The sequence below is a fragment of the Canis lupus genome, chromosome 6, assembly GCF_011100685.1.
Source record: "Canis lupus familiaris isolate Mischka breed German Shepherd chromosome 6, alternate assembly UU_Cfam_GSD_1.0, whole genome shotgun sequence".
NCBI classification, from domain to species: domain Eukaryota; kingdom Metazoa; phylum Chordata; class Mammalia; order Carnivora; family Canidae; genus Canis; species Canis lupus.
Genome location: NC_049227.1, coordinates 38,707,834 through 38,951,626, shown reverse-complemented (window position 1 = coordinate 38,951,626; position 243,793 = coordinate 38,707,834). Strand labels below are relative to the sequence as shown.

Below are 243,793 nucleotides of genomic sequence, written 5' to 3'. Positions count from 1 at the left end.
GCCACTTGTAGGGGTATGAAGGGATGGGGTCTCAGGCCACATGCCAGTGGGGTACAGGGATGTCCTAGGCCTGACGGGTGACTGAGCAACTCCTGCCTCTGCTGGCGCCCGTGATACAGGGGAAGGGCCCAGCTAGGCGGGCGCGCTGGAGGGAGGGGGCAGAGGAGCGTCTCATCCCTGCCGAGCTGAGGAGCTGAGCGGCCCTTGCCTGCTGGGTGCGGGCCTCATTCTAGGTGCCTTACGGCTGCTCTGCCAAACTCCAAAGGCGTTTCCTGTTGGTCACCCCATTCTCAGCTGGGGGAGGGGCACTGAGCATTCCAGAGCTGGTGAGCACTAGAGCCGGGGTCTGGCCTGGCCTGCACCACCCCGGGCTGCACGGGGACCTGTCCCTGCACTGCCTGGCTGGGCAAAGGATCTGGGAAGGGCTGGTGGAGCTGGTGGTCAGCGAGGGTGAGGAGCCAGCGCTGGGTGGGAAGGGCACTTGCAAGGGGAGCTGCCCACCACCCACTGGCACAGGCCTGGTGCCTTGGTTGGGACTGCGGCCACCCTCGTCGTTCAGGGGTGCAGCCGGCACCGCCAGCGATGCGGAGCTTCTCCGTCACCCCGAAGAGTAGCTCTTCCCACTAGATAATATCCCTGACACCCCTCCCCCCTCCGCGACCTGGCACCCACCATTCCACTAGGGAGCCTGAAGCTGCAGGGCTTTAAACAGCCGTCCTTGCCATTTTAGGACCCCAGCAAGGACACGGCCTGGCTGCAGGGCGGTCGATGTGGGTGGGCCTGAGTCCTTGAGGTTGGGGGGGCTCGCTGAGAGGACAAGCTGGGGTGGGGTCCCTGGGGAGGTGTCCCTCGCGTGGGAGGTGGGAGGGCCCTGTGGGGGGGGGGGCTTGTCGGACTCCCCAGGAGTGGGAGCTGCGGAGCGTCCCGAGGGCCGGGGCTCCCCGTCGAGGGGTCCTCCAGGCCCCGAGCGCAGCGTTGGGGCGCTGACTGGTGCTGAGCGTCTGGGAGGGCGGGGGTGGGCAGCCCTCCGGGTAGGGGGGTGGGGGGGACCCTCAGAGGAGCGGGGAAAGGGCGGGCAGCCCTCCAGGGGGGTTCCTTCGGGGGGCGGGGCCCGCAGCCCCAGCGCCGGGTCGCGCGGCCCCAGAGATCGGGGGAGGGGTGCGGCGGGCGGGAGGACGGGCCTCTGCCGGGGCCAATCGGGCCCGCCGCGCGCTGGGACGCGCCGCCCTGAGACCCGGTCCCGGTTTAGGGGACCAGCCGCGAGCCGGGAGACCCGGAGGGCGCGGGGTTCCCCCTGTGCCCCTCCCTGCTCCTTCCGGTCGCGCTCCTGTGTGGCCTGGTCCCCAGCCCGGAGCTGGTCGGGGTGGGGGGTGGGGGGCACCCCACTGGGCACCTGGGCCCTCCCCAGCCCCTGGCGCCCTGTGCCCGCGCGGGCCCGTCTTCGAGCCCTGCCTCTCCCCGACGATTAGGGCGCCGCGTGGTCCTTCCGACCCGACCGAGCCTGCCTTTCCTTTTGATTCTCTCTGGTTTGTTTTATAAACCGGGATTGTGCTTTTTGATATTGCTTTGCTGATTATTATTTTTTGGTTAGGCAGCGTGGAATGGGAAGCTGTCTGGGTGGGGACGCGTGGAAATGTCTCGCTACTGTGACAAGGTCCCCAGGTGCCTTGAGATGCACGTTTTATGACGTTAACCAGCGCCCGCCAACGAGCAGTGGCCTTCCTCCCTGCCCCCCCGCCCCAAGGCCCAGGCCCCTAGCAGGAGGGACCATGGGGTGGCTCCTCCCTGCCCACCCCCCCGGCCTGGGCCCCCAGCAGGAGGGACCGTGGGTGATGCTGAAGGGGACCTGGTGTGGGCACGCCTTCAGGCCCTTTGGGTTCCTGGCTTCCGTGTGCCACAGAGGGGCCTTCCTATTAGTTTTCTTGTGTTCCTGTAACAAATTACCACAAATTAGGAGTTTCAAAGAACACACATTTATAGCTCTGGAGGTTGGAGTCAGAAATAGGGCTCAGTGGACCAAAATCAAAGTGGGGGCAGAGGTTCATTCTCCCTAGAGGTTCTAGGGGGAGATCTTCCGTTCCCAGCTTCCAGATGGTGCCCACACTGATTGTCTCACCGCCTCCTGCATTTGCAAAGCCAGTGCCAGCAGGTTGGACTGTTCTATTTATGTTGCCTCGTTCAGACTCTGACTCTTTTTCTCTTCCATCTTTTAAGGACCCCTGTGATTATATTGGGCCAGCCTGGATGATCCTGGATAATCCTCTTTTAAGGTCAGCTTGTTGGCAGCCATAATTCCTCCTTTCTATGTCACACATTCACGACCTGGGTGAACAGGTCACGGTCATTTTTGGTGGGGCCATTATTCCGCCTACCATCTCTTCTAGAGAGAAGGGCCTGGGCCAGAGCTCCCGAGTGCCTGGGTCTAAAAGAAATGCCATATTCCTATCATCAGCGTAGGAGGGTGCTCATTTCCTACATGCTTGTCAGCACTGGATGTTTACAGTCTTTGGGATTTTAAACAGTTTTTGGAGTCAGACCATTTTACAGTGGGGGAGTTGAAATTTAGGGAGGGAAGGCTGCTCACCTGAGATTTGATGCAACTTTGTGTTTCTTGTTTTCCAGTTTAGTTAAAATATTTTTTTTCTAGGTACCACAATTTGTATGAGAAGGTATTTTCCCAGGTGGCTTGCAAATTATTGGCTTTGACATTTATCTTTCTCTTTCTTAAAGATTTACTTTTTTATTTGAGAGAGAGAGTATGTATGTTGGTAGGGAGAGGAGCAGATGGAGAAGGAGAGATAGTCCCAGGCAGGCTCTGTGCTGAGCACAGACTCCAACTCGGCGCTCAATCTTATGACTCGAGCAGAAACCAGGAGTCAGATGCTCAACTGCCTGCACCACCCAGGCACCCCAGGCATCTTTCATCCGTCTACCTGCAGCCAGATGCATCTTGAGAGCCTTGGGTGTGGTGACCAGGCACTTAGTGGGCAGAGGCAGGAGACCACATGATTATCTTTGAAGGGTCCTCTTGTGTTTTCCTAACGGGATGTGTGGTAATTGGTTCCCCTCCCTGCCTCTTCGCCTGACTCTTTTCTGGCTCTCAAAACCTCCAGGGCCACAGGCTTGGCCTGCCTTTCTCATCATGTCTCTCCTCATCTCTTTCTGCACCCCAGTAGAATTGGGGTCCTGGCTCTTCCCTGGATGAGCTCTGGTGCCCAGCCTTGCAGATGGCCCCCGGTGATCCCACCTTGGGGATTCACAGCTTTGTGTGGTTCTTCCCACATGGCACCAGGTGATTTTGTGTGACCAGTACAATGTGGGTAGAAGCAATGCTGGATCACTTCAGAAATTAGGGTATAAAAGCTATAGTGGGGGACACCTGGGTGGCTCAGCAGTTGAGCATCTGCCTTCAGCTCAGGGTGTGATCCCAGAGTCCCAGGATCGAGTCCCACGTCAGGCTCCCTGCATGGAGCCTGCTTCTTGCTCTGCCTATGTCTCTCTCTGTAGGTCTCTCGTGAATAAATAAAATCTTAAAAAAAAACCAAAACAAACAAAAAACCAAGGAGGGGGCACTCGGCTGGCTCAATTTGTAGCATATGTGACTCTTGATCATAGGGTTGTGAGTTCCAGTGCCATGTTGGGCGTGAAGCCTACTTGAAAAAAAATAGTAAAAAAATAAAAACAAAAACTTAAAAAAAAAAAAAAAAAAGCCCTTGCAGATTCTGTGTTGGGTGTGCTCTCTTTCTCTGGAATCATTTGCTCTAGAGAAAGCTGGATGCTGTGACATGAAGACACTGAGGGAGCTCTGTGGAGAGGCCCCCGTGGTGAGGAAACTTAGCCTCCCTGAACATGTGAGTGAATGGGCCACCTTGGAAGATGCTCCCACTCTAGGCAAGCCTTTATTTATTTATTTTTCAATGGTTTTATTTATTTATTTGAGAGTAAGAGAGTACCCAAATCTCCAAGCGCGACCTGGAGGGGCAGAGGCCGAGGGAGAATCCCAGGCAGGCCCCATGCTGAGCGCGCTACCTGGGGCTCCATACAGTGACCCCGAGATCACAACCTGAGCAGAAACCAACAGTCAAATGCTGAGCAGACTGAGCCACTCAGGCCTACCCCCACCCCCACCCCCACCCCAGCCAGGCCTTTTGGTGACTTGGTGTTCGGGCTGACAGGAGATTCCCTGACTAGAACCACCTGGCCAAGTTGCTCCTGGCTTCCTAACCCACAGAATCTGTGAGGTCATAGATGTTTGTTTTACGTGTCTGAGTTTGGGGATAACCTGTTATACAGAACTCAGTAGCTAGCACATCAGCTGTGTGATGCTGGGCGAGTTCCATAGCCTCTGAACCTGGGTTCCCTCCTTCAGGCCATGGGGAGAATAGAAGTAAGCGAGAAACAGGTGAACTGTCCCAGGCCAGGTGGAGCACGGGCCAGGTGTGCCATGAGGGCTCCCCAACCACCCTAGGCCGCGTACCCATGGCCCCCTCCCAGGGTGGTTATGGGCATCCCCCTGTTCTTCCCTGGGTGGAACACGACCTCACAATGTCAAGCCAAGCATTGCATTCTTGGCCTGGGGTCACCCTTCCACTGGTCAGGGGCACCAGGCAGGGGAGGGAGAGAGAAGAGCCAGGGGCTCTGTCTCTCTTTCCTCCAGCCATCATGCCCATGATGTGTGCGGGGCCAGGTGAGTCCATGTCCCCTGCTGCCCACTGTTCTGGGATCCACAGCCAGACCTCAGCCATGGCAGGGGTACCCGGCCTCTCTCTGGGTGAGACGGGGCCTGGCCCGGCTTTGGGAGGCCCACCTGCTGTTGAGGCCCCATGAGAACTGTGTACTGTCCTTGTTCCTCTTTCCGCTCCTCCCTGCCCTGCCCCCGCTGCCCACTCAGCTGCTAGGCCAGGGCCAGGGCCTGCCTTCTCCCCTCACACATTCCCCTGCTCCACCTGCTGCTCCAGTGGGCTCAGCATTCCCGACAGGTACTTCCCCCTCTCCCTCTCCGTTTCTCTGTGAATTACTGTAGAACCACCCGGTCATGCTGGTGTAAGTGACTCCAAAACAAAAACTCAAGACCTCAGTTCCCATTGTGTGATCTTCCCCTTCACTCTCTCGTGAGACCTTTACCCTCTTCTTTCCAGTAGCTGCATCGAATTCTCCAGGATGAACTACTGTAATTTATTTTACCATTCTGTGTCGATAGACATTTTGATTCTTTTTTGTTTTTTGTTTCCCCTTCAAGTTAAGCCAGTTTTAGATTCTTGCTCAGTTTTTTTTTTTAAGATTTTATTTATTTATTCGTGAGAGACAGAGAGAGAGAGAGAGAGAGGCCGAGACACAGGCAGAGGGAGAAGCAAGCTCCATGCAGGGAGCCCGACGTGGGATCCGATCCCAGGTCTCCAGGATCATGCCCTGGGCCAAAGGCCAGACGCTCAACCACTGAGCCACCTAAGTATCCCCAGAATCTCTGTTCTTATCCTGGGATTTCTCCACATGATCCATTGAAAACTGCACCTTTTCCCCAGGCACTGGTTTTCTTTCTTCCTCATAGCACTTACTACCTTCTCACATCCCATAAGATTTACTTGTTTGTCTCCCCTGCCCTGCCTCCTGCCTGTGGCATCAGAGTTCCACGAGGTCAGAGATTTTTCTGTTTTGTTCACCAGGGAATTGCCAACATCTAGCACAGTGCTTTGCATGAGGGGAGACTGAACCCATACATGCTGAGGAGACACATCCTGGGACTTCCCTCCATCCCCTTCCTGTGTGGTTGGTTTCTTCCTGTTAACTGGATCTCACATCTACTTCTTTCTTGATTTACTCTGTCACTTGGTGGAGCACATCCATTAGTAACTTTCTGAGAAAGGTTGCTCTTGGTGTGTACATATATTTTTTAAACTCTAAAGCTATGTATCTATTTACAATTGCATTTAGTGTACTGTCTGGCAAATTTCACTTGTAAGATGGTGATAAATGCTAAGTACCTCATAGGGTTGTGATGAGAATTAAGTAAAAATGGTTAGCATTCTCTGAGGATGTTATTATTACTCTGTGAGGACTAAAATCAATACAAAAGAAGGGTTTCTTGGGAGGTGTTGAATGCAGTGGCTAAGAGCAGGGCTGTGGTGCTGTCAGGGCTGGTTCTGAGCTCTGTGCTCTGTGACCTAGTAAGTCTATGATTGAGAGTAGGCAGGGCACTAAAGCCTCAGTTCCTTTCTGTGAAAGAGGGGAATGGTCACAGTTACCTACTGCTCACAGGGCCATCGTGGGCAAAATCAAATGTGCCTTTAATCTGTAGTAAGGGATAATGTTCCCGTGTTCCCGAGCATTGAATGTGGCTTGGTGTGGTGGCAAGAGCTCCACCTTGACCTTGTCTTTGTGTTCACTGAGGGTTAGTGTCTGGTGGGGGGTAAGCAGTTGGCGATTTGCAGCCTGTATCTAAAGTCCCGAGAGGGATCCATGCACTTTGACCCACCAGTTCCATCTGCTGAGAATTTATCCTAAGGAAATAAATAAAGGTGTGCCTGAATTTGAGTGCAGGGCCTTGTTGACGAGACGTCCGGGAACCACTTGAATGTCAGGAGGGAGCTTGATCAGTACGCGGATCTCTAAGCCATAGGCTTCCTCCAGCGCGGGCCTCTGCATCCTTCACAACCGGGGAAGATGGCAGGCAGATGGCAGGAGAGCTGTATGGAATAGAGGATGATGCATTGCTAAGTGAAAAAAGTATCAAAACTGCAGAAGCCCTTTTGGGGAGTAGAACTTATATTTGCCTTTTTTTTTTTTCTTATTGTTCTTTACATTGCATACATATACAGAGGACTGGAAGCCTCATGGTCAAAGCATAACCTCTGGCATACGGGTATCGAGGTCCTGGTTCTGGCACTGCAGGACCTGGGGCAGTTATAGAACTTCAGTGTGTGTCAGCTTCCTCATCTGGAAAGGGGGCAACTAGCAGGCATGCTTCCTTAGGGATTAGGCATGAAAATTCTGTATTTACTTCTTTTAAAAAAATATTTTATTTGTTTATTCATGAGAGACACAGAGAGTCAGAGACACAGGCAGAGGGAGAAGCAGGCTCCATGCAGGGAACCCCAACCTGGGACTCAGTCTCCGATCTCCAGGATCACGCCCCAGACTGAAGGTGGCGCTAAACCGCTGAGCCACCGGGGCTGCCCTCGTATTTACTTTTTAAAAAATTTTTATTTATTTATTTGGGAGAGTGCACACGCACAAGCAGAGGCCAGGAGCAGAGGGAGAAGCAGACTTGCTGTCACAGGGAGCCAAACAGGGGGCTTGATCCCAGGATCCGGAGATCAGATGCTTCACTAAGCCACCCAGGTGTCCTTAGACATGAAAATTCCTTAGTGATGGATCAACATTAGCAGCTATCACTGCCATTCAAGAAATAAATTCTAGTTTGTGGACTTATCGGTTCATTTACCTAATTCTCTGTATTGTGTAAATCGTTATTTTTGGGACGTCTGGGTGGCCTAGTGGTTGAGGGTCTGTCTTTGGCCCAGGTTGTGATCCCGGGGTCCTGGGATCAAGTCCTGCTTCAGGCTTCCCATAGGGAGCCTGCTTCTCCTTCTGCCTGTGTCTTTTCCTGTGTCTCGTGAATAAATAAATATTTTTTAAAAATTATCTTTAAAAGTAAATACGTATTTCGTTTGGAAGTAGAAAAAAGGTTATTTAAAAGTATGCGAGATTGAGGTAACAAAGATGAGCGTGATTTTTGTCTGAACAACACGTTACAACAATGTGAATGCACTGAATGCCACGGAACTGTACGCCTGGCTTATGCTAAAATGGTTAGGGTGGGGGGGCACCTGGGTGGCTCAGGTCATGGTCCCAGGGGTCCTGGGATCGAGTCCCACATGGGGGAGGGGTTGCTCTCTGCTCAGAGGGGGTCTGCGTCTCCTTCCGTGAGTCCCTCCCCCTGCTTGTGCTATCAAAAATTTTAAAATGTATCATTTATTCATGAGACACAGAGAGAGACGGAGGCAGAGGGAGAAGCAGGCTCCATGCAGGGAGCCTGACGTGGGACTCGATCCCGGGACCCCGGGGTCACGCCCTGGGCCGAAGGCAGGCGCTCAACCTCGGAGCCTCCCGGGCTGCCCCCTCTATCAAATATTTTTTAAAAATGGTTAAGGTGGTAAAGTTTATGTGTACTTTACCAACTACGAAAACGTAAGCATAACGCTAGCATCATTAACAAGTGCAGAGAAATTCGGCATCCTCGTCATCAGGAAAGCTCCGAAGGCGTCCGTGCGGCAGGCCGCGATGCGACGGGAGCTTTCCGCCTCCTAACGTGATTTCATGGCCCGAGTTTCCGTCGTGCACGCTTGTCAGTCTGGTGAGCCGCTAAGTTGCGTCTGGTAGTGTCCGTGCAGAGCCGCGCCCCGAGCCCGGCCCGCCGCTGCCCCGGGCGTGACCTTGGCCCGCTCAGGGCCCCCCAGCCTCAGTTTCCCCCGCGGGCGTCGGGGATGACAGCTCGCCTCTCCTCCCCCGCCCCGCCCCCCGGCCCCGGGATTGGCTCGCGCCTGCCGCCCCCCCTCTGAGGCGGGGCCGGGCCGCTCCCGCCCGTCGGGCCCCAACCCGGAAATGCGGCTCGGGGGCGCCGGCGGGGCCGACGGAGCCGCGGCGGAGCGACGGCGGTCGCGGCCAATGGGCGCGCGCGGCGGCGGCGGAAGTCCCGTCCGGCGTCGCGCGGGGGCGGGGCGGCGCCGGGGGCGGCGGGCGGCGGGCGGCGGGGCGGGCGCAGGATGAGGGCGGCCATTGCTGGGGCCCCGCCGCGGGGAGGAGGACGCTGAGGAGGCGCCGAGCCGCGCAGCGCTGCGGGGGAGGTGCCCGCGCCGACGCGGGGCCCATGGCCAGGACCACCAGCCAGCTGGTGAGTGCGCGCCGGCCGCCCGGACGCGCCGGCCGGTCAGCCAGCCCAGCGCGGCGGCGGCCGCCGGGGCCCGGCGAGGCGAGGCGGCCCCGGGTCCCCAGGGCCGGGCGGCGCCTCACCTGCGGCCGGGCGGCCGGGCCGGGGACCGCGGGCTCCGTGAGGGCGCCGCTCGGCCGCGGTGGGGAGCCCGGGCCCCGGCGCGGCGGGCGCCTGCCCGGCGGGGGCGCTGACAGACGCGCGGAGGGCGGGGGAGGCCGGGGAGGTGTCACTGGTCTGTCGCGGTGGAAGTGCTTGGAAAGTTTGTTTTCGGAGCGCCGCGGCCTGGAGCCGAGCCCCCGGGTTTACCTTTCGCTCCGCCCGCGGAGGACCCGCCCCGGGCCTCCCCCTGGAAGGGCGTCCCGGTGCCTCCGCCGCCGCGAAGCGGGAGGGACGCGCTCTGGCTCGGAGCACCTGATGCTCCAGGCCGCCCCCCCCCCTCCATTCACGGTCGGAGGGGAAGCTGGCGACTCCGTCCGCGGCCCGGCGGGGCGGCCCTGCGTGCTTTTCCTGCCTCGGGGCTCTTCTCCAGCGCAGGCATCAAGTGTGGGAAGCCCCGGGGAGGTCGGGAGGTCGGAAGCTGCTACGGAGGGCAGAACGATCGTGACAGGGAGGAGGGATTGCAGGGGAGGAGGAGGAGGAGGAGGAGGAGGAGGAGGAGGAGGAAGAAAAGCGCTTGTGGGGTGGAGTATTTTGCTTAAAAGTATCGCTAGTGTTTCCCTGTTGTTTTATTTTTTTTTTTCTCCGTTGCTAAAAGTATCCTTGGTGTTTTGATGTTTCCACTGTGTTTGATTTTTGGAGTCGGGAAGGTGGTTTCGGGATTCATACCTCGGGCGCGACTATGAGAGTGGGTGATGGGAGGATGCCTGCGCAGCTTGCAGAACTCGGTTCAGAAGGCAAATCAGAATCACTTAAGTGAGCGAAGGCCCTGGAAACTCACCTGACTCATTTTTTCAGCATATACAGCGTTGTGGCAGCAGTTCTTAATCCTTTTGGGGAGTCTGGAACGCCTCTGAGAATCTGATGGAAGGTGTAAATTCTCTCCAGAGGAAAACACTGAGTTACTCGCGTTTTGTAATTACTTTAGCAGGGTCTTGAACCTTCTGCATCGCGTCCATGGACTTCAGGCTAAGAATGCTGTAGAGATGGGTGACGATCCAGAGTCTGAGAGGAGGACCTGTTCGCTTGAGAAAAATGGTGAAAGGCGACGGGGCCGTCTTTGACTGTTGCAACATGTGGCTGTACCCTGGGGTGTCTGGGCTAACAGGCAAAAACACGCATTGGGCCTCTTGGCGAGCCTCAATGGAGGCCGGGGGTGACGACAATCGTGGAAGTGTATAAAACGAACTTTTCATACAGCGGTGTTGTTGCAGCGCAAGGGGTGTACTTTGGTGGAGGTCGTGGCAAGAGGCAAAGAGCACATTTCCTCGTGGTCTCGGTTGTTGCACGCAATGGGCGTTGGACATCTGGGGTTTTCTTTGCATAAGTCATCTTTTTAGTGCAAAAATGTTGGAATCCAGTGAGAGAAAATGAGTTGTGCAAAAAGGAGAGACCTCCCTATCGGGAAGTGAGAGGAATAAGGGTTTTGTGTCTACAGCTGGATCCCCACCCTCCTCTACCCACAGTGTGAGAATATGCCACGTTCCCCCTCAAAAATGGCAGAGACGTCCTCCCAATATTGGCTGTTCACCTGAGGACAGATAACTTTGCATGGTTCAAGGGAGTTTGCGTCTAGATGTTTAAGGTGGTGATGTGTGGAGAAGCCCCTGACCTGGTGATTAAATTTCCCGGTTTCTGTAAGCATGTGCAGCCAACAGGGGGAGCAATCCAAATTAGGTCTGAAAGTGGCCTACCGCGCTTTGATCCTCAGGTGGGCCAAAGGCTGTAGGTACCAATTCTTGAGCATTTATTTTAAAAGCAGGCACTTTTCCAGATAGCTCAGCGAGTGTTGCTTGATTTTTGTTAACAGTGTTGTGTGAGGTAGGTGTCCTTCCCATTTTACAGGTATGGAAACTGGGATGCAGGGAGGTTAAACATCTGCCTGGTAAATGGAATGCAGTGTGAACCCACGTCTGAGTGACAGCAGAGGCCTGGCACTGCTCTGCCCTCACGTGGGGAGTGCCCTGAGGGAGGGTCTGCTGGGCAGCTCAGCACGGCACTGCCCAGAATGTCTTTCCTGGGAGTTTTGCCTGAAGGGTCCTGACTGTGCCGTGCTAGAGGCAGGAGGGACGTCTTCACATGGAAGGACAGCACGCTTATTTATTTCTTTGGGCAGATGGCTGAACTCTGTGACCCCTGAAGCCTGTTTCAGCCTCACGCTGTCAGAAAGCAGCTGTTTGGAAAGAGGCTCTGCTTCATCTGTATTTGAGGGCTGATATTCTGAATGGGTGAGGCTAGGAATCCTCCCTTTGGGAAACAAGAACTGTGCAGAGATTTCGGGAAAGGTAAAATGGGAGATGAGACAGAGTGGCTCTCTGCACGCTCTAGGGAGGGCCACTCTAGCTTTTGCAAGGGTGGCTGCCTCCTTTTGCGAGAAGGCAGCTGGGAAAGTGGGGAACATGAAAAAAAGTGGGTTTCCACACTCCTTTTTGGGCCGCTCCTCCTCCTCGGTCTTGCTTGATGTGATGTGTTTCTGTACCTGTGATAACCCTATAGCAGTTCCGCCTGTAGAGGCGTGGCCCCTGTACTAAGAGGTGGAAGTGTAGGTTTGTGCTGTTCTCTGACAAGTATTTTGTGGGAAGGATCCCAGCAGCAGCCTGTGTAGCTGTGGGGCCTACAGAGAGGCCTTGGACAGCTCTTCAGTCTAGCCTCCGGGCTGCCTTTAGCACAGCTTGGATGAGGAAGAAAAGGCAGCTCCTGGGTGTGCATCCTTTTTTTTTTTTTTTTTTAAATTTTTATTTATTTAAGATAGTCACAGAGAGAGAGAGAGGCAGAGACACAGTCAGAGGGAGAAGCAGGCTCCATGCACCGGGAGCCCGATGTGGGATTCGATCCCGGGTCTCCAGGATCGCGCCCTGGGCCAAAGGCAGGCGCCAAACCGCTGCGCCACCCAGGGATCCCTGGGTGTGCATCCTTTTCACTCTATGCTCTTGTCTCCTGAGCTGCCTGGGGTTTGGGTGCATTTAGGGCAAAGATGTGGTAACAGGGAATTGCTGCAGAATCGGGGTGAGTAAGCTCAGTCCTCTCTGAGTTGGAGTGTGGAGAACCGTTCCTGCACTATGCTTTGTCCTTTCCTGAGGAGTGTCTTCTAGGGAAATGGACTTTGCAGGAACCCTATGCGCTGCTGAGGAACCTTGGCTGCAGAAATGACTCCCTAGGCAGGTGTGAGAACTAGGGCCGATGTGTGCAAGCTCTGTGCCTGCCCTTTGGATGACAGCGGGCCATAGGGGGAAGGAGTGCAGTTGTTTTGAAGGCAGGTTCAAAGGGCAAATCACCAGTGGAGGAAGTGCTGGTGTGGAAATGAAGTTTTGGACATGTATTGTTCAGGCTTGTTCAGCAGTGCCGCCTTCTGTAACTGGGTCGTGTTTGGTATCAGACTCTTTAAAAAATTATTTGAATATCAAGAACCAGTTGTGTATCCAGTCTCTAGCTGAATCAACAGACAGAGTGCATTTTTTCCAAGAGTAAGGGGAGTACCTTCTGATGATGGTGTCTTAGATGAGAAAGGCCTTTTTCAGGTTCACGATGTTCTGTTTTCAGTGCTTGACTGGCTGCAATCATATAATTGCAGAAAGTGTGTTTTCATCTCTTTATTGTAGAAGATTTTCCTGATTTTAATCTTAATTTTTATTCCAAGAAATTCCAAGTCATTTTTTTTTCCAAGTCATTTTGAATGTGTTAAGAGAGGTAGTTTGTTACACAGGATCTAGGTTTGTGGCTTTCAAATCCCTCATCGGGATTTGAAATCCCTCATCCCTAGGGCAACTGATTCAGATTTCTGTTTAAATAGTTGGGTTGCATAAAAGCCCACATAAGTAGACCTGACAGGACTGCAAACTCTGTATAGAAGAGATGGGACGTGCCCTACATTAGCAGCCCTGGCCTCGGTGCGCAGCCCACGGAGGAACAAACATTTCATTTGGAGTGTTGTCCAGGGGCCCGATAAAGGCGGACACCTAGTTCTGGTGGCCTAGCGACCTCTGCCTCACAGGCAGGATGGCCTGCCCTCTGCACCAGCCGCTGTGCTTTGAATCAGCTTGCAGTCTTCAGGAAGTGAAGTGTTTAAAGGCTAGATGTGAAGGTATGTCTGGATGCCAGGGAGGTTCGTCCTGAGGTCTGTGCCTTCTGCATGTTTGTGGAGCTGGTGGCAGGTCTGCCCCTGTTGGAGAAGGCTGATGAGAGGGCGCGTGCAGACGGCTGTGTGTGTGCATCTCGTACATCTCGGCAATATTTGAGTCAGAATTCACCCAGCTGAGAGCTTAGCTGTTACAATGAATTCATTGTTAAAGTCTCATTCTTCAACCTGTTTTTCTCTTTTGGAATTAATTGTACTGCAGTGGGAGTTGTATCTCAAAGCGACAGCTGTATATCGGATGCTGTCAGAGGTGGCTGATAAGATTAGCAGGGACGCTTCCAGTCTTATAGAAATTCTTAAAAAAAAAAAAAATTCTTGTGAAGTGCTTTGACCTGCAGTGGTGACCTGCAAGGAAAGGGGCTTGGAGTTAACCTTTCTCTCTCTGTCCAGTTTCTGAGAGATGGGGAGCACAGGGCCTGCAGTGGACCTGGGAACTCTGCCCCAACCCCTGGAGGGGAGGGCCTTATCCCTTGGAGACCTTGCTCTTGAACCCCGTGTAAAGCAGGTACATGGACCCCGTTGTGGCCTGGCTGTGGATGCTGCCATGCAGTGAAGGAAGTGATTCCACCTGGGGGATGGCTGCACTGTGCTCTCATCATACACTCTCCCCTGGCGGGGCTCAAAACACAACAAGCTTTCTTCCCAGTTCCCCCTTTGCTGGTCACCGAGAAGTGAGCGCTTGCTGGAAGGGCGCCGCAGTTCCAGCATTCCTGGGACATCCCCCAGCTTCTTATGGCCTCTCACTTTGCTCCTCTGTGATGAGGGTCCCTTCTCAGATACTCCTGCCTTGGTGCCCTCACTTCCCAGAATAGTGTCCAGGATGTTCTGGGCTGCCTGGTTCTCCTCTTTAGGCTCTTCCTCTTTGCCTGAAGAAACTCCCCTCAGTGGAAACTAGCCCCTGGTGCTGTGAAGCCTTTTCTGACCAATCAGCTTCTTTGAGTGCCATGTCGTTTCCCCCCCCCCCCCCCCCCCGCCCGCTGCCACTTTGGTCTGCAACAGGTTTTGTTATATAGTCAGCTCTGGAACAGGTCCTGCGTCTTATGTCCTTATCTTTTTTAAAACCTTGAATCTCTAGATGACTTCTCTTATTTTTTTCATGCTTTCTCCTCATGGTTCTCATATCTGGGCTTCCTGTGGTGTATTTGTCACATACCTATCTTACCATCATTGCTATTTGTTAACCAAAAACACGTCTGATTCCTACATCTACATTCTGATTCCCTTGCATTTAGAGGTATACATGCTTGAGGGGAGAGGGTTTCATCATCAACTGTTTGTTGCCTATTTAATACCCAATATGAAAGCATTCCAAACTAGGAAGGAGTCAAGTGGTTAAACATAGATTCACGTCCTACTCTTTCATTCTTTAAGGAAATACAATTTAGAAAAGGATATTGCTTTTTCTATATGCATATTGTATCATTTACCTGACCCTTGAAAGGCTGTGTTTCAAAGGTACTGATTTATTTTTGTACTACAGCTCTTCTGGAGGGTTTTGGCGCCCAGTTATTGGGTTAAATCTGGATAAGCAAACCGTTAGTGTCAAGCATATAGTGTTTGAACTGAAGCTTTCGTGTTGGCACTGCCGCCATAGTGGGTGAGGCCTGCTGTGAACCCCTTTCCTCACGTAGCCAGACGCTGAGTGCCAAGCCTGTAGAAGAGCCAGCGTTGGTGATGTGGACTCTGCAGGAGAGGCGGCTACTCCCAAGGCAGTTGCTTTCCCATCAGGAGGACTGTTTTCTTAAAGATCCCTAACTGAGGATGAGGATCACCCTAATAGTCCCTCTGACTAGAAGCCAAGGTGCTCTTTCTATATGATGTAGGGACCTTACAGGAATGGCACAGCTCTCTGCTGCTTTGGGCAGGGTCCATGAGGGCTTTCTCCAGGCCTCGACTTTGCTCTAATTTTTAAAAGTGTCATGTCCTAAAAGGGGCACGTGCTCTGTGGTTGGGTGCAGCCACATCCAGCATCACAGCTGTGGCTGCAGGTGCACAAAGTGCTACCCTTGGACGGTTGTGTGGCTGGTGGTCCTGGGGGGGTGTCCAAGCAGCCCACCTTGTCTTAGAGGTTCCCACCATGGACCTACGCACCTTTGATTCACCATGCTCAGGGAGTGCGAGAGCCACCAACCTAGGAGGAGGTTAGGAGTGACAAGAACATGAGACCCAGCATGTGCCAATGCTGGCCGCTAAGCGGTGCTGCATGGATTTCTCCTTTGGGAAATGATGGGACCAGCCCATTCTTTGGGAAAATTGCTGGACACTGGCTCTGCTCAGCTCCGTTCTTAGGAAGGTCTGATCTAGAGTCACAGCAACCAGACCCTGGGGGGCAGGTAAGGTCGCAAGCTACTTACTTAGAAATCTAAGAAGCTTGATAACTGCTCATTTCCGGGCTCTTGTCATTATTAACTGGCTTCCTTCCTTGAGGGTGAGCACTGAGCTGTTCTGCATTTTTTCCTCTTGGAATGGCCCATGATTTAGGCTGGACAGGAGACTGAGAGAATAATCTGTTCCCTCAGTGCGTGATCTCTGAAGCTCAGCGTTTAGTGCCTGGTTTTTCCATTGTTAATTGTTTTTTTTTTTTTTTTTTTTTTTCCTGCAGTTTGGCATTTTTCTTTCATGGGGTTTTTTCATTGGTCAAAATTACAGTCTTCAACTGATGGTATGTACGTAGCTGGTTATTATCAGATATACAGCTTTAAAAATGTGTATCTAAATATAGATTTTATTTGTGAATGCATTTTATTCTCATTTTTTTTTAAGATTTTATTTATTCATGAGAGACACTGAGAGAGAGAGAGAGAGAGAGAGAGGCAGAGACACAGGCAGAGGGAGAAGCAGGCTCCATGCAGGGAGCCTGACATGGGACTCGATCTGGGGTCTCCAGGATCAGGCCCTGGGCTGAAGGCGGTGCTAAACCGCTAAGCCACCCAGGCTGCCCTTATTCTCATTCCTAAAAAAGAAAACAAAACTCATAATCTAAATGCCCCCCCCCCTTTTTTTTTTTAAATATCTTAGAAAACTCTTCTCCCAGAAGCTGCTGGCATTGTGTTTTTTGTCTCTGGAGTGGAAGGGGGTGAGGGTGTGCTCGTCATAGAGACACAGACAGAACCAGGGCTCCATGCTCCCGGCCTGAAGGAATCCTTGCGTGAGAGATGGCAGCTCAGTGGGTGGAGGACAGCCTGCACACACTCCCTGCCCCTGTGAGCCCCACCAACCACAGTCCTACCCCAGGGGCTGAGAGGTTGGTGCCCCCAGAGGAGGGCATTGTCCTGCAAGCCTCTGTGGGGCTGCTCCAGAGAAGAGTGCAGGGGAACCTGGCCCAGGTGCACTGTACCGGGGCTTTCCTGGCTGGGCAGCCCAGAGGGTGGAGTGGTGGTGGTGGTGGAGGGCACAGCCGGGTGTGGAGGAAGTTTGAGGGGGGAGTGCTGTTTCTAGTGTTAAGAAACCTCTGCTTCCAAAAACAGAAGGCTTTTGGGCCATGCAAGCTGAAGAAGGTGGTGGTATTAGGAAATGTATTCTAAGCTTTTTCTGTTAGGTTTTTTTTTTCTTTCTTTCTTTCTTTTAAGTGTATTACTTTCCTTAGTAGCCCTACCTACATTTTTCAAATTAGTGTTGAGCACTGATCCTGAGTCAAGTTTTTAAATGACGGGATGTTTCCAAATCCTTTGAGTTTGCTTGAAGCTATCAAAGTAGACTCCAAACAAACATATTTTTATTTTATTTTATTTTTTTAAGATTTTATTTATTCATGAGAGACAGAGAGAGAGAGAGAGAGGCAGAGACACAGGCAGAGAAAGAAGCAGGCTCCAAGCAGGGAGCCTGACACGGGACTCATTCCCAGGTTTACAGAATCAAGTCCTGGGCCAAAGTCGGCGCTAAACCACTGAGCCACCCGGGCTGCCCAAACAAGCATTTTAAAAATAAACTTGGGGGATCCCTGGGTGGCGCAGCGGTTTAGCGCCTGCCTTTGGCCGGGGGCGTGATCCTGGAGACCCGGGATCGAATCCCACGTCGGGCTCCTGGTGCATGGAGCCTGCTTCTCCCTCTGCCTATGTCTCTGCTTCTCTCTCTCTCTGTGTGTGACTATCATAAATAAATAAAAATTTAAAAAAAAATAAAAATAAAAATAAACTTGGGGTGCCTGGCTGGCTCAGTTGGAGCGTGCGACTCTTGATCGCATGACTTGGGGTTGTCAGTTCAAGCCCCACTGTGGGTGTAGAAAGGACTTAAAAATAGAATAAAATAAAATGAATAAAGTAAATTCTATTTTGGAATAATTCTAGAGGTACAGAAAAGTTGCAAGACCGCACAGAGTTTCTATAAGACCTGTCACTCCTATTTCCCCTGGTGTTAACATCTATGCAGCCATGCCATATCTATCAAAACTAAGGAATGTGTGTGGGCACCATGCTCTGAACCAAACACAGCCATGGTTGGGGCTCCCTCAGTTAACCCCTAAGGCTCCTTCTGGGAGCCACAGTCAGTTATCATCATGTCTCCTTGCTCTTCTTTGTTCGAGCACATACTCTCAGTCTTTCCTTGCATTTCTTTCTTTCATTTTTTAAAGATTTTATTTATTTATTCATGAGAGAGAGGCAGAGGCAGAGACACAGGTAGAGGGAGAAGCAGGTTCCATTCAGGAAGCCTGACGTGGGACTCGATCCCAGGTCTCCAGGATCAGGCCCTGGAGTATTTGCAGCTAGTGATCCAGTGGGCATTTGCCACAGTCTGCTTAGGTCCTTTCTTTGCAGGCAGGAGGCTGGAGTTGTCACCTGACCTTTGTGAAAGTAAGTGGTTAGCTTTTATTCATTCTTTTTTAGCTTTCTTCCTTTCTGTTGAAGCTACAGTACTTGTTGATTGTCTGAAGACCTTTGCCTTGAGTCACAGATGAACTTGTGGGCTGTTACTAGGGGCTTTTAGATTGAACCCCCTGAGCAGAGTCTGGAGTTTTTTCTAGCCTGGAACTCAGATGATAAGCATCTCAGGAAAATCTGAGATGAATTTGGTTTATTTTCTCTCCCATCTACACATTTGCCTCTCCAGCCTCCTTTCCATATAACCACAGTAGGTATGAGACCATTACAGATGTAGGAATTGTTTTTTGTTGTTGTTGTTGTTTTTGAGGTAGGAATTGTTAAGAAGAAAGAGCAGGGTACAAGTGTAAGGGGAGAACATTCTGGACAAAATAATGGTGGTGGCTCCTGGCAAGGGGCAGATGTGCCCTAAGGTGTCGGTGGGCCACAACGGGGCTCTGACTGGCCTGAAGGCTAAGACAAGGCCAAATACAGACGGGCCTGCCTGCTCAGCTTCCTGCCCTCATCCTCCTTTTCTGCCTCTAAATTGATTGTTGGGAGGAGATGTGGCTGAATGTCATGCTAGACAAAATAGATCTTTCTCTGCATGCTGATGGTGTTGTGAAGTTCTCCTGGGGGCGTTAGCCCTTAACACTGGGACAGTCTTTCTGTGTTTCAGTTGGCCACTATTCCCAGTAAGAAACTCTTTATTCAAAATTTGCAGATATGGAGCCCAGGAAGGCAAAACAGCTGCTTTTGGCACCTTTTCAGGTGTCAGGAGTGGTGGCATCCTCCTTTAGAAATCGCTCTCTTTTCTGCTGTCGCAAACCACACAAGTGTTCGCTGTTGGAGGGGTGTTCCTGCCAGATGACATTTATTCATGTGGCTGGTGGCATTCTGGGGGCTGGTTTTTGTTTTTGTTTTTGTTTTTGTTTTCTTATTTCAAGGAGAGAGAACTTTGAGGGGATTAAAAGCAAAAATGTGAACACATTAATTTGGTATTTTTTTTACAGGATAATCTGTTAGGGTTACTAGAACAGTTATCCATATCGCTGTGATTGTATGTTTATGTGTGGGAAACACTGATGGAAGATAAAACCAGAATATTTTAAGAAACTGTGGGAAGTTCCCATCAGTCCCTTTACTGCTCCCTAGAATCTTGCACCTTGCCAGGATAGATGCTGTTCCCTTACGGGTCCGGGAGCCATGGGCCAGCAAGGACAGGAGTGCAGTGCTGTCCACGTTGAGATGGAAGGACACAGGAGGAGGAGGAGAGGGCACAATTAGAGACTCATCATCAGGAAGGAAAAGGTAAGGGGCAGGCAGCTGTAGCTGTCACAAGGGTGGGAAGCACTGAGGGGCCCCCGTCCAGCAGAGAGGACCAGAGGAGAGGGAATGGTAGGTCTGGAACCCCAGAAAAAGGTCCTCATTTCATTGGAAGTGCCTGTGCATGAGATTTTAATTTTTGACTATTGAGTCTTGGAAGTCATGGGCAGTTCCCTCTAAGGAGCTGGGGTCAGAAGCTAGAGACTGGGAAAGAGGGGCTGCCAGGGTTTGGCTCCCGTGGGTAGCACAGGAAGCAAGATCTGCTGGCCTTAGTGCAGTGCAGCAGGTTGCATGAGGTAACCTTTTGATTCAAGTTAGGTATCACTCAGATTTCCAGACTAGATTGTTGGGAAGACATTTGCTGAATGAATTTAATTCCCAGTGAGAGGTTCATGTTTAAGTGGTGTATATAATTAATGTGGTTTCAGATTAGAAACCCAGTATTTCTTAGTTGTCAACTTTAATATGTTAAATTATTAATTTGAGCAAAACAGAAGGCAAGAGTGTGTTGTTCTTGTTTTCTAATAGATTTTACTTAGTAAAGCTTTTAATGTATATTCATCTTAGATTTTGTCCAAGGGTTATTTGGCTGTGAAATGAAATCTGAAGTATATGGATTAATTGTCTTTGAAATGTTGCTGTTTTTCTGATATAGCTCCAGGATGACAGGATTGAAAAGCAGAAATAGGATTTCCGTCCTGGGCCCCTACTGGTAGTTAATGATTTCCATGCCACCCAGAGGATCTGTGTCTGAAAGATACTAGCTTATTCATCTCGTTAGCAAGTACTCATCACACATTGTTAGTCCTTGTGAATGAGTGAGCTGGTGACCCTGGAAGTTCAAAAGGTCTGTTGGTCCCATGTGATCTCACCAGTGTCCATGGAGGACTTAGGGTCTCCTGTGGTGAGTGAGCCACTCAGAAGGCCTCTTGAGATCCCTACCTGCTGGGAGCCCCTGTGCGTCCATGCTGACCCTGCCCAGGTCGGACTTTGTCCTTGGCAGCTAACAAGATTAATAGTTAAGGGGAGCCCACTGGAAGATCTGTCTGTTTTTTGCCCAACGGCCCAGCAGTCCTCATTGTTCCCTGTCTTTTGTTTGCTAACTAAATTGGGACCCCCGTTGGAACCTGACTCGGTTTTGACCTGCTGTTTTTACCTAACATTCAGCTTAAACTTTTCCTTTTTTTTGTTTTATTTGAGAGAGTGAGCCACACACAAGCGCACAAGCAGGGGGAGTGGCAGGCAGAGGAGAAACAGGCTTCCCACTGAGCAGGGAGCTTGATGTGGAGCTGGATCCTGGGACCCTGGGATCAGGACCTGAACCGAAGGCAGCCACTTAACCCACTGAACCACCTAGGTGCCCCTTAATGAATGTTTTTGTAATGTGCATTTTAGTCTGAATTTCTGACTCTTTGAGCTAAGTTCTACGTAGATGAATTTGCGAGGGCAGAGAGTGTGAGTCTAAGATGTGATTTGGTAGTGATTATTAAATGCACCCCACAAAGAGCTTGCCAGGTTAGGGACACACTTCTCCATAACCTACATGATACACACTATCAGCATCTGAGACACCCTCTGCTAACTGGGGTGGAGTTTGACTGTGGCTTCACTGCTGGGTGTGGGACTGTGGCCAAGGACCTGCCTTGTGCCTCAGTGTCCCCAGCTGTAGAAAAAAAAAAAAAGGATGCTGAGATGCTGAGAGTTGTTTTGAGGACTAACCATGATAATATATATAAAATGCTGAGAGGAATGTGTAACAAACAGTAAGCACTTAATAAATAATATTTTTAGAATTAGAGAAAAAATGGCATTTTAATAATTTTATCTTAATAGTATTTAAAGTATCTGTAAGGGGTGTATATAATTATATGGAGAATTTATTTGTTTAAAGATTTTATTTATTTATTTATTCATGAGAGACACAGAGAGAGAGGCAGAGACCTAGGCAGAGGGAGAAGCAGGCTCCATGCAAGGAGCTTGATGCACAACTCAATCCCAGGAACCTGAGATCACGACCTGAGCCAGAGACAGACACTCAACCAGTGAGCCACCCAGGTGTCCTTTATATGGAGAATTTAAAGAATGAACACGTGAACAGGTTCACATGTGCCCACCACCCTGCATTAAACATAGGGTTTTGCTAAGTTCTTAGGAGCCCTTGAGTGGCCCTCCTGATTATAATCAGGTCCAAGGGTACCTGGCATCCTCATGTTCACATTAATCAACTTAATGGTGTGTGAAGGATACTTTTAGACATTTCCAAAATGCAAGAAGTAAGCAGAGCTCCTTTGTTCATGCAGACTGTACTTTCAGGGTATCACAGTGTATGTGGTGACATGTGTACAGAGTCAACAGTGAGGATGCAGGACAGTGACGTTCAGAGATGGTGTTTGCTGAGTGCTGCCCTCTGTCAGGCCTGAGCACTGGACCTCAGGCGGCTGGCGGTCCCCACCTTGTGTTCTGCTTCTTGCCTCTCCTGTTTCTTGCTCGGTGATGGGCTCCAGAGGGTACAGGGGACACAGTGGGAAGACAGGTGATGTGGCCATCCTCAGGCATCACCCACTGAATGCTTCTCCCTTCATGCTTGCCCTTTCTCTGCTCTGTTCCATGGAACAGTAGAAACAGTCTTCCTCTGGTCTTCTTTTAAATTCAGCCAGCTGACCCCCTGGAGCTTCAGCTGGTGAGTGTGGTTCCAACTTCGGTTAGGAGAAGCTGCATTTTGCTTTATGTGGTGCTGCACCAGAGTGTTGGTGGCACTTGTCTTGTGTCGGCCAGCTCCCTGACTGTGTGCGATTGAAGACCTATGTGGCCTGCAGAGCATGTGGCAAGACAAGCACCCCAGCTTAAGCATCCCCTCCTGCCACGCCCACTCTGCCCTGTGAGCCGGGACACACCTCCCAAAGTGCTTCCTGCTCTTGTCTGTTGCAGGCACTCAGCAGCCCTCAGGGGCTGGGTTGATGTTATCAACCTTGTTTTTTAGAAGAGTCAGTTATGGTTCAGAGAGTATGGCTTACCCATGGTTACCCTGGTTTCAGCTAAGTCTCAAATCTAGAACTTGGGTCCTTGATTTTGCTACTCCACCACAGTTCTTCATGGTGGAATTCAGGGGTGTTAGGGAGTCAGTAGTGGTTGCTGGGCCTGGCTTGATGGAATCTCTTGGGGTGAGAGGAGTTTCTTCCAGAAATGTTCTTTGCCAGTGCAGCCAGTTGATGTGAGAACAGCGTTCCTTTGGGATGAGCTGGTCTGATTGATGGCAGCTTCCCACCCTTGCAAACACAGAAGTCCAGAGAAAGGTGTTCCCACTGTGGGGTGTGTTGGCTATACCTGTCTTGCAGTCTTTCAGAGCTCCAGAGCACACTCTGCCCAGGCAGCATTTAAAGACCACTTAGCTTTTTGAGTTTGGGATCCTTTCCCAGGGAGAAGTTGCTAGCTGGAGCCTTAGGCTGTGTGGCAGCATCTTGACCATAGAAGGGCCTGATTTTGATCATAGCTTCTCTCATGGTGGTTAGGGGGTTCACCCTTCCTGTATCATTTTATCTGCCAGAGTTAGAATTTGACCTCCTAATACAGTATGTATTTGATTCTGTTTTACTCAGACACATAAACCATAAGTGGGAAGGGGATAGGCTTCATTTGTTGTCTCAAAAGGCCTATTTTATGATCTGATGACCCTTGGACGGGAAACCTTTGTGTCTTCTGTGTTATTTAATCATAAAAGCGCTTCTATTGCGCACCCTCTGAGTTGGCTGGTTGGTGGGCTTTGCATAGATTAACTTGTTAAATCTTCACAGTAAAGGGCCCTGGATGGCACAATTGGTTGAGCATCCATCTGACTCTTGGTTTCAGCTCAGGTTATGATCTTGGGGTGGTGTGATCGAGCCCCAAATGGAAGTCCGTACTCAGCAGAGTTTCTCCTGCTCGTTCACTTTATCTCTGTTTCTCTCTCTCAAATGAATAAACATACATATATACACATATATATGTATGTATATTAAAATCCTCACAGCAAGCCTGAGAACTCTAGTTCTCCTTATCCCTGGCTGTGAGGTGGAGTCTGAGCCACAGAGTGGTGACAGATGTAACTTGTCAAGGTCAGCCAGCCAGTGAGGAGCAAAGCTGAGATCGGCCCTGTGGAGTGCAAGTTCCAACAGTTCCATGTTAACTCTTCACTTGTGCTTGCGACTTGTCTGTCTATCCAAGGCCCAGACTACTAGTTCATACACAAAAGGTTTAAACAGCTTAGTAACTAACTAATGATTAAACTTTTGGATATTTATTCTAGTGGTATCACAGAATTAGATTCTTCCTCAGTGTGACCCTTAAGAACCAAAACATGTTTTAAGAACCTACTTGCCTTGCTCAGATAGGGGGAGTGTAGGCCCACAGCTTTGAATCCTTGGCTCTGGTGCAGAGCTGTGGCCTTCCTCTCAAGGTGAAAGACTTTCTCCTCACACCAACCCTGAGTCCACCCTCAGACTTCCCAAGCTCTTTTGTTTGAAATCCTTGCTTAATTTGCATTTTATCCTTCTTGAAGAGATAAAGATAAGACAGATAAAGAAACATCTGGAGGGATCTAAGAATTGCCAGTCAGTTCTCTTCTTGCAAATCCCTTCTCTGCCTCCTGGTGTCCACCCAGCTGCTGTTGCCTTTTCTCCTTCTAGTCTCCAGGGCTCAGGTAGGATGGGCTCTTAGTAGTGGTTTAGTGAATGTCTGTTAGTGGGGATGAGTGGATAAGACATTTTTCCTTGTGAAGTGTTTTTAAACTACATTTTCTTTTTTTTTTTTTTCCCAAAGATTTTATTTATTTATTTGGGAGAGAGCTTGAGCTGGGGAGGAGGGGCAGAGAGAGAAGGAGAAGCAAACTCCCCACTGAGCAGGGTACGCTACATGGAGCTTGATCCCAGGATCCTGAAATCATGACCCGAGCTGAAGGCAGATGCTTTACCAACTGAGCCAACCAGGCATCCCCTAAACTACATTTTCAAACAAAGGAGGAAAAACCATGAGTCTTCCATCTTAAAACCACCTTCAAACTACTTTGAGTTAGAAAGCTCCTCTGCAGCTGAGCTTTATCCTCTGTGTAGATGCAGGAGCCCTGGGAGTCACTGTGGCTTCTCCCCAGACACTGACAATAGCCTCCTGTGACCTGGCTGAGCTTGCTCACCCCTGCCTGCACTTTCCCACCTGTGCTTTCCCACCAGTGATTACTGACTGTGGGAGGTGCTTTAAAAATACGTGGCTCTGTATTTTAAAAATAAGCTTCCAGAGGCACTTGGCCAGCTCAATTGGTGGAACATACAACTCTTGATCTCGGGGTTTTAGATTTGGGCCTCATGTTGGATGTAAAGATTACTTAAATATGAAATCTTTTTTCTTTAAAGGATTGATTGGTTGATTGATTTAACAGAGCCAGTGAGCCCAAGTGAGGGGAATGGGAGAGGGAGATGCAGGCTCCCCACTGCGTGGGGAGCCTGACATGGGGCTTGACCCCAGGACCTCGGGATCATGACCTAAGCTGAGGGCAGATGCTTAAGTGACTGAGCCACCCAGGTGCCCCCCCCCAAAGAAATTAAGATTTTATTTATCATGAGAGAGATATACAGAGAGGCAGAGACATAGGCAGAGGGAGAAGCAAGCTCCCTGTGGGGAGCCCAATGTGGGACTCGATCTCAGGATCCTGGGATCACGACCTGAGCCAAAGGCAGATGCTCAACCACTGAGCCACCCATGTGCCCCCCAAAATAAAATCTCTTTAAAAAATAAAAATAAGCTTCCATCTACCTAGGAAACTAACTAACCTGGTAGGTAGTTTCCTAAGGGTTAGTGAAGCTATCTTGTCTGGTGTGTGAGATTTGGCGGGATGTGGGAAGGAAATCTGTGGGTCATTTGTTCTCCTTTGCCCCAAGTTTGTGTTTTAATCTGTATGTCAAAAATATTTGTTATATTTAGCAGTTGTGAATGGTGGTCACTGGATATATTGATGCTGATGTTTTCCTTAACTCTTAGTGGGTAAGCAAGGTAGTGTGTAGTTCAGTTGAGCCTTACTATGTTTTTGGTGGATATGAAAATGTAACTTGGTCTCAAATTATTTTTCCCTTGAAAGTTTCTACTTCTGAAAGGGGACTGTTGAACTCAATACTCAAACTGTTAAAGAAGTTGAAATTTATTAAGTTTTTACATATAATTTGTATGAAACAAGTCTACAGAGAATACCCACTTTACAAGTTCACTTGGAAGTCAGGTTGTTTTTTTTTGTTTTTTTTGTTGGTTTTGGTTTTGTTTTGTTTTTAAGATTTATTTATTTGAGAGAGCACTAGTGCATGCTTGTGCGTACACATGGGGAGGGGCCAAGATCCTCAAGTGGAGTTCCCGTGGGGTTCAAATTAAGAGCTGGCCGCCCTACAGACTGGGCCACCGAGGCACCCCTGGATGTCAGTTAAGACTCACGCTTGTCTTCCTGTCAGAGTCTTTCTTGTGAAGGGCTGCTTGTGGTTCCTGCTCAGAAAAGGTGAGGTGAGCACAACAGGTGTCACTTGTGCTTACTGATTCTCTACGACACACAAATATGCACAGAACGAGATTCATGTGGAGAAGACACATGGGGGACATGTGTGTCTGCCTTTTCCAGAGACCCCAAGGCTGCCAGAGGTCAGTGGCTATGAATCTCATAACCCAGGTCAATTGAGAGCAGCTGTCCTTCCTTGTTGTCGAGAGAGCTGTGCCCCAGACACATCTTCCACATCTTTCAGCAGTGAGGGAGTTACTGAGGCTTGTCCTGACCAGCCACATAGGAGACAGGAGAAGGAAACACAGAAGGGGATCTCGTTCTGAGGGAGGGAGAGATTGAGGGCTGCTGGTACTGGGGAATGGGGAAGGAACAGTAGGGATGAGCATGGCTAGTGGGGGAACTCCTAGCAGGAAGGGAGCAGCATTGATGTAGGCCATGGGGAGCCAGAGAAGCCACTGGTGTGAAACCGGTGAAGCAGGTCGTGGCGCCCAGCCTTCCCTTGGGTGTGAGGGGCTTGGATTTGGGATGTGCACATGTGTATGTAGGAAAGGCGAGTGATGTGACTCTCATGGTGACACGGTGGCAAAGTTCTTGAGAACTTGTGGTCAGCTCCATTTTATTAGGGAGGATGGGGATAGTGGATAGGCATAACTAGGGTTTTGTTACTTTAAATTTCTCTAGAAATTTAAATTTCAGAAGCTATTGAGTAACCCAAACTATTTACTTACTACAATTTTGGGTCATCAGGTGGGTGGCAAGCTGACTGGGTTGTGCCGGGAGGGAATGACTCACCCGCAGGTCCTGGGTCACCTGGGATCTCCCAGCCATGCTGCCTCAATAGGGTGGAGTGCTGGCTGGCTAGAAGGGGCACCTTGGGACCGACCCCCACCCCGTGGGGCTGCCAGTTAGCCATTGTCCCCCCCCCGCCCCGATTGTGGCAGACCATCTCAGTGCCATTATGCTGCCTAAGTACCACCTTGAGATATAAAAGAATATTTTTAGTATATGTGCTGCCAAAGAGAGCACAAGATGTAAAAGAATATATATATATGTTTATTGGCTGTTTAGAATAACAATTATAATACAAAAAAAATATTTGGACTTTTCACACTAAAAGGGCTTTTCTCTTAGGCTTTTTGTTTCACAATTGATGCCTAAGTGCTTTAAAGAGTAACACTGTGGCTATCTTTCTTAACTACAGAGGTAAAATTAATCGCTAAAACACACACATGCCAGGCTGTGGGAAGAGAAAGCAGGAGCGTACAGTTGACCCTATAAACATCTCTGTCAGGGAGGGGCCCTGAGAGTTGGTCTTGCACGGAGGTGCTTGGCTGCTGTGCGATGGCCAAGGCAGGAAGGAAACTGCAGAATTCCATGAAGGAGAAAGGCTGCCTATGACAGGTTCCTGTGTCATTGTGCCTGTAATTGCTGGAGCAGAGGGGACACCAGAGCAGTAGTAGTCTGGTGGCCAGCATCTCAGAGCCCAGGGCTGATGTGGGACCGTATAACTGTGGCTAGGCTAGCATCACACTCTGTTTCAGGAGATGCTTGTACCCTTCTGGGCAGCCCCATTTCTCAGGCTCCCATCCCTACAGTTTGAGGTACCCAGAAGGGGTGTTTAAGGGGCTCTGACACCCAGGGGTTCTGTCTGGTGGTGGCCTGTACTGTGGGTCAAACTGGGCTGCTGAGAAGGCTCTTCTCAGATTTCTTTAGAGCTTTCCCCATCTCCTTGGGTCTTTGCTCCAATGTCACTTTCCTAGTAAGGGCTTCTGTGTTTAAATTTGCACATCTCACAGCTACTCACATCAAATACTCCTGTCTTGCCTTCCTGGCCCTATTTTTCTCATAGTTCTTTTTTTTATTTATTTATTTAAAGATTTTATTTATTTATTCGGGGATGGGGGGCAGAGACACAGGCAGAGGGAGAAGTAGGCTCCATGCAGGGAGCCCGATATGGGACTCGATCCCGGGTCTCCAGGATCACACCCAAGCTGCAGGCGGTGCTAAACTGCTGCGCCACTGGAGCTGCCCTTTCTCATAGTTCTTATCATCATTTGACACTGTAACACTACCTGATGTTTGTTTTTTGGGGTATCTGTGTGCCATATTGGAATGTAGCTTTTTTTTTTTTTAAGATTTTATTTATTTGACAGAGCAAGAGCACAAGCAGGAAGAGTGGCAGAGGGCAGAGGAGAGGGGGAAGTAGGCTCCCGCTGAGCAGGGAGCCCAATTCAAGGCTTGATCCCAGGACCCTGAGATCGTGACCTGACCTGAAGGCAGATGCTTGGTTTTGTTCTTTGTTACATCTCCAGTACGTAGAGCAGTGCGTGGCACATAGTAGTTACTCAGTGAACTACTTCATTTGTTGATGAAGTGGATAAAGCAGTATGGTCTTAAGAGGACTGAATTTGCCTCAAATTACTGAAGCTGTGTTGAGGCCCTGGAGTTTCACTTAAAGCACATAATGGCAAAGCAGGTGTGTCAGTGTCTGTCAGTCTCATAGCATCTGTTATTGCCATCTCAAAAATCCAGAGTTCTTTCTATACTGCACTTGGATGTTGATTTCAGAATGACTGGCTTTTCTTTCTGACTCGTGACGGCTGCAGTATTTTGAGTCTGAAACATTAGTGGAAAGTGAAACTTTAAAATGTATGATGTATTGCAGGGCACGGGGCGGGTGGGTGGGGGGTGGTCGGTGAGATAGCCAAATCTTGGTTTCAGGCTCAGGTCATGATCTCAGGGTCGTGGGATTGGCCTGCATCAGACTATGCTCAGCAAAGAGTCTGCTAGAGATTCTCTCTCTCTCTCTCTCTCTCCCCCATCCCCCCTTCCACATGTACATGTGCATGCTCTCTTTCTCTAAGATAAATAAATCTTTTAAAAAATGTGATGCATGATTAGCTGTCATTACATTTTACTTTCTATACATGAATATTTTCTTCCTTGCCATGCAGCACCATCTAAGCTGCCAGCACTCCCCTGGCCCTCCACCTGAGGCCACTCCTAGCACCTGAGAAACTTCCTCCACCAAGCCTCTTGCCAACTGAGGCCCTAGCACCAAGTCAGAGGTCTGCCTCTTACCCCCAGCACTCGCCCATGCCAGTCTCTTTCGTGCCACCCTTACAGCTTTAACCAACCAGTTTTGTAAATGACATCAGGCCCATTAACGCTATTAGGATGTAGCTTTCTAGGGGCAGAGACCATGTCTGCCTTATGGCCATGCCCCTGGACCCTTCCAAGCATAGTGGTAATGTTTATTATTTGGATTAATGTAGTTAATTGGGGCAGCCCCAGTGGTGCAGCAGTTTAGCGCTGCCTGCAGCCCCGGGGCATGATCCTGGAGACCTGGGATCGAGTCCCACGTGGAGCTCCCTGCATGGAGCCCGCTTCTCCCTCTGCCTGTGTCTCTGCCCACCCCCCTCTTGTTCTGTGTGTCTCTATGAATAAATAAATAAAATCTTAAAAAAAATAATGTAGTTAATTTATTTCCTTTAAGAAATTCTGATGAGTGGGGTGCCTGGGTGGTGTATTCACTTCAGCATGTGATTCTTGGCTTCAGCTCAGGTCATGATCTTGGGGTCATGAGATTGAGCCCTGTGTTGGGCTCCACACTCAGCAGAGATTCTGCTTGTCTCTCTGCCCAACCCCCCTTTCCACACACACACCACCACTGCATGCGCATGCACTCTCTCTCAAATAAATAAATGAAATCTTAAAAAAAAAAAAAAAAAAGGAAACTCTGATGAGCAAAACGAGCACTTATATTCCTATGAAGTAACAGAGAACCCATGGCTTTGGAGAGTGACCTCCCCAGCAGCCTGAGTGGTCTACACTGGGTGGATTCAAGGTCTTGGAGTTCCCCTTCCCCTCCCAGGACTGTGGACAGGAATTGCTGGATGTGCTATAAGCTGTGGCAGACAACGATCATCCTGTTGAGCTGGGGGTGGGAAAAGCAGTGGAGTCCTGTGAATTAGAGGTGGAAGGAGTGGTGGTTATGACTGACTGTGCTACCTGTTTGGCGTTCTCTCCCTGCCCCTGCTCTACCTGGCTTCAGGGCCACTCACTACCCTCCTGCATCTCTGGAGCAAATGCACTGTTTCTCTCTTCTCACTATGGCCAAGCCTTCTACTTCAGTATCCGCCAAAACAAAGCAGGCACAGGTTGGCTCAGGCTCCAGAGCATGCTGACAGTTTCAGCCAGCTGCCAACAACAGAGTAAGACGACTAGTTTATATTCATTTATGCCAAGGTGCTGTATGTCTCTCAAAGGAGAGGCTGATTAATGCCTTCAAACCTCTCATTGGAATTGTGTTTTGAGGCAGGGTGAACTTGCCAGTAAAGGTAAGAGTACCAGGTGCATTCGTGTTTACAGGTGGGAATAACTGGGGCTCAACTTTTATCTCATGATTAGTCTCTGTGAAGTATACAGAACACTGTGTTTGTCTACCCAAGATCTCAGTCCTAGACCACCTTCAAGGTACAGTGCTAAGAATAACGTGTGTGGAATTGTCTTAAGTCTTAATGTACCTATCCCTGCCGTCCGGGGGGGCTCCTTGCAGGAGAGGTGACTCCCCACAGGAACGGTCATACTGGGACAGGCTGAGAGGCTGCAGGTCTGCTGGGCTCAGCTGCTTCCCCCTTCATGTGCCACTTCTGGCTGGATGTGTTCTTATTTCGCATTGGCCTGCTTTACCATGGAATAAATGGTGTTCTTTACGGCAAAGTGGGCTCCTAGCTGGTTTTCTTTCCCAGGTCCAAGTTGAGAGTTTATTTTATTAGTTTAAAAAAAAAAAAAAAAAAACCTAAAACCTTAAATCAGAGATATTGAGTATAATCTTACAGCAAGTGAAATGTCAAAGGCTGGCATTTGGAAACAGCATTGTCAAGCAGTGTTCCAGCCAAAACCTGTGTGTTGGCCAGCTGAGCCCAGAACCCCGGAGAAACTGAATAAGATAGCCCGTGCTCCTGCGGTTCCCCAGCCCAGGCCTTGCAGCTGCTATTGGAGTGACTGCTTTCCGGAGAGCAAGGGGCTGTGTGGAGACATTTCAGATTCGTGCATCTTTGCTGGATTGCAGTTCTTACCCTCTTGGGAGTTGAATGTGTCTGGCTGCTGAGGGAGTGGGGTGTTAACTCCCTGTTCCCATGTTAGTGGTGTGCACACTCCCTTTTGTCCCATCTCCTCCAGTTCCTGCACCAGCCACTGGTTCCACGTCCCTGTACTGCCCCTGAGCTCCAGAGGGCGGGGAGCACATTGGTGGTGGGGTTTGTCCTGTGAAGCCACACCCCTGGTTGGGTATTTTGCTGCAAAGCCTCGTCAGCACTGCCATGCATACTGTTTAGGTCATGGGAGTTTCTTGTTCTCTCCCAAACACAACATTAGGGTTTGTTCACATGCCTTTTTCAGACTGGGCACACCTGCTGCTCTCCACAGATCCCAGCTTCTGGTTCTTGTACTTCTTTCTCCCTCCTGCCCCAAGGAGTGGCTGAAGGAACTCATAGCACCCAGGGCCTACCTGAGTGCTGAGTGCTTTCAGGGTGGTCACTGAATACTTGCTGGAGTTCTTCCTGGGGAAGGGAGCATAAGAGTCCACCAGAATAGAGCAGGACCTCTCCCCCAGGAACTGTTGCCACTCAGACCTGATCATTCTTGGTTGTGGGGCCATCCTGTTCATTGTGAGACATTTACAGCATTTCTGTAACCTACCTGCTAGATGCAGTATGACTTCCTCCCTCCCCCAGCAACAGCACTCAAAAATGCCTCCAGACATTGCTGAGAGTCCCTTGGGGGGGCAGAATCACCTTAGTTGAGAACTACTGGGATGGAAGATCTGTCAGTGGCCACAAACTTCCTAAAACTAGGAGCTCATAGTGGTTGGCTCCCTCCTAGCGGGCTGTGCTTTATTTATTTTTTTAAAGATTTTATATATTCATGGGAGACACAGAGAGAGGCAGATACACAGGCAGAGGGAGGAGAAGCAGGCTCCCCACAGGGAGCGTGATGCGGGACTGGATCCCAAGACTCCAGGATCACACCCTGAGCTGAAGGCAGCCACTCAACCGCTGAGTCACCCAGGCGTCCCCGGGTTGTGCTTTAATATGGCCCTGGCAACTCCCAGCATGAGCCCCATTTCCACGAGATGGAAACTGTTGTCATGCTCACTGCTTGTGGCCAGGAACATGCACTTATTTGGGGAAGGAGCTCTGATAGCACATCTGGGCTGACCCCGTGTGTTTGGCACTGGGCTGCTGCAGCTTCAGGTTTGAAGTCCTCTACAGCAGAGGTGTGGATACAGTGGCAGACCCGGTACTGCAGGTGTGCAGGGAAAGTGGCTGCTCTGCAGTGCTGTCCTTGGAGCTGTTTGCTGTCTGAATCCTGTCTCATTCACTCTGTCTCTCCCAACAAGACATACACACCTCCTGACTTTCAAACTGCAGTTCTCATGGCACCTGCTATCTCCTCTCACACTTGCTCAGGTGGCCTGGGCATTTTCTGTGGCACTTACTATCCTCACCTGTGGATGGATGACAGGAAGGGAGCAGGCTTTATCCAGCATGATGCTGCACTTATACCAGGTCTGGTGCTGCTCAATGTCATGGGGTCTGTAGTAGAGTCAGGTCCGCATCTATCAAGATAGTGCTTTAGTTTCCAGTGTGCCACATAGTGTAGCCAGCAACCTGCCGCAGAGCCTGGGAATAGGCAGAGGTGTGGCCCATGGGCTGCTCTGCCTGGGTAGGACCTGCTCAGGGGGCAGTGATCTCCTTTGACCATCTCTTTTGGAGACCTTTTAATAACTGTAGAAACCACTTTGATGAAAGAAAGCTCTCAAGAATACATGCTTGTAAACCAGAGACTCATCAGACTTACCTGGTCGTCGTTTTGAGGGGAGTGAGATTCATGCATTGGATGTTGGTCAGTTTGCAGTCAGGAAGTCTGTGCTGAAGACTTTTCTTGGTAAGTGCTTCTGAAGCCAGTGTAAGCATTCCTAACCCTGTTAAGGCTCTCCCAGGATGTTTGATGCCAGGATCCTTTGTCCCCAGAATAACCAGTTTGCTGGGGATTGTCACACCCAAGTCTTCAATGCCCCCTCACTTTCTGTGGCTGTGGACACCTGCTGCCTGCGATGCCCTGCCTCCCTTGGGCATAGTGGCTCACCCTTTGGGAAACTCTTTATTGCTCTTGGATGTTACCTACCTCACCTGTAGGGCTGAGGTTCTGCCCACTGAGATGAAGCCATGGGCTGTCCCCCACCTGTGCCAAATCACAGGACAGATATGTTGGTGCCTTTGCTAATGTTTGAGATTTTGATCAGTATTTCGCTTGCTGGTTTTGAATTAAAAGCCGTGTTGGTCACTGTCTCATGTGTCTCTTCTGCTCTCTCCTTGAGCCTTGCTTGACAGGAGGCTGGGCACATAGGTGAATTTAGGTGAGCCCATGTTGATCAGATTTATGAACTTGCTGGGACAGGTGGAGAGGGTGCGGGTGGGCATGACAGAGAGGCAGTACTCTTCCCTCCCCTCATCTGCGGGTCTTTGGTGACTGCCCAGTGGACCCGTGGCCAGATTAGTTCACAACACTGCTGTAGTACCCAGGCCCTGTGCTGTTGAACTGCAGGCTCTTTCCCGCTTCTCCTCCCTTGTGTGTCCTTTAGGTCACATAGTCCAGCTGTGTCTCAGTCCTGGGCCTGAGGGTCTGCACCCAGGATGACCTAAAGGCCCAGGGAGCATGTATCCTTGGCTGTGTCCAGGAGTCCTATGAGTGCCCAGAGCTCTGTATGCATAGCTCTCACTCGCAGTGTAGCCTGCCTGGCTTGTGAGGACAGTCCAGGCCTGTCACAGTTCTTGATGGGCCTTAGCCTGGCTGTGACTTCCCCACTTAACTGACTCTGAGGACAGAGAGATTCCTGCTAATCTCTGGGAAAGTTACTGAATTGGATTAGGCTTCTGTTATGTTGTATGCTTTGGTCATAAAGGGACAAACCGTTAAGGTACTGTCTGAACCCCAGAGCTTGGTCCAACCTTTGGTGCCTCTTGTGAGGTGGAGTGTTTATGAAATGTGTAAGGCATACTTGGCTTACTGCTCAGCCATCGAGCATTCAAGAAAACAGCAGTCTTCCATAAATAAATGGTGCACCTCGACTCACAGTCCAGCTGGAGGACTTGTCTCACTGGTCACATATGTACTGTGTACTATAGTCATTCTCCAAATGTTCCACTGGTACTGGGTGTGGGATAATTTCTCACACTGGTCACAGGTGTCGCTCCTTTTATTGAGCTTCACTTGATTACTCTCCACAGATACAGCGTTTTCTACAGTTTCAAAGTTTGTGACAACCCTGAACCAGCCAGTCAGTGCCAGTTTTCCAACAGCACTTGCTCACTTTGTGTGTCTGTGTCACATATTGGTAATTCTCGCAACATTTCAAACTTTTCCATTATTATCATATTTGTTATGGTGATATGTGATCAGCGATTATAACTTCCTGAAAGCTCCGATGATAGGTCTTTTTTTTTTTTAAGTAAGCTCTACGCACCCAATATAGGGCTCGAACTCATGCCCTACCGACTGAGCCAGCTAAGCTCTCTGATGGTTAGCATTTTTTAGCAATAAAGTATTTTTTATTTAAGGCATGGACATTGCTTTTTTTGGACATAATGCTACTGCACATGTAATAGACTACATTAGAGTGTAAATATAACTTTTATATGTACTGGGAAACCAAGAAGTTTATTTGACTCTCTTTATTGTGACATTCACTCTGTTGGCAGTGGTCTGAAAGGGAGCCTACAGTATCTCCAAGGTAGGCCTGCCCCTTGCCTATGCATCTAATGCTCTCCAGAGACCTGTACATGCAAGAAGCCTGCCTCCTCCCAGTTGTCGGTGGTGATTCCTCGGCTGGGAGTTGGAGCACGGTGTGTCTGCTGGAAGAGAGGCTTGTGCAGCACTGTGGGGGCTGTCCGGGTGCCTGCTGCCCTCTCTGCCTCTGCACTTGTCATGTCTGGGGAGCAGGATGTTCTCTCTAGATTGGTCTTTAACTTTATGTGATTAGTGCATCTCCAGACGAGCTTCTCCTTCAGCTTTCCTTTTGAGGTGGCTGAGCTGTCACCCAGTGCACACTGCTGCTTACTGTGGCCACCTACCCTTCCTGTTCGTGAACTCTGGTTTCTTCATACTTCCCTGTTGTCTCCTGATCCTTTGTAAACGGAGAGGAAATGTTTGTCTATCCTTTATGAACAAACAAACAATACAAAAAATAGAGCTCTGCGTGATCACGCACCCTTAGTCATTCACATTTATTTATTTATTTATTTATTTATTTTTAATTTTTATTTGTTTATGATAGTCACAGAGAGAGAGAGAGAGGTGCAGAGACACAGGCAGAGGGAGAAGCAGGCTCCATGCACCGGGAGCCCGATGTGGGATTCGATCCCGGGTCTCCAGGATCGCGCCCTGGGCCAAAGGCAGGCGCCAAACCGCTGCGCCACCCAGGGATCCCAGTCATTCACATTTATAAAATGAAATGTAATCAGTAGGCTTTTATTGTATCAATACACTTATCACCTATGTATGACAAAAATCGTCATAGACTCAAGGATTTTTCTGTTTTGGTTGGTGCTTTTTTTTTTTTTAAGGTTTTCTTTATTTGACAGAGAGAGAGAGAGAGAACTAGCATAAGCAGGGTGAGGGGCAGAGGCAGAGGGAGAAGCAGGCTCCCCACTGAACAGGGAGCCCGATGTGGTGCTTGATCCCAGGACCCCAGGATTGTGACCTAAGCTGAAGGCAGAGGCATCATCGTCTGAGCCACCCAGGCATTCCCATTTTGGCTTATTCTGATGAGCTGTACTTACTGATCTCTTTTTAGGGTTTACAGAGTCACAGCTTGGCTAGTGAGTGACAGTCCCTCCAGCCCAGTTTCCCTACCCTTTCCTCCTACCACAGACACTTGTGAAGGCCTCCTCCTTTTCAGACATAGCAAAGGATACAAATACCATATTCCCATTTTTCTGTTCTAAGACATGGAGTTGACTGCTGTCCTGAGTTGTTTTGGTTTTGGTTTTTTTTTTTTTTTCCCCTGAGTTCTTTTACTGGGGAATACTATTAGAAACAATCTGGATGCTCTGGGTTCATTTTGTGGTGTTCTCCAACAATCTGGTGGTGGGTAGGCTCATAATGTCACTGCTAGAGCACTGCAGAGTCAGAGCTAGGAAGGGCAATTTTCTTTGTGGTTGTGGGTGAACTTGTATGTATTTCTGATTTAACTTTGAGACAAATATTTTTATTTTTTATTTATTTGGGAGAGAACATGTACACAAGTAGGGGGAGCAAGAAAGGGAGAAGCAGGCTCCCTGCTGAGCAGGGATCCCGATGTGGGGCTCCATCGCAGGACCCTGGGATCATGACCTGAGCCGAAGGCAAGATGCCCAACTGACTGACCAACCCAAGTTCCCTGTCTATTCCTCTCTTAATACCCACCTAAAGTTTTACTATTTCTTCTCGTGTCTGTAGTATTTCTTTGTGTCTCATTGGCAACTGTTCTGTCATTGCTTTCTTCACAGATTACCAAATTGCTTTCCAGAAGACAAGATAACAGCACCATGGGTGTATTGGTGCCAGCTGCTGTTAGAGGAGTACCTTGTTTTATCCTAGCCTTGCCAGCATTTGCTGTTCCTGTGTGTTGTGAACATATTTAATTGTCATTTCTGTCTATCCATCCTCCAACCTTTCCCCTGATTACAAACATTCAGGGCTGTCTCTGGTCACTTTAACGTGGCTTTGGATACCTTGCATATTTTCATCTTTTGGTTCCTTGAGTTTTTTTGGTGCCTGTCCATTTCTTCACTTAAAGTCTTGATGTCTTATAAATTTGAATGAGTTCTTGTTTATAAATCAGTGCAGTTATATGTGATATAAGTATTTGTAGCAGCTTACTGAGATATAATTTGTATACTGTACAATTAATTCATCTATTTAAACAATTCAGTGAGTTTTAGTGTATTCACAAGGTTATATAGCCATCATCATGATCTAGTTCTAGAGTTTTTTTGTCGCCCTAGAAAGAAACCCCATACCCATTAGCAGACTAACCCCCTTCTCCAGCTCAGCCCCTAATGATCATTCACCTGCTTTCTGTCTCTGGATCCACCTCTTCTGGATATTTCGTGGAGATGGAATCCCACAGTATGTGGCCTTTTGTGTTTGGCCGGTTTTTTGTTTGTTTTGTTTTGTTTTTAAGATTTTATTCGTTCATAAGAGACACACAGAGAGAGAGGCAGAGACACAGGTAGAGAGAGAAGCAGGCTCCATGCAGGGAGCCTAATGTGGGACTTGATCCTGAGACTCCAGGATCACGCCCCGGGCTGAAGGCAGACACTCAACTGCTGAGCCACCCAGGCGTCCCTATGTCTGGCCCTTTTCATTGAGCATAATAATGTTTGCCATGTTCATTTAATTTGTAGCATGTATCAGTACTTCCTTTTTATGGCTTTTTATTTTACTTTATTAAAAAATAAAATTTGTTAAATGTTTCATTTGTTTAAATAATTTAAAAACCTAACACTACCTGGTTTGGAGATAACTTTGATGAAATTGAGCATCTGGGTTCTTGATCAGGTAGTTTCCCGATTGGTAACCAGTGATGCCACTGCTATCTTTTTTGAGAAACTTATTTATTTTTATCAACTGTAATTTTTTTTTTTTTTATGTAGGCTTCCCACCCAGTGTGGAGGCCATTGTAGGACTTGAACTCAAGACCCTGAGATCAGGATCTGAGCTGAGCTCAAGAATTAGATGCTCAATTGACTGAGCCACCCAGGCGCCCCTCAGCTATAACTTTTATGTGTAATTGACAGTTCTTGGACTCTTCTTTCCATGAAGTTCTACTTCCATGTTCTATTACTTCTAGGTTAAAATTCTTTTTAGTTTGGGATATAGTCTTAAACCAATCTGTTTGTTCAAGCCCTAATTGAGTACCTTCTGTGTGTCCAGTCTTGTATGAGGTATGAATGGGTGAGTAGGCAAGGAGTTTTGGATGGGGACACCATGGTCAAAGAGTTTGGACTGGCTTCCTTCGTGGGTTGGGGTTGACTGCAGGTAGCATTGAGGTTGGGCAATGATGGGAAGGCCAAATGGCCATGATTGGGGGGTAATTGGAGATTCACTCAGTGCTGACTGAGGGAGGAGGGGGAGGCAGATAGGTGATGGACGATGAGGGTGCTGGGCAGCAGGATCGGGGGTAAGGGTTGGGATTTGAGCAGGGAAGGGACTTGGGAGAGGAGAGCGGTGGCCTGAATCCTGTGGCAGAAAGTCAGATGGCCTGCCCAATACTTGGTAGCATTCGTGTTATAACAATGTTAACACTTTAGTTCAGACATGTAGGAAAAGTTGAGCTGCTTTGAGTCTTACCTCTTTTTCCTTTGTCCTCCAGTATGACACCGTTCCTATCCAGTCCAGTGTGGTGTTATGTTCTTGCCCGTCCCCATCAATGGTGAGGACCCAGACTGAGTCCGGCACGGCCCCCGGCATTCCCAGTGGTGGTAGCAGACAGGCCCCCACCATGGACAGCACCGCGGCTGAGTCTCGACCGAGCACCAACTCGCTGCAACACACCACACAGCCGCCACCACAGCCTCGGAAGAAACGGCCTGAAGACTTCAAATTTGGGAAAATTCTTGGTGAAGGCTCTTTTTCCACAGTGAGTATATACAACTGCTGTTTCTTGAATGAGTGTATTTCTTTGGGAAGGCTGATTTTACTCAGGACTTGGAGCTAGGGGACCCAATTACCAGGGCTATATTCTTCCCCAGGGGGTGGGGGTCTCAGACCCCTCGGGAGTTCTACTCCGGTTGCAGAGGGTCATTTGGTGCCAGCTACTACCAAGTAGATCACATGGTTAAAATATTTAAGCCTTGGTTTTATAGATGAAAGCTTTAAAAGGCATCTTGATTGTTTTGTGGTTTGGTTTGTTTTTTAAAAAGATTTTATTTATTTATTCATGAGAGACTCACAGGGAGAGGGAAAAGCAGGCTCCCTGTGGGAAGCCTGACGCGGGACTTGATCCTAGGACTCTGAGATCATGACCTGAGTCAAAGGCAGATGCTCAGCCACTGACCACCCACCCAGGTGCCCCTGGTTTGGTTTGTAATGCAGTTAGTTTTTATTCTAACCAGTCATCAACAGATTCCATCCTATGTCCTTAAGTCCCATTAGCAAGGTCTTCTGAAGCTTTTCTGCCCCTTCATTTGAGAGTATCAGTATCAGTATCTCTTCAGAGCTTTTGGGAATCATTTAATGACCTTTACTATTTCTCTCTCTCTCTCTCTCTCTCTCTCTCTCTCTCTCTTTTTGTGGTATTTCTCTCTTATTTAAAATGATATATAAGGGTGCCTGGGTGGCCCAGTGGTTGAGCATCTGCCTTTGGCTCAGGTCATGATCCCAGGGTCCTGGGATTGAGTCCCACATCAGGCTCCCCATAGGGGCTAGCCCTGCTAGTCTCTGGGTTCTCGCAGCCTTGGCTTCAGTCTACATCAGCACATCACATGCAAGGCACCTCTGTTTGTTACCTGAGTGAATTGTGCCTGTCTTGTGGCATTTTTCCTTTTTAAGCGAAGAAATAAAGGTTTAGTGCAGCCCATTTGCTGAGGTGTGAGCCCCATGGGGCGGTGATGGGGCTGGGGGCTTGTGCAGATTGTGGGGAGGCCTGTGCAACGGTCAGGGCCTTTTTGTCCACCCTCCAGAAAGAAACCTTATGTAAAGTGTGTTTCCCCTGCTTCCTTTCACAAATTCATGAAATGTTGCAAACTATACAGAAGAACGTGCAGTTTTACAGCTTGCCATGTTCCCGACTTGGTTTTCATCAGTGTTAGCCTTTTGCTCCCCTTACTTTTTTTTTTTTTTTTAAAGATTTTATTTATTTATTCATGAGAGACACAGAGAGAAAGAGAGGCAGAGACACAGGCAGAGGGAGAAGCAGGCTCCATGCGGGGAGCCCGACATGGGACTTGATCCCGGGTCTCCAGGATCAGGCCCCGGGCTAAAGGCGGTGCCAAACCGCTGAGCCACCAGGGCAGCCCTCCCCTTACATTTTTAATTTAGATTTTTTTTTAAAGATTTTATTTATTTATTCATGAGAGACACAGAGAGAGAGAGACAGAGAGAGAAGCAGGCTCCATGCAGGGAGCCTGATGCGGGACTCGATCCCAGGTCTCCAGGATCACGCCCTGGGCCAAAGGCAGGCAGGCGCTCAGCCACTGAGCCACCCAGGCATCCCTTAATTTAGATTTTTAATTGGCAGTTTGTTAAATTATGAAAGAATTGTGCCCGATAAAACTTTTCGGCTATGAGCATGGTCCCCAATACTTCTGGTATTCACAGATCCTCTCAGAAAGAAGCAGCACTTTTGAAAAGAACCTTGGGTGTTCTGCATGATTACTTAAAATAGTCCAGTAAAAGAAGGAGCGTTCCCTCTTCTCAGTTGTGCTTCATGGACATTTATCTCAACCGGTAAATGATCACTTATATGTGAAACTGCCCCTTGTCCATGGGTCTGCATAGCAGGTGAAAGTAGGCACCATCCATTCTGGGTGATGCACTCCTGGTGTTGAAAAGCTCCAGTTCTAGTTCTTGTCATCCCTGGTCCTTTTGAACTGAGGGAGGTGCTGGGGAAAAGCACCAGGAGCTGGAGGCTTCTTTCTGGCACTGTTCGGAATCCTGCAGCCCTGGGTCTCAAATTATATGTGCTACCCTTAGGTCTTATAACTCTTGAAATAGAGACCACTTAAAATTAGATTTCCAGGGGAGGGTGGAGGACCAGCGGCAGTTTCCAGGTTGGGCAGGATCTGGGCAGGATCTGCGCTTGGCCGAGCCTGGCCCTGGAGAGTGGGAAGGCTCAGCCTGCTGCTGCCTGGCCCTCCAGGGGTGATCTTGACATCCACATTAGCCCTGCTGTTGGCTCTGGTGTTGTGGAGGGATGTGTCATGTCTTCTTCTCTGGGAAGAGGGATACTTCTGCCCTTTGCCCATAAGGAAACCTGCATGTGAAATGTTGAATTCACACAACAGAAAGATTCTTAAGTGCCTCCTTCAGAAATGATCCCATTAATTATTAGTACTCTCTAATAGTTTTTTCTTCTTTTTTCCTACTAAGTAGCTAGTACGTGCTTCCCTGAAGAAATGTAATATTTCATAAACACAACCTAGGGAGGGAGTATCTTTCCCCAGCCCCTGCCCATCACCTCCCGGTGCTTGAGAACAGCCTGCATAGGTATATTCCTCTAGAAAGATCTCTGAGATCTTTCCACTTGAGCACATATAATCCAACTCCATTCTTCTTAATAACTGCAAGGTATTTCACACAGTGCTTTCCCAGGATCACTGCTGGGGAATTCTGTAGTGGGATGAATCTGGCCTGTGGCTCCCAAAGGTCTTCCCAGAAGGCCCAGGGATCCCTCAGGATTTGGACAGGTTTCCATCTGCACTCTGGTCCTTGGGCCATCCCTTTGTGCAGGTATCTAGGAGGGCCATTCTCTGCCTCAACTGTGTGGTGGGTGGAGGCCACCCCGCTTCCCAGACAGCTGGCTTCATCAGGCATGTAGAAGTTGGTGCTCAGTTGTGGCCAGGAGCTGCTCGTGTAGAAATATCTTTCCCATGTTGTGCTATGTCCCGTTGGTTCTCTGTCCCCAGAATGGAATTTGAGGACAATCCTTAGCTCTGCTACTGAGAAGGCCCTGTCAGAAGTGGGACTGCACCCTGAGTGGGAGGTGAGGCTTGCAGGAGGCACTCCCAGTGTGCCCTGTTTAGCTTCAGTTCTGTGCTCTCGCTGGCAGGGAGAGCGTACCGTACCTGAGCACAGTGTCAGCTGAAAGGTATGGTCACAATTATTTGAAAAAACCCAAATTCGGGGCGGCTTTTTACAATGAACATATTCTTAAGAGTTATTTTTTGAAGGAATTCCCAGGACTCATTTGAGGTATTGTTTGCTGTTTCTTTCTACTATCTGTGAGGGTTACGTTAGTCTAAAATGTTCCTGAATGTGTACTTCACTGCACCAGGGGAACTTAGCAGCTGATCAAGAACCTTCTGAAGGCAGTTAATTGATCTCTGCGTTTGCTGTCTATTAGAACACATTAACTTAGTCGTTGACATCCTGTCAAATTTGTTAGCACAGGACAAATATATTTTAATGTAATTTCAGATACTTAAATGTAACTTTATGGTGGGGGCAGGTTAGCCTGTGTGGTTGGCTGCAAGGTGACTTGTGAGAGTTGATACGCAGGTTACACTGAGTATTTCTTTCTCTTCTCTTTTTCCCTTTTCTTCCTAAACCAGGTTGTTCTAGCCCGAGAACTGGCAACCTCAAGGGAATATGCTAGTAAGTACTAAGTCTAGGGGGCTGTATGTCTAGGACGCAGGGGGTGGGATGCTGTTGGTCTTAGAGACCACAAAGCCGGTGGGTATGTTTTGTGAAAAACTTTAATTTGTACCAGTTACCTTTATGAGTTTTGTTTTTAGTTTTACCATTATCAATTGAAGTAACTTGCTTCTCTCTTACTTTAAGTTAAAATTCTAGAGAAACGTCACATTATCAAAGAGAACAAGGTCCCGTATGTAACCAGAGAGAGAGACGTGATGTCACGCCTGGATCACCCGTTCTTTGTTAAACTTTACTTCACATTTCAGGATGATGAAAAGCTGTGTATCCTTTGAACAGTCAGAGCCTTCTAAATCACACCACTGACCCTGTACTGTTTGGAATCATGACCCTCTTGTGTATTTTCACAAGTCCCTTCCCTGGAAAGGACAAGGTCGACATATTCTAAATACAAATAAATTCACATCATTTTGCTTTGGGATTGCTAACATTGACTAAAGTAGGACATTACTTTGAGGGAAATCATCATAAACCTTTTTGAGGTTTTTTGTTTTATAAGCGTTGTATATAAAGGATTGTTATTGTTTTAACCCCGTGGTAGGTAGACATTTATTCAGAGGCATTCGCTTATTTTTCTAACTGGTGTCCTTGGAATATCCATCAGACGTCAAGTCCTCTGCTCAAAGCAGGGAAGTGAGGGAGGAAGGATTTTTGGGGGTTTGGTTGGAAGGGACATCTTCACTAGGCTTAGCCCCCAGGTGAGAAGTCCAGGGAGCCGCCCACAGGAGCCCAAACTCTTTCTTCTAGTACCAAGAACATTGTCCTCCCCAGGCCCTCCAGCCCCCCCTCCTCCCTCCTTCCTCCCCTCACCCCTCCCCTGGCCCTGCCTCCATCTGCTATCTGTCAGTGGAGAGCTCTGATCACCCAGTGCTTCCAGCTCTCCAGCAGTGCTGTCACACCCCACTGATTGCTTCCTCTGAGGGCCTCTCTGGCTCCCTGATTTCTCCTCTAACCCCTAGAGCGATGTTTTTTTTACCCCCTCTTTTACCTTTACTTAGGGAGTAGAGGAGACAGAGCACCAAGGCACTATGGCCACACTGTGGTGTGTTGTCCCAAGACCTGCCCATGTGGCCTGGCTGGCCAATTTCTCCTCACTCCACAGCCATTTCCTGCAGTTTTTCCCAGCCCCTAGGTGCCCCAATGACTCTGTCCTCAGTCCCAGTGGATGCTCTTTTGGTTTCTCTTCCACCAAAAGAGGTCAGAGGTTAGCTGTCAAATGGAGTTGCCTTGGGGCTTGTTCAGGCTTCAATCTCAGTCTTGGCATTAGTTATTTTCTCCTGCCCTCAGGTGTCCTCAGTGTCTCCCCCACCCCCTCATTAAAGCCGGTCCCTGTAAGGGCTTGGCTCCCCCCCAAAGGCTTTCCCCGTGCCTCTTTCTACACAGAGTCTTCTGGTTTAGAACTTTGCTCCATCCCGCTCCCCCTTCAACATCATTTTCTGACTCCTTCAACTGTCAGCTGAATTTGTTTTTTTGCTTATTGAGAAGTTTTTGTTGAGTGCCAGGCGATGGGAATATGCTGGTGAAGAGGTGGAGAAGGCTCGGCCCTTGTGGAGTCTACATTCCCTGGAGGAGTTAGACATACCTAGACCATCAGTGCCCATGTAGTAGACTTGAGGGAGCAAGGGCAGTGAGGGGGCAGGTAAGAGGGTGAAGGAAAGTGTTGCTCCGGCCAGAGACCTGGGTAGAGCTTGGAGTGCTTCCTATGCTGGTGGGGCGAAAAGGCTGGGCAGGGGCCAGCTTCTCCTCCCCTAGAGGCCTGGTGAGAATTACAGATTTTCTTCCAAGTGTGCAGGGAGTCCCGAGGGGCTAGAAAGAAGCAGCATTTGCTATGACTGTGGCAGGTGCCAAAGGCTCCTGTAGGTGAGCCAGGCAGTGGGGCTCCTGGGTGTGGGCCCTCGGAGTCGGGGGAGGGGCAAGGGGTGCTGTAATTGAGGCAGGAGAGACCAGGCTTGGAGGTATGTGTGGCGTTGGCATTTGATATACCTGTTGGTGCTGGCTGCTGCTGAGTAGGTGCTGGTGGAGCTTGGTGAGGAGTCAGGGCAGCATGCAAACTCAGGGCTGGGGGGCATCCGTGGGCTGGCTGGCCACTGGAGGGCACTTCTGAGGGAAGAGTTCTGAGACCTGAGCCCAACTCACCCCCACACAGACTGGCATGCAGGAGGTGGGGTGTTGCCAGTGAGTGGAGAGGGCAGACCCCAGGGGGCCACAGGGCCAGTTGGTTTCCAGTAGGGGGGTTGCTGGGCAGCGAGATCATGCTGCTGTGTGGTCAAGTACCTGGGGCCTGTGTCTGCCCTCTGGAATGGCCCTGGTGCAAGTTGTTCTGGGAGTGGGGAGGGTCTTTCAAGAGAGTTGAGGATGTCCAGGTAGCACACACGGTGAGTTTTGCCTAATGGTTCCACCTTTAAGGGGAGCAGTGAAGTGGTCTAGTAGCCACAGGCATATAGAATGGCAGAATGGGGTTTCCTTGTTGGTTTGTTTAGGGATTATAGAATGTTTGCCTCTGCCTGGTTCCAGCAATCCTGTCCCCACTAAGCTGCTGTCACTGCTTGCGCGGCAGCCCTCAGTGGCCCCATGAGGACATTGAAGGGTCCTCTTCATGGCTGCTCATCATTGTGTGTCCCCTCTTACAGGTTGGGGACAGGAGTAGTACTCTAAGCCTTAGGAGCCTGGGCTCCACTTTTGTCCTTCCTTGGCTTCATGACCTTGAGTCAGTTGCTTAACCTCTCTGGGCCAGGTTCCTCTGTCAAGTACAGGCATTGAGCTTACCAGGCTCTATTAAAGACCTAGTCTTTGCTCATCCTTCCAGGAATTTACCCACTTCATTGGAGAAAATAGCCCCCCTCCTCCCTGCCCTGGGCCATTGGCTGTGCCAAAGGAGGGAGAAATGTTCTAGGATGTGAAATGGACTGAGGAGGTCTGGGAGTATACTTCTGGGGATGAAGAAGGTGTGTGATTGGAGGCAAGATGGGCTTGGAGCCAGCATCCTCAACATTTGTTATGTTCAAAACCTTTTGGTCCCCTTAGGTTCACAACTGAGCAAAGAACTAGAAGTGTCTTTCACACAGGAAATAGGAACTCGGAGTGGTCAGATGAGGGGCAAATCCCTCGAAGCTCAAAAAAGCCCTGTGCCTGTGGACAAGGTTGAGCCTGTCACATAGACTGCAGGCTTCTGGGCACTCCTCAGTGAGGTTCCCTGCTAGTCCAGGTGGGGCTGCTTGCCCAGCCAGTGCCGAGCTTCTGTGTGGGGTCAGATAGGCCAGAGTCTGCAGGTCACTGGTGAGGAGGCCAGGGACACCACGAGCTGCAAAGGGGTCTGGCTGGAACCCTTTGATTTCCCCATGAAGAAGGCATGCTCTTGGGGGGAATTTCGTTCTTTTTTTTTTTTTTTTTTTTTTTTTGCTTCAGGTTCCTATTATCCTAGTTGGAAGGGCTTGAGTGGCCACAAGTGGGGCTGTATCAGAGACAGGTTTGGGCAGCTTTGGTCACTGGTCCCTTCCATCCTGGGCTTGTCCTCACTGCCCTGCAGCGTCAAACTCTCTCCTTGATGGGAGACAGTAGTGCCCTGGCCAACAGAAGCCATACGGAAGATCTTGAGCGTGGGCCACCCCTTCCTGCCCTCAGAGCCACTACCTAGGGCAGTGAGGCCTCCTCTGTCCCCGTGTCCCCTAGCTGCTAGGGGGCAGTGAAGTACCGGTAGGTGCAGATATTTGGTGCTTTAAAGAGGAAGCTGTTATATGGGATCCATTTATTGTTCCAGTCTATAATCCTCTTGAGGAAGAATGGAAGCAAATCCCACCACACTGGTGTCTGAGGGAAAGATGCCTGTGTTCCTCATGTCTCTCCCCAGTGAGTGGCCAATAAATAGATGGGATCAAAAAGATAATAAAATGGCATTTCTCTTAAAAACTTGTTATTTTATACTTGGACAGGAGCATGCACTTGAGAAACCTTTACGTGAATTGACTCGGCACACTGTGGAACGCAGTTGGTGCTCAGTAAATGCTGTGGTCCTCTGTGGTGCAGGTTGGGAGGCTGAATTAGGATGGAGGGCCCCCTTCCTTTGCTGAAACCTGCAAAGAGGCACGTATGCCACAGGCTCTGGCCACTTTCTCTCTTAGGGCTTCTCTTCACTGAGCCTGTAGGTGTCTTCTGTCTTCTGCTCCAGAAGGAGCAGGCGGGCTGAGGAGTATGTGTCACTGTGTTCTTGATGAGAAACCTGAGCTGGGACCAGGGATTCCTATCAGCTCCCGTGGCTGTGGGTGTGGTCACTGCAGAGTCTGATCTGAAGAGGGGCTGCTGTCTCAGGCCCAAGGTATCTTCAGTTCTCATTAATTAAAAATATTTCTATTGGGCTATAAGGTTGGTTTTAAAAAATGACTTTTATACTCTTCCTTAACAATGCAACATTTAGACTTTGGTCTTAGTTATGCCAAAAATGGAGAACTACTTAAATATATTCGCAAAATTGGCTCATTCGATGAGACATGCACCCGGTTTTACACGGCCGAGATGGTGTCAGCTCTGGAGTACTTGCATGGCAAGGGCATCATTCACAGGTACCACACCAGCGGCCTGTGGGCTCTGCTCCCCAGGCTTCGGGGTCAGCTCTGCTTGATTTTCTGGAGGAGTGGGAGGCCTCCTTGTGAGAACTAAGGAGAAGTTGATGTCACCTGATGTTGAGACTCACAGGCGTCTCTGAGCCAGGTGAAGTTGCCAGGCTGGTGGTTCTCTTGGCCATCCTCCCTGGTGCTTCTACTCCCCACCTTGTAGCTTTCATGGGTACTTATTTCTCATCTCATTTTCCATGACTTTCTAATATTGTTGAATCGAAAGTGTTCGAATGCGCTCTTGTCGACTTTCTGATACTGTCAAATTGAAAGTGTTCAAATGTGCTGTTGTTATTGTTTTTTATTATAACAAAATTTATCATTTTAATCCTTTTTTCTGGTTTTATTGAGAAACAATGAACATTTATCACTGTATAAAGAAGTACAACATGATGGCTGATTTAAAAAAAATTTTTTTAAAGATTTTTAAATATTTAAGAGAGAGTAAGCAAGAGACAGAACACAAGCAAGGGGGTAAAGGACAGAGGAAGAGGGAAAAGCAGATTCCCCCACTGAGCAGGGAGCCTATCCCCGGGCTTGATACCGGGACCCTGAGATCATGACCTGAGCCAAAGGCAGACGCTCAACCACTGAGCCACCCAGACGTCTCTCATGGTTGATTTTATATATATTGTGAAATGACCACAATCGGTTTCAAAGATCTTTCTCTTATGGGTTAAAAATGATGGATTACACTTTAATAAAAAGTATATTGAAAATGACAGATGCATTTATGAAGTAATGTAATTTGAATGTACTCATTAAATGCAGTTAATGTTTGTTCAGTATGAACTTTATAGACTTGTGTTCTTGGTTGTTCGTTCATAAAGATTCTAAGTATTAATCAGTTCATTTGTTTTCAGCAAAACTTAGAGTGTGTAATAACATTACTATTTAAATATTTCATCTCAGTTGTAAAAAATCTGCTTTCACAGGGACCTGAAACCAGAAAACATTTTGTTAAATGAAGACATGCACATCCAGATCACAGATTTTGGAACTGCAAAAGTACTATCCCCGGAGAGTAAACAAGGTGTGTGAGTGGCCCTATTTCCAGCTGGCCCCAGTTCAGTGCTTAAGATCAAAAACAACTTAGAAATGTGTTGAATGGCATTGTATCCGTTGTTAATGACAGTTTATAATACCTTTGCTATTGTAAAACAAATACTTAAGCTTTCACAGGGGAAGGCCCTGCCTCACGTGGTGGCTCTCACTGAAGGCTTGGGCTGTTTGCACCTGGTCTAGTGGGTGGACAGAGGGCTCTCCTAGGCTGTCTATGGTTGGTCTGCCAGCCACTCTGCATGTTGTTATCCCAGGTCCTTGTGAGCACCTGGGTGTATGCACTATGGCTCACCCTCCCTAGTCCTAGAAAAGGCCAGGGTGCCACATTTATTTGTTCCTGGTCTTCTGTGCAGGAGTGTGGGGTCCATGGAGCCAGCTCTCAGCTCTCTCTGTTGGCACTGTGGATTGTAACTGAGAGCACTGTCTCTATATTTTAGGACCTGCCGTCTCTTCTGTGTAGTTGCCACTGGTGGCCCAGGCACACTGATCATAGTGAGGTTCTACGAAATCACAGAACAAGCAGGGGCTGGTTTTTAACCTGCTGCTCAAGTGCACATTTATAATTATAAGCCCTCCTAATCACTGTTATACTAGGGTAGTGGCTGGTGTTGGTTTATGTATTGTGACCACTCCATCACCTGAGGAGGAGTTGCTGAGTGGGCCGGAAGAGTGCCTTGGGAATCCAAGGCCCTAGCCAGCGGGGACCTTGAAATTAATAAGGACCTTGAAAATGAACCTGGAGTCAGGATGAGTGTCACCAACAGAGCCACCCTGAGCCTGGCCCAAGAGGCTGGGGCAATGTGCTTGCCTCTGCCAGGGCTCGTGGGGACACATGAGAGAGAAGGACTGGGTTCAGATGGAAGCTGCCACTCTGCTACCACTGGCCTCCTGTGGAAGAGGGGAACCATGAGCCCCATGCAGCAGTGGGAGAGCCCTAGCTAGCTCAGCCACGCAGGCCGCCTCTGCCTCAGTTGAACTGAGGCCCATTTAGTGACCATGTGAGTGCAGGTGGCTGCTGGGCTGATGCTAGGGGTTCTTTCCTCACGGCTGGGCCTCTGTGAGTCGTTTTTCCTTTCCTTTCCTTTCCTTTTCCTTTTCCTTTTCCTTTTCCTTTTCCTTTCCCCTCTCCTTTCCCCTTTCCTTTCCCTTTTGTGAGTTCTTTTCCACAGGGCGCTTTATCTTTGCTTTTTGGGCATTCTTGCAGCCCCGTGCTTTCAATACTGTTGTGAAGCTTCTGTCGGTGCCTTTGTATTTGTGCAGACCCTCATTGAATCACCCAAGACTGCCTCTTGGATTTGGGAACTTCTCTGAGAATCCTAAAGCCACCGCCCTTTTGGGGCCAAAACAAAACTTGCAATCAAGGAAGATACTCTTAGTTCTCAACAAATTTCAGTCCCGGTGCCACTCGCCTGTGTTTTGCAGCTCCTCTTCCATCTTTCCCCCCATGGAGAAGTCCTCTAGGCTCTGAGATGCCTCAGACTCATTTCTATTGCAGAGTAACATCGTATTGACTGGCAGCTGCATTTTTGTGGATGCGGCATAACCCATAGCCATAAGCATTGTCTATGACTGAATTGAACCAAACAGGAACTGCTGTGGCCCCAAACATCCTTGTCCTCTCATGTATGACTCCCCATGGGGCCCCCCAGTCAGCCTTGGGAGGCCGCCACTTCAAGGTCTGTACTGCCCGTTTTTTTCCTCCGCACGCATTCCCTTCAGATACTTGACACCAGCCAGTCCTGTTGTCCTGTGGCCATTTAGAAAATAGAAGAATTTAAATGGAGTGGTCAAATAGTGAAATAAACCTGTGTTTGTTTCTTTCTAGAAGTTGAAGACTAAAATCCTTACACCGTAAACCAGGGAGAGTTACTTGTATATAGAGACGAGTTGGCTTTTTTTTTCATTCTTAGGGAAAGAGGGAAAAAAATGTATAATTATATGAGTGATTCATTGTAGTGACTTGCTCTCACTTTCTTTTTGAAATGGTTCAGAATCTTAGAATTTATTCTTATATTGGCTTTTAACTTTTGTACAGAGATGGTTTCCCTAAGACATCGTAAGCCTGCAGAGCACAGGCATTGTTGGGAACATGGCCAAGGCTCCCTAGCTGTACTGTGAGCATGAGCATGTTTTACCATCCTAGCAAGAGGCAGGCTCTCCGTCTTTAGAGACTTTGTCTGTCTCCACTGCTTCCTGGGGGGGTCATAGTGACCCCGTGTCTGTGTCTGTGAGGGGCAGGGATAGGAAACAGCAGGGCAGCTATTGAGGAGGGTATGTGGGATTGATGAGGACTTGTGATTAACCTAACCTAACAAGGGTTCCCACAGACCTGTCCAAATATGGGCAGCTTAATCATGCAGAGTAAGCCCCTTGTTTATGACCATATCACTGACCTTTGCCTTCTTTGTAAGAGGCTTGGGGAGCTCAGGATGCCACAGAGGTTCAGATTTAGGGTTTGTGTCTAGAAACCTATGTCTTGAGCCATACAGGTCTTTCTGGTATGTAGCCAGATGTAGAGGTTCCACTCTTCCAACGAGGGGGGAGGGCTGGCAGGTGTTGGGGCTGGTGACAGGAGAGGGGATGGAGGGGAGGCTGCAGAGCTGAAGTCACTTCTGTCACTCACTCTAGCTGTACCTTTTATGGATGGCCATCATCCAGACCCTCAGACCAGTCTTGAGGTGCTGTGAACTCTGGACCCTGCCCTAGCGCCTCTGCCTTGCCCCCACTATAGCATGAGCAGGACAGCTCCACCCACCCCAAAGCAGAGCTTGCATGCTAGAGAAGAAAGTTCCTATGCTTATGCCACCAGATATAACTCTTTACATTGAGAAATGGTTTACTCTGGTCTTCTCAATATGGGTATTTGTTTAGTCATAGCTATGATACATGGAATTGGTTTTTTGTTTTTCTTTTTTACATAGAGTACTTGCTTTTTGTAAAATTCAAACCATGCATGTGACCTAATTTCCACCATCAGCAATTTGTTTTCCTAGTAAATGTTTTAGTATTTATTACTAAAATACAAAGTTTCTTTTACTTTTTATTTATATAAATTCAGTTAGCCAACATAAAGTACATACTTGGTTTCAGATATAGTGTTCAATGATTTATCAGTTGCATATAACACCCAGTGCTCATCACATCATGTGCCCTCCTTTTTTTTTTTTTATCATGTGCCCTCCTTAATGCTCATCACCCAGTTACCCCATCCCCCCACCCACTACTCCTCTTTCAACCCTTAGTTTGTTTTCCTGTAGTTAAGAGTCTCATGGTTTTTCTCCCTCTCTGATGACTTCCCATTCAGTTCTCCCAGTATAAAGTTTCTTTTATTATTATTTTTTAAAGATTTTATTTATTTATTTATTTATTCATTCATTCATTCATTCATTCATTCATTCATGAGAGACAGGGGGAGGGGCAGAGACCCAGGCAGAGGGAGTGAGGGAGAGGCAGAGGGAGAGAGGGAGACTCGATCCCGGGTCTATAGGATCACACTCTGGGCCGAAGGCAGCATTAAACCGCTGAGCCACCCAGGCTGCCCTAAAGTTTTCTTAAAAAAATAAAGCTACAGGGGGATCCCTGGGTGGCTCAGCGGTTTAGCGCCTGCCTTTGGACCAGGGTGTGATCCTGGAGTCCTGAGTCCCACGTCGGGCTCCCTTCATGGAGCCTGCTTCTCCCTCTGCCTATGTCTCTGCCCCTCTCTCTCTCTGTCTCTGTCTCTCATGAATAAATAAATAACATCTTTAAAAAAAATAAAAATAAAGCTACAATAGCAAACCATTTTCACGCATAAAAAAGCTAACTCAAAAAAAAAAAAGCTAACAGTAATTGCTTTATATCCTAAAATACTGTGTTAAATTTCCAGATGTCTGGATTTTACATCATAATTTTTTGGTGGCTGTCTACTTGAATTGGGATTCAAATAAAGCTCCACATTTGGGTTTAGCTAATTTGTTTCTTAAAATTTTTTTACTCTATTTTTTTCCCGTGGAGTCTGTTGAAGAAACCAGGTCATTTGTCTTACAGAGTTTCCTGGAGTTTCCTGATTGCATCTCTGTGGAGTCATGTAACATGCTCCTGTCCCCTGTAATGTGCTAGAAATGGGGAGTTGGATCTGGCCCCTTGATCAAATTCAGATTCAGTCCTTTCAAACCAAAAGCTGGGTTGTGTTCTCCATTCGGACACTTACAACACCCCGTCATCTCTCTGTGATGTCAACAGCGCTTTATAGCCATAATGGCCTAGATGTTTTAATTCTCTAAGAATACACAATGATTGTAGTCATTCTTTGATTCATGGGCTGGAGTTCTTCTTTAAAGAGAAACTTTGCCATAGCAATTATTTGGTTAATTATAGTGATATTGACTATGGAGGAAAAACAGGATAAATATTTGCTTTCCCCATTATTTGCTGCTTGTGAAAGCTGTGAACTGGTTTACTGTCATCCTCTGGTGTTGACCAGTTCATCAAAAACAGGATTTACCCATACCTCACACCATATGCAAAAGGTAACTCCAAAGTTAACTTGGAGCAGAGATGTGAATATAGGATGCAGAAATAGAAACTTTTGAAAGGAAGTGTAGGTGTAAATCTCCATGACCTTGGCTTAGACAGTGAGTGGTTTCTTAGATACACCACCTAAAGCATGAGCAACAGAAGAAAAATAGACCACATCAAGTTGGGAAATTTTTGTGCTGTGTTACCATTCAGAAAGTAAAACGAGAAAAAATATTTCCAAATCATTTATCTTAAGGGACTTTATCCCCAGAATGTATAAAGAACTCATAACTCCAGGAGTAAAATGCAATGAAAATTTAAAAGTGGGCATAGGGTCTGAATAGACATTTCTCCAAAAAAGATTAAAAACGGCCAATAAACACATGAAAAGATGCTGAAGGTCATTAGGGAAATGCAGATCAAAAGCACACTGAGCTACCACTTTCCCTTCTTCTAGGGCAGCTGTGATCAAATGACAGTGATAACCAGCGTTAGCAAGGGTGGGGAGGAACCTAAACCCTCTGCTCTCCAGGTGGGAATGTGAAATGGTGCAGTCGCCTTGGAAAACAGGCTGGCAGTTCCTCAAAAGGTTACCCATAGTTACTGTATAACTCAGCAGTTCTACTTCCAGGTGCAGATCCAAGAGAACTGAAAACGTGTTCACAAAAAAAGGGGTACAGGAATGTTTAGAGCAGCTTTATATATGATAGCTGAAAGTGGAAACAACTCAGCTGTCCATTAGTTGATTACACAAACGGGTAAACAGTGTGGTCGTTTCTCACAGAATATTATTCTGTCTTAAGATTTTTTTTTAAGATTTTATTTATTTATTCATGTAAAACACACAGAGAGAGAAAGAGGCAGAGACACAGGCAGAGGGAGAAGGAGACTCCATGCAGGGAGCCTGACGTGGGACTTGATCTGGGGACTCCAGGATCACGACCTGAGCCAAGGCGGATGCTCAACCACTGAGCCACCCAGGCTCCCACCTTTGATCTCTTATTGCCTGCCTGCCCTGGTAGGACCTCCAGGATGGTGTGGAATGGGAGTGGCCACAGCAGGCATCCTTGTCTTGTTTCTGATCTTAGGAGAGAAGCTTCAGTCTCTCACATCAAGTGGGACGCTTGCTATGAGGCTTTCATAAACTCCTTGATCAAGTTGAGGAGGTTCCTTTCTGTTCCTAATTTGTGACATTTTTGTCATAAAGCAGTATTGAATTTTTATTATATGCTTTTCTGAATCTATTGAGATCACGTGGGTTTTTTCCCATTTATTCTAATAATATGTAGTATATTGATGGATTTTTATGTGTTAAACCACCCATGCATTCTGGGATAAAAACTACTTGGTCATGGTGCATACTCCTTTTTATGTGTTGCTGTATTCAGTTTGCTCATCTTTTGTCCCAGCCCATTTTGTGGAGTGTGTTTGCTGTGCTTCACTTGCGGGTTTATGGGTAAGGCAGTAGCAGTCTGTGCTTCGAGCTTTGAAGAGAGTAGAGGTGTCCTCTGACCTCAGGAACACTTCTTGAGGGCCCTCCTTCCTCTCTGGCACTTGCACGAGTTGGGGGAGGGACAGAAGGAGAATCTTCAAGCAGACTCCCTGCTGAGCACGGAGCCTGCTGCTAGCTCCATCTCACAACCCTGAGACCATGACCTGAGCTGAAACCAAGAGTCAGACACTCAGCCAGCCACCTGGGCCACCCAGGCACCTCCACAGTTCTCACAACTCTTGATCTGTTGTGTTAGACCTGCCAGATCTTATTATTGCATCAATAAAAATCACGTACTATTACATCACACTCTGTTACTACTTTTGTATTTTGGTACTTTTGTCCTTTGTCATCCTGCATATTTTATTTTATGCCTTTAAAGCATCACTCTGAGGGCAGTCCTGTTCGTTTCCGCATGCCAGAGGGGTCCTTCGTCTCATGACAAGAACTCCTCTCCTCAGGTATCTTCGTACCTCTCTGGGGCCTCGACTCGGTGTCCCACATCTGAGAAGGTGGGCACAGGCTCCTGGGTGAGAGGACGCAGCAGGTGTCATGGGAGACTCAGGCCCAGGAAGCCTGCAGCAACCACACAGCCCTAAAGACATCATGATTCACTGTTTAAAGCCCAGCCGTGGCAGGGGTGGGAATGGTGTATATCTTTTGGACTTTGTTTTGTGCACCATGTAGCTATTTAAAGGCACACACACCCCTATATACTGTTTGGTAGCCTGAATTATTTAATTATGTATAATATACATACATCATAATATATATATTTCCATACAAAAATGTGATTTTTTAAAAAAGACTTATTTGAGCGAGAACAAGCAGGGAGGGGCAGACGGAGAAGGAGAGGCAAACTCCCAGGGAGCCTGACACGGGCTTAATTCCAGGACCTTGAGATCATGACCTGAGCTGAAGGCAGATGCTTCATCAACTGACCCACCCAAGCACCCCCAAAAATATGTTTTTAGAACTTTTTAATAATAACATTTAAAAACAAATCACAGAAGCAACACATGATTACTATGCAGAATGGAAACCAGTAGAGGCAGTGAATTAACCAAGTGAGTTTCCTGGGGCCATCGGGTCCATGTTGTCCTCCTGCCCGTGCTGGATCCATCCTTGAGGACCAGGTGCCAGGGATAGAATTGCTGGCTCAGATGGCAAGTGTGTTCTCTATGGATTTTGATGCTTATGGGAAAATTGCTCCCCTGAAAATTACACCATTGCATATCCCCACCACTAGTAGTGTATGTGTCTGCTTAAATCTTTGCCAACAGTGTGTATTTCCTTTTTTATCTTTGCTGATTTGATAGGCCATCATGTTTTCATTTGCATTTCTTTGATTCATTGCATCATTAAGTGGTTTCTCTTGGTTTTGGCTCTCAGTTTCTTTTTTCCTCTTATGAATCACCTCAGTGTTCTTGGCAGTATATAGCTCAGGGTCCTGGCAGGATGCAAATGCGGCCACAAAGTCTTTACAGGAAAATAACTTACTGAAGGGACCATTACGGAGAGCAAGGCCCCTCAGCCAGCTCTCCAGCAACTGTGCTGGATCCCCATGGTGGGACTGTGAGCCTCTGGGGGCAGGAGCATTGGGGGAGTGTGGGGGTGGGGACATTGTGGTGGGAGAGCCATGCGGGAAAGAGTGACACCCATTGCTCTCCCCTGCCTCCCTCTGCAGAGGGGCTCCCGCTGGCTCCAGGGCTGCAGGACACAGGCTGCCCCGTGTGGAACACTGAGGAGGACAGGTGGGGAAGAGCCAGCACACGTAGAGTCTTCTTCCTGGGCATCTGCCCTTAGGAACCTTTGGACCAGCAGTCAGGAAGTCTCCGCCATGATGAGCCCCTGCAGCTGTAAGGCACCCCCAGGGATGGTGAACGAGGATGTGACGGCCACCATGACCATGGGCGCCTCTAGCCTCAGACCACCATGTGCTGCATCGGTGTGGCTGGGGGCCTTGGTTTCCTTTTGGGCTTAGTTCAGGTGTTGTGTTATTTATAGCCATCCACTTTCAAGATTTTATAGGCAGACGAAACATAGGCCTGTTGCATTTTGTCCCCGGTAGCTGTAACCCCAAGTCATCGCTCTGTCAGGACCAAGCTGAGGTGCCCAGGACAGAGCCTCCAGTTAGTGCAGAAGGGGAAGCCCACTTCCATTGATGGAACACACGTGCACCAGAGTAGGAGGGATGAAGGCACTTTCAGCCTTCTCCCTTCCATGCTCCCCCTTCCAGACTCCCTTCCATGCTCCAGAACCTTCCAGACTTGAGCTGGCTCCTCCTGCTCTAGTGAGAGCTGTATCTTCAGAAGGTAGGAGAGCACTGTCCCTGTGAGGCTGCACAGAGGCCACCCAGGGTCTGGGGATCTATAGGCTGAGAACTCCTGCAGTTTGCTGTCCTGTGGGATGCTTAGCTGCACCCCTGGTGTCTCTCCCCCCAGTAACTGGAGCTTCCTCCTGGCCATGCTGTGCCAGCTGGAAATATTTCCCAGCATTGCCACATGTCCCCTGGGGCCTGTCAGGACCCTGCATGGGACTGGTCACTGCTTTCTGTGTCCCTGGTTTCAAAAGTGGCCTGGAGGGCTGGAGACCATTGGCTGGTAGGTATATTGGTATCATGTTTGACTTCTCAGGTTGGTTCAGGAAAATGTGTCCTTAGGACAGATACTTTCTAGCATGGTTGTTAAAGATACTGAGAAAAAGGACCATTTGATCTGTGAAAAAGTCATGCTAAGTCACAGTGTTTGTTTGCCCGGAGCACAGTGATGTTAATCCGTGGTGTTAGGTCTCCTGTCTGCTGTGGGGTGCTAGGACAGCACATGGGGGGGACCATGCCAGGACCTGCTACTGGGGAAGGTGGTCTCTGTGGGCCTGTCCGAGCAGGACCAGAGCCTTGTCAACAGCTGTTCGGTGCATGTACAGAGTGCTGTTCACATGGGGCCGGTGTGTAAGGCCGCTCATGGCAGGTTGCGGCAAGTGATGTGGGGCATCTCCAGAGAAGCGTTGGAGGCGACATAGCGTTTCACATGTTCCTGGGAGAAGCATTTTGCTCTCAGGTAGTGGGGAGCTGTCACATGGGAGTCCTGATCCTTTGGCTGTGCTATCCACTGTGTTAGAGGACGCCCCTCGGGGATACCTCAGGAGCAGTGTAGTGGAGCAGGCTGGCTTGTGTCCATGGCGCCATGCATTGTGGGCCGCTCAGCTGCCAGTGAGTCCCTGAACTCCTTGAGGGCCACTTCCGTGACACAAGGGTTGCTGCGTTCTCTTTTGTGATGGATGAGTCCAGAGAGTCCTGCTGCCACTGACCCTAGGAGTCTGTGCGTTGAGCTCAGTAGATCTGGTGTTGAACAGCCCTGTGCTATAGGCAGCGGGGTGTTAAGAGGTTCCCTGGCCAGAACTCTTGGGTCTCCCTCTCATTGTCACCCCTAACCTCTGTAAGCTGTTTGTTGGGGGTGCGTACCCTGCAGGAGGTCCAGTCCATGCCCACATCTACCTGTGTCCCATCTGTGCCTGCTGTGAGTGTGGGGCTGTTTTAGGGACCAAAGGTCCAGTAGTGAACCAAATAGACGGGCCCCCTGTCTTCAAGATGCTCCTAGGTAACAGAGACTGGGTGGGTGCCACTCTAGTGTGCCTGTGAGAGGCACCCAGATGATGTGCAGTGGGGTGGCCTGGGAGGACTGACCTGGCAGTCAGGCCTGGTGTCACAGAGTAGATGTCCTTTGAGCCAGCCCTTAGAGGAGAGAGTACCAAGAAGGGGGCTGGAGGAGAGGGCTGTGGACAAGTCAGGCTCTCAGGAATGGACAATCTGGTTCCAGGGGACCAGTACTATGACAAAGAGCTCCACTTATGCCCACATGAACCATGACATCCTTATGGATGAGCATCCACGGTGCAGTGTCTATAAATGCTTGTGTCTCACTATGACCTTTCTCGTTTTTCCCTCTTCTCCTCAGCCAGGGCCAACTCGTTTGTCGGAACAGCCCAGTATGTGTCTCCAGAACTGCTCACAGAGAAATCGGCGTGTAAGAGGTAACTCACTTTCATCTGATCCAAAATATTTTTTCCCTACAGTAGCTATTGCATCCATTCTTTGATGTAAAGTTAATAGTTAAGAGAGTGCTTTTTATGGCCTTTATCATTATCTTTCTTTGATAACCTGGCTGCTACTTTATTGTTGCATGTTATACTTCCTGGGGCTGTCTCTGCTGATGCTTTGAGATTTGATCTTGTTCCTTTAGGAGCAACTATTCAGTGGGGGAAAGTGTGGCTCTCTGCCCTAGGATCTTTAGCACTGCCTTGGGCTGGTGCACAGTGGCAGTGGCCACAGGTCAACTCCAGCAAAACAGGCTTTGCCAAGTGTGGGGAGAGGCCCAGAAGGCAACTTGTGGGAGGGGGTGGAGCTGGTTGCCTAGCCAGGGCCAGCCATTGGGAGCCACAGGTTGACGGCCTAGGTGGGGGCCTAGTTCTGAAAGTGACAGGTGCATAGATGAGGTTCTGCCCACAAGAACAGAGGTCTGGAGAGGGAAGAGCCAACAGCGATGCAGTTGGGCATTGGGGTCTGGGGGCGGGGATGCTGATGGGAGAAATTGGGGAAGCAGTCTCGGTGGGGAGGCAGGCGAAAGACTGAGAGGTGGCAGTAGAGTCTGGGGCGTCAGTGAGGAGAGGTATTCCAGATGACAGCAAGTTCTGTGGCCGGAGCTTCTCCCCGGATCCTTGTTGCTGGGGGACAGGGGGCGCCATCAGTTGACTGAGGGCCGTGCCATCAGCGTCCTACACTGACAGGCTGCAAGGGGCCACTTTCCTAATCTTACTCAGTCAACAGATTCTGACTCTTACCATGACCGGATATTGTTGTAGGGCGGGGCTTCTTAGCTGGGGCAGTTCTGCCCCGCAGGGCACATTTGGCCCTTTCTGAACAATTTTGGTATCACAGCTTGGCAGGAGTGGGGAGGGAGTACTATTGACGTCTAGTGGGTGGAAGCCGGGGATGCTGCTCAGCATTGTGCAGTGCAGACACGGCTCTACCAGCAAGAGTGAATTGGCCCCAGGTGAGTGCTGCGGGCCAGATTCTCCAAGCATATGTCACGGCTGCCTACGGGCTAGCTTTTCCTAGATTTGGGGCTTTTAGGATGAAGCAGCCCTTTAGCACTGATGGAAAGGCCTCCAGGCTCTACTGGGTGAGATTGGAAGACATAGAGTGACTGCCTTCTGCGTGAAAACTAGAAAGAAGGAAAAGAAAGAAAGAAAAAAAAAAGAAAACTAGAAAGAGAATGTCTGCCCACATTCACTTTGTCATTTAAGCTCTCTTGGCTGCGCCAGCAGTGGGGACAGTGGCCATCCAGGGGCATGAGGGGATAACGCTGTGAGGGAGACATCATTGTGTATCTTTTTATGCTTCTAAAGGTTTAAGTTGTGATATTTATTCAAAAATAGTTAAGGTGTATTTTTTGATTCTAAAACTGACACCTGTGTTTTATAAAGAATTTTTAGAAAACATGGAGGATAAAAGGGCAAGAAACACTCAGAGTCTTCAGCCCACTTACAGACACCAGATAGTGACCTGGCATGTCTTTCCAGTTATTTCTAGTGTATCTTCTGTGTGTTCATGTGACTTCTGTTCAGCTGGAGTTATGATGAACAACCAGATTTGAGCCCTGTTCCTTGGGATTGTGGAGCAAGCATCTCCCCATCTCCCTGAAGTCCTCTGTAGACCTAACAGCTATGTGCTTCTGGCACGTGGATTTTCTGTAGTTCACTGAGCCCTTCCTTTTTTATTGGCACTCAGGTGCTTTTCCTTCATTTACGTGGTGCAATCTGGTGTGACAGCCATGTGCCGCACATCCCTTACCCGGAAGGGCACCCCTGCCTGTCCTGAGTCTGCCAGGAGTGCTGGGGCTGCCTCACAGTCCTCTTTGGATTTCAAGAAGTGGAATGACTTGATTTAACTTACCATTTTAAAAATCCTTTGTACTTAGTGCTTTCCAGAATTGTTACACCAGCTTCCCTCTTTAGTTTTTATTGTATTAAAAAGTCATTTTAAATGGTAGGAGAGCTGCTGATGATAAACATTCAGACAGTGCACAGAGGTGACAAGAACCCAGGGGCTTGCAGTGGTGACAGTCCCACTTGCTGGAGGTGGCAGCCCGCCAACAGCCTCCCGTGTAGTCTCTGGCTGCTGCTGCTGCTCTGAAGGGCCGAAGCTTTTCTTTTGGCTTCTGTCTTGTGTGGCTCCCCGTTTTCGCTAGACTAGATAATAGAGAAAACCAAGTGTAAAACTAGTTAGTAGGTAGAATGTAGGTTACGTTTTTAAATGCCCTTCACTCCACCTGTATGTCGTGCCTCAGATTTCTGATCTGTTGTCTGTTTTAACCCGTGTCAAGTGCCCTTTCTGCCCCCCCTGGCACTGCTGCTGGCCTGACCCTTCCACCCTCATCCTATTGGTCCCATCTCCTGGAATACCTGACTGGGGCCTGTTGTAGTAACTGGTTGTATCCAGCAGCCGATGGGCCCATGTATGTTTAGGGTTCGGCAGGAAGATGGCTGGTGGTGCAGGACCAGTGTCGTGCGGATATTTCTGTAGTGCTGAGCTGGGAATAGAATGCAGAACTTTTAGAGGAACTAAAATACACAAGGTAGATGTCAGCTGGGAGCTCTGAGAAGGTGCAGAGGGGTGAGTGTGAGCCAGGCAGCAACATCCGGGTGAGGAGAGCACCCCTTCCAGGGTCTCCACTAGCTGGTTCTGGGAACAACCTTGGGGAGTGTAGACCTGTTTCTTTTAAAATGTGGAATTAAAACGTTTATAAAGGAGAGGTAGAGCTTTTTCACAGCCAGTTCAAGAAGGGAAGGAGTTAAAGCTTGCTCTGTGCACTCCTAAGGATTGTGTCATTTGGCTCGTTGGTGCCCATGAGCTTGTGTCTGTCTCCTTGGGTGAACGCTAAGTGAGTTATGGGAAAACCTAAATTCATTCCTAGCTCTGCCAACCTGCAGTGGCTGCCTCGGGCTCCCTTCCCAGTACCGCCCGGAGCTGGGGAAGGTGCTTCTCTGTCAGTGCGGGTGTCTCCTGTAGTCAGGAGTGACCTCTGCCCCCTGCCCAGGTCACGCTGGCCCTGTGAGGAAGTGGGTAGCCCCCACTGGAGGTGGCGGGTCTGTGGGAATGGCTGCATGGCCTGGCCTGTGGTGTCCCTCTGTGTGGGATCCTTGGAGTTCTGGTCCCCACTCTCACACTGACCTGATCTCAAAGGAGGGAAGTAGATCAGAGGCTGAAAAGGGACAGCAAGAACAGAGAGGGCAGAATGAACTGTGCTTGTCACGGAAATTTTACAAATGTCATTCTTGTTTGTTTTCCCCTCCCTTAAAGTTCAGACCTTTGGGCTCTCGGATGTATAATATACCAGCTCGTGGCAGGACTGCCGCCTTTTCGAGCAGGGTAAGATCACCCACGGCCCCCAGGCCCACCGCAGCAGCTGCTGGAGAGCTGGGAGGGGGCAGGGGCTGGGGCCAGAGGCAGGGACCTCAGCCATGGTGTCTCCGCAGCAGGAGAGGGAGGCTGCTGGCCCAGAAGGCGTAAGGCCCTGTGCTGGGGACGTTCGTGTACTCTGCCAAAGTGATGGCTTTTCTTGTTTTACAGAAATGAATATCTTATATTTCAGAAGATCATTAAGTTGGAGTATGACTTTCCTGAAAAATTCTTCCCTAAGGCAAGAGACCTTGTGGAAAAACTTTTGGTAAATATTTTGAATTTTTTCTGATAAGATGATCTGATAGCCACACCCCGAGTCCCTCTGAACTGGGTCAGAGCAGCTTTCCCAGAGGCCCCTGTGTTTCACAGCAGTGTGTCCTTGGGTTGCTTGTGCTTGTAGGTAGATTTGTATCTTCTATCTGATCTCTGTAAACCCTTTTTTTTTTTTTTTTAAAGATTCTATTTATTTACTCATGAGAGACCCAGAGAGAGAGAGGCAGAGACACAGGCAGAGGGAGAAGCAGACTCCATGCAGAGAGCCTGATGTGGGACTCCAGGGTCACGCCCTGAGCTAAAGGCAGATGCTCAACTGCTGAGCTCCCAGGCGTCCCTGTGAACCCTTTTCAATTTCCAAATGCCTGATTCTTGCTTTCGTAACATAGGAAATCATTGTATCATTTTGCATTTGTTCATTGATATACATAGCATTTTAAGTTACTTGTTGTTGGAGCAACTGGCTGTACTGCAGTGGCATATTTCTGAAATCCTGCGTGGTGATGTATGTGAATGCCGACCTCAGAGTCTGCTACAGGAAGGTTTTAAAGATTGCCTGGGTTCTGTAGTAGAGGTCAGCAGATTGACCCAGGAAAGGTGTGTGTGTTTGTGTCTAGCAGCTGCAGTGTCCCTGCCCTCCCTTGGTCCTGGGGAGCAGGGCCTGTCCTGTCTCGGACTCTTTCCTCCCCACCCCATGCCTATCCTGTCAGCCGGCAGCCTGTTGCTGCTCGGTGGGTCTGGGGGCTTGGTGGGTCTGGGGGCGTGCAGCTGAAGATCGGAGGGGGTGGGGATGGTGCCCTTTGAGAGGAAGCACGGGTGGGAGAACACAGCATTTTGTTCTCTGTCCATGGTAGCTCGCCGTCTACACAATTATCTTGGTCTCCTTGTTATTAAAACCAGTACATTCATTCTTTTCTTGTACGACTTACGTATTTTTTAAGAGAACACTTGTTGCTATTCATTAAATTTTGAGTTGTTTTCACCTGTGTGAGTGGACAGATAGAAACTTGAGAGAGGTGAATGTAGCCCCAGAGGTGACTCTGCTGTCCCCAGCACACCGTGAAGGGTGGGGGGATAGGCCATAGTGCCCTCCTTTGTGTGAGATGAGAAGAATTGAAAAGGAGTACTCACAAAGAATGTCGTTGTCAGCATTACTTTTCGATGTGGACACTGACTTGTGTTGACTTCTGCTCTGTCTCAGGTTTTAGATGCCACGAAGCGATTAGGCTGTGAGGAAATGGGAGGGTACAGCCCCCTGCGAGCTCATCCATTCTTCGAGTCCATCACATGGGAGAACCTGCAGCATCAGACGCCTCCAAAGCTCACTGCCTACCTGCCAGCGATGTCGGAGGATGATGAGGACTGCTACGGAAACGTAAGCCAGCTGGCATGTGCCTGCGCGTGAGTGTGTATGAATGTGGAGGGTGTGTCGGGGGTGTAGTGAGTGTTCATCTGTGTCCATGAGTGTGATGTATGTACATGTGTATGCATCTTTATGTGTACACATACGATGTGTGTGAGTGTGATGTGTGTACTTATGTGCATGTGTGTCTGGGTATGTGCATGCATGCATCATGAATGTGGGTGTAGGGTTGTGTGTCAGGAACAGCCCAGTGGTGCTGTGTGCTACTGTTCCTCTGTGCACAGGGAGTTAGTGCCATGGGACTTGGGAGCCCAGCTAATGGATGTGTGGCTGGAGCGGAGGCCATCGTAGACCTGTGGGTGGTTGAGCACTTTGCAGCCTCCAAATCTCCCCATCAGTGGTATGGATGAGGCTTCCACCTACACATCTGCCCCAAGTGCACATTGTCAGGCTTGGGTGGTAAGGGTGGTCTCCTTTTCTTATTCCCTGTAGTTAATGTTCACCCAGAGGGAGCCTGACGTTGGGTTGGGGGGACTGGAGCCAGTGGGAGCAGCCCCCTCCATACTGTCCCCCTGGGCTTCTGTCTTCTGCTTTTAGATAGTGCCTTGTAATCTGTGTCTAAAGACATTCTGGAATGTCTTAGAGAAGCCCAGGGTGCTGCTGCTTTGAACTTGAGGGATATGGCCTCAAGGATGGCCCCTGGTCACGTATGGCTTTTGGTGCCTGGTGGAGGCTGGAGTCTTAACTTTGAGTTTTCCTTACGGAGGATGAGCACTCAGAAGAGGTCAGGGGGGTGCAGTGAGCTGCGATGCGCCCACATCACACAGTCAGTGACCACCTCCTGGGCAGGTCTGTGCTTTCTTCTCACCCTCCACCATGAGCCCTCCTGTGTAAAGATGATTTCCCATGCTTCTGTTACCATCAATAGTCCGTTCTCTTGGTTTAACTTGTCATTGGGCCTTATTCTAACTAGTTACCCTGTTGGGGGTGCCACTTTAGTTGACTAGGGAATTCTAGATTTTACCTAAAACTCATCCAAAGCTTAGCTAAAATGACTGCTTGTATCACCTCTTAGAGACCAAATTTCTTCCGTCCCATACTTCACTGTTGTAAGTAACACGTCCCCCCTTTTGTTGTCCTAGAATATCTTTTGTGTCCAGACTTAAAGGAAGCCAGATGTGGAAAGCCATCTGTGCTTACCGCTGACCTGCTTCCCCCACCTCGGTGGTCCCCGGGTCCTCACGGCCTTCCTGAGCCGCGGCAGGTGGGCGCGGGTGGGCTGGGGCCTCCCCAGGAAGCAGCTTGCTCCGCCTGCCGGCTCTACGCAGCCTCTCCTGCCATCCTTGTCCCAGGGCTCGGTACCCAGGGGGCTCGGCTTCATGGAGCCATGTGCACGCACGGTCAAGTGTCTCTTGCAGGCCCTCTGCCTGCTGATTCGTCCTGTTTACTGCACTGAGAGCCCTGGCTTCTCAGTTACTCAAGTGTGGCCATCGTAAAACCAGCTCCATTTGTTAATGGCTTCCTGTTAGATTGCTCATCCTCAGCTTTCAAAGCTGAGTGGTTTGAAAGCCTTGGACGGTATTCAGGCAGCGCTCGTTATGCCAGACTTTCCATTTGGACAGTAAAATGAGTCCTGAACTGGGAGGGTATCAGATACAGGAGGGGGCACTCCTGTCCAGTGCATGTTGACGGTCTATGAGGGCATCTTCTTATCTGTGAGGCCCTGAGAGAGTCCAGGGTCCTTTTCAGCAGGAAGGGGTCTCCATCTGGGGGCAAGAAACAAAATGGTCTTGCTCAGGGAATGAAGAGAGTGGGCACTTGGTTTTCTCGGGTGTTCCTAATCCCCTGCTGTGGCTGGTGGTGGTGCTGGCGGTTGGACCCCAGAGTAATGCCAGGTGTGATGCCCTCAGGGAAAGCCTGGTCCTGCAGCAGCATGCAGGGTTGCCTGATGCACACTGGCAATGTCACCCCTTGTCACACATTCTTTCTGGGCCTACACTTTGTTCTGCGGGTCATCCCAGTTGCTGCTGAAGAGCAGAGAGCCGAGATCCAATATCTGGAGCTTTCCGTGGGGCGCAGTACAGTGTAGCCCCCAAGACAGGAATTGCCCAGCCGGCGGTGGCGGTGGTGGGAAGCCAACAGCTCTGAGACCAGAGCAGGGCAGCTGCTATATTGGAAAAGACATAGAGGACTGGTCCTAATTCGTGGCTAGCTAGCAGGCTGGGGTCTTGGAGCAGTTCTGAGCCTCAGTTTCCCTGTTTTCAAAATGAAGGTGATGGAGACATCCATCTCACTGGCCTTACAGCCCCGTGGGACACCTGGGGCCAGGATGAGGGACAGCTCATGGAAGCTTGTATAAACTTTGGGATGTTGAGCAGAGGTGGCCTTGGCCCAGAGAGTCCTCACAAAGCAGAAGCAGAGACTGTGCCAGAAGGTCTTAGATGAGGGGCCATGGGAGTGACCAGGGTCAGTCCCAGCCAGGGCCAGTGAGGTGGCGCTGAGCCTGCTGTCTGTGCTGTGTGAGCACTAGTGAAAAGGCCACTCCTGGCAGTGAGTGAGGAGGGCAGGAGCAGGATCGGGGTGGGAGAGGGGTGGAGAGGAATGACAGACAGGTCTGGGGCCCCCCTCCAAGGGTAGAGGCCAGAGCCTTTCTGGAGGCACAGGAGACTTGGAAGGACACACAGACTCTGGTTTCAGTGATTGCTGGTAGCTTCTTTTCCCTTGGAGTGGAGTTTGGCTGCAGTGGAGTTCAGGCGTGGGACCTGCAGCTAGGGGACTAGACTGTTGAGGGCAACCACTCCTCCTCAGGTCTTTGATGGGAGCTCTCTGGCTCCGTCACCAGCTCTAAGGGTGTCTGAGTGCACAGGCTCTGCCTGTGTGGAGCATTTGTGAGTAAATCAATTTTTGTATTACCACTGTTTATAGTTTCCCCAGAAGAGCAGGCAACTGTGTCAAGCTTAATTATTATTTGCTATAGTTAAAGGGATACTTAAAAAAAAAAAATTGATCGTAATCAAATTGAAAGACATAGTGACAGCCACAGACTTAGAAAACATGGAATCACAGGGCCAAGGAGGAAGGCTCCTGAGCTCACAAGGCTGCTCGTCCCTCCTCTTCCTTCTTAGGCAGCAGGCCCCAGGCCCTGGGTCTCCCCTTCCTGGAAATGACGACTGAGGGTCAAGCCATCAGGAGGGAGACCTGACCTGGAAGCACCCAGCCCTGCTTGGTTCAGTGGCCCACGATCTGGTGCAGGAGGAGTCAGAGCGGCCACAGGCGCCTCGGGACCTGCAGGGTGTGAGCTTGCTGGGTCTGGTCTGGGGCCCAAGGGAAAGCAGGCATGGCTCTCACTCTTTCCTCTTCTCTGTGCAGTATGACAACCTCCTGAGCCAGTTTGGCTGTATGCAGGTGTCTTCGTCTTCCTCCTCCCACTCCCTGTCCGCCTCGGACGCAGGCCTGCCGCAGATGGCGGGCAGCAACATCGAGCAGTATATCCATGATCTGGACACTAATTCTTTTGAACTGGACTTAGAGTTCTCCGAAGATGAGAAGAGGTTGTTACTGGAGAAGCAGGCCAGTGGAAACCCTTGGTAAGAACCCATAGACATGAGCAGTACTCCATTTAAAAGAGTGGTGTGCGTGGGAGCCGAGCAGCAGGAGACCAAGAGCTCGGGGCACCTGGCCTTTGTCTCCACTGCCTGCCAGGGCCCTGCGCCACCTCACACGTTCCTTGCTGCCATTAATGCTTTGCAAACAAGGACCCTCAAAAGGTCCAGCTTGAAGTGGGGATTTGGAAGTATTGGGCCTGGGGATAAGTGGGTTTGAGACTCTCAGGCCTGCAGCCCTTGGGGCTCAGTGAGCCAGGCCTCCGGGCATCCATGTTCTGACGTAGATTTACCACTGACCAAATGACCACCACCCCCTGATGAGGCAAGGGGGCATTCCAGAGTTTTCACTATTGCAAATCATCCTTCCCACATAGGTTTTCCCACTTGCCTAGATATTTCTCGTAAAGGGGAGCCCTGGCTTGGCAGGTGGAGTGAGGGTGCGCATGTGTAAGGATCCAGTGCTCTGTGTCCACAGTGCTGGAGAACCCATGGCTCCCAGTACTCTTGCCTCCCCTTAAGCACTTTGATGCTCTAAAATGGACTCACGTGAATTTGCTTTTGTATTCTGGTTGAGGCAAACATCTGTGTTCATTGGCCGTTTGTACTTCTCTTTCAAGGTACTTTGTGTCCTTTGACTGTTTTTCTACTTGTAACGTTTTCCATATTTTTGAAATCAACTCCAAGAGCCATGGATAGGAAGAACATTTTTGTTGTATATTTCACAAATGTTTTTCTTCAGTTTACATTTTGAGGTTTTGTGTGTATTTTTGTGTAGAAGTTGCAAATTCTTACAAAAACCAAACGTGTCTGTGTTTTTGTTTTCTGTTTTCCATCTTGGTCATGTTGAAAAGAGTGTGTCTACCCTGACAACCTTCTTTACATGTTTTTATGATTTCCCTTTTGACTCACAGGTGGAGGGAAGTCTGTCACAGGGGTGAGTGGGGAGGTATGTTGGGGTAGGAAAAGGGTTGGAGAGAGAAGCAGACTGGTTGGAGGGCTGGGCTAGGCAACCAGGCTGGAGGAGGAGGAGGAGGAGGCAGGGTGCAGAGGAGAAGTAGTGGGTGATGAGGCCAGGATTCCGTACCATTTGAAATTATTGTCTCTAGCAAAAGTACAATTAGATGTTGGCCAACTGGAATATCTACACTTCTTGGGAGTTTATCCTTCCTAAAGTGGTATCACATAGGAGTATCATTGTGTACCAAGCAGGGAGCAAGGGGCTTTGGTCAGAACGGTTTGAGCACCACCAGGCCATGTGCTCCAGGCAGGTCTGTGCACAGAGTCGTGCAGAAGCTTCCTGGGCCTGTGCGTGATGCGGTCCCTAAGAAGGGCCTGCTCTGCAGCCATGGGCTAACTCCCCAGAAGGCTGTATGCCTTGGCTGAGGGCATTTGCTGAGGCCCTTCAGCCTGGATTCTGGGTGGGATCAAGGCCCGTTGCCTTCCCTCTCTTTGTTCCGGCTTCTCTTCCCTTTCCTCCAGGTTCAGGCCTATTTGGGAGCTGGTGATTTCCAAGAGCTCACAGCATCTCTTATTTGACCAGGGCAAGATATGTTAAGCACTTTGTTCTTTAGAACAATGACTCTCCATGCACGGCCCACAGGGCGTGATAATAATAGTGGGATAACACGAAGAGGATACTTGCTTTCTCACCTTGTTCTCCCTGAGTATGCAGTGTACTGCTTTAGAGACTGCACACTGGCCAGTGATGATGATGTTCTGAGGCTCCTGGACTGTGTGCTTTGTCTGTTTTGAATCTTCTGCAGGAGTTGGTTTACCGTCTAAGTATGAGCAGCTTTAGAGACGTAGTGAGTTCTTAGTATTTCTGCGGAGCTCTTAGTAGCTGTCTGCAGTTACACCTGCTATGATTGCTGTAACTTGGTGTCTTCTGGTAAATCCTCGCTTTGAGATCCAGAAGTTTCCTTAGACCTACGTGGACTCACCACAGGACCTCAGGACACTCTGCTGACTTGTTCTTCAATAAAATATAAAGATTTCTGAATTTCTAAATTTTATCAAAACTGTTACTGTTGACTTTAATGATATATTCTAAAATAAAAGGGCATTTATAACATTTTCAAGTTTAAGTAGGGAATCATTGATTCAGAGAGATGTGCTTTCCCAGCCCACATTGCCCCCCCCGCCCTCCATGTCTGAGGGTGAGGAGGAGGCAGCCCTGCCTGGAAGAGAGCACCCTGCCACATGGAAGGGAGGGGCCTGCCCCAGGAGCCTGGGCAGAACCGTAGGTGTGGAGCTCACCAGGCCATGGCCCTCCGCCCCTCAGAAGCATGGATGTCTGTGCCTCCATGCACACCTGTGAAATGAGGTGGTTTCGCGTACTGTTACCGTGCTGGCGGAGCTGCAGCGCCAAAAGAGTTTTAACAGTAGAGGAATTGCTCATTGTACATGGACACATGAGGACCTCTTTCAAAGCCAAACTTACAAAAAAAAAAAAAAAAAAAAAAAAGCCAAACTTACAAAGCTGCTGTGGCATCTTACAGAGAAGTTACGTTGTCCAGGCTGGCGAAGTGCATGTGACAACTTGGAAGCCAAGGAGTGTTGAGCTGTTGACAAGGCAGAGTACCTGCCGGGTGACATTCGAGGCGAGGAGCCCCGGCACTGCCACGGGCCCTGGCACAGCAGCTCCCCAGGTAAAGACGTGGCTGCAGACACTAGGAATGAGTTGGCATCCCTCTGGCCACGTTGCACTTTTGCCTTGAGTAGATAAATCAGATACGGCTCATACTGCAAGCATTGAACAGTGTGGGCTTCAAGTCTGTGAGCCCAGATTCTCATATTTAGGAAGAGAAAAGCGAACCGCGGTCCATGCATATGGATGAAAACTAGAGGATCACAGTTAATCACTGTAGTGTTGAAATCTCTACAGCCTAGAAGCTGGAAGTCATAGGCCTTTAGGTCTTTCTGGAGGTCCCTCGAGGTGTCTGCATGTTTCTTGAGCTGAGCAGGTTCATCATCCTTCAGCTTCTGGTTGATCACACTGGTTAATCCCCAGGCATTCAGAATACACAGATGGCTCAGGAAGACTTCCTTCTCATGCCACAAATTCCCTGCACCATTGTTGTCCCAGGATGAATCCTGGATAGTTTCCGTATGGATCAGTAAGATCAGCCATAATTAATCCAGTAGTGCCTTTGGTATGTCCTTTTATTTTTATTTATTTATTTTTTTTTGGTATGTCCTTTTAGTTTGATAGCCTCATAGGCACTTTCAACCACCATCATATGTACTCCCTTCTAATTTTCACTGTCATCATCTATCACCATTCCTGGATTCAGTTCCTGAGCAGAAACGCCTGCCACATTCACTCCACACAGCCACTCTTGAGTCGCCATGTTCTCCCAAAATCCATCCATGGCAGCTGCTGGGATGAATGCCAAGTTTTTCAGCCATGAGATAGTGAAATCTAAGAGAATCCAGATTATACTCTTCCAATCACACGGTGCTCAGGTAGTCCACTTAGTTTCCAGGTCACATATATGAAACTATCCACTGGATTGGAAACCACAGTCACTCACACCTGGGACCATGAACAGTGGATTTGAAGACACTGACATTCCTTTGCACCAGACCGAGTCGGCCCTCTCCTTCCTATGGGGGTAGGGAGGGGAGATGTGCCACAGTTACCACCACAACCCTGGAGTCGACAGTTACAGAGTAACCTCTCTCTGCCACAGTTTTAGCTGTCTGAAGAAATAAGCTCCCATGTTGCAGACCCATCATTTCTCCTTTGAGTTTATCTTCCAAAACATCCACAAGGGCAAGTTCATCAGTCAGAGACTTTCCCAAAATGCTGATGGCACACACCATACCAACTTGTCCAGCACCTACTACAGTGATCTCACCGTTTGGGAAGGTTGCCTCTTCTGCAACTGGTGCAGTCAGTTTTTCTGTTAGAATCACCATTGTGCCCAGGAGAGAGACAACAGTAAGAGTGGCTTAAAGCAGACAGTGTCAGCTGCATGCACCTTCTCAGGCATGGGGTCTGCCTGAAGTGCTTCTTTTGAGCCTCACTGCTTGTTCTGGAACAAATGTGTTGAGCAGTGCACCGGTGGTACAGACACAGTGGTAGGTAAACCACAGGTGCCAGATCGTGAGTCCAGGTTGTGGTACCAAGCATTGCTGGAGCCCCTGGGATCTCACAGACCACAGCCATCCCTACACCGGGAGAAAAAAAACTGGTCTCACTGAGGAATGGTCATGAAAAATTACTGATTTTATTAGTAGTCTGAATGAAATGCAAAGTGTGCAGGAAGCATCTCTGCTGCCAACCCAAATGTGAGTTATCTCAAGTAAAGTGCTGGTGTTGGGAGCTGGCCAGCTGCTCTATGCATGGAAGACTGTTTTCACTGCAGAGTTTTACTGGCAAACTGGTTATTCAGACTTGGCTGTTTGGCCGTTTTTTCTGGAAAATGAGTGGAATGAGTCTGTCACTTTAAGACAAACAACTGCCAGTATTTGTCACCAGTGATAAAAATTGAAATTAGGATTTTGGAAAACTTTATCCCTCACTGTAAGTTTGACATCTTCCCAGCAACTAAAGACTCTTTTTGAGGAGATAGTGATGGCAACAAGTTGATTTGTTGATAATCGTGGAACAAAGTTTGTCAGCATTGGGAGGATTTCCGTGACTCAGCAAACCACCATCTTCCGGGTGACTGCTGGGTGACAGAGCTATTCAAAGTGCCAGGTGGACTGATGAATTTTAATGTCCCATAGTGTGAAAAATCCATCATGGGGACTCAGATTCCGTGTGGCAGTGGACCGTGAAGGAGCTCCACTTGTTGAGCTTGGGCGCGTTATCAGAGAAGAATGCCCATCACTCTCTGAAAATGCTTTTACAGGCACTCCTCCCTTTTCTAGCTCCTTGCCCAAGTGAGGCTGGTTTCTTGTGCTTCAGCCTGGAAAGCACACAGAGTGATGGCGGAGGCCACTAGGCGTGCCCAGCTGTCTTCTGTGAAACCACCTGTTTAGGAGATTTACAAAATGTACAACAGGGTCATGCTTCACATTAATTATCTTTGTTTTGGAAAAAAGTTACTCTTGAATAAAAATGTTATTTAGTATGTTATGGGGCTGTTTTTGATTTTTAATGAATTAAATAAATATTTGAAAATATCTCCATTTTAATTTCTCCTACATGAATATCAGTGGGTATAACCCCAGTAAAGGAAATTCCTTTGGGATCTTCCATAAAGATTAAAGAATGTAAAGGAGTCCCAAGAGCTGGCGTTTTAGAGCAAACTGGCTCCAATCACTTGTTCCTTTACCTGTGTCAAAGCCCAGCATGGAGAGCCTTCCTGAGGTGGTCAGAAGAGCCACATCGGCATTCTGGCAGCCTTGCTTGGCTCCCCTGGGAGTGACTGCTCTGAAATGGCCTCAGGCTTGCATCCTCCAGAATGATCTTGGGGTCTGGGGTTTGCTTGTGGGATAGGGTGAGGAGGAAAGAACCCTGGCTTTGGAATCAGGAAGAAGGAGTATCTCGACACTGTCACCCATCTGGGCAAGCCCGCTTGGACTTCTGCACAGAGCTGATGGTGAGTGTCGCCTGTGTGTGAAGCGGGGCTTTGGTGACCTGCCTGCTAACCACAGTCTTGAGAGTCTCTGACTCAGGTCTGGTTTTGGCTCAGAGTCTTCAGACAACATCTACCACTTGCCAACGAGGAAGAGGTGGCTGGTGGGCGGGGGGGGGGGGTGCATTTTCAGGGGAGTGAAGTAAATTCAAAGTGATTAGCCTGTGTAAGCTAATCGGTGAGTGCACTGCATGACTGGATTGTGCTGTTTGTGCTAATAATGGAGCTTTGAGCCTCTCTGCATCTTGCCTCGGTTTATTTTACCCCAGCCACTGGATCCAGTCAGGAGTCCCCGCTAGGCTTTCACCATCCGGGACACCAGTAGCCTCCCTGCGGCCTCCATGCCTCTTGGGGAAGAGTGCGGGGGCTGCGCTTATGTGTGTGTGACCAGGACTGAGGGCCTCCTGGTCCGCCCACGGTGCGGCTGGGGTCTGTCAGTGGGGTCCTCACTGCAGGGACAGGAAAGGGGCTTGCCTGCTTCCCTGCAGTGCCAGAATGTTCTGTTGCTGAGCCATTGCTGTGGTTTCAGTTTTGCTGGTATAAAGAATACTGTTGTGGATATTTGTGCCCTAGTCTTCATTTTTCTTTACTTCCTGAGGATAGATTGTTGGGAGTGGGATTGCTTCTCAATACATCATCTCCAGATTGTTTTTCGGCGAGTCGTAAGTTCAGAGCCACAGGTGCTGGTGCTGAGCAGGCGCGGACTGGGGCACCCCAGTAGGGCATGCAAGAAGGGCGGCTCAGTTTTGTTTACTGAGAGCCATTGAGAATTTTGGGATCACTTCCTCTTGGGGAATTTCTAGTTTGTATACTTTGCTCAGTTTTCTGTTGAAGCTTTAAGCCTTTCCTGTCACTTTGCATGTGCTCTGCGGCGTGCAGACGTTAACTCTGTGGGCTGTGTTTGCGGAAGACCTCTCCAGCCTCCTCCTTGTTCATGGGGGTGGTTTTGTAGTTGGAGGTGCTTTTTGTCCTCCTGCCGTGACTGCTGCTTAGAAAGTCACTCCTCCTTCCTCTTCTAGCTCTTCCCTTGCTGGGAGTTGGGGGTCACTTTGGGGCGGCCAGTGAACTGGACTCCGTGTAAACTGTCCAAGAAAAATCTTCCCTGGTTTCTCAAGCTCAGGGAAAACCAGAATGTCCTGTTAATTTAATATCGTATCCTGTCTCTCATGTCAGACTACTTGAGGCTGCAAAGACGCCGTGAGGCCTCTTCTTTCCTTACCTGTCTGCCAGGCTTTCTTGGTGCTGTGGTGCCATCAGCCCCAGGGGCCTGACTGCCGGGAGGGCGTGGCGGTGGCATCTTTCACAAGCCTGAGCTGAAATTGAGCCCCACCCCAGCCCTCCGCCCTCAGTACAGTTTAATTCAAGTCTCCCCCTTATGATTAGTTTGTGGTTCTTTACTACACATCCAGCTCTTCCACAGTAGGGCTTGGTTAGAAGAGGCTTTCTGTACGATCTGTGTGTTTCTGTGCTGCAGATCGTTCTATCTGCCTTTCAAAAATCTTCTGAATGTTTTTCTCTTTGTTTCACATCTTGTTTTTGTTTGTTGGTTTGGTTTTTAAGTACCTCTGAGAGTGAGATATTGTACCTTTTCTTTTTTTTTTTTTGTACCTTTTCTCATATAGCACGTTTTTGTTCAAATTCTTTTTAGTTTTCAAAATCCATATGCTGCCATGTCCACTCACAAGTAGGCTGAGTGCTTGGGGGTGGGGCCTCCATGGGTTCTGAAGCCGGCAGGGGTCTGGCTGGGGTAGCCTGGGCAGACCCCAGGGCCAGGAAAGCTGAGTGAGAACTCACCAGCTCAGCCAGTCTTCTTGCATGCGCCCTGGGTCCCCTGTGGCTGCACTCAGATACTGAAGTGGTAAACTGTCACCACTTGTGTGAGTGTGTGTGAGGCGACAGTTATCTTATGACTTTGCAAACATAAGACATTGTGGTCTACAGTAGATCCTCAGACTAGGAAATTTGGTAAAGCCAGATGGAGCATAAACTAGTAACTCTTCATTTGAACCAAAAGCAAGAACCCGAAGACATTAAAACAACCTCTTTTATACTCCTAGGAGTCAAAGTGAAGTATACTTGCTAAAAACATACACGAAGTCAAGCTGTGTTCCTAGCTTTCTCCTCCAAGTTCCTGCCGTATTTGAGTAGGAGTGCTCTCTTACTGTCGTAAAAACACCAAAGAAGGTGTTTTTAAACCGAGTCCAGTATGGGTCTTTCCGGGACCCGTGATTCTCAGCTGCATGGTGGTTTCTGAGCATCGGATTGGGGGGCCTAGGCTTGGGTAGCACGTGGCCAGCAGTCTGTGTCCTGAGGTTGACTCTCAGCGGCCCCCGCACTTTCAGGGGCTCTGTGCTCACCCCAGCTTTGTTCAAATCAAGGAGGGTGTGTGTCACCTTGCCACCGCCTTTCTACTGCTGCGCAAATGCTGCCCAGCCAGAGGTGGCAGCAGGTGACGGTGCTCACGTGTGTCGACGCTGGTCCGCATCCCACAACTGAATGCTCTAGAGCAGTGGCCACCTGCATGCTCCATGAACTTGGGGCCTCCTGAGTTCCTGGAGCGAGTCAGGGCTGTGACAGGAGGGGTTTGAGCAAGGCTCGCAGATGCCCTCAGGAAGTTCATTCACTTGGAGAGTTTCTGTCCCCGACTCACTTGAGTATCTCTTGTTTCCTTCTTTTTATAGGCACCAGTTTGTAGAAAATAACTTAATACTAAAGATGGGTCCCGTAGATAAGCGAAAGGTAAGTCAGCTCCCGCCAGCACCTGCCGAACATCTGTCTCCCCTCAGCCGCCTCGGGATCTGGCCTTCCACCTCGGGTGCCCGCTGACCTTGCTATGCATGCATCCTTGCTCTTGCTTCCCTTTCTCTGAAAGATAATTTCTAGATTTGACGGCTAAGGAAGGCTTGAGCCACTCAGGGGAAGCTGTTTGAAACCACACAGGAAGGCTGTGGTAAAATAAAAATACACTCTCTCGTTTCTGTCTTGAGACCGGGGTTTTGATATCCTAGCAAGTTGTCTTTTACTTCATTAGACTTGTTTTTGAAAATTGTTATTTGTTTGTTATGTTTTATGGATTGATTGTGTGAAAACTATCAGACTCACATACGTTCTCCCTTTGCCAACACAGGCCCTTCTAAATTCAGGCCCCAGGCCTCTGTTCCTGGTGGGACACACACGCTGCCCGGGCCCCACCTCCCTGGAACAGAGGTCATGAGTGGTACCCTCACTGTCCCCAGCAGGCTAGGCCAAGCGCTTGGGTTTGCCTGCCTGTGCTGCCGCTCCCCTCTGTGGCAGTGGAGGGACACAGACCCCAGTGGGGACATTGGGACCCAGCTCACTAAGGCCAGGCAGGCTGGGTGCTGCATTCTGCTCCTCTCTGATCTGAGAGGCCGGGTCCATGGGAGGAGGCCAAGTCCCAGGCGAGTTGACAGGCGCTGGTCCCCATGCCCTGGGCTGCTCTGATGGCTGGCCTCCAAGGGAGCGGTAGGTGCAGTCTGTACCCACTTCTGAGTCCTGACAGACAGGGTCCTTTTGTTTTGCATAGGGCTTGTTTGCACGACGACGACAGTTACTGCTCACAGAAGGGCCACACTTGTATTATGTGGATCCTGTCAACAAAGTCCTGAAAGGTGAAATTCCATGGTCACAAGAACTCCGACCAGAGGCCAAGAACTTTAAAACCTTCTTTGTGCACACGGTGAGTTTGTCTCTGCGGGCTCTCCTCTACAGGCAGTTATCTCCCCCTTAATCTCCTGTCCCGGGGGCTCCACACTCACAGCGCACCCCTGAGCTGAGCCGGGGTCACTTGTGCTTGTTTGTCAGTTTAGGGGTGACTTAAGAGATCTCTAGGTCCTTGCCTGCACATATAAGGCCTACACACACTTGTGTGCTTCCACAAGTGCCCACAGTGGCCGCCAGAGGGTGGTGGTCTTGGCGGGACACCCCTTGCCCCCAGGATCATTAAACCATCTCTGTCTCCACAGCCAAACAGGACGTATTACCTGATGGACCCGAGTGGGAATGCTCACAAATGGTGCAAAAAGATCCAGGAAGTGTGGAGACACAGATACCAGAGCCACCCAGATGCCGCCGTGCAGTGACACGTCCACGGCTGCTGCACTAGCTGCCAGGACACGTGCCCCAGCGTGGCTCGCCGCCCTCCGGGACACTTCCAGACCACCTGCCAGCCATCTCAAGGGGGATGCAGACGGCGGAACCTTGCAGCTTTTTTATTTAAAAGAAAAGAAAAAAATGCCCAACCACACAAAGAACAAAACCAATAACGAAAAGGAATTCAGGGTTGCTTTGCTTGCTCTCTGTGCTCTGTGGAGGCTCCCCAAGCTGTCCTTGCCATGGGGACCCAGCGCCACGCACGTCTGCCTAATTCCTGCCCGGGCGAGTGGAACAGACTTGAGTCACCAGCTCTGCACCACATGCCCTGGTCACCTGCCGGCCAGTCCTCCTGTGGCGGAGGGGAGGGGCATGTGCCTCCCAGAACCCGTCGGCAGGGAGCTGTGTGCACCTCTGCCGAGGGTGGCATCCATCTTTTTGGGGTGGGAGGGTTCCTGGCTTAGGTCTGTGTGCTCCTTTTCTTGTGTCCCTACTTGCTGCCCCCTGTGCCCCACCAGGGTCCCTCGCTCACCTTCTTGCATAGCTCTGGCTGTGAGATCTCTGTGGCTGTGCACACTCCATGCCTTGTGTGTATCGGGCAGGCTCCAGGTGGGGAGATATGGAGCGGGCTGTTGGGGTGCACTACCAGGCCGCTGCTGGGGTTGGAGGGTGCCAGCGGGCTTTGGGATTGAATGTCCCTCTGAGCGGGGTGGTTTTACAGAGCTAGAAAGCAAGCTCGGGCCTGGAAAAGGTACTGTCCAAGGTGGGCACCCGGTTGTGCTAGGAGATAAGGCGGTGCCCTGCTCCGTGTGAGGCCACGGCAGCAGGGCAGACTGGGCCTGCGTCCCCCACGTGGAGGGGTGCTGCCTGGTGAGCGCCTCTTGAGTGCTTAGAGGGTGGAACATGCAGATCCCCCCACCCCAGAGCAGTTTGCTGGGGCTGAGGGACTCCGGGTGCCTGTGGTCTCCCAGCACGTTTACGTCTCCACAGTGAAAGTCTGGAAACCTTCTCATGCTGCCAGGTCATTTATCTCCATCGAGATGTGGACCTTGCCCGGAAGAAAATGTTGCTCACCTTGCACAAGGGGTAGGAACGCCACACTGGAGACCGAGCACCCAGGCCGCTCACCCCCTCTACTTTCAGGCTGCCTGCCTTTCACCTTGCAGAGGTGGCACAATGCTGTATACTGCAGCAGGTCCAGGATTTACCAGTCCTTTGATTTCTTTGCTGCTCCCTGGACATAGGATGGCTGTGGGCCTGGTGGGCTCGGCGTTCCTCTTCCTGCCCATGTTGTCCCTGGAGGGCAGTCCGCAGTCCAGGTGGGAGGGAAGGAGGCACTACTGCTTGCAAGTTCCTCACAGGCACGTCTCTCTGCCTCTGGGGGATGAACAACTGTGCGGTTTCCTTCAGGCTTTCACGAAGGCACCAGCACAAGGTTCACACGGGAAAGATTCCCCCTGACGACTCTGCCACCCGTCTCGTATTTCGAACAAACCATCCGTCTCCCCCTGTGTTGACAGGTGGTCCAAATCAAGATAAAAGATGCTTTGTCAAATGGGTTTAGTGATAAGAGTGACCCTTGTCAGCCTGGGAGGGAAGTGTGGCTGTGGAGGTCTCAGGGCAAGCGGTGAGGGTGCACAGGAGCAGAGGTGGGGCAAGGTTTCTGGTGGCTTCCACTGGGGTCTCGTGCACTGCTCTGTGAGAGTTGCGTGTGAGCAAACGAGCATGTGTGCATGCTCTTGGGAAACCCTGGGGAGCGGGACACTGTCCTGGGCCAGGGGTATAGGTCAAGCTCCCCTCTTCTCCTCGCTTTTGAAAAGACTTGCTCTGTTCATCTGCTTTTCAAACAATAAGTCTCGCAGGCTTTCAGGAAGGTCGTTTCCAGCTTACTCCCCATGTTGTTGATACGTTTACTTTTCTCAGAACACCGGTGTCCGTGGGCATGCAGTTGGGAGAGTTGGGGGCCCGCTCTTGCCCACTGTTCTTTCTGGGATCTGGTTACAGGGACCTGGGCAGAGCTGGCAAGCAGAGCTGGCGTTGGGCTGTAACAGGAGCCCTCAGCTGAGCTGCTCTGGGAGGGACGCAGCTTCCATTGCATTCTTCCCCCTGCACGGCGCCACTACCTCCCAGGCTTCACCCACCAGTTCCATCTTAACCTCCGAAACCAGAGAATGAGGGGCTCAGGCTTCAGCTGGCAGCCAACAGAGCTGAAGGGACTGCCCTTGCCCAAGCCAGCGACAGCTGAGCCCTCCCTAGGCCATCTTTCTCCTCTCGGAGCCTCCTTTCCCTTTTTATTTTTTAAGGCACATAATACTCTTCCTGCCCCGTGCTTGTTCGTGTCACCTTTAGTTTTATCCAGCTTGTCCTTAGAGCTGCTGTCCCGGCATGCAGGTGCCTCCCGTTCTTAGACGTGGCTGTGGCCGTCAGTCCAGTGCGTACACAGCACACGTGGAAGTACAAGTGATTCATTCAAAGGGAGAAAGTGCCCTGTTGTTCAGCAGACCCAGAAGCCATGTGTCTTACTGAGGGAAGGCAAGGACAAGGTGAGGTGCCAAACCACAAGCCCGCCAGGCAGGGCAAATCCCACACTGCGTGGCTCCCCAGGCTCAGGTGGCCCACCGCACCTCACCCCTTTCTGGGAATCCAGGGAGCCAGGCGCAGGTGGGGTGGTTTCCTGACCAGGACGGTGGAGGGGACGGGGGGTGGGGGGGTGGGGGGGGGTGGCTGGTGGCACTGCAGGGTGCCTGCTCTTCTGAACCCGCCCTACCCCAGGCCCCCACTACTGCCCTGTGGTATTTGTGGCCCAGGCCCGTAGGGATTGCGGGAGATGGCCCTGTGGCACAGACTCCCCCAGGGCAAGGTGCCGGCACAGGAGCTCCAGGTGGTTCTGTACTTTCTAAAACATTTGTGAGAATATCAACTGTAGGCTTACCACCCAGGAGAGACCACTGTGAACATTTTGGTGTATAGCCCCCCCCTGCACACATTTGTTTGCTTTTTTAACTAAATTGGGAACATGAAACACCTAGTGTTCTGCATCTAGCTTGTTTCACTCAATTATTTATCTTCTGCATTTCTCCACGTCATGAACAATGATTAAAAACATTCTTTTTAGTGACTGTAGAGCTTAATGGTTATAAATTTTATCATAATTTATCTGACCATTTCCCTGTTATAAAACATTTAGATGTTTTTTGGTTTTTCACTATTTAAATAATGCTGTGATGAATATCCTCATAAATCTTTGATTTTGACTCTGAGACTCTGATCCCTGTGCCTCTCACCCCCATTCCTAGAAGTAGTGTTTTTGGGTCAAAGAGTGTATTTGTGTTAAAGGTGGTATTAGTCAGTCTCTGTCTTGATATGATGCTTAGATGCTTAGAGTTCCAGTACAGAACCTAAGTTGTGTCCTACAGATTCTGAACAAGTCAGTTTCTGGTAAGGTGTGTGTTCCAAAGAATGTTTTAATAAGACTGCTCTCCTATTTTTTTTCATAATGCTAAAATGATACCATTTATTGCAGTCCATTTGTGACCGACTTTTTTTCCAAAAACTAATTTCCTTATTTTTGTTGAAAGAATCTGGTTATGCTTGCATGTTATCTACCTTCCCCTCCCTGCTGCTACGGCTTTCAAGTGCTCAGTGATATTTTCAGAAGCTTGTACTGTGTCCACAATGGTACTGAATTTGCATCCGCACAGGCAGCAGAGATAAAAAGTGTTGAACTGACCTTGCCACACGCTTAGTGGATGACTTGTAATTAAGTTTGTAGACTCAGAAAATCCGTTGGGCCATTTGGAATCAGTAAAAGAGCAAATTCTCTCCTTGAAAAAGAGGCCATGTAGGCAGTTGGGTTTTACAGAAGTTGATTTGCCCCCATGCCCTTCAGGTGGTGGCACTCAGTAGGAAGGTCTCCGCGGCTCTGCATTCCGCTGTAGGCTGTAAGTGTGCGGGCCCGCGTGGGTTTCAGGGCTTCTCCCCTGCCCTCCCTCACCGTGTTGCAGGCTGTCTGGCCGTCTTCAAACCCAGACCACCCAATTTGGTTTCATTCCTAATCTCTCACTTGAGTTTGGGGTCCATTGATGCTGAGGGGAGAGGTGTGTGAGATTTATTAGGGGCCATGCTCAGTGTCACTTGAGTCTGCCAAGATTTTGGCTGGGTTGTGCAGAATTGGATTTCCTGCCCTCCTCTGACAACCCAGGTCCCCTGTCCCCCAGGGTGGTCCTCAGACTGAGGGTGCTCACTCCCTTGCCAGAGTATGATGAAGGTACTGTTCTTAGGGATGTTGCCATGTACATTTTAACACAGTCTCTTCATCCAAAGCTCTGGAACTGATGGTGACTCGAGTGGGTGTGGCACTTCCCTCTTAGGCGGCCTGCTGGCAAGTGCCTTAAGTCAGGAGTTGCCCCCCAAGTGTCTGGGGTGGTGCAGGCTGCTGGCCCAGGGCTGCCTGGGAGCACTGGTCTGGAGAAGGGAGCTGTGCCCACAGAGTGGGCCTGTCTGTAGCTGAAGACAGCTCGATGGGCACCTGAACAGGCCACACGTAAACCTGAATTGTCCCCAGAACCCACTTCTTCAGTATGAGGAAGCACCAGACTTTGTGTACAGAGAACATTTTTTACAAGAGGCAGACCTTTTTTATAGTGTGTGATCCACCCTAGTCCAACCCGCCTGGCAGGATGACTTCCGAATCGGGGTCGTTTTGCTGGTGAAAAGCCTCTGTCCTCACCAGAAGTTTGATTGGACATTGACAAAAATAAATTTTTCCAGTATTTAGAGCTGCTGTAGCTGTTCCTTAACACAAAATAGGATGAATCAGTAGTGTGTTAGCTGTCTTTCAGGTTGGTGGCAGTCAGTTAGAACATGTGTAAAATTCTCTACCTGGTCTGTAGCTGTAACTGTGATGTACAGGCAAAGCAAAAATTTAAAACTTATGAAAACAAATAATGCAATGATATTAGGATATACACTTTTGTATTTTTATTCTTATATAAGGTTATTTGCCGGCTGTTGTTGGCCTCTAGTTCAGTCTGTGTTATTTAAAATCTAATATATGAATTATTTGGATTGAATTCATGTTTGGGGCCACGTTGTTGTATGTATTGATGTACAGCCTTGAATGTGAATAATTATTGTAAACTATATTTTACAACTTTTTTTCTGGCTTTATTATATAAATTTTCTATTCGGTCAATGATTTAATCCTATAATTTAATGAATCTGTTTTCTTCTCTTTTTTTCAAATATTTGTGCTTTAGATGTAGTTCCTGGATGATGAATTTTCCACGTATGCTCGGTAGTCTTGTAATAAAGAGCATGTAGAGTGTAGACGCTGGCTGGCGCGGCTCTTCTTTGCCCCGGGGCGCGGGGTCAGGCGCGGCCGCCACCGGAACTCCGGGCCCGGAACCCAGCGTCGGAGCGCCGCACGTGCGGGGGGCGGGGGGGGGGGGGGCGAGGCCGGCGAACCCCCGCCCAGCGCTACGCTCGGCTCCGGCCGGAAGGGGGCTCGGCCGGTCGCCTTTCCGGACCGGAACTTCCGCCTGCCGCGTGACACTAGGGCGGGCGCTTTACGAGGGCGGACCCGTGGGCGGGACGGAGCTCGGAGGACAGTATTAAAGGCCGGACGCTTCCGGTAGAGGGGACCTGTGGCGGGGCTTGCTGGGATCATGGCGGAGAATCACTGCGAGCTGCTGCCGCCGGCCCCGGGCGGCCTCGGGGCGGGGCTGGGGGCCGGCCTGTGCCGCCGCTGCAGCGCGGGGCTCGGCGCCCTGGCCCAGCGCCCCGGCGGCGTGTCCAAGTGGGTCCGGCTCAACGTCGGCGGCACCTACTTCCTCACCACCCGGCAGACGCTGTGCCGGGACCCGAAATCCTTCCTGTACCGTCTGTGCCAGGCCGACCCCGACCTGGACTCGGACAAGGTGAGGGCCGCCCGCCTGCGCGTCCCGGGCCGGGGAGGCGGCTGGCGCCCGAGCTCGAGGGCGCCGTCGGGCGGAGCGCCGCGGCCGCCGACCTGGGGGCGCCGCCTCCTCCCCCTCCTCCCCCTCCTGCTCCCCGGCCCCGGGTCCGAGCGGGCTCCGCAGCCCCGGCCCCCGACCCCCCCGTGAGGGCGCCTCCTCCCCCTCCCCCCCCCCCGCGGCCCCGGGTCCTGGCGGGCTGCGCAGCCCCAGAGCCCCGGCCCCCGGCCTAGGGGCGCCGCCTCCCCCTCCCACCACCCCCCCGGGCCCCGGGTCCTTGGGGGCCGCTCAGCCCCTGAGTCCCCGCACTTCTCGTTTGCTCGCGTTCCACACGTCCGACCTCGCGGGCGGGGGGGGGGGGGGGGCGACGCGGTGACCTGCGTTCCCCGGTGACTTGCATTTGGAGAGTTGGCGCCCTGTCGTGTGCGAAGGGGCAGCGAGGAGCGACGAGGCGGGAGAGTTCGTTGGGGCAGCGACCCCACCGCCCTCCCGACCGACCGGTCGGCGTGCAGCTCGCCTCTCGTCTGAGTGCTCGTGACTGTGGTCGGATCCTCACGGACACCGTCTGGATTATCACCTTTGTAAGGCTGGCGTGGCGGAGGAGGAGCTGGTGGGGATCCGTCCGGATTGAAACTCCGGCGGGGCTCTGCTGCGAGAGTACGTGTTCCCTGTATTTATCCCAGGCAGTTCGCAACCTTCTAACTTTCCTGGGGCTTCTCAGTTGAGCGTACATAATTGCACTTGGCGATGCGCCGCGCCAGCTCAGCGCTTGCCAGGCGTGCAAGTCAGTCTTCCCAGAAAGATTCCGCTCCCTCTCCAAGTTCGGGAAGGCCACCGAGACCATCCTTGGTGTGGCATGCATGACCTCAGGATCGGGTCGCCAGAGCTCCAGGGTCTCCGCTGCCCCTTGAGCTCTCCACTCTTGGGGGACTGACCTCCCAGAACATGGCATCCTCATCCTCTCCAGGGCAGAAGTAGGCTTTTGTTTGCCCTGATTCTCCCATTATAGCAGACAGGTATGTTTTACTGTTTGTTTTAAAACACTGGGCCACAGTGCTTCGTTCACTTGGTTTTCTACTCGGGAGATCCTGCTTTGTATGTTGAATCAGATTTTAAATTGTTCTTGTCCATTGGGTTTGTTTATTTATTTATTTATTTATTTTGACGCAAAGTCACAAACAGTTGATTCAAAGCCAATTACCTCTACCTTGCGCGGTTAAGGCAGTTCATCCCTTTATCTTACTGCCTCAAAATGACTTAAAACTGCTCTACCACAGTAACAGTCCTTTGGGGGAGGTGATTAACCCACCAGAACGCACATGCAACGGTTGCCTTTTGTCACCGTCGTCCTGTGCTTACCCACATTTGAGTTCCAAATCGTCAAAGTGAAATTTAGAACGTGAAGGTAACGCAGCAGATACAGTTTCTGTCTCATAAGATAGTTGATAGTAAGGGTTAGGTTTTGTAACAGGCAACAGGAATTTACCAGAAATAGTAATGCGAGTTCACATGGATTATGGGAGGGGAGAATGCTTTACTTCAGATGAGAAACCGCGTGTGAGATACTGGATCCTTCTCGGTCCCCCACCACCACCACCACCACCAATTCTGATGAAAGAACATCCCAGAGGTTCACTCCTAGATAATTAGATCCTGAGTAAGAAACCGGAGGCTGAGGGTGGAGGGGAAGGGGTGTTTGGAGGAGTGGGACGCCAGTGATTACATGATGGAAGAGAAACAGGATGTTGATTCACTTGTGAAAACCTCGAAGCCCTCACTGCATAGTTAAAATGAATGAAAGCATACCTGGCAGCTGTCCCTAGGGCTGGACGTCAGCACAGACCTGGTGCAGGGTTCCTGCTGGGCACTTGACCCGTGTTCATTGAGCACCTGGGCTGCAGCAAGCTGGTGCTTGGATAAGGGTTGGGTGGGGACATTCAAAGGGGAGATGGGAACCTTGTAGGAACCTGCTGGGTTGGGACTCACTGGGAGAGTGCCTGGAATTTGCTCTTAAACACCACATAAACCTCTGGGAGAGGTGGAGTTGATGGAACCTTTTCTGAAGAAGGCGACAGACAGGTTGTTGGGGAGAATGGGGAGCAGGGCTGCCACTGGGCTTGAGCCTGGGACCAACTCTGGGCTCCAAATCCTTACCCTTTTGTCTCAGTGCTGACTCCGGCCCACTCTGGCCCGCTGGCGGTTCTCTATAGACTGGCCAAGTGTGAATTCTCACTTCCTCCTGGGGCTTCCTCCAGCAGGGCTGTGTCTGGGGTATTCATTTCAAGCATCTGCCCCTCTGCTGTCTGGGTCATCTTTCTCCCAGGTTCTTGTAAGGGGCGGGCCAGGTATGATCCTCCTTCCCGGAAGTGCTTTGTGAATACTTGCCGTGTGATTCATTTGGGTTAAGTCTCTTGGTAGTCCATGCTACCTGGCCCATTAGGCATTGTTGAAAACAGGTTAGCGTTTGTTCAGAGCTGAATCAGCTTCTGTTTCAGTGTGGAGATGCTTTAGGAGTTAAAAGGGAAACAGGAAATACTGCTACTTGGTGGTTGGAAACCACTGGGATTAAGTAGGATTTGAGGTGGGTTCAGTCTCTGTCACTGAGCCAGGCCCAGAGAAAACCTGAGCTTTTGTCCTTTGACGGGGCCAGGAGGCTTCGGGCTGCAGACGCTGTGGCATCAAATGGGTCTTTGAGGGTTGGGGTGACCACAGTGTTTCTGATGACATGTCACTTGCAGCTTTTGCCTGTGCTCACTCTGGGTGTACTTGGTGTTGGCAAGAGTTTCAGGATTGGGAAGATAGTGGAAGAGATTTTACAGACAGGGCCAAGTGATGAGGGATGTGGGTGGAAGTACAAACTTTTAAGTCACTTGGCAAAAGAAGTGGGGATTCCTTAGAGTAGAAAGAGCAGATATGTTCTGTATAACTAAATCGGAGGCAAGAGGCTAACTTCCCGAATTCTTTAGAGCATCCCAGGCTCCCATGAGCGCCGGGTCATCCTGTCTGGGGCTCTGAGTGGGTGTCCCGAGACTGGGCGCGTTTCATTTCACACTTTGGTCAAGGATGTGGCTCTGAGCATGTTCCTAGCCCTGACCGCATGCCGTGGTTGGTCTGAGACCCGAGTGGAGGGAGGGGCCCCTGCCCTCCCCCGGCACAGCAGGTCTTCACAGAACACCTAACTGGACAGCCCTGGGACCTGAACCAGCCAGTGAGTCCAGGTCAGAAAGTCCTGGGAAGGGACTTGCCTTGAGTGTGAAGAACTTGCTTCGAGACGTCAGACACAAGCCCTGGGCCTGCAGTTGTCCTACCATCAGCCATCTGAGGGCAGCCCGAGAGGAAATGGTTGTCACTGCAAAGCACTTCCTATTTCTGCCCACTGCATAGTGACTAGGCTTCGTTCAGAGCAGTGGTCAGAAAACTGTTGTCCGCCTGCCTGATTTTGCAAATTGGGTTTTATGGGAACCCTGAGGTGCTTGCTTGTTCCCAGGGTGTCTGGCCGCTTTCACCTGTGAGGGGATGCTTGGAGGTCCTTTAAAGGAGCTGGCTCTGCACCGAGGGAGGTGTGTGCATGGCCAGGGTGCTCTCACCAGGTCTTAGTTGGGCCGCTCTCCCTGGACTGCAGAGCACCAGAGACATCCAGTCTGGCGCTGGTGTGCCGTGGGTCCTGGGGAGATGGAGTGTCTCCTCTGGTGGCAGAGTTAGACTAAGACTCGGGCCTGACTTCGACCCAACTTACGTAGCTGTGCGACTTGAGGGTGAGTCGGTGTGCCGCTCTGAGCCAAAGTCACGGAGGAGCTGTGGGAGTTTCGGACCCTGTGCCCTGTGCTGGGTCCTTGCAGCAAACAGATGACTCGTGGCCGTTTCTACTTTACTCTGTACTTTGTTTTTATTTTATTTTTATTTTTTAAGATTTTATTTATTCATGAGCAACACAGAGAGAGAGGCAGAGACACAGGCAGAGGGAGAAGCAGGCTCCATGCAGGGAGCCCGACATGGGACTCGATCCCAGGTCTCCAGGATCACTCCCCGGGCTGCCCTGTACTTTGTTTTTAAAACAAACGCTTTCTCTCCACTTTAGAATTTGTTCTTGCTACTGTACGTTTCTGCACATAGTCTCTGAGTCACCGCAAACCCTGGTACCTGTGGGTCGCTCCTGTGCTCCGCCAGCCGGGAAGGGCGGCGTGTCTCCCATGCTTCCCTGGCGGCCTCTTCCGCGCTCCACCCAGAGCTCCTGGCTGATCTCAGGAGAGGCCCAAGGGCAGCTTCCCGATTTCGGAGACTGGAGCATGTGCTCCGTTGGGGGGGGGAGGGGGGGACACGGCTTCCTGGGCAGCCACCGTGTTTTCTTGTAAGAAACTTGAGGTCTTTGAGCCTGGAGAACACAGCTTCAGGATTCTGGTACCATCCGCCCACATGTTTGGAAGAGGCTCAAGGCATCCAAATGTGGGTGTGCACAAGTGTCTCTTCCCATCGTCCACATTCTGGGGGGTTCTAGTTTCCTCAGCAGTGGGGCTTCTAGAATCTTTGCCTAGTTTTGCACGTCAGGCTTGGGTGACGGCAGTTCTGCAGGTGATGAGCTGGGCCAGCTCTGGCAGATAGGCCGAAGTAGGTAAGGGAGAGGCAGGCAGCGCGGGGCGCCAACCACGCCTAGCCACTGCAGTGGGCAGGAGGGAGGGCGGAGGTTGGGTGAGGGAGCGGAGGAGCCATGGGTCTGCCCTTCTGCCCCAGCAGAAAGGGAGGGTAAACTCTGCACCAGATCTGCCAGCAGGGCAAGGGTTAGGAAGAGAGCAGAGGCCACCTGGGAGCCAACAGGGCGATGGCTGTGGGGACAGCTGGCAGGGAGGGTTTGAGCGCCTCATGGGAGCCGGGGGCTAAGCATGAACCTCTGGCAAGGCGCCCCTGCTGCAGAGTGTCAGGCTGCCAGCGCGGAGTGGTTGTCGCCCTGGGGCCCGGGGACTCCAGGCTTGAGGAGACCTCCCCTCCGAGGCAGTGGAGGAGGGGCACTGCAGCCAAGGACCTTGGGTCATCCCTGTGTGGAGCTTCTGCCCCAACCGACCATGGTTCCCACCTGTTTCCATCTCTAGTTGAGTCTTTCATGCAGCAGTTTTATATTAAACACACACTCACGCCACCAAAATAAGTAATGTGATATCTGTGGAGGATTTACGTGCAGGTGTTCTGTAGCTGGAATGTGTCTAGGGAGGGGAGCACCTGAGAAATCCCGGCAGATGGACGGTGCCCTGCCTTGCAACATAAATGTTCATAGCAGCTGTGAGCTGGATGGCTGGCCCTTGGGCTGGCAGGTCCGCTCAGCACCTCCCCAGGACTGTCCCTTTGCCCCAGGGTGACCCAGCACCTGCTGCAGTGTGTGCACAGTTGACGTGGTGTCTCCTCTCAGTGCCCCTGGCTCCTGCCAGACTGAATGGGTCACTCTGAACCACCCCTGTGTAGTCCTGGCTCTCTGGGTCTCCACCTCATCATTTGGAATCGGTGACGTCTCATCCTCTTCTGGATGGAGGGTTGACAAATGAGAAAACAAAACAAACAAGAGAATAGAGACTGAAAGTTTTGTGCAGGAATTTGAAATAGTCATTTAAAATGGATAGCTTCAGAGTAAAAGCTAAGTATTTCTTGTTAGATTCATTGCAGATGCTTGTGTGCAAAGAATTCTGTGCATTTGCATTTAGCTTTTAATGGGGCGATTTAACAGAATTTATCTCCCATTTAGCTCAGGACACTCAGCCCTCTTCATTGCCAGTCTCCAGTGGCTGTGCTGCTTCTCTTGCACCGGAGTGGTGCGGTGTCCCCCATTTCCCGACGTGCTCGTGGAGGCCGTGAAGGTGATGTAATGGGGCCAAGTGCAGACGCTCCATAGAGAGCTCTCATGCCAACAGAGTTCTTTTCCATTTAGAATCTTGGTGAGAGTCTGACATCCCTGATCCTCACTCCTCATCACCGTTTCCAGGACCCTGTGGTTGGGCTGAGGGAGCGGCTGGCCCTGAGGGACGAGCAGCCCCCACTTTATCCACAGTGCTTTGCTGGGCAGTGCATTCAATCCTCCCTTTAATGTGCGGGTCAGGTTTTACTTCTGGACGCAGAGTGGGCAAGGAGAACTCAGCCTTGGGGCTCGTTACTGAGTGGTATAGTCATGAGTCTGCCCCTTGCAGAGCTTTACCTCCTACCCAGGGGTATGGGCTAAGGATGCTGGGTGGGCTCAGAAAGGAATGGACAGAGCGGGGTGTGGAGCTCTCTTGGTGGTTTCAAATCAGCCTTACCCACTCCGCCGCCTCCATGTTACAGCTGCAGGTTAGGTGTCTCCTGGGAGAGCATGTGATGTGGGCTTAGCCCTCCCTTTGCCCACTGGCTCCTCTCGGAAAATGACTGTGCAATCAGGGCTCGTGGCCAGGGCGTGATCTCTGTGGTCCGGCAGCCTCCCCGCCTGGGGCCCATAGCCCAGTAGCTCAGCCAGGAAGGTGGGTCCCAGTTGGGGTGGGATCCAGGCGGCCTGGGCATCACTGGGCCGCCCTGCTCCCCGTGGGCACACTGGCAGCTGTGGGCAGCTGGCCCCTGTTGCGTACTCCAGCTTCCCTGGAGCTCCCCGGCCAGCTTCCCTGTTAAGCCCTTTAAGGTAGGTGTATATTTTTAAAGCCAGCACTTCACAAGTAGGTCAAACGCTAACTCAGTGAGAAGTGGGTAAGGTTAATAGAGGGAAATGATTTGTCGAGAAAGCAGTCTTAATTCTGGCTCTTTTACAAACAACACAACAGCAAAGCTTGCCATTCCACAAATGTAGCACACGCTTATTCTATGAATTGAGGACAGGACAGAAAGAGGAGACAAGGGACCCGCGAGTCTTGCCACCAGTCCCCTGCTGCCTGTTGTGTGACCAGACCGGGCTCCTGCCTGCGCGTGCTGGTGCAGTGGAGCTGGCGAGGCCCGCATGGAGAGCCAGCGGCCATGCCCCCACCACTCCCCAGTTTCCAGTGTAGGTGTTGCCAAGATGCTTTTCTCTAGGCTTTTGCGTAAGTGAACCTAAGACTTATATTCTGAAGTGAGGTCCCAGGGCTGCATTTCCAGAAGCATGTGAGGTTCTGAGGCCCCTCACACCTCTGTGGGCACGCCCACCAGTGTTGAAGGTACCTATCTGCAGCCAGCCCTCGGCCGCGCTCGCCAGCGCTAGAGCATGCTGCGCATGCTCAGGTGCTCAGACACGTAGTGTTTATGGAGGTCTTGCCTACATGTGTGTGTCTAAGAGTCAGTCTGTGATCATCTAGGCAGTCGCCCAAGATAAAGCCTGGTGGAGTTTTGGGGTTTTGGTGTAGGACCCCCACATTGCCTGTGGAAATTGAAACCCCCTCTGACGAGCCCAGTTCAGAGCACTGCGTACTCACGCTGCTGCCTGGCCCCACCTGATCTTGGAATCCTTCTGCTCCAAACAAATCCCCAAGAAGAAACCGGTCCAGGGAGCCCTGGCGGGACTTCATGGGAGAAACCACTTTTGAGTTTCCATAAGTGCTGCTCCTTGGTGGCAGGGCTGGGCAAGCTGGCTCGTCACTGGCAGGGGGTGGCACAGTCTCCCACGCAAGGCCACTCAGTGAACCTACCATTCTGGGTCCAGGCAGGTGGGCCTCCAGGCAGCCTCAGGAGGAGAGCTCTGTGCTTCCCTTCAGGGTGGGCATGTTGGAGGCGGCATGAAAACGGCCTCTGGGCTGAGTGCACCACCTCATAACCTGCCCTGTACCAGGGCAGGCACTGGAGCTCAGGCTTGCTCCGCAAGGGGGGAGCGCAGTGTGATGATGGTCCCTTTGTCCCTTTGAACTCATAGTCTGGGCCCACTGGGGCCTGGGCCCACTGGGATAGGGAGGCCCCCTGGGATGCCCTGAAGGTGGCACAAGCCCTCTCTCCATCTGATCTTGACCTTTTGCCAGCTTGCCAGTGTCAAGGTAGCAGTGCACTGATGAGTCATTTCTGAGCCTGGTGATGTGCAAATGTCAAGCCCTGGGCTCTTTTCATACCTGGGGGTGGGGTGGGGACGGGCCCCGGACTTCATGTTGTGGCAACCCATCCCTTTCTTTCCAGGCCTTGGTCCCTTCTGGCTACTTTTTGCCAGTAGAGAGACTGGTAGAGCATCCTTCTTCCAAAAGCTGGTCCATGGGGTCCTTGGCCTTGCTTGGGGAATAGTAGGGGTCCAGACGGACAGAAAGCAGGGGTCCATGGGGCAGTGTCTAACTTAGATGGTGGGTAGAACATGAGGATGAACTCGGGAGGTCTCTGTGCAGTGGGGACACCGCCTTGGGGGACAGAAGCCCACAGGGGAGCAGGCCGTGGCCTGTCCTGGCAGGAGACTGGGCTGAGTGCCCGGGTCCTGCCTGCTGAGCAGCAAGGCTCCAGGTCCCAGCGCCCTAACTGACGATGTAAGAAGAGCAGGGAGCCCTTGGAACCTCCAGGCTCTGCCACCCACAGTCCAGGAGGTGATGCTCCTGGGTGAGAAGTCAGGTCCTAACGCGGGTGTCGCTTTGCCATCAGGATGCCCCCTGGCTCCCTGTGTCGGGTGTCCGTAGGCACAGCACACCCAGGAGCTTCAGATACTCCCACCACCACGCTCGCCCCATAGACATGCTGACACCATCCTGCAGGGTCTCAGCTGGTCATGTTCCTGCTGAGGCCCAGGAGCCCCTGCAGCTGCTTTCAGGCCACATCAGCTGTTCCACTGACTTACGGGGTTACCCTGTTGACTCAAAGGGAGGCCTCCCTGGGGCCGCAGGGAGGGGACGTGGTCTTGCCGGAGGAGCAGGATTCGCCACGGGCAGCGGCAGAGAGGGAGATGGTGGCGGGGTCCCTGGTTGCAGGGCAGCCCCGCTAGAAGGCGGCCTGGGCCAGACCCGCCCAGCAGACCCAGGGCAGATGCGCGGTATCCCTAGTGCGGTCGGCTCCTAGACGGCTGTGGCTCCCCTTCGCTGGTGGTACCCCCACTGCTGTGCGCAGGTCAGCATGTCCATGTCCCTGGTCCAGGCTGTGCTGGGAACTTGCTGGCAGCTGAGCAAAGGGCCCTGACCCTCCGGGAGGAACCAAGGCCACCCAGTGTGGGTGAAGTGCCTTCTGAAGGTCTGTTTCATAGACGCTGCCCATGGGGTGTGGCTCCTTTGGTCAGCGTTCCCTGAGGGACCCCAGGGCCACCTTGCCATGGAGGTCAGGCCTCTCTATACAGTCGCTCTTCTGTGTGCTTCGGACGCACCACCCCTACCCCAGGATGAGAAGGCCCTGCTGCGGGGCCCAGGGGGAGAGTCTGTGTTCACTTACTCGTGTTAGTGTTCATAGCGTTCACATGGCACGGAGGCTAAACCGTCCCTCAGCCATGTTTGCGGCTAAGGAGAGGTCCCTACACAGTTCCCTCGCTGCTGAGTAAATAAAGGGAGGTTGACTTGGCCTAGACCCGAGACTGCCGATAGCCAGAGGCCCCCAGAACCCCCTCCCTGCAGAGCCCCAGCGCAGGCTGACTGTGGCTTAAGGGACACACACGACCCCTGTGCCTCCGCACCGCTCTCCGTGTGGCCTGGTGTCACACGTGCAGATCCTGGCCTTCACATTCAGGACTCACAGGGTTTTGTTCTTTGTAGGATGAAACTGGTGCCTATTTAATCGACAGAGACCCCACATACTTTGGGCCTGTGCTGAACTACCTGAGACACGGGAAGCTGGTCATTAACAAAGACCTCGCAGAGGAAGGTGAGTTGGGAACGGGGGTCCCAGTGGACAGGTTGGTCACTTAAGACAACAGACCTCTCAGCCCGAGCTGGCCAAGGAGCAGGCCCTGCACATCCTCCCCTGCAGAAATCCCACGTGCCTGCGTCCCCTCACTGCTTCAAGGCTGCCTCTCACACATGCCCCCCAGGCGCTTGTCTCCAGGAGGGGAGGCTGCTGGCCGGGGTGGTCTATCAGGACTGCTGTCACCAGGGGGACAGGTCACCTGGGCTGTGGACCGCTTCAGGAGCCTAGTTAGCGAGGCTGCTGGGGCCGGGGCTCCTGCCGCGGAAGGCTGCTCGCTTTCACGGCTGCTTTGGCTCAGGCAGTCTTGGACACACCTGCCAGGTGAATCCCGGTGCTCCCTGGTCTCAGTGTGCTCTCCTTCCAAGGCACCACCGTACCCTCACCTCTGAGCTCCACCTGTTCTCAAGCCTTCCAGCGCTCAGAGCAGCCAGTAGGGAGCTCAGTGGTCAGGGAGGCCCTGGGCGGTCCAGGCGCTTCCATCCAGCGTGGGCTCTGGCTCCTGCAGGGACTGGGGTCCTGTAGCAACCACCGGGACTGAAGTGGGCTCGCTCCTTGCCACTTCCTGGTGTGCTTCTCTCCTGGGCCTCCAGACCCAAGCCTGCATCTTGCGAAGGGGCCTTCTGCATGCACATGCACTCACGTTGTTTGGGGCGCCTTCCTCCGTGCTGTTTGTGGAGCCCTTTAGTTCTAGACTAAACTTCACAGCCCGATCCTGGGACAGCTTGCTAAGAGGCAGGTGCTTTCTGGGGACAGGCCCCTGCCACCCTGCCTCATCACCTGCCTCCTGACCAACCTCGATACCATGCTTTCAGAAGGGCCCATGGTGGACGCCAGCGCAGTGTGTGGACGGTCCTGGTGCCCCCTCGCAAAGCCTCTCAGTCCCCACCCACAGGTCTGAGGCGATGGCCGACAGGATGGCACCAGGTCTGCGTTTCATCACTGACATGGCCACACGCCATCCTGAGAAGTGACATTGTAGGTACAGCTGCTTACCCCCAGGCGCCCCCTCTGACTGTGCTACCTGGACACCTGGTTAGGGCGCAGCCCAAGCTGCTGGCGCTGCTTGGGGACACGGCATAGAGTGAGGCCTGGCCAGGGTGGCCAGCACGGCCCTTCCGGAACCCCTGGAAGGGGTCCTGGGACTGGAGAGTCCCTGAATAGGTGGAGCACACGTGGCAGCCTTGGGGAAGAAAGGCAGCCCTAAACTGGCAAGAGTCCTAGAGCTGGGAGCCGCGCTCTCAACCCCTCGGCTTCCAGTTGAATGGGGAAACTGAGGCACCAAATGATAGACCTGTACAAAGCTACCCGCCAAGCCCAGGCCTCACGTGAGGGCAGCAGGTGGTCCGCAGGCTGTGGGGAGGTCTCCAAGTTCTGTCCAGGGGCGTCCAGGGAAAAGCTGGGATAGATGCATGTGGGACTGTGTGCCCAGCTGGCCACCTGGAGTGGCACATGCCAGGAGTGTGTGCAGGAAACGTGCCCTCTGCCCTTAATCCTGGGGCACCCCACTTAGAGCCAGCATGTCTGCACATGGGGCTGTGGGGTCCACGGGAGGATGCGGGAGAAACATTTATTTTTGGATCTGGTAAAAATTAGTTATTTTTCTCTATTCTAGGAGTGTTGGAGGAAGCGGAATTTTACAATATCACCTCACTAATAAAACTTGTAAAGGACAAAATTAGAGAACGAGACAGCAAAACTTCCCAGGTAAGACCAGTGACTAATAGGCCTGCCGCTTCCGAGGCCCACCACGTAGGCACAGTTCGCTCCCCTCCCTTCCCGCCCTTCGTCCAGCTGTCCCGTCTGTAGCTAGCATGACCCAGCTGGGCAGAGCACCCATCTGAGTGCTGGGGGCAGGGGAGTCCCTCCTCAGGGCCTGGGCTGAGAGCACCAGTGTCATTCACTGTCACAAGTGAGGCTGTGACCATTACGGCATGAGCCACTGCCACCATGTGGTGGTCACTCTTGTGCTATCATGGCCGCCGCTGCAGCCTGCCAGAGGAGCAGCTCTGCGAGGTCAGGCTTCTGGCGGGCAAGTCTGGTGCTTTTAGCACCAGAGGCTGCGCCTGGAGCACAACTCGGTGGAGGTCGGTGGGTGGGTGCAGCAGGTGACACACCAGCTTTTCGGAAGCCACGCTGCCGTCCCCTCCTGGCTGCCTTTGCTTCCGGGCACAGTCTTCGCGTGCTCATGTCTAGCCCAGGGTGCTGTCAGGGTTTCAGGAGCATGACTCACTGAATTTTGCAATTTAGAAATAGAAACATGTTTGGTGGCAGATGAGGGGTAGAAAATGTTTTTCCGAAGGCACCTCTTCGGCCTGTTTTGCTTTGTTGGATGATAGGCTGGGTGGGGGAGGTCACTCTGTGCCACGACCTGAGCCCGAGGGGCGTCATCCTCCCCTGCGTCATCTGCAGGGCTGTCCCCGGACTTGGCAGGGGGCATGCGGGGCCTGTCTCAGCCGCAGCTGTCGTCACACAGGTGCCGGTGAAGCACGTATACCGTGTGCTGCAGTGTCAGGAGGAGGAGCTCACCCAGATGGTGTCCACCATGTCTGATGGGTGGAAGTTCGAGCAGGTGAGGCCCCACCCCTATAGCAGGGTTGCCATGAGCCTGCTGCCTCCAGGGACTGGTAATGAGGTGTTGGTGGAGTTGTGCCCCATCCTGATTGGATCGGTCACGGATGTTGGGGGGTGGAGTTGTGCTGGAGCCCACCCTTCTCTCTTGGTTACTCTTCCTCACCTGAGCCCGTACTTTGCCAGGACTGCTCTCTGTGCTTCCATCTGGCCTGTCCGTGTGTGTGGGATCGACAGCCTGAGCGCATCCCGGCCTGGCCCTGCCCTCCTGTCCCCTCACATCCCCTCCCATGCTGGCTGAGCAGATGGTGGCCTCGGCTCCTTTGTGCTGCAGTTGGCACAGATGCCCTTCCCAGCGGGGCTGCTCTGTGGCCCCCGGGTCCCCTTCCTGCCCTCGGCTCTGGCGCAGCTGTGCCCTCCACTTTCCTGGCCTGACATGAGGATGTGGGAGTGCCCCTTCCTTTTGTGGAGCCCCTGCTCCCAGCCTGCACAGCTGCTGCCCACTGGCTGTGGGCCTGTGAGCACGTCCAGGATGCTCGATGATTGCTAGTACCTTTTCTACAAACTTCTCACTGCTCCCAGCCCCCAGCCCCAGGTAGCACCTGCCCTGGTGGCCAGGGCCCCTCGGGCCTCTGAGTGTTGCTGGCTTCCATCCCACACAGGTTCTGGCCACGGTGAGCAGTCCTGCCCGGAGGGAGGGCGGTAAATTACAGGCTCACCCCAGGCTCCCTTCTAAAGGTCATACCTTTTCTGTGGGTCTTTTGGAACAGTGGATCACACTGTAGAGCATGCTTGGCATCCCCTTAAAATGTCACTAAGACAGCTGTGGTGTTTGCATCCTCCCTCCAATCGGGGGAGGGCAGCAGAGTGAGTGGCTGGTCCGGAGGGACGCACGTCCCGTCCCATGCCCCTCGTGTGCTCCCTCACCGTGCAGCCTGGAGAAGGGCTGGGGACACGGGAGTTGTAGGTAGCAGTTGGGGTGTTGACCTGGGTCCCCCTCACTTGGAGTGAGGTTCCTCTGTAGCTCTCGCTGAGAGGGAGAATCTCCTGTGTGAGCCTCTGTCTTCCTATCTGTGCTCAGCCTGAGGCTTTGTCCTTAGCTCCTCTGGAAGATCCCAAGTCCGTTGCACAAGCCAGGTTCCTCTCGTCCCTGAGTCTTACCTGTTTTGCCTAGTTTGTCCCTGGAGGGTGTCTTCCCGGTTCTTGCCGGTGAAGCTCCAGAGCCAGTCCTGTTCGAGGAGAAATGCTCTACTTCCCAGAAGTAGGAGTTGGAAGTGCTGTGGGTAAGAGCCCAGAACCCTAAGGGGTGTGGGCGCCAAGCGCAGGGCCCTCGATGAGGCTCACGTGCCTTGTAAGAGAACGTCGTCTGCGTGCAGACGGCCCTCTCGGTGGCTGCGCACCCACAGCTCAGTCTGTACCCAGAGCCGCCCCTCTCCCGCCCAGGGTCCACAGGTGCCGGGGCACATCTCTCCAGGGATATCCGTGAACCCAGAACGACCTCCCAGAGAGGCGGGAGAACATGCCGGCTCCTGTGCTCCCCCCTCTCCGGCCACACAGGTGTGCTGCCCAGCACACTCTCCTTGCTCAGCCTTGCCTGCTGCCCCAACGCTGCCGCTCTGGTGCCCCTGCCCCTGGCCACCTCCAGCGTGTGTGGCCAAGGAACAAGGGCCCTTCAAGGCACTTGTCAGCTCAGTAATTCTGCCCTGGGAAGCCTCACTAGTGTGAGGCTTCCTTTGGACTCATTTTGCATTTAAATGCGCATGAGCAGGCGGGTCAGCTGTGCGTGTGTCTGCCTGTCACACGGCTCCCACACAGCTGAGCCTGCAGAGAGTGGAAGCCGCAGCTCACCCGCGTCCATCTGTGAGATCCAGGCTCCCGCACCCCGGCCCCTCCAGCACCCCCCCCCCCACGCCAAGTGTGCCCTTCCAGGTTAATGGCCCTGCTGGGAGGAGATCAGCCCTGCCTTCCCCTCAGAAGGCCTGGTAGCTGCAGCAGGAACAGGCACAGCATGTGGGAGCTCACCTTCCCGTGTGCCCAACCCGTGTGAAGGGATCGGCCCTACACTGAAGGCCGTGACTCCCCCAACCTGCTCTCAGCCCGCCGCCACTGCCCCCCCAACTCCCAGCATCAGGCCCCCACTCCTGTGGGCCCCACCGGAACCCGAAAGAGCTGAGTGGCCCAGCCGAGATGGCCCGTCGCATGCGTGGTGCACGTGTAGGGGTGGCCCGCACACGTGTGTGCCCTGTGTACACGTGTTTGGGATTTCATTTTCTGTGAGTTCATTAGAAACCTCGAGGCTGAACCCTGTTCCTTAATGTCTGTGGTGCCGGTTGGCGCTGGCGCAGGCTCGCAGGCTACAGTCCCCCACTGGCGGGTGGGCTGGACACGTGTGCAGCACTCATCCCACGCCGCGCTCTTCTCTCCTCGCAGCTGGTCAGCATCGGCTCTTCCTACAACTACGGGAGCGAGGACCAGGCGGAGTTTCTCTGCGTGGTCTCCAAGGAGCTGCACAACTCCCCGTACGGCACGGCCAGTGAGCCCAGTGAGAAAGCCAAGGTGGGTGACCGCGGGCGGGTGGGCGCTGGGCCTGCAGTAGGGCCCACGCACCTCATGCTCTCGTCCCTGGTCACAAGTTCTCGCCTGACGTATCAGAAGCAGAGCCTGGGAGGGAAGGAAGGACCCGTGGGTCCCATGGGCCGTCGGTGGGCAGAGCACCATGGGTGATAGAGGGAGGGGTCTTTGAGCACCGGCCGCCCCTTGAGGCGAGCTTCTGGGGCTTCCACAGCCCCCTGCCAACACCTTCAGGCAGGCAGAGCTGCTTCTGCAAGTTTGTCTTCTAAGTGATGCTGTGGTGGGCTGTTTTCCCAGGGACTGGGGACATCAGGGCTGGAGAATGGGGGCCCCCCGCGTGGCACCTGCCTTAGCCGCATCCACCCTGGTCTTGGGAGTCTTGTTTGGTTTGTAAAAGGAGCAGATCCTGCAGATGATACGATTTTCAGACTCCTGGGAGCGTGGCCTCAGCAAGGCACCAGCACGGACTGGTCCCTGTGTAAACGGCACCGGCTCCCTCTGGGTGTTGGCTCTTCCATCGCCCCAGGGTGTGTGCAGGGACAGCCGTGCTGCTCGTTTTCGGGTTAGTCTCATGACACAGAGCAGCAGCTGGCACGTCTTCTGGGGTCACTGATTCCAGATGCTTCTGCCCATGGCTGACTCTACCTGGCAGCACTCCTGGGCCCTGGAGCCAGCTCTGCGGGGGTACCAAGGAAGGGGGTAGGGCTCTGTGGCGGGCACCCCGGGTGAAGGCTCAGGGCCACAGGGCACTTGAATGAGTGCAGGAAAGGACCAGAACCCAATGGATTTTAACTGATGTCATTAATTGGAGGCTCCTGATTCTTTCTCAGAGTCTCAGCCCTCCCAGGTGGCCTCTGGTCGATGCCACTGGCCCAGAACTGCCCTGTGACTCTTTCAGGGCCTGTCTTAGAGGTGTCGGCTTAGGAACAGACAGCACTGCCCCCACGTATGTTAGCCTTCCCGAGGTGGCCGTCTTCACGGAGCTCGTGGCAGCTTGTCCTCACAGCATGAAGAAGTCGGGTGTCTTCACGAGGGGTCGATTGTCCAGTACCCAGGATGTCCCCACCCTGGCCCGCAGCACCGTAGCTGCACACGTGGCGTTGAGGCCCCTCCGCCTCCCACCTGGGTCAGGACCACATCGACGGTGCTGGGCCTGGGGATGTGCTGCCCATTGAGTCTTGGGTGACCGAGCCCCCCGAGCTCCCAGTCTCATAAGGAGGCACATCTCTCTGAGCAGTTGCAGAATTCTGTAAGTTGTTCATTTTTAGAGACTTTGATGTTTGAACTTGGAAAGTTTTACCGGGGTGGTGTCCTGAGCTCACTTCCCTCCGGTGGCTTTTCTGCTGCAGAAAGGCTACGTCTGTGCTCTGAGGAAGCTCCAGGCACAACCACAAATCCCTTTGCTTTTGAAAATGTAGCCCGGTTTTTCTCTCCAAAAATACCTGGGTCTGAAGTGTGATAGCTGCTTTGGTTTCTAAATGAGGGCCGTGCCGGGAGCTCCCCAAGAGGCCAAACATGGTCGGGGTCCCCGGAACACCATGGAAAACCATCAGGGCTGGATTAGGGGTTGTGACTGGGGACACCGTGTGCAGCCTGGTTCTAGCAGTGCTGCACCCGTGAGGGTGGCGAGTGTCAGCCTCCCGGCTCCAGGCAGGCGTCGGGCAGGGAGCTTAGTGATTAGTGAGGACAATGGTCCACACAAGGGTGGTTCGCTTCCACCGCCGGCCGCCAGCTCAGGGGCTTCCCAGACCCCTCCACCCATCCGAGATTTGCTGGGAAGGCTTGCAGAACTCGCTGACTGAGGGGACCCTGGGGTGTGGTTTGTCGTCAGGAGTATAGAGAGCGAGGGCTCAGGTCCAGCAGGGCAGAGCATGGGGCAGAGGCCCGGAGACCTGTCAGGTGAGGGCTCCTCTGCGGGGTCTTGACAGGCGGCGCTAGCACGCAGAACATTGCCCACCAGGGATGTCACCCACCTCCGTGTCCAGGGATTTTACTGCTCTCGGTGACACAGACGAGATTGATTGATAACTGATCGATGACTGCCTGCTTGACTGATCAGTTTCCTGTTCCCTGGCCAACTGACCTCACCCCTGTCACGTTCTTAGACTGTCCACTGTGGCCCGGAGGTCACTGCCTCTCTGGAGCCAGCAGTAAAGGCCACACCTCTATTGGGGCAAGGTTCAGTTCCTCACTAGAAAGAGGGAGGGCAGAGTAGAGCCCTAGGAGTGCCAGGCTCAGGAACAATCGGGTGCTTTCCTCTGTGGCATGTCTGCACGTGTGGGTTCAGGACCCAGGACCCCCGACACGAGGCTGGTCCGCCTGTGCAGAGGGCAGAGGGCGTTCCTGCCCCCGAGCACCCATACTTGCCACCACCTTGGGGAAACGGCCTCTGTGGGTGGGCTCCCCAGCCGCCACCCCGTCCCAGCCTGCACTGACGGTGCCCTCTCTTCTTCTCCCTTGCCGCATGCTGCGTGCCGAGCCAGAGTGACGACGAGGAGACGGGTCACGATGGGGATGATTCAGATTAAGTGTAAATGTCATGGTGAGCTCTGTCACCCTTGCATTGACCACTCACCTTAGCCTCCTTGACCCCAGCCCTTCCTCTGCTGCACTTTCCCATACCTGTAGTGGACAGAGAACCTTCTGCGCTAGAAGCTGACTGTAGATCTCTGGTGGAGCCAGCTGTCTAGGGTGGAGCTATAGTCTGTTTCCTTTAGGATGTCCACGTGGGTGGCCTTGGGACCCAGGCTGGGGTGCACAAGAACCCCATGTGTCAGTTGCTGAAAGGACCTCATCGCTGTGGGTGTCAGTGGGCAAGGACACAGGCCTACCCATCCTGTCACAATGCCACGGACTCAGGGCCACAGAGCCAGGGCTGTGCCTTAGGGGGGGACCTCAGTCCTGACACCAAAGCCTCAGGAGTGGGATGCTGATAGAGAGGAGTCTCTGACGACCTTCTTTCTGTTTGCCCTGTGATGAGGGACTCCGCAAACACGTCCTGGTCCCCAACTGCTGCTCACATCCCTGCTGTGTCCCGTCCCTCTTCCCACTGTCCAGGTCCAGAGCCCAGCTGTGCTCACCATTAGCAAGGGCCACTGTTCTGTTCCCTCATCTTGCACACGGGGAGTCGAGGCCCAGAGAGGGCAGGTTGTAGGTGGGCAAGCCACACATCATCCATGGTGCTCCCCTGCTCCCTCCAGAGTCCTCCCTCCCTACCCGTGTCATGGACCAAGCCGTGCAGATTGGGGGCTCCTCAGCCTCTGCTCTGGGAGCTCAGGAAAGGCATGTGGCCAGCTAAGCCCTGAAAGGTTGACCGTCCCGCTGTGAGAGGTCTGGACTGGAGATTGCAAAATAAGAGTGGCATTTACGTTTTCAGTTATCTTTTTGATGATTTTATACAACGTTCTCAGTCTTGCCTCTTGATCCACCCGTCTTCAAGTATTTGTCACCTGGCTCTCCAGGAGTTTACCAAGCCTTGGTCTGGAGGAGCACAGGCCAGGAGATAGGCAGAATGAGTCCCATCTGTTGCTTCAAACTTCCTAGTAGCCACGTTGAGAAAGTCAAAAGAAACTTGAATATAAGCTAACAGTATTGATTCAGCACATGGAGAACCTCCAGAATCATGGGGGTATTTTGCTTTCGTCACTCAAGACTCCAACCTGGTGTGTAGTTTGTGTCTGTGGCCCAGCTCTGCTGGGAGTGGTCACTCCTCGGGCTCAGCAGCCTCGTGCGCAGCAGGCACCAACCTGGCCCAGCTGGAAAGTGAGTGGTGCTAGCAGCCTGTGGTCAGAGCCCGGCTGCACCCTGGGGGAACCCGTGTGAGCACAGGGGAACCAGCTTTCGCAGAAGCCACATCGGTGGCCCCAACTCACTGGGCTGTGGGAGGGGAGGTGCGGGCTGGTCATAGAGCAGCCGTGGGGCGGGCCCTGCCTTCGCACGATGACACGGTGCACCTGCCTGGGCATGTCAGGCTGTGCTGCTACTCAAGGGACACAGCTGGTCCCTGTGGTCGGCTCAGGCCCCGCCTTGGGAGGCAGCCCGGGGAAGAGGCTTTCCCCGACAGATGGGGTTGTGGCTGACACAGGCCCTAGGGGTGGTGTTCCATCCTCGTCAGGAGGTAGTTATTGGGGCTCACTCTGGTGGGCGGCATTCCGGTTGCTTGGGCTTCCTCTCCACTGTGGACTCAGAAACTCTCCTCAGCATGGTTTCCAGCTTGCCCTGCAAACAGCAAAGATGACGGGACTGGGGCCAGCACCGCAGGAACAGTGGGGACCTGCGAGGGCCGATGGAGTGCATGTGACCCTCCTGCATCAGCTCCCCCAGACCACATCCCTCTGACAGGGGTCTCCTGGACTTTTCCCTAAACCTAGGGGCCTGAGGAGGGATGTTCAATCTGGGGCGCTGCTTCTCCATCACAGATGAGGCTGCACCTCACAGGGAGTGAAGCGGGGTCCCAGGAGATGGGCGCAGTGGGCAGGAGAGCATGAGAGCATGTCAGGCAGCTGTCCCGGAGCCCTCGGAGCCTTGGCGGGCACATCCAGGGGCTGGCAGGGGTGTGTAGGGCACCAGGGCACAGGCTGGAGTGACCCTCAACAACCTGTGCCTTCCTGAGTGGTTCAGAACAAGTGCTTCATGGATGTGAGTGCCCAGGGCCTCTGCTCCTGTGACCACGGTGTCCTGGGCAGCCACCCTGGCCTGGGAGCAGGAGGGCGAGGCCTCACTGGGAGGCAGGGAGCCTCTTTCTGGCCAGAGTGTCTCTGTGGACCTGGTCCTGGTGTGAGCAGCCTGGTACCTCCCAGGGCACAGTCCCACGCTGTGCGCATGTCCAGGGCTCAGAAACGGTGTCCCTAGGGCCCCATCTCTCTCAGCTCTGGCATTCAGGCAGAAGATGACCCCTGGAGGCTCGCTTTCACATTGCCTCCTACAGCACTGGCCTTGGCTGGGTTGAGCCAAGCTGGGACTCGGGGTGTTTCTCCTGGTTACCTGGTGCTTCATAGCCATACTGCGCATGTGGATTTAAACAGCAAGAGATGTGCGGACTCTGAAGCCCCCACCTGGGGACACAGTGGTCCTTTCCCCTCTACCTGGGCTGTGGGGTTCAACTCTCTAGGGGTTGGCCAGTGCTCAGACCTCTAGAAGCCCCCAGCCTGGTTTGGGGGTGGACAGGATACACAGATTTCTGGGGCTGAAGGAAGTTGGGGGCTCTGCTCTGTCCCTGAGATGCCGAGGGGGAGGGAGAAGGACAGGGTCAGGCATGGTGGCCAAGAGGCCATGGACTCTGCAGGGGCTGGTGCCCTTGAGGCAGGGAGGCCAGCGCACTGAGGAGCACGATGTGAGCCCTGCAGGCTGAACCGGCGGGTGTGGAGGTGATGGGGTAGTTCTGGGAGCTCAAGTCTGTGTGTTGTGGGGCTCAGGCCGGGTTTGTGACGGGTGTGAAGAGGAACGGGTTGAGGTGCGGACCGCTGGTGCCCTGAGGGCGCTGGCTGTACACACGTCTGCAGCCCAGATCTATGTAGGCTGGAGCCTCGGGGGTTGTTGCCTGTCAGGTGAGCTGTTGAACCCCCAGGGGGGCTCTGTCACCCGCAGAAGGCAAGCAAGGGCGGCCATCAGGGGAGCTGGCTGCCAGGGACCTCTGGGCGCTTAATAAGGAGCCATGACCCCCACCCGTGTCTCAGGCTGGCTGCTGTGGTGGGAGGTGGGGGCACATACGTCTGTCTTGGGCTGGGATGGAGAGCTGGAGGGCAGGCTCTGCAGCAAGGGTCTGCGCCTGCTGGCTGGGCCGACTTCCAGCCTGTGCTTGGCCCCCTGAGCCACCTGCAGGCAGACTTAAGGTCTTGGGCCCTGCTCCCGGAGCAGGTGCTTCGCTTCAGGGTCTCTTGGCTCCCAGCTGGCCACAAGGTGCAGCCCCGTGCAGCACCCAGGTCCTCATTGTCTGTTTGGCATTTTCAGATTTTGCAAGAACGGGGTTCAAGGATGTGAGAAGCACAGTGTTGACAGCTGAAGAAACATTTTATCTTGTCCCAAGTTGCAACGATCTGCCATGTGGAGGAAGCTTGGCTGTGAGAAGAAACCTGCGTTTGACAATTTCTCTATAGAGATCTGGGTGTGGATCCTTTTTTGCCTCTAAGGTGGGCGGTGCGAGACGGGACCACCTGTCTGGGACCGGGCGTCCCCACTCGGAGCAGGCGTGCCGGCCAGGTGGGTGTCCCCCTGGGGGCCTCCGCTCGGTGTTCCCCATGCTGCATGGGCCCGAGGCGGGAAGCTTCCAGCCAACCCCTGTAATCACCGAAGATCATTTAAAGGACAGCGCTCTTGGTGCTAACATAACATAAACAGTCTGTGACGGAGCCAGGGCCTTGCTGGTAGGAAGTGGCTGCAGCGCCATGGCCACAGGCTCTGGGTGCCCACTGGTCACCCACGTGCACCAGGCTGCACCAGGCCCTGGTCCTCGGGTCAGGGAGTCGCTCTGCCTTCCCGGCGGAAGAGGTTGGCAGTTTCTTGCAGCCCCAGCGGGTACCTCCTGAGAGAGGCGGCCCCCGCGTGTTCACTACTTCCCGGGCCTCAGCCCCGAGGCCCGGCCTCCTTCAGAGCCAGGCTCCCCCTGCCTGACCACGTCGGGAACAGTCGAGGCTTCTCCACTTACATTTTCCAGGCAAGAGAACTTTGCATCCTTTCTTCCCCAGTGTGGACAGACGACCCAGCGTTTGTACTTTTTAGAGATGCCTGAAAGTGTTGCTGCATTTTGGACTGATGCGTTAAGTCATTGAAGGGGAGGTAGATGCTTGTTGGGTTTGGCCCAGCCTCGGGCCTGTGGGGGAGCTGTTGCCCGTCAGTGCCTTTGTCTCGCCTGGGATGGAGGTCCTGGGATGGAGGTCGGGGCGGAGGCCTGTCCACCTGGCTCCCGGAGCTGAGACTCCCGGTCACCCTGAAAACCGGATGTTTACAATGCATCACAAATCTCTCCCTCTTGCCAGCTCGCTCGTCTTCTTTGTCTAACTATGCAGTTCTCTCTGGGGTTTGGGGTGTTTGAGACTCACACAACCTGCACGGGCTCTGCCCACAGGACATGACGTTGGACCTACTAGAACCCCTGTAAAAAGCGCTGCTCGCATGCTTTGAGGACAGACCTTTCCTAGCTGTCGTGGGGCTGCAGGCGGGCAGCTCTCTGCTTCCTTGCCGGGGCCGCCGGGCGCTCTGACCGCTGCCGAGCGGGGCGGAGGCTCGGGCGTGCCTAGTTTCCAGGGCTTCCGGAGGCTTCTCGCCTGTGTCCTCTTCTTTGCCAATAACCTGATTAACCAAGTTCTCTGGCACCTGGGACTTACCTCCTCCTTCCTGTGAGGTCTGTTGTCTGTTGTTAAATGTTTGGCTTCACATTCATCGCAGTCTTTCTGGAGGACACATTTGGGCCCGGCAACCGTCCCCCCCGGGGTGCCCAGGGTGGGGGCAGCCCCGCGTTGGCCTCGGGGTGAACCTGTGTGCTGTGTGCGCTGTTGGCCACGTGGCGTCGTTTGATTTGTGATCTTGACATAATAGATAGGCTTGTGGTTTTTTAATTTAAAGATATTAAGACTTAATTCACTAAAATTTATTCTGAGGGGATATTTATACTTTTATACTTTTTTAGGTATCCGTATTTTATCAGCTTACAGTTTAATGCCTAAGTTTCCCCTGAAAATAGCAAATAAAATTGTGTATTTATGAATGAGAACAACTGTTAGTGTCTCAAAGCGCACAGAGAAGCCACTGCTACAGAAGCGCTGACCTGGGCTCGTGGTGGCCGTCCCCCTGCCTGTCTGGCGGCCATCTGCATGTCGGGCGCCCACGAGGGCCCGGGGAGCGCTGGGGCTGGCACAGCAGAGTAGCACACGCCCGTCTCCCACCTCGGCCGTGCCAGCGCCACCACCTCACCTACCTCTTGCTAGCGTCCTGCCCCATCCCTGGGGACAAAGGAGATAGTCTTCTAGTGACATTTGTGAAGCACTCATGGCTCGTCATGCCAAGGGTGCACACCTGTCTGTCCCACTCTGCCTCCCATACTGGCTGATCCTAAGGTGCAGGGCGCCACCCAAACCCCTAGTCTTCTCTGGTGACCATCCTGTTTGCCGGGGTCTCGGGCATTTGCCTTGCTGGCCCAGGCTGGGAGGTGGGCTGCAGGGGCGCTGAGCTCTCATGCTCAGTGTACAGTCGGGGGCATGGGGAGAGGACTCCAAATTCTGCTTCAGAGAGTTTGCTCTCTGCACAGACAGCAGTTGGCACCTTCCGGCTCTGCTCCTGACAGCGGATCTGAACCTGTCTCCTGTCCACATGCAGGGCTGGATGGGAGCCGGCCACCCAGCCCAGGTCCCAAGACTGAGGGCCCTTCCTCTGGGTCTGCCGGGCGGGGAGGCCTCCAGCCGGCCTGCTGCAGGGGGTTGTGGGGAGGGCACAGCTCCCTGAGGGCAGGACAGAGGGAGGCGGGCGCGTGGAGTGTGCAGCTGCTGGGCCCAGGCCGGAACCTTCCAGGGCACTGCACAGGGGCCAGCAGTCCCCCTGCTTCTCCCCCACCCCCCATGTTCACTTGTGTCCACCCAGCAGGTGTCTCTGGCCTCGTCCAGCCTCCCCAGAACTGGAGGCTATGGCCGGCAGGTGCGCCAGCGCCCGTCAGTCCACCCTGTGTTGTGGCTGTGTGTCTGTCCGCGGCAGCCTATGCCCTCCAGTGCTCAGAGCTCGCATGGTCTCTGGCTTGGCCTGAAGCAGACGCAGCAGCTCACTCCAGCCCCTGGTTGGGAGGAGGTTGGTCTTTGGCTTTGGGGGCGTTCACCAGCACACACACCCCTTCCTCTCCTGCGTGTGTCCTGTCTGCCTTGCCTTCTGAGCACCTGAACTATGGGCGGCTGCATCAGGTGGGGGGCAGGGGGTCCTTTGGCCTCAGACTCTGGCCTCCTGCACAGATGCTCCAGGGCCAGTCCTGTGACTCAGAGCCACGGCTAACCCCAGGAGGCACCTGGGCCGCTGGGCCCCAGGTGTGGGCTTCCCTGCTCAGCTGCAGCCCCTGGAAAGGTCAGCCCCTCCTCTTGATTCACCTGTGGGCTGCTCTGCTTGTCCCCCTCCAGGTGGGCTTTGCATCGTGGGCCCCCAGCCTAGGTCGGTGGACAGTCTTCCCAGTCTGTGTGCTATCTGAGGCGCAGCTTGGCAGCAACGTGTCCCCCCAGCCAGGGTGGGAGAAGGGAACATAGCAGGGCAGTTTCTCTCCTCAGCCCTTGTCCCAGCACACATCACTTGCTGTGTCAACTGCATGAAATAAACCTCTTTTTAAATTCCTAGTCTCCGCGAGTGTTTTCTCCTTCACTCTCTTGAATATCTGCCCTGGGTCTGGGTGGGCCCGAGTTTGGGGAGCCCAGGGGATGGAAACTGTGCCTAGAGTCACATGCTGGCCACCGTCCCACACAGGAGCTCCCAACCTAGCTCGGTGGGGTGTCCTGGCATCTGTGCCCGGAAGGACCCTGACCAGACCCCTGCCCTGTAGCAGAGGCAAGAGGATGGGGGTGGTGGGAGTCCTCAGGGCACCAGAAGGCTGGGACAGCCGATGAGAGGAGGCGGGGGTCGATGGGGGTGGCAAGTCCTCCTCCAAGGAAGCCTGGTCTTTGTCCGGTTCCCACAGTGGGTTTCATTTTGGCCTCTCAACACAGAGGCTGCAGGGGTTCTCCCCCAAGAGACCAGTTAATCTTGAAGCACCCTCCACCCAGGCCAGCCCGTGTTCCCAGAACTCGTTGTAGGGCTGCCTTCAGGACCCCTGCAGCCTAGTCTTTCTCCTCCCACCCCCACCCCCACCTGCAGAGCTGAGGGCTGCTGATGGGTTCTAGCTCATTTCTGCATTCTCGCCAGTCCTTGCACAAACCACTGAAGACTCTGGCTAGTGTGGCCTGGACCCAAAACCCTGTGGAAGGAGGAGGGAAGTGGGTCCTGGCCTTGGCCTGGGCAGGGAGACCCTATCCTGCTGACCTCCACGGCCTAGGCTGGGGACTCGTGCTGGTGCCTGCTTCCCCAAAATTTCGGGGGTTCTGGCCTCCTGGGATGTTGGCCGGTGGCCCAGTAGAGCTGTCCCTGGGCTGCTGCAGGGGGGGTCTGGAGCCTGGGAGGGAGGCGCGGGCACAGCATGTCTCCATGTCTCTGCCTGTCCCCGCCCTGCCCTTCGGTGAGTTCACCACCACCCAGTCACCCCTGGGAGGCAGGAGGGCCCAGTGCCTCCAGTTCCCCACAGTTCTAGACTCACCCCTGGGAAGTCGAGACTGAGGGAGGAGGCGGAGGAAAAGGAGCTGGGGGCGGTGGGTTACCCCAGGGCAGCGGGAACAGCCCTTGCTCCTCCCGATGTTAGAGAAGTCTTGGGCTGAATCAGACACAGGCAGGAGCGGCCATGGTCTCCACTGGGCCCCCACTTTTCCCGCTGGCATCTGATGCTGCCCCCAGGGTGATACTCCTGATGAAGACCATGTTGGCAAAGATCCTGAGGCAGGGAGGGGAGCAGGGAAGCCCCTGTGAGCGGATCTGGGGACGGGTGTCCAGTGCACCTGCTGCAGCTCCCTTCCCGCCCGGGAGCCTCAGCCCCCACCCAGCACTGCAGCAGCACCCCCCGACCTCGTGTGCCTCCCCTCACCTCCCTGAGGCACCACAGGGCAGCCAGCTCTGAGGTCAGGTTTTTATTGGAGCATAAACATAAATAAAAAAACAACTGGGCATTTGACCAGAGAGGACAGGAGCGCTATTTACAAATGTACACCGTGGGTCCCGGGGCTCAGAGGAGGGCCAGGAGGGCCGCGAGGACTGAGAGGAGCATGTGGGCTGCCAGGCGGGGCACAGAGTCCAGGAGGTGCTGCTGGACCTGGGGCCCCCGCTTCTGGCCACCCAACTCGGCCTGTTGGAATTGTAGGTTTGGGATGATGCGATGGATCCAGTCATGGTGGGAGGTGACCCGGATATAGACACCTGGGCGGTTCCGGCGGGCACAGCCCTCGCCCCAGCTGATGACTCCTGCCTGCAACCACAACCGGCCCACCAGGCATACCAGGGGTCCCCCCGAGTCGCCCTGTGGGAGAAGCAGGGGCGCGGTCAGAGCCCCCAGGCCCAGGAGCCAGCCGCTGCAGCACACGGGTATGCGCGCACTCTGGTCCCCGGCCCTCCCCTCAGCTCCTCTGGGAAGGTCCCTGCCCAGGACCCTGAGCCTGGCACCTGCTGGCTGGTCCTTCCTTCTCTGGCGGGGGGAGCCCATTTCCCAGCACCCCCAGAACTGCCTGCCCTGATTCACCTTGGAGGGGCTTGTTCAAAGTTTCTGGCCACGCTGGACCCCTGAACCGACCATCCAGCCTGGGTGGGGCCCAGGAGTCTGATTCCCAACTGCTGGAATGCTGGGCTGTGACGCGGCCCACGGCCCCGCCTGCAGGGGCCTCCTGGTCCCAGCCGGGCTGGCTCCCCCTCCACCTGGGCCCGGCCTGGACGTCAGGAGCCGGGCTCGGCCTTGGGCATGGCCCACGCCAGCCCCTACCTTGCAGGCGTCCTTCTTGCCCTCAGCAAAGCCAGCACACAGCATGTCATCCTTGATGGCTTTGGGCTGGAGGCCAGCCTCGGCGTCCTTGCTGTAGAGCAGGTTACACTTGGGCGTGTCGATGATGGGCACTGCAAGCTTCTGCAGGACCCGTGGGCTGGGCAGGCGGTCTGGGGGCGAGAGACAGCCTGCAGCTCAGCGCCGTCTCAGGGAGGGCCACCGCTCTGCGGCCCACGCCTTACCGTCCCCCGTCTGCTGCTTTCCCACCCACTCCACCCACGAGGAGAGATCCACGTGTGCCAGTATCAGCAGAAAGAGCGCTGGTTTGGAGCAGCCCCTCCCACAGACAGCCCAGAGCCTTCTCCAGACCTGTCCCCCATTCTCTCGTGGTGCCACCCCATTACCTTCCTCACTGGGGCTGCCCCAGCCGGTGACCCAGCAGCTCATGCCCGCCTCAAAGGCCCCCGAAGGGTCAGGCACACACACGGGGAGAATGTAGTTGGTGAAGGTCACAGGCGCCTCCAGCTCCACCAGCGCCACGTCGGCGCTGGAAGCCATGCCCCGGTACAGGGGGTTGCTCTCCACCCGCTTCACGCGGGCGTACACGGCGTGTGGCCCTGGCCTCACCAGCTGCCGCGCCCCAAGCAGGACCTGGTACAGGGAGGTTTCGGAGGTGCTGGCGGGAAAGAGCAGAACTGCTGTGAGACCGCCCCTCTCGGTGGGGACCCAGCAGAGATTGGGGAGACGGAGGGGCCAGGGGTGTTCCTCTGCTACAGTGCCTGGGTGCTCTGCACGCTGTCTTCAAAACAGTAACGTCCAGGGGGACGTGCCGTACGGGGAGAAGCCGAAGCCACTCCCCCTCCTGCCCGATGCCAGCCAGGTGGTCTTGGGCAAGTCGCCCCACAAGTTCTCCGTGACCCAGTGTCAAATGGGGCCAGTAAGTATCTCTAATTGAAGGGGTTGTAAGAGGGGCCACCCACAGGGTGCAGTCGGGGGCCACCCCACCAGCCCTGGGCAAGTGACCCCCCCCTCGGAGCCCACACTTCTGAATTTAAGACTGGAAGTCCTAAAAAATTGCAGCGCTGGGGGGAGGTGAGATCCGCGCTCGGGAAACCCTGAGGGTCCGAGGCCAGCCAGTTCCTGGTTCAGGGGCCTGGGGGCCTGGGTGACCTCAGACAGGGCCAAGAGGAGGAAGGGACATTCTGCGCCAGCCCAAAAGCTCCTCTGGAAGCGGAGGCCCAGGCAGAAGGGGCATGTCCTGGGCCCGAGGTGTGGAGGGGGCAAGGGAGAGGGCAGGCACCCCCCAAGGGGTGCCCCCAGGGCCCGTGGCGCTGTCCGAGGTGCTGGGGCCCCGTGGGAGGGGGGGTGACTCACTTGGAGAAGCAGTGCGCTGCCGTGAGGACCCATCGCTCTGTGAGGAGGCTGCCCCCGCAGAAGTGGCTTCCGTTGCGCTGGATGCTGACCTGCCAGGGCCACTCGCCCTCCAGGGCGTCCCAGCCGCCCACCATCCGGTTCAGCATCCTTGGGCGCCCACACACTAGGGCCGAGGCCAGGAGGCGCTCACTCGGGGCCCTTGCAGCTCCCAACCCCGCACTCTAGCCTCCAGTTTCTCCCCAACCCTGGGTCCTCCCTACCCTTGACCCGCGCTGAGCCCTCGGGCAGGTCAGGGCTGTGGGTGCCGGGTCACAGGCACACCCCTCCGGCCTTGGGAACGTGCCCCTGCCCTTCACCTCTGACCCAGCGACGTCAGACCCGCCTCTCGGTCACGAGACACAGAGAGGGTGCCGGCGAGGCACGTCAGGGAGTTATCCCGGAGCCCAGCAAGCAGGCTCCCGGAGGGGCCCCCCGCACGCAGGTGACCCCAAGGGGTCTGCACTGTTACAGCAGAATGGTCTCCAGTTGTCCTGAGCCTCCTGCAGCCACCGCCCCCTGCCTCCGGGGGCTCCCGTGCCGTCTGCGCTGCGGGGCAGACTTCCCTCCGTCCCCCGTCTTGGCTCTAATGCTGTTGAGCCACAGCCGTTCCTTCCTTTGGGGTTCCCTGTACCCCACCTCTGGCTTCTGGGTCTCACTCCGGGGGATGGTGAGCCTCTGGCCCGTCTTGCAGCCCTCAGACCAGCCCCCTCCTCTGTCCCCCCATCCAAGGGCCCTGGGTGCTTACCGTGTGATACCTCGGCTCCCTGAGCCCCTGGAGGTGAGAAAAAAAAGGTGGTCAGCCAGCTTTGCCAAAGCCTGCCCACCGCTGGCCAGTGTAGGCCTTCCTCTGCTCCGCTCCCAGCCTCCTGAGGACACAAGGACGGTCCCCGCAGGGACCCGGCAGGGAGGGCCCGGGGCGCATCTGCAGGGGCAGACTGCCTGCCGCACAGGAGCCCACTGTGGCCTGCCTCGGGGGCAGGACAGCTTCTCACCCCCAACCCCGTGCTCGTCTGGAAGCTCTGGGCCTGTTTGGGCGCTGTCACCCGACCCTGGAACACGCTGGAGCTGGGATCCGGGAAGAGGCCCCAGAGCTGCTCACACACAGTCTGTTCTCCCTGGAGTCTCACGCAGGCGTCTGTGGTCCCCAGGTCGTGGGGAGAAGCCACCTCCCCCAGCTGAGGGGACAGGCAGCGGGGTCAGAGTAGGGCCCGTCTCCCCGGGATCCATCTCGATGCAGACACAGGGCCTACTCTTGGGCCTCACGAGAACCTCCGCCCCAGCCTCGACACCCCAGCCCAGGGCCAGCAGCACCTGCAGGTCTCCCCGCGCCCCCAGCGCTGTATCTGGGTCACCGGGGGCGAATCTGATCAGAGCTGGGGCGGCTCGGGACAGCTCCTCCCCACCTCAGCCTGACCCCTTTGGAGACCAGAGGGTGTGGCAAGTTCGCTCTTGGACCCCAAGTAACCCGTCCCACAGTGGGGAGAGGTTGCAGGGAGAGGCTGCAGGGCAGGAAGCGGTTGGGCTAGCCCCCGGGGGTTTTTACAAGGACCCCATTCCTCCCTGCTGGACCATGGAGTGGAGGAGGTGGACCCTGGAGGCTGAGCAGGCACAGGCAGGACTGGGCACTCTTCACAGTAGGGGTGCCAGGTGGAAGCCTGGGGGCAGAGTGCTGTCTTCCAGAAGATTCCACACTAACGTTCCCTCGGACTCCTCCCCTCCCTGTGGAGACTTTCCAGGGTCTTCTGGTGCCCCCCGCAGCCAGCCCCCCTCCCCTCACACCCAGGATCGAGCTCACACCCCCGTGGCCTGGTGGGCCCCTCCCCCACCTTGAGTCTGCAAAAGTCCTCAAAGCAGCTGAGTGCAGCTCTGCTTCTCATTCAGGCCAAGCCCTCTGACCCCTGAGCGCTCGCTAATGACACCCCTCTACCTGGGGGCCCTTTCCTCCTGGACTCTGCTGGCCCAAATACTGTAGGTCCTAATCCAGATCAAGGCCTAAGTGAAATGCCACTTCCTCCAAGCAGCCCTCCTTGCTTCTGCTGTCTGTCTAGGAAGCCTGGCTCCTGCTCCTGAGCTCGCCATCCTCCCGCTGGGCCACGCAGAGCTCTGCCCACCTTGCCGTGGAACTGATATCATAGTCTCATCTCACCCGCATTCCACAGGGCTCCCCCCTTCCAGGGGGCCTGAGCCCAGGGATCGTGTAGAGGGACAGAAGAGCTGTGGGGGCGGGCCGGACTGGGGCGGGCACTGTGGAGCGCTAGGCTCTGCGGGGCGGGTGCCCTGTCGGGGGCTGGGTGAGCTGCCCAGGGGTGCCGGGCACCTCGTGTGGGCCCAGGGCCCCCATGCTCCTGCAGCTGGTCAGGGCTCAGCTGGTGGGGGGAGACCCGAGGTTCTAGGAGGTGGGGGTGAGGATGTTCTTGAAGGAGCCCACGACCCCTGCTCCCAGCTGTGAGCCAGAAGCAGGCAGTGACCGACCGGGATTACTCACCCCACTGGGAGCAGTGGCAGCTTACACCCCTGCTGGAGACCGGCTCCCCCCAAAAACCTCACTATCCTTGTGCCAGGAAGCCAGGAGGCAGAAGCCAGGGGGCAAGGGTTGGGGGGCCCTGGGGAGCCCAGGAAGACTGGAACCCCCCCCACTGAAGTGCTGCCCTGGTGTCCTCGGACCCCTGGTAGGAGGTCTGGAGCCCCAGCAGAGTCCAAGCCTGGGGTGACCTGGCCCAGCCCTGGGAGGTGACTTGAGGACAGGGAAGTGAGGTGGCACCAGGCTGGCCAGGCTAGCCCAGGAATGCGGGAGGGTTTCCCTGGCAGGGAGCAGCGCAGCCTGTGGGAAGGGGCCTGGCGGGTGGGGTTCCCCGGCTGCCACCTGCCGACCCTGAGCCAGGACCGAGAGAAGGGAAGGGGACACAGGCTTGCTCCTCCCCACACACCCTCCCTGTCTGGTGGGAGCAGGAGCCTGCTGCACCCGCAGCTCCCCACTCCCAGGTGAGCCTCCCCTGGCCCAGCAGAGGGTGACCCAAGGCTTCGAAGCCCAGGGGCCCCAAGTTCAGATCCTGTACATTGCAGCCCGTGTCTGTAACTGGGGACAGGAAGAGACTGAGGTGGGAGGAAGCAGAAGCCCCAAGCCCAGAGCTTGGCCCCTGAGCACCAAAGACGAGGTAGGAGTCAGGGGAAGGAGAGCCCCCCATGCTTCTGCCTGAGTCCTGGGACCTGCGCCCCCAGCCCCGTCCTCCCTTCTGCGGGTCACAGCCCCAGGAGTGAACCTCAGAGCCTTCCCACCTGCTCCGCAGGGCCCCCGTGGGCCAGGGCAGGAAAGGGAGCCTGTGCGGCAGCTAAAGGCCTGTCCAGGGAGTGGGGAATTTGGCTGGAGCTCCGGGCAGGTCAGAGGGCGCCCCTCTGCCCGGAGGGGGACCGGCTTTCTGCATTGTCCAGTACTCACCAAACCCCAGCAGCAGCAGGAGCAGGGCCAGGGCTGGCAGGTGCCGCATGGTCTCGGCCTGGCTGGGGCACCGGTTGGGGGGCAGTGAGCGGGAGGCCGGTGAGCACCAGCTCCAGGCACACGGCTCCATGAAGTGGGGTTTTATGCTGGAGGTGAGTGTCGGCTCGGCTATGCCACCCGACCTGTCGGCCAGGCCTGCCCAGGTCCTCTCAGCCGGAAGGAGGTGCCCCAGAACCCAAACTTCTCCATGACCTGTCCCTGAACCTCGAGGCACCAGATCCCTCACCCCAAAATACCGACGGGTTGTGGGGCCGGCTGTGCCTGCCCCATTTGGGTGCGTGTGGCCTGGGATTCCCCGAGTCCCGACCAGACATCCCCCCGCCCCGCTGGCCCCAGGCCCCGCCTAAGCCGACCGCAGCCTGCCCGCCGGACCCTCCGTTTCATTCATTCGTTCACTGGTTCATTCATTGATTTATTGAGCATCCACTCCTACGCGGGCATCCGTGGACAGCTCGGTGCGGCCTGCGGCTTAGCTGCTAAGGGCAGGAGAGGTCCAGCGCCCCCTCCCGGGGCTGCACCCTCCTCCCGCGCGGCGGGCGGGGGGCTTCCCGGCATCCGCGGGCCGGGCCGGCGGGCGGGGCGGAAGCGGGTTCTGGGAAGGCCGGGCCGGGAGGAGCGTCCGGGGCGCCCCTGCCTTGGGCGCGGCGGGCCGGGCTCCTGGACGTGCGGCCGCGGCGGAAGCGGCTCCGGAGGAAGTTATTTGGAGCAAGGGGCTGACGTCAGAGCCGGGCTCGGGGCGGGGTGCGGTGGGCGCCGGGCGGCAGGCCGCGTCTGCCTCAGTTTCCCCGCCTGCGGTGCGGGGGGCGGTGCGCGGACCGGGAGCGGGTGCGGGGAGCGCTGGGTGTGCTGCGGCCCCGCCGCCACCCCGCAGTACCCAGTCCCCGGCCCGTCCGCGGGGCGCCGCTGGTCGACGCGGGCCTGCCCCCTGGTGGCCGCGGGCTGCGGGGCGCAGAGTCTCTCCCCGGGACCTCCCCTCCCCGCGGAGGGTGCGGGCCGTCGCCCCCCTGCTCATCCCCCCACCCCCCGGCGCTCGGCTTCCTGAGCACGCGCGGTGCCCACACTTCCAGCCGCAGCCCCCGGCGTGGAGGCGGCCACGAGGCACACTTTAAAGGGAAAAACGGGATCCCTGGGTGGCTCAGCGGTTCAGCGCCTGCCTTCGGCCCAGGGTGTGATCCTGGGGACCCGGAATCGAGTCCCACGTCGGGCTCCCTGCGTGGAGCCTGCTTCTCCCTCCGCCTGTGTCTCTGCCTCTCTCATGAATAAATAAATAAAATATTTTTAAAAAATAAAGGGAAAAACGTCTAAACTGTGGAAAGTGTTTCCAAATGAGAACCAATCTGACTAATAGGCTTTGCTGAGAAGTAGATGCAAATGGAAGCCGCGGCGGGAGGGGCCAGAGCTCGCTCGGGGTCAGCAGGTGGAGCAGGAATGCGGTCTGGCGGGCGCAGCTCCTCCTCCCGGTGGCGGGCGGGCTGCCGGCGGCTCAGCGGGGCTCGGCTTCGGCTCTTCCCCCTGACTTGGTGACTTCACCGTGGCCAGGATGTTACAAGAGGAAAATCCTAAATACAGGAGAAGCATTAAAGTGTTAATGGGCTACGTTACATGTATAGTTGCAAACACAAGAAACCAAACAAAATAAAAACTAGTCTGGCAAGGAGAATTCAGTAGTATGATAATGATGAAAACGTTTTAACTTTTGTAACAACAGCAGCAGCCACATCCTCCAACTCCCAAAAGAAAAGGCAGCAGAAAGTTCAGCAGACAAGCTGGGAGCGTGTCTGTCATTAGATGGATTTCCTTCAAAAGCAGGCGGACGGGAAACCGGCCTTGATTCATGGAACAGGAGGGATGTTCAGGGGACCTTTGGTGAGCTGGTGGGACCCGGTCCATGGAAGCTTTCTGTGATGCTCCAGTTGAAGGAAGAGAGGCAGGTGCTGACGGTGGTGGTGACGGTGGTCCTGCTCACGCCCAGGACGCTCTGCCTCTCCCAGCAGTGCGCCACCTTCCCAAGTCCCCAGGATGAGTCATGCTCCAGGACTGTGGCCGCCAGCTAGAATCTCTCCCCTAAGGAACCTGGTGGGAGGGCCAGAGCTCCTTTTCTGCCCCATTCAGATAAACCGTCCCAGGAGAGGACATAAAGTGGCCCGTGTGTCCTGGCCCTGGGATGGGTCCAGGCAGGTCAGCTGGCCTCCACGTGGCCACAGGATAGAGTTTGTTAACAGAAAGGAGGAAGAGGGAAAGATGTTGATGAGTAAGAAGCACACTCTCAGTAAGCGGGAGACATTAAAATAAAGACATTTTTGGAAAAAAAAAAAAAGACATTTTCAGGCACATCTCGGTAGCCCCCACACACTGTTCTTGGGAAGCCCGGACGAAGGATGTGCCCTTCGGGAGGAGTGCACCAAGCAGTGGGGAAATGTGGGCCGAGGAACACAGAGCCGAATCACAGAAGAGTGGTGAGGGGAACCTCTAGGATGCCGGAGAAGGGGTGTGCCGGGGTGACCGCTGTGCCCCACGCAGAGGGCAGGCAGGCCTCACAGGGACACCGGGACACAAGCAACAGGCAGGCCGACATCGTTACCATCGTGCCCTCTGTCACTGCAGTCTTTTCTCACTGATGAGCCTACCGGAGGATGTGCTCCACCTGGAAACGGAGGCAGAGGAAGACATGGGACCCGGGCAGGGTGTACAAGCCGAGAGAAAGGCAAACGGGATTCCAAGGATGACAGTGAAGGGATGTCCCAGACAGGAGGAAGACGGGCATCCCAAGGAGGGATGCAGCCAACAAGGAGAAGTGGGGACTTAGTCGCTAATGGGATTGACCTTGCAGGGCTTTGGAAAGTGAAGGTAGGTGCAAACAAAAATGAACACCCCCAACAAAAGCAGTCATTAACTTCAGGGGGCGGGGGTCAAGTTAAGAGAGGAAGCAGACCTAAGAAGTAGGCTGCGAGGCCCACCCAGGGCCCCCAAAGCCTCATTCCATGCTGCCATCAGCCCACCTCGAGCTCCAGGATCTTGTCAACTAAACCAAATTCAGGTGCGGTGGAGCCTTCAGGGATGCGGCTGCTCCCACTCTGAGGACCTGCGAACCTGAGTTCACCTGGCACCCAACACCCCTGGCGAGCCAGGGGCAGCACAACCGTCGTCCACCAGCACACATAGCAGTCGCTGGTCGACGTCTGAAATCCAGCGGGCATGTGCTGCTCCCTTCTCCGCCAGGGAGCAGGGAGTGTGGCTTGTCCGGAGTCCCTGGCAGTGGTGCTCCGTGACCCTCCGTGCCACCCTCCAGGCCGTGGGCTCCAGTTTCCGAATCATCCGTCCTCCTTAGGAATGGTCCCTGTCCATAGTGGAATAGCTTCCTCTGCTAACCTTTCTTACCTGTAGAAAGTGAGGAATCGGGGCACCTGGATGGCCGCGTCAGTTGGGCGTTTGTACATCTGCCTTCAGCTCAGGTCATGATCCGTGAGCCCTGGGATGGAGCCACGTGTTGGGCTCCCTGCTCAGCGGGGAAGACTGCTTCTCTGTCTCCCTCTGCCTGCCCACCCTGCTTGTGCGCTCTTTTTCTCTAAAATAATACATAAAATCTTTTTTTTTTAACTGTGCACCAAAAAAAAAAAACTGTACCTGTAATTTATCTCTCACCCAAATAAGACTTAAAACCAATAATTAGTTTTTTATTTTTTTAAAAAAAGTATATTTATTTATTTTTGAGAGAGCATGGGAGAGGGACAGAAGGAGAAGCAGACTCCCCCGCTGAGCCAGGAGCCAGACATGGGGCTCGATCCCAGGACCCCTGGATCATGACCTGAGCTGAAGGCAGACGCTTACCAGACTGAGCCACTTGGGCACCCCAACCGTTAGTTTTTAAAAGCCACTTGAGGACATTGGCCAGTCTGACCTTTGGCATTTGTTGTCCTTGTTAGGTCTTGGTTGACTGAAACACCGAATACAAAATACGCTCCGCTTGTCTCTCACAATGCTTGGGATCGTTCTCAGGCCATTCTGCCCTTCTGCACTCTGATACGTGGTGCTCAGATGCCGCCACAGAACCGTTATTCTGAGCAGGCAGGCATCCAACGAATCACAGCATGTCAACAAAAGACCAAAGCCTCAATGGTCAAATGTGGTCTTTTAAGAGCTTGTGGGATTTTCTTCAGGAGGGGGGGTGTTGTTGAGAAAGTCTAATAAGGGAAATGGCACACAACTGGGTGAGCAGAAAAGTTGCTGTCAGGACGAGGCCAGACATCCTGTGACCTGTCATCTGTGTCCACCACATGATTGTCAGGATTTTCTCAGAATCCATAAACAAGGGCATCGTTTTCTTTGTTATCTCTACAAAACCTACTCAGGGACAGAACAACCAGACCTGCTGATCTGCTAATGAATTTGCCTCGAAAAATGTGTAAAATAGATTCACCTTTGCTAGACCGTATCGTCTGTTTACCCTTTCTCTTTTTATAAATATTTATTTATCTACTTATTTATTCTTCCAGCTTCATTGAAGTATAATTAGCAAATAAGAATTGCATATATTTACAGTGTACAACGTGGCTTCGTATATGTATACATTGTGACATGATTACCACAATTAAGCTAATTAACACATCCATCACCACCTGTAGTAACTTTGTGTGTTGTGAGAACACTTGAGGTGTATGTAATCTCTTAGCAAACTTCAAGTACACAATGCACTATTATTAACTACGGTGAAGGAGCTCTATATTAGATCCCTAGAACTTATTAATCTTATAACCAGAAGCTTGTACTCTTTAACCAACGTCTCCCCATTTCCCCCACCCCATAGCCCCAGCAACTACCACTATGCTCCTGTGACCTTTTCAGATTTCACATATAAGTGAGGTCATACAGTCTTTCTGTATCTGTGATCTTTCTGTATAAAGTGTGTATATCCTAACAAATACACACAAATGCATCTTATTTCAATGCCACTTCAAATCAGTGGGGAATGAAATGATTATCCCGTAAACACCATTGAAAAAAAAATCAGCGAATATACAATATCTCTGTACTTTCCATCATTCACAAAAATGGTTTTAAACCCTAAGGTACAAATACATTGGAAAAAATATAGAAGTGTTTAGAACCCTGGAATGCACAAACCGAATGCCAATGCCATAAAGATGAAAATATTTAAATGTAGGGGATCCTGGGTGGCTCAGCATTTTAGTGCCTGCCTTCAGCCCAGGGCGTGATCCTGGAGTCCCAGGATTGAGTCCCGCATCAGGCTCCCTCCATGGAGCCTGCTTCTCCCTCTGCTTCTGTGTGTGTGTGTGTGTGCGTGTGTCTCTCATGAATAAATAAATAAAATCTTAAAAAAAATAATATTTAAATGTAAATGCTATTCAAAGTTTTATTTTTTGAATTTGTCCTATGGAATGATATTGAGTCATACATTCAACTAGACAACAAATTTGGGTAAAATTTTTTAAAAAGTGTGTAAATGAGAGATAGAGAGTATCTGTGTGTTAGATGAGAGTTTGGGGCATAAGGGGAGGGGTACCAGATATGGAGTCAGGAGCCTTCAGCCATACTGTGTGCAGTCTTCCTTTCTGGTGGGAGCACAGAAGGAAGGTGGGATATACATCTGAAAAGTTAAGTGTCACTGCAGACGTGGAGTTCATGTCTGGAGAATAATGGGGAACACATCCTGACCCCTCTCTGTCGGGACTGGCTCCTTGACCCCATAGCCCACCTTCCTACTCAGCCTCAGCAGCCATCTTCCACACCCACGCCCACCTCACCCCCACCAGGCCCAGCCTCTCTGTTCTAGCCCAGTCTCCTAGGCCCTCTACAAACACTGGCCTTTGCCAGGGCAAGTTTGTCAGCCCAGGAGCTCCACCCTCTTCCTTCTTTTGACAACTTCCCTCTGCCTACAAGCCCCACTTGTCCGGGCTGGGTGACAGCTTCCTTACCTCCTCCAGAAAGAATGAGTCACCCCTTGGCACTTTGATCTGTGTTTTTCAATGCACTTATCACACTCATAGTAATTATCTGTTTATTATTTCTTGCCCCATTAGTGAACTCCCTGGGGTCATGCATTGTGGCTCACCCTCATCTCTGCAGCCCTATACCTCCTCAGGTCCACCACAGTGAGTACTGAACAAAGTCCTGAATGCACAGGCAGGTCTCCTGGTGTCTGTTCATTTCCTCTCCTCAGCGTGTCCTCCGTATGGGCCTGATTCTCATCCAAAAGCAAAGTTTGCATTATATCACCCCAATTCAAAATCCTTTCCTGGCTGACATTCACCAGGGAAACTCCTTCGAGTGTTGGCATTCAAGGCCTTGCCCATGTGCAGTGAAGGCTGTTAGGACAGTTAGAGAAAGGTCAGGTGAGAGTCACAGTCAGGGCCAGGGTTAGGCAAGCTGACCTTAAGTAAACTGACAGCCCAGGGTAGCACATAATTTCCTCTCTCCCTTCTTCAAACATACACTGAGCAGCATGGTCAGGACCTGCATTGGGCCTTAATAAAGATGAGGCTGATTCCGTTCCTATGCTGGTCCCAAAGAAGCCCGGACCCTTATTTTCTTGAATGTCCACCCTGGCCACTGTCTGACCCAAGTGATGTGCTGGGGACTGCTTAAGCAGCAGCTCTGGGGAGTGGGGTGGGGTGGGGTGATTGCCAGAATCCACCAATTTTTATAATGAAAATTGATAAGGGTCCCTGGATGGCTCCGTCAGTTAAGTGTCGGCCTTCGGCTCAGGTCATGATCTCTGGGATCCTGGGATCGAACCCCGCATCGGGCTTCCTGCTCAGCGAGGGGTCTGCTTCTCCTTCTGCCTCCTCTCCCACTCATGCTCACTCTCTCAAACAAATAAATAAAATCTTAAAAGAAAAAAAAAAGTTGATAAAAAGGAAACCACCTTTAGAATGCAGTCAGGACGCCAGCAGGAGGCGCTCTTAGCCCCGTTTCTCCGGAAGAGCCGCCCCAGCAGGGAGAGTCACACCTGGCAGGTGGACGCTCCTTTACTACCGCAGCGGGAGGAAGCTTTCCTCCTGTCGCGGCAACGGCACAGCCAATGGGAGACTGCCACAGCCCAGCCAATGAGAAGCCCCCGTACTTAGACCTCCCGGCTTCCTCCAATGGCCTGAGAGTTTACAACAGCAGGGTGCTCGCGGCCCCACCCACGGCCTAACCTGGCGGCGTGAGCGGCGGGAACCGTCGCGTCCTCGCTGCGCTCGAGCTGCCACCACGGGCACTGGCTGTAGGGTCGGAAGTCAGGTCCCCCGGCCCGCGGTGCGGACGCGACACGTACGGAAACGTCAACAACAGGTCGCAGTGAAGGCAGCACAAGGCTTAGGAAGAGCGGTTTTATTCGCTGTTTTTAAAGTGCTCAATCCCGAGAGGACGGAAGTGTTTTCAGTTACGGCTTTTAAAGACCCTGAACAGGGGGCGGCCAGCTCAGCGGACGCTGCGTGTCTCGGGGGGCGCGCCCTCCTCTGCCTGCCGCCCCACGCGTGGCGGCGCCGCGCGCACACCCCCGCCCGGCAGCCTCTGCGGCCGGAAGTCGGCCGGCGGCTTCCCGGCACGCCCCGCGCGGTGGGCGCACTTCCGCCGGCGGTGTCCTGAGTCCCGCTGCGTCCGTGCGGAGGGCCGGGCGGGCCGAGGGGCCGCCTTCTCGCCCCGTGGCCGACCGCGCGGGGCATGGCCGCCGCCGGGCCGCGCTTTCTGCCGCTTTTCTTCCTTGCTGGCGGGTGGTGCTCCCCGCCGCCGGCCGCGCCCGCCTGCCGCTTGTCTCGCCCCGGGAGAGCCCGGTCTTGGAAGAGTTGAGGCGGGAGGAGGTGGGGTGCGGGCGGAGGCGTGGAGGTTCGGGGCCCCTGTGAGAGGGCTTCCGGATGCGGGCTTTATTAGGATTGGGGAGGCTCGGCTACACAGCTGAGGATTGTTAGGCACGTGGTTCGGGATCTGCGGTCCCGGTAAGGTGATGGTCTTGGCCTTGGAGCTGCAGTTGGAGCTTAATGCTACCTGTTGAAAGTTGTGCAGTTGGGGTTTTTTGCTTTTTTTTAAGATTTTTTATTTGAGAGGGAACACGAGCGAGGGGGTGGGGCAGAAGCAGGTCCCCCGTTGAGCAGGGAGCCCGACATGGGGCTCGATCCCAGGACCCAGAGATCATGACCCCAGCCAAAAGCAGATGCTTAATCCACTGAGCCACCCGGGCGCCCCGAGACTTGTGCGATTTTTAAATGGATTTTTGTGAAGTCAAGAGAGTCCGGTTGTTTGCAGCTTTTGTTTCCCTGGCCAGGTGTTCCTGGCATGATCAAGCCCCAAAATACAGTCACGTTACTTGCTTCACCCGTGTGAGTCACCAGTCACGGTCCTTGGTTAATTGTCCTCAAAGGAATCCTGTAAAGGGTTTGCTTCTGTGTAGGATGGGGGTCATATTTCGGGGTGGGGGGGAGTAGTGGGCTTGCCCCGAGAAGGCCACCTTTTCAGCTCGGTTAGCCTTCCAGAATTACAGCACCGCGGAGCTCATAAAAAGGACCGAGTCCTGAAAAACACCTCTTATTCTTACATAGGAAGAAGGAGCTGCCAAATTGAAACGAATAGATGCTTATTAATACCTCAGAAGCGGGATCCCTGGGTGGCGCAGCGGTTTGGCGCCTGCTTTGGCCCAGGGCGCGATCCTGGAGACCCGGGATCAAATCCCATATCGGGCTCCTGGTGCATGGAGCCTGCTTCTCCCTCTGCCTGTGTCTCTGCCTCTCTCTCTCTGTGTGACTATCATAAATAAATGAAAATTAAAAAAAAAAAATACCTCAGAAGCATTACTGCTCCCCAGCCAGCTGCAACCCACAGAATATTTAGGGGCCCATTGCATTTACTCTGGAGAGAGGTGTGTGCCTGTGATCCATGCCCTGTGGTCAGTGCTTCGGAAGTGAGAATGCTCCAGGCTTATCGAGATCTTGCAATGGCCCTGGGGCGTCTGACTCCTGGCCCTATGCTTCCCCACTGCTCCCTGCTCCCGTCTGAGCTCATTTCTTCATCTGTACAGTGGGGAGGACGATGCTTTGAGCAGAATAAGGAGGAAGCGAGGCCACGTGTTGAGTATGGCAGCCAGCCGTTGTTGGAACCAAAGTCCGCACGGTCCTGGAGCTGCGACAGGCGTCACCGGCCAGGGCTGCTCTGCGTATTATGCATCTAGAACAGATGGAGGGCCCAGAGTTAGCAAGTTAGGGAGGACTTGGAGGGTTAACCAGGTTGGGAGCCCGCTGGAGAAGTGGACAGGAAATTAATGCCTTCAGCTCAGTCTTCCTTCCTCCCTTTGCCACACTGCTCCCCACCCCTGCCCCCCAGGACAGGTGCAGCAGCAACATGAAACAAACTCAACCGGTTTTAAGCAGATTTAAACAATCAGAACAGGCTCAGGAGGCTTAGAGGCCCCTGCCTCAACAGGCAGTAACTTTTTTTTTTTTTTTTTTTTAAAGATTTCTTTGAGAGAGAGGACAGAGGGAAAGAGAGTCCTCACGCCAGGGAGCCTGACCTGGGGTTCATCCCAGGACCTGAGCCAAAATCAGGAGTTGGCTTTGCAACAGGCTGAGCCACCTAGACACCTCCAGGCATGAATTTTTCAATTGTTTGAGTTTGGGACGGTCTCGGGGAGGCCTGGAGTACCTGGGCATTTGGGGCAATTGGGGGCCTTAGGGATGTGGCTATTTACCAATCCGTAGCGGACATCCAGTTGGGGCCCTGTCAGAGCATCCCCGCTGAAAATCTGCCTGTTTAGGGAGCATGGGGCTTCAGTCCAGGCCCTGGCATGTGAACGACAGGATCTCCTCTGAGAGCTGGGGTCTCCCAGTGAAGCCTCGGCTTCCCGGGGCCCCTGGACATTTGAGTGGCACCTGTATGGAACTTTGCTAGGTGTGCAGGTCTGCCCATCTTAGACTTGGGGAAATCTTTCCCCTTCCCTGTTCCTAGCTGACACATTTCCTGTCTGCTCGCTCTCCACACCAGTGCTCCCCTCTTTCGCAACACCTTACTGGTGAATTCAGCCCTGACACCGCATCATTAGCAACTGGGGAGCTAGTGCTTCATTCCTTAAGGGCAAGGAAGACAACCTTCAAACTGCCAGGACACGAGGAAAAATATTTGTATTTGTATTTGGTAAAGGGAAAAAATAGAAATCACTACACAACTCTAGAAAAGTCTTTTTAGAAAAGAAAGTAGTTTGACAATACATATCAAATAAGTTTATAGCCTAGTGATTTCCCTACTAGGGATATAACTTCAGGAACTAATCAGAGAATTTTTTTAGGGGCACCTAGGTGGCTCAGTGGTTGAGCCATCGGGAAACTGCCCAATATGTTACATTTTAAAAGCAGATTGAAAAAACAAAAAATAAAAAATAAAAAAAATAAAAGCAGATTGAGGGCAGCCCGGGTAGCTCAGTGGTTTAGCGTCTGCCTTCGGCCCAGGGCCTGATCTGGAGACCCGAGATTGAGTCCCACATTGGGCTCCCTGTGTGGGGCCTGCTTCTCCCTCTGCTTCTATCTCTCTCTCTGTGTAATAAATAAATAAAATCTTAAAAATAATAATAATAAAATAATAATAATAATAAAATAATAATAAAAATAATTAAAAAATAATAATAAAAATAATAAAAGCAGATTGAAATAATATAAAAGGGAAAAATGGAATTTGTAGCTTACTTTATTAAATACAAATTTGTAAGCTGTTTCTTTAATCAGTTGATTCCATAAAATTGCCATTATGTGCCAGGCACTGAGGGGTATACTAGTAAGATCTTAAAAATGTAGTTTTCAAGGGGTCCTTGGCTGGCTCAGTCCATAGAGCATCTGACTATTGATCTCAGGGCTGTGGGTTCAAGCCCCACACTGGGTAGAGAGATTATTTTTTTTAATTATTCTTTTTTTTAAATTTTTTAAAAACGTAATTTTCAAAAAGGTAAAGGCATGACTTCCAAATAAATATAAAATGGGGATGTGTCAAAAATTTTAACTCATTAATGAATGAGGAAACCAAGAGGTTGTCAAAAGTGGTTTAAAGGGGAATCTGAAGGGCAGCCCAGGTGGCTCAGCGGTTTGGCGCTGCCTTCAGCCCAGAGCCTGATCCTGGGGACCCGGGATCAAGTCCCACGTCGGGCTCCCTGCATGGAGCCTGCTTCTCCCTCTGCCTGTGTCTCTGCCTCTCTCTCTCTCTCTTTGGGTCTCTCATGAATAAATAAATAAAATCTTAAAAAAAAGAAAAAAATAAAGGGGAATCCAAAGAAAAGACATCTATAGGAAGTCAGGAGTGTGCTAATTGGATGCAAAACTGGTCAGTATGCTACAGAGCAAGAAAACTGTAATGTTCAGAATCCTCTTTTTCACAGGATGGAGGGGGCAGACGGGGTAAAACAGCCTAGTTGAAGGCCACTGTACAGAGACCCTCCTAGAATCAATGCTTCCGGAGAACCCGCTCTCTGAGCTCTGCTCTCCGCTGGAAGCATGGCCATCACCGTTGCATGTCTCAAAGTCTCCTGCGGTTTTTCCCAACAAACTAGAGAAGTTCCTGGCCTGGTGGAACTATCCTTCAATCTAGTTGATAAACATACAATAACTTTTTTGAGATTTATTTATTTGTTTATTTATTGAGAGAGAGAGAGAGGCAGGCAGGCAGAGACACAGGCAGAGGGAAAAGCAGGCCCCACGCAGGGAGCCCGACATGGGACTCGATCCCGGGTCTCCAGGATCACGCCCTGGGTTGAAGGCGGCGCTAAACTGCTGCGCCACCAGGGCTGCCCAACATACAGTAACTTTAATAAATGTATAAGCTGACCGTTTTTTCACCAAAAGGTAAAATGACTTTTCTGAGGTCATCTCAGATTTTATTTATCAGTTAAGGAGGGACCCAGTAAGATTTTACATATAACCTGTTCTTTTTTTTTTTTTAAGATTTTATTTATTTATTCATGAGAGACACAGGCAGAGGGAGAAGCAGGCGCCCCGCAAGGAGCCGGAGGCGGGACTAGATCCCGGGATCACGCCCTGAACCAAAGGCAGAGACGGTCAACTGCTGAGCCACTCAGGTGCCCCCATACAACCTGTTCAAAAGAGAGTGCAAAGCACCACACATTTATACTCAGGCAAGGATTGCTGGAATGAATTTGTCAACTGATGGAAACCGGCAGAGCTGTCAAGACACCGGGAACAACTGGTTGCATTGGTGGGATGTAACTTATTTTTCTAGAGACAAGAAATATTTGCATTGGGGGACACCTGGGTGGCTTAGTGGTTGAGCGTCTGCCTTCAGCCCAGGGCGTGACTCCAGGGTCCTGGGATCGAGTCCCACATCAGGCTCCCAGCATGAAGCCTGCTTCTCCCTCAGCCTGTGTCTCTGCCTCTCTCTCTCTCTCTCTCATAAATAAATAAATAAAAATCTTTAAAAAAAAAAAAGAATTATTTGCATTACTGTCATTTTTCTGCCAATTAAGTTTTGTCCCTACAGAGCTGTAAATAGCCTAATCAGACAGAAAGGCACACACCCCATGGGATCCGATCATCTCTGGGGACACCAGCGCTGCCACCAGGGACCTCTTGTTACCGTGTTTGCCCAGAGCACATCTGTACTTGTGCCCACGGTGCTGAGTAGAAGAGTCACAGACGGGAAGCCGTAAAAGGTGCCGCCTATGAAGATGGGGTTAGGGCCTTCCAGGTGGAGGAGCACATGCGGAGGTCCCGGAGGGCAGAGGGCTTCGAGAACGGGTGGGGGGTTGGGGGGGACCACGCATCCTCCTGTGCTTGGACCCTGGAGCAGCCGAGCCAGGAAGGGGCAGCAGGGAATGTGGGGCCTGAGAGGAGTCGAGCCCCTTCCAAGCACACTGCCCCCCCCCTGCCCCCCCGCCCCGTACATTGTCACAGGAGGAAGCATCCTGATGGAACTTGGTCGAACTCCCCTGGTTGCCGTTGGCCGGTCCCGGCACAGCTGTTGAGCTGAGAGCCCAGGAGAAGGACTTGGAGGCCCCGCTCGTGGCTGGAGCCCCTGCGCCCCGCTGAAGGATCCTGTTGCCAGTACTGGGGGGGGGAGTACCTGGGGCACTTGCCTGCACCCCAGTGGCAGGCCCCACAGACCCGTGGCTGCTCAGGCCCTTGTGGTTCCTGTGACTGATGGCAAGATGCACCCCAGCAACAGCCATCAGGAAACTGCAAAAACAACCCCGATTTTATTACTCACAAGTGCTGTAGGGGACACGGTATGCCCAAGGGCCACCCAGTGAGGTCGCAGGGAGGCGGGAGGAGTGCCGGCCTGGGCTCTGCCTCTATTAGGGTCCAGGGAAGGCTGGGCTCTCTTAGCCTCACTCTTTACTGGTGAGTTTAAGCAGCGGGAATTAGGGCATGGGAAAGGGGGAGTAGGGTCCTTGGAGGGTCCAGGTCTCTAGCTCAGCCAGGGCTTTCGGCAAGGGACCAGCCTGGCCCCTTGTCCAGTTGTTAACTAGTAGCTTGTCGAGCGGCTGGCGGTTATGTTTATTCCAGAAGGACGTGTGGACGCCTCTGATCTGTGAGGCTCGGTGTCAGGACTCCTGCTACCCCCTGCCTGACTCAGCTTCTAAATCCCCTGGAATTTCCCAGGGGGCAGGGGTGTCTTGTTTGAGGAGGCAACTCTAGGACAGCTCCAGGACAGAGGCCGGTCACCAGCAAGACCAAGCCTCCAGGGGACAGGAAGGGGCTGGAATTCATCATCATCACGCCCACAGGATGAGGCCTCCATGGAAATCCCTGAAGTATGGGGTTCAGGGAGCTTCCAGATTGGTGCTGGGAACACGGCACATCCCAACTCCGCGACACGGTAGCTCCTGCGTTCGGGTCCTCCCTGACCTTGCCCGTGTGCCCCTTCATCCAGCTCTTCACCTGTACCCTTTATTATAAAATAAATTGATAAACATCAGCATGGCTTGAGTTCCGTGAGCCATTCTATTCTAACAAATAATTGAACCTGAGGAGGGGGTCCTGGGAACCCCGGACTTGTAGCCAAGTCAGAAGTCTGGGTGACCTGAGGACCCACTCTCTGGGATTGGCACCTGAAGTTGGTGGGGGGGATCCTATGAGGCTGAGCTTTCACCCTGTGGGGTCTGTGCCAAGTCCTGTTGGCGTCCACAGAAAATTGGAGAACTGCTCGGTGAGCAAAATCCCATACGTGTGGTGTCAAAGTATTGTGTACACAGAGAAGTGTTTTCTTTGCAGTTGGGTATGGGTGAGGAGACCCGATGAGTCAGGGGTGACTCGCCTTAGGCCTGGAGCACTTGGGTAGATGGAAATGCCATTTTCTGAGATGGGGGGTTGAAGGCGTCAGAGTTCGAGGGGATGTCAAGGTCCCCTAGTTGAAGATGCCTGTTTGGCGTCCAAGTTCTCAGCACCCAGATGGGCTGTGATCGTGGAAGTGGGCGCCTCCCCCGACTCCAGCATGGACGGGTGCCCCAGAACCGTCCGTCCCAGCTGGAGAAACCCCGCTGACTTCACCCAGAAGCCATCTGTGAGCAGCAACCAGCAGTGACCCAGTGCCCTGCAGGGGTGAGGGGGAGGAGGAACGTGGTTGGAGGTGGCTCTCCACCCTGCAGAGGAGGTTGGGGCTGGTTTTCCACGCTCCCCCTTGCAGGCATGACTACGCAGGTCACCGGGGGGCTAGGTCACTTCTCAGGAGGGCGCCCTGAAGGAAAGCGGGGGCCTGCAGCTCCCAGCTCTGAGGGCTCCCCGCGGGGCCCTGGACCGGGGCCCTCATTGTGCGCCTGCCCGCAGGCAGGCTGCTCCCGTGCAACGTTCACTTCCCTGCCGTGAGCCCTTGGCTGACTTCTGACCTCAAGACTGAGGTCCTTCCCTCTCTCCTGGGTCTGTGAGTCAGCGGCATGTTACCAAGCTGGCGCTGGGTCCCCAGCGAGTTGGCACGGCCAGCTTGCCCGTTGCCCTCTGCCCTTGTTCCCCGCTGGCTCCTCTGGGCCCGGCCCTGTCCGGCCTAGGGCTCACCCCTCCTGGTCGTGGACAAGCGATTTTATGTATTTATTCATGAGAGACAGAGACAGAGGCAGAGACACAGGCAGAGGGAGAAGCAGGCTCCCTGTGGGGAGCCCAACGTGAGACTCGATCCCAGGACCCCGGGATCACGACCTGAGCCAAGGCAGATGCTCAACTGCTGAGCCCCCCAGGTGCCCCCAAGAGTCACATAATTAATACCTGGACCCTGGAAGTCCCACATTCTAAGAGGCAGCTGGGGTTGCCACTTAGACAACCGGGACCGGGAACCCCAAGACCAGACAAAGGAAGGCCAAGGACTGGGGGTGCTCAGCCCCCATCTCACACGGGTGTCACAAGGATTGGCAGTAAGGTCAGGAAATCTTTGTTCCCCAGAAATTTAGGCGTGGGTGGGAGTGGGGCTGGAGAGCCAGAAGATGGGGAAGGGGTTGGGGGAGCCCCGAGCACCCTGGCGCCGCACCACGTGGAAGGGGGCGGTGCAGAGCTCTGCGGCCGGTCGGGGCAGAACCGAGGCCGGGGGTGCGGCCCGTGCGGGATGGGGGCCCTGAGCGGGACCTGGGACAGGGCTGGGGCCTCATGGACTCTGGAGGCAGGAGGCCCCGGGTGACAGGTGGGTTCCCAGGAGCGTGGCTCCACCAGGGGAGGTCATCCCTGCCAAGGAGAGCCGCGGGCGGTGTCCACAGGGCCACCCGCCGAGACCATCGGCGCCCGCAGGACGTTGCCCACGGATGGGGCGGCCCCGCGTTGCTCAGTTGGTGGGCGGCTCCAGCCCAGGACACACAGGCGGGGACCAGCCCTCCTCACAGCTGGGTAAACTGAGGCCTGGCCTGGAGGAAGACGCTCTGCCCACCTGCCCCGGAGCGTCCGAGCTTCACAGTCACGAGGGGGCACGTCTGGTTTTTCTCCCCGTTGTTTCTGTTGCAGTAAAACAGACACGATTTACCCTGTTAAGCGCCGCTGGTGCGAACACTGCGCCCTCGGCTCCCCCGGACGTGCCCCGCGCCTGCCCTTGGGTCCTGCCTCCATCCTGCCCCCGTGGCTCGGCGACTCCAGCAACTCGGGGCCCTCCTGGGCTGCAACTCCGCACGGCCGCAATGTCCTCAGGCTCCCCCGCCCGGTGCCCCCCCTTTGCACGGCCGGCTGCTCCAGGCGGCTTGCGCGGCGGCCGCGCCCTGGGCCACCCTGTCACCCGCGCATGGTGGCACTTCGTAGTTGGGTGGATGGAGCAGACCGCCCTGCATGTCCCCACCCCGAGTGGCACGGCGCTGGGAGCCACTGCTCGGCCGGCAGCCTCAGCAGCCCGCACACCTCGCTGCAGTCACAGAGGTCCTGAGACGGCGCCAGGGCCACGCGGCTGCGGGGGTGGCCGGGTGGGCAGCCGTCCGTCCTTCCGTCCGTGTGGCACCCAGGCCGCCAGCTGCCGTCGCCCCATGATCTGCTGTTGACAGATGCGGAATCTGCGTGGTCCCCGCTCTGGGAGCTGAGGACCCGCGCCACCGTCTTCACTGGCTTTTCAGGACTTCTTGGCACCTGCCAGGTCCTGCCCCTTGCGGCCGCCTGCTGGGCCACCCCATCTTGGGGACGGCGACATCTCCGCACACATGCCCGCCCCTCGGGGCATCCGGGCAGCGACCCCGGGCCACGGCAGTCGGGGCCGCTCCTCGCAGCCTCTAGGCTCTGCCTGGTGGACTTGCCCATTCAGCAGAGCCCGCTGACCCCAGGGCGCTGGGCACCCACCTGCATGCCCAGCCTCTGGGCTCCCTACACTGCCTCTCCTCGTGGGGGGCCGCAGCTTGCAGCACCCCGGCCCCCAGGGTCTATGCCCTCCTCCCAGGCTTCCCCACGCGCCCTCCTCCCGTGACACGTCACTACCATCACCCACCCGCCTCCCAGTCCCTGGGAGATTCGTGCCGCCCCAGGATGGGACCTCTGTCCTACCCTCCCCCTGGCCCGGCGCCCGGCGCACAGCCTGCCATACAGCAGTTGCCCAACAAAAGCTTATCGAGGGAGCTGGGGCAGCCAACCACCTTAGCTGCAGGAAGGGAGTGGGTTGGGGGCGCCCGAGGCGAGCCGCGGAGCCCAGAGGTGCCCCAGGATCCCGAGCAGTGGGGGGAGCACCCACGGAAGCCGGCCCTCGCCTAGGCCTGGAGGGTGCGCTTCCCGGCCGGGGAATGGCGCCAGTGGGAGGTGTTCGGGGCTCCCGCACCCTCACATTGGCTTGTCTTGGGGTGTGATGGGGACTCACCCTCAAGGCCTGATGCCAAGGCCTGGTTCTGGCTGCAGCTTAACCCCGCATTGTCCCCTGCCCTTCCGACTGACGCGGGGGCCAGTAAAACGCACCAGCAGTCCTCCCTGTACCGGCATCCCAGCCACCCAGGCCAACCTTCCAGCCACCCAGGCTCTCAGACTCTCAGCCTCCAGACCTCCCAGCCTCCCCACCTCCCAGCCTTCCAGGCTCTCAGGCTCCCAGCCTCCCAGCCTCCCAGCCTCCTAGCCTCTCAGGCTCCCAGCTTCTCAGGCTCCCAGCCTCCCAGCCTCCCAGCCTCCCAGCCTCCCAGTCTCGGGAAGGTGGCTCTGTAGACTCCTGCCGCCTGCCTGCAGACCCTGCAGCCTGGAGCCAGGCCCCCAAACAGGCTGTGTGCAGAGCATGTTGGCCATGCTGGGGAGCTGCCTAGTGGGGTGCCCTGAGGGTCTGCCTAGAGGCCCCCAGCCCCATGCCCCCTCTCTCCTGCCCCCCTTGCTCCAGCCTCTGCAGTGCCCCCTCCGCTTGCCCTCTGGGCCTCTGTGTCCAGGTCCTGCTTTTCTAGGCCAGAGTCAGGTGCCTCCTTGGGCCCCTGAGGCCCCCAGCCCCCCGACACCTGGGACCTTGAGCGAAAACCATCCACCCCTGGACCCAGATCCCTCAGGGTCTACTGAGTCCCGTCCAGTCACCTGCCTCCAGATTGGGGTTCAAATCCAGGCTCTGCCCCTCCCCCCAGCTCTGCCAGCTCCACCCCTCCCCCAGGTCCTTTCCAGCTCCACCCCTCAGCCCTGACCCCCTTTCCTCAGCAGCAGAATGGGAACAGGAGGGAGCCTGAGGCTGGGATGTCCGGATGCGGACACAAGGGACACTGCAAGTTGCTCTGTTGGTTTCTGGCCCCTTCCCAGCAGGAGGTTCGTTGCTCAAATGAACAAAAGCACAGAGATAAACCATATACCTCCGGTAGGATCGGTAGAGTCGGGTCTGTAGGGTCGGGTCCGGAGAAGAATTAGACTGCCCTCCTGCAGAGGGGTAGGGGCGTCATGAGAGCAGGGGTCTGAGTCAGGGAATAACCCGTGGGGACCCCCGGGTCACAAGGTCTCATCCCGCGTGCCCATACTGCCCACCCCGGCTCCCTGTGGAGCCCCACTGCCCTCTGACCCTCTGGCGGGCAGGGGCAGGGGCAGGGGGGGAGGTTGGAGGGGTAGGAGGGGGTGGGGCCCAGCCCTTCCCAGGCAGCCATGTCAGTGGCCACCTGGGCACCTGGCTGGCCCTGCCTGGGCTTCCCCGCAGTGCAGGTGAGGGGTGAGTTGTTCACCAAGTGACAGGATCCACAGGACAGGCGCCACTGGGGGCCTGATTCACAGCTTTCTGGGAAGTGGGTTAACGGGATCCCAGAGCCCGGGGCTTGGTCAGGTGTCCAGGCTGAGTCACGGTGGCCCCCGGACGAGGGAGCCGTTACTGAGCCTCTGGGCAGCCCCTGTGCCCCCAAGGCCCTGGGTCCGCATGCAGACCCCAGACCCTGACCTTCAGCTGGGGCAGACCCAGGTCCGGGCCTTCCCCTCCCCCCCCAAACTGGGACCTTTCCAGTTGAGTCCCGGTCCTGCTCCTCCAGGGGATGGGACCTGGGCCCCTGGTTTAGCCCTGAGTCCACTGCTCCAGGGCAGAGGTGGGGGTCCCGGCTGGAGCCCTCAGTCCCCTTAGCGGCTCACTTCCTCCCGCAGTCCCACCCCTCCTGTGACCTACAGCCCCGGGTGGCAGGGACTGAGCCACTCACTCACTTGGGGGACTGGTCCAACGGCATTCCACCTCTAGGATAAAACCTGGGGGACCCAGGGAACTCTGCACACTCCCTCTCGGGCAGGCCTGCTCTCCCAGCTGTGCCTGCGCCCCCGCTGGCCATGATGGTTTCCAGAGGCCCCCCAGCCCCAGGTGGGGGCTGTCTCAGGATCGTCACCCCCTTGCTGCTTCTGGCTTCTGCAGGTGAGTCCTGACGACCTGCGGCCCGTCCCCGTCCATACCCAGCGCCTTCCCTTGGCCTCCCGCACCTGCCTGCCCCCGGCCCTCAGCCCTGTCCCCTCCGGCCCTGTCCCCTCCCCTTCTGCACTGGCTCGCTCCTCTCTGCCATGTCCAGTGGCTGCCAGCAGGGGACGACTCTGGGCAGAGGCCTGACCTTGTCCTTGTCCCTCCCAGCTCTTGGGTCCGCAGGCTTCCAGGCCTTGGGTGTGGGGTTGAGAGGGTCTCCCGGGCCGCAGCCTCAGGTCTGGGGGGAGCGCCCCAGAGGGTCGGGGTGGGCTCCCCGCCCCTGCCCTCGGTGCCAGGCACCCAGGAGCCAGTTCCTCCTCCAGCAGGCAGGTGGCACGGAGCGCGGGCACAGGCTGGACAGGAAGCTGGCGGGAGGGGAGGCCGCAGCTTCCAGCCTGACGTTTCCATCGCCCAGCCTGGGCTCCAGGAAATGCCCCACCCTGGACCTGGGGACCTGCCCCGGGCCCCGGGGGGCTCCCCTCCGCCGCCTGACCCTTCTTTGTCTCGCCCCCAGCCGCCCTCCGTGCTGCGGAGATCGCCAGTGAGTGGGGTCCTGCGCGGTGGGAGGGGGCGCTTGTGTCCTCTGTGGGGGGAGCAGGTCACAAGGGCGCCGAGCAGGCAGCGGCGGGGCCTGCAGGGCAGAGCAGGGACTGGGCGAGGGCCCGGGGCAGGGCAGCAGGGGGCGGAGGGCGCGGGAAGGCAGCGGGGGAGGGCAGAGGCCGGAGGAGGCCAGGAGGACACGGGGTGCCAGCAGGGCCAGAAGGCCCCGGGTGACAGAAATGGGCCCCTCCTCCGCCAGCACCCCCAGCCTGCGGGAAGCCCCAGCAGCTGAACCGGATCGTAGGTGGCGAAGACAGCACCGACGCCCAGTGGCCCTGGGTCGTGAGCCTCCAGAAGAACGGCACCCACCACTGTGCGGGCTCCCTGCTCAGCAGCCGCTGGGTGGTCACAGCTGCTCACTGCTTCAAGGGGTATGCTCGGCCTGACCCAGACCCCCCCCCCCCCCCCCGCTCCCTCCCGGCCCAGGTCCTGGCTGACCCCCTTCCTCTTCCTGCCAGCAATCTGAACAAACCATCTGAGTATTCTGTGCTGCTGGGGGCCTGGCAGCTGGGGAACCCTGGCCCCAGGTCCCAGGAGGTGGGGATCGCCTGGGTGCTGTCCCACCCCGTGTACTCCTGGAGAGAGGGCTCCCGTGCCGACATCGCCCTGGTGCGCCTGGAGCACTCCGTCCGCTTCTCCGAGCGAATCCTGCCCATCTGCCTGCCCGACTCCTCCGTCCACCTCCTTCCGAACACGCGCTGCTGGATTGCGGGCTGGGGGAGCGTCCGCGATGGGGGTACAGCCTCTCCCCTCCCGGGTGCCCGGGGGTGGCTGGGGACGGAGGGTGGCCAACTCCCGGGGACACGGACATGGTGAGCAGCCAAGGGTAGCGGCCAGAGGCCTGGCACAAGGGAAAAGGCTGTCTTCTGATGACAGAGACAAAAGGAAAATGAGCCGCAGCGCAGAGGCGTGAGGTCACCAAGCCCCGCCGCACAGCCGTAGGCCCTTCCTAGTCAAGAGGGGTCCGTAGTGACGGTCTGGGGAGCTGCGGCCAGACCAACCCGCTGTTCAGTGATGTAGGGAGCACGTGTGGGGCCAGGCCGACTCGGAACAGGAAGACAGCCCTGGGACTCCCAAGTGGGAACAGGCACCTGCTGGTGGCTGCGTGCCGTGATTGCAGGCGAAATTTCCAGAAGGAACCGAGTCTCCATAACTGGAAAATACAATTGTCAGACCAAAGTCTGGAGGTTTGGAAAACACCATTTAGAGACACATGTCAGATAAAGCAAGAGGCAGGGCAGCAGAGCAGGTAGATAAGGGGCCACGCTAAGAGGGAAAAGGGTAAGAAAAATGGGACTTGAACCAGATTGTCCAAAAGAATGAAGAGAAATGACACCAGGTACCTGGGGTCCCACTGAGTCTGAGGGTGCAGGCAGCCTCCCCATAGTCATCCCCCGGGGCTCCTTCGAGAACTGGAATTGCAGGCTGGGGAGGGTGCACCGACCAGCCCCAGGGGCTGCCACCTGCTGGGTGCGGGGCCTCCTCAGCCCTGGTCACACCAACGCAGGTGATCAACTGAGCCCTATTCCAGGCCCGTGTGGGACAAAGTGGTCCCTGAGGCAGGACAAGCCGGGCCCAGTGGTTCGAACCATTTTGTGGGCCTCAGAAATCTCATTAAAGGTTCGGGGTCTTGGGGCGCATGCTCCTGTCTGGATTCAGTAGGTCCGGAGGTGGAGTCTTGGAATTTGGGGGGTTTCCACCGGTCTAGGAGAGCCGGACAGAGGTCCCTCCGCCTTTGGGAACTGCCCCTGTGGGGAGCGGATGGGTCCGTGAGGACAATAAGGAGAGGGCATCCCAAGTCCGACCCTCTGCTCCTGCCCCCAGTGCCCCTGGCCCATCCCCAGACCCTGCAGAAGCTGGAGGTCCCCATCATCGACTCGGAAATCTGCAGCCGCCTGTACTGGCGAGGAGCCGGCCAGGAAGCCATCACCGAGGACATGCTGTGCGCTGGCTACCTGGAGGGGCAGCGAGATGCCTGTCTGGTGAGTACCCCACCTTCTTCTCACCTTCGTCCCCCTGAGCTCCACCGCTGCCCACCCCCCCAAATCAGCTGGGACTGCAAGCCCCCCTAGATGCCTCCACTTGGCTCGGCCATCCATCCATTGGGCCACACACCAAACGTCCACTGAGCATCCTGGGTGTACCAGACCCCTCTCTGGGCCTTCTCTTGAGGGGGCTCCTCATCCTGGTCCCCAGCACCAGCTCCAGCACTGCGGTGGCGGACGGAAGGCGGGTGTAAGGTCAGCTCCTGGGCTTGGACGCTGTAGGTCCTGCTCACAATTCCTATCTGCTGCCCACGGGCACTGGGCCAGGGGCTGTGAGCGAGGAGGTCCCCCACGGAGAGCTCCTCGCCAGGGGGTATCCCCAAGGCCTGTCCCGCCCAGGCCCCGGGGGCCTGCTGGAGTTCCAGCACGTCTTCCTCCAGGAGAGAAATGCACCCGCCCACCTGCCCCCCAGGGAGCCACCTGCCACCTGCCCTATCGGTCCGGGCACTGTCCAGCCCTGGCCCATGTGGGCCCCTGACCTCCCCTCCTCCCCGCAGGGTGACTCCGGGGGCCCCCTCATGTGCCAGGTGGAGGGCACCTGGCTGCTGGCCGGCATCATCAGCTGGGGTGAGGGCTGTGCGGAGCGCGACCGGCCCGGCGTCTACATCAGCCTGGCGGCCCACCGCTCCTGGGTGACGAGGGTCGCACAGGGGGTGCAGCTCCGCGGGCACTCGCAGGGCAGGGGGTCCGCTGGGGGCTCCGCGCCCTAGGGACCTGGGGAGACTGGCGGCCCTCCCGCCGCCGGACGTGCGCCTCCTGCCTCCGGGGGGCGCCCGTGTGCCGCCGCCGCCGCCTCTGCTGCGAGGTCCCGGCCCCCATCCCGCCTGCGAGAGCGCGCGCGCGCGCGCGCGTGTGTGTGTGTGTGTGTGCGTGTGTGTGTGTGTGAAAGGGTGTATACGTGCTAATGATTTTTACTGTTATTTGTACCCCCGCCCGCATATCTTATTTATTCCTCCAATTTCAATAAATTATTTATTCCCCCCTTCCTGTTTCTCCAGGTTAGGGACACTGGGATTCGGGGGCACACTTGGGGTTAAAACGGGGGCGGGTGGGTATGAGTTTGTCTGGTGGCCCCGCCGGCGAGGTGTCCTGTGCACCTGCGGTTCAGCATTCCGCCCTGGCCCTGGCACTTCCTTCCTAGCCGCCCCCCCCCCACCGGGAGGCCACCTAGAGGAGGCGGCAGGTGCAGCGGCCTGGGAGACCCGGCCTTGCCGGGGAGGGGGTGCGGGGGGGGTGCGGGGCGGGCTGCAGGGCGGGTCCAGGCCCCAGAACCGGGCTAGCTAGGAGAAACCCGCCCCCACGAGAGCGCGGCGCCCCCTCCCTCCGCCCCCCCCTCGGAAGCAGGTGTCCTGATTGGGCCTGGGGCAGCCGGGGCCTCTGCTCCGGGAAGTGACTCAGGCTCCCTGCTGACTCTGAGTCGTCCTGTCCTGCCAAGGACGGGCCACGCCGCACGTGGGGATGGAGTCACCTGGCCTGCGTCCACAGCAGGTGGGAGGCCCTGCCAGCTAACAGCCCCCTCCCCAGGACTGCCCTGCCCCCCCTGCGGACCTGCTCCACACAGCCCCCTATATATCCCAGCACCCCCCACGTCTGGGCCCCCTCCCAGTCCCCCATATCTGGGCCCCCTCCCAGCGCCCCCATGTCTGGGCCCCCTCCCAGGCCCCCACCTCTCCCAGCCCCGCTCGGGCTCCCTGCACGCGGCGGGCTGGGGCGCAGAGGGCGGCTGTGGTCGCCGCAGGGGTCCGCGGAGCTGCGGGAGGCTCCCGGGAGAGCCTGGCTCTGAAGGAAAGTCCGCGAAGCCGCCGGGCGGTCACGCCAAGCGCCGCTTGCAAATGTCCAGGGGAAATTGTCCGTGAAGTGAGTTTCCGAGAAGGCAGGAGGGACCGGCCCGGGGCCGCCGCGCCCCTCGGTGCCCCAAGTCCGGGAGGTCCGCTCCCGAGGCTCGCACGCCCTCGTGTTCCGGCCGCATCAGCCCGCAGGCCCGGGGCGGTTTTACCAAAACACAGACAGCAAACTGTCTGGGCACCAGCCCCGGCCCCGCCCCGACCCAGGGCAGGCCCCGCCCCGGCCCCGACCCCGGCCCCGACCCCGACCCCGACCCCGCCCTCCAGGCTCAGCCCGGGTTCTGCCCCTGCTTCTTCCCTTCACCCCTCCTCCCCGCCCCGACCCGCCTCCTCCCTCTGCCCTCCCCCCGACCCGCCTCCACCCCTCCTCCCCGCCCCGACCCCGACCCCGACCCCGACCCGACCCGACCCGCCTCCTCCCTCTGCCCTCCAGGCTCAGCCCGGGTTCTGCCCCTGCTTCTTCCCTTCACCCCTCCTCCTCCCCCTCCTCTCTTCTGTTTCTCCCCTGCAGTAAGCGGAGGATCCCCCTCCCACGTCATCCCCACGGAGGCCCCTGAGGGAGCACTATCCTACAAAGGTCGGCCGTCTGCTGCGGGGGCAGAAATCGCCCCACAAGCGGCAGGACACTCGGGGAGGGCAGGGCGGGTTCTCTCAGCCCTGCAGTCAGCCTCCAGCACCCCCCCCACCCCCCACCCCCCGCCGCGCACCCTCCTCCAGGGAGCACCTTCTCCAGGAAGCGCACATCCCCACACACAGCGCACCCTCCTCCAGGACCCCACCCCACCCCCCCGCCCCGCAGCGCACCCTCCTCCAGGAGCCCGAAGACAGGCTGGACCCAGAGTGGGAAAGCAGCGCCGGCCCCACCCCAGCGCCTGTGCAATGTCCCTCCCTAATCAGGGGCTGAGAGTGCGGGAGGTGCAAACGCAGGCAGCCTGGCCCGGGCACAGAGAAGCCCCTTAGCAGGCAGTTGGAGCTGGGCCCCAGAAATCACCCCAAATCTGGACCACTCCAGGCAGGGGGACCCACAGCTTTGCTCCACCGACACCACCTGCCTCCTAGGGCCAGAGAGCCCTGAGACCCGCTGGCTGTGCCCCCCGGGGACGTCCTGGGGCCCCTCGGCAAGTACATCCCCCAGCTGCACCTTCCCACCTGGACCGGCCCTTGGCGGAGCTCTCCTGACCTCCCCAAGGTCGGGGTGGGGTGGGGGCCGTCTGGCCACAGTGACAAATGTCATTCTGGCGGGAGCTGCCTCAGCTGCAGGCTGCGAGGCCCACCAGCTCCTCCACCTGCTCCCTCCTCGGACCTTTAACCCTCAAGGACCCCCCCACCCACCCGGGGCCCTGCATCTGCATCCTGGGCGTGAGCCCCCACGCACACACAGCCCAGCCCTCCTGCGGTGGCCGGTGGCTGTGCGAGTGGTGGCTGCCTGTGCTCCCTCGGGTGTCCACGCCCCTGCCTGGCTTCCCCCACCTTAGAGACTGGAAAAGTGAAACTCCCTTCCAGTCTCCAGCCAAGTCCCAGGAGCCTGTGGGGCCTAGTGTTGGCCAAGGAGAGGAAAGCAGTTGTCTGTTGGTGGTTTCTTGGGAAGACTGCTTTTTCCTGAGAAAAGGGACATATTTAGCTGGCATCCTTCCCCTCCTCTTCCTCCTCCCAGTCTTGGATGTAGACGTGATGCTTAAACATCAGCAGCTACCTTCTCACCATGAAGTGACAAGTTGCTGGGCCAAATGAGCAAACTCCAGAAGCTGTGGGTGTGAGGATGTGGTGGGCCCACCACCCCTTCCCTGACAGCTGCCTCCATCCACGCTTCCGTGGGCTTCTGAGCTGCTGTTGGTTGGATCTTCTTTTACTTGCAGCTAAATCCACTCCTGGTACACTGGTTTCAAACCCAGCTTTTTTACAGAAAACTTTTTGTTATGAAAACGGTAATAGATTTTGTCAATCACATCACATTTTTTTACGATTTTTTTAAAGATTTTATTTATTTGAGAGAGATTGAGCCTTATTAACAAGACAGTAACAAGACCCCAAATGCGTCCTAATGATCCCTCCGAAACATGCATCACTCAGAATTTCCCATCCCAGCAAAAGGCAGGGGTCCATCCTTCCAACTGCGCAGTTTGAAAAGCTCCGAGTAGGGACAACAGCAAGTGTGCAGAGGCCTCGGGGTGCTGGTGGACACGCAGCCTCCGCTCAAATCGGAGGCTGAACTCGTGGCCATCTGCCCCCTAAAATGTACCCAAGAGGAAAGAAAACATAGACGAACCAGCACGCACATGTCCATAGCAGCTTTATTCAGAATCGGCAAACGCCCGAAACCCAAATGCCCGTCGGGAAAACAAACCGTAAGGCACTGATGGGCAGACTCTGGGCAGCAGGGGCAGAGTAGCTGCCCGGAGCAGGCCGTGTAGACAGCTCTGTGGAAACCACACTGGGGGCTAGAGCGCGGCGGGAGCTCGTGGCCCGTGCGCAGCCGCGGAGGTGCGTCCACCAGAACTCGTGGGCTCGTCGTGCTGAAAATGGTGAATTTTACCGCGTGTAATCACACGTACCTCTGTCAGCAGGATTTAAAAACAACACAAAAATGGGGACAAATGGGGGGCTCAGCGGTTAAAAGTCTGCCTTCGGCTCATGTTGTGACCCCCGGGTCTTGGGATTGAATCCCACATCGGGCTCCCCACATGGAGCCTGCTTCTCCCTCCTCCTGTGTCTCTGCCTCTCTCTGTGCGTCTCGTGAATAAATAAAACTTAAAAAAAAAAACACAAAAATGTGGAGGCCTCCTCGGCTCCTCTCTTTCATTGTCTGCCTTCAAGCTGTGGGCAGATCCTGTCGGTTTTACTCTGTCTCTGAAATATGTCCAGATGTGCTGGCTCCTCATTTCACTCAGAGGAAATGATGTCATCCCTCTGTCCACCCCCCCCCCACCCTCCGTGACCTGCAGCCACGGGGCTCCCAGCTGTGGTCGGGAACACCACAGGCACGGTCCTGCCTCAGGGCCTTGGCACCTGTGCTCTCCTCCTGCCCCCACTTCCTACAGATCTACACTCAGATGCCACCCTGTCACCATCCTGTTTACGGGAGCAACGCTCTGTCCCTCGCTTCTTGCTTCTTTCTTTGTTCTCGCTCTCTTTATTTTTACCCAGGATGTGTATTATTGTTTAGCAGACCGTGGTGCAAGGCGATTCGGTCACCCCCAAATCCTCCCTGTGTCCCACCTTCCGCTCCCCGCATGACCACCGATCTGCCTTCTGTCCTTCCAAGAGTTTTAGGTAAACAGAATGACCCTGGCTCCTTCTGCCCAGCGGGACGCTTGCGGGAGCCGCGCAGCTGCAGCGTGGCTTCTTTGCCCCTGGTGTCCCCCCCTGCACCCCACCGGAGGACGCAGCGCCTTCACCCATATTCCCATGCCGATGGGCATTTGGGTTGCTTCTGGGTTGGGCTGGTACTGACAAAGCTGCTCTGAACACTTGTGGGTTTTCATGTGGACACGATTTCATTTCTGTTGAGCCAGCAGCCAGAGGTGGAATGGCCGGGTCATACACGGCGTGTATGTTTAAATCATTTTTTGTTTTAAGATTTTATTCATTGGGATCCCTGGGTGGCTTAGCGGTTTAATGCCTGCCTTCAGCCCAGGGCGTGATCCTGGAGTCCTGAGATCGAATCCCACATCGGGCTTCCCTGCATGGAGCCTTCTCCCTCTGCCTATGTCTCTTCCTTTCTCTGTGTGTCTCTCATGAATAAATAAATAAAATCTTTAAAAAAATAGATTTTATTCATTTATTTGAGAGAGCGAGAGTGAGAGAGCACCAGCAGGGGCGGCAGAGGCAGAGGGAGGAGCCTGACGCGGGGCTCGATCCCAGGACCCCAGGACCTGAGCCAAAGGCAGAGCCTCAATGGCTGAGCCCCCCGGGTGCCCCCGTTTGTGTTCAACTTGTAAAGAAACCACCAACTCCTTTCCAAAGTGATGTGTCGTCTGACGTGCCCACCGAGCAGCTGCTGAGGGTGGGGGTCCCAGTGTCTCCATCACCTCCCCGACACCTGCTCTTTCCTGTCCCGGGGTGGGGGGGTGGCTGCCCTGGTGTCTCGCGAGCTCTCACTTTGCAGTGATCTGATGACCCGCGGCACGGAGCACCTGCTCCCGGGCGCATGTGCCTCGTCCCTCTTGCGATTTGCCTCTTCAGGTCTTCTGCCCACTTAGACCATTTGGGCCTGGGTACCGAGGGGTAGGTTCCATGATTCTGGCTGTGGGTCTTTTGCCAGAGCAATTATGTATTGTAGGTTCTCTTTCTATTTTTATAAAACACGTAGGTACGCGTTTTATGTGTCTTCCCCCATCCTATTTTTTATTCATTTGTACTGTGGTTTACAGAAGTAGCGGCTAATGGTCTTTTCAAGGTTCCCAGGGTGCGTCCCAGCGTGGGGGTTGGGGTTCTCCAGATAGCACGGGGTGCCCCCGCAATCGGGCTCGGCTGTGCCAGCGCCGGCCCCACGGGTGAGGGGCTCACCCCCGCGGGCTCCTCAGGCGGCTGGAGGGCTCCAGGCGTCAGGGACACAGGTTGGCGGCTTGGGGCGGGGTTCGAGCGTGAGCACGGGCCACCTGCCCTCTGCCCCCTGGTGTCCGCAGCCAGCGGGACTGCCCACGGGGCCTGAGCGGGGCCGTAGGCCACCGCGTGGGACCGCAGGGCCGGGACCAGGCGGTCCTTTACCCCAGGGGCTCAAGGAGCATTTCTGCTGCACCTGCTTGCTAGTGCTCAACGCGGCCTGCTTGCTTGGGCCGGTGTCGGGGACTACGGGGCCGCTGTGATTGCTGCTGAAACCACAGGCCCCAGAAGGCGTCCCCTCAGCCAGGTCCCCCCTCCCCGGACTTGAACACCTGACCCGCGCGCCCTTCCAGCCTCTCCGGGAAACACGACCTGCAGTGGTGGGTGGGGGGCAGCCTGGCCAGCGCCAAGGAGCTCGTGTGCCCCACAAGCCTGGCCATCCACCGAGGAAGCTGTGGTCACCCACCTAGGACCCCGTCCACACCCCGAGGGAAAGCAGCCCGGGGCCGCCCTCTCTTTACTTTCATGTTAGCTCCTTGCTCAGCCCCCTTCTTCTAAAAATATATATATATATCTCCGTTTTGCAAACTCGGAGCTCCCACTGCCAGACCCTGCATCGCCCCGGATGCCAACCCAATCTTCAAATTTACTCCATGGGATTTCATTTCTTAGTATGACCAGTGTCTTCAGAAGTGTCTCAAGAGCTGGCTGGTCCCCCCAGCAGTGCCTCCCAGACCGAGGGCCCAGCCCCCCACGTGCCTGGTTCCGGTCTCGGCCCGGCGCCCCGCGCCCCGCGGCCCTGGGCCCTGCAGTCTGTCCCTCCTGGCCGCGTGCTCTCGCTCATCACGTCCCTATGCTCTCGGCTCAATCCTCCAGCTCCGTTTTTTCCGTTCCTTGTTAGTGAGGACCCTTCTAGAAAGCTGCCAGGAGAGGACGGGAAAGATTGCAAGGAAACCAAGCCCCTCACTTCTTGGGCCTTTGCTTCAGGATTGATATGGCAGGTTCCCAGCGGAAGTCCAAAGCCCCAGGGCCGGGGTCCCATCTCCCCGGTGGCCCCCCAGCTGCCCAGGGCCTCCCACCCTGTGTCCGCCACGGCCGCGTGCTCGTGTGCACGTGTGTCTGTGCACGTGTGCTCCCCGGAGCCCAAAGCCTGGGGCAGAGGCAGTGAGACTCAGCTCCTGCCCCCAGGTCCCCCAGCCCCCTCCCGCCCCCGGGCTCCCACCTCTCTGAGGCCGGAGAGAGGGAAGGAGCTGGAACCAGAGGCAAACCCAGGGAAGGCCTCCCCCAAGTCCGTGACTGCAGCACAGACCCAGGCCCTGGTGTCTCCTCTCCCTCTGGCCCGTCAGAGGTAGGGAGCAGATTTTGAAGACTGACCTTTCTGATTATAACATCCCACCTCTGACCCCCACTGACTGCAGCCGACAAAGGAGGTTCTCTTCTACCTGGTGGGGGGGGGTAGGGGTGGGTCCTGGTGCCTGGTGGGGGGAGATGTGGGGGTTCTGGAGCCTGCTGGGGGGTCCTGGTGCCTGGGGAGGGGAGGTGTGGGGGGTCCTGGTGCCTGGTGAGGGGGAGGTGTGGGGGTCCTGATGCCTGGTGAGGGGGGAGTTGTGGGGGTCCTGGTGCCTGGGGAGGGGGAGGTGTGGGGGGTCCTGGTGCCTGGTGAGGGGGGAGGTGTGGGGGTCCTGGTGCCTGGGGAGGGGAGGTGTGTAAGAGTGGGTCCTGGCCAGGGTGATGGGGGTGGGTGTCTTGGTGCCTGGGGGGTGGGGGATAGGTGTGTGCCCTAGGCCCAAGGAGGTGGGGTGGGAGGACAGGCATGGACGGGCACTCCCTGTGTCCCGAGCCCCTAGTCGCCTGCCCATCCGAATGTCTCTTGAGCCCCCCTAACCCCACGCTGTGACCGATGAGTCCGCGCACCTGGTGGGCCTCCGGCAGGCCCTGAGACTGGTGACACCTCCCAGAGACCAGTCAGGGCCAGGAGCCACACTGTTCAGTGCTTGTATAAGACGGAACAGTTGCAGCCAACACACGTCTGTCCGGAGTTGAGCCAGCACGCGGATAAGGAAGGAGTTAGAATTTTCTCAGTTGTTCCTGAAGGCTGACTGGCTTCTGCCCAAAGGCCAGAACGATAGCTTGGCCAACGATGAAAAGCAGGATAAACCAACAGTCCCTCCTTCAGCCGGGGTCCTGGGCTCAGGCCTGGCACGCACCTTGTCTCGGATAGTGCCGTGAGTCACTGAGAGGGAATCCACAGTGACAAGCAGCTGCGCCGCAGCCTGGGACACGCCCCAGAGCCCCGAACCATGGAGGGCTGAAGCCCCGGGCACTGGGCCGCGGAGACACCCAGGAACATGAGCGAGGATCGCCCGCCCTGCAGGTGTGTGCCAGGACTGAGGGCGGTGGCACTTATGCAAGCACCTGGCATCAGGCCCGGCCCCAGGCAGGCGCGTGATGGACGCTAAGTGTTCCTCGGTGCATCCATCCATCCCGTGGTTCTGGGAAAAAGATCCAAACCCCAGGACACGCCCTGATATGTGTACCCACGCCACGGGAGCTGTGACCACAAGCGGCGCTTGGGGACCGGTGCCCGTCACCACAGAGTTCCTCATGTCCGTGGACACATGTGTGCCCTACCCCTGCCCAGACCCTGGCCCCTCAGCTCACACACGAGCCTCTGCAGACACTGGGGCACCTGCTTCTCTCTCCTGTCCTATTTCAAGTCGCCCCTGGCAACCTTTCCCTCTGTTCACCTCTTGTCCTCAGAGAGCTGCTCTCCTCCCTAAAGCCAGCCTCTATAGCTGGCTGTCCTATTTATCAAACTTGACCCTTTTATAGGCCTAAATGCATTAAAATTTTTTTTTTTAATTTTGTAGTGATCTCTATGCCCAACACGAGGCTCGAAGCCCCGACCCCGAGATCAAGCATCACACACTCCTCCAGGTGCTCCTGCTGAGGTGCATTTTAAAACACCAGAAGTAGATACACGGGAATAGCAGCAACGAGCACCTCTGGGTAACGGGACTTCTTTTTTTTTTTTTTTTAAGATTTATTTATTTATTCATTCAAAGAGAGCGAGAGAGAGGCAGAGACACAGGCAGAGGGAGAAGCAGGCTCCACGCAGGAGGCCCGACGTGGGACTTGATCCCGGGTCTCCAGGACCACACCCCAGGCTGCAGGCGGTGCTAAACCGCTGCACCACCAGGGCTGCCCATAATGGGACTTCTTTCCAGTTGAGCACATTCCCGAATTCCTGCAGCGCACACGTATGACTTTTGTAGCAGGAAAAAGGACCCTGTAGATGGCATCTCATGGGATCGTCGATGGCCGTCTCCATTCCACCTCCACACCGGCTGCCAGAACTCCTTTTCCTATTTTTTCCCAGTTTGGGAACATCTGAAATGACTTTAGTCTGTTCATCGAAGGATCTTTGCATCACAGCAGCAGGGACACTTGGAGCCCCCAGTGAGAAAGTTAAGGCCTCAGAGAATCTCCTGCGCAGGACAGGCTGGCTCTCGCCTGCGAGGCCGCGGGTGAGCCCAGGCCGGAGCCTCTTCTGCTGAGCTGTCACCGAGTCACCAGATCCCCCAAGATCACAGCCAGGAGGAAAAGGGGTTCAATTGAAAAGAGCAAACTCTGGGCAGAGGTTTGGCTGGAGCCGTTGGGAGGAAGGTGTGGGTGGGCACCGGGCATGCAGGGAGGGGCTCCGTGGGGGTGGGGGGGGAGCAGGGGCCCACGACGCCCAGTGCGCCGGGGGGTGCAGGACCCGAGCGCTGGAGGCGGGAGCACGGAGTGGCCTCGGACCCTCGGACGGCCTCTTCTTACAGGCCCGCACCCACGCTCACTGGGAGCCTGCGACTGCCCGGCTGGGCGCTCACCCAGCAGGATGGAAGCATTTATGTCACAAAGACTCATGCACACATGTTCCAGAAGCTCTCTTCGAAATAGCCCAGACAAACCTCCCAATGATAGTGGGCTGGTGCACGGATGGATAGCCCCTGATCAGGACAGGAGGGCCCTGCCTGCACAAGTCGCCAGTCAGCAGAGATGAGCCTGAAAGCCGGGTGTAGGCGGAGGAAGCGGCACAGATGAGCACATCCTGCATGATTTCATTTATTTGAAATCTTAGGAAATCTAGTGACAAAAGGACCAGCGATTCTCCAGAGCTGAGTTTGGGAGGAGACAGGGTGTCACAGACCCAGCCCCGGCGGGGATGACACTGTCTACATTTTGCGCGCCATGGGGAGGTGCACGAGTGCATGCATCTGTCAAAATTTTAATTAAACTTCACTGTGAACATAGGTGCATTTTATCGTGTGGATGTTGAACCTCCATAAGGCCAAGCGGGAAGACGAAACAGGAAAACTCAGAGAAGATGCAGCTAAACATCATGCTGTACAGGGCCCATGACCCGACTAGAGAGTGACTGTGTAATGGCTGTGGGGTCCGGAGCTTCCGGAGGGCGGTGAAAATCTTATGGAGCTAGAGGATGGTGACCCGCACAGCACCGTGCATGCGCTGGAGGTCACTGCCCCGCACAGTTTGAACTGGCTGAAATGGCAAATTCTATCTTCTGTGTATTTTACCACAATAAAAATATCCGCTAGCCTCGTACGGCCTGTGGACTGATGTGGGAGACATCACAGACACCTCCTTTGCTGGAGAGCCCCAGAGAGGTGGGAACCAGGGTCAGGGGGTGGGAGCACAGAGAAGATGATGCTCCAGGCCCAAAGGCATGCCGGTGGGGTGTTCAGACCTCCAGCTCTGAGGGTTGGTAGCTCTGGGGACACAGACCCCGCTCTGGATCTCCTCCAGATTCACGTGGGGTGAAAGGGAGAGGTGCACCCCTTGGGAAGCGGGAAGCAACTAGCCCGAGGGTCGCAACCTTGGCCTGCTGCAGTTTGGGGCCAGAGAGCTATCTTGCGTGTGCACATGGGGTCCATGCGGTGCATTGTAGGGTATCCACCAACGTCTCGGCCTCTGTCCCCTCAAGGTCTGTGACATTCACCCAGTTGTGACAACCCAAAATGTCTCCTGACCCGGCCAAAGGTCCCGAGGGGGCACCACCAGCCCCAGCTGGAACCACAGCTCTAAACCAAGGGAGTTAGTCCTAGTCTTGGGAAAATGGGAGACCCTCTCAATGAAACTGAGCTGCCCCCATGCCTGCGGAGACTCCCCCCAGGGTCAGGGGCCAGCCCTGCGCCCTCCCTGCCTGGCTTGCATAAAGCTCCTTACCAAATCACCCTTCGTTGACAGAGACACCCCTGGGGTCAGCTGTTCTCTCGGACGGGTCTCTACAGCCTCTGAATGGATGCGAGGCCCTGGAAACCGGGAGCGAGCCCCTGGCGGAGGCCTCTGGCCGGTAGGGACCAGCTGCCCGTGTGGGTTTCTGCCTTCTTCATCTATGAGCACGGGTTCCTGGCTCTGCTCAGGCCTGGCCACGTGTTGGCCCCCGGGGGTCCCTGCTCCGCCACAGGTAAGGCCCAACCCATTGACTTCTCCTCCTGGGGTCCCAGCCAGCTCACCCCGAAAATGGGGCAGACATCGCTTACTCAGTAGGACCAGACAAGATGGGCCCTAGCCCTCTGCTCGGTGACTGGCACATGGTAAAGATGAAGGAAGCGGGGGGCCTCTGGACCCGCCCGCCCTTCCTCCCTCCCTCCCTCCCTCCCTCCCTCCCTCCCTCCCTCCAGGAAGCTGCCTCAGGACCTGAAAGGGCAGCCAAACCCACAAAGGGGATTCCAGCCTGGGGCTCAGCCTGTGGAACCACAGGCCCTTTGTCTGCCTTCTCTGCGTGCCCTTTCCTCGCTGAGGGCTTAGCTGGCAGCTCTGGAGGCCCGGCCTCCGCCGCCTGCCCTGGCACCCCAGCAGCCCATCGCCCCTGCAGCCTCCCGGGGCTGGCCGTCCCTTCCCTTCCGCTCCCAGCGCATCCCATGGGGTGAATGGGTGGCAGCCCTGGGCAGGCGTGTAGGATGGAGCTAGCTGTGCCCTGGGCGCTGGCTGGGAGCCAGTGGGGACACCAGAGCCAGGGAAAGGAGAGAAGCTGGGGGCGGGGGGACAAGGAGCCCTGGGGGCACCCGGGGCCGGTGGCAGGTGTCCCTCCTCTGGCATCTCTGTGGGGGCGGAGGCGGGGACAGTGGGTCCTGCCCAGGACTCCTCTCTGGGAATGAGTTTGGCCCTGGCCCCTCACTCCTTCGGTGACTTGGGGCAAGGCACTAAACACTACCGAGGCTGATTCTTGCACTGGAAGATGTGATGTCCTGAGGCCTGGGCAGCAGGGTTTGTGGGGGTCCTTGGGCGCTGCGGCGGGGCGGGATGCTTCTTAGAGGGAACCTAGGAAGAGCTTCGGCAAGCCCACCGAGAGGCGGAAACCCGGGGGAAACCCGGTGGCCCGGTGCGACCCCCTGCGGCTGGCGGGTGCTTCGTGTCCTGTTGAAGGGCCCTTCGCAGGCAGGACGCGTCTGCTCTCCTCCTCCCTGCCCGCCCGGGCTGCTTGGAGAGAACACGAGCTGCCCACTTTGGGCCATCAGTCCCCTCTGGTGGTCGAGACGTCGCAGCCGGTGACTGTCCCTGCCTACCTGCCCGGCTTTCTCCCGTGTGCGTGGGCGCGGCCTGGGCCGCAGGGCTCCGGTGGGGCTGTGGGCTGGGGCACAGGCGGAGCAGCTGTGCTCTCCGGGACGCCCGCCGGAGAGCCCCGAGTTCCTGCAAGAGTCCGGGCCAGCCGGAGGTCTGCGGGCTGCAGGCTGCCTGGGTCGGTGGGCGGGCGGGCGAGGGGCGCAGACCACCTCCTGGGGGCTGGCGGGACCCTGCAAGGTGTTGGGGGGCCGGGCGGACGGGAAGAGGAGGCCCGCCCTCAGGGCCCAGTGCACGATGAAGACGCAGGGCCCCTCCCTCCCCCTCAACGGCCCGGACGCTGGAGGGAGAAGGGAATGACATCAGTGCGGCCGGTGCTGCTGAGAGCCTGACGCCCAGGAAAGCCGGGACACGCGTGGCAGGAGGGGAGCATCTGAAGGTCCCTGGTCGGCACCTTCCCTGGCGGCAGACACCCGCTCAGGCGAGTGCACGCTGCAGATGCCTCCCGCATCTGCTCTCATGTCACCTGCAGTTCTGTCCCAGAAAGGCCGCTGTGTCCGACGTCCCTGACTGCTCCTGCAGCACCCAACGTGCCTCGTGTTAGGGTTGCCAAATCCAGCAAATATAAAGATGGTACGCCCAGTTAAATCTGAATTTCAGATAAACAAGGAAAAAAATTTTTAGCATAAGTGCGTCCCATACTGTGTTTGGGATATACTTATACTTGGGAGGGGGAAAATATTTAGGACATAGTTATACTTACAAAAATGCAATGTTGAAGGATCCCTGGGTGGCGCAGCGGTTTGGCGCCTGCCTTTGGCCCAGGGCATGGTCCTGGAGACCCGGGATCGAATCCCACGTCGGGCTCCTGGTGCATGGAGCCTGCTTCTCCCTCTGCCTGTGTCTCGGCCTCTCTCTCACTGTGTGCCTATCATAAACAAATAAAAATTTTTAAAAAATGCAATGTTGATATTTACTTCAGTAAAAAAAAATTTTATCTGAAATTCTGAAATTTATCTGGCAACCGTCCTTGAGAGATAGATGTCTTGCTATGAAAGAGCAGGAGCGAGCTGGGGTTCAGGGTGGCCTAGAGCTCGGCTGGAAGACCATCGGGGCCACCTCTCTGTTTCTATTCTGTTGTCCTTTATCCATCATCTTCCTCTCCCACTCGAGAGAGGGCTGAGCGCCTCACTGCACAAGGCTGCCCCCAGCTCCTGGTCACACATGATGACACCGGGCACATGCTCCCCTGACAGTGGCCTGTGGCTCTCACTGTGGCTGCCACGGCCACAGCTCAGGTGCGCTGGGCAGGGAGGTGGGGTCCACAGGGGGGAGCAGTAAGCGGGGCAGACCCTGCAGGAGACACTGGCCCAGGAGGAGGACCTGGTGGGAAAGCTGCCCCCACTCCCAATTAGAGTCTTGCTCACCAGGCCAGCAAGAGGTCACTGCCCGCAGCATTGTAGACCTCTGTCCTGGCCACGGGCCCTGGGCCCACCTGGACCCATGAGGACACATGGGAGCAGAGGCGGCCCCGGGTCTCTGAGGGGGCAGGAGCCATCCTGAGCTCAGGTATGAGGACAGGTGAGCAGGTGTTCCGATGGGGAGGAGCCCCAGCAGCCGGGGGTTGGTCCACATAGGGAAGAACTGGTCACTTGTGAGGGACAACGCGGGCTGACAATGAAGCTCAGAAGCTGGGTGGACAGCAGGAAGGACTTCCGAGGGCCGTTGCAGCTGGGAGCGCTGAGGCCAGACAGGACAGGCGTCGAGGACAGGACAGGCATCGAGGGGAGATGGTCTGGAAAGCCAGTCTCCTTCCTGGCATCCAGCAGAGGTTTGGGGCTCTCCGTATCCTGCAGGACAAGGCGTTGGTGCCGTGGACAGGCAAGCGTATCACTGTGAGGGCCGCCAGTCACCTCCCCCCCGGGCACCTCCACTGGAGCACCCCCAGGGCACCCGCCTCACCCCAGGGCGCAGGAGCCACACACCCTGCTGCTGAGCGCCCCTGCAGGCTCTCCTGCCTCTCGGAACCGGATTCAAGAGGGGGCAGTCCTTGTAGGAGCTGTGACCCCAGGGGCCCACCCCAGTGACCTGTGTGGGGAAGGCCACTCCATGAGGCCACCTGCTGGGTTCTGATGGGGGCCTGGGTCCCCTGGCCCAGAGATCAGGTGACCTCAGGCCAGAGTGCATGGTCCTTGTCACTAAGGGAAGCAGGCCTGGGTGCCCCCAAGCTCCCTCGCCCCCCTTCTGGGCCCCTGCGGTGCATTCTGCAGGGCTTGCACCGTGGTGGCTACAAGGGAGCAGGGGCAGTGGGTCCAAAGGGCCTGTTCGTGGGCCCCCCAGGCAGGCACCATGAGGGACAGGCACGCGGAGTTCACGGGGAGGCGGGGGGGAGCCACACAGGGTTTTCTGACAGCTGCTGGCAGATCCAGATTGTCTGCGCCACGGCTGCTGCGCTGAGCTGGCCCCCTGGCATGCCCCTCCTGCTCCCCCTCCTCCCGCTCCCCCTCCTCCCACTCCCCCTCCTCCTCCACCTCTAGCTCCCGCCCTGTCCTCGTCCTTCCTTCTGATCCTGGTCACAAGGCCTTGACTCCAACGCAGATCAGTGCTTGCCCTCTTCAACCCCACATGTTCTCATTTCTGACCATCCTGGTTGCCGTACAGGGCGCATGGGGACATAGGGTTCCCGCCCCCCGCAAGCTGCCAGCCCCAAGAACCACCCCTGTGAGAGTGGTCAGGAGTCTCTCTCACATTGAAAACAGATTTTCCTTTTAGCCACCTGCAGGGCAAGGAATTAATCATTCAACGGAAGTGGCCCTGGGGTCCCACGGCACCGCTGGGGTGGGGGTGGGGGTGGGGGTGGGGGGCTTTTCCACCACGCAGGAGGAAAACCGTGTCCTGCAAAGTCAGCACAGACGCATCTGTCACAATGTGCCCCTTGGTGTGTTCTCCAAATACCTTTTACCACCCGCAGATCAAGTGGCAAGTCTAAAAACACCCATGGTGTGCAAGCTGTGAGGAGTGTGAATTTCAAGATGACCTTTGACAAAGGTAAGTGACACGCCAAGGTCACAGACGCTGCAGAGGAGCCGGCTGAGGTCACACTCACACTTGAAGAAAACCCGAAATTTCCAGTAGGAAACAAAGAAAATAAACAGGAGTTTTGTTTTCTTCTCCCCAGCCTAGGTCGAGGATTGTCGGAAACCGGCCCTGGGACCCCGGGGGAGCAGCACCCCATGGCCCCCAGCCAGCATTTTAAGGACAAGGAGCAGGACGGCGTAAAACGTCGGCCTGTTTCTGGGGCTCCAGGCCACGCGAACCCCAACTTGGAGGCTTGCTGCTGTGTGACCCAGGCCAACCCTGGGGGGCTGTCTCTGGGACGCGGGCGGCGAACTCCCGTGTGGGACTCCAGGCTTGGGACGGGCAGGGTGTGGAGTCTGCATTAGCGCCCTAGGCTGCTGTCACAAATCACACATCGAAGAGCCCTGTCCCCAGCCACCTCTGGTCCCAGCCTCTGCCCCTGCGGGTCCCTCGGCCCGGGATGCCCTCCTCCTCCTGTCTCTACGGGGCCAGCTCCCACTCCCCCTCCACCCTCCTCCGTTGCCTCCTCCAGGAAGGCTTCCCTGGAGCACTCCCCCATCACCCTGCCTGTACGCTGGTGCCTACTCACAATGCCCTGCGTGTGTCCCCATCAATGCAGATGCCACCACCCACTTCTACAGGGCACCCTTTGGCTAGACACCTGGCCTCTTCTAACCCTGAGTGGCCAGGGGAGCCCAGGCCCCGGCAAGTGTGTGCTGAGTGGGCAAATAAGTGAACGGCTGGCTGCCCTAAGGCCCCAGAGAAGATGGGGACTGAGCCTGGGCCATCAGAGGCCAGCTGGACGGCTTGGGGTAGGGACGGGGTCGGGAGCATCCTCAGAGCCCAGACTCCTCAAGACTGAAGATCTTTGAGGCCTGAAGCCTGCACTTGTCGTTGCGGGCCCTTGTCGTTGGCGGAATCCCCGAGGCCTGGGGCGCCGGACCCCCTCCTCCCTACTCCTTCACCTCCTCCCCGGGCCTCATCCCCCACCGGCTGGGAAGGCTTCGGTCACACCCCGGACCCAAGGACCACACCCGGAGGCACCGTTCGTGCAGAAGCTTTATTAATCGGTAGATTCCAGCCTGAGGTCCAGACTCGGCTCCTCTCGGCCCCCTTGGCTCACAGGGAGGCATACACCTCTGTGATGTTGGTTGGAGGATAGCCCCAGTTAAAGCAGAGGCCCGAGATGCCTAAGAGCTTGTGCTGGCCACAGATGCCCGTGAGCACCTGCCCCTCCTCATCGGGGTAGGCCATGAAGTTGAAGTCACTTTCCTTGCCAAATAAGCCGTAGCGACCCACATGTGTGTATATGACCAGGGAGTGCATGTACAACTTGTAGGAGCCAGAGATCATAGTGATGTACTCTCCCGGCTGCAGGATGAATTCCTGGGTGTTCCCCCCGGAGGTGCCATACACTGTGCTCCAGGACGACCCGCATCTCACCTGGATACTGGGAGACGGGGGAAGAGTTGCCATACTGCCTCCCCGCTCCCCAGGTGCTCTGTCCCCTTGCACGGACAACAACCCTGTCATACAGGTGGACCTCCCCAAGCACGTGGATTTGGGGTCCTGGCACAGGGGTGCTGCTCTCAGACTCCTGCTCTGATGCTTTCGAGCCCTGTGATCTTGGGCTCGTCACCCAGCCTCTCTGGGCCTGTTTCCTTACCTGAAGAGTGGGAGTGCGTGGGGGGGGGGCATCAATGACATCATTCATAAGGGGAGCTTGGCAAGTCGCCACAACCCTCAGGCTCCAGCTGCTGTCGCTGCTCACGGTGGGGAACTGTCCCCAGGCCCAACGTTGGAGCTTCTGAGCCCCAGTTATGGACTAGACCCGGTCACAGGCCCTAGAGGCAGGTGACTCCCACACTGGCCTAGCTGTGCTCATCAGGGCTTCCGTCCACCTGGCCCTGCCGGCGCTCTGTCCCCGGTGGTGCTGGCCGCTCCCCGCAGGACCCTGTGAGTGCAGAGCACAGATCCCCCGCCAGGCCCAGAGCCTGGCTCTTGGCCTCTGCACACTTCTGGCGACTTGCGTCCTGCCAGTGGTCTTTTCTGACCATCACTTTCCTCTGACCCTCCCCTGGACAGACCGTCCCCTGGGTTCCCCATCAGGCAGGCATCTCAGACTGACAGGCTGTTTGGGGTTCAAATGAGAAAGGAGGGAGAAGCATCATCTACCCCTCCTTTCACATCAGCCCAGGAAGCCGCTCAGGACTTGCAGACAGAACCAGAGGGGCCGGTGTGCAGGGCGGGAGGAGCCTGAGGACAGGAACGAAGGGACAGGCCGTGGCTCCAGAACTCCCAGGGTCCTCCGGAGCCCAGCGAAGGTACAGGGAAAGGGGGTAAAGCCCCTCCCCCGGCTCCCAAGGTCCTGCTCCTCTCACCTCTTCATCAGGCCAAAGGTACTCGTGGCCACCCGGATCCCGGTGATTTCGCAGTCACTAGAGGTGCTGAAGTATTTGCCTTGCCCAATCCCGTACATCTCTAGGTGATGAGGGGATCGGGTGGGAGGAAGGGACGCTCAGGCGGAGGTACGGTGCGTCCCTGACCGGAACTGGGCTCGGCCCCCCCACCAGGCAGCCCGCGGGCTCCCGAGATTGGAGTCGGTCTGCGCGAGGGCTCTGCCCAGGGCCCGGTGGGCGGAGGGTGGCCGCGCAGGGGGACGGGCTGGGGGGGGTGGGGCATACCCAGCAGACTTACGCCCTGCCCAGCAGCCGGTGCTCCCCAGGAGGGCGAGGGTCAGCCACAGCAGCATGGCCTCTGGATGGGGAGTCCCAAGGCTCCTGGAGGGAAGAGGCAGGCCACCGAGTCCGACAGGGACCCCGTCCCACCTCACCGGGCCTGTGGGGGAAGGGGCGCTGCCCTACCTGGCCAGGAGAGTCTTGTCGCCCAGTCCTGGTGGCGCAGAGTCTTGTGCCTGGTGCTCTCCGCCGGCTCTTTATACCCATCACGGCCCTGTGGGCCCCCATCCAGAAGGAAGGAGTGAGGGCCGCGGGGGGAACAGGAAGGAACGGGCAGTGGGAGCTCTTCCTGGGGGAGTCCCAAGCCATCCTGGGGGAGGCTCCCGGACACGCTGTGCTTATTGTCTTGGCCCCATGGCCTACACAAACAAAACGGGACGGTGACAACCATTGTCCTGCCGCCTCCGGGCCTCTCCACTCCGCACCTGGACCAGAGCTGCACCCAGATGTGACGGGGTTGCTGGGGGCCCTCCCCAGCTTGGCCAGAAGGTCTCCACCCCATGGGGGGCTCCAGGCCACGTGCCCCCTAGAAGCTCCTGCCTTGTTCAGAACCTGGCCCAGGACCTCATTCGGGCCTGTGCAGAGCTCAGTGTCCCGTGGGCTTCCAGCCGCTGAGGCTGAGGTCCCCGCCGACCCTCGGGGAGCGCCGTGTGTGCCTGGGGCCAGCTGGAAGAGACCCCCCAGGCGCTGGCCCTCCATGGTGTGTCATTTAGAAGACGGTGATGATCTTTGCTCTGTGCGTGGGCCAGGCGTTGCTGGGATGGGCTGGCCTCCACGGGCTTTGGGGTGACCGCATAGCCGAGGTGCCTGGCACGGGCACAGAGGATCGGGGACAGGACGATTCCCTAGGCCAGTGCTGAGGGCTCCTGGGGTCAGGCCTCGGGGTCAGACTCACTGGGGAGGTGACAGAGTACTTTTCGAAGGCTGCGGGTCTCCGGTCCCTGCCGGTGCTACTGCTGAAGCCAGACTGGGGCCAAATCTTGGCTTCCCTGCCTACGAGGTGTGTGCCTTCCGGGGGGCTCCTGTCCCCCGAGTGCTGCGACTGGGTCATCAGTTGTACACAGGCGGCCGCAGAGCCTCGTCGCGGACGTTAGGAGAATCCGGTGATCCTTCTCCGTGCAAGGGCCCGAACACCAGACCCTCACGAGAGCCGCTGGCGTGCAGGTCTTGGCCGTGTCCTTCAGAATTGCAAAAGATCAGAAACGACACACTTGTCCTTTGGTGACCAGTCGCATAAGTGCCAGTGGTGACCAGTCACATAAGTGCCAGTGGCTGGCTCTCCATACTGGTTGCACTGGGACGGCAGTGTCTGGGGCCTGGGCATGGGGGGAGGCCCTGTCCCGCTGGAGCCTCCACCCCTACATGAGGCGCCCAGGCCCGGGGACACACTCTCCTCTCCCGCCCCCCCCCCAGGCCAAATCGAGCCCCCCTACCCCGCCTGTTGCAGCACAGCCCGTGAGCTAAGAACACTCCTTACATTTTGTCAATGGTTAGAAACGACGCAAGAGAAGCGCAGCACTTAGCGACGTGAAAGTTCTATGGAATTTCAATGCTGTTGCCCGTGGGTAGTGCTGCGGGCACACAGACCGGCCCTCTCGCGTGCATACCCTCTGGGGTGGCCTTCACCCCCCAGGGCTGTGCAGTCGGTGACCCAGACACCCAACCACGTGTATCCTCTGGCCCTTGCCTGGGGGCTCCCCGGCCCCCACCCTGCAGGGGAGGCAGCCCGCAGCAGTGGACTCGACCCTTCCCTCAGGGCCCGCGCTGTCTCCCTAGGGGCCCTGGGGCCCAGGCCCCCCCAAGCCCGGCCTCCCAGGGCTCCTCGCCCCCTCCCACAGGCCCTGGGGCCCACGGAGGCCGCTGTGGAGGAAGAGCCAGAGCTGCACAAAGGGGCTCTGTTCTGGCCCCGCTCCCCGCCAGCGCAGGTGCCCGCTCTCCAGTGCCAGGCCGGCCGGGCTCGGCGCCCAGAGGAGGCTCTGTATGACCCGGAACCCCGGGGGGCAGTCCCTGGGGGGTGGAGGCAGAGTGGGTGCTCCTGGATGACGGGGGTGCTGGGGGGTGCCCGGACGTGCCCCAGAGCGCACACAACATGCACTCTCAGAGCGCAGGAGCGTGGTTACAGCAGATGCACATGTACACGTGCGCTCACACAGCTACAGCAAACACGCACCGGCTTGCACGCGACCTGCACACACCTGTGCCCGTGCACACCTGCAAAGGGGCCCTTTTCTGGAGGGGCGCCCTGCACCCTCATCCCCGCTGGCCCAGGGCTGGCCCTGGGGAGAGTCCACACAGGCGCTTTGTCCCTCGGGAGGAAGGCTCCCCACCAGGGGATTTGCAAGGCCATAATCCCTCCGTGGGCGGCCCCAGCCCTCCCTCTGCTGGGAGCTGGAACAATGCGGTCTGCTCCCAGCAGAGGTCAGGGCTTCGGTCACCCTCTGGGTGTGGGTTTGGGGAGACCCCTCTGCACTCTGTGGCTTGCAGCACAGAACGCAAGAAGGCCTTAAACTGATGCCACGCTCTAAGCCGAGCATTTTTTTTTCCACTTTTCCCCCCGGAGAAATGCAACATTTACTTTGGAAAACCAGGACGCCCAACCACACATTTTATCTAATCTTTTATGTAACTAAAATCCCATGGGCGCCTGGGTGGCTCAGTCGGTGTCTGACTGCAGCTCAGGTCCTGATCCCGGGTCCTGGGATCCAGCCCCGCATGGAGCCCCACGTGGGTTCCACACTCAGCGCGGGGTCTGCTTGTCCGTCGCCCTCTCCCTCTGCTCCACCCTCCGCCTGTGTTCCATCTCCCCCTCAAATAAACAACTAAAACCTTTACTCAGCCCCAGGTCTCTGAAGGAGAACATTTCCTTGCTTCTTCCAGTGTCTGGTGGCTGCCAGTCGGCCCGGGGCGGAGGGGGTGCAAGGGGCTTCTCGGCTCATAGCTGCACCCCTGCAGCCTCTCCCCTGCCCTCACCGGCTCTGCTGGCCTGTGGCTTCCCTTTTCCTGTCTTCTGTAAAGACGGCTGTTGTTGCATTTACGGCCCATCCTAACCAGGAGAAACTCAGGATCTCTACCTTATTTACATCTGCTAAGACCCTTATTCCACATAAGGTCACCTCAGAGGTTCCGAGTGCACATATCCTTTTGAGGGGTGCCACAGTCTAACTCACCACAGGGCATTACCCAGCCAGCCTGGGGCTCTGCTGGGAGCCTCTCCTGAGCCCCAAGCCCTGCATCCCACCTCCAAGTGGCCGGAACCCCGGCCCCGCCCCCATCATCTCAACCCCACGCGCCTCTCTCTCTCTCTCTCTCTCTCTCTCTTTCGGGCCCGGCCACAGAGCTGGGGTCCAACACACTCAGAGAATGATTCCCTCTGTAAACATCTTGTAGTCCCCCTGGACTGCGGGGTGTCTAGGAGAAGCAGGAACCTGGGTCTAGGCCTCCACCCTGGCCCACCCCTCCCCATCCTTCCACCTGCCCATCCTTGAACAATGTTCAAACAAAACTTCGGTTACTTCCACTTGATAAGATTTAGGACATTTTTCTATTCTTCCCCTGTCCTCCTTTGTATTGCTTTGATTTTTCTTTTCTTTCTTTTCTTTCTTTCTTTTCTTTCTTTCTTTCTTTCTTTCTTTCTTTCTTTCTTTCTTTCTTTCTTTTTTTGTAAGACTGTACCACTTTTACAAACATAAAGTGATTACTCTTAAAAACTGAAACGTGTGGGGCATGTAGGTGGCTCAGTCAGTTGGGAGTCTGCCTTCAGCTCAGGTCGTGATCCTGGGGTCCCCGCTCAATGGGGAGTCGGCTTCTCCTCCTGCCATTCCTCCCAGTGCATGTTCTCTCTCTCAAATAAATAAAACCTTAAAAAAACCACACAAAAAAGAAAAAAGAAAAAAAAAAAAACCACACAAAAAAACTGAGAGGTGTTCCTTAACCTATATGTTTATAAAGGATATGAAAGTAGAAGCCTTCAGTGTCAAACAGGGTGGGAAGTGGGTCCATCTTCCTTTGTGGGAGGAGCTCACGGGAGCCATTCTCGTGGTTTAAAACCCTTTGAAGACATGAAGTGCATTTGACTAAAGCATTGCACCCATAGGAAAGCTAGCTTCAGAAATGATTAGGAACAGTGGCCGAGATTTATAAATATTTACATGCAGGTGTCGTGGGTTTTCTGTTTTTAAGTGGGCTCCATGCCCAGTGCAGAGCCCAATGTGGAGCTTGAACTCACAACCTAAGATCAAGACTTGAGCTGAGATCAAGATTTTTTTTTTAAGCATAGTTTTTATAGGGCAGCCCGGGGGGCTCAGCAGTTTAGCACCCCACCAACTGGGTCCTTGTTTGGTTTTTAAATATACTTATATGGAGAAGCCTGGGTGGCTCAGAGGTTTAGCTCCTGCCTTAGGCCCAGGGTGGGATCCTGGAGACGCCGGATCAAGTCCCGCGTCGGGCTCCCTGCAAGGAGCCTGCTTCTCCCTCTGCCTGTGTCTCTGCCTCTCTCTCTCTAGCTATGTCTCTCATGAATAAATAAATAGAATTTTAGGGCAGCCCCGGTGGCGCAGCGGTTTAGCGCCTCCTGCAGCCCAGGGTGTGATCCTGGAGACCCGGAATCGAGTCCCACATCAGGCTCCCTGCATGGTGCCTGCTTCTCCCTCTGCCTGTGTCTCTGCCTCTCTCTCTCTAGCTGTGTCTCTATGAATAAATAAATAAAATCTTTAAAAAATTAAAAATAAAATAAAATTTTAAAAAGCATAGTTTTTATAGAGTAAATGTTGGTTTATTAGACTTGTGATCATTTTTCACTTATGTTGTGGGTGCTACCACCAATGTATTTTTTTTTCTTTTTCTTATTCTCCAAAAAAGTTGTAGAAAGCCAAAGGGGATATTTTATTTTTACTTTTTTTTCAAAGCCGATATTTTAGATATCACTAAGATTTTTACTTCCCTTATGCAAACAAGAATAATTATGGAGAAACTGAAGTATTTCTAATGGGTTCTAAACGTAACCACAATCCAGGGCTTCGTGTATCTCGTAGCCTACTGTATGTTGGATGCGCCTAGGGACACACTAGAGCATCAACCCTTGTCGCCCCGGGTGACAGTGTAGGCGATCACCATCAGTTTTAACCTTCTTACACATTTTCTTTGCTACCCTTTTCCTATCATGTTGAAATCAGAAAACAAAATTAATAAGTGTATTTTTTTTATTTTAAAAAATATTTTATGTATTTATCTGACAGAGAGAGAGCATGAGCAGAGGGAGCATCAGAGGGAATGGGAGAAGCAGGCTCCTCACTGTGCAGGGAGCCTGACGCAGGACTCGATCCCAGGACCCCAGGATCACAACCTGAGCTGAAAGCAGACGCTCAACTGACTGAGCCCCCCAGGCACCAAGCAGCCCCCGCCCCCACATAAGTGTATTTATTTATTTATTTTAAATATTTTATTTATTTTTAATTTATTTATTTATGATAGTCACACAGAGAGAGAGGCAGAGACACAGGCAGAGGGAGAAGCAGGCTCCATGCACCAGGAACCCGATGTGGGACTCGATCCCAGGTCTCCAGGATCGCGCCCTGGGCCAAAGGCAGGCGCCAAACCGCTGCGCCACCCAGGGAATCCCTAAAGATTTTATTTATTTATTCATGAGAGACACAGAGAGAGAGGCAGAGACACAGGCAGAGGGAGAAGCAGGCTCCTTGCAGGGAGCCCCACGTGGGACTCGATCCGGCGTCTCCAGGATCCCACCCTGGGCCTAAGGCAGGAGCTAAACCTCTGAGCCACCCAGGCTTCTCCATATAAGTATATTTAAAAACCAAACAAGAAAAAAAAAAAACAAACAAACAAACAAGGACCCAGTTGGTGGGGTGTGTGGACAAGTGACATTTTCTCAGGCTTATGGAAGAAGCTCTGTAGATGCAGATTCAAGGCACCTGCCTGCCACCAGACTGCTGCTGTGTCACTTCCAAGGACAAATGCCAGGGCTGCCACTATTAGCGACAGCAGAATGCTACCAAGATTTCGGAATAGGATCCCAGAAGGTGGTGCTTCAGGGTCTTCCAAGAGCTGAAAAAAAAGCTATTTCGTTTTTTGGACTCTAGACCTGCTAATAACCAGTCAAGGGGGAGGGCAACACGATGTCATTGTCAGGCAGGAAGGCTTAAGAAGGGGACTCCCTGCCTGCCCTTCCCCAGGGAGGTCCCTGCAGGAGGCAAAAGAACAGAGCCCCAGGATGTCAGCACCCTAAACTCTGGAGACTGAGCACGTCACTCTATGCCGCAGGTGTGGTGGAGCCAACAGCGTGACATGGGGACATTATCCTGGGTTGCCCAGGTGGGACCCGTGTCATCACAGGGGTCCTTCGAACTGGAAGGGGTCAGAGGTCTGAGCGATGCCACCTGACAAGGCCATGCAAGGGAACGGATGCAGGAAAGAGGAAATGAGAGAGCCACACGGTAGAACCAAGGCGTCGGAGCCACGTTTCTACTCCTGGAAAGCCAAGAAGTCGGTCAGGAGTGCTGGGGGGAGGGCAACGAGTCCGAGGCCCGAAAGTCGCCAGCAACCCCTGCCCCCCGGGGCTGCATGGTGGCCTGGGAGGCAGCAGGTGTCCCGCTGACCCCAGCTCGGGGCATGAGGCGGCCCTTGCCATCCCTGTCTACACAGGGGTGCCGACACCGCCCGCTGCTTGGGGAACCAGACGAGCCAACATGTGAGGGGATTAGGACAAAGCCCAAAGCCGGGCACTGGCTGTTGTCGGTAGCCCAGGCCACCGGCCACCCTGCTCATCCCCATCGTCATCATCACCATCTGAGCCCAGCGGGCAGAAGAGAGCACCAGGCAGAGCCAGGACTGTGGCACTCCTCCTCTGCCTCCCCCCCACCCCCGGGTGGCCCAGGCCCCCTCCTCGCCCCCTGCATCCCCTCAGCTGTGGCTCCCATGCGTACTCCACGGGGTGTTATTTCCACACAGTATTAGACTTTATTTGTAAAGGGACTGTGTGATCTCAGACTTCGGGGAAAGTTAAACTGGTCTTGGTCGCAGGACCTTTCAGGCTTTGATATGCCGAGATGCATTAAAAATCTCCAAGGGGAGGGATCCCTGGGTGGCTCAGCAGTTGAGCGCCTGCCTTCACCCCAGGACGTGATCCTGGAGACCCAGGATCGAGTCCCATGTCGGGCTCCCTGTGTGGAGCCTGCTTCTCCCTCTGCTTGTGTGTCTGCCTCTCTCTCTCTCTCTCTCTCTCTGTCTCTGTCTGTGTCTGTCATGAATAAATAAATAAAATCTTTAAAAAAAAAATCTCCAAGGGGACCTACAGTGGGTAGCATTCCCCAGAGTGATCCTGGAGCCCTCCCTTTGGGGGAATTTCACAAGAGACCTGTGAGCCAGCCGCTGCCCCCCGGGACCTGGCAGTTCCCCGGGTCCCTCCCTCTCGCAGGAGCCCCTCATCTCACACCCACCCTACACCTTATGGGGCAGATTTTTCTTCCATCAAATCTCAGGGCTTTCGGCACCTGTCTGCCATGTGCCCCCTCTGACACAAGGGAGCACTGCTGAGCTGCAGGCTCCCTCCCCAGCGGCCCAGGGGCTCCCCTAGAGGGGCGCAAGGGCACGGGGCTGAACCAGCAGGCACCTGAACACGCAGCAGACTTAAGGGGCCTGAAACTATGTTTATTTCCCCCACTTACTCATACTTGTTGGGGACCCCGGCCCCCCCGCCTCTGTGGCCGCAGCCCCATTCTGTGTCTCTCCACCCAGGAGGCCTCTCCCTTACAGAGCCGAGGATCCGCATCCACGTGTGGGCCTGTGCACAGAGCAGACTGGCCTCCTCTGCACGTGGGAAGCGGGCGGTTGCTGGAAGTTTGCACACAAGCAGCCTAGGGCTGCTCATTCCCAGCCCGACAAACTCTGCTGCCCCCAGACAGCAACTTAAGATAACGGGGGAAATGGGTGTCATTGCGCGGCCAGACTTGTTTGTAAAGTACAAATAGCTTTACGGTGATTCTAAAAAGCATGCGTTCTCCTTAGAAAACAAAAGTCAACGAAAGGAGCAAGAAGAAGAAATGGTTAAGGATCACCAGAACCACACTTTGACGCAATCTCATAATATTGGACATTTAGGTTGCTGGCAGATGGCATTCAAAACGACACCTTTGGGGCACCTGGGCAGCTCTGCGGGTTGAGGGTCTGACTCTTGATCTCAGCTCAGGCCTTGAGCTCAGGGTCAAGAGTTCTAGCCCCCAGGTGGGCTCTGCACTGGGCGTGGAGTCTCCAAGACAAATCTTGACTCCAGGCTAAAGATGTCCTGGAAGATGAAAGTTCTGGGTTTAACTCTCCGTGAACTCGATCACAAGGGAAGGCCGCCCTCTGTTGGGCCCCGGGATGCTAGTCCCTTACTGCCCCCCAGCTTCCAGCTTCCTCCCCAGACGGGCCTCCCTGGCCCCCCAGCACGTGGTCCCCCGGGGCAGGACCCTCAGCTGTGCACCAGCGGCCACGGCGGCAGCGGCGGAAGGCCAAGCAGGTGCCCTGGTCAGTGCGGGGTCCCGGCGCGGCCTGCGCCTCTAGGAGGGTGGTGGGCACCCACTCCGGCGGGCGGGCAGTGGCTCCAGCAACAAGGGCACGTGGCTGCGTAGTCTCTGCTGGCCCTTGGGGACCCCTCGGGACGGAGGGCGGGGTAGGTAGGGCGAGACCAGCTGGTGGGAGGGCTGTGAGGGGCGAGGGTCTCAGGCCGGGAGGGGGAACATCCTCCACCAAGGGAACAGCACCTGCAAGGACCTCAGGTCTGACAAGAGCTGGCCACACAAGGGCCACGGGACGGCGTGCGTGGAGCCTTGCAAGGGTGAGGGGCCCAGCCGGGCCAGGAGCCCCGGAGCCCCAGGAAGCCAAGGCAGGGTTCAGTGCCCTTGCCTGCTGGGGGACGGGAGCCCCTCCAGCGCAGGGGGAGCGCAGGAAGGAGCAGAAACAGGGTGCCCACACAGGGCCCCTGAATTGGTGAGGCAGTGAGCGCCCTGCGGGGGCCTCTCTGCCTAGAGGGGAGAACTTTGGTCTTGTTCGTGGTGGCACCGGCGACTGACCACTCTCCCCATTCGAGGAAGCAGAGCCCCCCTTCTGGCCTCCCCCCCCTGCAGATCACAGGTGCGCAGGTGGGTTTGCCCCGGGGATGCAGAGGCAACCCCTGTGATTTCCCACCTGTGATTTCCCACGGGCTTCGGCGGGACTGTGCCTCCCTTGCCCGCAGCGGGAACCTCCTCACTGGGGCTTCTTGCTATCACCCCCCAAATAAACTTCCCGCACCCCGGTCCTGGCCCCAGGCCGGCCTCTGGGAGACAGAGCTCAGGCCTGAGTGGCTGGCATGTGTGGTGGGGCCCACCAGCTAGAGAAGTGGGGAGGTTAGGATATTTCCTCCCCGCACCCCTGCTCCAGTCCTCCTGGGGCCCCAGGGGCTACTAATGTCTTCCCATAAAGGCTCGTTCTTTCTTTCTTTCTTTCTTTCTTTCTTTCTTTCTTTCTTTCTTTCTTTCTTTCTTTCTTTCTTTCTTTCCTTCTTTCTTTCTTTCCTTCTTTCCTCCTTTCTTTTCTTTCCTTTCTTTCCTTTCTTTCCTTTCTTTCTTTCTTTCTTTCTTTCTTTCTTTCTTTCTTTCTTTCTTCTTTTTCTTTTTTTGTTAAGATTTTATTTATTTGAGAGAGACAGAGCAAGAGCAGATGGAAGAGGCAGAGGGAGGAGGAGAAGCAGGCTCCCAGCTGAGCAGGGAGCCTGACTCGGGGCTCAATCCCAGGTCCCTAAGATCATGACCTGAGCCGAAGGCAGACACTTCACCAACTAAGCCCCATAAGTTATCTTTCTGTCTGAACTAACTGGAGAAGGTTCTGGGGTATGCAACCCAGACCTGCATGGTCAGACAGCTGGAGCAAGGGTTGCCAGTCAGGGAGTGGTCCTAGGGTGACTGGGAGGGTGTACAGGGAGCCACCTGGGGCCACAGAAGGCTCTGCAAAGCATAGACTCCAACATGCAACCCTGTTTATTTAAAAAGGAACAGTTGGGGGAACCGGGCCTGGCTCAGCAGACGGCCCCAACTCTCAGGGGCTCTGCTGGACTCAGGCCAGCTACAGGAGGGAGGCAAGCCAGAGCAGAGGGAGGAGCAGCTGCAGGCAGGGGGCTGGCCTCTGAATGCTGTTGCGGGCCATGAGCGTCCTGATCCACTTGAAGTGCCTACTGACGTTGGTGTAGACACCAGGCCGGTTGGGCCTACCACAGCCGGATCCCCAGCTCACGATTCCAACCTGAATCCACAGCCCTCTCTTCTCACAGGCCAAGGGTCCGCCTGAGTCACCCTGGGGAGCAGTGCAGATGAGCCAGGCCTGGGGTGGGGCCGGAGGGGCCAGTGGAGAGGTGGGGCCGGCAGGAGGGACTGTGGAGCTGGGCAGACTGGGTGCAAACCTGCCCCCTACCCCAGAAGTGAACAAGCCTCAGTTCCTGCATCTCCAAAGTGGGGCGATAGTCTCTACCCTCTGGGGTGGACACAAGGACCAAATGAGGTGCAAGGAGACAGTTCACTCTCAGGCCTGGGGCTGGGGTGGTGGGAGGCCAGACCCCCAAAACCCCTAGTTGGGGCAGGGAGGAGGACTCACAAAGCAGGCGTCCTGGCCACCGAGGGGGTTGCCAGCACAAACCATGTCTCCCCAGATGTCACGGCGGAAAGTCGGCTGTGCGTAGAGGTAGTTACAGATGGCAGTGTTTATGATGCCGACCTGCACTTCCTGGAGGACGTAGGGGGATGGCAGTGCTGCCGGGGGTGGAGGGGACAGAGAAAGATGGCACCCTGAGCCTCTCCTCTGCCATCTGGTTGGGAGGAATGGCACAGGCCATGGGGTGCGGGAAAGGGTCCCTGGGGCCAGCAGCCAGCATCTGTGGGGTCGGCACGCTGCCAGAGCCCCTTCCTGAGAGCCGGCCTCCCCGTCTGCAGCAAGCGCAGGGCAGCCCTCCCAAGCCAGCACCCTGGGCAAGGGGGGGGGGGAGCCTGCACAGGTGGAACAGCCCAGGAGCCTTCCTCTCCTCACACAGGAAGTGCTTCCAGAGCCACAGGCCAGTGCTTTAGGATGTGCTCTCAGGGCTCCCAGGGCCGCCTAGGATGCAGCACCATCATCACCCACTTCCAGGTAAGGGAAGATTCAGGGGGAGTTGGGCCCTGGCCGCTCCCCCGCGGAGCACCACAGAAGTGCCAGAGCCTCTTGGCTCACACCCATTCAGCCCTTTCGGCCAGGGGAGGTCTGCGGGGGGGGGGGGGGGGGGGGGTGCACAGTAGCCAGCCCCTTGCAGGGACAGGACCCTAATTCTAGAGGAAGGCAGGGCTAGCCCTGATTCCTCTAGCACCTGCTGCCCCCTGCTGCCAATTCCAGATTGTGACCTTAAGGACACCCACCCAGGGAGCCCTGGCTTCCCCACTGACTCTCTCTGGGGCCCTGGGGCAATTTCCATGTCTCTCTCACTTTCCTCATTTATGAAGCAGATACAAAAATGTTCCCAGCCTCATCCATAGGTAAGGCCCAGAAGGAAAAGAGACCTCACGCTGCTCCTTCCTTGGCCTTGAGAGCCTGGAACAGTGCCAGGCAAGCAGCACGCATGCCAGGAGCTTCATTTGTCGTGACTGCTGTGTGAAGGGGCTGCAGGAACAGGCCGGGCCAGGGAGCAGTGGATGGGGCAGCTCCAGACCCAGGGCATCTCTGGGGAGGCTGTGCCCAGCAGTTTCAGGGAGTTCATGGGGAGATACACAGGTGGCCCTTCATGCTGGCCCAAGGCCCCCTGGAGTGGGATGGGGAGCTGAGGATCATGAATGGCTGGAGATTGCAAGGATAGAGGAATGGGCAAGGAGTTAGTGCAGGCAGATGAAGAAGGGACGGGAAAGCCAGGGTCAGGGTGCTGAAGGCCGAGTGCACACCCTGGCCGAGGTGCAAAGAATGCTTGGCTAAATCAATCAATGCCGAGGCCTTCTGAGGCCATGCCACAACCCCAACAGCCCTGCAGCCTGGGGAGTGCAGCCCCGGTCCAGCTGGCCTCCCTTTCACTGGGGCTTCTGGCTCACAGTGTCTGGATGGGAGAGGGAACTGGGCGCAGGAACAGGAAGTCCTGTCCTTTCAGGGGGAGCAGCAGCAGACAGCAGGGGAGCAGACAATGCTGAGCTGCCCCCAGGAGGGACCCAGCTGCGCACAGACCCAGGTGGGGGCTGCTGAAGCTGGTGTGGGTGGAACAGATGGTGGAACATAAGGTCCCCCTGTGTACCCCCACACTTGCCCCCAGCCTCACCCTGATTTTCCTGGATGTCCCCCCAGCCAGTCACCCAGCAGTCGGTCCGGTTCTGGAACTCGGAGGAGGAGATCATAACACAGATGGGCTGGACAAACTTATTGTAGGTGACAGAGGAGGATAGCTTTAGCAGGGCGATGTCATAGGATGAAGCCCCCAGGTACATGGGGCTCAAAAAGATCTCCTGCACACTGTACCGGTTGTAGTAAGCCTGAAGATTCCAGATAGATGGGGCGGAAGACAGCTCGCCAAACTGGACTGACCACTCAAAGGGATCATTGTACCTGACCAGGAAAGAGAGAGCAGTCAGGGAGCTTTAGAGAGAGCAGGGTCCCTGAGCACACCTGATGTCTTAGGGACTGGGGGCAGCCGGGTACCTCCCCTGGGGCCTGATGTGGCCCCTCAACCAGCCTGTCACGTCCCACCGCTGTCCTAAAAAGAATGAACAGATGCACAGGACCAAAGCTGGTGGCATCCAAATAGCTGCCTCCACCTGGGGCCACAGGCCAGGCTCTGTGACCAGCACTTATCTGCCTCCTTCCACCTCCTGGTACACCTCCGTTGGGAGGTGGGATGAGGAAGGGGATGGCTGGCGCTGCTACTTGGGAGAAAAGCCAGAAAAGCACAACACAAAAGTGTGTGTGAATGTTCTGAAGAACATTCTAGAAGATGGAGAACAGGGTTTTCCTCACATGGCTGCAGCCAGGCCTGTGGCAGAGGGGCACCCGAGGGTCGCATCTGCACCGGAAGGGCACACAGGCCCCCTCCCGCCCATCAGCCGGCCGTGCCCCCCGACTCACTTGTCGAAGCAGTGCGCGGCCGTGAGCACCCAGCGGCGGCTGAGCAGGCTCGCCCCGCAGTGGTGGGAGCCCCACAGGCGCAGGCTGCCCTGCCAGGGCCAGCGCCCCAGCTGCGAGTCCTTTCCACCCACGACGCGCGTCGAAACAGTTCGTTGGCCACAGGGCCCTGCGACGGACAGACGGACAGATGGATGGACAGACGGACGGAGATACAGGCGGCTGAGCCCGTGGGCGTGAAGGGCAGGGGCTCCCGGGACGGCGGGCGTCGGGGGTCCCGGGGCGGGGGCCTCCCGGGGCCTGGGGACTCTCCCCGCGTGGTCCGCGCCCGCCCCCGCCCCCCCCACCCGGGCCCGGCAGTTACACGTGAGCAACGACGAGTTCTCGAAACCTGGGGGGGTGGGGCGGGGAGAGAGGAGACGGTGAGGCGCCCCCCGCGCTCGGTGGTCAGGGGTCAGGACCCGCGGGCAGCTGGTCCCACGTCCCGGCGCCTTACCTGCGAACAGCTGGTCGCGGTCCTGAAACTCTGGGGGGGGGGTGGCGGGTGAGCTCAGCCCCGCCTGCACGCCCCCCACCTGCAGGGCCCCCGCCTGCACTACCCCCGCCCCCCCTCGACCCCCGCCCGCCCCCGCGGGGCTCACCCTGCCTCCCGAGCTCCGCTAGCACCAGCAGCGCCGCCAGCGCCAGCAGCGCCCCGACGTGCGCGCCCATGGCCTCCTCTCCAGCCTCCTGCGCCGCCTCGGCTTCCGCCCGCTGGGGCGGCCCGGGGCGGCCCCTGGGGGAGAGGGAGCGCCCGCCACGCCGCCCGCGCCTGCCCCCAGCCGGACCTCTGGGGGTGCGGGGGTGCCGGGGTGCGGGGATGCGCGGCCGTCGGGGAGCGTCCGGCCTCCTGGAGCCGGCTTGGCCCTGCCCCTCGGCCTGAGCCCCCAGCCTCAGCGCGCGCCCCAACGGTCCTGTCTGCGGCGACCCCGGGGTCCTGGCGGCCCCCGCCCACCCCCTCCTGCGGGAAGGTCCAGGCTGGCCCACAGCCGGGTTCCCGGGACTCCCGTGGGAATACAGGGACAGCAGTTGCGTGGCTCTTCAGTTGAGCATCTGCCTTCAGCCGAAGTTGGGGTCCCAGGATCGAGTCCCACATCGGGCTCCCTGCAGGGAGCCTGTTTCTCCCTCTGCCTGTCTCTCTCTCTCTCTGTGTCTCGTGAATAAATTTTAAAAATCTTAAAAACAAAACAAAACACAGGGACAAGTCCTGTAGGTGCACTTGGGGCCGGGCCTATGGGGCTCCTGCTGAAGCAAGGGTCCCCCACGGGAGCCAGAGGAGGATGGCCTGGTTTTGACCACCTGGAGGGCACCTACCCCCTCCAGGTCTGCGGCTCCCAGCTGGCGCCGCCCACCTGCACAGGGCCCGCAGCCAGCTTTCCTCTTCAGTGGAGCCAGTTGCAGGGCACAAAGTCACCAAGTTGGCTCTTCAGTTACAGGTGTGAATGGGACAACTGAACTGGGGTCTCCAGGACACCCACAGAGTCACGATTCACCAGAACCCACAGAACTCTTGGAAGCTGTTCTACTCAGGGTTGTAGCTCACTACAGTGGTACAGGGAGCATCAGCAAATGACAAAGGTACAGGGGATAGGTCCAGGAGAGCCAGGTGGAAGCTTCTAGCTTCCCCTTCACCATGGAGTCAGATGGGTGGAGATCAGTTCTCCCAGCAATGACGTGTGTTGACACTCGTGAAGTATGGCCAGCCAGGGAAGCTCACATGAGCCCAGGGGCCTGGGGGTGCTATTATGGGGCTTCCATCATGCAGGCACTGACAGCCCACATGGCTAACCTTAGTTCACAGACATGAGCCCCTCCAGAGGCCCTGAGGATGTGGGTGGCCCCAGGTGGTATTCCCGCTAACTCTCTAGAGGCGCACACAGCTCCAGGTCTACAGAGACACAGTTTTCAAGCAAGACATTCCAAAGGCTCAGGGGTGATTCCCTAGGAGCTGGTCAAGAGCCAGCCCCTTCTTCAGACCGCGCAGCGTGGGAACGTGCTAGGCCTGTTCAGCGAGCCTGTTATGAACCCACAGCAACCAAGACAAAGCAACGCTTGAGGAAAGTCTGTACATGCACCAGAACCATCTATTCGAATAAAATGAGCTGTCTTCAAAGAAAACCAAGACATTCCATTGAATAGCTGACGACTTGGAAAATCCCAGCTGGTACGTCCTCAGAAAGTTCCTTGAGGGTATTTGTAAACACCACACAAGAATTCCTACCCAGGAAAGGGGCAATCAGAGAACTAGAGGGCAGACACTAGACGCTGCTTAGAGAAATCCTTGGAGGCAAGGGCTGAATACTAAAATGGAGGTAACTAGAGGATGAACTGGCAATTTTTTTTTTTAAGATTTTATTTATTCATGAGAGACACACAGACAGAAGGAGGCAGAGACACAGGCAGAGGGAGAAGCAGACTTCCTGCAGGGAGCCCGACACGGGACTTGATTACAGGACCTCAGGATCAAGACCTGAGCCAGAGGCAGACGCTCAACCAGTGAGCCAGCCAGGCGCCCCTACAAGAAGTTTTTTAAGTAATAAAATTAAGGGTTGAGAGAAGACAAGACGAGGCGGAGCTCTAGACCACCCGTCAGGTGAGCCGACTGGCAGACCGGCAGGTGTGTGCCTTGTGTCGCAGCTAGATGCTCCAGGTGTGTCTGCAGCAGCGTGCACTGGCTGGCCCGCCAAATGTGCGGGCAGGTGGTCTCCCCTCCGCATCCTAGGTCTCTAACACAAGCTCAGCAGTAACAAGGGATGGGGTGAGCCTGCATGGAGGAAGAGCAACGTGACGTCACCTCTGAGTCGAATGTTGCCTTGTCCGCTCAGGCTGCTATGACAAAATGCCATAAAGTAGGTGCGTGGCCCATAAACAGCATTTCTTTCTTGTGGTTCCTGGGTTGGAAGTCTGAGGTCAAGGTTTCAGGTGAGCCTGCTTCCTGGTTCACAACTGGGCCCTCACATAGCAGAAGGGGTGAGGGAGCTCTCTGTGTCTCCGAGGGCACTGATCCCACTCACGAGGACTCCACCCTCCTGACCTCATCACCCCCCAGAGGCTCCACCTCTGAACACTGGGCTTCAACAGATGGATTTTGACAGATGAACGTGGCGGCGGGGTGGGCATTCTGATCACAGCACAAGCCTGTGCATATATTTTTCTTTTTTAAGATTTTATTTATTTATTTGACAGAGAGCACAAGCAGGAGAGCTGCAGAGAGAGAGGAAGAAGCAGACTCCCAGATGAGCAGGGAGCCCAATGCGGGGCTCAATCCCACAAACCCCCGAGATTACCACCTGAGCCAAAATCAAGAGTCAGACCTTTAGTTTGCCTTCGACCCAGGGTGTGATCCTAGAGTCCTGGGATCGAGTCCCGCATCAGGCTCCCTGCATGGAGCCTGCTTCTCCCTCTGCCTGTGTCTCTGCCTCTCTCTCTCTCTCTCATGAATAAATAAATAAAATATATATATTTTTTAAAAAGTCAGGCGCTTAACCAATGGAGCCACCCAGGCACCCCAGGGCTAAGAGTCTTAAGAATGAAATACAGGAAAACTTCACATTGACCCAAGTTACAAGCCACCAAAAAGCTATGAGGCCTTTATGGCACTGACAACAGAGCTTTGAAATACATAAAGGAAAAAAAAAGTTCTAAACGCTCAAGATATAAATAAATTCACATTCTTCTCAGAAATCAAGAGATCTGGCAAGTGGAAAAAGCAGTAACACCAGAGTATCTGCTGAAGGTGATTTTGGCCTAACTCAAGGATGTGAGGCTGCTCCGAGATCCACACACCCTCCAGGGGAGTGAGTGCTCTGGAGGGGAGGCTGCCCCTGGGCTAGGTTGACGGGGCACCAGAAAGGATGGGTACTTCTTGAGAAACGGAGAAAGCGGGAATCAGGGAAGATCTCCCGCACCCCTCCGTCCCCCTGTGCCCAGGGCTGGGCAGCTCTGCTTTCTGGGCCACAGGTTTTCCAGACGCAAGGCCAGGCCAGGCCAGGCCGTCCAGGTGCTTGCTATTTGTGGTCAGGCAAAGACACCAGGGTGTCTGCTCCACCTCCTTGAATAATGGGTCCCCTCTCACTTCCTGGGCATCCTGGCCCCATCTTAGGACCTTCAGAGCCCCGGGGCGGAAATGAACTGCTTAGGCAGCAGAGTAGAGTGTGTCCTAGGTGCCAGTTCCAGCCCCTCTGCCCCCGGGCCCCCCCGCACTGTGGCACAAAGTAGAATTTCTGGCTTCGTCACCTGTTGGGCCTTGGGCAAGTGGTTCAACCACAGGAGTCTGGCTTCCTGTGCTGTAAGATGGGGGTCGTACTAGCTCCTGGGGAATCAGTTGGGAGGTACACGGCCTGGCTGATGTGGGGCCGCTACATGTGGCCGTCAGTGGTGTGGGAGGCTGGTGCTAGGAGGCCAGGGCCAGGGAGGGAGGGTCCCCAGGGTCTTGCCTAAGATGTGGAGGAGACCCAGGATCCTGTGCCCAGGAGGAGTGGGAGCCAGGCGAGGCGTGGAGGCGTCAGCCCCGCCCTGAGGCAAGCCCCGCTCCTGGGCTGGACTGCAATCATCCCCTGCTCCTCAGTCTGAGGACTCTGGCCCCGGAAGTGGTGGCGGGAGCACACCATGGAGCTGGCCCTCACTGCCGTCCTGCTCTCCCTCCTCCCCGTGGCCCTCCAGGAGAGCACCCCCGCTCTCCCATCCGGCAGCTCCCTGATGAATGAGATAGACCTGGATGCAGGTAGGACAAATACCGGGGTGGGGAGACAGTGAGAGCCTGAGGTTTGCGGGCAGATAAAGAGGAGGAGATCCTCCCAGCCCCATCCCTTATGGCCTGAACTCAGGCAGGTGCGCTAAGGAGCCCAGGCTCTCAATCAGACACTCCCAGGCTGCTGCACCTACACCGCCTCCACCAGGCAGGTGCCGATGACGTGGCACACAGAGTGCTGCAGACCCTCCCGGGAGCCCGGGGCCAGCGGCCCACCACCTCCCTGTTCCTGCCGCGCCTGGAAAGCCCATCCAGGCCCCCAGCTCCCACTTCCCTCAGCTCAGCTGCCCTGTCCCCCCACCCCGGGTCACCAAGCCCTGCCCTCCAGCAGGAATTCTTACAAAGAATTCCACCTCGTGGAGCCCAAGAAGAAGAGACCAGATGCCAACCCATGAGTGGTAGGGATAAATGAGGCCGGGTCTGCAGGGCCCGAGGAGCCCAGAGGGGACCACCTATAACCGGCCCATGGACTCCTCCTGCAGTGTGTGGACGCCCACGTATGACAGGCCGCATCGTGTCAGGGCAGGATGCCCAGCTGGGCCAGTGGCCATGGCAGGTCAGCCTGAGGGAGAATGGAGAGCATGTGTGTGGGGGCTCCCTGATTGCTGAGGACTGGGTGCTGACTGCGGCCCACTGCTTCCACCAGTGAGTATCTTCTGGGAGGGCACAAGTATGAGCCCCGGGGGGAGCCAGGACCCGCCCTTCCCCACCAGCACCCTTCCTTCCCCATTTGAACCACAGCCTTCCACCCATCTGGAATTAGGTGGCATAAATATCCTCCTGGGGGGTCACTTATCCACCCAGGATGGCCTCTGCCCTCAAGCCTGTCTCACACTCACCAAATAGAGGAGGTGGTCGCATCTTTGCAGGGGTGTCTTGAGGAATAAACGGGGTACTCTTCGTTTCTGGTGTGCACTCAGCTTGTAAAGTTGTCCGTCTATAAAACAACAAGTTGTCCGTCTGTAATGTTAGGACCCTCAAATCAAGACGGTCCCTGGCCCCCACCCGGGAGACCCTGGCACAGCCTCCGTGACCCCCTGGACTTCCCCACCTCCAGGAACCAGCCCCTGTCTTCCTACGTCGTGCTGCTGGGCTCCATCTCCTCCTACCCTCAGGCCGATGAGCCCCAGGAGTTCCAAGCCGTGGCCCAGTTCATCATCTACCCAGATTATTCGGAGAAGCTCGGCACTGGGGACATCGCCCTAGTGCAGCTGGCCTCACCGGTCAACTTCACTGACCTCATCCTTCCTGTCTGCCTCCCCAAACCCGGAGACCCCCTGGGTAATGGCACCTGGTGCTGGGTCACCGGCTGGGGAAACATCGCCGCGAATCAGCGTAAGGACACAGGGAGCGTGGTGGGGGGTGGGGGGTGGGGACCAGTGTGGGCGGGGCCTCCCTGGCCAGCAGCACCGGCCACCACACTCACACAGGATGGACCCGGAGCCTGCACACCGGGATGGGCGGAGCACAGGGGAGCCGGTGAAATACCGGGACCTCCCTCGGATAAGCAGCCTGCGGCCCCAGACCCCCTCCCGGGCTCCCCGAAGGCTCCAGCGGAGGATCCTCCAGGCTCCTTCCAGCTTCTGCTGGCTCCTGGCAATGCTTGGTGTCCCTGGGCTGGTGGCCCCAGCCTGCCCCCATCTTCACCCGGCCTCTCCCCTGGGGGTCTGCGTGTCCTCTGCTTTTCTGTCTTGCCTGGATCCAGGATGACTTCACCTTGACTAGTTAAATTGCGAAGGCCCTCTTCCCACAAAAGTTCACCTTCTGAGGTGTGGGTGCATATGAGTCTTTGAGAGGCACTCTTCAGGCCATTTCTGGCCACAGCCTGGGAGGGCTGAGAAGAGTAGGGTCATCTGCTGAAAGTGACTTGCCCCGGGTCTTGGCTCGTGCCCCTCGGTCCCTTGTGTGTCCAGCTCGCCCCACTGCCTGGTCACCGGGAGGGCAGCGCCACACCTTGGAGCAGGTCCTGCCACAGGAAGGAAGGGAACAGCTTTCCCTTTCCTTAAAGATTTTATTTATTCGTGAGAGACACACAGAGAGACAGGCAGAGACACAGGCACAGGGAGATGCAGGCTCCCTGCAGGAAGCCCGACACGGAACTCGATCCCAGGACCCTGGGATCAGGACCTGAGCTAAAGGCAGACACTTAACCGCTGAGCCACCTAGGCGTCCCTCCCTTTCCCTTTCTGAGTGGGCTCACCGCGCTACCTCGGCCTTGTGTCAGGGCTTCCTGAACACCAATGCGGGACCCTGTTCGTCGAGCAGCAGAGGAGGGCGTGCAAAACGGCAAGAAACGGCTTCTTGTCATTAGTTCATCAGAGTGTGTGCAAGAGAGTAGGGACTGGCCAGCTGAGAGCCAGGGGATGGTGCCGTCCCGTCTGAGTGCCGCTCTGCTCCCCACCCAGCACTCCCTCCACCCTTCACCCTGAAGGAGGTGAACGTACCCCTCATTGACACCCAGACCTGTGATGCCTACTACCAGGAGAACTCTAACAACCCCAGCCAGGAGCCCATCATCTTCGAGGACATGCTCTGTGCCGGCTTCGAGAGTGGCCAGAAAGACGCCTGCGGGGTGAGCAAGCAGCCCTGATGGGGGCCAGGGTCTCCCAGTGCCCATTACCCCCTGGGGACTCCCCAGGGCAGACACGCTCCCTGTCACCCCCCCCCGGGACCCCCTAGGGCAGACCCACTCCCTGTCACCCAGTGACACCCCCCCCCAAAGACCCCCCTTCCAGGGCAGAGGAGGACAACATTGTTTTAAATACAAGAGTCAATTCAAATAGAAAAACAATCCCTTTAAATACATCATACCAACATGATCAGAATATGAAATATTTCAAAAGTGCTTAAGCAAACTGTGACCATATCCCTTATTCCTAAAGCTTTTATTTTGGGGCCAGAAATGTCTTTTTTTCTTTCCCAAAAATAACACTCAGGGCCTCTGAGCAAATTATCCTGAGGAGCAGGTCACTTCTAGGCTGCATTGGTTTCGTCTTTGACTGCTCTTCATCACATGCCCTATTAGTCTTGTTTAATCACAGAATTTTTTCATCAAAACCAAAGCAAACAGCATGAGTAGCAACACAGAAGTGTTCCTCAGAACCCCTACTCTGAAATGCACGGTTTTATTTAAAGAATGCGGTATTCCCATCCCACAGCTTGTCCCACGTGTCAGGGATTTTGCCCCAAATTCCCAGGCCTCTGCTGCCTTCCAGAAACATCCAGCTCACCAATCCTCCATCCACTAGACCTAGCCAACAGGCCTGAAGAGAGGTTGGTGGGCATAGGGAGGCCCTCGTGGAAGGAGGGAAGACGAAGCAGGTGGCCCTACACTCCTGGACTCCTTTGTCCCTAGGGCGACTCTGGAGGCCCCCTGGTCTGCGACGTTGGAGTCTGGACCCAGGCAGGCATAGTGAGCTGGGGATATGACTGCGGCCTCCCTAAAAGGCCAGGAGTGTACATCAACGTCAGCGTCTACACCACGTGGATTACCAGCCAGATCCAGAGCTCAGCCCAAGGCGTCAGAGCCTTCTTCCCCGCCAGGCTGTTGGTTCTGATCCCGCTGGGGGCTGCCCTGGCCGCCGTGGGGCTTGCCTAACCGGGCAGCGGGCCCTGCGGCCTCAGCCTCTGCGTTGTAGACCCTCCGCTGCTGGCCTGCGTCCTGCAAGAAACCCCTCCCCAGACCCTCCGTGGCTGGCTGCCTTCCGCCAGCCTCCCCGGCCCCTGCCTGCCCCCCATCCCCCCACTTCAGACCCCACGACCTGGGACCCATAGGCCTCAAGGTGCCCTCAGCCTCCCTGCCAACTTGGGAACCCCTGGGGACAGAGCCTGGTTGTCCTGCCCCTCACTCACCATCCAAGTCCGATTCCCAGGTGCACCTGCACTCGGGGACTCCTCTGGGGGCTTGGGGGACCCTTGGAACTGGGCTTTCAAGTCCCCAGTGCTGGGCTGGTGCCTTTGCGGGCCTGTCTACCTGAGAGGCAATAAACGCAAGCTGGCGGGCAGAAGGGCATCGCTTCCTCGCGGGCCGAGCCGCCCCCCGCGCCTCCGGACCCCAGAGGCTGTCCGCGAAAGCATCTCCCATTCCCGGTTTTTCAGACGGGGAGACTGAGGGCTTCAAGCTCCAGGGCTTGCCCGAGCACAGTCACATGGCAGCCCTGTCCCTAGGTTCAGTGGGTGGCACAGCAACACCCTGGGGGCGCGGCAGGGCTGGCAGTGAATCCGTCCACCTCAGGTGTGAACCTGGAAGGCTCAGAGCCGGGCCGAGCTCGCCGGCCATCCTCTCCCTCTTTCCCCAGCTTGGCTCTCCAGGAGCCTGGAACCTGCTGGAGATGTGTGAGCCAGCCGGCAGCGGGAGGAGGGAGCCCAGGTTGGGTCCTAGGGCGACGGTTTCCATCGGGTGGGACATGGGGGGGGCAGGCGGCAGGCTGAGCCCCTTCTGGGACAGGCGCCACCCCGCCTATGCCTGGCTCTCCCACCCACAGGCGAGCCGAGTGGTCACATCCTCAGCGGCCCCCTCGGCCCCCAGGCAGCAGGCTGAGAAACCTTCATCCTCTGAGCACCGCCCCCACCGCCCCTGCAGCGCCTTCTCCAGTGTCCCCTGTCCCTGCAGCCGAGGCCACCCAAACCCCACACCCCTCCCTCTCTGGAGGCTTCTCTGGATGCACAGGGCCTGGGTGTCCCCGTCAGGGCTGTCTCCTGGTGGCCAGGTAGCTGAGGACCCCCAGCCCCAGCCCCCGGGCCTCTCTGGGCGGCGGGGAGCAGCTGTGCAGGCAGGATGGGGGCGGTGGCTAAGGACGGCCACGAGCCTGGAGCCCCAACTGTTAGAGCGTGAGCCCCACACCGCAGCCCGCCCTGTGGGAGACAAGCATGTGCAGGATCTCCGTGGTCATCTGGCACTCAGACCGCAGCTACGGGCTGACACCAGGGTCATCGCTGCTGTCACCACGCCCCCCAGGCCCCAGATGCTGCTCGTATCCAACATGTGCCAGCCAGAGCAGTGTGCTGGGTAGCCAGCCGGGCACACCAGGGGGAGGGTGAGCACAAGTAAGCACAGACATGAGCTCCAGCTGCTGCCGTCCACCGTCTGTGGGCACCTCGAGGGGTGGCAGCCGAGTGTGGTGGCACAGATGAGGGAGAGGAGGACATGCTACCTCCTCACCCACCTGGAGGGATCTCAGTGACCTCCCTGAGCCTTGCGCACCCTGTCTGAGGATCCCCAAGAGCTGACGTCCCCTAAGGAGCTTGGAGGGGCCACCTCCTGCCCCCCCCCGCCCCCCGTGCTCCTCCACACTGCTCCTCCTGGGCCAGGATACCTGGAGGGCCCTCTGGGATGGCTGCGATGGGGCCCGCCAGGGCCAGAGCCCCCCACCCTGGGAGATGCTCTGCCTCCCTCCTTCTCTTCTACCTTTTCTCCTTCCCCCTTCCTTCCTTGCCTCTCCGTCCACCCTTAATTCCACATAGCTTGTCATGTGGGGGCAGTCCACGGCCAGGTGCACATGTGACCGAATGAGATCATTTTGGATATGGCTGACTTCTTGGGGGGGCCTGGGGCATGGAGCTTGCTGGAGATGGGAGGGGGGCCGGGCAAGCTTTGCTGAGGGGTCACCTTAGCACAAGACTGGACGGGCTGTGGAGCAGCCTCGGGAGAGGAGTCGGCAGGGAGAGCCCGCCCCCCCTGAAGCAAGCTTGGAGTTCAGGAGGAAGAGGAAAAGACAGCTTGGGGGGGGTGCTGGGGGGTGCTGGGGGGCAAGGGAGAGGTGGTCAGAGGGGCTGTTGTGGGCTGCGGGAGCCTGGACCCTTTGTGGCAAGACCTCGGCTTGAGCGACCCTCTGGGCCGCAGCTCCCCGAACAGCTTCAGGATGTGGTGGCTGGCACGGTGTCGCCGGCAACCAACGTGCCACACTTGGCCCAGACCGTAGGAGCTCACAGGACACTAGCAGGTTACAAGTGCTGTGGTGCCAAAGGCCACACCGGGGGACCACTTTAGGGAAAAATCTTGCCCCCTTGCCATGCCTGGGGACCCAGTCCCTACCCAACCATGGCCTCCCACACGCCCCATCTGTCCCGAGTCCACCTGCCTGAGCCCCTCACTCTGCAGGTGATGGGGGTGAGCACGCCAGTGTGTGAAGCCAAGGGGGCCAGCTTCATGGTCTGGAGAAGGTTCCAAGGTCACCAAGCACCGAGTGCCTCTCACAGGCATCTCCTTCAAGGTGCCCTGGGTCAAGGACACCCTGAGGACCTCTCTCGCCTGCTCCTCCAGGTAGGGACCGCGCTCTGGCTGCTGCTGCCTCTAGCACCTGATCCCTTGGCCACTCACCCCTGGGGCGTTGTGGGGCAGGGCTCCCACTAGTGCACACCGAGGGAGACTCCCGCAAGCCCACACTGGCTCTCCTCTGGCTGGGCAGACCTCAGAAGGCAATCGCTTTGCAAATCCTCCCCCATCCGCGCTAATGCTCAGGACACCGAGAGGGCCATCGAGAGGGCACAACCCCCCACACTCCAAGGCGCATTGAGGGAGTCACTGGTTACAGGGACGCTGGGATGGAGGACCTCATGGTGTCCGTGAAACCGCCTTGAGGTTTCAACTCCAAAATTTACCTCGGAGGAAGAGGAGGAGGAAGAGGAAGGGGGCTGGGGGCAGCCTGGGTTGGGCGGGAGCAGCCCGGCGTGGGCTCAGGGAGGGGCTACACCTGACGCCATCATCTCCCCCAACAAAGAAACGGATCTTCTTTTCCTGGCTCGGCCCCATACCGCCCGGCTGAGCGCGCCCTCAGGAGGACTTGTTCCTGTGTTCCCACGGGAGTCCCGGGGACCCGGCTGTGGGCCAGCCCGGCCCTTCCCGCAGGAGGGGGTGGGCGGGGGCCGCCAGGACCCCGGGGTCGCCGCAGGCAGGACCTTTGGGGCGCGCGCTGTGGCTGGGGGCAACTGCCCGAGGGGAAGGAAGGGCCAAGCCGGCACCGGGAGGACATCGGCTGCACCCCCGCACCCCCAGAGGTCCGGCTGGGGGCAGGCGCGGGCGGCGTGGCGGGCGCTCCCTCTCCCCCAGGGGCCGCCCCGGGCCCCCCCAGCGGGCAGAAGCGGAGGCGGCGCAGGAGGCTGGAGAGGAGGTCATGGGCGCGCACGTCGGGGCGCTGCTGCTGGCGCTGGCGGCGCTGCTGGTGCAAGCTGAGCTCGTGGGGGCGGGCGGGCGTCGAGGGGGGGCGGGGGTCTTGCGGGGGGGGGGCGGGGGCCCTGCAGGTGGGGGGCGTGCTGGCGGGGCTGAGCTCACCCGCCCCCCGCACCTCCCCCAGAGTTTCAGGACCTCGACCAGCTGTTCGCAGGTAAGGCACCGGGATGTGGGACGAGCTGCCCGCGGGCCCTGACCCCCCACCCCCGACCACCGAGCGCGGGGACGCCTCACCGTCTCCTCTTCCCCCGCCCAGGTTTCGAGAACTCGTCGTTGCTCACGTGTAACTGCCGGGCCGGGGGCGGGGGGGGGGGGGGGGGGGGGGGGGGAGCCGGCGCGGACCACGCGGGGAGGGTCCCCAGGCCCCGGGAGGCCCCCGCCCCGAGACCCCCGACTCCCGCCGTCCCGGGAGCCCCTGCCCTTCGCGCCCGCGGGCTCAGCCGCTGTCCATCTGTCCGCCTGTCCGTCGCAGGGCCCTGCGGCTTCCACAAAATCCAGCTGCGCACGTGGTGGGTGGAAAGGACTTGGAGCCGGGGCAATGGCCCTGGCAGGGCAGCCAGCTCCGGGGGAGGCACCAGCACTGCGGGGCAAGCCTGCTCAGCTGCCGGGTGCTCAAGGCCATGCACTGCTTCCTCAAGTGAGTCGGAGGTGGGGGCCCGGTTCCACCCGCTGGGGTGCCCCTCAGCCCCAGGCCAGGCTGCAGCCACGTGAGGAAAACCCTGTTCTCCATCTTCTAGAATGTTCTTCAGAACATTCACACACACTTTTGTGTCATGCTTTTCTGGCTTTTCTCCCCAAGTAGCAGCGCCGCCATCCCCTTCCTCATCCCACCTCCCCACGGAGGTGTACCAGGAGGTGGAAGGAGGTGGGTAAGTGCTGGGCACAGAGCCTGGCCTGTGGCCCCGGGTGGAGGCAGCTACTTGGATGCCACCAGCTTTGGTCCTGTGCATCCGTTCATTGTTTTTTAGGACAGTGGTGGGAGGTAACAGGCTGGTTGAGGGGCCACATCAAGCCCCAGGGGAGGCACCCGGCTGCCTCACCTCCATGTCCCCAGAGGCCTCAGATTCTAGGACTTTGGACTATCTTCTCTGGGCCGTCATCATTTCTGCACTGGACACTTCAGGCCATGAAAGGAACTCTGTTGTTGTTGTCCAGGGTGCACCCTAGTAGCACCTGAAGCAGTCTCCCCTCAGGAAGTGAGCCCCAGGTGTGCTCAGGTGGCCCTCCGTTCTCTAAGGACTCATAACTGCTCTTTCCTCCCTTGCCAGGCACAGTGATCCCTTAAAATGGACGGCCCATATTGGTGAGCTGTCTTCTAGGCCACATTACTGGAAACTGTGGACCTTCTACCATCGTTACAGGGTGAAGGATATTATCATATACCCCCAATTTGAGGGGACTTCACTCAACGACATCGCCCTGCTGAAGCTGTCCTCTTCTGTCACCTACAATAAGTATATCCAGCCCATCTGTGTTATGATCTCCTCCTCCAAGTTCCAGAACCAGACCAACTGCTGGGTGACTGGCTGGGGGGACATCCAGGAAAATCAGGGTGAGGCTGGGGGCAAGTGAGAGGTGCACAGGGGGTCTTATGTTCCACCATCTGTTCCACCCACACCAGCTTCAGCAGCCCCCACCTGGGTCTGTGCGCAGCTGGGTCCCTCCTGGGGGCAGCTTAGCATTGTCTGCTCCCCGGCTGTCTGCTGCTGCTCCCCCTGAAAGGACCAGACTTCCTGTCCCTGCACCCGGTTCCTTCTCCCATCCAGACACTGTGAGCCAGAAGTCCCAGTGAGAGGGAGGCCGGCTGGACCGGGGCTACACTCCCCAGGCTGCAGGGGCTTGGTAATTTTGGGGGTGGGCTTGTCAGAAAGGTCTCAGGTGTTTTGGGGTTTTTTTATTTCAGATTTAACTCACAACACATAAAATTCACCATTTAAAAATGTGCAACTGTGCAATTTAATACATTCATGGTGTATAACCATCAACGTTGTCAAGTCTCACAACATTTCCATCGCTCCCCAAGGAGACCTGACAATCAGTGAGCAGTGACCATGTCTTACCCTTTCCTTCCGGCCTTTGGCAGCCACTAACAAGCTTTTTGTCCTTATGGATTTATCTATTCTGGCTATTTCATGTAAATGGATTCATACACTCTGTGGCCCTTTGGTTACTTTCATTTAATGCAGTGTTTTCAAAATTTGTCCATGTTATAGTACATGTCGGAATTTCGTTCCTTTTTTTTTTTTTTTTAAGGTTTTCTTTATTTGTTCTTGAGACACACAGACAGAGAGAGGCGGAGACACAGGCAGAGGGAGAAGCGGACTCCATGCAGGGAGCCTGATGTGGGACTTGATCCCAGAATTCCAGGATCACTCCCTGAGCTGAAAGCAGACGCTCAACCACTGAGCCACCCAGGCGTCCCTAAATACCTCTTTTCTTTTCTTTTGTGTATATACCTAGGAGTACAACTGCTGAATCATGTGGTAATTCCATATTTAACTTTTTGAGGAACCAAGAAGCAGCATTCCACAATAGCTGCACCATTTTACATTGCCATCAACAATGAATGAGGGTTAGAATTTCTCTTCTTCTCAATACTTGTTATTTCCATTTTTTTCCATACTAGTGGATGTGAAGTGGTACCTCATTGTGGGTTTGATTTGCATTTCCCTAATATGACAGTAATACTGAGCATCTTTTCATGTGCTTTTTGGCTATATGTAGATCTTTCCTAGATAAATGACTATTCAAGGCCTTTACTTATTTTTACTTAAATATTTTATTTATTTATTTGACAGAAAGAGAGAGAGCACAGATAGGCTGAAAAACAGGCAGAGGGAGAGGTAGAGGCAGGCCCCCCACTGAGCAGAGAGCGCGATGCAGGGCTCGATCCCATGGCCCTGGGATCATGACCTGAGTTAAAGGCAGATGCTTAACCAGTTGAGCTACCCAGGCATCCCTACCCTCATCTTTTGATAGTTTGATGAAAATATATCTCAGTGTGGATTTCGTTCTGTTTATCCTATTTGGAGATTGTTCAGCTTCTTCTGGATATAGATTCATATCTTTTAACAAATCCGTGGCATTTTCAAGCTGGATGCTGCAGGTGTAGTATATTAATCCTAAACCGCCTCAGTGTGTTTATACCCCACCCCCTGCAGCCCTGTGCATGCTGTGGCTAAGGGACCTCCCCAGTGGTTCAGGCAGGGGCTGTCATCTCCCTTCTACAGAGAGGGAAACCGAGTGTCAGCTGTCCATCCATTGGATCCTTCTGCGATGTTATTCATCACCCACCATGAGCAGGGTGCTGGGCTGGCACAGAAGAGTCCTCGAGAGTGATGTCCCCGGCTCTGTGGGTTCCCCAGGGACTTCACCCCTGTCCCAGATGGCAGAGGAAGGGCTAAAGGCTAAAGTCGCCGTCTCTCTCTCTCTCTGTCACCCCCAACCCTTGGCAGCTCTACCGCCTCCTTAGAATCTCCAGGAAGTGCAGGTCTCTATCATAAACAACTCCAGGTGTGACTACCTGTTCCAACAGCCCAGCATCCTCAGTTACAACCTCAATGACATGATTTGTGCTGGCTCCGAGGATGGTAGCCGTGATGCCTGTAGAGTGAGTGCTCCAGCCCCAACAGCGCCTTGCTGGAACCAGGCACCACCCCTCCGGACCTGGAGCCTGGGAGCAACCACTGTGATGCTCATCAACCCCCCTTAGCATTTATTTGTGAGAAAAAGCAGAAGGCCTTAGTTATCCAGGCTGGGAGACAAGCATTGTTTTGCATTAATTGTACCTCCTTTTATCCTCACCTGAAAATGGGGGGGGGGGGCAGACAGAGACTATTGCCCCACTTTGCAGACGTAGAAACTGAGGCTTGTTCACTTCCGGGGTGGGGGGTAGGGTTTGCACCCAGTCTGCCCAGCTCCACAGTCCCTCCTACTGGCCCCACTTCTCCACTGGCCCCTCCGGCCCCACCCCAGGCCTGGCTCATCTGCACTGCTCCCCCAGGTGACTCAGGCGGACCCTTGGCCTGTGAGAAGAGAGGGCTGTGGATTCAGGTTGGAATCGTGAGCTGGGGATCCGGCTGTGGTAGGCCCAACCGGCCTGGCGTCTACACCAACATCAGTGCATATTTCAACTGGATCAGGACGCTCATGGCCCACAGCAGCATTCAGAGGTCAGCCCCCTGCCTGCAGCTGCTCCTCCCTCTGCTCTGGCTTGCCTCCCTCCTGTAGCTGGCCTGAGTCCAGCAGAGCCCCTGAGAGTTGGGGCCATCTGCTGAGCCAGGCCCCGTTCCCCCAACTGTCCCTTTTTTATTATTTATTTATTTATTTATTTATTTATTTATTTATTTATTTATTTTTATTTATTTATGATAGTCACAGAGAGAGAGAGAGAGAGAGAGGCAGAGACACAGGCAGAGGGAGAAGCAGGCTCCATGCACCGGGAGCCCGACGTGGGATTCGATCCCGGGTCTCCAGGATCACGCCCTGGGCCAAAGGCAGGTGCCAAACCGCTGCGCCACCAGGGATCCCTGTCCCTTTTTTAATAAACAGGTTTGCATGTTGGAGTCTATGCTTTGCAGAGCCTTCTGTGGCCCTGGGTGGCTCCCTGGACACCCTCCCAGTCACCCCAGGACCACTTCCTGACTGGCAACCCTTGCTCCAGCTGTCTGCACCATGCAGGTCTGGGTTGTAAACCCCAGAGCCCTCTCCAGTTAATTCAGCCAGAAAGATAACTTATGAGAGGACATGAGAGCTGGCCAGCTCCCCTCTCAGGTTTGGCCCATGCCCCCAGAGATGGCGGTGTATCCCCAGGGTCTCTTGTCACCATCCCACCAGCCCCTCCAGCTGCCCCAAGGGGAACACCTGTGGCCCCACTGCCACCAAGCCCTCCGAGGCCATAAAGGTCAGGAGCTGTGGGAGGACAGGAGGCTGCTGCTTTCATTCTTGTAGCACTTTTACGTGTTTGCATCAGCTAGGCTCCACTGCAGGCTGGGCCTGGGCTGCCCTAGCTCATCTTCACAACAGCCTTTTACAGAAGAACAACCTGCCCGCACGGTGTCAGGCCTGGAGATGGAGCGTGCCACGGCCTAATGGCAGACACCTAGGGCTGGAGCGTGGACAGCAGGGTCATGCCCGCCGTCCACCGCAGGTGAAAAGCTGGTGCCAGGATGCCACCAGGTCGCCTCTCCTGTGGCCCTCGCCCTCACCCCCAGCCTGCCGCCCTGCTCGGCCCGTTGACTCGCGCACGGTGCCTGCTCTGCGCTGGGCTCGACTCTGGCCATGGAGGACTGTTAGGGACTGGATGTGCGGGTCCCCCCCAACGTTCACATATTGAAGCCCAACCTCCAGTGCCTATATTTAGAGATCGGGCCTGTATGGAAAGAGTCAAGGTTAAGATGGTTCCTGAGAGTGGGCTCTGATCCCACAGGCCCCTCTTCTTGTAAGAAGAGCGCTCAGAGAGTGCGCCCTGCGTCCAGCACCTGCCCCCCACCAGGCGGAGAGGGGACCGCAGCCCATGCAGAAGGAGCGGAGGTCGCCGAACAGGACCCACCTCCCCAGCACCTGGTTTATGGGCCTGGCAGCTTCCAGAACGTGAGAGATGTTCATCCCAGTGGCTCAGTCTGGCGTTGGGTTCTGGCAGCCTGAGCCGCGACAGACACCCAGACCCCACCTCACAGAGAGGAGCCGGGCAGATGTGACTCAGGCCCCCTCCCTCACCGGGAAGGGCGACACCAGCAGGAGGGCCGGGTTGGAGGGACTTGGAGGGACCGCTGCGAGATGTGGAGTCCACCAGGTAAAAGGGCGCTCCCGAGCCTGCCTTCCAGGTGGTGGACGCAGCCCAGGCCCCACCCTCCACCAAGCCTTGTCCCCAGCATCTGCCCGCGTCACTGGGGCCAGCAGCCTCACGTCCTGGCCACACCCAATTCAAGAGTGGACTGTGCCCCAAGGTCAAGTCTGCGTCTGCTTCCAGTCACGCGAGGAGCGCTGGCGGCTTAGAATTAGGGCAGAGCGCAGAGCGCGGGTCTGGGTGGGCTCCTTGGGGCAGGTGGGGTCGCTGCCGCGCTGGGGTTTCGGGACAGAGCAGTAGTGTTGCCAGCGCCGGCGACCCGCAGGGACAGCCAGGGACCTGCAGGGACAGCCGCGAGTGAGGCTCAGGCTCAGGATTGTCCAGAGCTGCCTGGCCGCTGCCCCCCCCCCGGCTCCTGCCCCCGCCCCCCGGGCCCAGCTCCCACCCCAGCTCTCGGCCCCTTGGCCCAAGCCGCATCCTTTGACAAACCCAGGTGTCCCTTTCCTTTCGCCTGGAAAGTGCTGCTCAAAGCATCTTTGTTTGAGGCTGCCGGTGAAGCCGCAGCCCCGCCCTGCCTCCTTAATCGCCCCGGGCAGGGCCCCCACCCCCTCTGGCCCTTTAAGCCCCCAGGGCCTCCCCTGCCCAGTCAGCAGGGAGTGCACCAGCCGAGCGGGTGAGAGCAGGGCTGGGGGCTGCCAGGAGCAGGCGCCCACCAGGAAGTAGGGGCCGGGCGGGCTCCAGGGCTCCAGGGCTCCTGCGGACACGAGGGAGCTCACATCTTGCAGGGGTTGGGGGGACAGCCAGAGCCCCTGGGGTGTGGGCAGAGGGACGTGCATAGAACCTGTGCCCCGGGGAGATGCCCAGGACCTGGGTGGGGGGCGCTGAGGGAAGGCAGAGGGTCTCTGGGACCTGGGGCTAGGACCCTCCTCTCCTGTCCTTGCAGGTTCAGACCAGAGTCTAGACCCTGAGCGGTGCCGCCCTTCCCCGGGCCCAGCCCCGAAGACAGAATGACGGGGGCTGCCTGCCTCCAGGCCTTGCTCCTGCTGCTGGGTGAGTGGGGCGCAGGGGCTCAGGGGTGTTCTCGGGTGTCCTGTCTCATCTCTCTCTGGCATGGTGCCCCTAGAGTACTTCAGGGCACCCCGATCTGGGCTTCATGGGTTCCCATCTCTCCCAGCTCAGGCCCATGTGTGTACCGGGTGAGACCCCACCTGCCAGTGCCCGGGGGAGGGTTAAATCAGGTAACCAGGCCAGCCTGCTGATTGCACAAAAGCCTGGCACCAGCTCCGAGCGACCAGTACGGTCCACCCTCCTTCCTAATCTGTGACCTCCCTCCTGCTCACCCCGTTATCTGACACCAAATTCATAATCCTGTCCCTTCTCTGCTTCCTCCTCCAGGAGCCGCTGGGACAGGGACGCTGGAATCCGCAGGTAAGGAAGCCATGGAGTCCCTGGGCCAGCCCCTCCCTGACCTGGGCCCTGTGTCTCCTGGGCCCCAGCTCCCCCCCGCCCTCGGTCCCCCTTGTACCCTGCAGCCTGCGGGCAGCCCCAGGTGTCCAGTCGCATCGTGGGGGGCCGAGATGCCCGGGATGGACAGTGGCCGTGGCAGGCGAGCATCCAGCACCGCGGGGCACACGTGTGCGGGGGCTCGCTCATCGCCCCCCAGTGGGTGCTGACGGCGGCGCACTGCTTCCTGAGGTCAGGGGGGTGCGGCCGCGGGGGGCAGGGGGAGGCGGGCAGGGGCGGCCAGCGCCCTCAGACGCCCCCCACCCATGGCGCAGGCCGACGCGGCCATCTGAGTACCGCGTGCGCCTCGGGGCGCTGCACCTGGGCCCCGCGTCTCCCCGCGCGCTCTGGGCGCAGGTGCGCAGGGTGCTGCTGCCCCCGGACCACAGCGAGGAGCGCGCCCGCGGCGACCTGGCGCTGCTGCAGCTGCGCCGGCCGGTGCCCCTCAGCGCCCGCGTCCAGCCCGTCTGCCTGCCCGAGGCCTGCCCGCCCCCTGGCACGCCGTGCTGGGTCACCGGCTGGGGCAGCCTCCACCCTGGAGGTGCGGTAGGGGGCCGGGGGGGGGGGGGAGGGCGGGGGAGGCGGCCCTGGGCGGGGAAGGGGGAATCCCAGCCACCGCGCTGTCCCAGTCGGGCACCACCTCCGACCTCCCTCCAAGGACCCAAACCTCCCTCCTAGCTCCTAGCTGGATGGCAGAGTCCAGCCCCGCCTGGCGGGTCACACTGTGAGCCCCCGCCTCTCCCAGTTCTCAGAAGCCCCCCTTCCTCCCCCCAGAGCCCCTTCCGGACTGGCGACCTCTGCAGGGAGTCAGGGTGCCCCTGCTGGACTCGCGCACCTGTGACCGCCTCTACCACGTGGGCACCAACCTGCCCCGCGGGGAGCACATAGTGCTGCCGGGGAGTGTGTGTGCCGGCTACATCCAGGGCCACAGAGACGCCTGTCAGGTGTGGGAAGCTGCCTGGAAGTCTGGGGTCTAGCTCCCAAGCCCAGCACCCTGCCTCCCTAGAACCCAATACCCAGGGCTGCCTGTCCTGGACCCCAGCCAGGAGGCACCACCTCGGGGACTGGAGCCCCGGGACTGCCATGCCAAGTTGCCAGATGGCCCAGACCTAGGTTTGCCTTCCTCCTGCAGGGTGACTCTGGGGGACCCCTGACCTGCGTGAAATCTGGGCGCTGGGTGCTGGTGGGCGTGGTGAGCTGGGGCAAGGGCTGTGCCCTGCCCAACCGTCCAGGCGTCTATACCAACGTGGCCACCTACAGCCCCTGGATTCGGGCTCACCTTAGCCTCTAGTGCAGTAACACTGACCCGGAGCTAGAGGCTGGGGGGTCCCTCCGACGACCTGCATGTCTCCCCCACCTTGCCCCCTCCTCCTTGAGGCTCACAGGTGTCATCCATCTGTTCACCCCCTGCCCCCCTGGGGCTCACCAAGCCCAGCCGCCAGCCATCCTGCAGGAGCCTCCCATGTGTCCTGGTCTCATGATCCCTCTCTCCCCTTCTGTTCATATTTACCCTTTCCAGCTCCAACCAGGGGCTGGGCCTGTGTCCCCAGAGACAGACAAGCCAGCTGGTGCCCGGCCCGGCCTCTGTGCCCCCTTTTTTTGCAGGAAGTCAAGGAGATTCAGGGACCCAATTCCTCCCCGCAGCCTCCAGATAAGAGCCCCCCAGGCCAAGCCTGAACCCGGCGGAGCCCACCCAGACTTCTGGCCCACAGAGCTGTGATTTAATAAACTTGGGTTGTTTCAGGCTGCTATGTTGGTAATTGTTGACTACAGAGCAATAGCAAACGAACATAGACCTCGCCTCACTGCCGTGGAGGTGCCCCCAGGGGTCTAGAAGGCTCAGGAGCCTGGGGCACCTGGCATCATGCCCTCTACCCAAGAGGGGCTGAGAGCCCCAGGCAGGCCTGGCCAGAGCTTCTGCTGTGCCTGTTGTTTGTGTGGCTACAGCCATCCTCCCAGGGGGAGTCTGGGGCTGTGTCTCAGCCATGGCAAGGCCCACAGACCCGGGCCACTCCCCTACCCCCACCCCTTGCCCCCTGCATCTGAAAACTGCCCTAGGCCCCTTGCAGCTCCCTGCCCACCCTTGTGGGCCTGGGACCCGGTTCCTATCCCCCCCTGCCATCTGCTTATCCCCAGGCAGAAGACCATCCAGCCCAATAGATACAGCTCAGTGTCTAGAACTACAGAGGGAATAGGAAATACCACCACCTGGAAACCCCAAAGCCTAAAGGGGGCAGTGGGGGAGGACACGGAGGCCTGCCTCAGAGCTGCAGCTGCTGGGGAGGGCCTGAGGCTTGCTGGCTCCCTGTCCCTGCCCTGGGGGAGAGGGTAGCTGCAGCAGGCTGGTGCTGCTGGGCCAGGCGCACAGACTGGGCGGGGGGAGTGGGGGACTCCAGACTGCTCTCTCCCTGCGGCCGGGGCCCATCCATCTGGGGAAGCACTTCACTATCCTTGGGGGACGGTTATCAGGGAGCAGGGTGTCCAGGACAAGGTATGGCTGTGGGCTGTGGGCGCGTCAGCAGGGACCTGGTGGTCCCTGCTGGGTGATGCTGGCCACCCCGGCTCCTTCCCTCAGCCTGGAGCCTTCCCAGGGATGCCTCCTGTGGCATTAATATGGGAACAAGCCAGGGGCTGGGAGGCCGTGGGCCGCAGCCTTGGACCTGCTGTGATTTCAGTAGCGGTCCCTCCCTGCCCCCTTCAGAGAGCCCCGTTTCTGAAGTATAGCCTGGGAGCTAAACAGGGGGGTCCGGAGCTGGAGGGACAGGGGCTGGCCCTGGAAGGGAAGGGTCAGCGGGTGAGAAGAAATGAGCTGCTCCACATTGAGCCCTTACCGGATGCCACGCGATGGCTTGGCCACACCAGCTGCTGGGATCCTCACCTGACACCCAGGTGTCACACGGGAAGCCAAGGCCCAGGGTCCTGCTGCAGCTGGTAGATGGTAGGCTGGGATTCTGGGATTCCCGCCCAGGGTCTGCTTCTGGAGGCAGCTGGGGATGGCAGAGGGGGGTCATAATCCCCTCTCCTCTCTCCACTTCCCAGCAGTGCAGGCTCCCGGCTCCCCTCTTCTCAGCCCCTTCCTGATGTGCAAGTTGCCTCTCTTCGCCCAGCAGGCTCAGTGGCACAACAGCCTGTGCTGGTGCATCCTGCCTGCCAGCGAGGTCAGCAGGGGTGGGGGGGACTTGACCCTGCATCAGCCACAGCTGCTTACTGCCCCTGGCCTCACGGCACCTGCCTGACCTTCGAGGCGACAGGCTAGGAGGCTGTGCGGCCAGGAGGGGAGCACCAGGGCAGCAGGGCTGGTCCTGGGAAGTCCTGGGCATGGGGCATGCTGGGATCCCACCTCAGGCCGCCATTTGCTAGCTGCCCACCTGCTCTGGCAGGTGATGCTGCAACCAGATGGCCTCGCCTCCTCCAAGAGTACTGACTTGACCTCAGTATCCCCTCCTGTCATCTGAATGGATGCCACCCACCCTGCCGTAGCTGCTGGGAAGGCTAAGGAAATGGCTAAAGCGCTCACCCTTCTGCCCGCTGGGCACGAATGCTGCACCTGGCACGAGCACGCTCTCGGCGGCTCCAAGAACACCTCGTGGGTGTTTTCAATTTCACCGATGGGCAGACAGGCCCAGAGAGGTTAGGGGGCGTGCCCTAAGGCCCACAGCAGGTGAGGCGGAACCGGGTCAGAGCTGGGCAGCTGACTCAAACTCCATACTGAGCTGTAAATCTTCCCTTGTGGGGATGAAAGTAGTTGTAAAACACTCTACAAATGAGAGGCACCCCAAGAACTACCAGTCATGATAATTATATGATAATCAATGCTTTTAAAAAAAGGAGAGGAAGGCCAACTAGGCTGCTGCCCTCTCCTTGGCACACCCTTTCCCTGCCCCGTGCTCTCCTTCCTCAGCAGTACAGGATCTAAGGCCTCCAAATCTCTGTAGCAAAGATGCTGAGATTAAATGGAAATCTTGGGCCTGAGCCAAGGACTAGCCGCCCTGTTACTCGCCCACTGCCGCTGCCGCTGCACGCAGGCCATGATGCGGACGTGGTCAGCCTGGGGCTGGGGAGCCAGGGGAAGCCAGGCCGCCCAGGCCCAGGGAGGGAAGAGTGACAGGAGGGGAGAGGACTGTGGGGGCCCCCCCAAGGAGGCAGGGGCTAGAAGTCAAAAATGAGTAGTACGGTTGCAGTTGTAGAAACACCTACTGAATACTGATTTTTTTTTTTAAGATTTTATTTGAGAGAGAGGCAGAAAGAAGTGCGTGGGGGGACAATGGAAAGAGAGGGACAAGCACACTCCCCACTGAGCATGGAGCCCCGATGCGGAACTCCATCCCAGAACCCCAGGATCCCGCCCTGAGCCACTCAGATGCCCCCTGAACACCAACTTTTTTTTTAAGATTTATTTATTTATTCATGAGAGACACACAGAGAAGCAGAGACAGAGGGAGAAGCAGGCTCCACGCAGGGAGCCTGATGCGAGACTCGGTCCGGATCCCGGGGTCACGCCCTGAGCCAGAGGCAGACGCTCAACCGCGAGCCCCCCCGGGGCGACCCCGAATACCAATTCTTGATGAAAATCTGCAAACTTTACAAACAGCTGTTCCGTCGTCTTAAAGAAGACGAAACTGAACTCTAACTGCCGAAAGCTGCCCTGGGGGGCAGGTCGGGGGCCAGGATTTGGATCCCAGGTGGTCCGCGCGCGGAGCCTGCACCCCCCCTCCCCCCGCGATTAGTAGAAGGAAACCGCGCTCGGGGTGCAGGCGGGAGGCCGGCAGGGGGCACTCGGCCTCCCCGCCCGGCCGCCGCAGCCCCGCGGGACCAGCCGCCCGCGAGCGCGAGGAAGCCGCTCCATTCCAGGGGACATGCTGGGGGTGACAGCCGCCCGCATGGCCCCTTCCCTGCGGTCTCTCCCTTGTCCTGCCGCGCAATTCTCTGCCGTCCCCCCTGAAGCCCAGTTTTGCTGGTAAAGCAACTGGCAGTTTCCGTTTCTTCGGGTGAGTCGCCGTCAGCCACCGGCTGGACTCAGGCCCCGCCGGCGGCATCTCCGGGTCCCGCCCGCTCGCAACTGTCAAATGCAGCCCCCCCCGAGGGGCGGAGCCGGCGGCGGGGGGCTCCCGCGGCTCCTGGGGGCCCCGCCAGGGACCTGGCTGAGGCTCGCGCCCTCCCGGGGCTGGCTGCGTCCCAAGGGGAGCTGCGACCGCGGGCGCGCGGCGGCCCCGCCCCCCCGGGGCCGAGCGAGTTCCCCTGACCACCCCCGACCCCGACGGCCGCTTCCCGGAGTCCCTCCAGGTCACCAAGCCCCGCTACGGCTGGTCGTGGAGATGGGGACGGCCAACCACGGGGGCGGCCAGAAGACCCAGAACCTCACCCCCGTGGCGGCCAGGGAGCCCCTCAATTATGAACAGACCCTCCTCCCCCCCCCGACACACGCAGCAGCCAAGGGGTCGCTGCGGCGCGAAAGTTGTGCCGCCCCGATGACCAGGATGCACAGCGGTCACAGCCCTCCCAGGCCCGGGGGTACTCCGCACTCGCCGGGTCAGCCCCCCTCGTTCCCCACGGAGCGCCGAGGCTGCGCCCACACCTCCTGACCGCAGGCGGTGGGGGGCGGGGGGCCTTCCGCTCTGCCACTCCCAACATGGCGCCGCCACCTGCCGCGCCGGACCCCGTCCCACGCCCACCACGCCACGGCGCCAAGATGGCCGCCCGCCGCGCGGTCCGGCCGAGCCGGGGGCGCATCACTTAAAATGGCGGCCGCGGGGCGGGGCCACCGGGCGCGAGGCACGCTGGGGCGGGGCGCGCGGCCTGCCGGGAACGGGGCGGAGCGCGGCCGCGCCGGCGCGTCGAGGGGGGACAGGCAGCCGCCGCGATGGTGAGCGGGTGCGGGGGGAGGGGCGGCGGGCCGGGGCCGGCGGGGGGTGGCGGAGGGCGTCGGGCCGCGCGGGGCTGGGGGAGTGGCGGCCGGCGGGGGCGCGGGGGGTCCGGGCTCCGTGCTCACGCCGGCCCGCCGCCCCCAGGACGTGTTCCTCATGATCCGGCGCCACAAGACCACCATCTTCACGGACGCCAAGGAGTCGAGCACTGTGTTCGAGCTGAAGCGCATCGTCGAGGGCATCCTCAAGCGGCCGCCCGACGAGCAGCGGCTGTACAAGGTGCGGCGCGGGCGGGAGGGCGGGCGGGGGCGGCAGCGCTGCGCGGCGGCCGCGTCGTTGGTGTAAACAGTGGCCGGAACTCCCCCCGCGTGGAGGCGAGGCGGCCGGCTGGGGAAACTGAGGCTGGGCGAGGCGGCCTCGCAGTCCAAGGTCAGCAGCGGCCGAGCGCGGGATTGAAGCCCCGGCCCCCGCCCCCCGCGGGCCGGTCGGGAGCGCCCCCAGCCCTGATGGGCGGCAGCCGAGCGGCCCAGCCCAGCGGGCCTCCCTGCCCCTCCCCCGAGCTCCTGCGAGGCTCTGCAAGCCCGTCCCGCCCTCACTGGTCAGTCGCAGCCGTGCGGCGAAGGCGGCTTGGGCCGCTGGGTCTTCACGGGGCAGGCTGGCCGTCGCCTTGGCCCGACGCAGGGGTCCAGGGGCAGGGGCCCCGCTAGGCCTCGCCGGAAGTCACTCCCGACGGAGCTGGCCGCGGTCAGTCCCTGGGCTTCCCCGCTGCGTGTGCCCCTTCCGGGCCCGGTGCTCTCTGCTTTCCGGGTCGGCTGCCCTCGGCAAAGCCCCTGGCTGCCCAAAACGGTGCGAAAATTCTGGTAATTCTCATCTTACAGATGAGAAAACCACACCTTCCAAGAGATCCACCACTTTGTCCAAGGTGGCGGAGCTGGGATTTAAAGCAAGTCTGCCACTGGACACACTGGGTCACTGAGTCTTAAAATTAGGATCACTTGGAGTTTGGTGGGGAAAGGAGATTGAGGAGCCCCAGTCTGGGAGGTTCTGGTTTTGGAAGTAATGCACGTAGCCCTGGAAGTCGTGTTTGGTATGCTCTGGGGGTGGTTCTCAGCCCTCCTGGGGGCCATCTATCTTCCCTCTTCTGACTTTCAGGGTACTTGCTGACCAGGGAAGTCCTTGGGACTCACCCCTCCTGGGGCCTCTCCCAACACCCTGCCTGCCTCTCTCCTCAGGATGACCAGCTTCTGGATGATGGCAAGACACTGGGAGAGTGTGGCTTCACCAGTCAGACGGCGAGGCCGCAGGCCCCAGCCACTGTAGGGCTGGCCTTCCGAGCAGGTGAGCGGGGGCAGCCAAAGAAAGGGGTCACAGGGAGCCTGCTGCTGTTCCTCCCAGCCTCTAGGGCAGTGTCTTCTGACAGTGTTTCCTCACAAAGGGGGGGAGGGGCAAAGGAGATGCTTGTCGAAATTGAAGCCTAGGGACTAGGGGACGCCTGGGTGGTTTGGGTGGTTTAGTAGTGCCTGCCTTCTGCCCGGGGTCCTGGGATCGAGTCCCACATTGGGCTCCCTGCGTGGAGCCTGCTTCTCCCTCTACCTGTGTCTCTGCCTCTTTCTCTGTGTGTCTCATGAATAAATAGATAAAATCTTCAAAAAAGAAAAAAATTGAAGCCTATTTCACAAGGGATTGAGGTATTCCTAATCACAATACCAGCTTTGTTTTTAAAGAGGTCTTAGTGAGTCCTGGGCCTTGTATTTTATTTCCATTGTCCTATTTAATACTCCGCAGCCTGAGAGGGAAGCACTGCTGTCCCCACTTTGGAGACATGGACGCTGAGGCTTGCTGGCAGTCACGGGGAGAGCTGTGGTTCAGATGCAGACAGGCGGGACCTTGCCTGAGCTGGGCACCATGCCAAGTAGTCTTTGCCAGGCATCGCTTAATCCCACGGCATCTCTGTGCATTCCAGACTGGTATTGTGCCCATTTTAAGAATGAGTAGCTGAGCCTGAGGAAATTAGGTCACTTGCTGGGACTGACAGGCCTGGAATTGATGTTCAGCCCCTGCCCTAGTATTTAAAAATCCAAGGGATACCTGGGGGGAGTGGTTCACTGCTTTCCGTATATGTCCTGCCTATAAGAAAAAGGCTTCAATTTTAACTGGACTGGCTGTTGTTTGCTCCTCCCACAGGTTACTTTTGTTGCAAAATGTATGGGGGGGGGGTCCTTATAGAGTTCTAACACAGGACTCTTCCCACCCTAAACTGGCTGCTCAGTCAAATCAAGTGTTAAATAGCATTTTTCCGGACTATTAACCAAAAATGAGAGCGGCGATGAGAGAGTGGTCATTGCAGATCTGTAGCTTGGAAGATGAAGCCATTATTAAGCTGGGGCAGGGGATCTTTCTTTCAGTTCACTGTTGACATCTAGGTTGGAAAATCGTGTGAGGGGTCTTGTGCCCTACAGGATGTTTACCGTCTCTGGCCATTACTATGGAGGGCTATACACCCACTCTGCCAATTGCTTCAAAACCCTGCACCAGGAAGAGATAAAGTCTCCCTGTTAGAAAAAAGTGCAGGAGAAAAGTGAGGAAGCAGGGCTCATTTGCTCTGTGCTGAGGTGACAGGAACAAGAAGGGCCCTTTTGGAACTGGTGGTAATGGGGGAAGCAGCTGGTCAAAAGAAATCTCCATTTTGGCCAGTGGTAGGTAAATACTCCTGTAGCAACGCACAGGCATTGGAATGCACCGAGTTGGTGTTTTTGATAATTTTGCCAGCAAGAGGGAGGAGCAGAGTGGAGAGGCAGAGACCGACTTCCAGCTAAGCGGGGAGCTAGGAATCAAGACCTGAGCAGAAAGCAGATGCTTAAGCTTAAAGGACTGAGCCACTGCTGCGGTGCAGGGGCTATATAGGATGGTGGGGGAGGGCTTCTCTGAGGTGACTTGGGGTTGACACTCAGCCTGCCCCCAACCAGCCACTCGCAGTGGGAATTCTCAGGATCATCAAATACAAAGGCCCTGAGGCAGGAAAGAGCTTAATGGGGAAACTGGGAGCGCAGGAGACAGGTAGACCAAGGTATGGATGTGTAGACTTGGAATTTTATTCAGAGTGATGGGGAAGGTATCGGGAGGTTTCAGGTAAGGGAAGAACAGTCTGGTTTGAACTCAAAATTGTGTGGTAGAGAAAAACTGTGAATGGAACAGATGGTGGAGATTCTGGGTGAGAGGAGACAAGTGGGTAGGGGTCAGTACATGGGCACACTGGTAGGTGCAAAGGGTTGAGGAGGGACAGGGATGTTGGAGATGGGCAATCTGGGTAGGAGGAGACTCCCTCTTCAGAGGTGGGAATTTGCCCAGAGGACCCCAGAAGCTAGAGGTGGCTGCTCCCTCCAGCTTTCCCCACTCCCCTGTCCACCAGATGAAGCTTTCGAGGCCCTGCGCATTGAACCCTTCTCCAGCCCACCTGAGCTGCCAGACGTGATGAAGCCGCAGGACTCAGGAAGCAGCGCCAATGAACAAGCGGTGCAGTGAGAGGGCCCTGGGCCCGCCCCCAGTGCCCCCCAATAAAAGAGATTTGGGTGTCTGCCTGGTTGCTGCCTTTTTTGCGCACCCTCTTCTGACTCAGGCATTACCCTTTTCCTGGGATGGGGTCTGCCCCCCATTCAAGACTCCTTCTTGGGCCCTTGCTTGCTAGGCCAGCAGGAGAGACCCCAAGCTCTGTGGGCCCAACCGTCCACCCCCACCTGCCCGAAGCCCCTGGCAGAGGACTGGGAGGTACCTGGAGCCCCAGAAGATATTTCTACTCAGCCTGGGGATTAAGGTTTGAGGCTTTGTTCCTTTAGAGACTTCCTCCCAGCAGGCAGGCTCCCACTGCTCCCCCAAGCTCCTGAGCTGAGGAGAAGCAAGCTGGAGCCAGGGTGTAGGCTTTAGACTGGGATCCCTGGAGGACCTGCAGCCTGAGATCCTGAGGCCCAAGGGGCAGCGGGGGCAGTGTCAGAGGACAGCTCTTGTCTCCACCCCTAATAAACAATCTATAGACCCAATTCCTGCATTTCTCATTTTTATTTGACAGAAAAAGTTGCTCTTGCTGTACAGATTTTAAAAAACCAAAATGCCTTTAAGAAACGTGAAGAAAAGTTGGGGGAGGGGCCACAACCTCACTGGGGGGCAGTAGGGGCCAACTAATTTCCACTCCTGCCCCTTCCCTCTGGGAACACCTCACACAAGTTCCCAAGTTCCAAACCACCGCCCCCCCAGGAACTTAGGGGTAAAGGAGGGGGCATCATGGCCTCCCAGACCCTTTCTAACTCAAGACCAGGGTGTCCCCAACTGTATCCTCCCCTCCCACAACTCCCATTCTCATTCCCACCCACCCCAAACCCCCCAAAAACGTGAACCAGGAAAAACTCACAGAGATTAACATTTCACAGGAACAAAGAAAAAGGGGGGGGGGGAGAGCCCGCCCCCAAGATGCTGCCGGGGCTCAAAGGGGGGCAGACAAGGACCCTTCCCACAGTTCTGCTGGGGAAAGGGGACACTCCCTGCAGCTCCGGAACTTGGGGTATGATAGAATGAGCCCCAGAAAGATTCAAGGAGACCTGCAACAGAAAGGGACAGTCAGGGAAGTGGCCCGCCAAGCCCGCACACTCACAAGGACACTAGCACCTGAGTGCCAGGACGACGCACCTGGAGGAACGGTGCCGCACAGGCCGGGGGCTGGGTGTCTCCTTCCTGCGCTTGTGGCCTGGGGAGCGGCTGTCCCCACGCTGGCCTCTGCGGGAACCCCGCTCACTGCTGCTGCAACAACACCGAGAAGAGATCAGATCACACACAAGGCAACATCAAACTGGCCCCTTTGGGCCTCAGAACTTCTCAGCAATGCTGGTCAGACTGGGCTTACAGACAGGAGGCCCTACCTCTGCTGGTCCCGTGGCGAGGGCTGGGGCGAGGGGCGGCGGCGCTCCGCAGGCGAGTAGCTGAGAGACCGAGAGTCTCGGAGAGAGTCTATTGGCTTCCGGGGGCTACGGGACCTGAGGAGCAGAGCAAGCCCCCATAGCACCACGCACTTCCAAAGCCGCCAGCCGACACTCAGGACCACCCCCCAGGTCCTGACCACCAAACCTCATACCACACAGGGCCAGCCTCAGACCCACCTTTGTCTGCTCACTCACCCATCCGCCCGCACACCATCCACCGAGTGCCCCAAGGGGCAGGGCACGGGGTGCAGCGGGGGATGCAAAGATAAAGACAATCCCTGCCCTTGGAGGGGCTCAGTCTGGTGGTGAAGGCAGGCCAAGGGAGGCCCACCTGGCCCCATGTATGGGAAGCAGCCCCACAAGGACCGATGTACGTGGGTCTGGGGACCCCGGGGGAGGGGATGTGGGGCAGGGAAGGGGCAGGGTAGTCTTCTCGTAGGTGCTGTTTGAGCGGAGTCTTGCAGAACGAGGAGTTCACCAGGCGGACAAGGGAATTCCAGGCAGAAGGAACAGCATGTCCAAAGGCATGGGGTTCTCCTTAGACTGCAAGGCGCTGGGTGTGGCTGGAGCACAGGGCATGTGTGGGGGCGGGCAGGAGAGGAGAACACAGGGCAGGCAAGGCCAGTTGGTGAAGAGCCTCACACGCCATTCCCGCAGAGGTGGGGCTTTATCCTGCAGGCCACAGGGCGTCCCGGAAGGATTTGTGGAGTGGAGGGAAGTAACCAGATGTGCGTTTTAGAAAGATCCCTCTGGCTACGTGTGGAAGAGAATGGCGTGGAGGCAGGGAGACAGGGAAGAGGCTGTGGACAGAGTCGGGAGAAGATGACGGTGGCCAGACCAAAGCCCTGGCAGTAGCAACGGGGAGATTTAAAAGCTAGAATCCCTGGGACCTGGGAGCAGGGAACAGGATGCATGTCAGGGGCAGGGAGAGGAAGGAACCTAGGACTACTCCACAATTCTGACTGGAGCACCCACTCGGATGGTGCAGCCCTTCGCCACAATGGGACACAACCAAGGTGGTAGGGAGAGGAGAGCCCGACTCCTCCCACATAACCAGACACCACAGTCCACCTGAGATTCCCAGCAGGGATCTCATGGGATCTCACACCCAGGGTCTCACCCCACCCCTTCCATCTCAAGCAAGGCAGCACTCACCTCCGCTCACCAGGGGGCGGCTTCTTAGGGCTTGCAGGTTTGGGCAAGGCCTGAGGGCCAGGCTTAGCAGGGGAGGGGGAGGAAGAAGTAGAAGAGGAGGAAGAGGAGGAGGAGGAAGAGGAGGAGGAAGAGGAGGAAGAGGAGGAGGACGAGGAGGAAGATGAAGAGGAAGAGGAAGAGCTGGAACTGGAGCTACTAGAGCGCCTCTTCCGCTTGGCTGGGGTAGGCTCCTGAGGACGTCCCTCTCGAACAGCCTCCTTTGGGGCTGGGGTGGGGCTGGGTACCCTGTGGGAGAAGCAAAGTGTCACAAGGAGACGAGCTGCCCCAGCCCCAACCCTACCTTCCTTGGCCTGGAGGAACGGCAGTGGGGGAGTGGTGCTGCAGAAAGGCTGTGAGTGCTCTCCAGGCCGAGAGCTCAGAGAGCCAGTGAGCGCGTTCTCTGGAGAGCAGTGGCCCCGAGCTGACCCAACCTCTGCTAAGACAAGCAACAGGCTGGGGCCCGCAGCACAAGGGATCAAGGCTAAACCTCAAGAATGTCCCTGATGGAATAAGGCTCCTGGGCTCAGGTGTGGAAGGTGAGCTGGGTGGTCTCCTTCCACGGAGAGCCACAGTTTGGGGAGGCCCCTGTGAGTGCAGGTTGGCTGGGGGAGGGGCCGTCCTGCCTGGAGGCAGGGAGAGGGATGGGATGACCTCTGAAGATCCTTCCAGCCCAGGGAGTTCCTCTTGAGGTCTAACTGCCATCCCTCCTGCTGTAAAATTAAGTCCATTTCCTCTAGTTCTGTCCTCTGTAGAGACGGAAAACTCATCATTATCCTCTAGAGAATTAACCTTAGGAGACTTTTATCTGACCCATTCCTCCCCCCCCGTTGCCCCCACCCCAGCATTCTCTTCTACCCCCAGCTTAAGGGTCAAGCTCCCCATACCTCCATCAAAGAGCAGAGAACCTCTGGACAGGGCTTCTCCCTCCCCACCACCAACCATCCCCAAAACCTGCCCCATAGAAACAGTTCTAAAAGTCAAGCCTCTCACCTCTTCAGTGCTACCTCAGGTTGAGTAGGAAGGCTAGAGCCCTCTGAGTCGCTAGAACTGGAACCGGAAGAGGAGGAGGAGGAAGAGGACGATGATGACGACGATGAGGAAGAGGAGCTGGAGGAGGAGGAGGAGGAGGAACTCCGCCGCTCCTTTGCCGGCTGCAGGGCGGCCAATGCAGAAGACTGCTGGGCCCCCGTGGAGACAGGTGGTTCCCCACCCTCAGGATGGGACATGCCAGGGGCAGGGCCAGAGAGCATGCCATTGTGGTCATCAGCAGAAGACGTGGTCTTGGCCACTGTCCCAGAGGAAAGGGACTGAGACCCTGCTGCAGGAGTGGTCTGGGCAAGCAAAGCTCGGGACTGGTCAGAAAAAGCAGATGGCACAGGTGACCTAGGTCTATCCTGAGCTGGAGGAAGAACACACTGTGAGGAAGCCTGGACCATTCTAGAGGCAGGAGAGGGAGCCCGCTCAGAGGTCATTCTAGACTGGCTCAGGGCAGATGGTGGGGTTCTGGAACCTGGCCCTCCTGGTGGGGTTCTGGATCTGGCTCGGTCAAGAAGCGGTGGTGAGGTTCTACCACTAACGCGCTCATAAGCAGAGAGGGGCACCCTGGGGCTGGTAAGGTTTGCGCCAGACAAGGCTGGAGCCATTCTAGCACTGGTGAGGCTTGCAGGTGCCAAGGCAGGAGGGGTTCTTGAGCTGGCAATATTCACAGGAGCTGTGGCATGTGTAGATCTAGGACCCACCAGGTTTGCAGGCGCTGCAGCCTGGGGTGTTCTGGAGCTGGAAGGATAGTTTGCAGCAGTTGGGGGTGTGCCAGAGCCGGTGAGACTCAAAGCTGCCAGAGCAGCTGGGGTTCTGGTTCCTGCTAGGTTCACAGCTGGAGCTGTAGGGGTGCGAGGGTCAGCAAGGTTCACAGCAGAGGGTGCCACTGCTGTTCTGGGGCTGGCCAAGTTCATGGCTGCTGCAGCAGCTGGTGTTCTTGAATCAGCCAGGTTCACTGCTGTTGGTATGGCAGGTGTCCTGGCACTGGCCAGGTTCATGGCTGCTGCAGAGGCTGCAGGAATCCTGCTGGCAAGGCTGGCAGCTGGGGCCGTTCTGAGACTCATGAGAGGCACTGGAGCTGGAACTTGGGACATTCTTGCAGCAAGGCCAGCAGCGGACATGGATGGAGGTGGCCGCGCAGTGCCAAGACTGATGGCTGTCAGGGCAAGTGCAATTCTTGACTGTGCATGATTTTCTGGCACAGATGTTCTTGGGTGATCAGGAATTCGGGGACCTGGACCATCCATCATGGAGCCACCAGCTTGCTGCAGGACAGACATGGGTGTTCTAGAACTGCCAAGGGGTTCGAGCATTCCAGGTGATCTACAGCGGTCCAGAGGTGTTGGTGACATGCTAGGACGACTGAAGCAGCTCATTCTAGAGCTATTGAGTGCTACTGGAGGTGTCCGAGAACCAGAATGATTCCTTGTTGCTGGAGGACTAGCAGACCGTGAGCGATCGGAACTGCTTCCAGATGCAGAACGCCTTCGGATGGCAGGAGGAGATCTTGTTAAGGACCGCTTGCCCCGAGTTGTTCGCGGAGTACGGGATCTAGAACGGCGGCGGATAGCAAGTGGAGAGCGACTTCGAGACCGTTTGCGTGGCAACAGTGGGGTCCGAGACCTGGAGCGGCGCCGAATAGCTGGAGGTGTTCGGGACCGTGATCGGCGGCGTGTGACTGGAGAGGTTCGAGAGCGGGACCTCCTTCGAGTTACCGGAGATGTGCGAGATCGAGATCTCCTACGGGTGACTGGAGATGTCCTGGATCTTGATCTTCTGCGAGTGATAGAAGTTCTGCTTCGAGATCGCCTCCTGGTTACTGGTGGAGTCCTAGATCTAGACCTTCTTCGGGTCACTGGCGGAGTTCTAGAACGGGAGCGGCGGCGTGTTGGTGTTCTGGACCTTGAACGACGGCGGGTTACTGGTGGTGTTCTAGACCTGGATCGCCTTCGACTCACTGGGGATGCTCTGGATCGAGATCTTCGTCGAGTCACTGATGTCCTGGACCTTGATCGTCTCCGACTGACTGGTGAAGTTCGAGACCTAGACCTACGGCGGCTAACCAGCGGTGTTCTGGACCGGGATCGCCTGTGAGTGGCGGGAGAGGCCCGAGACCTTGACCGTTTCCACGGGGCTGGTGAGGTGCGTGAGCGGGACCGCTTCCGACTGGTTGGGGGTGTCCGAGAACGACCTCTTCGACGTCGGGAAGAAGTTCGGGAACTCTCCTGCCGGGCAGGAGACCTTGAATGGTAACCAGAACCTCCCCTCCGCCGCCGAGTGACCCGAGACCTTGACCGGCTCCGCTGTCTTCTCCGAGAGGTTGACTGAGAAGATCCAGACCTATCTCGACGTCGAGTCGTTCTGGTTTTCTCCCTCCTTGAGCGGGAACGGGACCTCTGGAGCCCGCGAGGCTTTGGTGAAGGAGAACGGCCCCTCCTTGAAGTTGTCTTAGCACGTGGGGATGAAGCTGAGCGCCGACGGCGAGAGGATCTGGACTTTTCAGCTGGCTCTGGAGAAGACACTGAAGGACTTCTTCTGCGTCTTGGTGGAGTTCTAGAACGGGTCTCTGGTGAGGATGATGCAGAGCGGCTTCTACGAGAGAGTCTGGCCTTCCTAGTCAGCTCAGGAGATGATCGAGAACTGCGACGGCGAGGTGGAGTACGGGATTTGGTCTTGGGCTCTGGTGATGACCTAGAGCTTCTTCTAGCAGTTCTAGATTTGGGTGGGTGTTCTGGAGAGGACTCTGAACTGCTGCTTCCTTCAGGAGAAGGGCCTCTGCCTTTACTTGATGACCCCGATCTGCTTCGTCTGGGAAGAGCTCGAAGGGCAGGAGCCTTGGGTTCAGGAGAGGAATCAGAACCACTCTGTGCCCTGGGTGCTGCTCTTGGCTTATCTTTAACTTCAGGAGATGAGCCAGATCTACTGCGCCGAGGAGAAGGTCGAGATTTGCTCTCGACCTCTATAGATGATCCAGAGCGACTCCTTTCTCTAAGCGGTACTCGTGTCTTAGCTTTAGAATCTGGAGAAGAGTCTGACTCACTTCTCTCTTGAGGGGATGCACTCGGTTTCCCATCAAGTTCTTGAGAAGATCCCGATCGACTTCTCTGCCCAAGAGGAGTCCTAGCCATAGTCTTCTGTTCAACTGAAGATTCTGACCCACTTCTTTCTCTCTGGGGGGTAAGACCCTTGTTGTTGAGCTCTGGGGATGATGGTGAACGACTTCTTGGTCTAGGAGTCTGAGGCAAAGCTTTTGGTTCTGGAGAAGAATCACATTCACTTCTCCCCCTGGATGGTGTTCTAGGTATATCTTTCATTCCAGGAGAGGACCCAGATAAGCTGTGTCTTGAGGGAGTCCCAGACCCATCTCTAAGTCCTGGAGAAGACCCAGACCTACTTCTCCTTGAAGGGGTTCTGGGTAAACCATCTTTCAGCTCAGGAGATGCAGAGCTACTTCTTTCCCTTGATGGTGTTCTAGGTACTGCATCAAGTACTGGTGAAGAAACACTCTGATTTGAAGACATTCCAGCTTTTTCTACTGCATCTGGGGATAACTCTGAACTGCTACGTCTAGAGGACCTTGTTGATTGTTCTTTCAGGTCTATATACGGATCTGTCTCCAGTTGATTAGGAAAAGAGCCATTCAAATCTTCTTTAACTTCAGGAGAAAATCCAGTATTCATTTCTGCAACAGGGCCTGAGTTTCTAAATTCTAAAGGTGACCCAAAGCTATTCTCCCGTGGAGGAGAGTTAGACAGTTCTTTATGTTCTGGAGAAAAATGTGGCCCACTCCAAGTTGAGGCCACTGCAGGGACTTCTGCTTCCAAAGAAGTCTGTGACTGACTTTGGTCAACACTCAAACACACAGTGGGTCTTTCTTCTATTTCAGGTGATGATTCAAAGTTACTTCCAGCCACTTCTTTAAGTTCCGGAGACAAATGGGAGAGAACCTGGTTTGAGGATTCTTCAGATTTCTCTACCACTTCCATTAATTCCTCATCTTGGTTTGGCTTAGCTAACGCACTTTGGTCTTTCGTATCTGGAGATGATCCAACACCACCTCTTTCCCTTGACGGGGTTTTAGGTGTTTCTCTGAGTACTGGTGAGGAATCAGGCTTATCCTGCACTGGAAGAGGACTCAATTTGTCTCTTGGTATGGGAGACGATGCAGTAAAATCCTCCTGAAGGAGTAAGACTGATTTCTCTTTCAATTCAGAAGGCTCCAATCTACTCTGCCCCAGAAAAGATTTAGAGTCCATTGCAGGATATGGGGAAGAGTCAGATTGGGACTTGCTTTGCTCAGGAGACAGTCCAGATTTTAGCCTAGGACTTGACAATTCCCTTCTTTCTGGTCTTGCTGGAGATTTGGGTGCCAGCTCAGTGATTGGAGAGGAGGACCTGGACCGGCCACCCATAAGAGGTGTCTGAGATTTGCTCTGCAGAGATGGAGACTCAGAATGACTCTGTTTCATTTCTGGGCTTGAAGTATCAGATCTAGGATCTGGTGAAGTTTGAGATTGTCCTTTCTGTTGCAAAGAGGAGGCTGCAAAATACAGCTCTCCTGGTGGTGTGCTAGACTTTATTCCTGGACAGAGAGAGAAGAATCCTGAACTTTGTGCTGGTGAGTCTTTAGACTTCTCTTGGGAACATGGTGATTTTGATTCACTAAGACTGTGCCCTGATGGAGTTTGGGGCTTTACTTTAGGGCATGGCGAAGTAGACCCTGAGTGACTTTGTCTTGGTGGTGTTCCAGGTTTCACTTTGGTATCTGGTGAGGAGGACCTAGAACGGCTCTGTCTTTGCAACAATCTAGATTCCATCTTGGAGCAAGGAGACTCTGATCTGCTTTGCCTTGGCGGTGTTTTAGATGTCACCCTACTAGGACTAGGAGAAGAAGAGCCAGAATGGCTTTGGACTGGTGATGTTATTGCCTTGACTTTGGGTTGTGGAGAGGATGACCCAGATCGGCTCCGTCTCGGAGGTGTGCTAGATTTTACTCTAGGAGGAGAGGACCCGGAGCAGCTATGTCTTGAAGGGGTTGCAGATTTCAGCTCAGGGTCAGGTGATGATTCTGAACGGCTCTGTATTTGTGGTGTTGCAGATTGTTCATTTGCCTGGGGACTTGTTACAGACCCTTGCCTTGGTGGTGTTCCAGACTTCACTTTAGGTTGAGGAGATGAACTGGAACAACTCTGTCTTGATGGTGTCTTAGATTTCTGATTAGAAGGAGGTGAAGAACCAGACCGACTTCGCCTCGGTGGTGTTCTGGACTTAGCTTTTGGTTGGGATGATCCAGAGCGACTGCGCCTTGGTGGTGTCCTAGACTTTTGTTTAGGACATGGAGATGATCCTGAAAGGCTTCGCCTCAAAGACAAGCGAGATTTTGCTTTGGACCGTGGTGAAGAAAGAGACCTACTCCGCCTTGAAGAAATGCGAGACTTTTTCATTTCTGGGCTTGAGTTGGACCTGCTCCTTCTCTGTGACGTCCTGGATTTGTTCTTCCGTTCTGATGATGAACCAGATCTGCCTCTTCTTTGTGGTGTTCTAGAGTGAGATCTTCCTCGTCTAACTACACTTCTACTACGAGATCTTCGTCTTGCAGGTGTCCTAGACCGAGATCGTCCTCGTCTTGCTGGTGTCCTAGACCGAGATCGTCCTCGTCTTGCAGGTGTTCTAGACCGAGATCTCCCTCTTCTGGCTGGGGTTCTAGAGCGTGACCGACCCCGTCTGGCTGGGGTTCTAGAGCGTGACCTGCCACTTCTCCTGGCTGGTGATCTGCTACGAGACCTCCGTCGTACTGGCGACCGGGTCCTAGATCTGCGCCTAGCAGGTGTTCTAGAGCGAGACCTGCCCCGCCGGGCTGGTGTTCTAGAGCGTGACCTACGTCTGGCAGGTGTCCTGGATCGTGACCTCCGCCTGGCAGGTGTTCTAGAGCGAGACCTGGCCCGACGGGCTGGTGTTCTAGAACGTGATCTGCCCCTAGTGGCTGGGGATCTAGAGTGTGACCTGCCTCGCCTTGCTGATCTAGACCTGCCTCTTCTCTGGGTATTTCTGCTTCTAGACCAGCCTGGTCTCTGAGGAGACCTAGAGCGGCCACGTCGCTGGGGACTTCTGGAACGTCCCCACCTCTGTGCAGACCGGGACCTACGCCACTGAGGGGACCGGGACCGAGAATGACCCCTTTTGGTAGGGGTTCGAGACCGAGATCGCCCCCTCTTGGTAGCAGTAGGGCTACGGGACCTCCCCACTCTTCGAGAAGGGGTATGAGAATGTGACTTATCCCGCTTTCCCCGGCCATGTGAGCGACTCTTGGATGCGGGAGAAGAAGAAATCTCTCGGCGGGACCCAGGAGCCGGTGCAGGTTTAGGACTTTCAGGGGAAGAGCTGGCATGTCGAGAAACTTTGGTAGGTTGAGGGGATGGTGGGCAGCTCTCTGAAGAAGACTGGGGAGGTTTCTCAGGAGACTTAGGTAGTGAACGGCCCCTGGTTGGGGAACCCTCAGATGGGGGGTTCACTGGCTCCTGACTTAAGGTGGCTGTTGCAAGGGGTTGTGGGGAGCCGCCATGTTGCTCAGCAAGGAGCGGAGTGGGAGCAGGTGGTTCTGGGCCTGTGCTGCTCCTTTCCGGAGAGGGGCTAGGTCGAATTCCAGATTTCTAAGAGTGGAAAAGAAAGTATGGATAGGAACATAAGCACCAGAACTTCCTATTACCTAAAAGACCCCAAACACCCTTTCCAATGAAATTTTCCTCTCACACACCCCATCACACCAACTGGTCCTTTTCTCACCACAGGCAGTCATTCATTAACGAAAGACCGTATAAAAAGACAGTGGGGAAAACATGAAAATATGGACAGGCTATCACTTTAAAAGTCTTATTATCTAGAAAAAACACAATGTAAACTAACATATGACATTTTCTAACAACCGTAACAAAGTGCCATGGCAACATAAAAAAAAGGCACTTTTATTAAATTGAGAAGCAAAGCAATTTCCCTTAAAGTGGGAGGCATCTAACTTCACCCTTGAAAAAGAATACTGAAATAAAAAACAAAGGCAAAGGTTCGAGGACATGACTTATGTAAATAAGACTACAGTTGGTATAGTTATAAGAGCTTTAAATATAAAAAAAAACATTAAGTTTTTGAAGTGATCCATCCTGTAGTTAGAAAACTTGATGACGTGAAAAAAAGAACAAAGAGCTAAGAATTTAGCAAAAAACTATTTATGGAATTTATGAAGTAAGAAAACATTGTGAATAAGGCTCAATCAGAATACCCATAAAACGACACATACTTAAAGCACAGGTATAGTAGCGTGTTCAAATTGCAGGCAGCAACCCAGTGGGTTGGAAACGAGCATTTAAGGAAATAAAAAAGCCTAGATATCACAGATAGTAAAGCTAAACATAATTTAGAAAAAATAAACTTTTACCCAGACTGTATATAAACACATTAAAGGACAATGACATAAAACCTATCAATAGCCAGCAGTCTGAAAACCAGAATTCTGAAGAATTTGTAAATACAAAAGAGAACTTGATCAAAAAGAACCAAATTCACTTCTTTCCTTCTCTTTAAACATCCATCCTAACCCTGCAACCCAATAAACATCCATTAACTCAGAAACATACCTCCTTCTCTTTATCTTTTTCATGAGGACTGCTAGGCTGCTTTGTAGATGGCTCTGGGCTGCTAGGCTGCCCTGTGTTAGTGGTACCTGGTTCTTTAGAAGGCGCATCTCCCTCCCCTCGACGCCCTGAAACGGGGGAAGGACTTCGCCCAGTCAAGGCAGTTGTATGGGTTTTTGCTGCCGTACTTCGAGACCTGAGGAAGGTAATTGAGGGCAGGGAAGAGGAAGGAAATCAGCTCAGGGAAGAACAGAGAACCCCCTCCCCAACTCCCAACCACCTTTACTGACTGTACAAACCCTCTTCCAAAAAGCCTTCTCTTACACACAAGACTCAACTCACTCATATGGAAATTCAAGTCCAATTCACTTTGGTCCTTTTCTTCCCAACACAGTTCCCAGAAATGTTCTCCCTCTACCCCTTTATTCACCTCCCTCAACCTCCCCAAACCCTCCACCCTGCCCATTCCCTACCCACTTCATTCACAACTCACCTCTGAGCCCACCTCCTTCAGGAAGCCTTCCCCGATTAAGGAAGCCAGGGTAAGGATTCCTTCCTCCCCCAGACACCACGAACAAACCACCACCCCCCCTATTCTGGCAGTCCATATACATCAGAACAAAACAAAAAAAAAATAACAAAATAAACAAAAACAAAAACAAAAAAAAAAAGAGAAGGGGAAATGTATATGTCTGTCCATCCTGTTGCTTTAGCCTGTCAGCTCCTAGAGGGCAGGGACCGTGTCTTCCGAATGGTCTGTGCAGCGCCTAGCACACCGTGGGCGCTCAATAAATATTAAATTGATTAACCCACAAGTCCCTCTCCCTCCCTTCCTCCTGGACCACCCCTTACCGACTGCGAGAAGTATCGGAAGAGGAAGCAGAGTCAGCAGACGTTGAACGGTGGGCCCGGCGGCTCTTGGGGGCTGGTGTTGTACTTCGAGACCTGAAGAAAAGCCACAACTCAGAGTGCTGTCTCACTTGTACTGAATTCTCCTCATCCATCTCTCAACCCTTTACCATTAGTCAAGAACATAACTAACTCTCCTCATCCCCCACTCTGTAGCCTTCACCTACTTCCTAAGCAAATTACCCTTAAATCAACACAAATTCACTTACCGCTTCCGCTTCTTGTCCTTAGATTTACGTTTGCTCTTTGGAGTGGGAGACCTGCCAAATAAAAGATTATTAAAAATAATCATTTTAAAAGTTCATAAAACCAAAAATGAAATGAAAAGAATCAGGAAATTATTAACAGTCCAAGATCGAGAAATTGAGCTATACTGCAAGAAGCTCTCTAGAGAACAGGTAAGGCCAAACTGGCTCACCTTTCCATGTGCCACTATGCCCCTTATGCCCCAAAAAGCGCTTACCTATGCTTTCGTTTTTTGGATTCAGACTCTGACCTGTTGGGACGGAGGAGGGGAGGGGAAAAAAAAAAAAAGAACATGAACCAACACCTACGCCTGGAACAATCAAGCCTCTCCTATCACCCCACATACTCCCATCTCATACCTGTGCTTCTTCTTCTTAGAGCTCTTCTTCCTTTCTCTTCGAGGAGAGCTGCTCTCTGACCTGCTAAACATGGGTTCAAAAACAGTCATCCTGCTTTGCTCCTTCCATGACTTACAACCCATCCCCACAAAGGCTTCTAAATAATAATAAAGAAAAACTAACAGCACCATGGTCTTACACCTAAGCCCAGCACTTATTTATTCTCCAAGAAGTTTAAGTACCTCTGCTCTGAAGCAATAAATCTCAAATGAAAAAGAAAATCGGGCAGCCCCGGTGGCGCAGCGGTTTAGCGCCGCCTGCAGCCCAGGGTGTGATCCTGGAGACCTGGGATCGAGTCCCACATCAGGCTCCTTGCATGGAGCCTGCTTCTCCCTCTGCCTGTCTCTCTGCCCCCCCCCCCCCCCGTGTGTGTTTCTCATGAATAAATAATAATTATTTTAAAAAAAAAGAAAGAAAAAGAAAATCCAATTTAAGATATTGCTAGCTAGTTCTCAGTTGGCAAAACTACAGAAATCAACCCTTTCCCACTCAAGAAACATACATATTCTTCCTCCAACTGAAATCTGAATTGTAACTCCCAGGACGCCTGGTTGGCTCAGCCTTTGGCTCAGGGCATGATCCCGGGGTCCAGGATAGAGTCCCACATCAGGGTCCTTGCAGGGAGCCCGCTTCTCCCTCTGCCTGTGTCTCTGTCTCTCTCTCATGAATAAATAAAATCTTAAAAATAAATAAAGAACAGTAACTCCCTCTTCCTTATCTGACAATTCTTACCTCCTTCCTAAAAGCAAGAACTCCTTATTTCCAGAAAGAAAAACAGAATTTGTTCAATAGCTATTGAGTAACTTTCCAACTAACTTACCGTCCTCTATCTTTCTTCTTTTTTTTCTTCTTTTGCTTTGGGGTTGGTGAGCGAGAACTGCTGGATTCCCGGACAAGGCTGGAGAAAGATAAAGAGTAGTAGAATAAAGACTAAGACATATCTTAGACATTTTAGCTTCAAAACAACAAAATCTGAACAGCTTGATTAAAAAAACAAAAACAAAACCCAACAAAGAAACCCCCACAGAAACAAAAAACAAAGCTTAGAATCAAGAAAAGCAGCTGATGTGGGTTCCTTGGCTTTGAGTACCTATAAGGTTTGGGAGGTTCTGGAGCTGGTTGTTTAGCTTCTCGAGCACGACGTTGAGGATCAAAAGAGCTGCCATCCACATACGAATCACTGATGCCAAAGGCAGCACGGAGTCGCTCATTTTTCTTCTCATTCAGTTCTGCCAACTGGTGAGTCTCAGTTACCCTAAGGGGAAAAAAGGCAAAGCTCAGAAAGAGTTAGCAAAAAACAGTCATAATCACATAACTGTAGGCAGCCAAATGAGACTGGGAAAAGAACATGAGAGCAGGCAGAGAGTACAAAGTAAAAGACGACAACAGAAGCAGCTATTTAGGGTTCTGAGGAAACAAGTAACAATTAAAACACTCACGCTGGCCTCTGTCCTGGGGTCTCTTCCTTGCCCCCAGGGTTCACATCCTTCTCCAGCAACATGAGTCGAAAGGTAGCCACTTTTTCCTGAATTTGCTGTTCCTCGTACCTAAAGAACAAATCCCTTCAAGGTTAAAGCTTGACTAGGCACTTTCCCCAGTCCCAAGTTTATAGTCTCCTCATTCCCAGGAGGATCCCTTTCCTTTCCATGCACACATAAAACTTCACTCACTGTTACCCAAAGGGCCTTTCTCTTAAATCTTGCTATTATCTTTCTTCTCTCTGCTTACTGAAGCCTCTAGAACAGTGGATTTTAAACAAGCTACACTCGAGGGGCCAAAAGAGTAAAGTTAAGCAGAATTCCAGGTGTTCCTCCCCAACTTCAACAGGCTATTTCCTGAGATTCCAAGGTAAGGTACACTGTATAAAAAGGGTGCCACTGCTGAAGTTTGAAAACCACTGCTCTAAAAGGTTTTCTGCCTGATTGTGCTCCAAAATTTCACTTCCCTACCCATCATCCCCTTATCCAGCTATTATTCCAGTTCTTCTTTTCCTGCCTTCGATATTTTCCAAGGCCTCAATCCTTTATATCCGTTTACTTTCCTCTTCTCTACCAATGGCAACACCTGTCAGCTTATACCTTAGCTCTTCTCTTGCCTGACACCTGCTTTCCCACCTCTCCCCTTAAAGTACATTTTTGTTTCTCAATGGCTCCCCCCTTTCCCCAAGGACCTTCACCTAAATAATTCAGACTCCCTCAGGCTTCCTCTTGTCGCAGTTACCTCATCTCCCACTTTGAGCTGTCCCTTAACTCCTTTCCACTTGCTAGCTCCTTAACCTCCTCCCCTCCTACAACTCCTCTCCAAGTCTCTTCAACCAGCCCTAAGTGCTCTACATCCCACCTAATTCCCCCAGCTCTGCACTCAGTGCTTGGCTCTCCCCCAGCCCTCCCCTCACCCCTGCTCTTCCATCATCTCTTCCAGCTCGAGGCATCGCAGCTCCACGCGCCGCTTGCGCTCGTGGTCCAGGATGTCAGGATTAGGCCGCTTCACCAGGGCAGCCTCCAGGCGCCGCAGTTCCTCCTCTCCCTTGTAGTCAGGCCGCTCACCCCGGCGGCCCCGCACCAGGGACAGGTTGCGCTGGACGTAGCCGTTGGTGCCGCTGCCCCGGGGCGTCGGCAGCCCGATCCCGTTGTACATGGCCCCGTGCCCGGGGGGAGGGGGGGGCACCACCGCTCCTGAAGGGGAGCGGGGAAACACGGGTCAGGGCCCTGACCCCAAACTAACCACCACCCAAATCCCTGTTCTCCTTCATCCCTATTTCAACATGAATCTCCACATTACACCTCCTTTAGCTGCATAATCCTCCTGGTCTCCTAACAAAAACCCTTCCTTACCTTTCCTATACTTTCCATTGAATGACATCTACGCTTACAGCCCTTTCCCCCCAAAATGCGAGAACTATTTCCATTTGTTTGCACCTAAATGTTCTTTTCCACCCTTAAAAAAAAAAAAAAAAAAAAAAAAAGAAACCTATTTCTCCCAAATTTCTCCACACTACCTCTTTATTCTCCTTTGGCCCCAATAAGCACAAGTGACGTCTCCACCAACCAATCTAATCCCAAACATCTGTTAACTGACTAGGATCTCCCAACACGGCACAACCACCACCATGGATCTGTGTCACCTAAAGGCCCACAGTCCAAGTTCAAAGGTTCTTCTAAAAACTGACCTGAAAACTTCAGACTACCCCGATACAAAAACAAAACCTACATATTTGAACTGTGGACTAATTGGTTCCAACATAAACCAAGTGTCCTGTGCAACCTCACACTCAAGAATAAAAGCCAGCACGCCTATCATAAACATATGATTCCTGAATACAGAATCCTCTTCTTCTTTACCTCCCAAGAGACCATTTCCTTGTTTCCAAATATTATAAGCTCCTATTACCAACCCCACCTAATAACTTATTCCTTTAATTTCCTTCCCAATAGGATTTCTTACATGATCTGCAGCTCACCCAAGTCTCGTTAGCTTTTACACATCATCTGTTCTCAACTCAATGCTCTGAACACATCAAATCAGCCTCCTCTGCTCCAACTACCCTGTACTCTCTACGTCCCTTGCCCTCAACTTATTCAGAAGCCCCCTCACACTTTATACCCATCTTCACTAACCTCAAACTGTCAGCTTTCCCTGGCAATCCTCTGTATCTGACTTCCTAGAGTTTCTCCTCCAGCCCTGTCTTATCCCTTTCATGTTATCTCCATGCCTCCTACCAAGTTCTATTTTCTCAACCTGTTCCAAAGAACCCTCAAACCCCCATTCTTCTGGTTAGATCGCTTAGTTACGCATACTCTATTTATTTTCCCTATTATGTATACTTTATTTCTTCCCTCATCTTATCCTGTCGAAGACAGCTTCACAGAGCGTAAATGAGGGAAAATTACCCCAAGAATAAAACCCAAAAAATAAGTAAAATTAGTTAAAGAGATAAAAATGGATAAAAGACTTATTTTTAAAATTCTAAAATTTTTTTAAAAAGTATACAAACACCTGGAAAAATATACTAAAACAAAAACATAAGTATGGGGAGACAACGAATGGAAGAAAAATTGCCGAATTCCAGAACTGCTTGTACCTCTATCCCCAAACTCTAAAGGCTGGATCCCTGCCCAATCCCATTAGCAGATCCAAGAAAGCTTGGGGGGGGGGGGGGGGGGGGGGCTTGGAAAAAAAAAAAAAGGCCTAAGGTAAAGGAGACAAAGCTAAACCTAGGAAAGGCAAGTAAATATGCACAAAAAATTGAAAAATCTCCTTACAGCACAAATCACTTTCTCTACCTTCCAATCTTCACTTCATTTTCTCAAATCCCAATCCTCCCTACTCTAAACCTAGGTCTCTTTCTCTAAACCCCACCTAATTTCTGCCTCCCATAAAGAACGCTTCTGACATGCAATTAATTCTTCAGCTTAACCATTCACCCACACTTCCATACCACCTCACACAAAAATCCTCCCACTCCATTAGGAGAAAAAACCAGTAGCTGCTGAGAAAAGAGTATTAAAACACAACGAATTGTAGAACTTTTAGAGAACAAGCCCCCCCCCCAATCCCACAGCTTCAGAGGCAGTCCTCAAAACACTAAAAGGAAGAACCTAAGGGGAACGTCAACACAGAGAAATAACCAAAAAAAGTAACTTTGTAATAAAACAGGCATTCTTAACTGGAGTCCACAGACTGGGAAAGCACAAAAGTTACTCAAGCTAAAGTCAGAGTAAAAATAAGCTGCAAAGCAAGACAACAGAGAATTTCTTTTGTTGGGAAATTTATCACAATGCCAAACTAACAAAGCGTTAGAAAGCAACCTGGAAATTCAATACTAAGATACTGAAGACAACGCACCAAAAACAAGGAGGTAGACGTGCAGGAAAATGGACATAGGTAAGCGCGGAGAGGGGGCATTTCGGTGGCTCGGAGGACACTATGGAACCCAGAAAGTTTGAAATATTAGTTCAAGAAGAAAACCTAATAGCACACACTTAAAACACAACACTGTCTCCGAATTTCTGGTCCAGACGACATCTTAGATAAGCGTGAGTGGAAATGAAGCCTCCGAGAGTTGGGTGCCAAATAATGCCTGAAACGGCGCCCAGCGATTCCTTCCCAAGGAAGGGCTCCAACGGCCTCCTCGGCTTTAACACAACTTTTGAGAAGACGATTATAGAGTGGAAAAATGAAAAAAAGAATTAAGAGAGACCCAGACTGCCTTTACGTACCTGGGCTGAACACGTCTTAAAAAAAAAAAAAAAAAAAAAAAGGTGGGGGGAGCAAGGTTTGCAGCGCCCCTCTGCCTAGCGCTTCGGGGCCCGACGCGCGGACACCTCGTCCCGGGCCTCCCAGCAGCGGCCGGGCTGCCGAGGCCTATTTTCGGCCTTGAGGCATGGGGGAGGGGGCTGCGCGGCGCCCGGGAGTCTGGGCGGCTCTGCGCCGGACCGCAAGCCCGCAGGAGGGCCCGGAGGCCGGAGGGGCTCGGGGGAAGCGATCGGGGAACTGGCCCCCGCCGCCGCCTCCCCACCGACAAAATGTCGGAAGGGGCAGCCGCGGGAGGGCCTCCTCGGCCGCACGCGTGGGGGAGGCGAGAAGCCGAGGCGCGCGCTCCCCACCTCCCCGCCGCGAGCGCGCGCGAACCCGAGAGCAGTCGGCGGCGCGAGCCGTTGCCATGGGGGAGGGGAGGGCAGTAAAAGCCCGCGCGCGACGGGAACCGAACGCAGCCGAGGGGGGGAGGGGAGGCAGGCGAGCGAGAGCGTCCGCACGAGCTAGGAGCGGCGAGCGCGCGTGCGCGCGGCGGCCTGGACCGTTCTCCGCGCGCTTTGGCCTCGCGCCGGGGGCCGCCGCCCCTCCCCCACCCGGCTCGCGCGCTCCCTCACCCTCTCACCCGCCGCCGCCTCCGCCCGCCGCCTCCGAGGGGGAGAGGTGTTGCCGCCGCTGCCGCTGCTTAAGCTCCCGAGTCCCTCGGGGCCTGGAGCTGCCGCCTCGCCTCGCCGGTCCGCCTGCCTGCCTCAGCCGAGACCGACGCCTCCTCGCTTCCTCAGGGGCCGCAGCGGGTTCCGACTGCGCCACTCGCACCCCGCCTGGGCCGCGCTGCACGTCAGCACGACCAACTAAGCGCGTCAGCACGCACCCGCGCGCGCGGCGCAGGGCCCGTCGGGAACCGTAGTACGCCCTGCGGCATTGTGCGCAGGCGCCGAAGCCACACCGGGAACTGTAGTTTCTTAAGGCCCGAGGGAGGGTCAACTCCACAGCCAAGGAACTACAAATCCCTTTAGCCAGTGCGACGAAGGGCGGGCGAGCGGCCCGAAACGGGCCACGTATTCCAGAGCGTTTCCGCCGGGAGCGGGGCGGGGCACAGGGCCTAAGCGCCACATCGAGGGTCGCTAGCGCGCTCCCCGCCCTCCCACTTTCGACGCAGAGCACTGTGGGAGTTGTAGGTCGTGCGTGCCGCGGGACCCGTATGTGGCTTCGCCAGGGACACGGCCGCCATTTTATCTCCCCATGTTTGGAGTTGATGGTGCGAGCCCAGCGACATAGCTGCTCCCGCGTGAGCGCGGGCTTCGCGGGGCGTTCCCGCGGCCGCGTCGCCCTCGGCCTTCAGCCCCCGAGAGAAGCCCCCGCAGCCCCCAGGCAGCGGGCACGCCCCTAGCTTCCAAGCCCGGCGTCAGGCGCAGGGCAGGGCCTGAGCCGAAGGCCGCGGCAGCTGCGTAGGCCTGGACCACCCGCAGGCCGCTGCACCCGGCGCTGAGCCGGCCCGTACCGGTGGCTCTGGCTGAGGAGGCCGGTGGCCAGGCCGCGCTCTCCTCCGGAACCTGGACAGGCTCTCCGGGCACGGCGGAAATGTCACAAACACTCTTGGTTGCTCACCTCGCACGGGAGGGCGGGTCTCCCGTTACCGACTTAAAGTCCGTTTCTCCAGCCGCTGTCTCCAAGCAGAGCGGACAGGCGCCAGGCTCCGCCGACCTTGGGCTCGCCCTTGGCGGTGCCCGGGGTCATGACCTCTGGTGCCCCGCAGGCAGCGGCAGGCCCTTAGCCTTCGGGGCCTTGTGCTGGCTGTTCACAGATTTCTTCTTTAACCTGCCCCCGGGGCTCAGGGGCTGGACCGGGACCGCGAGCGGGACCCTCCCGGGACCCAGGGGACCGTGTGCACCTGAGCTGGGGTTTCTGGAGTGCAGGGTGCGGTGAGACTCTCTTCCCAGGGATGATCCTTGTAATTACCCAATGTTTTTGTGCGGTGTTTTTTTTTTTTTTTTTTAAGATTTAATTTATTTATTCATGAGAGACAGAGAAGCAGAGACACAAGCAGAGGGAGAAGCAGGCTCCACGCAGGGAGCCCGACATAGGATTCATCTCGAGTCTCCAGGATCACGACCTGGGCCCAAGGCGGTGCTAAACCACTGAGCCACCCCGGCTGCCCTTACCCAGTGTTTTATGCTGAATCCTGTATGTGAGTCTGCATTTGATTTGATGTTCGTAACAACCGCACGCAGAGAACAACAGTGAACCCCTTACATATCCACAGCCTGGCTTTCCGAATCTGGAAAAGCTGGCTGAAACAATACATAATCTGCGGGTCTGTCTGTTTTTTTTGTTGTTGTCGTTGTTGTTGTTGTTGTTGTTGTTCTATGAAAGAGAGAGAAAGAAGCAGGCTCCATGCAGGGATCCGACGGACTCAATCCTGGGACTCCAGGATCATGCCCGGGGCTAAAGGCAGGTGCTAAACCGCTGAGCCACCCAGGGATTCCTACAATCTGCGGGTGTTACTGAAGCATTGTTAGTGGTTCCAATAAATCTTTCCTAGTAAGACAAGGTTCAAAACCGTGCACGCCTGGCATTCAGTTGTCCCGTCTTTTTCAGACTTCTTTAATCTGGAACAGTTCTAGTTCTTGGTAATTCATGACATTGCCATTTTTTGTAGGACATCCCTAAAGTTGGGTCTGTCTTATGTTTCGTTGTTTTCGACTGGGGTCGCACACGTTGGCCAAGAGAGACCATGGAAGTGATGCTGTGTTCTCAGCGCATAACACGAAGAGGTACATACTTTCCAGAGTTGATGTGTTTCCGAAGGGCAGTCAGCATGGTTTCCTTGCTGCACAATTAGCATTACTGGGGCATCATTTCTTCTAGGCCTTCTTGGAGGACAGAGCTGGAACGTGGACGAATGCGAATAAGCATGAGTTTACAGACTCTAATTCCAACCCAATCCTGTAGGCTTCCTTCTCTTCCCCACTCAGTATTTGTAACTCCTTTGTCTGGCCCGGAGGGACTTGGCTTCCTTTATTTATGTGCTCAATATGCTAGAATCCCAAAGAGAAGCTTCAGAATTGTTCATTTATACTTGGAGGGGCAGAGAAGCTTATCAATTAGAGGTAAATGTTTCTTTGGAGTTCTTTTTGTCTTTGCCCTGGGGGCATATGCTCTAAAGAATATATTCAGAAGTTACTTGAGTTACCAGTTTTATTTTTTCTCACCCTTGAGTGTATTATTCACTTGAAACAATGCTTCCGTTCATTTATTTCTGTTTGTATTAAATTTTAGGATTTTTCTTGCCATCCTTGAAGATTTTATTTTACTTTATTTTTTAAATGTGAAACAATAACATAGTTCCAGTAGGCGGGTCTGCACAGGAAGGTCTATTCAGAGAAATGGCTTCTCCCATTCCCTCTCTCCATGCAATTCCTGCCAACTACCTTTTGAAATCGGTCTCAATCCTCTCTGGGTTTTCTTTCCTAGGTTTCTCTTTGCTCAGGTGAAGAGGCAAATGTACATCTTCTTAATTCCCCTTCCTCTATATGCACATTATAGATATTCTTTCACACTTGCCTTTTTCACTTAGCAACAGAGCCTGGAAATCATTCCACATCAGTTCACAGAGATGTATGAATGGACTTTCATTCAATCACTCTTCTCTGTGTATGAACATCTAAATTGTTTGCAATATTTTATAATCACAAACCAAGCTGCAGTGAATAACAAGGTCAGAGGTATTTTCATATTGTTGAGGGTGTACCTTCAAGGTAATTCCAGAATTAGGATTGCTAAGGCAAATGGTAAAGACACATGGGGCGCCTGAGTGGCTCAGTGGGTTGGATATCCGACTCTTGATTTCAGCTCACACTGAGTTCTCAGGGTCATGAGATTGAGCCCAGCAGTAGGCTTGGCCTCAGCGGGGAGCCGGCTTCTCTCTCAGACCTTCTGCCCCCCTCCTGCGCACACACTCCTACACTCTCTGCCCTCCCCCCTTCCTCTCTCTCTCGGCCAGTGGGAGGAAGAGTGGATGAGCAGACCTGAGCAGTAAAATAAATAAATAATTTTTAGGGATGCTTGGGTGGCTCAGTGGTTGAGCGTCTGCTTTTAGCTCAGGGCCTGATCCCAGAGTCGGGCTCCCTGCATGGAGCCTGCTTCTCCCTCTGCCTGTGTCTCTTCCGCTTTCTCTGTCTCTGTTTCTCTCTGTCTCTCTCTCTGTCTCTCATGAATAAATAAATAAAATATTTTTTAAAAATAATTTTTTTTTTTTATGATAGTCACAGAGAGAGAGAGGCAGAGACACAGGCAGAGGGAGAAGCAGACTCCATGCACCGGGAGCCCGACGTGGGATTCGATCCCGGGTCTCCAGGATCGCGCCCTGGGCCAAGGGCAGGCGCTAAACCGCTGTGCCAGCCAGGGATCCCAAAAAATAAATATTTTTTAAAGGTAAAAACCTGTAGTATTGTTGGTAATGATAGATTTGTTCCAGGAGGAAAATAGGAGAAGGCCTGCTTTCCCACAGCCTCTCCAACAAAGTGGATTTGCTGTACTTTCCATTTCCTGCTAATCTGATGTGAGGAATGGTATTTCAGTGTAGTGGTAAAATGTACATAACATGTACCATTTTCACCATTAGTGTCCAGTGTTTTGCAGCCATCACCACCATTCATTTCCAGAACTTTTTCATCACCCCAACTGAAACGTTGTCCCCATTAACAATAACTCCTTTCTTCCTCCTTCTCCCACCCCCAGTAACCTCTATTCTATTTTCTGTTCGTATAAATGTGCCTGTTCTAGGTATCCCAAGCATGGAATCACACAATATTTCTTCTTTTGTGTTTGGCTTATTGCACTTAGCATCATGTTTTCAAGGTTTCTCCATGTTGTAGCAAATGTCAGAATCTCATCTTTTTCATGGCGGAACGTATTCCATTGCATGGATAGACCACATTGTGTTTATCCATTCGTTCGTTGATGGGCATTTAGGTTTCCACACTTGGGCTATTGTGAATAATGCTGCTGTGAATGTTGGTATACAACTTGGTGTGTGGACATATGTTTTTATTTTCTTGGGTGTGCACCTAGGATTAGGATTGCTGGGTCATATGTAACTCTACGTTTAAGCTTTTTTTTTTTTTTTTAAAGACTTATTTATTTATTTATTCAGAGAGAGAGGGAGAGAGAGAGGCAGAGACACAGGCAGAGGGAGAAGCAGGCTCCATGCAGGGAGCCCGACATGGGACTCAATCCTGGGTCTCCAGGATCACACCCCGGGCAGCAGGCGGCGCTAAACCGCTGCGCCACCGGGGCTGCCCCTACATTTAAGCTTTTTTTTTTTTTTTTTTTTTTTTATGATAGTCACAGAGAGAGAGAGAGAGGCAGAGACACAGGCAGAGGGAGAAGCAGGCTCCATGCACCGGGAGCCTGACGTGGGATTCGATCCCGGGTCTCCAGGATCGCGCCCTGGGCCAAAGGCAGGCGCCAAACCACTCATTTAAGCTTTTGAGGAACTTGCCACACTTTCCAACGGAGGCTGCACCATTTCACATCCCCACCAGCAGTGGACAAGGGTTCCAATGCTCCACATCCTCGCCAACACTTGTTATCTGCCTTTTTTATTCCAGCCATGCTAGTGGATGAGAAGTGCTATCTCATTGTAGTTTTGATTTGCATTTTTCTGAGGACCCAGAGCCTCTTTTCATGTGTTTTTTGTTCATTTGAATATCTTTCTTGGAGAAATGTCTATTCAGGCTTTTCATCCTTTTTTAAAAATTGGGTTGGGTTTTTTTGCTATTGAGTTTTAAGAGTTCTTTATGTATGTTTCCTTCCATTCTGTGGGATGTTTCTTGTGTTTTGATAGTATCCTTTCATGCATGAAGGTTTTTAATTTTAATGGAGCCTGACGAGGGAAGGCCTGCCACGGGCCACAGGGACAGTCCCAGTCCGCAGCATCTGGGGCATTGTCTCCTTTATGTACTCAGCAGCCTTTGTGCAGCACATACTGGCCCTGTCAGTGCTGTGCCCGGCCCCCCTCCCTCCTTCTTGGAGAGGACACTTTCTACAGATTTGGGATTTTTCTACAGCTTCAAAAGCAATAACTTGTGACACCTGGGTGGCTCAATCGGTTGAGTGTCTGGCCCTTGGTTTCGGTTCAGGTTGTGATCTCAGGGTACTGGCACTCCAGCCCTGTGTGGGGCTCTGCCTTCAGTGGGGGAGTCTGCTGGAGGATTCTCTCTCTCTGTCCTTCTGCAGGCCCCCACCCCCGCCCCGCTCATGCGTGCACATTCAACTGCTCTCAAATACATCTTTAAAAAAAGTAAAAAATAAAATCAAAGCAATTAGTTTAGGGACACTTGGCTTACTCAGTTGGAAGAGCATGCACCTCTTGATCTCTAGAAGGTGAGTTTGAGTCCCATGTTGGGTGTAGAGATTACTAAAAAAATAAACTTAAATAAAATGAAATAAAAGTAGCTATTTTTTTTAATTTTTATTTATTTATGATAATCACACAGAGAGAGAGAGAGAGAGAGAGGCAGAGACATAGGCAGAGGGAGAAGCAGGCTCCATGCACCGGGAGCCCGACGTGGGATTCCATCCTGGGTCTCCAGGATCGCGCCCTGGGCCAAAGGCAGGCGCTAAACCGCTGCGCCACCCAGGGATCCCTAAAGTAGCTATTTTTTTAGGATTGTTTTATGAAAATTCAGATCAATTATGACTACTAGGCTTGGCACTTTTTTTTTTGTTTGTTTTTGTTTTTGTTTTTGTTTTTTTGGCACTTTTTTTATTTAAAAATGTTAGGAAATGGGGATGCCTGAGTGGCTCAGGGCATGGTCCCGGGGTCCTGGGATCGAGTCTCACATGGGGCTCACTGCTCAGCAGGAACCTGCTTCTCCCTCTCCCTGCCACTCCCACCCACTCCCAACTCGTGCTGTCTCTCAAAGAAATAAAATCTTTAAAAAAAAATTCCTGGGATAAAACAAACACTGAAAGGTAAAAGATCAGCCAAATCCCATCACTTAAAAATTACAAAATTAGAAAATACAAAGTGGCTTCCCCTACCTGGCCACAACTTAGCCCCGCACTGTGGAGCCCCCAGAGCCACTTGGGAGCTGCTGGCTGGGGGCCCACAGAGTCACCTCACGGGCTCCCAAGTACAGTGTTGGCACAATTTCATCATACAAAAAGATGAGGAGGGCAGCCCCTGTAGCGCAGCGGTTTGGCGTGGCCTGCAGCCTGGGGTGTGATCCTGGAGACCCGGGATCAAGTTCCACATCAGGCTCCCTGCATAGAGCCTGCTTCTCCCTCTCCCTCTGTCTGTGTCTCTGCCCCTCTCTCTCTGTGCCTATGAATAAATAAATAAAATCTTAAAAAAAAAAAAAAAAAGATGCGGAAAACCTAAATGCTTCTGTAGTTTAAGTCCTGGCAGTTGTTTTGGTTGGGTTGGGTTTGGTTTAGTAATGCTGGTGTGTGACTTCAGCTTTGATTGCTAAAGCCTCCATTTCACAGTGGCATTCCCGCCAAAAAAATAAAAATAAAAATAAATAAAAAATTAAAAATGAATAAATTTTTAAAAGAGAAAGTAAGCAAGCAAGCAAGCTATCTCAAACACATTTCCAGCCACACTAAGAAGCCAGGCCACGTCCCCCAACTGAGGCTCCTCTGTATTAGAGAGTTTAGTTGATCTGAGTAACTGACCACTTGGGCCACTTGTCCATCCCTCTCCACCACCACCCCCAGCTTTAAATTCCTGCTCTTAAATTTTAAATCCAGCAATAAGAACAAAGTCATGAAACCCTAAGCCTGCATCCTGGACCCCAACAAAAGCAGAACCCTCAGCCTGTGAACCTGCCTTTCCAAGCTCAGAATCTCTCCCTCCCAGAGACCTCACTGCCTGGCCCCAGGTGTGTTGTATAATTTCCTGGTCCTAAAGTAATAAACTTCCCCCACCCCACCCCCCGCCACAATTTCCTTATGGTTGTTGCCGAAATGCTTCTTGCAATTATCTCAACAACACTGGTTATTGAGAAGCTCTGACCAGCACACAAAACAATCTGCAGTTGGCAGGATTGCATGATTGCCCTTGCAATTAACTGAGGGGAATGCCTTTACCTGTAACTTGCTTACAACGGCCTAACTCACTCCAGTGGGTGGCACCATCTGGGAAACAAGCACCACTTGCAGGCAGTCCTGCAGCTTTGTGCTTTTGCAAATTGCCTCTGTCCTCTGTTGCCTGCGGTGACCCAACCCCAAAAGGTCACAGCTGCCATAATTATCCAATGATCTCCTTAGCGCAGTGTGATCTGTGGTGGAGGCCATGTAGTCTAACGAGATGATTAGACCACTAATTATAAAGCCCTTAATTGACTGTTGACATGCATGAGGGTGCTCCACATCTCAAGGCCAAGTTGAGCTAAGGAGAGTGGGCTGGATCTCAAGGCTAGGAGCCCCGCCCAAGGGGGAGGTGAGGGCTGACTCAGTGAGAAGATTCCCATAAGTGAGGACAGGAGACCTATACCAGCGACCAAAGTCAGTGGGCCATGCCCGCACTATGCGTCCCGACCCAGAAGAGTCCAATAACCTTGCAGTGGAAACCAACGGTGGCACCAGAGAAAGAAACGACAAAGGCCCTGGTCTCTGGGCCACCCCCTCACACACTACTGTCGTTCTCTGTCCCCTGATATCCTATTCCTGGTGAGATATTGCTAAAAGATTAATGCACAAATGTAAATGCCCTGAGCATCTGCTGCCAGCACTCCCTGAGAAGCCTGAGGAGGGTACCAGCTCCTTGATAAACCCAAACCCCGTGGAAGCTTCTGGGCATCACTCGGTGCCATGTATTCCAACACGCTGAGCCTCATACACCACTCCAGAAGCCTGGGGCTTTTCCCAAAGGCCCAGCACAGAGCACACCCGCGGAAGTGTACCCTAATTTCAGGGAGATCTCTTGGAACACCCCGGGAAGGAAAGCAGACACAAAGAGGGCTCCCAGTGACATCATCCTAAGATTTTCTGGCGTCCTGGCCACCAAGGGAAAAGCTGATGAGCTTATCAAGGTCTCTAGTGAGGAGGCAGAGGGAAAAGGGAAGCAAAGGCCCCCAGAGCCTGATACTCATACCCCCTCTTCACTTGAATAATATGTATTGCCTGGTGCCATGCCCACACCGTGATCACTGCCGAGGCTCACAGGGAACAGCAAATATTAAGATGAGGCCCATATCCTGTGCAAATTTGGCACGATCTAGTGGGCTGGTCATTTCTGCGACCATAGGGACCCAAATGATCCCCTCTTTATTTCCAACCTGCAAGAGGTCCCTTTTTGACCCTGAGTCCAGAGAATTCTTCTCAGGGCATTCCTCTGAATTACAGGGTGATACTTCCACCTTTTAATTGGGAAAAATTGCCCCATGAGGAAATGTTATGTTTCTTTTTTTTTTATTTTTAAGATTTTATTTATTCATGAGAGACACAGAGAGGCAGAGACACGGGCAGAGGGAGAAGCAGGCTCCATGCAGGGACCTGATGCAGGACTCCATCCCGGGACCCTGGGGGTCACGCCCTGAGTCAAAGGCAGACGCTCAACTGCTGAGCCACCCAGGCGTCCCTGAAATGTTATGTTTCTAGGAATTAAGAGATGTATTCATAAGCTTAACAATCTAAAAGATGGCCGTGTAGTTCGCAGCTGCACATTTCTTAGTTTGCACTAGAAACTAAGTTTTCTAAGGGTTGAGAACTTAATTAATATATGTAATTTAAACTACTAGAAATAATAAAGAGAAAGAAAGTAATTTCATCCTATTTTTAAGCAATCTCTACATCCATCATGCGGTTCGAACTTACAACCATGAGATCAAGAGTCATGCACTCCACCTACTGAGCTGGCCAGGTGCTCCAAAAGTAATTGTGTCCTAAAGGAAAGCTGGCTATTTCAGAATAAGAAAGGGGAAAATAAAGAAAAAACTGTGCACATAGGAAGTTGAGAAGAGAAAGAAAAATTGGGGGGCAGGGGATCTTGTATGGTCAACTTGGCTAAAAATGGAATGACTATTATAAGAGTTTTAAAAATAGGCTTGGGGCGCCTGGCTGGCTCAGTCCCCAGAGACTACCACTCTTGATCTCTGGGTCTTTCCAGCCCCATGTTGGATGTAGAGATTACTTGGAATAAAAAAAATTCTTTTTAGTCTTTAAAAATAAGCTGTAGTCCTGATATTGTACTGATCCAGAACTAAAACTTAATTCTTTCATCTGCTCAGAGGACAAAGTTTTCTTGGACTACTGCTCTGCCCCTAAAAGAGATTATTAGGGTTTTCTTTACCTTTTAAGTAATATGCCTAGAAAACCAAGATCCTGTGTTTTATCCAAATTATTTCCTGTGCTTCCTGTTATTTGTATCATCAAGTGTTTGATTATTGAGTAAACGGAATCTTCTCCATATTAAAAGAGCTAAGTTTTGCTCAGATCCATGTCACCTTCTATATTTACCTTTGAAATCTTTTTGTCACTTTGGTTAAAGGGATAAGTATTGTTGGGAGATCCCTAGGTGGTTCAGTGGTTCAGTGCCTGCCTTTGGCCCAGGGAGTGATCCTGGAGTCCTATGATCGAGTCCTGGGATAAGTCCCGCATCAGGCTCCCTGCATGGAGCCTGCTTCTCCCTCTCTGTGTCTCTCACGAATAAATAAATAAAATCTTTTTTTAAAAAAAGAGATAAGTACTGTTTCATAATTATTTGTGATCCTGGAGTGCCTAGGTGGCTCAGTCGGTTAAGTGTCTGCCTTAGACTCAGCTCATGATCTGAGGGTCCTGGGATGGAGCCCGGATTGGGCTCCCTACTCAGCGGGGAGCCTGCTTCTCCTTCTCCCTCTGCCCCTCCCCCTGCTTGTGCTCTCTCCCTCTGTTAAATAAATAAAATCTTAAAAAAAAAATGATTTGTGATCCTATTTAGTTAACTGCCCAAAACCTTTTGATGTTTTTTGAAAGATTTTATTTATTCATTTGAGACAGAGAGATACTGAGAGAGAACATGAGCAGGGGGAGGGGCAGAGAGATTGGGAGAAGCAGGCTCTCCACTTGGAGGCAGGGCTCAATCCCAGGACCCCAGGACCCCAGGACCCCGGGACCATGACCCAAGCCAAAGGCAGGTGCTTAATCATCCATGCCATCCAGGTGCCCCTTTTTTGATATTCTTTTAAAGATCTTAAAAAGTATTTATTTATTTATTTGAGAGGGGGAGAGAGAGAGAGAGAGAGAACAGAGCTGGGGGCAGAGGGAGAAGCAGACTCCCCACTGAGCAGAGAGCCAGATGCGGGGCTCCATCCCAGGACCCAGGATCATGACCTGAGCCAAAGGCAGATGCTTAACTGGCTGAGCCACCCAGGCACCCCTCAAATTCCTTTTTTTTTTTTTAAGATTTAGTTTATTTTAGAGAGAGCATGAGTGGGAGAGGCAGGGAGAGAGGCAGAGAGAATCTCAAGCTGACTCAATGCTGAGCTTGGAGCCCAACTCAGAGCTCCCTCCCATGACCCCAAGACCACGCAGAACACCACAACCTAAACTGAAACCAAGAGTTGGATGCTTAACCCATCCAGGAGCCCCTCAAAATCAAATTCTAAATGAAGTCTTTTGACCTGGAAATAATTTTTGGGTTTTCCAGAATGCCAGTGGAATATCTTGAAACGTTTGTTCTCTGTCTTCATAAAGAGAGACGTTAAACTAATTAGTACTAGTTAATATGTGACATTACATGGAAAGCATTTTCAAATAAATAATGCTGTGAGCTCTTTATTAATATCCATATGTGGACATATGCTATTATAAGTGTTCCAGAAATTATATGAAACTCCTGGGCAGCCCCGGTGGCTCAGCGGTTTAGCGCCGCCTGCAGCCCAGGGTGTGATCCTGGAGACCCCGGATGGAGTCCCATGTTAGGCTCCCTGCATGGAGCCTGCTTCTCCCTCTGCCTGTGTCTCTGCCTGCCCCCCCCGCCCCATTGCTAATGAATAAATAAATAAAATCTTAAAAAAAAAAACTCCTGAAAATCTGATATGTAATAATATCATTCATTATTCCAGTTACCATCTTAAAATGTTGTGTGTCACAAAAATAACCAAATTTCATTGTCAATTGCTCTGTAATGAACGCTAATCAGATCTTTCGCCTCGGCCATGTTCAAGTCTTTTGTCAAATACAGACAGCTATTGTTGTATTCTGATGCTTTTGCAAAATTGTTTCATTTTCAGAGAAATTCCCGGAAAGGACTGACGGGCACTCTAGAAAACCCCTTCAGATAATTCAGATCACATCACTCAGCTGCAAGAGAATTTACACAGCTCAAGAGAAAACCTGGACTCGTAAAACCATTAACAGAAGATCAAGATCAACAAGAATTAATTTCTGGGAACTGACAGATGTGATGAGCATGATTATAAATTTTTATGACTTTTGTTTGAAACATTGCTGGTTCTTTAATCTCGTATCTTCCAGATTTCAAGAAACTTTCTCTTAAACTAGCTATGACCTAACAGCAATTAGTAAAGTCTACCTTTGTCAAGCAAGATGAAGCAATTACCTTTTCTCCCTGCCTGATGTCTCCATAATCTGGAGACTCCTGGTAAGTATTTTTTTTTTTAAAGATTTTATTTATTCATGAGAGACACAGAGAGAGAGAGGCAGAGACATGGGCAGAGGGAGAATCAGGCTCCATGCAGGGAGGCCGACATGGGACTCGATCCCAAGACCCCAGGATCACGCCCTGGGCTGAAGGCAGGTGCCAAACCGCTGAGCCACCCAAGGATCCCCTGGTAGTATTCTTATATTTTCATAGCAACATATTTATTTGTGTAAGTCCGGTAAAACTATGTTCCCCTTAGGTAAATAATCAACCCAAGTAATTTGAAACTAGATTGAATCTGAAAACAAAATAGTCTTGCTCTGATTATCTTTGATAAAATCGGGGTGATTGAGGAGGGAACAATTGTGTTTCAGTAATAGGCCTGTGCGGCTATATCCTAATGCTGGCAATGATCTTCCCCGGGCTAGATGGTCAGTTCTTGCAGTTGCCTCCAGTGTTTGGCTGACATCCCTCCACACTTTTATTTATTGATTTTTAAAGATTTTATTTATTTATTTATTTATGAGAGACACACAGAGACAGGCAGAGACACAGGCAGAGGGAGAAGCAGGCTCCACGAAGGGAGCCCGATGTGGGACTCGATCCCGGAACCCCAGGATCAGACCCCAGGCCCAAGGCGGCTAACCCGCTGGGCCCCCCGGGGCTGCCCTCCTCCACACTTTTAGCACTTCTGGTTCTTCTCCCACCATCCAACCCGGAATCCTTGAGAACTAGAACTGCCCTCGTCCCGTCCCGCAGCCTCACAGGCTGATGTGGGGCCGCGTGACCCGGCCTCGGAGCCACCGCACAGCGGCTCGTGACAGGGTGCCCAGGCCCGTCACCCGTGGGTCCCTGCGGGGGGACCGCCCAAGTCGGCGGAGATGCAGCCCTCGCCACGGCCTGCCCTCCGTCCAGCTGGAGAACCTCAAGCCCTCAATTGTGAAGACCTAGAAATCTCCCCGGGGTGCCCTCAGAGCTCAGACTGCCCACCAGTGTCTGCTCCAGCCTTAACCCCTATTGTGTCCCGTCACATCACGGCAGGAGTCAGGGTGAGTGGAGCACAACGAGGTGTTCGAGGAGAGAGGCCACGTTCACATAAGTTTTATTATGGTTTCTCATTGTATAACGCATAATTTATTTTATAATACAATATACTATTTCTATCATTATACTTGTTCTACAATTGTATTTTATTATTACTCATTCTTTTTTGTTTTCTTAATATATTTTTTAAAAGATTTTATTTATTTATCCATGAGAGACACAGAGAGAGAGGCAGAGACACAGGCAGAGAGAGAAGCAGGATCCCGGTGGGGAGCCTGATGTGGGGCTCAATCCTCTGACCAGGGGACCCAGGGGACGTCTGGGTGGCTCAGTGGTTGAGTGTCTGCCTTCAGCTCACGCCGTGATCCCGGGTCCGGGATGGAGTCCCGATCCTGCATCAGGCTTCCTGCGAGGAGCGTGCTTCTCCCTCTACCTCTCTGTGTATCTCATGAATGAATACATAAAATCTTTCTTTTAAAAATTTTTTTTAAATATTTTATTTTATTTATCCGTGAGAGACACAGAGAGAAAGAGAGGCAGAGACACAGGCAGAGGGAGAAGCAGGCTCCACACAGGGAGCCCAACGCAGGATTCGATCCCAGGTCTCCAGGATCATACCCGAGGCCGACACCAAACCGCTGGGCCATCAAGGCTGCCCCTGAATACATAAAATCTTTAAAAAGAAAAAAAAATCCCCCAACCAGGATCCTGCCCTGGGCTGAAGGCAGATGCTCAACCACTGAACCACTGAGACATCCCTTATTACTTATTATTAATCTCTTATTGTTCCTGATTTATAGATTAAATTTTAGCCGGGGTCTATGAATGGAGCCAGGGATAGTGTATGTAGGGTTCAGTACTACCTTCAGTCTCAGGCATCCAAGGGGGTGCTGGGAACTACCATAGGCCTAACTTGGGAGTCCCACCCCCCTGACATGGGACCCAACCTTTCACTAAACTGACCTGTCCTCAGGACTCAGACTGGTTCAATGAGCTATGGAACAATCTTGCAGCTCAGGACAGGTTGGAACCCGCTCTGGAGAGGCCGCTCTAGGAGACCAGTTCCCACAGTGACACCCCCACCCCCACCCCAGGCTGAGCACAAACAGGCCCATCAGGTGGCCGTAAGCCCTAGCTGACCAATGGGCTGCTTCCTCGGTTAGGAAGATTCCACACTTCCTTACCTTCCCTTTAACTCCAGCCCCACCCTTGCCCCCTCCTCCTCGCAGTCAGCCTCTCCTCTGGGGTCCTGCCCACTGCTCCCTGCCGAGAATCCTATCAGCTTCTACCTCCAGTCTCTGCTCCAGCCCACCTGTCTCCGCCTGAGCTGCCCTCAGGAGAGGTGGCACAAGTAGTTAAAGTACCTGGTAGTATCACCCAAACCCTCCAACAGGTCCCCTGAGTGGCCCCTGCCAGGATGACCATGGGTTTTCGTGGCTGGACCCTACAGTTTGGGGCGATGGCTACAGACCACAGTCCAGACTACTGCCCGTGTAATTTTGATAGGCTAGGGTACCACAGTCGCTGTGGAAGGGCACTTGCCTTGTCACAACGTGCCCGCCCAGCTGGCAGCACAGTAGCCACCCACACTGGGCCTGGTGGAGGCCCGCAGAGCCTGGGGTGGACAGAGCTCGGAGCCCTGACCCGGCTCTTCCCTCTGCTGCGATGCAAGGGCCCAGCTTTATAAATTTTTTTTAATTTTTATTTATTTATGATAGTCACAGAGAGAGAGAGAGGCAGAGACACAGGCAGAGGAAGAAGCAGGCTCCATGCACTGGGAACCCGATGTGGGATTCAATCCCAGGTCTCCGGAATCGTGCCCTGGGCCAAAGGCAGGCACCAAACCGCTGCGCCACCCAGGGATCCCAAGGGCCCAGCTTTCACCTTGATTGCTGAGGCCTCCGTCAAAGAGGCACCTACCTCAAGGGCCATCTCGAATAAACCTGTTGCCAGCCACCCCACAAGGCCAGGCTGCACCCACGCTCCCCACCCCTTCCCCACCGGCCCTCCCTCCCTCTCCCCAGCTACCCCACCCCATGGCCCCCAGGGTGCTGTGGAACCTCCAGGTCCTGTAAATAATAAATCTTTTTCTTCCTTAAAATTTCCCGATGGTCATGGTTAAAGGGCATTGGAGTCACTGCCCTCCCAGGGCCAGAGTCCCCTCCTCCGAGAAGTGTCCCAGGCCTGAAGGCCCTTAGGCTGCAAGCTCCCAGGGGAAGGGTCTTTGGCCAAAAACCTTGGCTCTGGGGATTGTAGTGAGTGCTGGCCGGAGGGGCTGCAGCTATGCGAGGGACCGACACGGGCTGCACCTGAATCTGCTTTAGGCAACGAGCTCAGGGAACCCTTCCCATGGCCACTATTAGGGCGCTCAGGGAACCCTTCCCATGGCCACTATTAGGGCACGTCCCGCACTGCCCCTGCCGTTGGGGCCTCACCGCGGTCTCCTGTCTCTCCCAGAGCCAACCCTCTCGCTCTCTCCCTCACCCTCCTGGTTGCCTCACAAACTAGGAACATTTCAACTGCTTTTACTTCAGAGCATGCAAAAGAGAGATGAAATGAAACCAGGGCCGTGATGACCTCAGAAAACGTCACGGGGGTTCAGGGGAACCCCTGCTTTTCTCATAAGCCACAGGAGGTAGGACCCAGGAAATGCCACTCTCAAGTCCATTTCCAGGTCTGGCCCAGCCAGTCTGAGGGAGCCTGTGGGGAGGGAGAGCTCGGCCTCCTTCTCAAGGTGAGGGCAGGCAGCCTGGCCAGGGACCAGGGCAGGGGCAGGGCAGGGGCAGGGCAGGGCAGGGCCAGGGCAGAGGCAGGGCAGGGCCAAGGCAGGGCAGGGCCAAGGCAGGAGCAGGGCAGGGCCAGGGCAGGGGCAGGGGCAGGGGCAGGCCAGGGCCAGGGCAGGGGCAGGAGCGGGGCAGGGCAGGGCAGGGCAGGGGCAGGGCAGGAGCAGGGCAAGGCCAGGGCCCAGGCAGGAGTAAGGCAGGGCCAGGGCAGGGCAGGGCCAGGGCAGAGCAAGGCAGGGCAGGGGCCAGGGCAGGGCAGGGCAGGGCAAGGCAAGGGCAGGGCCAGGGCAGGGGCAGGGGCAGGGCCAGGGCCAGGGCAGGGAGGGCAGGAGCAGGGCAAGGCAAGGGCAGGGGCAGGGCAGGGCAGGGGCAGGAAAGCTGCCCCATCAGGATGTGTCCGGGGGGCCTAGTGCCAGGCTGGGAATGAGCAGGGCTCTGCAGGGAGGAGTAGAGGTGGAGAGGGTGCTGAGCCCCGGGGTCCTGGGGGGACTTGGGGACTGTCGTGCATGCGGGAAGCAGACCTTCCTTCAGAAGGGGCCGCAGGACACAAGGATGAGGACCGGGGTTGGGGGACATCCTGGCCGCGGAAGGTGTGCCTCTGTGCTGGCTGGGGGGTGGGGGGGTGGGGGGGGTGGGGGGTGGCAGCGGGGAGCGGCGGGGGGCGGAGGCGGGAGGGCGTGGGCTGCTCCCTTCCACACGCAGCAGTCCCCAGCGTGGTCCAGACCCCCACCCACTATCGCCTGCTAGCAGACTGACATAGTTTGGGGACATGGGGGAGGTTGGGAGGGTGAGGTCCAGAGCCTTCCAGCAAGAAAGAATTCTTGAGACGTCTTTGGTGCAAAGTGGGGGTTTTATTAAAGCCCCGGATCAGGATCCATGGGCGGGAAGAGATGCTGCCCAGCGTGAGGGGGCTGAGTATGTACCTGGAAGTCGGGGGAGGTCAGGAAAAGTTTTTCTGTTTTTTTTTTTTTTAAGATTTATTTATTTATGAGAGAGAGAGGCAGAGACCCAGGCAGAGGGAAAAGCAGGCTCTTGCAGGAGCCGCATGCGGGACTCCATCCAGGATCCCGGGATCACGACCTGAGCCGAAGGCAGCTGCCCAACCGCTGGGCCACCCAGGCGTCCGTAGGAAGGATTCAAAAGAACTTTCCTTCCCCGAAAAGGACCTCGGAGACCCCTAGGAAACACCCGAGGCATTGCCCATCAGCGCTGTGCACCCTCAAGGAGGGGAGCCTGCCCCCCCCCCCCCCCCCCCCCCCCCCCCCCCCCCCCCGCCAGGTCAGGTCATGGAGAAGAAAATCCTGTAAATCACTAGGATGCTTGTGACCTGAGGGGGCCTCCCGTCAGCAGGACTGTGATCCCTGTAAGGTAACCCTTTGTTTCCCCTTCCTTAGCCCCCGGGCAGCCAGGAGCGCCCCAGCAATGTCCCACCTTGGGGGGCGGGCAGGGTGTCAGCCCCGGGGGGCTCTGTCCTCAGCTAGCCTTCTGCTCCCTCATCAGGACCATGCCCTGCAGGCCGCCTCCCAGATGAAACTGCCTAGGGAGCAGGGAGAGGGCGCAGGGGGCCGCTGGGGGTGTCCTCAGGGGACCCAGGGAGCAGAGGAGGGGTCCACGGGCCAAGCCTAGGACTGCAGGGTGTGGGGGGCAGTGGGAGGGGCGGGGGGCCAGGCTGGCAGCCCCTGGAATTTCTCAGAGGAGGGTTACCCCAGATGGAGCAGGGGACAGGAGGCTGACGCCAGGAGAAGCGGTCACCGCTGTCAGGAGGCAGCACAGGAGACCTCTCTCCTGTCAGCTCCTGCCTTCTGCCACCGGCCCTCCCCGGGGTCCCAGGAGAACAGGAACTAGGGTGGGTAGGGAGCAGCCTGGGGTGGCTCCTGGTGTATTGGGCCAGGGGGCAGTGAGGGCCCCTGTGGCTGGCGAGTCTAGGAGGCAGTGGGCCCCCCAGCAAAGGGTCCTGGGGGGATGTGAACACCCCAGGCCTGCACAGGTGACACATAAACCAGAGGCCAAGAGGGTCGTGGGACCTCCGCAACCCCTCCCCCCCAGAGAACAGGCCAGGGGTGGTCTCATAGGCTCCAGGAGAGTCAGCACTCTGGTCTCTTGTCTGAGTGACCCCTTCAGGCTGTAAGGTTGACACTTGGCCTTGGCCTCTGGGGAGTGGGTCCCCAGGTCTAGGAGATTTGGATCATGGAGGAAGAAAGACAGTGTGGGGAGTCTTCCCCACAGGGCTGAGCTCTGAGAGCTGGGATGATGGTGGCAGGAGGAGTGCCCAAGGTGGCTGTCACCACGGTGAGACCCAAGAGTCCCCCTTGACCCTCAGCCCGGCCTGGCCATGTCCAGCCGCCAGCTAGAGAGGGGACAGGAACCAGGACCCCAGTCATTTCTCCTGTGGACCAGGCGCACCCAGGACACCCAATGGCCCAGGGGCCTATGGGGAGGGGCACCACTTCCCCCTGGGCTAAGACCCCAGGACACCAGGATGGGGCATTCACAGCTGCAGGCCAGATGTTTTCAGGTCACCCAAGGGACCCCTTGGCTTCCAACCCCTGCTAGGGGTCCCAGGCCTGGGCAGAGCTGTGCTGGGGGGTCAGAGGGACCTGCCCCGGAGCCTGGAGGAGCCTCTGCCACATGCTGGGCTCACCTGTGAGTGCCTCCGTGCCCCCTCCTGTGGTCTGCCTCCAGCCTTGGGGGTGGAGCGTAAGGTCCCCATGACCTGTGGCAAGTAGGGCTCAAAGGGGCCAAGTCACCGCCCTGGGGCCACCAGCTGGTCACTGCAGAGGGTGGAGCGGGGCCAGCATCTGCCTCACAGCCCATTCTTCCCCCTGGTAGGACAGGGGATCTCGGGGGTCCCTGTCTTGTCTCTGCTTCCTGCCCCCGTCATCCTGGGACTCTGAGCCCCACAGTCCCCTCAGCGTCTGCATCCTGTGGGGTCGGCCTGGGGTCACTGCGGTGACCCACTGTGCATTTCCTGCTGGGCACCACTGTCACGGAGCTTGCCACCGGCTCCTGGAGTAGGTCCAAGCAGGCCTGGGATGAAGGGGGGTGGGGGGACGGCCCAGGCTGGCAGGGGTGGGCGTGGGGGCACGTGACTTACAGGGAGGACCCGGGATGGCTTGGGGGAGGTGTAGGTCAGGTCAGGAGGAGACTGGACCTCTCGGTTGGCCGGAGGCCCAGCAACCCCTCCCACCCTCCTCCCCAGGGGTCGGGCCCTGCCTGCACCCCTCCTGTTGCAGATAAAATGAACAAGCTGTGTGGACAGGAGCCCCCTCTGAGCCGCCCCCACCCCCAGCACTGCCCGGAAGCGCCCTCCCGCAGGGCGGGAATGTCTGAGGCAGCCAGCTATCCCTGCTTGACATTTCTGGTGCGAACGAAGTCAACTTTGGGGCAAAAACAAAATCCACCGAACACCCATCTGTTGAGTGCTTGCTGCGGGCCTCACTCCTTCCCAGAGTCGGGCTCTTTGTCTCCGGAGACCCAGCTCCAGTGCGGCCTCCAGGAGGCCTGGGACCTTTGGGCCTCTACCCGCCCCTCCCTCCAGGGCTGTCTGGCTGGGGTCCTCCGGGGCCTCCTCCACCCAATCTGGAGCCTGAGAAAGGAAAAACAAGTCGCGGAGGCTTCCAGCAGCAGGGGTGTGGGATCTCCCTCGCCCAGCAAGCCTCCAGTTCCCACTGCCCCAGACCTGAAAGGGGGCAATGGGGCCCCCAGCAGGGACAGGGCACCAGGCCTGGAAGCTTCTTTTCCAGCATTTACTGTCTATCAGTTTCAGTTTATAAGATTCCCTTGACCCTACGCACACACAACTGGCTTCAGGATGAACCCCACCCCCTCCAGATGCAGGGGGGCTAACCCAGGGAGTCTCCTGCTGAGCTCTCTGCACCCACCAGGCAGGGTGACCTCCAGGCCTAGATGTGCGGAGCTGCCACCACGCTGTCCCCTCCACCTCGTCTCTTGTGACTGATAGACACTCAAAGTTGGGAGAGCTTTACGGGGGGAAAAAGGCCCCTGATTGGAGGCCGTGGCCCTGGAGAAGCTGGGGCAGCTGACTAGGAGGGGTGTCCTGTGTGCCCGGATTGGGGAGCATAGCAGGATTTCTCTGTGGCCACTGGCTGAGTCCTGACCATGGCTGCAGATGGCTGCAGAGGTGGGGCTTCGGCTTTCTGGGGCAACTGTTGCAGGGCCTGGGGGCCAGAGTGGTCACGTGGCCGGCCACTGTCCTTTCTGACATTCCTGGTCTCCAAAGCAAGATGTCCCCTGCTCTCTTGCCTCTCCCCAGTGCCCAGGACAGGCCCAAGCACGGAGCAGGGGCTACAGGGACTGGCGAGGTACACGAGGTACCAGAATGCTGGACAGAGTACTACCGGTCACCTCCAGGCTATGGCACTGGCAGCCAGGCCACAGGGTTTTCTCGAACACTTGACTCCCCTAGCAGCAATCACCTGTAAGCCTGAAAAAGAGAATTGCACTCACTCACAGTCCAAGGCAAAAATTCAAAGATTGCCTCAGGTCAGGCCAAGGTCAGCAGCCGAAAGGGGACATGGGGGTGGGGGGGGGGACAAGTGATGATCGTGGAGGCCAGGCTGAGGCCAAGAGCAGACCCAGGCCCTAGAGGACAGAGCTGTGTGCGCCTGGGGAGACAGATGCGGGGCACCCAGCTGTCTCTGTGGTGTGGGCCTCCTTGAACTTGTCTTCTGCTTTTTTATTTGTTTAGTGGAGATGCTACTTCACAGCCTGAATCCCTCTGGCGACTGGAGGAGGCCGCTGAGCGGACTTGGGGCTGCCCAGGCCCATGCACCTCGCCCTCCGCCGCCGGCCCCGCTGCCCCACCAGCTCCCCCGTGGCCCCCTGCTGCACTCTCCAGAGGTGCCTGGGGGCTCAGCCGGTTAAGTGTGTGCCAAGCGCTGCCCCTGGGCTCCCCTGGAGACCCGAGTGTGCCCTTTAGTCCTATAGCTGCTTGTGTAGACGCCTCTGTGGCCCTCTCTCTCTCTCTGTGACTATCATAAATAAATAAATAAATAAATAAATAAATAAATAAATAAATAAATAAATAAATAAAATCTTTAAAAAAATAAAGCGTGGATAAGAAATATCTTCCTAACCAGAAAGTAGAACTTTTCATTTTTATTTTTTTAAAGATTTTATCTATTTATGAGAGACACAGAGGCAGAAACACAGGCAGAGGGAGAAACTGGCTCCATGCAGGGAGTCCGACGTGGGACTCCATCCCGGGTCTCCAGGATCATGCCCTGGGCCGAAGGCAGGCGCCAAACCGCTGAGCCACCCAGGGATCCCCAAAGTAGAACTTTTTAAACTTTTTATTTATTTTATTTTTAAAAATATTTTATTTATTTATTCATGAGAAACACAGACAGAGAGAGGCAGAGACACAGGCAGAGGGAGAAGCAGGCTCCATGCAGGAAGCCCGATGTGGGACTCCAGGATCAGGCCCTAAGCCAAAGGCAGGTGCTCAACCACTGAGCCACCCAGGCATCCCTAAACTTTATTTTTAAATAATTTTAGGCTTACAGGAAAGTTCCAAAAAAAGACTTCACATATATCCTTTACCTAGTTTTTCCTAATATTACCAATATAGGTAATATAGTCTAACATAGTCAATATAATTAACCATAGGAATGAACATTGAAAAAAAAAAAAAAAAAGAATGAACATTGATATAATCTCCTTAACTAAACTTTTTTTAAGATGTTATTTATTTGTTTTTGTTTTTCTTTTAAAGATTTTATTTATTTATTCATGAGAGACAGAGAGAGAGAGGCAGAGGGAGTAGCAGGCTCCCTGAGGGGAGCCCAATGTGGGACTCGGTCTCAGGACCCTGGGATCATGCCCTGAGTTGAAGGCAGATGCTCAATCACTGAGCCACCCAGGCATTACAGATGTTATTTATTCAAAGAGAGGATGTATGTGAGCAGGGGAGGGGCAGAGGGAGAGGGAGAGGTAGTCTCCCGGCTGAGCAGGGATTCCCAACACGGGGCTCGATGCCAGGACCCCAAGATCATGACCTGAGCTGAAGTCAGCCGCTTAATTAACTGAGTGACCCACGTTCTCCCCCTTTAACTAAACTTCTAAACTCTCAAAAAGTAGTCAAATTAAAAAATAATAAACTTCTAAACTCTCAAACTTACTGAAATTTGGCCAGATTTTCCACTAATGTCCTTCTCTGGACCAGGATCTAACCCATCTTCCCAAGGCATTTATTTGTCCTGTCTCCTTAGCCTCCACTAATGAATGACAACTAGTATATGTTTACACGCATTAGCAATTTATTTTTTTTTTTTTTTTTTTTTTTTTTTTTTTTTTTTTTTTTAAAGATTTTATTTATTTATTCATGATAGTCACAGAGAGAGAGAGAGAGAGAGGCAGAGACACAGGCAGAGGGAGAAGCAGGCTCCATGCACCGGGAGCCCGATGTGGGATTCGATCCCGGGTCTCCAGGATCACGCCCCGGGCCAAAGGCAGGCGCCAAACCGCTGCGCCACCCAGGGATCCCCGCATTAGCAATTTAAATCATATGTGTATTAAATCGCATGACCCAAATTTTCATCAACCCTACTTTATTTGAAAAATATGAACCGGGAAATTAAATGATGGGTGGTATCACCTGTTGGCTTGCACACCAATAATAGCTTGGCTTAAATTTCAAACTATTAAAAAAAAAAAAAAGACTCAAACTATATTTATCTCCAGATTGAAACGGAATACTTTAGGAATGAGAACCATCTCATGTGGATATGTATGCTTGAGCCTAAGGCACATTTGTAATTTGATTCAGGCACCACACCGGCTGGAGTACACGTCCCTTCTTGGCCTATGTAAAGACGATGACTTTTTCAACACAAGTAAGTAACATCTGATTGAAAACTGTACACACAGTGGAGCCAGTACCCCATGAATCCGATGAGGTCAGGATCAATACAATCCGTACAAAAGAGATCAGTGATTTTTGCAAGTATTGTTTAAACAATAATTGATTTTAGTGTCAAACAGGGAATGAAAATAAGCAGAAAATCCATGTCTAAAATCAAGGAAGAAAAGATATTTTAGCTTCACTGTTGAGTATTTAAAATGTAATTATGGGGCAGCCCCAGTGGCGCAGCGGTTTAGTGCCGCCTGCAGGCCAGGGCGTGATCCTGGAGACCCTGGATCGAGTCCCACGTCGGGCTCTCTGCATGGAGCCTGCTTCTCCCTCTGCCTGTGACTTTGTCTCTCTGTCTCTCTCTCTCTCTCTGTGTTTCTATGAATAAATAAATAAAATCTTTAAAAAGAATAAATAAAATGTAATTATGTAAAATAAATGTGAAGTTCTTGGCTGGCTCGGTCTCTAGGGCATGCAACTCTTGACCTCGGGGTTCTGGGTTCGAGCCCCACATTGGGGATGCAGATAACTTAAAAATAAAGTCTTTTTTAAAATCTTTAAAGGGACACCTGGGTGGCTCAGCAGTTGAGCATCTGCTTCAGCTCAGGTCGTGATCCCAGGTCTGGGATCGAGTCATGAGTTGGGCTTCCTGTGAGGAACCTGTCTGTGTCTGTGCCTCTCTCTGTGTGTCTCTCATGAATAAATAAATCTTCAAAAGATCTTAAAAGATAATATAAATAAAATTATGGATATAGAAAATATTTTTTAGCTAGATAAACCTAGTTTTGTTTCTCTAGGTTTATTACTTGACTCGGCCTATCATTAGCTCTCTTACCATGATCAGCTTAATTCAAAGTCTCTTAGACTCCATCTGCTCACACATAAAATGGGCTGATAATAGCAACCTCATAGGATACTCACAGGATTAAAATGAGATATATTTACATAAAGCATATTAGATGTTAACATTTACTGAGCGCTGTTTTTGTGCCAGACATGTGCTAAATGATTTACAAAGATCTTATTGAATTCTCATGACCTCTCTTCTAAGGAAAAAGGAATTCTAATTTCTTTTAAAGAAATTAAGGCTCATAAAGATTAGTTGTTTGCCCAAGGCCCTGTGACTACTAAGTGTTGTGTTTGGCTTCCCAAGCCCATCTTATTTACCCTACATCCTGTTGTTTGTTTTTTTTATTAAAATATAATTAACACACAATGTTATATTAGTTTAGGTGTCTACCATACTGGTTCAACAATTCCATCCATTAATGCTCACCTTGGTATCTGTGCTCTGTGTCACCAAGCAACATTCTTATATATATATTTTTTAAGATTTTATTTATTTATTCATGACAGACAGAGAGAGAGGTAGGCAGAGACATGGGTAGAGGGAGAAGCAGGCTCCATGCAGGGAGGCCGATGTGGGACGCGATCCCGGGTCTCTAGGATCACAGCCTGGGCTGAAGGCAGGCGCTCAACCGCTGAGCCACTCAGGGATCCCCGCAATGTTCTTATATTATCAACTACATTCCCTATACTGTACTTCTCATCCTCAACATTTATAACCGCAAGTTTGTACCTCTGAATCTTTTTTTTTTTTTAAAGATTATGTATCTATGAAAGAGAGAGAAAGAACAAGTGAACAAGTGGTGGGAAGGGGCAGAGGGAGGAGTGGGAGAGAAGCAGACTCCCACTGAGCAGGAGACCTGATGTGGGGCTAGATGATTCTAGAGCTTGGAGATCATGACCTGAGCTGGCAGATGCTTAACCAACTAAGCCACCCGGGACCCCTAAATCTCCTTTATTTCTTTCACCTGTTGTCCCATCCACGTCCCCAGTACAAACCATTTTTGAGGGAGCAATTTTAATGAAGCTGCCACTTTGATTGTTCGTTTGATTGTTCGTTTGTTTATTTATTTATTTATTTTTATTTTTAAATTTTTTTATTTATTTATGATAGTCACACACAGAGAGAGAGAGGCAGAGACACAGGCAGAGGGTGAAGCAGGCTCCATGCACCGGGAGCCCGACGTGGGATTCGATCCCGGGTTTCCAGGATCGTGCCCTGGGCCAAAGGCAGGCGCCAAACCGCTGCGCCACCCAGGGATCCCTGTTCCTTCTGTTTAAATTGAGATTTAACCTCAAAATGTTGAAAATAGAGCTACCTCATGACCCAGCAATTGCATAACTAGGTACCTACAGCAAAGATACAGATGTAGTGATCCAAAGTGGTACCTGCATCCCAATATTTATAGCAGCAATGTCCACAATAGCCAAACTATGGAAAGAGCCCTGGTGTCCATCAACAGATGGATAAAGAAGATGCGGTTTATTTATTTTTTTTTTGAAGATGCGGTTTATATATAAACAGTGTAATACTACTCAGCCATGAAAATGGAAATCTTGCCATTTGCAACGATGTAGATGGAGCCAGAGGATATTATGCTGAGCGAAATAGGTCAGAGAAAGATAAATACCATATGATTTCACTCATATGTGGAATTTAAGAAACAAAACAGGATCGTAGGGGAAGAGAGGGAAAATGAAAAAATGAAATCAGAGAAGGAGACAAACCATAAGAGACTCTTAATTCTGCTGGAGAAGAGAGGGGTGGGGGGTTGGGGTAACTGGGTGATGGGCATTAAGGGGAGGGTACATGATACGATGAGCCCTGGGTGTTATATGCAACTGATGAATCACTGAACTCTACCTCTGAAACTAATTACTAATTTATTGAATCTAAATTTTAAAATGGAGATTTAAATCACATGCCATACAATTCACCATTTTAGAGTGTACAATTCAGTGTTTTTTTTTTTTTCCTAAGTAATCTCTACCCCCAACCTGTGGCTTGAACTCACCACCCAGAGGTGGAGTCACAGCTTCCTCTACTTAGCCAACCAGGTGCCCCCAATTCAGTAGTTTACCGTCACTTAATTCCAGAACATTTTTATCACACCAGAACGAACATCCGCACCCATGAATAGTCCAAGTTTCCCTTCAAACCTCCCCCAGCCCCGGGGGAACCACAAATCTCTCTGTCTAGATGGGCTTTCGGCACTGTGGGCATTTTAGGGCAAGGGAATCAGGCAGGATTTGTCCTTGGGCTGAAAGACCCTGCAGGGCGAGCACAGACAACATCTGTTTATCCATCCGTCACTTGATGAACACTCGAGGCACTTCACATTTGAAGTAAATAATTCAAAAAAGCCATGTGGCTACATCCGACACCTCGAGGCGGGCCAAGGAGCGACTGCGATGAAACAACTAGGTCCGACGCCTAAACAGGAGGTCTTCTAATTATTCAGAAAGGGGGTGGGGGTGACCACCCGCCAAACGGAACAGCCCCGCGCCCTGCGCCCCGGACCTCTGTGGCCCCGGCCGAGGCGGCCAGTGGCCGGCAGGGGGCGCGCGCGCGGCTCGGCGGTCCCGGCCACCCCGCGGGGCCCAGTGAGACCCCCCCACCCGGTGTCCCTCCGGAACCACCTGCTGCGCCCCCCACGCCCCGTCCCATTTCCCCACCGCGCGCACCACCTGTAACACCCCACAACTCATTGTTCGTACCCAGTGCTTCTCGCCCGCTCCCCGCGACAGAAGCCCCAGCACACCCGAGCAGGGGTCCTCGGGCATTGGGGTCCCTGAGACGTCCCCGCGGATTTGGGCTGGTGGGGAACAGAGAGGGGGCGGGCAGAGAGACGCCGGGAGTCGGAGGACCCGCTGGGCCCACGGGACCCGCACCTGCACCTGCACCTGCCCGGAGCCCGGGGAGGGGGTGGGGTGGGGGGCACTTCCAGCAGCAGCTTTAGGGAGACGGGAGCGAGGCGCAGGGGCGGGGGGACGGGGCAGCGTGGAGGTTTCTGGAAAGGAGCAGCGTCTTCACTCTGCAAAGGCCGAGGACGCGCGGCCGGAAGACCGGGGGCTCCGGCCTGGCGAAGGGGAGCGGGAGGCTCGAGGGGTCCCCGCGGGGCTGGGGAGGGTCGCGGTGAGAGGAGGCCCGGGGCGCCGTGCGGAGTGGAGGCGGGGGCGTCCCTGCGCCCGGAGCCTGGGGGGGGGGGGCTCGCGGGCAGCAGCCGGGCTGATGCTGGGGCGCCTCCGGCCGCCCCCCGCCAAGTGTAGGGGCCCGAAGCGCCCAAGCCCGCAGGTCCCCGCTGTGTCCGGGTCCCCACTGCACCGGGTGGTCGGAGAGCGATCGTGCAGGGGCGTGGGCTGTGGGGGGGGGCGAAGCGCAAGTGGGACACCGGTGGGCGAGGGAGGAGGGACGGATGGGCGGGGCCGGTGGGCGGGGCCAGTGGGCGGGAGGAGGGACCGTGGACGAGGGCGGGGCGGGCGCTGAGGATGCTGAGGCTTCAAGGATGCTGGGTTAGCCGAGCCAGTGGTTTCAATGAGCAGAGAGAACGGCGCTGGCAGAACGCGATCGAGGCCTTTAACCGACAGCCCTGGTTCCTCAGCCGCCAGTGGGCGTCACGTCCCGGGCAGGTCCCGCGGTCCCCTTTAAGCCCACCCGCCCGCGCCGGGAGAGCCCCGCCCAAACTATTCCGGGCCGCGGGGTCGCCGCCGTCCCGCCCTCCGCGCCGCCGCCCAATCCCGGGCTGGTCCCGCCCCCTCGGCGAGCCGTGGCCACGCCCCCGCACGCGGATTGGTCAGACCGCCAGCTCGGCTCCGCTGGGCGAAGACCCGGAGCAGCGAAATTCGCCCAAGGAATGCCCCCGCCCGGCCCTGCTGCGCATGCTCGCTCCGTGACCCCAACTTGAGGTGACGGCCCCGACCGAGGCGGGGGCCCGAGGCAAGAGGCTGCAGGACCTGCCGCAGCCCGGTGTCCGGAGAGGAAGGGCTCCGCTGCCGCCGACGCCCGGCCCGTGCCCGGTGAGGACGGGCCCCAGGGGGCCGGGGAGGGCCGCGGTCCCACGCCGTGGTCCGGCCCTCCCGGGAGTCCCAAAGGCTGCTGATGCTGGGAGGGGGGTCACCAGCTCGGCGTCCGGGCGCTCAGGCCTCCTCTTTCCTCCTGGCTCCTCCCCCCATCCCATTGGATCCCGGCCTGAACCCTGACGCCCCCTCCCCCCGTCAAGGGTCCCCACGTCGGTGTCCTCTCCTTGACCACACCCAGACCTGCCCCCTCCCTGCGCCCTCGTCAGCCTCGTCCCACTGTGCAGTTGGAGTGAGATCTTGCGGGGAGACACCCCGGAGGCTTGCTGGCGAGCTGGTGGTACTAACTGGAGAGGAGGGGAGCCGGGACGGGGGGCCGTCGGGGTGCCCCACACACAGATGTGATGGCCGATTACAGTGTATGAGTAGGAGCCCCTGTTCCCAGGAGCCCGCGATTAGGGGCAGGAGGTGTCACCAGGCAACATTCCCACGTGGGCAGGCTCTTCCCTGCCTACTACAGGGTAGCAATCCTTGACCTTTTTCGGATTACTGCTGCCTTGAGAAGTCTCCGTGTAAGGATGTGCACCTGCACGCCTGAGGGGGCCTGTCATCCCACCGGACAGCCCAGTGACAGTGGTCCATGAACGGCCAGGGACAGTGATTATCCGGCACAGCTGCCAGTACCACCACGACTTTTGAGAACAGCTTACCCTCACCTACCTGCTATGAAGGACCTCTGTCAGATTCACCACTATTCCCATTACACAGGTGGGACCAGCCCGGAGAGGGTAAGGGACATGTCCTAGTGGCTGAGGACACAGGTGCTTGGTGGCACTTTTCTCCCATAAGTGTGGAGGTAATTTTCTTGAGCCCTCATCAGTGTCCGGGCAAGGGTCCTATCTTTCAGAGCTTCAGGAACAAGGGATCGGACCTTGAATTAGTCACTCGCTGCCGTAACAAATTACCACAAATTTGGTGGCTTTACACAACACAGCTTTGAGACTGAGACTCTCCTGCCAGTTCCTAACATTGTATGATTTGGGGTTTACACTGAGCCATCTTTACACCTCTGGGTCTGCTTCGGGCCGACCGATGTCCTGTCGGTGAGTTGGGATGAGTGGGCTACTGAAGGTGATATCAAATCACCAGATTGCAGAGTTAGAGGGAGGCTGTCAAGTGAGGGAAGTGAACTATTGAGCCCTTTGCTCTTTTTAATTAATTTCTGCTTTGCTGTTAAAAATTCTATTCATTCAGGGTGCCTGAGTGGCTCAGTGGGTTAGGTGTCAGACTCTCGATCTTAGTTCAGATCTTGATCTCAGGGTGGTGAGCTTTGTGTTCTATTTTTATTTTGTTATTAAAAAATAAAATGAAAATTCTGTTTGTTCAGTGAACTTTCATTGAGTGAAATTAAACTTTCAACAAATATATATTAGGCTTATTTTTTAAAATATATTTTTAAGGATTTTATCCATTTATTCATGATAGTCACACACAGAGAGAGAGGCAGAGGGAGAAGCAGGCTCCATGCAGG

General features: G+C 54.8%; 12 protein-coding genes and 6 long non-coding RNA genes across 43 annotated transcripts in view; 10 read left to right on the top strand and 8 right to left on the bottom strand.

Moving 5' to 3' along the window:
* Positions 1-2,246: 2,246 nt before the first annotated feature.
* Positions 2,247-81,659, top strand: PDPK1 (3-phosphoinositide dependent protein kinase 1). 6 transcript variants are annotated; one of them, XM_038540691.1, is made up of 14 exons: positions 2,247-2,270; positions 38,272-38,538; positions 42,170-42,212; positions 42,399-42,536; positions 46,684-46,828; positions 47,815-47,912; positions 57,887-57,962; positions 61,291-61,359; positions 61,561-61,657; positions 62,867-63,040; positions 66,398-66,615; positions 74,903-74,960; positions 75,766-75,918; positions 76,205-81,659. In XM_038540691.1, exons 2-14 carry the CDS (start codon positions 38,329-38,331, stop codon positions 76,319-76,321), a joined length of 1,596 nt encoding a protein of 531 aa, XP_038396619.1. In that variant the 5' UTR covers positions 2,247-2,270; positions 38,272-38,328; the 3' UTR covers positions 76,322-81,659. The 6 variants fall into 6 exon arrangements, with proteins under 6 accessions (XP_038396619.1, XP_038396616.1, XP_038396614.1 ...); XM_038540688.1 differs by lacking the exon at positions 2,247-2,270 and adding an exon at positions 4,279-4,387; XM_038540686.1 differs by lacking the exon at positions 2,247-2,270 and adding an exon at positions 4,358-4,402.
* A 336-nt stretch (positions 81,660-81,995) lies between these two features.
* On the top strand, positions 81,996-104,900 carry KCTD5 (potassium channel tetramerization domain containing 5). 2 transcript variants are annotated; one of them, XM_038540684.1, is made up of 6 exons: positions 81,996-82,249; positions 91,903-92,011; positions 93,666-93,757; positions 94,527-94,622; positions 97,052-97,177; positions 103,142-104,900. In XM_038540684.1, exons 1-6 carry the CDS (start codon positions 81,998-82,000, stop codon positions 103,169-103,171), a joined length of 705 nt encoding a protein of 234 aa, XP_038396612.1. In that variant the 5' UTR covers positions 81,996-81,997; the 3' UTR covers positions 103,172-104,900. The 2 variants fall into 2 exon arrangements, with proteins under 2 accessions (XP_038396612.1, XP_038396613.1); XM_038540685.1 differs by lacking the exon at positions 103,142-104,900 and adding an exon at positions 98,091-103,127.
* Positions 104,901-107,855: 2,955 nt separating this feature from the next.
* On the bottom strand, positions 107,856-114,133 carry PRSS27 (serine protease 27). 2 transcript variants are annotated; one of them, XM_038538883.1, is made up of 6 exons: positions 113,560-114,133; positions 110,869-110,895; positions 110,085-110,247; positions 109,115-109,386; positions 108,711-108,880; positions 107,856-108,254 (listed from the first exon to the last, which is right to left on the bottom strand). In XM_038538883.1, the coding sequence occupies exons 1-6, from the start codon at positions 113,687-113,689 to the stop codon at positions 107,964-107,966; spliced, it is 1,053 nt and encodes a 350-aa protein (XP_038394811.1). In that variant the 5' UTR covers positions 113,690-114,133; the 3' UTR covers positions 107,856-107,963. The 2 variants fall into 2 exon arrangements, with proteins under 2 accessions (XP_038394811.1, XP_038394812.1); XM_038538884.1 differs by lacking the exon at positions 113,560-114,133 and adding an exon at positions 111,116-111,825.
* A 4,839-nt stretch (positions 114,134-118,972) lies between these two features.
* Positions 118,973-121,120, bottom strand: LOC119872215. Its single transcript, XR_005360972.1, has 2 exons — positions 120,503-121,120; positions 118,973-119,942 (listed from the first exon to the last, which is right to left on the bottom strand). It is a non-coding gene; the product is annotated as an uncharacterized LOC119872215 (long non-coding RNA).
* Positions 121,121-121,239: 119 nt separating this feature from the next.
* On the top strand, positions 121,240-123,993 carry LOC119872214. Its single transcript, XR_005360970.1, has 3 exons — positions 121,240-121,421; positions 121,883-121,937; positions 122,157-123,993. It is a non-coding gene; the product is annotated as an uncharacterized LOC119872214 (long non-coding RNA).
* A 4,163-nt stretch (positions 123,994-128,156) lies between these two features.
* Positions 128,157-133,827, bottom strand: LOC111096325. Its single transcript, XR_005360971.1, has 3 exons — positions 132,621-133,827; positions 131,798-131,861; positions 128,157-129,515 (listed from the first exon to the last, which is right to left on the bottom strand). It is a non-coding gene; the product is annotated as an uncharacterized LOC111096325 (long non-coding RNA).
* PRSS22 (serine protease 22) lies at positions 132,609-136,491 on the top strand. 2 transcript variants are annotated; one of them, XM_038540683.1, is made up of 6 exons: positions 132,609-132,822; positions 133,379-133,405; positions 133,664-133,835; positions 133,923-134,276; positions 135,289-135,446; positions 136,007-136,145. In XM_038540683.1, exons 1-6 carry the CDS (start codon positions 132,741-132,743, stop codon positions 136,009-136,011), a joined length of 798 nt encoding a protein of 265 aa, XP_038396611.1. In that variant the 5' UTR covers positions 132,609-132,740; the 3' UTR covers positions 136,012-136,145. The 2 variants fall into 2 exon arrangements, with proteins under 2 accessions (XP_038396611.1, XP_038396610.1); XM_038540682.1 differs by having other exon boundaries at positions 132,617-132,822; positions 133,923-134,200; positions 136,007-136,491.
* A 12,844-nt stretch (positions 136,492-149,335) lies between these two features.
* LOC119872341 lies at positions 149,336-151,222 on the bottom strand. Its single transcript, XR_005360387.1, has 3 exons — positions 150,994-151,222; positions 149,890-150,312; positions 149,336-149,390 (listed from the first exon to the last, which is right to left on the bottom strand). It is a non-coding gene; the product is annotated as an uncharacterized LOC119872341 (long non-coding RNA).
* A 1,359-nt stretch (positions 151,223-152,581) lies between these two features.
* Positions 152,582-154,483, bottom strand: ZG16B (zymogen granule protein 16B). Its single transcript, XM_038540681.1, has 4 exons — positions 154,405-154,483; positions 154,238-154,320; positions 153,922-154,021; positions 152,582-152,990 (listed from the first exon to the last, which is right to left on the bottom strand). The coding sequence occupies exons 2-4, from the start codon at positions 154,290-154,292 to the stop codon at positions 152,660-152,662; spliced, it is 486 nt and encodes a 161-aa protein (XP_038396609.1). The 5' UTR covers positions 154,293-154,320; positions 154,405-154,483; the 3' UTR covers positions 152,582-152,659.
* Positions 154,484-164,265: 9,782 nt separating this feature from the next.
* Positions 164,266-168,279, bottom strand: LOC479874 (testisin). The gene is made up of 7 exons (XM_038540678.1): positions 168,009-168,279; positions 167,864-167,893; positions 167,732-167,758; positions 167,371-167,536; positions 166,571-166,854; positions 164,899-165,053; positions 164,266-164,601 (listed from the first exon to the last, which is right to left on the bottom strand). The coding sequence occupies exons 1-7, from the start codon at positions 168,076-168,078 to the stop codon at positions 164,374-164,376; spliced, it is 960 nt and encodes a 319-aa protein (XP_038396606.1). The 5' UTR covers positions 168,079-168,279; the 3' UTR covers positions 164,266-164,373.
* Positions 168,280-168,635: 356 nt separating this feature from the next.
* On the top strand, positions 168,636-176,160 carry LOC490054 (serine protease 33-like). Of its 2 annotated transcripts, XM_038540675.1 has the most exons (6): positions 168,636-169,570; positions 171,088-172,129; positions 172,639-172,801; positions 173,214-173,491; positions 174,562-174,728; positions 175,512-176,160. In XM_038540675.1, exons 2-6 carry the CDS (start codon positions 172,015-172,017, stop codon positions 175,752-175,754), a joined length of 966 nt encoding a protein of 321 aa, XP_038396603.1. In that variant the 5' UTR covers positions 168,636-169,570; positions 171,088-172,014; the 3' UTR covers positions 175,755-176,160. The 2 variants fall into 2 exon arrangements, with proteins under 2 accessions (XP_038396603.1, XP_038396604.1); XM_038540676.1 differs by lacking the exon at positions 168,636-169,570 and having other exon boundaries at positions 170,962-172,129.
* On the bottom strand, positions 169,827-179,624 carry LOC111096324. Its single transcript, XR_005360969.1, has 4 exons — positions 179,559-179,624; positions 176,009-176,129; positions 172,996-173,093; positions 169,827-170,170 (listed from the first exon to the last, which is right to left on the bottom strand). It is a non-coding gene; the product is annotated as an uncharacterized LOC111096324 (long non-coding RNA).
* LOC106558941 (testisin-like) lies at positions 179,378-183,760 on the top strand. 3 transcript variants are annotated; one of them, XR_005360968.1, is made up of 7 exons: positions 179,378-179,478; positions 179,797-179,961; positions 180,593-180,876; positions 181,785-181,896; positions 182,780-182,934; positions 183,328-183,496; positions 183,699-183,760. XR_005360968.1 is itself a non-coding variant. In XM_038540679.1 (6 exons), exons 1-4 carry the CDS (start codon positions 179,492-179,494, stop codon positions 182,794-182,796), a joined length of 582 nt encoding a protein of 193 aa, XP_038396607.1. In that variant the 5' UTR covers positions 179,447-179,491; the 3' UTR covers positions 182,797-182,934; positions 183,328-183,496; positions 183,699-183,760. The 3 variants fall into 3 exon arrangements, 1 of the variants encoding a protein (XP_038396607.1); XR_005360967.1 differs by lacking the exon at positions 181,785-181,896; XM_038540679.1 differs by lacking the exon at positions 181,785-181,896 and having other exon boundaries at positions 179,447-179,607.
* Positions 183,761-184,752: 992 nt separating this feature from the next.
* PRSS33 (serine protease 33) lies at positions 184,753-188,357 on the top strand. Its single transcript, XM_038540680.1, has 6 exons — positions 184,753-186,162; positions 186,508-186,540; positions 186,645-186,807; positions 186,891-187,156; positions 187,390-187,559; positions 187,748-188,357. Exons 1-6 carry the CDS (start codon positions 186,120-186,122, stop codon positions 187,904-187,906), a joined length of 834 nt encoding a protein of 277 aa, XP_038396608.1. The 5' UTR covers positions 184,753-186,119; the 3' UTR covers positions 187,907-188,357.
* A 3,095-nt stretch (positions 188,358-191,452) lies between these two features.
* On the top strand, positions 191,453-196,056 carry ELOB (elongin B). Of its 2 annotated transcripts, none has more exons than XM_038540674.1 (4): positions 191,453-191,603; positions 192,624-192,758; positions 193,712-193,817; positions 195,889-196,056. In XM_038540674.1, exons 2-4 carry the CDS (start codon positions 192,636-192,638, stop codon positions 195,999-196,001), a joined length of 342 nt encoding a protein of 113 aa, XP_038396602.1. In that variant the 5' UTR covers positions 191,453-191,603; positions 192,624-192,635; the 3' UTR covers positions 196,002-196,056. The 2 variants fall into 2 exon arrangements, with proteins under 2 accessions (XP_038396602.1, XP_038396601.1); XM_038540673.1 differs by lacking the exon at positions 191,453-191,603 and adding an exon at positions 192,398-192,478.
* Positions 196,057-196,513: 457 nt separating this feature from the next.
* On the bottom strand, positions 196,514-214,962 carry SRRM2 (serine/arginine repetitive matrix 2). 14 transcript variants are annotated; one of them, XM_038540662.1, is made up of 15 exons: positions 214,735-214,962; positions 211,252-211,531; positions 210,296-210,403; positions 209,947-210,111; positions 209,677-209,754; positions 208,818-208,880; positions 208,676-208,708; positions 208,422-208,472; positions 208,156-208,248; positions 207,307-207,499; positions 199,631-206,328; positions 198,602-198,886; positions 197,387-197,500; positions 197,157-197,267; positions 196,514-197,068 (listed from the first exon to the last, which is right to left on the bottom strand). In XM_038540662.1, exons 2-15 carry the CDS (start codon positions 211,491-211,493, stop codon positions 197,059-197,061), a joined length of 8,244 nt encoding a protein of 2,747 aa, XP_038396590.1. In that variant the 5' UTR covers positions 211,494-211,531; positions 214,735-214,962; the 3' UTR covers positions 196,514-197,058. The 14 variants fall into 14 exon arrangements, with proteins under 14 accessions (XP_038396590.1, XP_038396591.1, XP_038396587.1 ...); XM_038540663.1 differs by having other exon boundaries at positions 214,727-214,944; XM_038540659.1 differs by lacking the exon at positions 214,735-214,962 and adding an exon at positions 213,702-213,753.
* A 1,159-nt stretch (positions 214,963-216,121) lies between these two features.
* LOC119876373 lies at positions 216,122-235,510 on the top strand. The gene is made up of 3 exons (XR_005360966.1): positions 216,122-216,883; positions 226,331-226,701; positions 235,237-235,510. It is a non-coding gene; the product is annotated as an uncharacterized LOC119876373 (long non-coding RNA).
* Positions 235,511-242,054: 6,544 nt separating this feature from the next.
* FLYWCH2 (FLYWCH family member 2) overlaps positions 242,055-243,793 on the top strand; it is a 9,469-nt gene continuing 7,730 nt past the window's right edge. The window contains exon 1 of the mRNA XM_038540658.1: positions 242,055-242,262. The gene's annotated coding sequence lies outside the window, so the exon portion shown is untranslated. The remainder of the gene's footprint in view (positions 242,263-243,793) is intronic.

Excerpts from the sequence above, each read along its gene's own strand:
- LOC479874 (XM_038540678.1), bottom strand. The coding sequence starts at position 168,078 with ATGGGCGCGCACGTCGGGGCGCTGCTGGCGCTGGCGGCGCTGCTGGTG. Across the intron at positions 167,894-168,008 it reads AGCGGAGCTCGGGAGGCAGG|AGTTTCAGGACCGCGACCAG; the intron begins GTGAGCCCCGCG and ends CCCCCCCCCCAG. Across the intron at positions 166,855-167,370 it reads GCCGCGCACTGCTTCGACAA|GTACAATGATCCCTTTGAGT; the intron begins GTGAGTCGGGGG and ends TTTCCTGGTCAG.
- PRSS27 (XM_038538883.1), bottom strand. The coding sequence starts at position 113,689 with ATGGAGCCGTGTGCCTGGAGCTGGTGCTCACCGGCCTCCCGCTCACTG. Across the intron at positions 108,881-109,114 it reads GGGCAGCCCCAGTGAGGAAG|ACCGCCTGCCCAGCCCACGG; the intron begins GTAATGGGGTGG and ends TCTCGCCCCCAG. Across the intron at positions 108,255-108,710 it reads GCAAGAAGGACGCCTGCAAG|GGCGACTCGGGGGGACCCCT; the intron begins GTAGGGGCTGGC and ends CTTCTCCCACAG.
- LOC106558941 (XM_038540679.1), top strand. The coding sequence starts at position 179,492 with ATGTGGGACGAGCTGCCCGCGGGCCCTGACCCCCCACCCCCGACCACC. Across the intron at positions 179,608-179,796 it reads GAACTCGTCGTTGCTCACGT|GGCCCTGCGGCTTCCACAAA; the intron begins GTAACTGCCGGG and ends TGTCCGTCGCAG. Across the intron at positions 179,962-180,592 it reads GCCATGCACTGCTTCCTCAA|GCACAGTGATCCCTTAAAAT; the intron begins GTGAGTCGGAGG and ends CTCCCTTGCCAG.
- ELOB (XM_038540673.1), top strand. Across the intron at positions 192,759-193,711 it reads ACGAGCAGCGGCTGTACAAG|GATGACCAGCTTCTGGATGA; the intron begins GTGCGGCGCGGG and ends CTCTCTCCTCAG. Across the intron at positions 193,818-195,888 it reads AGGGCTGGCCTTCCGAGCAG|ATGAAGCTTTCGAGGCCCTG; the intron begins GTGAGCGGGGGC and ends CCTGTCCACCAG.
- PDPK1 (XM_038540686.1), top strand. The coding sequence starts at position 4,373 with ATGGGGAGAATAGAAGTAAGCGAGAAACAG. Across the intron at positions 4,403-38,271 it reads TAGAAGTAAGCGAGAAACAG|TATGACACCGTTCCTATCCA; the intron begins GTGAACTGTCCC and ends TTTGTCCTCCAG. Across the intron at positions 42,537-46,683 it reads TCAGGATGATGAAAAGCTGT|ACTTTGGTCTTAGTTATGCC; the intron begins GTATCCTTTGAA and ends TGCAACATTTAG.
- ZG16B (XM_038540681.1), bottom strand. The coding sequence starts at position 154,292 with ATGCTGCTGTGGCTGACCCTCGCCCTCCTGGGGAGCACCGGCTGCTGG. Across the intron at positions 154,022-154,237 it reads CACCGGCTGCTGGGCAGGGC|AGATGTACGGGATTGGGCAA; the intron begins GTAAGTCTGCTG and ends CTCATCACCTAG. Across the intron at positions 152,991-153,921 it reads ACCTTTGGCCTGATGAAGAG|TATCCAGGTGAGATGCGGGT; the intron begins GTGAGAGGAGCA and ends CCCGTCTCCCAG.
- KCTD5 (XM_038540684.1), top strand. The coding sequence starts at position 81,998 with ATGGCGGAGAATCACTGCGAGCTGCTGCCGCCGGCCCCGGGCGGCCTC. Across the intron at positions 82,250-91,902 it reads CCGACCTGGACTCGGACAAG|GATGAAACTGGTGCCTATTT; the intron begins GTGAGGGCCGCC and ends TGTTCTTTGTAG. Across the intron at positions 93,758-94,526 it reads GAGACAGCAAAACTTCCCAG|GTGCCGGTGAAGCACGTATA; the intron begins GTAAGACCAGTG and ends GTCGTCACACAG.
- SRRM2 (XM_038540659.1), bottom strand. The coding sequence starts at position 213,738 with ATGTCCATTTTCCTGCACGTCTACCTCCTTGTTTTTG. Across the intron at positions 208,881-209,676 it reads AAGAAGAAAGATAGAGGACG|CAGGTCAGAGAGCAGCTCTC; the intron begins GTAAGTTAGTTG and ends ACCCATGTTTAG. Across the intron at positions 208,249-208,421 it reads AAGGACAAGAAGCGGAAGCG|GTCTCGAAGTACAACACCAG; the intron begins GTAAGTGAATTT and ends GCTTTTCTTCAG.
- PRSS22 (XM_038540682.1), top strand. The coding sequence starts at position 132,741 with ATGATGGTTTCCAGAGGCCCCCCAGCCCCAGGTGGGGGCTGTCTCAGG. Across the intron at positions 133,406-133,663 it reads CCGTGCTGCGGAGATCGCCA|CACCCCCAGCCTGCGGGAAG; the intron begins GTGAGTGGGGTC and ends CTCCTCCGCCAG. Across the intron at positions 134,201-135,288 it reads GGGGAGCGTCCGCGATGGGG|TGCCCCTGGCCCATCCCCAG; the intron begins GTACAGCCTCTC and ends TCCTGCCCCCAG.
- PRSS33 (XM_038540680.1), top strand. The coding sequence starts at position 186,120 with ATGACGGGGGCTGCCTGCCTCCAGGCCTTGCTCCTGCTGCTGG. Across the intron at positions 186,541-186,644 it reads AGGGACGCTGGAATCCGCAG|CCTGCGGGCAGCCCCAGGTG; the intron begins GTAAGGAAGCCA and ends TGTACCCTGCAG. Across the intron at positions 187,560-187,747 it reads GCCACAGAGACGCCTGTCAG|GGTGACTCTGGGGGACCCCT; the intron begins GTGTGGGAAGCT and ends TTCCTCCTGCAG.
- LOC490054 (XM_038540675.1), top strand. The coding sequence starts at position 172,015 with ATGGAGCTGGCCCTCACTGCCGTCCTGCTCTCCCTCCTCCCCGTGGCC. Across the intron at positions 172,130-172,638 it reads TGAGATAGACCTGGATGCAG|TGTGTGGACGCCCACGTATG; the intron begins GTAGGACAAATA and ends CTCCTCCTGCAG. Across the intron at positions 173,492-174,561 it reads AAACATCGCCGCGAATCAGC|CACTCCCTCCACCCTTCACC; the intron begins GTAAGGACACAG and ends CTCCCCACCCAG.